This window comes from Carassius auratus, chromosome 37 (assembly GCF_003368295.1).
Source record: "Carassius auratus strain Wakin chromosome 37, ASM336829v1, whole genome shotgun sequence".
NCBI classification, from domain to species: Eukaryota; Metazoa; Chordata; class Actinopteri; order Cypriniformes; family Cyprinidae; genus Carassius; species Carassius auratus.
The window spans coordinates 4,863,942-5,152,299 of NC_039279.1; the positions used below are offsets into that span (position 1 = coordinate 4,863,942).

The 288,358-nt window shown below is 37.2% G+C and overlaps 9 protein-coding genes, 1 long non-coding RNA gene and 3 pseudogenes across 15 annotated transcripts in view; 6 read left to right on the top strand and 7 right to left on the bottom strand.

Annotated features, from left to right (window-relative positions):
- LOC113055942 (E3 ubiquitin-protein ligase TRIM8-like) overlaps window positions 1-1,687 on the top strand; it is a 9,987-nt gene extending 8,300 nt beyond the window's left edge. Inside the window, exon 6 of the mRNA XM_026222335.1 lies at window positions 1-1,687. This exon is cut by the window's left edge and continues 370 nt beyond it. Within this exon, the coding sequence (XP_026078120.1) occupies window positions 1-274 (274 nt within the window). The 3' untranslated portion in view covers window positions 275-1,687.
- A 5,988-nt stretch (window positions 1,688-7,675) lies between these two features.
- LOC113055943 (uncharacterized) lies at window positions 7,676-12,611 on the top strand. The gene is made up of 4 exons (XR_003277622.1): window positions 7,676-7,731; window positions 8,650-8,807; window positions 8,981-9,047; window positions 12,118-12,611. It is a non-coding gene; the product is annotated as an uncharacterized LOC113055943 (long non-coding RNA).
- Window positions 12,612-18,633: 6,022 nt separating this feature from the next.
- Window positions 18,634-21,135, bottom strand: LOC113055944 (ADP-ribosylation factor-like protein 3). Its single transcript, XM_026222336.1, has 6 exons — window positions 21,044-21,135; window positions 20,480-20,623; window positions 19,946-20,062; window positions 19,814-19,864; window positions 19,543-19,728; window positions 18,634-19,472 (listed from the first exon to the last, which is right to left on the bottom strand). The coding sequence occupies exons 1-6, from the start codon at window positions 21,044-21,046 to the stop codon at window positions 19,425-19,427; spliced, it is 549 nt and encodes a 182-aa protein (XP_026078121.1). The 5' UTR covers window positions 21,047-21,135; the 3' UTR covers window positions 18,634-19,424.
- A 1,589-nt stretch (window positions 21,136-22,724) lies between these two features.
- On the top strand, window positions 22,725-28,548 carry LOC113055945 (sideroflexin-2-like; annotated as a pseudogene).
- Window positions 28,549-30,544: 1,996 nt separating this feature from the next.
- Window positions 30,545-48,466, bottom strand: LOC113055949 (metalloproteinase inhibitor 2-like). Its single transcript, XM_026222344.1, has 5 exons — window positions 48,044-48,466; window positions 34,684-34,784; window positions 34,477-34,588; window positions 33,452-33,576; window positions 30,545-32,862 (listed from the first exon to the last, which is right to left on the bottom strand). The coding sequence occupies exons 1-5, from the start codon at window positions 48,168-48,170 to the stop codon at window positions 32,665-32,667; spliced, it is 663 nt and encodes a 220-aa protein (XP_026078129.1). The 5' UTR covers window positions 48,171-48,466; the 3' UTR covers window positions 30,545-32,664.
- A 2,354-nt stretch (window positions 48,467-50,820) lies between these two features.
- LOC113055947 (cytohesin-1-like) lies at window positions 50,821-107,645 on the top strand. Of its 5 annotated transcripts, XM_026222339.1 has the most exons (14): window positions 63,344-63,562; window positions 63,646-63,782; window positions 92,388-92,470; window positions 96,387-96,451; window positions 97,609-97,675; window positions 98,074-98,192; window positions 99,220-99,300; window positions 101,401-101,513; window positions 102,224-102,372; window positions 102,748-102,860; window positions 104,895-104,973; window positions 105,089-105,160; window positions 105,986-106,140; window positions 106,857-107,645. In XM_026222339.1, the coding sequence occupies exons 2-14, from the start codon at window positions 63,704-63,706 to the stop codon at window positions 106,933-106,935; spliced, it is 1,254 nt and encodes a 417-aa protein (XP_026078124.1). In that variant the 5' UTR covers window positions 63,344-63,562; window positions 63,646-63,703; the 3' UTR covers window positions 106,936-107,645. The 5 variants fall into 5 exon arrangements, with proteins under 5 accessions (XP_026078127.1, XP_026078125.1, XP_026078124.1 ...); XM_026222342.1 differs by lacking the exons at window positions 63,344-63,562; window positions 63,646-63,782 and adding an exon at window positions 50,821-50,948; XM_026222340.1 differs by having other exon boundaries at window positions 63,343-63,782; window positions 102,748-102,859; window positions 104,897-104,973.
- Window positions 107,646-108,420: 775 nt separating this feature from the next.
- Window positions 108,421-127,007, bottom strand: LOC113055946 (CDP-diacylglycerol--glycerol-3-phosphate 3-phosphatidyltransferase, mitochondrial-like). Of its 2 annotated transcripts, none has more exons than XM_026222337.1 (11): window positions 126,854-127,007; window positions 124,592-124,793; window positions 123,874-123,951; window positions 123,247-123,343; window positions 120,906-121,095; window positions 120,470-120,648; window positions 117,223-117,638; window positions 115,584-115,659; window positions 112,696-112,844; window positions 112,168-112,332; window positions 108,421-109,236 (listed from the first exon to the last, which is right to left on the bottom strand). In XM_026222337.1, exons 1-10 carry the CDS (start codon window positions 126,967-126,969, stop codon window positions 112,213-112,215), a joined length of 1,623 nt encoding a protein of 540 aa, XP_026078122.1. In that variant the 5' UTR covers window positions 126,970-127,007; the 3' UTR covers window positions 108,421-109,236; window positions 112,168-112,212. The 2 variants fall into 2 exon arrangements, with proteins under 2 accessions (XP_026078122.1, XP_026078123.1); XM_026222338.1 differs by lacking the exon at window positions 108,421-109,236 and adding an exon at window positions 109,244-111,144.
- A 1,483-nt stretch (window positions 127,008-128,490) lies between these two features.
- On the top strand, window positions 128,491-132,246 carry LOC113055950 (suppressor of cytokine signaling 3-like). The gene is made up of 2 exons (XM_026222345.1): window positions 128,491-128,696; window positions 130,128-132,246. The coding sequence occupies exon 2, from the start codon at window positions 130,302-130,304 to the stop codon at window positions 130,959-130,961; it is 660 nt and encodes a 219-aa protein (XP_026078130.1). The 5' UTR covers window positions 128,491-128,696; window positions 130,128-130,301; the 3' UTR covers window positions 130,962-132,246.
- A 31,762-nt stretch (window positions 132,247-164,008) lies between these two features.
- LOC113055951 (probable low-specificity L-threonine aldolase 2) lies at window positions 164,009-171,715 on the top strand. The gene is made up of 7 exons (XM_026222346.1): window positions 164,009-164,376; window positions 164,834-164,917; window positions 165,208-165,296; window positions 166,040-166,225; window positions 166,553-166,690; window positions 169,308-169,500; window positions 170,585-171,715. The coding sequence occupies exons 1-7, from the start codon at window positions 164,130-164,132 to the stop codon at window positions 170,890-170,892; spliced, it is 1,245 nt and encodes a 414-aa protein (XP_026078131.1). The 5' UTR covers window positions 164,009-164,129; the 3' UTR covers window positions 170,893-171,715.
- Window positions 171,716-175,457: 3,742 nt separating this feature from the next.
- On the bottom strand, window positions 175,458-183,030 carry LOC113055952 (transmembrane protein 235-like; annotated as a pseudogene).
- A 238-nt stretch (window positions 183,031-183,268) lies between these two features.
- LOC113055953 (baculoviral IAP repeat-containing protein 5.2-like) lies at window positions 183,269-186,358 on the bottom strand. The gene is made up of 4 exons (XM_026222347.1): window positions 186,139-186,358; window positions 185,946-186,055; window positions 185,650-185,767; window positions 183,269-183,673 (listed from the first exon to the last, which is right to left on the bottom strand). The coding sequence occupies exons 1-4, from the start codon at window positions 186,244-186,246 to the stop codon at window positions 183,581-183,583; spliced, it is 429 nt and encodes a 142-aa protein (XP_026078132.1). The 5' UTR covers window positions 186,247-186,358; the 3' UTR covers window positions 183,269-183,580.
- Window positions 186,359-187,249: 891 nt separating this feature from the next.
- On the bottom strand, window positions 187,250-196,857 carry LOC113055954 (fascin-2-like). The gene is made up of 5 exons (XM_026222348.1): window positions 195,159-196,857; window positions 189,141-189,297; window positions 188,801-188,922; window positions 188,521-188,688; window positions 187,250-188,126 (listed from the first exon to the last, which is right to left on the bottom strand). Exons 1-5 carry the CDS (start codon window positions 195,976-195,978, stop codon window positions 187,921-187,923), a joined length of 1,473 nt encoding a protein of 490 aa, XP_026078133.1. The 5' UTR covers window positions 195,979-196,857; the 3' UTR covers window positions 187,250-187,920.
- A 40,973-nt stretch (window positions 196,858-237,830) lies between these two features.
- Window positions 237,831-288,358, bottom strand: part of LOC113056478 (BAH and coiled-coil domain-containing protein 1-like) — a 64,697-nt pseudogene continuing 14,169 nt past the window's right edge.

The window sequence follows — 288,358 nt, forward strand, 5'->3', positions numbered from 1 at the left end:
CTTGATGTGCACAGTCGATAACTGTTACTGCTCAGGGGTGCCCTCTGTGTCCAATCACCGCGGACATCCTCCTTACCCTCGCTCCAGCTCCTTCCCCTGGCCAGTAAGCTCGCAGGAATACTCCCATGCCCCCCTGCCCTCGGCCCCGGCCATGTCCCAGTCTCTCCAGAGCCTGTCCATGCGTGACTGGATTGATGCCTCTCAGTCACACAGGCACGCTGACTTCTACAGCCTCTACGGTCAGTCTTCCACCAAGCATTACGTCACCAGTTAACCCCTGCTCCAGTGACTGCTGCCAGTCACCAAATGGGACATCTTTTTCTGCTGAGAGAAGTCTTAAAGAGATGCATGTGGGGCATTTTTGTATGCAGACCTTATCAATCATTTAGAATTAACATGGATGAACTGCTGAAGTCCGAGAGCAGTGAAAAAGAAAGTTAATATCACAAAGTCAAGCATAGCTTTGCACATTATTTAGGCACTAATGGTGTTGTGATTATGTACCATGAACTCAAGTCGCTCTTCTTAAAATAACACCCAATGTTTGCAAGAGATGCAGAGATGATGGAGGATGCTGTCTTTTGTCGAATCGTCAATAATGTTGCACTTTCTTTGTAAGATCCAAATTTTCGCAATTAGCGTTGACTCGTCAGGGGATGGAAAGTCAACAATAAAACCATTAAGTCAGCTCTTAATGAAACTTAAGGCAATTTACTCTTGAGAGAATTGTAGCCCACACAGTTTTATTAACTTCACATGGTTGTCATTTTTTTTAGAACACCCATGTGCAAAAACTCTGTATAGTTTCCCAACCTTCCATATTTTAGCTTTCATTTTGTTTAAGTGTGGCCTTTTTATTCATCACAAATAGCACAAGCACATGTTTAATTTGAACCATTCTTAAATGTTTTTTAACCAACCCGGAAACTGGAACAGCACAACATTGTCATCGCCGCCATTGTTCACTTGACCTTCCCTACTGAATGAAGCTTTTTTTTTAATGGAAATGCCCTTCACTTTGGTTCACAGTCCTCTCCTTAAGCTTCCAAAGTAACTGAGAACGCGCCTCCACCCACAACCTTCAATCTGGTCCCCATCCAGACGGCGCTGTGTCTCTCTCACGCCCTTCAAAGCCACAGAAACGCTCCCCTTTACATCCTGTATGTTAAACGCAGGATACATTGGTTTTGCATTCTTTCGTTTACCCGTGGCCTCTCATTATATCTGACTCAACAGTGGCTTTAGCGCAAACGTGTCAGCCGAAAACGAAAAGGCCTGTGTTCAGAGGGGTCATGGTGCACTTGATGCCTCTGCATTTACTGTCAATGCTGTAATTGTTCTTCCTTGTGTTTGATGCCATTTCCGGCTCCAAGCAACGGAGCCTCTGGCTTCCTGTTTGTTACTGAGTGCATGTGGAAAAGAGTTTATGAGCACTTGTAAAAAAAAAATATATAACTGTTAGCAGTTATAAAATGACTTTTGAAACAGGGAATTAAGTTTTTTTCTTTCTTTTTTTTTGATCTACTTAAGAGAAACATTGACCAAATGAACGTTTCAAAACTAACTGAATACTTGGGATAAAATGGAGGGATTTTCTGTTGTAAATATTTTGTGAAATGAAAAAGAAAGACTTGTAATTTGGAAAGATCCTTGTTGAAATAAATGCTAATTTCAAGCTTAAAAAGTTCTTTTTCCACCGTTTCATTGTTTTTGTGCTGTATAATGAATCTTAACCATAAGTTCTTCATGTGTGTGCTTGTTGCAGATTAAAAATAGACTGTATTGCTAACATTACTATGGTAACACTTACAGTTAACACTTAATTTATGTGTAAAACACATTATTAATGCTTCCAGGCTAGACCAGGCTTAAGAAATTCTGTTAACATGTAAATGAATTTGAAAAAAGGTGCTCTATTTTCACTTTTAAAATTTCAGAAAGACTGTGAAGCCATTTTCAATGCACAAAGGTTTTGTTGGAAAAGATCAAGGTGGTTAAATCTAAAACCCATTAAACAAAATGAAAGCGAAAACACGCAAATGAGTCAAAGTCAAAATGCCCTTTGCCTCAGTTTATTAATTTCCAGACAAAAATTTGCCTCAGTTTATTGATTTCTAGACAAAAAATGTAGGTCATCAGTGGTTAGATTTTCATTTTCATCTCTAAACTGACAGCGACCCATTCACTTTTGATGTGACTAACACACCAGAACTACAGCACTTCTAGAAAAGCCATTTTAAATGTATTTTTTCTCCTTTTAAAGTTTCTGCTAAATGTGAGGTTATATGCAAATAAGGATTCACTAGCTTTAGCATAATGTAGACACAGCCACCTGTCAGTGCGTATACAGTTGCATGTGAAAAATTGGAGACAAATAGTGGGTGTGATCTGCATGTGCTGACATTTGCTGTTTCTGCTAAGCCAGTGGAAATAATTAATGTATATGCAACTGACAAAAATGAAAGCCTGTTCAGTTTGTTTTCTGTGTGTGTGTTTATGTGAAGAGAACCAAAGATTTATTAACAATCTTTATGACTAAATCCGAGTGATCTGAATTGGATGCCTCCCTCTCACATGTGGCTACATGTGGAGCAAGGTGCTGTATGTGTGTGTGCGTGCGTATCTGCAAGAATGAGTCTTCGGTGATGTTTGTATAACCTGAGAGTGAGCAGGGTTTCGTCCCCCACCCCTCCTTCGGGTTTTCTTTCTTGAAAGGATGTCAGATGCCTGACTCTTAAATAGCAGCTCAGCATTTTTAGTGCATCACATGGCAAACAGAAAAGAAAGACTGAGATATTTGTAGATCGGAGCACAGAATAGACAGACAAAAAGGAATAAGAAAACATCTGGCTTCTCTGAAGGCTGCACAATTTATCAGTGCACTGCACAAAAAACGCTTCTGTACGGCCAGTTTCCCCATCGGAAAAGACTGTATATGACTGTTTGCTAGTAAGTGCTACTGCTAGCAAAGAGCACAGCCGTCACACTAATACAGTACTTCTGAATATGATGCAAGGTGAAATAAAGGTCAATGCTTGAGTGTTAATAGGAGCATATGAATTGTATGTGTCATGACATTTGATTAGTTTAGGGAAGTAACTGGCAAAAAGTATAGAACCATTATTCTAACTTTACTACCTACATTTTTTACTAGCATGACAGTAGTACAGCCATTTTCAAAATATTAATACTTTTTTTTTTCTTTTAAAGTGTTTGCAAACCAAATGTTATCACATAAAATATTATATATTTTGAATGCATTATTAGTTTTGTGCATAACAATGTGATTAATCGCAGACAATAATATAATTAATCATGATTTAAAAGTCATATTGGCGGCACTGAACATAAACAATGCCACTGAACCAAACCGAACTTGTGGATGGACCTGGCGAAAAAACGTAGTTCACTATGTTGGGATAAGAAATCCCAATGTAGCGAACCAGCAAAAAGACCAGCATAAACCAGCAAAGGACCATCATAAATCAGCAAAGGATCAACATAAACCAGCAAAAGGACCAGTATAAACCAGCATAAACCAGCAAAAGGACCAGCATAAACCAGCAAAAGGACCAGCATAAACCAGCAAAAGGACCAGCATAAACCAGCAAAAGGACCAGCATAAACCAGCAAAGGACTAGCATAAACCAGCAAAGGACTAGCATAAACCAGCAAAAGGACTAGCATAAACCAGCAAAAGGACCAGCATAAACCAGCAAATGACCATCATAAACCAACAAAGGACCAGCATAAACCAACAAAGGATCAACATAAACCATCAAAAGGACCAGCATAAACCAGCAAAAAGACCAGCATAAACCAGCAAAAGGACTAGCATAAACCAGCAAAAGGACCAGCATAAACCAGCAAATGACCATCATAAACCAACAAAGGACCAGCATAAACCAACAAAGGATCAACATAAACCATCAAAAGGACCAGCATAAACCAGCAAAAAGACCAGCATAAACCAGCAAAAGGACCAGCATAAACCAGCAAAAGACCAGCATAAACCAGCAAAAGGACCAGCATAAACCAGCAAAGGACCATCATAAACCAGCAAAGGACCAGCATAAACCAGCAAAGGTCCAGCTTAAACCAGCAAAGGACCAGCTCAAACCAGCAAAGGACCAGCTCAAACCAGCATCCCCGCGTCAAAACATACTGTACCTAACCAGCATATGATGTTTTTTTCAACAGGTCAATCGGCAACAAAAGAGCCAACTCCTATGGATCTTTACCACCTAACTTACTAAGTCCTTCTCTGATTTAGCAGCTTACACGTTTTCCCCCCCATGGTTTAGACATCATAAATTAGCAGAACAATGTTTTCAGTAGTACATTAGCCTGTAATCCATGCTGTTTTTTACATCCGAGTATCTCCTATATGGCTGCACATCCGGGTAACTGACCAGAACGCATACTAAGCACTCTTGATACTCCTACTATACTTTTACATAGCAGAAAACTATGTAAGTAGGCTGTGGTTCGAATTTCAGCAAATAACAAGTTTGACATTAGAAAAAGTTGGTTTTATGATTTGTGACCATTTAAAAGACATTAATTGCTATATTTATATAGTCAAGATGACATTCATCATAAAGCAGTGTTGCTGTTTATTATAATAATATTGCATTAAATGGCTTATGGTTAGCTTCTTTTCCTTAGTAGCTTAGCTTGTAGTAGCTAACTCGGTAGCTTCAGACGATACATTTACAAACACCGCTTTTTTTGTTGTCAATGTGACTGAAAGTGTCTTTCAGTTAAAAGCTCTTGTGTAGTTATCATTCTTGGTGTGAACAGGCCCTAAGTACATACTAAAGTACATACTTTACACCAAGAACGATAACATTAATTACAGTAGTTCCCACAAATGTTCAAGTTCTTTAAAATAGTTTTTACTGTACATTAGCAAAAAAACAAACAAACAAACAAAAAAACCCTTCTGAAAGTGATTCCTACAATATTGTTCCTCTGTTTCGTTATCATCATAACTGTGGTCTGGACTTCCCTAGTTGAATGATTATTAAAGTGTATGTTTTAGTTATCGTTAGGGCTAGAACGATAATCATAATGATAATTATTCATCATCTGCTGCTTTGAATGCTCAAACTTTTTAAAGTCAGGTGGATTCTGATTGGATCTCAACGTTTTTATGTTTCTTCAGCTGAAAAAAAAAATAATTCTGAAAGTAATTCCAACAATATGGTTTCTTTATATCATGTCAGTATCGCTAAGCTGTGGGATGGACTTCACATAGAAATAAGATGATTATTAAAACTTCATAATTATCGTCAACCTTTCAGTGTTTGCAGCAGTGATCTATCATAGGCTACAGCTTTTTTTTTCCTCTGGGTGTGGCACTCTGAAATATCTCACAAACAGTTTTAATGCCACTAGCGACTGCCTTATGTTCTTTTGGTGTGAGTTCTTCTCATATGGTTTTATATTCAGTAGCTGCTTTTGAGGATTAATGTAATCAGAACTTCTATTAGAAGGTCTCGGAGGAAAATTGTTGTCTATTATTTGATGGAAAAATTTGCTCTTAGGCAATGATACTCTCTTTTCTCTCTAAACCGGTTTTCACGGTCCAAAATACCTCGGCTGTCCACTGCCACTGTGATTTGTGTGTGAATGAGAGTGTGTGAGTGTGTGTGTTGGCTCTCAGTGTTATTGTGAGCTCCCTTAGCTGTGCTTATGAGAAAGAAACAATCCGTAGTGAAACTATTTTACAGGAGGAAACTTTGCCCACAAAGCCCAGAATATCTTTGTGCACTGGGCTATTTTAACTGTCTTGAAATGCAGGCACAGGTTATAATCCTAAAAGTCCAGCTGAGCTCGGGTTAACATGTGGACCCTGGCCTCCAGCGTGTGCCTTTTTTTTTGCTGATGCCTGCCTCAAGACAGTCTTCTTCATCGTATGCCCTTTTTCAGCCCTCAACTGCGCTGAAGGAAGGAGTGTGTGTCATATCTTGTTGAAATGCCTTTGGTCATATTTCAGAGGAATCTGTCTCTGCTGGCACCATGAAATTATTCGCCTAGCCCCTGCGGTGAGTTGCTTTCAGTGTGTGTGTGTGTGTGTGTGTATGTGTGCAAGGGCATTAGTGAAAAAGATTTTTATGACCTCAGGGCGTTACTTCATATGAATGAATCTATGTTGATGTCAGTGAGGCAATTTATATCTCCAGCAAAAAAAAAAAAAAAAGAAACTAGTTAGAGGCCGGCTGCTTCCTTCTGAACGATCAAAGTTGTCATGCCACCACGTCTGTCGTCTGCACACTTATGCCGAGAATGTGTTGTTTGAGTCTGGAAGAATGACGGGGGAGTGGGTCGTCATGACGGGAGAGGCTGAGAAAGCCACTCTGATGTCTCACGGACGTGACAGCGGATCTGATGAAAGTGAGTTTGCCAGATGTCTTAACTGACGATTTGCTAGCTCCAGGACAGATGTCTAAGCCATTGAAGCTAATGATTTAAGACTTGATTTAATAGAAGTGGTAATGACATTAATCAAAGAGATGCTTTTGGTTTGGCAGAAATGTGCAGTGATGATACTGCAAAGTTAAAAGACTGAACATTTCTGTAAGGAGAGGGCCACCAGCTGCAAGGAATGGAAGATGCATCTTAATGCAGCTTTTTGATCTTTTTTTTTTTTTTTTTTTACACAGAATTCAGAAGCCATTGTATTTCCATAATGTATTATTTCGTATTTCTGCATGAAATTATATTAAAATATAACATACATATATATATATATATATATATATATATATATATATATATATATATGTGTGTGTGTGTGTGTGTGTGTGTGTGTGTGTGTTAAAAAGTGATAAATATATTATGGAGACAAAAAAATTTAATATTTATTTCTGAAATTTATTATATAATGCAATTGTACTAAATGTAGTGTTATTTCAGTATTTTATTTTCGTTTTTCAGTTTTATTTTAGTTTTATGTGCTTTTGTCATTTCAATTTAGCTTTAATATATTTTAGTTTTAGTAATTTTAGTACTTTAACTTTTTATTTTATTTCATTTAGTTGCCAAGGCACATATGAAATTTTGTACTTTTAAGATTTAAGGTTCAAGATTAAGTTTGCCATTTTATTTTAATCCAGCTTTACTTTATTTATTTTTTTTATATTTTCTTTTAATATACTTTTTGTTAATAAAAACACTGACCAAAATTAAATGGTTAAATATTTACTCTTCATGATGTTATTTTTTTTACAGCCTATGCAAATTAGGTTTTTATTACTGTTAAAAATAGTGCTGTTATTGGACAATTAATCTCTTGATATCTGACCAGAAGCAAAAATAAATAGTTGTGTTACTCAATTTGATGAATGTGGAATAACAACATGCTTCATAAATTAAGTGCACACAATTATTATAATTTTTTTTTTGTGTGTGTGCCTATATAATGGTGGTACTACAATAGACTATTGAACAGTCTATGCAGCATTACGTCAAACAACACTCAAAAAAATGATTTTTGCTCTTTGTTCAATTTAATTAATTAACATGAGCACATACAACATAACTCTTTGTAAAAATGGTGTCAACTTAATTATATTTAACAGAAACAATGTAATTTTCAAAAAATTAGGTTTACAACATTTTTTTTAATTGAGTCAACAAGAATATTTTTTGTTCGTCTTAACCGGATGCACGTCATCAACGGAAACTGATGCAGATGGATTGCTCAGCAGCGAACATGTGAGTTGGGTAAGTGGCCTTTTTTTCTTATCTATCACCGTCCATCTAATTTTATTTAATTAACAAACTAATAAACATATGCTTTCTTAATATCTTGTTGCATACCAGAAAGTTATTTTTTATAAGCACTGTATGAAAATAGCTCTTAAGTGTGTCGTTTGTAGCTGATGTTAGGTTTCTGGATTCAGCACGTGGTGCAGACTTTCTTTTTTCCCTAAAAGTATCAAATAACGTTAAAATGAAGAATCGCGGAACAAGAGAGAACAGAAAACCCTTCAGTACCATGAATTAATGTATAAAACCAGGGCCATAAGACACGCCCGATTAATTAGAAATTGCCAAATTGTCCCCTAGGATTTCAAATTCTTACTCTGCATTCAGCTGTTGTTAGGGTGACAAAGTTACAAATGTATATTTTAGGTCTTCCTCATCTATATTTAATTTATTGCTTGTCATTGTTAAAACGATTGAGATGCCAATCAAAGCGCACAGCAGCCAATCGAAGGCTTTAGATTAGTCACGCTTGTTAAGTTCACGTGCTCGTGACTGAATTCACCGCGTTCACGGAGTCTCTCGTCTTAAACAACAAATAGTGTTTTAGCGACGTAAGTATTACATTTCGCTGCTTCAGTAATTGTAAGTGGAGTTTTTGCATTTCTTCTGCTAGCTAGATTATGGTCATGGACCGACATTATGTCTGTGTAGTCAGCTAATAACGTTTTGTTTCCCCAAGCGCTTGTATGTGTAAGTTAATGTTATTCTGTTACTTGCGATTAATATATCAAGAGGAATAATCGAAAATGATTTCTGTCATAAGTTGTCACTCTGACCCTGTACTAAATATTTTGTTTTCTTTGTAGCATTTTAACCTTTTTTGTCTTTGCTGAATTGCCCATAAAAAAAGACCTCTGTAACTTATGTCTTCAGATAAATGATGAATTTCATCGGATCACAACCCTTCCTTTACACTCCAAAATTCATGTCCAAACTGGATCTGTTCTCTGATGATCTGCTAAAAGTGTTTACCAAAAAAGGGTGGAGTGTTTAGAAAAAAGATTCAAGATGTGATGCTGCCAATGTCTCAGGTAGTATTTTTATTTTTTTTCAGTTTTTTTATAAATTGCTTTTTAATACAAGCTATTGATATAGTGCTCTGTAATGCATAATGGCTCAGAGATGTGTATTGGAGGGTGTCATGTATGAATATCAGAAACTTGAAAAAATGTTTTGTGTGTTTTCTTATAATGCCACCATGGAGACCAAGCAAGAGTGCATTCTCAAGGGGCTATGCATCTACCTGAATGAAGATGAATATGGAGTATTTGGTGAGTTCTTTTTCATTACAAACAGTTATCACAAGTAATAACAAACTTGACCTTGCAAAAGACGTGACATGTTTTTCAATTCAAAAGCAGAGACACTTTCTTATATATATATAGTCAATTCAATTCACCTTTATTTATATAGCACTTTACACAATACACATTGTCAAAGCAGCATAATTAAACAGGAAAATAGTTTGTCGGTAATGCAAGAGGACAATAACAAACAGACAGTTTTTGTTTTGTTTTTTAAGAAAAAGTCAGTTCATTGATTATTCAGTGATGTCATCATCCAGTTCAACTCTCTTCCAATAGTGTCTTTGCAATCAGTCAAGCATCCCCATTCGCCAAAGGTGGCAGTGGCAAGGAACCAAAACTTAAAGGGATGGTTCACTTTCAAATTAAATTTTGGTATGTTTTAGCTTACCTCAAGGACTTCCAAGATGTAGGTGTCTTTGTTTCCGCAGTATTTCCAATTTTGATATTTTTAGGTCAAACTGTTCTTGTCTGTGACTAATATAATGGAGGTCTATGGTCACCACCTCAAAGAGCATGCACAGAGAAGTCCAAATTAAACAATTCCCCACCGTAAGTACACATTGATGACCGAAGACACGAAACGAGCGGTTTGTGTAAGAAAACAAACAGTATTTATATCGTTTTTACCTTCTGTACACAACCACGTCCAACTGATGTGAGGGCGCGAGTAGGCTACTTCCTGTTGTGTGACGTGTGCGCGATCTGGCTTAGTCTGCGCAAGCGCGGAAAGCACACTCATTGTTTACACTTACTGTCTATGGTTTACACAGAGATTTCTGAAGTGTTACCTTACACTGTGAAGATTTAAACATATTTATACGTACAGGAAATTGCAATGGAAGATGATTTCAATACATCAACAGACAACGTTGAATTTGTCACAGCCATATTTGAACCAGAATACACAGATGAAGTACTCAGGAGCGATCATGGAAGCATCCGCTACGGCAGCACGTCTTCAAGACTCAGAGATATATTAAAAATTGGTGGTGTTTTAGTAGCAAGTGTTGTGAGATGCCGACAGAAGTGCTGAGCATATGTTGTCACGAATGGAACAACTACAAGACGACGAGGACATTGACTGTATCGCATCACACACCTGCCTGATTGAAGATCCTGAGTTTTCTCCACTGTTGAGACCCAGCATTTTGCACATTGTGTTTAGTTTGCCACGTATAAACTGGAGGCGACGTCCAATGCCAGAGGGACCAAATGGCACACTGTCAATAGAGTGAGTAATGTGTTGTTTATTATAATTGTAATGATTATAGGGTGCGTTATAAACAAATTAATAATTACAGTTACTGCATTATATTTCAGACAATGCAGATTGGTGGTGTATTGTGTGGTAAACAGTAAACAATGAGTGATGTACACGCACGAGAGATCGCTTCCGGCGCTTTCCGCGCTTGCGCAGACTAAGCCAGAGCGCGTGCACTCAGATCAGTTGGATGTGGTTGTGTACAGGAGATAAAACCAAAATAAACAGTTCATTTTCTTACACAAACCGTTTGTTTTGTGTCTTCGGTCATCAATGTGTACTTACGGTGGGGAATTGTTTAATTTGGACTTCTCTGTGCATGCTCTTTGAGGTGGTGACCATAGACCTCCATTATATTAGTCACAGAAAAGAACAGTTTGACCTAAAAATATAAAAATGTAAACTACTACGGAAACAAAAACACCTACATCTTGGATGCCCTTGAGGTAAGCTAAAACATACCTAAATTTAATTTGAAAGTGAACTATCCCTTTAATTAGTGACAGAAATGGAAAATAAACTTTGGGAGTAACTTTACTTGATCTGGGTGCCAGTTCTCCTCTGGCCTGATGAAAACAGCAGTTTAATTCCAGGCTTCACGGGGAAGTCGTGGCCTAATGATTAGAGAGTCGTACTTGCAATCTAAGCATTGTGAGTTCGAGTCTCGGGCCGGACGGAATTGTGGGTGGGGGTAGTGCATGTACAGTTCTCTCTCCACCTTCAATACCACGACTTAGGTGCCCTTGAGCAAGGCTCTGAACCCCCAACTGCTCCCCGGGCGCCGCAGCATAAATGATGCCCACTGCTCCGGGTGTGTGCTCACAGTGTGTGTGTGTGTTCACTGCTGTCTGTGTTCACCTTGGATGGGTTAAAAGCAGAGCACGAATTCTGAGTATACTTGGCCGTATGTCACGTCACACAAAAAAAATATATATATGCATATATATATATATATATATATATATATATATATATATATATATATATATATATGTGTGTGTGTGTACTCTTGTACTCAGTATCAACCGTTTTCAGAGAATGAGGGAGGGGTGTGCTGTCAGCAGTTGTTTTAATTGTGCCCAGTTTTGGTTAAAGATAAGTAATATTGATTTGAAATAAGTAACGGTAGCATTTTATAATATTGGTCCATTAGTTAACTGCATTAGTTAACATGATCTAAACAAGAACAATCCTTCTACAGCATTTATGAATCTTAGTTGATGTTAATTTCAACATTTACTAATGCATTATTCAAATCAAAAGTTGTGCTTGTTAACATTAGTTAATGCACTGTGAATTAGCATGAACTAACAATGAATAACTGTATTTTCATTAAGATTAACAAAGATGAATACATACAGTAATGTATTGTTCATTGTTTGTTCATGTTACTTAATGAATTAACTAACATTAACTAATGGACATCATTCTAAAGTGTTACCGAAGTATCAATGGCTCTTGAGAATATCTGGTATTTTATAAATGTAATTTGTTAATGTCATCTAAATTAATTAAAAATTTCGAACAGTCACTGAGTGATAGTTAGAGATTTTAAGGAAGCATAGTTATTCATTGTTGTGATATTGACAAAGGCACTGTATTATTTTCCATTATAAAGTGGAACACAGTCTGCCAAAGGTGTTGAGTTGGGTTGTGATCTGGTGACCGAACGCCATAGCATTGTTTTAAGATGACTCGTGGCTGTTTGAATGTGCTGTGGAAGTGGAGTTGTTCACTAAAATAAAAATAACTGTTTTTTTTTTTTTTTCAAAGGATGATGACCCTGCAAGAACCGAAGCGGACATAAAGAAGACCTTTTAGGGATTCTGTGATGTAAAGCATGAATTTGCTGATGCAACAGAAGACCCCGAAGATATCTGCATTGTGCTGGAAGATGTGGAGGTGCTTTCTGGTTTAGGTAATGTAGTATTGGCTACAGCCATGCTACTTGGACTAATATACTCTTTAAATCTTACTCATCCACAGGAGATCCATTACACTTTTAAGGTGCTCCAAAAAATGATTCTCGAGCTGAACTTGTGTAAATTGTCTGCCAAAGCACAGGCGCAGAAAACAAAACTCTTCACTTAGGTGTGCTGTGTTTGAGGATCCCTTTGTGAATGCTGTGTTTTATTTCCTTGTATGCTCATGTGATTTTGTTGTATCTGAATTTTTGAACGATGAGCAGAGGTGATTATGTCTCTCAATCACATTTAATATCATGTTTAAGAAAACAAAATAAAATAACATTTTGTTATATTCTTATATGCTCATGTTTTATTTGCATTGTCATTTTTTAACTTAATGAGCATGTTTAATTGCCATATTTGCAGTTTTAAGCAAGAAGACTCTCAAGGTTAAATGTGCTCATGTTTTAAATACAGATTTTTACTAAATGGATTGACTTAACATATTGACTTTCTTCACAGTAGACTATAGGTATACAGTAAAAAGGTTTTAATGTAATAGAACACAATTATTTCACTTTCATTTGGAAGTAACTGTAGAGTCAAGTTAGATAAGTGTAATGATTTAAATTGTTTCTAGTATGCAGTACAAAAATGTTTGTAGTTGACATTGCATTGTTAGATATAGTAGACATGACCAAATTGAATGTAGTTAACATGGCATTATTTTATATAGTAGGCATGACAAAATTCAGAGTAGTTAACCTGACACAACTTTCTCTATTAGGCATGGCTAAACTTTATCTTGTAGAATGGACCAATTTTCTTCTTGTTGTCTTGACTAAAATAATTTAAGTTTACACAACAAGATTACAACAAATCATTTCAAACTAATTCGATATTGTTTGGAAAATGTAATTAAATTTCGTGGAAAAGTTTACTCAAATTTTTTTAAGTTCATTCAACAACTTTTTTTTTTGAGTGAAGTGTGGGCTCAAAGGAGGACCACAGGGCTGAAGGCCACGTTTCGGACAGGGCCAAGGAAAGTAATTTCTAAGGTGGAGCAGATTATTACATTTTTATGAAAGATTCTGAAAATAACATTCACTGATGAATCATGCAAAGTAAGACAAAGAATGTGTATTAAGAAATTCAAATTGAGTAAATTCTGATTTCACATTGACTCCTGATTAATACCAGCTTTTTAAAGCTTTAGTTCAAAATAGGAGAATGCCAGTTGTTTTTGCCTAATTTTACTTTTGAGACGAAGGGATTTTGAAATGCTCAGCCTGTTTTTAATACTTAATAGATCTCTGCTCTCTGTCTGTGCCCCTGGCTAGATTTATGTCATGGCTACTGCTTAAGGGGGCTGTTTCAATTTGACTGTTGTTTGATGTAAATGAACAGGGATTAGTTATTTCTAGCACAGGAAGGGGTTATGCTATTTTACAGATTTCCAAAGAGATTAGACATTATTATAAATCGTTTTTTGGCCTATTAGTGACTGTATTGCATTTTTTCCATATTATTTCTCACTTATATCATGGAAACTGGCATGGAAATTCTGTGAGTGAGCTCCATTAATATCACACCTGTGTGCCAGCACTGTTTTATCTGTTTTCTCCTGTATTTCTGTCTGCCGAAAGAATGAGCAGCAGGATGGCGGTGATGAGCTCCACTCCCCTGTGTGTGTCAGTGGAGATGCTGGGAACCCTGTGACCCAGATCATCCCTCCACACAGGCCCACTGTAATTTAACACCAGCCCCATCTCCCCCCTCCTCTCCTCTGCCAACCCTCACTGGGCCCAGTGATCTGACACAGACACCTGTGTGTCTCTCCTGGCGTTGCTTTTATTTCTTTCTCTCTCCCGCCTCCCCCCGCATCTCTTTAATCATTCCTCTCCCTCTGTTTGACAGCCTCAGTGATGCTAACATGGGTGTACTAGCCAGAAAACTAAAAGAAAGAAAAGGTGCTCAAACACAAGTTGAAGACACATGGTCTTTATAATCAATACTTAGGAAACCTGTAACACATATGGAAGGCAAAAGTATTGGCATTGTGTGTGAGAATGAGCTTTATCATGGTGTGGGGGAGTGGACATTCCCTGCAAGCTCTTTTGGCATGATTTGTTTGCTGCAGCTCTTTGGTTGGTGGAATTTTCTGAACAGCATCATGGGTAATGTAGTTTTCCACCACAAATGTATCTGTTAAACATTATTATTTAAAATAATGTATCATTTCAAATAACAGAAGGCAGAAGCATCTTTTATTGCCAATAAAATAAAGAAATTTTGAAAAATTCTGAAACCTGACTGTTGAACTATGGAAATAAAGCCGAGGACAAATAGAATATAGTTGTTGGTAGCCACTGACTTCCATAGTATGGAATAAAAAAAAATATTAGAAGTCAATGGTTACCAGCAACTGTTTGGTTACCAACGTTCTTCAAAATATCTTCTTTTGTGTTAAATAGAAGAATGAAATGTGGGTCCGTAACTGATTTATAAGTTTATTTTTATTTTTTGGAATGAACTACCCCTTTAAGTCAAAAACAGTTCAACTTTTCAAAGCACATCTTCAGACTTCTGCATTCCGTCCCCTTCAACTGCATCTAGCTTTTTTACTTTTTGAATGCTAGAACGCTGTCTGTGTGAACGGCTGCTAAGGCCTCAGGGTGGTTCTATTCATGCAGCAGCTGCAAAACAGCTGCCTGTTTCCCATCAAAATGCACAGTAAAAAAAAAAGGAACAAGAAATTTACTGTGCAAACTCCTCCCCCTCAAACCACATGCTTATGTATGGTAGCACACAGGAGCTATCGACCCTCTTAGACCGCACATCCAGAACAGCGTGCAGACTTACAGAACATTCCATGTGTTTCCAGAATGATAACGCTGTCATTAGGTGCACATCTGAATCTGCCGAGATGATCCCGATGATCTCCGATACCGTGGCGCCTGTGGAAAAGCTTGACTGCTCGGTGCAGGAAGAAGAGATCTGAGTGGGTGTTGGGCCTTTTGTGTCGGGCTGAGGTGCATAATTATGTCTCCTTCACTGCACCCCTCTGACAGCCAGTATTTTAATGGCACTCAGTAACAGAGGTGCTATACTGCCTGAACTGACGATTAAACCGCTGTGAGTGTTTGAGTCTGTGAGTGTGCTGATAAGGCCACACAACAAATCTCTGTCCACATATCCACACATATATATATATATATATATATATATATATATATATATATATATATATATATATATATATATATATATATATATATATATATATATATATATATATATAATATACTGAAATGTATGATAATTTTATACATTTAGGGGTGTTCAAATATACAGGCAATCTGTTTTTGAAACTACAAAGGAATAAATCCAAGGCTTTCACTGACAAGATAATATCTTACTGAGTGTGTTAAAATCCAGCATGGTCATAACAGAAATAAATGAAGCCCAATGAGAAGACTATATCCCATCAAGGAGATAAAAATCAATGTTGCCCTTTAATTTGTGCAACTTTATAGGCGCAATCAGGCCCCTCTGAGTTGCTATGGTTATGTAGACTGCAGGATGTTTTTGCAAGAAAGCTGGTCTGAGCCTCTTGACCTTAGATAAGATGTGATCGACCACTAATCAAACCCTGGACTATTGCATTTCCATCATAGGAGCACATGCAGAGGAGCACCAACTAATTAACTAATGTGGCCTCTTGTGGTTTAAGTCATGGAAAATATCAAGGTTAGTCTGTCATTTTAGCAAAATGAGTGATCAGGACGTACAATGCACATTTTTCAATCTTTATTTTGTGATAATGAATAATGGTAATAAATTATCCCAATCATAATGAGCTTTATTGCCAGGTATGTTCACACATGCGAGGAATTTGTTTTCGTGACAGATGGCTACAATAAATAAAATTAAATAAAATTAAACCCATACACTGTTGCTGAACAGTTTGATATAATCAAGATTTTTTTATGTTTTTGAAAAAAGTTTGAAAGTGAAAAGACATTTGATGAAAAATAGAAATAAAAACAGTAATATTGTGAAATATCAATGATATTAAACAATATCTAGGAGGACCCACTGATTAACCTTTATTTAATTTTTTTATAAATTCTTTAGGACCACTAGGCATATTATTGAAATTCTAAAGCTAGACAAACCTATTCATTTAAAAATACTGTTAGAATTAAAACGAAAGAACATTACATAAAGAAAATGTTTTAATAAAACTAAAATAAAAAAATTATACAATTAAAAAAATATAAATTTAAATAAATATTTTTTGAGTGAATTTATTGCATGATTTGTACATAGAAAATAGTCCCATCTTAAGATGGCAAGAGTGCATTCCATTGGAATTTGAATTATTTCTGAAAATAAGCTCTTTGATTCTTACGTTTTCAACTACATATTGAAGCCTAAATACAATCGGCAGAAGTAAAAAGCTACACGTGGTCGCATGACTTCAAGTCACCATCATCATGCCTCTGACTCTTTTAGTACTTATTTAAACATTTTCACTAAAATAGTTTGCCAGAGTAGAGTGCGATGAGGCTGTGAAAGTGAACTTGTTTTTCAGAACAAGTGAAAGCTATTTAAAAAAATCACAAGGTAACTTGTTTCCAGGTTATAGCTTACAAAAAAAAAATAATAAATAAATAAAAAAACATCCCTGCAGCACTCTATATGGTATGAGGTGCCAATAAGATTACAGTTACATATAATAACTCCGATATAAAAAAGCGGTTAACTCTAACTACCACAACTATTCTAAAACTAGAAGCCTAGGCCTCTCACTTCAATAAGCAGAATTCAGAAAGGTACTGTCTTTCTACTCTGGCTTGTCTAAGGGCCAGATGGAAGGAAAAGCCTGTGGACAAGAATGCTGGATGAGGGCTGGGTCCTTCACACTAGGATGCAGAAGGAGGTATAGAGGCCTGTCTAATTGCCTATTTCAAAGAGCTGGCTGGCGGAGGATTTATTCAGGCTTAATAGAGCCTGCCCGTTTCACTGAGGGTGCACATGTCAGCTTGCGAATGTCACTCAAAGATGCTGAGAGCAGGAACCGGAGGGAGAGGTTGGGTGTGTTCTCATTCAAGCTCTCGGGCTGTTAGCTATTCAGCTAGCATGGTCGCCACTCACCGATCTTACTGGAGAAATACGTTCAGAATTGAGCAAAGGAGAGGGGGTGCTGGAACAAATGTTTCTGCTTGTCATTGGCTGCTTTTTACACAAACAGACAAAATGAGATCCTTCTTTTTAAGAGACGGAGCCTGTTTTGCTCATTAAAGATCAAACGCACTCAGGCCAACTCATTTTGATTTAATTAACTGGAATCGATTTAATTAAGATTAAGGCTTACATTTGGGCCATTAAAAATGTAAATGCAAAAGAAAATCTACTGACTGGGCAGCTCTGTAATCATGGTTTGTTCAAAGTTTTTTTTGTGTCTGTGGCAGCAAACACAATTACCATCACACTGAATAACAAGAAAAATAAAGTGTAGCATACATGTTATATTGGCTGTTTATTAGTACTTATAAAGCACATATTAATGCTTTATTCTTCATGATCATATTCTAGATCTCTACCTAAACTTAACAACTACCTTTTTAAATATGAATAAGTAGCTAATTAGCTAATAAACCTATAGTTATTAGTGAATATGTGTTAGTGTTAGTCAATATTTTTTATAGCCAATTTTTTAGTTATATTGTGAAATATTATTATAATTAAAAATAACTGGCTCTATTTCAATATATTTCACAGCAATTTATTACTCTGAATTTTTAGAAGGCATTACTCCAGTCTTCAGTGTCACATGATTTTTCAGAAATAATTCTAATATGCTGAAATGGAGCTCAAAAACATTTCTTATTATTATGAAAAAAATGAATTATATATTTTTTAATTAAATATTTTGCAACATTATGTCTTTACTGTCAATCTTTAACACATCCTTGAATAAACATATTGATTTTATACACACACACACACACACACACCCTCAAAGAGCAGTGAAACAATAGAAAATCAGGAACTAGCAAACAAATGATTAAACATGGTCAATAGTGCCACCTATATAACACTTATGAATTATCAATTATTATTAAATTTGTCTTTAACTGTTAATATAATAACATACAAAATATACCATGCACTTTCAGAATGGCACTGGACAATAAGCCAGATCATGCTGCTGTCAACACTATATGTTGTGAGAGTGTATGTCCAAATGATATCATTTGGTATAAACATTGGCACAATGACCCCGTTTCAAATCAACCAAAGAAAATTAATAAAACAGAAACATAAATGTATGATAACTTACTCTAAAATAATTCTCAGCCAATAAAACATCACATCTTTTCAGTATTTTACTCCGTTTACTTCAGTCATTTCACACACATCACAACACTCAGAGACGCTACAGAAATAATCTTGATGTGATGACGACAGACATCCTCTTGTACCATTACAGCTGTACAGGCCACTTACATTATAAAGCTCTAAGAAATTCTTAAATGCTGGATTTGTAAAATTTGACAAATATATGCAGAAAATAATTTGATATGTGGAACATTATTTACATTCAATTTATGGTCCCCTTTTCTTTTGTATATATTGATGTTTTTTGTATGTTGCATTTGGGTACCGCAATTCTCCTCTCTGTTACTCTTAGGAACAATTACAAAAATATGACCTTAGATAGAGTAACAAGAGTTATTTCAGTGAACAATGCCAGTTTGGAAGGACAACAGTTGAAATGAATGATGAAGGCTGTCACTCTTTAAATGTCTCAGTAACAAAATCCTCTAAATAGCTATAACATTCAATATAAAAACACAAGTCATTCATCTCAAGAAATCTAAGCAGAATTAAGTTTTGAAATGTACTAAAGAAAACAAATCAAAAGTGAAATCAGATGGATGTACATTCTTCATTTCCAGTTTAAAAGACTAGTGAAAGGATACTGTTAATTTCAACTCATTGTATGGATGCAGGACAAAGTAAGTCCAAACAGAGAGGCAAAAAAGTAAATTTAAATAGTTTTGAAAGGATGCCTTCATTTCCTATACCTACTGACAGTTTTTTTTTTTCAAAGTTATGGTTGTATTCCCTCCTGCGTGAAAGCCAGGGTAGGAGAAAACAGCTCTATTTCCTCTTAGCGTTCACACTCTTGCAGACCCAGTTCATGCCATCCTGAAACAACATTGGAGTCAGTCCAAATACTGTAGTTTGTGACTAACAACAAAATGTAATCCAAACCAACCTGGACTCCTTCTCCTGTGAGGGCAGAACAGGACTGGATTTGCCACACTCGGTCTCTGATAGTGTGCAAATTCAAACCCTCGGCTATCTCGGACGCGGGGGCTGCCGTGAGCAGGTCCTGCTTATTAGCAAACACCAGGACCGGGACCCCGCTGAGCTTTTCTTCATCAAGCAACTCAGCCAGCTCCTGCATGCAGATCAATACACTTAATTAAACACTGAAAGCAGAAATGGCTTTGAATGGCGAAGAAATAACAGTCACAAAGCATCACCTGTCCCGTTTCCTCAAATCTTTTGCGGTCTGCACTATCAATAACGTAAATCTGAAATCAAAAGGAGTGTCTAATTAACAGCGTGTTTGGAATCAATTGTGGGATGACTTTTAATCGGACAAATGATCTCACCAGTACATCTGTGTTCTCAAAGTAGTTCCTCCAGTAGGGCCTGATCTTTCGCTGACCACCGATATCCCACACATTTAATTTGAATCCTTGTGATTGGACGCTCTTGATATTGAAACCCTACAGATAAGGAAACAAAAAAAAAAAACAGTTGATTCAGTAAATGCATGTGGCATTAACTCTGATTGGCTTAATGCAACCATATGGTGGCCTTTTTTTTCACACATGCCCTGGCCAAGACTTCTAAATTGCCTAAAAAATCTGGGTTTGTTTTCTTATTTACATGCTCTCTACAGTCCTCATATATTATATATGCACTCATTGTTTTGACTGTTCTCTGTACATCCCACCTTCTCCCAAGCCACGATTGGTCGATTATGTACAATGCCTGCATACTATTGGTCAAACTACTTTTCAACCATTATATTCAGCAGGTATGAAAATAACAGTTTAAAGTCATTACCTGAACATTTATGACATTTCAGAAAATACTAACCAGGACATTTTCGGGAATAGAGAGCAATTATTGTCACCCACCTGTGTTGGAGTAATATGGGTGATGTCTTCAGACGCCAGCTGTTTCAGTAAGGTGGTCTTGCCTCCGTTGTCCAACCCCAGAAGCAATATCCGCACCTCCTGATCGGGGGTACTTTTAAGTTTCCGTAAAATTGATAACAAACCCTAAAAAATAAAGTAAAAAGCGCAGATTATACAATGTTCTGAGTTTATGCAATGCACGCAGCATGACGTCATACGCACGAGCACACGCAAACATGTTTCAAGACGAGCAACGAATGCTCAAAGAATATGTAATTAAAGAAAATAAACCTTGACATTATTTCCCCCTGAAATACGCATAAAAGAGACTTTAAATGCAGTACATAAGCGATTCTCGATAAGTCGTGACACCTGAACAGTCCTGCGAGCTAATCTCATCCACGACCGAGAACCGCTGCTCATCTTTAATACCGCTTGATTAAAACAAATCCACAATTCTCCAAAGGCTAACATGGTATGTGACAGGGATGAAAATGTTCTCACCAGTCTCAAACAAACACGTCTACAGGGAAGAATATGTTTATTGTAAGCGCTTTAACTCACCATCTTGTGATTCTGCCTCCCTGAGACGCCGCTGAGGGTTACTAGGGAGTGACGTAGTACACAAAAATACGTGCATTCTAAGAAGGGTTAAAAGCGACGTAGTACACGAAAAACATTTAGCTCTGCTAACCAATTTAAACTAACGATTACAGGAGTTATACTAACCATGTCGATTTCAGTCATGTATTTAAGCTGTTGAGGTTATCAAATCCAAAGCAGATGGTATGTACACAGAGATCAAATAACATGATGATATAAGAGAATCAGTGTAATAATAAATAAAGTTTCATATAATTACAATAAATTCCATTATACATATTCCGTAATATAAAATATATTGTGTAATGTATATACAAAATGACTTCAGTAAAAGTATCAGAACGAATTGGTTGAACAACTTTTTATTAGTAAAACAATAAAACATATGTAACAAATACTTGAACGATTCGTTTACGAATCATACTGAATCGATCCGAGCGTTTCTCGAGTAAACAACACTGAACTCGAAACTCACTGACTGAATAACGCCAAAAGAGTATGCTGTTGTATTTGATGCCATACCTCAACAAGTTACATTTTGTAAGAGTTTGTGGAAGTGATTATTCTTCTGAGGCAATATTTGTTAAAGGCAGCATGTTTATAGGAGATATTGATATTTTAAAACATAGGTGTACAAATAAACATATTAGGAATATGATAACTGGTGGAACAGCTACTCATAAAAGCTTGATGTGGACCAATATATTTAGGAATATAAACTGGAAAAAAGCTTGGTGTATTTGTGAAGCATACTGTTTAAATAATAAAGTAAAAGAGGTTACATTTAAAAGTGTGTTAGAGAGGTTTAAGTTAGAGATTGATTATTCATGTGATTTTTGATCAATGGAAAAATAATCTATTGTCCATCTGTTTTGTAATTGTATACAAACAAAAAAAATGTGGGTGGATATGGAAAATTTCATTAAAAAGAAAACAAATGTTATATTTAAATTAAATTTTTATATATGTATGTATTATTCCAAAGAAAATAATAATAATAATTTTAATTTTATTGTACAACTGTTTATTATTTTGGGAAATTTTCATATACACAAGAAGAAATGGTCAGGATCCAAGCCAAATTTTATTCTGTTTTTTAGGAGACAAAAGACTACTGCACCAGTTTGGAGAACATTGTAAATAAAAAAAGCAAGGAATACTTGTCATATTTGTAAAGAATATTTTGTTTTTTGATGACTCAATAAATGGTTTGTACACTCTGGCATGTTTTTTTTCTGTGCATTAATATGTACATTTCTGTTTATTATTGTATATTTCTGGTTTCTGGTTAATAAAAAAAAGGAAAAAAAAATAATTAATAAAAAGAAAAGAAACTCACTGACTGAAACGAGAATCGTCCCTTTCTGACAACATTTGGAGTGAATCGATTCTGAACTGGTTCTGAATGCTTTGTGTTTTTATGTGTTGAATCGGCTGTAATAAACTGAACTGGGACTTGTCAACTGTTGAAAATGCTTTATTGGAAACGTTTTACAACATGTAATTTCATGACGCACAATAATAGCTGAATTAGTTATTTTCGAATCGTCTCTTTGAAGTGTTCGAAGGAACCGATTCGCGGAAGTGATTCTGATGTCCAATCAGAGTGTAGGCAGGGGGAGGGAGATTCTTCTCTTCAGGGATTGGAAGGTAGAATGCCACGTGCTCGTCTACTGTTGCAAGCCCACATCATCAGTGTTTAACCCTCTTCATTGGGTTTTACTACTACTGCAACGCCAAGAGATAAAAACAAGAGTGTCACGTCCCTTTATACAGGTATTTTCAAGCGGCACTTCTGATATTTGTGGGGGTCTTTTCTGATCTGTTTTGACAGCGCATATCCGGGTGCTTGTGTGCACTAGTGTACATGAATCGATTCTAGCTGCTGGACAACTTCTGATACAGTCTGCTTTCTAAATTAGCTAACGTTACTACTTTGCATACTTCTAATGCAATTGTAATGCAGGGCTGGTTTTATGAAAATCCTTGCTTATTGTTTGAGAATTATTGATGTTTTAAAAGCGAACGCATACTTTGTATGTCTAACGTAAGGTCTCTTTCCCTAAACTTCTTGGCTGGTGACATACTAACCTATCTGTTATAGTTAACTGTACATAGTTCTATTATTTTGGTGATATTTTATTTTCATTATAGCATATAGTTTACACATTTTCTTTTAAACTACCAGTAAATCAAGTTAAACCGGTAAGGAAACAAATTAACAGAATGAAAATGATCTTTACAAGTTTAGACCCATTGAAAGTCATTCACTGTGTGCTTGTTTTGTGTTTTGCCCTAATTTTGTGTACTTACAGTATGCATTCAACTCACTGCAGTAAATAATAACATTACTGATATTTATAGTATCCTGTACATTTTCGTAAAAGCCATATTGTTTGAGAGAAATTAGGCTACTTGTTAAGGATTAGTGAAGGTTGGAAGACTGAACTAAACTGGTTATAATTGATTAAATTCCTCACTTTCACTAGTCAAGATTATTGGCAGAGACAATTAATAAAACTTTGTTATTGGTCAAGGCCCTGGTCTGTTTTTTCCTGATAGCCATAATTCTGTTTGCATAGCTTGCCTCACTGTAAGAGCCTTGGTTTTGAATTTCTTATCATAGCATTTGGAGATACGCTGCTTTGTTAGATGAGAAACCAGTTTGTAATAAAATAGTACAACTCAAAGAAGAGAGTAAATGAGTTCACATTTGAGTTTAAGCCCCTACTGGACTGACATCTGAAATGTCACATTTGTTTTGTCCTGTGGATCTTAGATTATCTGTGGACTGGAACTGGAAACCATCAATGTATTGAATATTGTTTTTTTTTTACCCAGGCTCTTCGGAAGCAGAGAGTGAAGCATGGAATCTCTGAAGGGCTTTGATATCGACGTCCCACGCTGGGATCAATCCACGTTCATGGGCCGTCTCAAACACTTTTTCAACATCACTGACTGCCGCACTGTTCTGCTGCCTGACTCCAGACTAGATGAAGCCAAAGCTTTAGTGGAGAGCTGCAGGTGAATATATTTATTGATTTGATGAGTAGATCTCTCTTTTTTCTTCCTGTGTCTTACATTATTTTGCTTCCTCTCTCCTCTAGAGCTGGCTCTGTTCCTCCTGGCACAACAGTGGAGCAGCTACACTATGCCAAGAAGCTGTATGACTCAGCATTTCATCCTGACACAGGTGACAGGATGAATCTGATTGGGAGAATGTCATTTCAGGTGCCTGGGGGTATGGCCATCACAGGGTTCATGCTTCAGTTTTACAGGTCACATTTTATTTGGTTATTTATTGCACAATACATCTTATTTATAACAATATGTACTATATATTTTAACAACCAACCAATTATTTTGTATTGCTGTGTAGGACGGTTCCTGCTGTAGTGTTCTGGCAGTGGGTTAACCAGTCTTTCAACGCTCTAGTCAACTACACCAATCGCAATGCTGCCTCCCCCATCACACCAAAGTAAGTTCCTATGACTCGTTTCTTTCTTTGAACTTTACTCAGTTGCAAGAAATGGTAGGTTTGTAGCATGTATGTACCTCTTAAAATGTGACCGCCCCGTGATACCTAGTGATTTATTAACAGATGTCTGGGAAGGAGCTTCAAATAACAGATAAGCTTCAGTTCCAGATATGTTTTTTTTGTTGTTGTTGTGTTGTGTGTGACTTCTTTGCTCAGGCAGATTGGAGTAGCTTATGTGACAGCAACAAGCACAGCACTGGCCACTGCGGTTGGGCTGAACCTCTACACAAAGGTATTACTCAGCCTCATATAAATAATAATAAGGCAATACTCTATTCCTACAGACAGGATATGTGATATGTAGTGGATTAGTTCACTCAAATCCTTGAATCATTTTGCTTGACAATCCTCTTAAGGCTGCAGTTCTCTCGGTTCATTGTGCATCTTTTTCTTCCACACTTTTTCCTTCCACTCAACTTTCTGTTAACATGCTTGGATACAGCACTCTGTGTTTAGCCAGCTTCTTTGGCAATGAATGTTTGTGGCTTACCCTCCTTGTGAAGTGTGTCAATGATTGTCTTCTGGACAACTGTCAGATCAGCAGTCTTCCCCATGATTGTGTAGCCTATTGAACCAAGCTGAGAGACCATTTTGAAGGCTCAGGAAACATTTGCAGGTGTTTTGAGTTGATTAGCTGATTGCCATGTCACCATATTCTTCTTTGTTGATATTGAATTGGTGGGATTTTGCTAAATGTGAGCCAAAATCATCACAATTAAAAGAACAGAATACTTAAACTAATTCAGTCTGTGTGCACTAAATTAATTTAATACATGAGTTTCACATTTTGAGTTGAATTACTGAAATAAATGAACTTTTCCACAACATTCTAATTTATTGAGATGTACCCGTTTAATTTATACAGTAGATTTGTATGAAAGAATTAAAGTTCAAATAATTAAAGCTTTCCTTCCTTTGTTCAGTTTGACAGGTGTATCTGCAGAGGTTATACATTATCCATGTCTTTTAAGCATCTTTAACTGTTATCTCCTCAGAAAGCTCCTCCACTGGTGGCACGCTGGGTGCCGTTCGCTGCTGTGGCCGCGGCTAACTGCGTCAATATTCCAATGATGAGACAACAGTGAGACTTCTTATGTTTCCTACCATCTTTTATTTTTTGGTGGGTCTTACTCATCAGGTTCACATATTTACATATTAATACATACAAGTTTATTGTTTCCTGTTCAGGGAGATTTTGAACGGCATTGCTGTGACAGATGAAGATGGAAATACACTGGGCCTCTCAAGGGTGAGGGACATTTATTGGTTGTTTTAGGTTGAAATAACCTCACCTGATGAAACTAGTTACAGTTCTGCTCTGAGGTTTACATGGCGTAATGTGTATTCGTTTTAGAAAATAATATTGTAAAACATTTTATTCTTTATTTAGTAGGCCTACTGCCCTAAAGAAACTGTTTGTATTCCACAAGACAAATTAATAACATAAATTACACAAAAATGCCTGTTAAATTTTTTTTACATCACGTCCTTGTGTATCTTATAAGATATCTATTATTGTTATATCAATTTATTATGATTTGCAATCCTTACATACTGGAGTATGTAAATTTATGAGCCGAAACATCAGTTTAAATAGATCTGAATGTGTTTAATGCTGACAATAATCCGTTTCATGATACACTACAAGCATTTCTTTGTTTTTAATTGACTGAATAAATAGTGTATTCTGTCTGCGTTTTTCATAGAAAGCCGCTGTCAAGGGCATCACACAGGTGGTCATCTCTCGAGTTACCATGGCAGCGCCAGGCATGAGTAAGTGCAAAGAGTTTGGCCGGTGTTATCAGATCTCGGTGCTAAAATAAAGCAGCCCTCATCTCACCCATCAGTCAGTGTTGAATCCTGAGCCACTTTCTTTGTTCTCTCCAGTCATTCTCCCCATTATAATGCAGAGGCTGGAAAATACAGATTCATGCAGGTGAGCCTCATATTGTTTTGTATCCAAGGAGCACGCAATGGAACGGAGAAGCGATAAAATAGCTAGTTTATGATCTGCAGGTGCTTCTGTTATAAATTCACTCTCTCACAGACCTCAAAACCGTCGTTCTCATATAACAGTCAGTTATCATCAATGCATACAGGTTTCAAATGGTTTTAACACTCTTTGAATGATCATAAACTAATGGTTTAATGCATAATGTAGCATAATAATGTTTTCAATCGCAATTATTATAAGTCTTACATAGATAATCTTATTTTTTATTGTTGATTATATTATATTGGGATTCCTGGGTCTGTGAAGTCTGTAAACCCTTTGCTGAACAGGTATGAATTTATATAAAACATATTTGCATTTGTTCGTTCCTGTGGCAGAAAATCACATTTCTTCATGGGCCACTGCAAGTCATGATGGTTGGCGTATTGTAAGTGATAACATTTGTTTTTATGAAAATAGCAACAATTGATATGCTAAATGTATGAGATCTTGTTTCAGTAGATGAAATGACAACATGCCTTTCTCTTTTTCACAGTCTGATCTTCATGGTGCCCGCAGCGTGTTCACTGTTTCCTCAGAGCTGGTAAAGTTTGCATATACTGTACATGACATAATTTCTTTTTTTTATGTAAGGGATAGTATCTCTTCAAAGGAATCATTCCCTCCAAAAAATTCTTTATAAAAAAATTAAAATGTACTCGTTCTCAGAATATTCAAGATGTAGCTGAGTTAGTTTCTTCATTGAAATTTAGCATTACATCACTTGCTTACCAATGCAGTCCAAAAAGCTGATAAAACACCACAATAATCCACTCCAGTTCATCAATTAGTTTCTTGTGAAATAAAAAGCTGCATGTTTGTGAAAACAAATACATAAAAAACATATGTTTTTGATTCCGAAATGTCACTTCACAAGACATTAATTGATGGACTAAAGTCTGTTGTGGATTATTGTGATGTTTTATCAGCTTTTCGAACTCTGTCTGGCGGCACCCATTCACTGTACGTAGAGGATCCATTGGTGAAGAAGTGATAACATGCTAAATCAGTTTCATTATGACTTTAAGCTTATACACATAACTTTTTGCAGTTGCTTCACCCATTATCTCTCTCTAAAATCCTTTATTCAGATGTGTTCAAGATAACTGCGGTCTCTGAACTGTACCAGACTAATCAATCATTTGCACTTTGATTTGCAGTTCTATGGCTGTATCCAAGCTGGAACCTGAGCTCAGGGAGTCAATCATTTCTCAGTACGGGGGCCGTGTCAGTTACGTGTACTTCAACAAGGGTCTGTGAGTGCTGGCCAATCACAGACTGGATGCACGCGTCATCGGCCAATTAGAAACTCTTTTTCACTCTTAAAAGAAACTTTTTTGATTAAAGGGTTTGTTTCATATCCTAGAAAGAAGGTTTTTATGCACTAAAGCATAATTGATGTATAGTTTTTTTTACAATTTGGCCCTGACTGCTGCAAAGAATCAGTTTGATTTGTGAATCAAAATTTATAGACATTGGATAAACCTGATCCAGTTGCCCTGTCATTCGATCCTGTTGTATATGCTCTACCCTGAATAATCGAGAACAGATTGAAAAGACTAAAAAGTGTTTCCCTCTGATGCCATACACCATCATTTACCACATACATCTCTCAGGAACAGTTTATTTTAAAGGTTTAATGCTTTAGTAGCCTCTAAAGCAATCAGTGAAATAATTTTATCAGGTTTTCCTTAAACTGTCAGACGTTCAGGAATATACAGTCAGATCTTGTTTATGTTTGAAATACCAGTTACAAGCATAAAGTGGGGGAAAGTACAGTCTATTAAACATCATTTTGAAAGAGTATTTCATGGTTAAAGTGTGTCTTAAATTGAAAACAAAAAACAAACCTGCCCTCATTGTGAACTGTCAGAGCTATGTACTTCTTTTCATCATTATGAGATGATGAAATAAACAGAGAGCTGCCGAAATAAACCCCTGGTCTGTGATAACTCATGAGAGTTGAACCACAGTTGGAGCTTGTGTTTATTTTTGTACAACTGTGCGCTCAATATTCATTCCTGCCACTCGGGGGCAGTATCAGATCATTATAGTTTTGTGAAGGTAAATATGCACCACTTCTGTTAAATAGTCACACTGATGGGCTAAAATATACTATAAAGCCACCAAAAGACGCCCCCCCCCCACATACACACACACACACACACACACAAACATACATACTGTATATTCATATACAGTGGGTACGGAAAGTATTCAGACCTCCTTGAATTTTTCACTCTGTTATATTGCAGCCATTTGCTTAAATCATTTATGTACATTTTTTTCCTCATTAATGTACACACAACACCCAATATTCACAGAAAACCACAGATTTGTTGACATTTTTGCACATTTATTAAAATAGAAAACTGACATATCACATGGTCATAAGTATTCAGACCCTTTGCTGTGACACTCGTATATTTAACTCAGGTGCTGTCCATTTCTTCTCATCATCCTTGAGATGGTTCTACACCTTCATTTGAGTCCAGCTGTGTTTGATTATACTGACTGGACTTGATTAGGAAAGCCACACACCTGTCTATGTAAGACCTTACAGCTCACAGTGCATGTCAGAGCAGATGAGAATCTTGAGGTCAAAGGAACTGCCTGAAGAGCGCAGAGACAGAATTGTGGCAAGACACAGATCTGGCCAAGGTTACATAAAAATTCTGATGCACTTAAGGTTCCTAAGAGCACAGTGGCTTCCATAATTTAATGGAAGATGTTTGGGACGACCATAACCTAAACTGAGCTATTGGGGGAGAAGAGCCTTGGTGAGAGAGGTAAAGAAGAACCCAAAGATCACTGTGGCTGAGCTCCAGAGATGCAGTCGGGAGGAAGGAGAAAGTTGTAGAAAAGTCAACCATCACTGCAGCCCTCCACCAGTTGGGGCTTTATGGCAGAGTGGCCAGACAGAAGCCTCTCCTCAGTGCAAGACACATGAAAGCCCTTATGGAGTTTGCTAAAAAACACTTGAAGCATTCTCGGGTCTGATGAGACCAAGATAGAACTTTTTGGCCTTAATTCTAAGGGGTATGTGTTGAGAAAACCAGACACTGCTCATCACCTGTCCAATACAGTCCCAACAGTGAAGCATGGTGGTGGCAGTGGGGGTGTTTTTCAACTGCAAGGACAGGATGACTGATTGCAATTGAGGGAAAGATGAACGAGGCCAAGTACAGCGACATCCTGGATGAAAACCTTCTCCAGAGTGCTCAGCACCTCAGACTGGGCTGAAGATTCACCTTCCAACAAGACAATGACCCAAAGCACACAGCTAAAATAACGAAGGAGTGGCTTCACAACAACTGTGACTGTTCGTGAATGGCCCAGCCAGAGTCCTGACTTAAACCCAATTGAGCATCTCTGGGGAGACCTTAAATATTTACCTTCCAACCTGACAGAACTGGAGAGGATCTGCAAGGAGGAATGGCAGAGGATCCCCAAATCCAGGTGTGAAGAACTTGTTGCTTCCTTCCCAAAAAGACTCATGGCTGCATTCGATCAAAAGGGTGCTTCTACTAAATACTGAGCAAGGGGTCTGAACACTTAGGACCATGTGATATTTCAGTTTTTATTTTTTAATGTGTCAACAATTTGGTGTTTGCCTGTCAATATGGGGTGTTGTGTGTACATTAATGAGGGGAAAAAAATTACTTAAATGATTTTAGCAAATGGCTGCAATATAAAAGAGTGAAAAATTTAAGGGGGTCTGAATACTTTTCGTACCCTGTGTGTGTGTGTGTGCGCGTGCGTGCATGCATGCATGCTGAAATATACTATAATATATGAATTAGATTTAATTCAGTTTAATTGTGTGTGTGTGTGTGTGTATATAATATGAATATGCATAATATTTTTATATTACAGGAATATAAAAAATATATTTTCATAGATTTAAATAAATCATAAAGGGACAAGCTGATGTAGTTTAATGTTTTATTTGGTAATACTGTATATTTATCGGTCAAGTGAACGTCCACATGGGAATTACACAAAGCATCAAAGACATGCATAGTCTGCTTCTTCTACCACAACTTTATCATGTGGTTCAGACACTAGGTCTCACATTCCTGCTCTTTTCAGCAAATCATAAAAGAGAAAGACAAAGACTGGTAAAAAATAATACAATGATCATATAAATCAAAGGTAATAACTCATTTTGAAAAAAGTAGAAACGTGGAAACAAAATCATTTAACTTACGCCATTAAAATTCATTTATTCATACAAAGCAGTTTAAGTAGTTATAGGTCGTTGCATATTAAACATTAAACTTGTAGATTCATATAGACTATTCATAAGAGATCTAGCTCGTTTATGACAATGCTTCTGATATGAAGAAAGAAGTGAGAATACTGAAACAAAAATCTTAATTTAAATCACACTTAAAAAAAAAAAAAGCTTCGTACATGCTGGAACACTGATAGCCAAAATAGAAAGGCATGAATTGAACAATTACCCATAAGAATGCTCCCTTTGTCAATACAAATGATCTCGGTGCAGATTTTGTACAACAATTATGATGCATTATATTTTCCAAATCGATCAAAACTTTTGTTGCTTTCGTCAGTTCAACAGTGGTCTGTCTTCCTCTCTCTCAATCACTCTTACCACATCGGACCACATGGTTCACCCTAACGAAGCGCCTAGCAACTAGTAATTTAACGCCTCACCCTCAGTCAATCACGTGACTTGGCAACGCCCAATCAGGGGACAGTTGCAACAACCCAACTCTGTGCCTTCCTCTCAAGCTGCCAATAAACTCCTGAGTTTATTGACATCTCAGGAGGAAGGAACCTCTCTCTTTGTTTCCTCTTTCTCAGTGCATGCTATAGGCCTGTGTCTTTGCATGCCAATCCAATCAGCCTTGTTTTACTCTCTCAAAACAAAGGGTCTTCCCATTACCATGGCAACTAAAGTCTTACATACCTCATCGTGTACATAATCTAATAAGAACATTACAGAAGATAAAACGGCTCACTAGGACCTTAGATAACTGATGCTGTAAATTTTAAAGATTAAGCGTTTGCAAATCAACAACAAAAGCACTAAAAATGAGAATTACAAATCAGAGGAGAGAGTCCTCTTGGTTTTATCTTTAAAAAGTGCAAATAGTATCAACACTGAACTATTAACGGAGGAATAGATGCATAAATTGGACTCATTGTGGGCATTTGAGACAAGATTCAGAAAGGTAAACAGACATTTTGACAAAACTAATTAGTGATGTTTGATGCATAAATGTGCATGAACCGAATTAGAGAGGAATTTATTATATATTGCTAACTTATTGTGAACTCAACTGTCTTTCAGGATAATAGATGTTTACATTGTTATTCCTGTATATGCCATGAAGCAATGATGAAAAACAGTGGAAGTTAAATGAATAACAGCTTCATATAAAACGGTTCAACATTCTGAAATTTGGTCAGCAGCACAATTTTCTGTCACAAATTCATGTCTAGCGACATTGACTTTGGTCTTTAATTTTATTTTTCTTTTTTCCCAAACCCCAGCTGTCTTAAGTTCTTTCCAGGTCCCTGCACATCTTTGAACTATCTGGGAAGTCCTGCCTCACCATTTATCTAAACGGACCAATTGGCACAGCTTTGGGAAATTACTCTACCTTCAAAAGTAATACTTTCACTACCACCCCGTGTGGGTTTGGACCAGAATACCAGAAACTGAAAATGCGAAATGAGCAGAGAGACTGCATTATTAGGAGATTGCAGAGATCATTCAGTCTTTTATGCAGAGAGAAATCTAAGCGCTGTTTAGGGGGACAGAAAGTGCTCTCGTTTTAAAGATTGTCCCTCACATGATGAGGAGTGTTTTCTGGGTGCCAGCCTTAGGTGGGGTTGTTACTTTTGCTCCATTCTGTCTCATGTTGCGATATCTAATGAAGACTGTACAATAATCTAGCCTTAAGGCATTTCAATTTCAATTTAGTAGAGTTTTGTCTTTATGTCGATATTAAATTACACCTTATCTATGATATTTGGAAGAATCTCAGATTGGGTGAAGTGGAGAGGGAGAGAGAAACTTTAAGGGTCTTCCACATCCAGAAACTCTTTCTTGGGTGGCGCGACTCCACGGTACCAGGCGCAGGAGCCGTCTCCTCTCTTGATGCAGGCATAGTGGTCGGACTGGCGCCCATGAATTATCTTCTCCGTCACCCAATCTGTCCACAGACACTCTGCTTGGGTGCTTATCTCGCATGGGAAGGTTGCACAGCGTGTGATCTGAGTGCAGCAAAACAATCTTTGTAAACAGGATGTGATACTTAAACCAGTATTATTTTAAACAACAATGCTAAAATTAAACTACATTTTATTATTAAATATTAGCTAGGTACAGTAGGTGCCTACTGACTCAACTTCAGATTCCACCCTAAAGTCTCTATAAGTGTGTTTTGGAATATTTCTGCTCTGTTTTACACTATTTTGTAATATAACTAGTGCAAGTATTGAGTACCCAAATGATGTAGTTCTTCAAATGAAAAAAAAACAAAGATATATAACACACTTTATACACTATATGAACAGTTTGAGGGTTATAGGCCTAATATAAGGATGGAAGGATGGATAGACAGATAGACAAATGGAGGGATTGAAAGAAAGACATAATTACAAAGGTGCATGGATGGATAAATGATGGATGCATAATAGAAAATAGACAGATAATTACTCAGAATCAGATTGATGAATAGACTGATTCATGGATAAATGCATGGAAAGAAGAAAAGAAAGAATTCTGAATTGTACACTACCCTTGTTGACAGTATGTTCCACAGTAATGATTATTATGTGTCCACAGGAGAAATAAACTCACCTTGCAGTCACACCCCATCTCATAGCGCTGAATGAGGCTCTTCTTCTGGGTGGCACTCATGGATTCCCAGGGCATGATGAGATCACACAGAGTCACGTGCATTTTGCCGTTGGCCTCCGCCTTGCCTGGAAACACAATGTGCAGACAAAACAATCTGAACCATCTGCAAACATCTGATAGTCACGGACACAACGAGGCCCAACAGACAAAATAACAGCACGAGAACACCATAACAAGTCACCACGTTTATAAACCGAACCCTTCTGTTAGTCATCTACTGTTCAGTATCAAAGTACAGATTTGAAAAACACTATGTGCAAAAGCTTGTGAACCCTTCTGGTGGAGAATAGGAGTAGCTAACCACAATTTGGGACTTCACAAAAATCGAGGGAACACACAAATACGATGACGTAAACAACCTCAAGATGGTTTCTATTTTTGCTCAAAACGAAGGTTTCTGAAGGTCTGCTCTGGTTACAGTCTGAAACCTGGGTAGTTTCTACTCCGTGTGGAGAAGGGAATGTGTGCCTTGAAAACACAACCTCAGCAGTTACTCCGCACTACAGGATCAGCTCTCTCATTATTTTACCTCCCCTCCTCCTCTAAAACTTCGGCTTTAAAGGCAATTGCTACCCTCCACAGACCTCTGCCTTGTCAACTCTGTAATTTGGGCTCTGCTGGAATGGTCTGAGATGGGGAAACCAGAAGTTGTCTGTGTTCATCTTTTGACGTTCTTTTATATTCTGTGTTTTTTCCCTTTAGAGTTGCCTGCTCAGCAAGTTCATTAGAGAGAAGAGAAGTGTATTGAAACCCAGCTGTAAATTCAGCACATTGTACATCAATAAGGCACGGTTTGTAAACTTCTGTCCTGTCTTAAAACAGATTGCCTCGAGTGAAGCATAAGCTAACTGGCAAGTGCATTGCTGTGAAGGCAATAACCAATAACATTGTGTGGTTAGACTGTACATTTATTTGACCAAAAACAACAGCTGCAGAGAAATGAGTTTTTTATTTTTATTTTTTACCTGAGATGAGGTACTCCTTCTTGCCGTTAGTTTCCAAATTCGTCACCCCGCACACTGCAGATGAGGGCGCGGTGAAGATCACGTCGATGTGGCGATCCGGGCCTTTGAACATCTGAGAGAGGAAAACAAAATCTCTTGCTTTATTCAATGAAAGACATTTTCATTGCAGGTTAGATCTGAATAACAGCCGTCATCGTCATCCCTCACCTTGATCTGCTTAATCTCATATTGGATCCGCTTGATGGGGTTCCCATAAATATCATTCCCAGAATCCACTTCTTTTTTTCCAACCACTTTGGCCCTGATTACTGCAGCGAAAAGAATAATGAAAATGTTAATTTCATGAACTAAATGCAAAAGAAAAAAAGTTTACTCACAGTTTTGATAAAATATTTTTTGTATGCTTTTCCGGGGCTTTAGTAAAATTACATCTAAAACTATTTGTATTTCATCTACTATTATGGTAAAAATATGATTGAGAATTGACTTAAATCAAATAAACTAATAAGAAAAGCTAAGAAACCTTTGTGAGATGTAAATAAAGTTTCATGGTGCCTTCATTTAAAAAAATATATACTTAAGATATACTTATAAGATTAAATATACTTAATTATCTATTTATAAAATTTCATCTTAACACATTTTTAAGACCATCCAGATAAGATTTTTGTGAATGTGTGGTTTCAGTTAATTACTACTAAAATTTACATTTTTATTTTATTTTTTACAATTTTATTTTTAAAGACGTTGATATATCATGATAAAAAAAAAGAAAGAAAAAAATTTATATATATATATATATATAGTTGCATACACAAGGTTAGTGAATGAGACCCAATAATTTGTTATTGTGAAATCCATTAAATGTGCAAACCAGAAGTTTACCAGAGACATTATATGTGGAGGGAACTTGCTTAAACTTGTATAAAAGGAGCTGAACTTCCAAGATGGCCGCTGAGTTGACTGACTTGCCTTCTTGGGACTATAAAGTTTAATTTCTATTTGTGCAGCATTGCTGAAATGAAGCAGGGGATTTCCAATTCCCAGCAAACCTTGCACAAGACTGAATGGGGTGAGTACATGTTGTATTTAAGTGTTATTTGAATTGTTTTCAACAAGATGAGAAATAGGAAGTTTTATTGTTAACTTGGAATAGAGAAATGTTTCTATTATGTTGGTGTTTTGAGTTACCATTGTGGTGAGCTTGAGCTTAGGTTGGTAAAAAACTGCATTTATCATGCCAACATGCACTGTTCTTAGCTATACTTTAACTGTAAAAGATTCAGTTGGGTTAATTTGACGCATGTCATTTTATTGTTTTACTCGATTCAGTTATTTTATCATTTATTATCAGTGCAGTTTCAGTTCACAGTTTAATTCAATGTCAAGAAAACCAATATCCAAAGTTTTAAAACCACTGTCAACAACTAAATTAAGTTCAGCCAAAGAGTCTTTTTTTTAATGTGTGGAATATTCTCCATGTTTTTCCACCACTACTTGGACTCAGTAAAATATACAAGCTACAGCACAAGGGCTGTAGAGATTCTGTCACGTCATCAAAAAAAAGATGAAAAGGCACATGACTCTTGTGCTGTACTTTTCTCCATGCCACCTCTCATCTGAGGCCTTGTCTAAACACCAGCGAGAGGTCTCTCTTATTTAAAGAGAGTCATGCTCCCAAAACCAAATCCTATTTCCTGCAAGTTGAGCGTTTGAAGCTGTCCAGCATTTCTTTAACTCGATTTGTCAGGTCAGCCAACATGAGGCAGAGACGCCTCTTCTTGAGAAGCTGACACATGACATCCTTGCGCTGACTCATTCATTCTCTTGCCTTTTATACTCACCCTTATTATCCTAAATCATTATTAAATGGCTGTTATTGTTTTTTTTTTTTCACTTAAGTACTGCACGTAAACTTAGAATGGAACTTAAGGGGATGAAAAGAAGCATTTCTATCATTCAAAGAAACCGTTTAACCTCCACAACCCTTAACTTCAGCCGTGTCATCCTCATACCGCAGCTTTACTTTAACAGAAGTGTAAACAGCTGGAAACCTTCTAATATAAAATGTGTAGCACATTTATACAAACTCTGCTGCTTAAACCACAACTCTGCTGCTTGTTCCACAAAAGGTCATACAGGTTTGAAACAATGTGAATGTAAGTTAATGACAGAATTTCATTTTTGAATGAAACTATTCCTAGTCCTGAAAGACAAATGTAGAAGTGTACTATGTATGCATTCTATGAAATCAACTGCCATTATTGCAAAATCACTGACAGAGAGATTTGGTCATTCTGAAGTGGTGTATTTTGCAAAAATGACCAGATAAATATTCATTTTCCGACTTATTATATGGTTGCTTAATAAACAAGTAAACAAATGGACATGAAATATTGATATTAATAGTAAAAATTAGTATATTAGTATAATAAAATGCTCACATGGTGGGACAATGATCATTTTTACAGTTTATACAAACATATTTCACTGCAGAATGTTTTGACCAATCAGAATCAAATATTTCAAGAGTAACATAAACAGACATTATAGAACATTCTGTATAAACATTTAGATGCTTTCTAGTTGTCAAATGTTAGTGCAAATCATTGTATATTCATAAGTGTTGTGATGATATTCATAATTACCATATGTGTTTTACAGGACGTTGATCTTAATTCTATTAAATCAGTCCATATATGAATCACACTTCACTGTGCTGTGAAATGAAGTACTGCTTATGAGCTATCGCTATAAAATGGTGCATTGTTTACATGTTGGTCTTGTCTACATTTGCCTAGTAAACCAATGATGAAACAATTACAGGGTAATGTTGTCCTCAAAGCTAAACTTGTCTCCGTAAATGGGTGGATCGTGTCATTGCTTGGCAAACTGTTTTCTAAGTTGTCCAGATATATACTGCAAGTCACACTTTTTGAAACATATTTACCCAAAAATAACCACGTCCTTCCCATGCCCACAGTGTACATAGCCATTTGGTCACCTAAAATGAGGATCAGTGACAATATGCATCATTTATACGTGTTGGCAGTGCCTCTGGCAAGAACAAGAAAGGGGAACAGATATTTTAAGTTTCGGGGGTATGTCATGGGAATACCCAAAAGTGAAGCCACTCCACAGCACCAATAACAAAGTTTTGCTGCCCTTTATTTCAGCATTGTCTACTGCGGTTGGTTTGTACAGTATAGAAAAAATAAGTGACCCAGTGCAGTTCCAAACTCATGTGTTTTGTAATGTAATCTATATTTTCTTTTGTTCCCAGCTTTCATTTTTTCATTTAATCTTTTTGAAGATTTATGCATTTAAAAAAAATTCTAATTTCTATAAAACTGAATGAAATAATATTTAATTGGTGTACGTTACCATTCAAAAGTTTGGGGTCAGTAAGATTTTTTTTTTTTTTTTTTTTAATAGTATGGATGCATTAAATTGATCAAAAGAAACAGTAAAGACATAATAATAATTCATAATAATGAGAAATGTTTCTTGAGCAGCAAATCAGCATATTGGAATGATTTCGGTTTTAAATTCTGAATAAATATGAACTTTAAAATTTAAATACATTTGAGTATATAAACTACATAATGATAAAAAAAAATCAGCATTAAAAAAAAAAAAACACTACTGCAACTACATTCACTTTGGCATAAACTCAACACATTTTATACTTATCAGTGTAAAGCATATTTAAATAAATCCAATTTTAAATATTTTATATAAATATGCATTTTTGCACAGAAATGTTTTTGCGTGATTTCAGGATTGTGATTGAATGTATGGCCCATCAGCAACAAGATACTGTAACAAGTAAACATTTTCTTCACCCTTTTAACAGATAATGCCTTTTTCTGTATAAAACATGACATTCCTACTCCTGATCAGTGATTGGAAATACACCCAAAGAGAGCTTATGAGTCTGAAAGCTGTCCCGTCGACTAAACCCAGAAACAAAAATAGCTCTAAAAAAAAGGAGAAGATGATTACTGTGCAGTTTCATGTTAATCAACTGCAGATGAAAATGAATCAAGACAACTTCATCAGCAGCAGCTGACTTGTAAATCCAGCTTACAATTACAGCTGCTGTAAGTTATGGCCTATACACACCTCTTCTGTTTGAGTCAGAAAAACATACTCCGAAAACTGACATGAGGTCAGTCGGAAGAGTCTGAAACATTAAGATATTAGCCGGAGTGCTCCTTTCATAAACAGGCAGTCTTTCTGTAGCGTTGATATGCTTTGCCAGCTGTTTGGATCGGCTGTGTATTTTGTCAGGACAGCTTGTTTTAATTCGGGGAATGCTCAGGAACATTTCTGCAAAACTACTTAAGCAAACGCTGCAATGTAATGGAGATAAAAATGAAGTTTATGAGACAAACTAGATTTTTACAAATTGAATTAGACTCGCTACTTAAACTCTCAGGGCTACTTGAGGTTAAAGGGATAGTTCACGCAAAATTCCTTCATTTCCACATGTCATTACAAAACTTTATCTTTATTTCTTTTCGTGTTCCACGAAAGGAAACATTTTAAAGGATGTTACCACTGCTGTCTTTCATACAGTGAAAGTGGATGGGGACCAGAAATATTGCTTGACCACAAGTGGTCACCATTTATTTTAATTGTATAGGACAGAGCAGCTCGGAAATACAGCGATGTTCTTTTGTGCTCCAAGGACAATCAAATGTGTTTCAAAAGCCATGAGGGTGAGTAAATGATGACAGAACTATTCCTTCAAACGTGAAAATGAAAAATAGTTGAATGATATCACAGGAGAGTCAGAGATAGACATGGAAAAACCAAGTGCGATGGTTGCAGTTTTTGAGGCCCTTGCTCACCATGGAAAATGTAGGTTGCAGGGACATAAAATAACTAGAAAATGGAAAACACACACACACACTCAAACACACTCAGCCATTATTATACACCCATGGGTTCAATTTATGGGCTGGAAAAGACGCAAATATGAAGGCTTCATTGCTCTTAAAGTTAACGATAGCCCCCCTCTTCCTCCAGTCTAAGCTGCATGCTTTTCTGTGTATGTCAAGCCTTTCCTGGTCCTGAACTATAGGGCACGATAACACTGTGCCAGAACTAAAGATCAATATAGTCTTATTCTAAAACCAGTTTATCGGGGTTCCAGTGTTAAAGTAGGTCAAGCTACAACACAAGCTGTTTTGCACCTAAAATTCCCGACTCTAGGCTAAAAACGTTTTGAGGGCAAGGACGCCAAGCTTCTCCTGGTGAAGTAATCAAACAATTCTCAAAAGAGCATCCCGCAGTGAGGAGCAGTAGCTACTGCCTGACTCTACAGATGTCACTCATTAGTATGAGAGAGCATTCTGTTACCAACATCATGCAGCTTCTGAGTACAACCCAGGGATGTGGCTAATTCAGAAAGACGGATGACCCATAGAAAGTCTTAAGTTTTAGCTTAGATCGGATGGTACATTTTTCACTATACTGGCTGTTTAAGTGTCACATGTGCAAGAGTCATGGTCAAGAACCCATCAAGGGGAAATTCTGTCATTAGTTATTTAAAACTGTATGACTGTATGAATAAATAGTCAAGTTTGGAATAGCATTCAGTATACATTTATTAAATGCAATTTGACTCCACATTTCTAAAACAACAAATCATTATTTGGCTAACGCTAAATAACTCCCAACCATTTTTAACAGACAGTGACATTGAACGGTAAGCACCAGCACACAAAATTTGATCAACTAAAAATAGAAGGAAGCTTTTTCTGTGTGGGATCCTGATAGTTTTATGGTCACAGTATTAATCAAAAGTTTATTCTATTTTCTTTGAGATTTAATAATTAAAGCATCAGAGGGGTTATTATATCTCACAGTTCTGCAGTTCAAATGGATTGATGTTCTGCACGGTCTGTCTTCAGCTTCATTCCCAATGCTTCATTTTTCCTGCCTGACCCACATTCTTGTTGCCCGATAATCATGCATATCCCACAATGCCTGCTCCCTCCACAGATGACTTACACACTCTCTAACATATACACATATCATAATCAAATGTCATAGTTTCCATGAAAATATACCCACCACATATACTTGCCACATCCTGAGTTTCCGTATGCCTGCACAGCTTTTAGCAATCATGACCAGCACAGAGCCCAGGCAGACCACTGCACCAAAAGTCCCCGAACTCCTCTTCCACTCCTACCTTCACAGACAGCACTCACTGACTTCACTGAGGGCCACCACAACCCAAATTTATTCCACCTCATAGGTATCAAATACAAAAAAAAACTCCCATTCTTTTTCTCAGATTAACTGCCTTTAAAAAATATTATATAAATGTTCCAGGAACTCTGAGGTTTGAAGCAACAACATATGCTTCTCTAGAAGATTTTGGCTTTTTAATTGCATAAAAAAAAAATATATATATATATATATATATATATATATATATATATATATATATTAAATTCTACTGATAAAAATCATGAAAAGAATTCTACCAATCAGCGTTTTTGTAAACAGAATTATTCTGTTATTCTACTTCTTTTAAAATCAATGACTATAAATTAATGGGTTTATATTATACCGTACTTTCTGATTACTTTATTCTCAGTGTTTGGTAATGTTTCACAGCGCAGATAATGGGACGAGTGTACATTGTAGTAGTTTAACACATGACCAATGTTTTTGTTTGATATTTACAAGACTTCCATGTTCCGTTTCATAGTGTAAAGATAAAAAAAAGATGCACAAAAGACAGAATTTGCTGGATTTATGCACATCATTGTCAATGCTTGTACAAGAAAGTCTGTGCAGATGTTCGAAGACTCTGAGGTTTACCAAAATGGAAAAGGTCAGAGCTGGACAACTGAGAGTTGGATGCTGCCCACTGCTTTGAGCCTGGGTATATAAACAGTCAGAGCGGACACAGCAGGATGTGGAGAAAGACTGGTTTGAGTGAGGTTTGCTGACTGCATTTAAATGCCATTCATTTCCCAGTATTTATCGAAACACAATGTGGGGAAAGATTTCACATTTGGATGTTTTTTTTATTTCCTGTAAGGTGGAGAACCAACAAATTGCCTGACATGCAGCTTCCAAAAGACACATCCTCGCGACAATCTGACATACACTGTGGCATGCTGTGTGTGGCCCAAAAGATGAGGTTCTGGTGAACAAACATCATTGAAAATGAATCATGTGACGCATCAGGTGATTGCAATAAACATATCATGCCTGTGGGAGGTTGAAGATTTCCTGGACTTGCATATTTATGCATTTTTAGAAACTTTCCAGCTAACAATATGTTCTTGGTAAATACTTTTCTCCTTCTTTATGACCAAGAGAATTTAAGTGCTTGGCTTTGACCTGCAAACAAGGCTCAAATGCAGTTTCACCTTCAGTAGACTAAAAAAAACAAAGCAGTGTGAGTTCTTTGCTGGTGTTTTCTGCTACTGTCTGAGGCTATTAAATGTGGCAATGGGCTCTGTCATATGTCACTGAGCCAGCGAAGATGACCGATTCCAGACTAGATCTTTATTCTGTGAAACAGGTAGAGCTGATTGGTTTGGTTTGACATCAAAGCAGCAATGTTCCACTTATGAGCGAGGTATGTTTGAATTGAATAACCAAAATAACCTTGCTCTCGAGGCTCATCACTGAATCAGGTCAAAGCAACGAGTGGTACACTGGAAATAATGTTTGGAATTTTTACATGAAAAATGCCAACTCGTAAACAAAGTTTCTTTAGCATCTATGGTTCCACCTTTAACATCCATGAGAACTTTCCATTGCACAAGAGGTTCTTTATTGTGGAAAAAAGGTTCTTTAGAATATTAAAATTTTCTTTACACTAAGGGGCTTTTATATGGCTATTTTAACCCTTAAATGCATAGATCGGGTATTTAGCGAACGGGACATCATTCACTACCCTCCTTCTCCTTAATTTTTTATATTCATACATCAACTTTCTTAGTATTCCCTCAAGATATTAATTATAAACAATGTAACAATATTTTTTTTAAAGAATGTCTGTTTTCTGTTGAATTTTTTGTAAAAAGTATACAGGGTCGCTAGTGACCCGAGGTATGCAATAGTGTAGCCTAAGTTTATTTTTCCTGCGCAACAATAATGAAATATCTGATGACTCAATGAATGCAATTCACCTTTATTTCTCAACGTGGCACTGCTTGAAAGGCAATGATGCCGTTTTTCCTAATAATTTACCAGTAGCCCCTCACTTTAGAACACAAGATCCAGGGGGCGTGGTTGGATCCACATACAGGGTGTGGAGATTGGTAGGTTTAGAGGTGGAGATGGGTGGGTTTAGGAATCAGGGGGTGGAGACGGGTAGGTTTAGGTATAATATATCATATTCGTCATCTCAACAATATGACAATATGTCATATTATGACATAGTCATATTGTTGAGATGAGGAATATGAGACAGATGCTGAATATACGGGGAAGTGCGCTCTGACGATGACAATCAGGGACATTGTTGGTAAAATTATCTGCTCAAATTGAACCATTCTAAGCTTCAAAATCACATGTGCTTTATTTTATTCTTTTGTAATTGTTATTAAAATATAATTTAGAGAAATTTCTGCCATTGCAGCAGTTAAGAGATTCATCAGCGTTGGATATATAGGTTGCCAAAGACCCGGATATGTAATAGTAATGACTGGCGAAACATCCATGCATTTAAGTTTGGAATAGTTTTCTGTTAAAACAAACAAAAAAAGTTAATTAAAGTTGCCACATGCAGTGAAAAATTAGATTTTTTAAATATTACATTACATGATTTGAATTAATTTTTTACTGTAAACTATGGTTTACGGAAGTATGAATTACATTTTTACACTATAAGTTTATATCACATTTAGTTTATTTGTTTACAGTAAATTTCCTGAATAAAAATGTTTTTTTTTAATTTAAGTAATAAAACCTACTGTGAAAAACTGCCCCCGTGTTACATCAGATTATTATTTTTAAACAGTTTTGTTTCTTGCTTTTTTCAGTTAAGTATTTTAGGGTGTTTTATGTTACTATTTATGTTATTTAATTAATGTTACACCAATAAAACCACCCACTAGAGGTATAACTCACTAAAAGTGTGTGGGAAATAATTGGTTGGACAGCTGGTTGTTTAGGCTGTCTGTACAGCATAGTTGATCGGTATGGCTAGACACAGCACACTTCTGCAGTCTGTCTGCTCCTTTACATTATGGTTCCCTTGTTACTCTACATGAATGACCAGCATTGTTTTCATGCCTCCTAGTACAGCAGTCTCTGGTCCTGCTACAAGGCTTCTGGGTACACTAAACCTTTTCAAAGGGCTCCCTTGGAGAAATGTTTGTACGTTTGGCATCTTCCACTGGTAATTTCTTTTTTTTTTATACAATTTATAACTTCCTCAACCTCCACCAAAGAGATCCTCACCACTTCTGTATTCAGGAATGTTCAGCACCACACCCGGCCTGCTCTCTGACCCTTGTGACCCTTACAGTCTATTTACTTGCCTCATGACACCGAGCTTGTCAGTTTGCCAAAAGGGATCAGGCTACGATTTCAGCTCATGGCATTTGGCTTAGTAAATATTTTGAGCAGATGACCAGCATAATTGGGCCTTTATAGTTGGGCAGTTTCTACAGTATAAACAACCCTGGCTGCACCAAGGAAAACAAGGCAGTTACAATCCTCAAGGTAATCCTTTAGAGTCAACATGAATTATAACTCATTTTGTTTGTATGATTTGACACATTTCCATGCAAAACACCACGATTGTGCCCTCGTAAAACCACTTCTTCCCAGCCCCTCCAGAGGTCTGTGCATGCCACTGAAACAAAAGATACACTATCTCTGTACCATAATGGCTTTTTAGCTAATACTGGAGATTTTTTTTATATCGGTATACTCTATTTTTACATTCAGATTACCTTAGCTGGCATTTAAGGCTCACTTAAAGTCTCAGAATGATGACTGATTTTTCATACTGTACGTTATAATGTTGTGATTTCTATACGCACTTGTAGTATTTAAAAGTTTTAGTTTTAGTGTTTTTTTTTTATTTATTTAAACAAAATAATTTTTGTTAGCTGTTTATTTCATATGTATGTATATTTCAGTTTTTCTTTTTTAATAAATCTGCAAAAAATGTCAACAATTCTATGTTTTTCTGTCAATATGGGGTGCTGTGTGTACATAAATGAGGAAAAAATTTTACTTAAATGATTTTGGCTTTGGCAAATGGCTGCAATTATGTATTTAAGAGTGAAAAATTTAAGTGGGTCTGAATACTTTCCGTACCCACTGTATATTTTCAATATTGATGCATCCCTAATATTTAGTGTAGGACGAGACTTGATTTAATCCATAAGTAATAGATTGAAGATTATGGAGTTTAAGTTTTTTTAATTACATGCACATTACAAGACTTGTAATTATAATTACATTACAAGTGAATCATTCACAATAAGATCAGGGACATGCATTAAGAAATTAAATAGGGTCAACTTAGGTTTCATGTTGACTTCTCTGAGTTTTATAGAAGCTGGTTTTCACCACAGAAGAATAATTTAAAAAAGATAATTGTGACTTTTCATCTCAGAATTCGAAGATTTAAACTTGGAATTGCGAGCTACATAGAGAAATATACTTTATTTCTTTATTAAACTTTTTTTCCCCTCACAACTGCAATTTATATCTACAAATTAAGACTTATTTTCTCAGAATTGTGAGATATAAACTCTCAATTAGGAGATATAGTCCAGTTCTGAGGAAAAAAGTCGGTTATGTAAAGTCAGAATTTAGAAGTTTATTTTTCAGAATTGCAGTGTTTATATCTCAGTTCTCACTTTATAACTCGCAGTTGAGTTTATATCACGCAATTTTGAGAAAAAAATTCTGAATTACGATATGTAACTTCACAAGAATTGTGAGACAAAAAGTCACAATTACAATTTTTATTATTTATTCAGTGGCGGAAAACAAATTTCCATGCAGTTTCCATTGGCTGGTTAATTTTTTTTTTTTTGATTCGATTCATTCCTACTAATTTTTTATCAATATACACTCCCAGCTGTCCTCTTATTGTCAGATGAATAAATTATTTTTTTTTCAGTGGTTTTGCAGACAAACAAACATTCTGAGCTTTGAAATGCATTATGAACAACAGACTCTAAAAGTTCAAAGAGAGAAAAATCTAGTGGCATTCCTCATGTTACAGTTTTCAGTCTTGAGACAGTCCTGTCACTGTTCAGACTCTGTAAAAGCATGTTGTGCTCGACTCAGTAACAGTGAACTGCGAGGTAAATAATGGGGCTGTGTCATTCCCACAGGGAACAGAAGACTGGATCCTCATGACTAAGGTTTTTATATATGACACGTAAACCTTATTAATGCCAAGCACAGATTCAAAAGGAATACTTGCAAATACCCTAACAGACCGCAAAGGGCAAATGACTGCATTTTGGTTTGGTCACTTTATGAAATACGAGCACTAAATTAATTTCCGGCTAACAGCTTGTTCATTTCCACTGCAAGACAGGAAAGACGCAAACCTCTCGCAACAACCACTAAAGCTAACTTTTCACAAAAAGGTGGAAAAAACCTTCTCTCTTCATCCAAGAAGTCTGGTTCAAAGCCAGAGTGCTGAGGCAAGGGTGGGTGGTGCAGCCAAAGAGTGAGCTTTTCTCACTGTTTGAAGAATGCCATGCATATTTCTGAAAGGCCCTTGACTTTCATTGCTTTTTCCTCTCTGGCACATCCAGAGCTGTCGGCCAGATGTCGGATGCTCTCTGATGGTTTCTGCAAGAGCTGCGGGGTTCTAATGAAACTCTAAGCCCTCTAAAACACTTTAGGAGACTGCTGGCCTGTGTGTATTTGTCTTATCTTATATTAGCAGCTCAAGACAGGGCTTGGGTTCTGTTTCAGCGGTTGGCGCACCTAGCTAATCATGTCTGAATGGCGCTTGAATTAAGCATGAACTAGGAGGGAAAGCCCCAGTGGGATGCAAAACATTCTTGCTAATTTTTATGCTTCAGCTCTCTCCATCTGAGAGAAATATGAAATAGAGACCAGTTGCACAAGAAATGTAGGCCTTAGTTAGTAGTCAATAAAATATTTATTTAACAATTTTGTAAAGGAAATAAACACACATATATATATATGTTTGTGTGTGTGAACATTCTTTTTCTGACACATGGATTTGTTCTGGCATTGGCAGATCAGGTAGAAATCTGAAATACTGCAGGTCAGTAGAAAAAAAAAACTTACTGTTGAGCCCTTCTAGTCACACTATATTGTGCTGTAGAAGAGCGCAGATGATTTGGAGGCTTGCAGCTAGACAGTGAATCAGTGTGAATCTACAGGCCAATAAGAATGGTGTGAATGTATCATCATCCTGTTTGGGTTTCAGTCTTTTACCAGCAGACAAGATTGCCACATCCATATTTGTTTGGCATCTCACCATGATTTTCCCATGCAACAGGCAATTTGCTTTCAACAAATGATACTAAGCCAAAATAATGCAGTCTCATTTTGGATTGTACATCCTTAATGTACTGTTTTGGTTCTGTGTTTTCAGGCCAGTTAAAAGCTTTTGGTGAAAAGCAGATATAAATAGTTGTTTCTGACGAATGAAATAGAGAAGCCAGATATAAATAGAGATTAACAGACCTCAAAACGTCATTCAGCTCGAGCAACAGGACGTGTGTGCCAAAGATAACAGACCAACAGACAGAACGCTTTATCTGCTGTTATCCACACTGGGCACTAAAACAATAGCACAGATGCATACGTAGAAAAAACGCTAGCAAGATGAACAACACATTCAAGTACAACCCATAAAAGGGTACTAAAAGTTTTCAATTTTCACAACCCAAAACCTCACAGATCTGGATTGGAAAACAAGGTCTAGATGTCACTGAATGTGCATGGACTGATTCAGTGTGGTTCAGTTACTCGGACAGACAGCATAAATGTATTTACACTAGAATTACAGTTGCGGAATGTTACGGCATTATGATATTTTGAATAATATAAAGATCTGAATAAATTAATTACAAAAAAATAATAAATGATAACACAATATAATAATAATAATTGTAAAATAATAATTATTATTATTCGAAATAAATATTTAATACAATTCTAAATCTTCTAATTTTAAGGCTGATGCTGCATTTCATTTACAAGTAAAGCGGCTTTAGAGCAGCCTCTGATCCAGAGATGGGTCAGAGTTGGTATGTTTTAGTACTGCTTTTATGTGGCTTTTTTTTTATCCACCTCAAACCCAATGTTTGTGATGCTTCATTTCATCTACAAAGCAGCATCAGAGCAGCCTTGAACTTTGTTGTTGTCATGACAGAGGATATTTGTGTAGTTTTAGGTTTTTCTGATAAAAATTACTTAACATTTGTGCGGCTTTAAACAATATACGTAAAGCCTTTGTGCTATAAAAAAGGCACATTAACCCTATTGATGATGCATTTGCAAGAAACTCGCTATAGTAACAATTTTGCATTGTGGCGTAGCATGGTTGAGATTGTTGACACGCACTCACCAGCATCAGCATTGCAGAACGCCTGTTGAGGATGGACGGGGGAACAACTGCACGCTTCTGCGATCTCTCCCACCCGAAACAGTACCAGCACCACAAGTGTGCCAATACAGCTCCTGACACTCTTCATTGCTTCACTTTAATATCTGACAGCAGAATTAGAGGGAGGTAGACGATCTTCTGCGATGTCAATAATGATCCAGTTCCTCACCCAGCCGAAAAGTACAATGTCCACCGCCTTTCGAGATGCCACGCGCTGAGTATTAGTGTGACTACTGCTGTTAAATTCCTCGGAGACGAACGGGCTTGTTGGAAATAAAGGAAGTGCACTGCTGCTCTATTTTAATGGTCTTTCCAGGCTTCCTTCTTTTCCACTGCCTTCTATGGGTGTGTTCTCATGGAGAGACCAGGTTCATGCCTTAATAGCTGCTCGTGGACTCCTCCCTTTAAACCAGATTCAACCAGAGGTGGGCGCTTCATGAAGATCTTCAAAAGATTTCTTTCAGTTTTGTAAAAATATGCACATTCAAGTATTAAATAAAATCTATCCTAAATATTTTTATGGCATAAAATAAGCTGCTTTTCATTTTTTTTTTTACATGCTGTACGTGCTTGTGTTTATGCACCGCATTATTATGCTAGACTGACATCACAGTAACCCAAACATTAAATGAATAACTTTTTAGGACTTTTTCAAGTCTTCTAAAGCCACGTGATAGTCGTGTGTAAGAAAGAAACTCCTGAACAGTCTTTGTTCTCTAACAATCTTGACATATGCCCTCGATCTCCATGAGAAGTAGCTTTACATTGACGAATAGCGTTAAAGCCATTTTAATGAATCGTTGATTCGGTTCACAAAACTTGATACAAAAATGATTCATTCACGAATCAGACTAATCCCTGCAGTCTATTTCTCGCGCAGAGCTGTTGTAAGAATTCAGTAGACTTGGAATATTGAGCCAGATGGGCCACATTTATGGTGATGTTACATTTTATGATGAAATGATGGTCTACAGTAGTGCTACTCCCAGTCTGTCAGTATAACAGAACATACTATATAAAGTAGAATAAAAGTTCCTTTTTCTAGTGATGTTTAATTCACTCTTTTTTTACCCTTATTGAACCATAATCCCACAATTTAAAAAACTTACATTTCCTTATCATATTAATACTCAAAAGTCCACCAGTTACGCTGAATCGGGAACTTTAGCTGCTATCACATCGATAAGGAATTTGCTCTTGTAGTCATAAACCTACTGAAGTCTCTTTATTGTTTCTCTTCCCACTCAGAACAGCAGTAAAATGATCTTTTTGCTCCTGCGTCTGCCATGAGGCTGTGTCTGCAGCTGGCACATTCTCATTGTTTCCACACTGACTGGAGGGAAAAGGCAAAAATCCACAATGTGCTGCTCTGAGAGAGAATGCAGTTAAATAAATAAATTAATGCAATGGTTGGAAAATCTCATGGCAAGTTTGTTGGCAATGACTCCATTATTATGGTGAAATCTTGAAGTCTTGTTTTATCTTTTTTACATAAATCATCAACATCAGGCCTGACACTAGTCAACTCTGATGTACTGACAGCACAGTTTGGTATCGATGGTGTGCCTTTGTGAAGGAGAGAAACTTTGTGACTTGGTCTGCTTTTGCATGTTTGACGGTGTGCGGCACAGACAAAAGCAATTTAGTGTCTGTGGTAATACTTAACCAGGAAACTATGTAAAAAATGTGTATGTGGTGCCCAGAAAGGGTGTTTTTGTGATTTTTTTTTTTCCCCTTAAAAAATATTCAAAGGTAGAGCTATACAATGCAACCAACGTTCTTGTAATAGCCAATTAACCGTGGCAACAGTGAACTAATCTGCAAATCTATATGGAATATTTGCATAATGATTTATAGTTCACAGCCTGGCTTTTCCCATCATAGAGCTGCATTTTTCCAACAGAGGTTTTCCTTTAGGAACGTTATTATTGTCTGGGTTTGTGTGTTTGCATAGTTTGGAATAACAATTACTGCTGCTGTCAATCATTCAACAATTCCCAGAGAGTGAGGATGCAGACACACAGAATGAGAATGAAAGCAGAAGAGCAGAACATTTGTTCACTTATAACATATGCCCACTGTTTAATTTATATTAAGACTCAATCCTGTATGTAGATGTAGCATCCACAATATTTAATGGGCAACAGGTAAATACCATTCATCTAGAAAGTACAATTATATTCTTAAAATAATCCGCAGGAAAATGAGATTTTAAAACTACAGGGACACTTCACGTTTGTAAATGACAGCAAAAAAAACTTACTGTATTTATGGTTTCTGGTGGGTGACAACAGCATTTTTAGCAATTTCATGCTTTTCAAATACATGGATTGATTTTATTTATTTATTTATTATTATTATAGTGAAATTGCATTGAAGACTTTCATTTTATACATTTTAAAGTCCTATTTTCAATCTCTCAAGAGGTTGGGGAGACTCCTGGTGGACATAATTAAACATGGCGGAAAAAATAAATATATATATACAATGTTACTACCAACGGTAAGATTTGATAGATAATGGCACTAATATTAGTTACACAGACATTTGCTCTATCATAACGCTAAAGAGACTGACTGTGTCTAAACCCTATAGTGAGATTTCATTATTCGCTCATGGTGGCCAGAAATGCTGAATATGTAGGCGACTAATAGGTTTACAGACGGGCTTATGTACTGTACAGTTCACTGTGAGTGGAACAGCTGTAACCTGGGAGAGAGAGAGAGAGAGAGAGAGAGAGAGAGAGAGAGAGAAAGAGAGAGAGAGAGAGAGAGAGAGAGAGAGAGAGAGAGATGTTGAGTTTGTATAGTGGAGGCAGGCTAGAGCTGTGTGAAACACCGTGGCAGTATGGAGGCAGAAGATTATGGTAAGTTTTATGTCATTACAATTTCTCATAACGCTTTCAGAAATGTCAAAATACATTGTGCCGAGAAGCTTCATAGAAATATAGCGTTATTTTAGTCTAAATGAGGTCAAACGGACAGCTCCATATTGAATAATAATGCAAACACTTGCATGATGGCAGTGTCATATTAAAACCCAATGTTTACCTTGGTTTGTCAGTAGGACAACAACATTAACAAGTTGTTGCTGACTCAATCATTTGGCTAAAGTTAAGATTTGCCTATATGTTTTAAAAGAGTCATATTTAGTATTGGACATCATAAATAAACAGTGTTTTTAATTTTGTTATATAAGGACACCCAAAGTATATCTAATTTACTTACATGCTGTGTTTTTATATCAAACAGATTTGATTTTATATAGTTTTGAGGTGTTTAATGCACCTTAGGAAAGTTTTAAACACAAAATCCTTCAATATTTGACTTTATTTCTATGTGTTCCACACTGTGACATTTTTGTTTTGCCTCTTTCATTGCTTTTTTTTTTTTTTGAATGTCAGAGTAGCAGAAATGATGTTACAGGATATCCTGGGTGAAAACAACAGACACACCACAGCTTGCGGAGAGTGGTTGTCTGTTTTTATACAACAGTGAAACATAAACTGGGTAAAGTGACACCTGTTTAAGAGCAGTGAATATCTAAGCTCTAGAAGTTCATGCCAAACAGATTCCCTATAGTTTAAACTCTCGTTGTAAAGACAATTAATTTATTTCATGAGCAACAGGAACTTATTGCACCACACCCACCTAAAATTTACACTTTTACAGTTGTACTTAGTGTCATTTAGATAACTACTTGAGTCATATTAGAAATGGCTATTCATTAGACCGTTGGTCTGCTAGTCACAACTATGATGAGCTTGTGTTTTGTTGCACCTCTTTTTGGTTAGAGTGTGTTTTGTGGTCTTGATGGTGGTCGTTAGATGAGTGTCACTCAAATTTCACTTTTCAATTCAGTCAGAGAGTCGATATAACAGACAGGCTGATCAGCTCAGAATCAGTTACTCTGCTTTCTAGATATTTGGCATTAACACAATATACACATTCAACATGATCTTGCCCGTGGTGCCCTGTCTTGTGTTTGGTCTTTTGTGTTACTTCCTGTATAGAGTGTAATTTGTAGCCAACTTGTAGTCCTATTGTTTCATTGGTTGTCTTGATTTCCCAGGTGTGTCTTGTTACCTTGTTATCCTGTTTGCTCTCTGTGTATAAATAGCCCAGTGTTTCAGTTAAGCCAGGTATACACTGTGCGATTTTCATCCAATTTTTAGCTGAATTCTGACTTGTGCGATATTTTTTTGGGGTCAGGTGATTTTCAGCATTGTCGTGCAGTGTACAAGGTGGACGAACAGAAGACCACAGCTGGACCCTGGCACAGTTTATTGAACTTGTCCTGCAATTTTGTGAATTCCCCTTTACAGTAGGGGAGGATGAGAGAGACACTACCCCTAAACCAATGCTCTGAAGCCCTTCTGTCCCAGTAGTAATCCCCATGTCTAAAGCACTTCCTATATGGGGGATGGCTTTATGATGTGTTTGGGCTGCACACACTACCAAAACTTCAGAGCTAGCTGCAGAACCTCCAAAGGCAGCGGAGACTACACTCCTCTGGCTACACCTCGTCTCTTCATTACTCTGGCTCTGTTGGACTCCTCACTCCCCTCAGCTCCACCATGGCCCTCCAGATCCTCAGTGTCGCCTTGGCTTTACAGCTCTCTGGCCTGAGCTGGTGCGGTCGCACTGGGTCTAGCACTTTAGGGGGCCCATGTGGACGGAGTTAGACTCAGTTAGTCTGTCAGATGTTGAATGTCTGTGACGGTTGCTCCCTGTCCTTCTCAGAGTTCCTTGTTTTGCCAATGTTGGATTACTTGTTGGTTCCTGAATTATTGAACTCCTGCACGTAGATGTTCACCTCTGTATGCCTCATCTCAACAAAGTTGCACAAGTTTGCGGCATCAGTGCGAGTAAATGAAACCAATTTCACTCTTGGGTGAACTATCCCTTTAAGATGAGAAACCCCGACCAACTTGGATGCAAAATATAACACCTCGAGAATGCGGAACACTAGTGGCTTCAGAAAATAGTAGAACCAGGGACGAACACAAACATTTTGTGGCGCAAAAGGGCACTTCTCATTTTATTTATTTTTTTCTGAACAAATGTTAAATATATTAGGGGTGTGATCTTGACAAGAATATATCTCAATTTTATGGGGTCTTATCAATAACGATAATTAGAAAATATTTAGCTGGGTGTGTTATTGTGCTGGTATCTTAAGGACTACTGTGGACCGCTGCCTGAATTGTTTTTTGATATTCTGCATAGTCTGTGTGGTGGTCAGTTCACAGCAGTGATAGAAATGAATCTTTTCCAATAAGTTTAAATTGATTTTTACCTTTTTTATTGCCATTTGTATCTTTAATCCGTAATCTTCTAATTGTGTGCATGTTTTAATTCAAATTCTTAAATCAGTCAATTAGAAGAATAAATCATTTGGGCTGTTACCAAGCAAATTAAATCCGTATTGACAAATTTATCAATGCAATGCAGAGAAAACAAAGAAGCTAAATAATAAGGGGCATTTAGATGTATTTATTATAAAAAAACTAACTTTAAAAAAAAAATCCCCCCAAGAATAAAGTGCGCTTTCTCTTGAGGAGGAAAAGGACAGGTTCTCAAGCCCCCTGTGATGTCTATGTGTGCACGTGCCTTAGCAGAACAAACAGTGAACAAACTATTCTACAACCTTGGAACAATAAAAACAAAGCCATGACAACCCCTTGACCTTTAGAAATGACCTTAAAATTTTTAGCTTTTTTTGTAAAAGCTTGTTTTGAAACTCAACCTCTGTTGATCTTTCCAACTGTATTTTTCTTCCCTTTCTATTGCTGTCTTTAGTTCAAAAATCTTGATATTTTATTACTAACATGATTGAATAATATTGATATTTTTAAATGAAAAGTTGAGTCTGAAGTCTGATTCAGACTGACTACATGTTGATGGATCCTATTCCTAATGTCATAGGTGTAGATTTTCTCATGCACAGATTCATAGCAGAAGACTTTTCAGTTGTGTCTCAGTGTTGCTCAGTTAGCTTTATGTCTCCCTGCCAGTTATGAAACACCAAATGCAAGGTCAGCTTCTAAACTGATCATTTTAACCAGGCCTGTGTATGTGGACAGGTATGTGGGACTGGGATATGTATCTCATTACAACGGTTACAGCTGCAGACGTGGCAAAGTGTCACATCCAGGAAAGAGCAAAGCAGCTGCACAGGAAACCTCTGAGTCTGTCCTCAGCTTACCTCTTTCAGCTGTCACTCAATGATGATAACTCCACCCAGGCTGTCTGTTACTCCAGTTAGATATAGCGAGAGTTTGAATGGAGGTTTGTTTTTAGATGGACTCTCCCTGCCAAACTTTCTGCTGTCTATGCATTTTGGGGTTTACTTGAGAACTGCAAATCAAGACTGTTTACAGAAATGACTGCACATATTAAAATCCATTTTTAACTTAATCTTAAGTTATAACTTCTAGTGTCCTATTTTCCTGACTGCCACTTGAGTAGGCTTTTATTAACAAACAGATTCACTTTAAATTTGTTCCCTACTTCGACATCCATATCAGTACAATTATGTTTAATATTTATCATTTAAGAGAGAGAGAGAGAGAGAGAGAGAAGAGGGGAAAAAAACGACTAATGTAGTACATTTTTCTTAATGCAGATGTAGTGATGCCTAAGTTGATAAGTTTGGCGTCACAAATTGTGCACTAACAAAAAATGGCCAATAGATGGCATCTATTTCCACAAAATAATCAAAATAATCACAAAATTCGAGCATGTCATAAGATGACATAACCCTGTGGTCACCTCTCAAGTTCTGTCAGCTTGGATGGGGCTGGTCCACTCAAGGACATTCACAAAGTTATCTATAAGCCAATCTTGCTGTGTGTTTAGGGTCATTGTCCTGTAGGAAGGACAATGACTCTATATTTTGCTGTGCTGAGCTTTCCTTCTACTCTGACGAGTCCCTCAGTCCCTGCTGCTGAAAAACAGTCCCTCAGCATGATGCTGCGACCAGCACACTTTATCGATGGTGATGGTGCTCTGCAGGTGATGAGCAGTGCCTGGTTTCCTTCAGACATGATGCTTGAAATTGCAGTTCATCAGACCAGAGAATATTGTTTCTCGCAATCTGAGAGTTCTTTAGGTGCTTTGTTTGAAATTCCAGTTGTGTTTTTATGTGTCTTCACTGAGGAGAGAATTGAGTTTGGCCACACCACCATAAAGCCCAGATCGGTAAAGTGTTGCAGTGATGTCCGTCCTTCTGTAGGTTTCTCCTATCTCTACATATGATCATAGAGCTCAACTATAATGACCATTAGCTTCTTGGTCACCAGTCATACAAAGGCCATTCTCCGTCGATTGCTCAGTTTGGCCAGGAGGCCAGCTCTAGAAAGAGTCCTGGTGTTTCCAAACCATTATGGATAATAGAGGCTATGCTTCTGTGAACCTTCAATGCAGCAGAATTGCTTCTGTATAATTCTGTATAAAGTTCAATATCTTTCGAACACATTGGTGGATTGAGGTATTTACACACTCTCAGGAAAACAAAAAGGTACACAGCTGTCACAGGAGAGTTATCTTAACGTACAAAAGAAAAACGGTATATCTTAAGCTAAAAGGAACATCTTTATTTATTTACCTCTAAATGGTACATGTTAGTACCTTAAATGTACATATTAGTATTTTACTCAAAAAATACTTTTTAGAACCTAAAGTGTAAGTTTTGAAAGGCTACCACCCCAGTCACAGTTTTGTTTTGAGTTTTGAGTGTGAATGTTAGGATTAAAAGAGAGTTACATAGAAATCCAGTAGGATGTAGTGCTTACGTATATGCTCTGAATTTATTCCTGGTTGGCATAGTGACCACTGATGTGTGCTTTTACGTCCTTAGGACCCCTCATACTCAAGTGTTAACAGCGCTCGGAGCTCTCAGCTCTCTTAGAGAGACCGAGGCTGCAGTAGCTTGAGTTTATACGTAGGCTGTTCATTGAGTATCATCTAGTATTCTACCCATTCAACTACATTCCTTGGCTGCTGGTTCACCCACCTCCCTTTGAGACTGAATCTCAATCGTCGCCAAAACAAGGTCCATAAAACCTCATGGTTTTTGTTTCAATTTAATAGAAAATCTGCATGCTTTTTGAGGAATTTTTATTTTACACTATACTGTAGGTTGTATTCTCTGTCTTTCATTTTTTTGCAGAGAGAATAGATGAGGGATAAACAGATGTTCAATGAAGCTGCATGTGTCCTTAGATGACATGCTTAACTAGCATTGAAATGGGTAGTTTGCCAAAAATTCTGTCATCATACACCCACCTTCATTTTGTTTCAAAACTTTTGACTTTTTTCATCTGCGAAAATAAAAGGTTATTTTGAAAAGTGCATCAGTGATTTCTTTGAAATTATTTCTTGATTTCTCTGATGCTCTCCGAAGCTGCATATATTTGATCAGAAATACACCAAAACCACATGATCCTTCAGAAATCATTCTAATATGCTGATTTGCTGCTCAAGAAACATTTATTTTTATTGTCAATGTTAAAAAACAGTTGTGCTGCTTAATACTGTGATACTGTCACATTCAGTAAATTTAACGAGGCCTTACCGAATAAAAGTATTATTTTTTTTCCAAAAAATAAAAAAATATTGACCCCAAACTTTTGAACAGCAGTGTATTTTGATAGAATGTTTGGAATATGGAAGAAGGACTGTCTAAATAACAATCAGCCCATGGGACATAAAGTGCCCCTAGCTGAAGAAACACCTACAGTATTTGTAGAGCAATAGTTTTACTGCAGTGTGTTTGTTCATCTGTAATATACTGCTGATTTCCCCTTCCAAAGTCTCTCTAGCACTCGCTCATTAATCTTAAGCTCCAGAGAAGAATCTTCCAAAGACTGATCTGTTTTAATATCAACTGAGATCAACGGCGGTCTCCCTGCACGGGACGACTGGGACTCCAAGATACGAGTGTTAGGTCAGCAGCAACCAACAGCCATGATCACATCCCCATTTGTCCTATTTTTTAAATGGGTTAGAAACAATCTGCCATGATGAACTACTGGAATAGTCCATCCCTTATAGATAACAAACTTAAATTAACTATTATTCACAAGATTTTAATATTGTTGCTTATATTGTAACCCTCCTTTCTGAAGGTTATGCTTTCATAATTGAGTATATCAAGTATAGATTTCTCCTTTGTCTAAACATTTAAAGGAGTTTGGTTCATCCATAAATAAAGATTCTGTCATCATTTATTCACCTTAACGTCATTTCAACCCTGAAAAACTTTCTTTCTTATACAGAAGATATTTAGAGGAATTATAAATAATGTACTGATCCTTTTATAAAGCAGTTATAATAAATGGAGAATGGAAAACAGAATCAAAAACTGAATCACCAAGATGTCAAGATCCAAGATTTAACTGAATCAAAAGAAAAAGCTTGCGGTTTTCATACAGATTTGGAACAATATGAGGGAGAGTAAAAGTTACAGATTATTTATTTATTTATTTGAGAAATGCTCCTTTAAGAGTCAAGAGGTTGTCTGTGTGTGTGTGTGTGTGTGTGTGTGTGTGTGTGTGTGCTTGTTTATTTTATGAGCTGGTTCATCCTTGTAGGGAAAACAAACCCACAGATATCATAGATGTTAAATGAAAGCTTCTACTGCCAGCATATGATGCTTGTTGGCTTGGAAATGGCCTTTCATTACTGCTGAATAGCTCTTCTACACTTCCCTTGAACCATATTTTTATTGTCTGTACTTTCATTGTATTGTTTTACCTGATAAATATTGTCAGAAATTTCACCTGAACAAACAGAAACGTCTATAATACAGCGATACTCAAAGTCTGGCTCATCACAACAGTCTGGATTCATAGGACAATTTATTCGTGTTTCCATTTTTGCACTTCAAGTGAGCCCCACACAAGAAAACAGATAGCCAGCTCTTATAATGAACAAATCTGTCTAAACTGCAAGGCAGCGTGTCCATTATAATGCAGTGTAGACAGCCTTGCTGATCATAATTGTCTTGTTTTGTTGCTTTTGTTTGGCCAGGGTAGATGGGGTGTGAAATTTTGTATTTAAAGGGGGGGTGAAATGCTATTTCATGCATACTGAGTTTTTTACACTGTTAAAGAGTTGGATTCCCATGCTAAACATAGACAAAGTTTTCAAAAACTTTTTTTTACTTTTTTGTACGTTTGAAGGAGTATTTCTGTTCCAAAAATACTCTTCCGGTTTGTCACAAGTTTCGGAAAGTTTTTTTCGAGTATGGCTCTGTGTGACGTTAGATGGAGCGGAATTTCCTTATATGGGTCCTAGTAGGGGTGTGCCGGTTTCAGAATTGGTGATGACGGTTATGACGTGAGTCAAATGTGACGGTTCATAACATAACCGTTGGGGGGGGGGGGGGGGGGGGGGGGTTGGGTGTGTTGGGGGCGGATAGCGTGTTTCATTTGTTTCATATTGTCTCGCCACCATGCTAGTGGATCTGCCGTAGAGTCAATTGGTTGATCTTGGAGATAGCGGGTTAACTCCGTTTCAGCGCGCGCTCTGATCGGTAAAGGGGTGGAGATTTCAGACCTCCGTTTATTAAGGAGATCTGTCACAAAACTCATCATCCACGCCAAAGTTTTTTGAGCAAATTTCAAAGCCGCACCCGCCCGCCATCCGCTGATTGTTTTGCGGTCTATGCTTTGCTGATGCGAGCCGCAAAAAAAAAAAAAAAGCCATTGTCTGTTCTAGAAAGGATGCAGCAAAGATATTTAATGCTAGAGTATGAGGCATAGGCCTACGCTGAGTTTCATTTACAATGAGATGCGCTCTAGTTCACAGTGCAAGTGAACGCGGCGCGCTGGTGCTTCCATGTCACGGTTATCATTGTCTGCTATATTTGCATTTTATTTATTAAAATACATGCAGTTGGTTGATGAAACATCTATTAAAATTAAGATAAAATTTGTTCAAAACGAAATTCGTTTTTAAGAAAGGTTTTCTACAAAGCAAAATTTAATGAAGTGGTAAATATCATGTCTGACGATTTACAAAACTTCATTAAGTGGTAAAAACCATGTCTCCCGATATATTGCGCATCTGATGATCCTATCTAAAAAATGAAAATAATTTTTGATAAAAAATGTTTGTAAAAAATATTTTAGTGACACGGTTTTGGCGGTTATAAAGTTCTAATGACGGTGTTCAACTATAACCGCCGGTCTCATGGTTATATACTAACCGTCACACCCCTAGGTCCTAGGGCACTTCTGCTGGAAGAGCGCGCGCTCCCGTATAGCAGAGCACTGAGAGCACAACAGACGTTCACTGATCAGAGCGAGAGACCAAATTGTCACAAAAGAAGTGTGTTTTTGGTTGCCAGGGCAAGACAACCCTGCACAGATTACCAAAAGAGAAACAGCATTAAGGGACCAGTGGATGAAGTTTATTTTTACAGAGCATCAACGGCGTTGTGCAAGTGTTTTTGTTTGTTCCCCTGCATTTCGAAGATGCTTGTTTTACAAACAAGGCCCAGTTTGACAACGGATTTGCGTATCGTTTATTTCTTAAGGATGATGCAATCCCAATGAAAAAGGGTCACGATCGTGTGTTGGAACCGCAGGCGGTGAGTAAAACTGCTTCAAATATCTCTGCCTCCTTGTTAGTGCGTCCCCTCCCATGACGGAGACCCGGGTTCGAGCCCCGCTCGGAGCGAGTCGTTGCTGCTGCTGCTCTCGTTCAGTTTCAGCCTCGGGATCTGATTCTGGATCATAAATATACGCTGAATCTGACTGTAAGCCATGGTTTGTTTTGGATGTTTTTTTCCTCACGGTAATGTCACAGCTTCCAAACGCTCTCAACGCAAAAGCCTACTGGCGCTCGTGATTCTTTAGCTCCGCCCACACGTCACGCCTCCAGCCGGTCGTGTTTTTCCGGGAAAAAATGGTACAGACTATCTTTCTCTTATGAATATAATAAAACTAAAGACTTTTTGGAGTTATGAAGGATGCAGTACTACTCTATAGGTACTCAAGATTAACAGGATATTGAGTGAAAACGAGCATTTCACCCCCCCCCCTTTAAAGGATGTCACAAAATGTTTTTGCAATTCAATATCTATCTATCTATCTATCCATCCCTGTATCTATATCTATCCATCCATCCATCCATACCTATATCTATATCTATCCATCCATCCATCCCTATATCTATATCTATCCATCCATCTCTCCATCTCTATATCTATCCATCTATCCATCCATCCATCATCCATCCATCCATCTCTATATCTCTATATCTATCCATCCATCTATATATCTCTATATCTATCCATCCATCCATCCATCTCTATATCTATATATCTATCCATCCATCCATCAATCTCTATATCTATATATCTATCCATCCATCCATCGATCCATCTCTATATCTCTATATCTATCCATCCATCCATCAATCTCTATATCTATATATCTATCCATCCATCCATCGATCCATCTCTATATCTCTATATCTATCCATCCATCCATCAATCTCTATATCTATATATCTATCCATCCATCCATCCATCCATCAATCTCTATATCTATATCTAATTCATCCATCCAAAAAACAACATTTAAATATTTGAGCCTTTCTGTGATTTCTTTAGCAGAAACTCTTTTTCTATTGTACTTTTGTCATGATTTATCCTCATCTTGTACATCTGTAGTTTCAGTTAATTAACAGAACAACTGGACGTATTTGGGGCAAATATGCCAAAAAAGTGTTAGTTTAAAAATGATGAAGCAGAAGAATTATTGGAATAAATCTATGATGGGAATCCCAAGCTTCTGACCATTATGGTTCAGAATCCAGTACTGTTTGCAGTTCTGTGCGTCTTTGAAACAGAGGAGTCGACTCTGCTGACACTGGGCAGGCATATATTGGGCCTCTACTTCTTCAGCTGTGCAGAAACATAGAATTTGTGGCAAAGTCGTGAGTCTGCACCTACCTCCTGCTTTTTTTGAGAGTATCTTGATTGATTTTGACTTTGTGTGTAATATTTATGTTGGTATGCTCCATAAACGCAGGGTCTACAGTCATATGTCTTGTTAAAGGGTTCTGGCACAGGAATGCCACCATGGCACTCAACTCACCATGGAAGAACTGTGTTTTTAAAAGTCCTGCTGACTAACCTTTCACATACAACTCGCAGGTCATTTTCCTTTGTTCTTTATTTCTCTTAGCTGCAGGGTGCCCTCCCAGTGTCAAGTGTACATTTAAAAAAGACTGAAAAGAAAGAAAGGAAAAGTCTTTTAATAGTCCTGAGTCACTGCAAAAACACAAGACTATGAACATGAATGTTTGTTGGTGAGCTTGTGGTAATAAAATGATCCAGATATGCTCAGCTATGCCAAATTAATAGCAAGGATGCATTCAATTAATCAGAAATTTTGTTTATTTGAAAATTATAATTATAAATATTTTTTAAATCAGCTTTGGCATGGAATAAATTAATAAATATTTAGTATAATAAAGATAAACAGTTTCAGGTTTATGAATGATCTTGTGATTATAAACCCAGGCTGTTCTATAGGGACTGTCTCTGTAATATGTGTTCTACAGTATGAATTACTGTGAATAATAGCTTTAGCTAAATGTCAAATTAATCATTTAAATTTGGCATCTATATTCTAAGCCTTATACAAGTTTTTGATCACGCTTGGTGGAAGGTGTTAGGAAGAGCCAAACCACAAGTAGACAGCTGAGATCTGATTTAGTAAAACTCACTCAAGGACATTTTATCTGACACCTTCAGAAACACATCTCAAGCGGAGAAACAGATCAGAAAAATGTAAAACCAGTGTAACTAAAATTCTAATTAAATGTAGGTAATTGATTATTTTATATTGTGGATAGGAAAAATCTTTTAAATATCATAGGAATAGAGTGATAAATACATGGGTGGAATTGAAGGAGAGGAAGGATCAGGAGCAGGAGCAGGATCTTCCAAATGTCTCCCCTTTGAGACCACACTTTGGGGATGTTCCCAGATGTTTGAATGGCTACAAAACATTGTCAAATCCTATGGTTTTAAACATTTGCTTTGAAGAGAAAAAGGTTGTCGCATGTAAGCAGAATAGTTTACCTAAAAAGAAGATTCTGTCATTATTTTGTGTTCCACAGAACAGAATAGAAAACAACTGTATAGAATCTTTCATTTTTGGGTGAACTGTCCCTTTAGATTAGTAAATAACTACAAGATCCTAGGTTGTAAATGACTTGCAACATGCATACAATCAGGCTAGTTTCTATTCTTTGAAAACATGTCTTTTTTTGACAAGCTGAGATTGTTATTTGAGAGTAGTGTTCTGTTCCTGTTTCATGACACATGATCAGCAACAAGTCAGCTATATCAGCGATCTTATGATTTAATAGAATTGCAAAAAAAGGGTTTCTTTTAAGTCATACATGTTTTTTTTTAGAAACGTCACAAATGCAACTACATTTTTGTCTAGCTTGCAAAGTTCAGCATGAATATTTACAACATTTATGTATAGAATATATACATTTTCAAGCTGAAAATTAGAGTTTTATGAAGTAGTGATTTCGTTTCATTCATACTGTATATTCATTCAAATAAGATGTAATCATGAACACTCTTAAAAATCATGGTTCCAAAAGGGAATTTTCCATAGATTAACCATTTTTTTGAGACCACACATCTTTTGAAGTTCCATAGATGTTCATGGAACCATCATTTCCAATTAAGAACCTTTATTTTTGAGAATGAGAGTTCACCCTTAACCCCGTCCCTCTCACTGGGGCGTTAGCAGATTGTAAAGCATACAAATAGATTAGACACCAATTCGCCAGAACATTTTTGCAAGTTGCCGCGATCTTGTATTGCTATTTTCATCATGAAAGACATTTCTTGTCATATAAGAACATGCAATTACCATAGAAACAACCGCACAACATAAAACACTGATTTAAAATGCAAAATGCATTGATGCAAAAGCACTAGTCTTGGAGCATGTGGGTTTCAGAGGGTCTCAACCTAACACAATGCCTTTATAGATGGGGTGGGTGGGGGTGGGTGATCTTGTGATTCTCCATGAGTAAACATATACTGTACATGACCTTTAAACCACACATGGCTCAGATGCCCGAGATGGTTGAGCTCTGACTAAACTGCCCTTGTGGGAGTGAGTGGGGAGGTGTTCTGGGAGGTGTTGATGAGCTTCTGCTTATGTCTTTGTAAATCATTCAGCTATTTCAGCACCACAGCAGAGACTTTCCAATAGAAATCAGTGTCACAGACACAGAAAGCCCTGGATGGTAAAGTGGCGGTGAGTACGAAGAGAGAGAGAGGGAGGAGAGACAATACAAGGAGAGAGTCAGTGAGTGAGATTGCGAGACCAGCGCACAGTAGGGTGCAGAGCAGCGTTGTGGATCTGAGCTGCCATCAGAGGTCTTTGCTTTGGAATCTGTCGGACAGCAAAAGTGATGATAAAGACAAGTGGTACATAAGTATCAACATTTCTACAAGTTCTGCATTCATACAAAAGGGGAAGTAGCTTGTGTTTTCTCTCTCATCGCTCACAGGGACTTTCTTCTCGCAATTGCACTTTCATATTCAAAGTGCAACAGAGACTACTGAGCTATGGGGACGGTGAGCGAACTCTGTGCCTCAAGCTTCCAGGCGTTCTTGTGTCCCACAGTTTGTCCGGCTCCTCCAGCAGGTGGGTCTCATTATGTGTGTGTGCTTGGGAATTACATTCACAGTGAAAAAAAAATGGTGTAGGATTTCCTTTGAAACTATTTTCATTCCGAAATACAGAAATTCTGAAATTTCATTTTCATGTCTAGTTCAAGTTCCCAGCAAGTAATGCATTGAATGAAATATTGAAGCATTGATTGAAATTGTATTTACTTGTAAAAGATACTCCAATAATCTTCACTTTATTTTCAACTTCACAAAGTATGTGAAGTTGAACTTCACACATTTTTACAGTCTAATCGGGACTTGTTCAAACTATTTAAAGGAGTCGTGAAATACAGTTTCAGATCTTTATATTATGATTCTGCTGGGTAGCTTATAAAGTGTTTCTTCACACAAAAAATGTAAATTACCTTTTAAATTATTTTCTGGCATGCCTCCAAGGACAAACCTGGCACTACCAATAGATTTCAAAGCGCTATATTTAATAAAACAAGCAACACGTTGAGCAAAATTAACCAAACATTCCAAAATAAACTTCCAATAATTTGATCTTTTGGATGAGCATGCAGTTTTTAGATGTGCCGTTTGTCTACACCCTCGGACGGAACAACTCCTGACAGTCTTGACATTCCCTCACAGCAGTATCACTCTTGTGATCGAACGACAGACATTGTGAAGAGCACGCCTCATTGATTTACAGTACATATGCATGCTAAAAATGTGTTGAGGAAATCATAAAAATTCATATTTTAAACTGGGCTTTGAGGTCTGAAACTTGCGGTTTGTTTTGTGTAAAGGACATTTTGATTTCCATTTTCACGACCCCTTAAGTGATGCACCCATAATGCTGGAACCATTTGAGATCTGAGAAAAAAAAACATTTGCAGCTGCAAATTATATCAATCCAGTATTGTTGCCGTGGTGATAAACCGTGTCCCTGGATCATGGAAGTGTTGGATGAGAAACGGAGCTGGCGTCATGGGCATGCAATGTGAGACAAATCATTTGTTTTGTTGATGGAAAGTTGCTGGGCTGTTAGAGTGTTTTTGATATAATTACTGTTGCAGCACTAATAATAGTGTCATATTATAATGATCGTGAGACTTGAAATGTCCACCTGTTGCCAAGTGACCTTCAGTCATGTCCTCTTTATATAACTTGTATATCTATAGTAATATAATCAAGTTTCACTGTGGATTTCGCCTGCACTGTTCTTTATGTACTTAGTCCTGCATACGGTTGTTTATTTGTTTGTTTTAGCATTCTCGGCGGGTTAATGCGTGTTTGTTGTTCATCAGTGCAATTTGTATGAATTAAGTGTTAGAGCTGCTAAGACAATCATTATAGGTGAGGATGTAGAGGAGAAACTGAGAGAGACAGATAAAGAGGTGGGACTGAGGAAGATCCTATTCTGGGTTGATTTTTGACATCATAAAAAGAAAGAAATCAGTTAAAGGTTTAGATCTGTGGTTTTTATGTTGGATGTATTTTCTCAGTTTTCTTCATACCATCTGTCAAAATTCAGTGACAAAATCCCCCAATGGTCCCCAAAGGATGCAAATGTGAAAACACAAAAAGCCTATTCAGATAAACTTAATGCTTGCTGTTTCATTGCTCAAGATGCTTGATTGAGTTCTGACTTGTGTTTCCTGTATCAGCTTTGTTTCAGATGTTTCTCCTACAATGGATGGCATGTTTATTACATTATATAATGTTGTCTGCCGCTTTAAATACTTATGCTCTTTAAAATCAGGTGGTTTCTGTTTGGCTCAATGTATTTATCATGCATCAGCTGGAAAAAATAAATAAATCTGAAAATGATTCCAACAATATCATCCCTCTGTGTCAATATAGTTAGTTGAACTTCTTTAGTTAAAATACTTCTGTAGTTAAAGTACTTCTCTATTCTCACAGAATTATATTTATAGTTACCACTGATATGAACGGTCCTTAATAATTTATATAGCGGTAAAATAAATTCTAGGCATAGTATAGCACAGATTGTTTGGAATTTTTTGAGCCATTTGGAAAGTTCTGAGAAATGTTCATATTGAAAATGATCACATTCTTGTTTAAATTGAGAAATTTAAGGAAGTGTGTAGGGAGTGTAGTGCATGCATGATTTTTGAAGGGGCATCCTTGTCATGGGACACAGCAACCACAAAACCACTGTATAACTGATATAGGCTTATGTTTTATTTATTTATTATTTTATTAAAAACATTTCCATGTGATGCATTTGTTGCATCCAGTGGGGACATAATTACTGATTATGATGACTTATACAGTTTTTTTTTTTTTACTTGTTGCGTTATGTATCACGCTGCATAACATAGAACCATGTCTGGAGAAACGCCAAACAACAAGCGCTACACTACACTGCTCAAAACTTGTGTTTGTGGGGGCATGTTAGAACGTGCCATTATAGGGGGGCTTGGTTGGCTCTTTTATAACTTTTGTAAAGAATATTACTTTGGATTTGAGGCTTTAGTTTTCGCAACTTTACAGATTTTCGTTATGCACCAAGAGCTTGTAACACGAGAAAGGAGAAATTGAAATCGCATCATATGACCCCTTTAAGTACCAGAGATGGGTGTCATGCCATAAAATATTTTACTACGACTGACATTGTATTTAATGTGAATATAATAACAGAGTATTTATAGTTACTAATTATTTCATTTTACACTTTAATTTTACAGAAAGCAAAGAACATTTACATTATGAAGTAACATTTTCATTCAGTATAGCCAGAGTTCAGGCACTCTCAAAAAGTCCCATTATAATCACTGAAGCTGTTTACACTGTTAAATGAATATCTTACTTACATTCATACGCACATCTGCACTTTGTTGTTTCTGATGAGAGAATTTGCCAGCAATCAGCGAGCAAGTGAACAAAACACCACGTTTTATTTGAACATCTCTGATTGGCCGCTGCATTCATAAGCTCAGCAGAATCGTGTGTGATTGGCTATAATGCAGCGCTGTACAAACGCATCTGTCTCTGGCTCAGCGCTAGCCAGGGAACGCAGATTTGAATTTAGCAGCTGATGCTGTGCCGCATTGAACAATCTAATCACACCGGTGTGGCTGTATCAAATATAAAAATATTAATCCGTTTTGTTTTTTTTTTTTGTCTATTGGAAGCTGCATGCGGGCATGACGCCTCTGGTGAGAATGTTTAGAAAAAATCTGAGAAGCAGGACACTTTAGCAAAAATCTCAATTTTCTCTCCAATTGATTTCATTGCAGTACTTGTGCAAGTAAGTAGCAGCAGGTGTCTTTTAGTGGGCCGATGAATCATTCACTCAACCAAATAATTCAAAAAACGCTTATTCATTCAGAAACAAAATATTGTTACTTTGTGTTATTCAGATACATTGGTTGTTTTTTGCTCTAAGCTGTTTTTGTCAATATTGTGCATGACAATATTGAGCCTAAAATGTCAATTACTTGATGCTAACTTATAACTGACATAACTTATATATTGCAATTTGAACTCTAAAAAAATAACTGAAGCTATTTGCTTGTTTCTTTGTTATACATTTGAAAGAATGCTTTTGATTCTTGATTCACAAGAGTTACAGTGAGAATCTTTCTTATAGAAACCGGGTCTTTTTCTTTGTAAATAATATATTCATTTTAGCAAATCTTTTGTCATGAATTGAAAACAAAAACAAAAAAATTGATGGGAAATTCAATGCATCCTTTTGTATGCTCTTTCATTTCTCCAAAGTTTGGCAAACTACAGTGTTTTTCAATCCAGTGAAAAGGGAAGTCATTTACTTTTTGTATATTAAGAGCTGTTCCTGTAATGACTCTTGAGAATCAAAAAGACAAATTTGGGACCCTCTCTGTGAAATCCATGCTAAAGTCTAATTATGAGATAACAAGCATCACAATTTAATTTCAACTGTTAATTTCACTATGGTCTTGCTCAGTCAGTAATAAAGAGATCAGTGTTACATTTTTAGCTGGGTTTTGACAGACAGCATCACTGTTCAGCACTGATTCTGTCACATTCAGTTCAATTTGATGTTATTTGTATGGCCCTTTCAGAATTCATAATAAACATTGTTTCAAATCAGCTTTACAAAAAGTATATGTTTTCAATGATACAATCTATTTACTGTACACATGACATTAGTATACAACTATAAGATCATAAAGGTTATTAGGTGGCTATTTAGTGTCATGGTTTCACTTTTATACGCATTTCACTCTTGGCTGATAATTATCTTAATAAATAGCTTTACATATGAAAAGTATGACTATTGTGTTTTATCATTAATCATAAAAAAAACATTATAAAATAACATTATAAGAAGCATGCAAAGAGGAGAGGCCTATTATTATGTACCCAAAGCTTTTAGATGCTGGTGTGAGAATCTATCGGTGTGTATTAAAAGCCTTAAGGGAGTGTCACTTTAACTTAAAGGTCATTCCAAGTCAGAAAGAAAGATGGTAAGAAGGCATTATGAGAAGAAATCGGTCAGGAAGTGTGAATGTGAGAATGGATAGGGATATTGTGAACTACTGTTCAGTAAGGAGGAAGTCGATTTTGTACAAGAGAGTGTAATGAGAGTTACACACACACACACACACACACACACACTGTGATTCATATGTCACGGGCAGCTCACATTTCAAATTCTAATCATGATGAGTCAGTAAGTTAATCACCCTTTCTCTGGATGAGTAGTGTTATGATCACCTCCAAATTTATGTGTGGCTATAATGAGGAACTTAAAGTGGTTTACAGATTTGTGTGTATTTATGTATGTATGTTTGTGCTGTACAACAATGCGTGACATCAAGCTTGTGTAAAATCAATCCTATATTGCTGTGTCAATATTGGATCAATAATTACACTTGGGTGAATAATCCTAAACATAGCTTACTTACAGTTATCACTGCATGTTAAGCTGATATAGTAGAAAGTGTTTTAACCACAAAAATGAAACACTTCACCTTTAGCTTAAACACAGAATCAGAATGAGCCTCACAACAAGCCACTACACTTGAACCAAACTTGACCTGCTAGTTTTGCCTAATGCATCCTATTCATGCACATTTGTTTTTTACACAAACGCACACACACACACACACACACACACAAACACACACACAGCACATAGTTGTTTTAATTATTATTTGATCTTAAGTTTAAAAAAAAGAAATTTCATTCATTTTAGCTGCCACTGATAATCGACAACTGGATAAATTGGCTCTCGTCAAGAAGAATGGTCATGGAAAAACCTTTTCATTATTTGACTAAAATTGTGTGACTAACACACAGAAAAAAGGTATGAAATGACCCCTTGAAGTAACCTATGAGGCACATATCTGTAAGAGAGTCCTAGAAAGTTGGAATGAGAATATGTATGCTTGAGAACAATGGGGAAAAAGAGTGAAAGTGATTATAGTGTAAAGGGGTCATGAAGAGGAAATGAGTGTGTGTGTGGAAAAGAGGTGTGAAGTGACTCAATTTTGAATTGTGAGCCCATATTATCATGCTGGAAGCAAGTCAGTGCTGCCCACTCATGGATCTCCCATGATGCCAGTGTGGTGGCCCACCAGTTCTTCTGAGGGAGTCACCGTCTGTGATGATAAACAGTGAAGGACAAAACAAATCTTATTTACATCTCTCTTTCTAGCTCTTTTACAAAACCTAATGAGCTGCTTACTGCCTACACAAGCAGCTGATTTCTGACAGCAGAATGGAATTGGACTCAAGTGATTCTCAACACTTTTCAGGAATTCATGCAAAAGCCAGTATATATCTGTAGCTCTTACGTGATTCAACTCAGTGATTGATTTTTAAATATAGCCGTCATGTCAGGAATAGCATAATTGTATTCATCTGAAAGAAGAAAATCATGTACACCTATGGCTTGAGGGTGAGTAAATTATGGGGTAATTTTCATTTTTTTGGTGAACTATCCCTTTAGGTTTTGTGTTGAGATTAAAAAAAGTAGGCATTTTGGAACAGAGCTTCCATCTATAAAACCTTAAATTCATTTTCTTAGTCCTCCAGAGTTTCTTATTGAACTCTGCCTTTCCAAATGACCAGCCACAAAATCTATCTGGACTCTCTCCTTTATTGCATCTGCTTGACAAGTTCATATTTAACTACTGTCCTTAAAATCTGTCCCTCATTCTCAAACCTTATCATCTCTGATCTCCATCCGGGATGACCAGTGGAGAGTATAAACCTACACACGGCAATTTCATCTAATATTAATAATTTCCTCCTCTCTCAGTATTAAAGGAGTGTTTCAACTAAAAATTAAAACGTGTCATTATTCACTCAATGTCATGTCATTTCAAACCCTTTTGTCTTTCAGTAAGCTATACATTATAGCGTTCTGTGAGGTACAGACCAAAATTTAATTTATTTAATAATCTTTATTAATACTTTAATAATCATCTTCCACTTCTACAAATCATTTTTTCGGAGCCAATTCTTTTATTAAAATATAACGTTTTTTTAATATTTAAAGGGGTCATGAAATGAGAAACCAAATTTGCCTTGATCTTTTGGAATATAAGAGGTCTTTGTACCATTAAAACGTCCTGCAAGTTTCATAGCTTAAGACGTCCTCCCCATTATAAACGAGCCATTTATTTAATCAAGCTCTAAATACAGCTCGTTCTGGATCCATGGTAAGAAGTGACGTCACGGTGCGAAGTGACGTTCCAACCATTTGCATATGACCGCCTCCAGCACCAGACAACTACGCTCATTTCGGATCGTTGTCGAGCCGCGCGCCTCACAAGTGTTCAGTCGACGGACAGCGAGTGGGTCTGTGTACAGGAAAATTACAATGCCATGCAGATGTGCTGTTCCTGGCTGTGGACAAACAACATCTTTGAATACGCTGCCGAAAGATCCTGACGTCAGGGAAAATGTAGAATTGTCATTTAAGGGTATTAACAAATATTACTTTTAATCACTGGCTAATATAAACACATATGTATAAGAGAATCTTGAAAATATGTCGCCTTTCTAGTAGGATTAAAAATGTTGCCTCATCAATGCTGCATCTTCAAATATGGCCTGTGCATGCATTTTTGTCCTTGGTACACCCCATCATTTCATTGAAATTAGGTAAATAATGTTAAACTGTTAGCATATTAAGCTATAGAATAATTATGCAACAATAATCCGTTTTCAAGTGTCTCGGGTTACAATTTTTTTATTGATTCAAAATAGTTTCACTTTCCATGTGGACACGGGCTGATCCAGTGTTCGTTGTTGTGGTGATGGTTCATTTTCCTCTGATTCCTCATCTGATTCCGGCTCAAACATATAAGGTTTTATCATCGCAAGAGCCATCGCTTCGAATGCATCACCCGCTACTAAACAGTTACGCTCAATCCGCAAATGTTCTGTCAAATGTCGTTAGCCAATCATAACAGTGGGCGTTAACACTGAACTCTTAAAGGGGAAACAACCCAAAACAGACTGTTTGAATCAAAGGATGAGAAACAGGGTGGGAAAATGTCATAATTCACTACATTTTAAAAGTTTTTTTTTTTTTTTACTATAGTAATACTATAATTGCACCTTGGGGACCATAATAATAAAATAAAAAAAACCCATGTCATGACCCCTTTAATATCAAATATTAATATTAATATTTAATATGTGGTGCCATCCCAAAGAAGTTCAAAATCACTCTCAAAGACCTTTTCCTGGACTGTGCCCAGCTGGTGGAATGACCTCCCAATCTCAATTTGAGATTTTACTCATTTTCAAGAAACATCTAAAGACTCATCTTTTTCGACAGCGCTTTAGTACTAGCACTTTTCTTTCTTTTTTTTTGTCTTTCATAATTTTTATTATTATTATTTTTTAACCTGGCTATGCGTTCTTTACTAGAGTAACTGAGACTTGTCATGGCACTTGTATACTGTTTTTGTTCTCTCGTTGATCTGATGTTCTACCCTTGCTAAGCCATAGGATCATGGTGCATTTGAAACATGTGGACTAGTTGGGTTTGGGAGCTGCAGCTGCCAAAGCAGTGAGTAATGACATCATAAACACAGAAGCAGCCTCTGGGCTTTCTGCTACTGTCTGACGCTTTGCTCTCTGTGCTCTAGACATGGACTTTATTGGAGCAGGCAATCAGCATCCCAAGCACTGCCGTGACTAGCACTACGGCATGTTTGAAATAAGGAAAAAACCTTCTCTCTCTATCTTGTGTAGACTAGCTACACCTTTCCAAAAAACTATTCAGAATAGCTGCTTTATTAGATGTGGGAGATGTTTTAAACATCACCCTGTGGCGGATATATTGCTATCAGACTCCCCGGGAAGATCAGGTGGATTTATTGGTATAGTATCACAAGTGCTGAAACTTCTTTAATCAAAATTCAGTTCTTTAAAGATGTGCATCGGGTTAATGTTCATTTAACCTGCCTGCTTCTGTTGGTCCCTGTGTGTGCATCTGGTATGTCACTGTCATTATAAAATGTTTAAAAGACTTTTGTGGCTTTACTCTTGATTTTACTCCGGTTTAAAAACCCAAGGTCAGCTACATTTATTATTATGTTCACTCCTTTCATAAACCGTGTCCATGGAAATAGTTTTGTGCTCTGAATTGTTCACCATGACATGGAGAGCATTAGCATAATTCAGTTGTCTTTGAGAGGGCTATTTCACCATTTTTTTTATTTAATCGTGCAGCTGCTGTGTGTGCTCTGACAGAACAGCCCACCAGGCCCTTGTGATGCAAATGTGTGCACTGACCTCAGTCATCACTGGACACCACACATACAGACAGCTTAGATGCTGCCGATGATTAAGTTGGTTCTCAGTGGCTTATGTCGCAGAATGATGGTGTTCAGTGGGTTAACAGTGAGAGATTTGATGTTCCCATCTTCTATATGCTCCATGTGGTGACGGCTGAAGAGCTTATAAAGTTAGCAATAAGCTTTACATTCAGATATAAATCCAAATGAATGGACCCATAAATGTCGACTTGGTCAATTCATCTACAAGTATCTGCCAAGTTGAGAACTGCGTCCACATTGCCAAATTATAGATGTTAGTTCCCACTTGTGTTTGATCTTAAATGTACTGACAGATAACCAGGATTACAGAAGACCTGCAAATATTAGACAATTTTGATGTCCAGGGATGCGTTTCAAGCAACGTCAGCTAACTTCGGTCGTTAGTTTCATTGGACTCTTAGTAACAATGGAACTTGCGACCATAGTTGCTTTTGGGAAACGCACCCCAAAAATCATGGGAATTATTAAAATCTTAAAACTTCATGGCAAAAGTAATGGAAATTTCTGCAGTGAATATAGATTTATATATAGTTATGCTTTATGTGAGTTTAATCTCTATAACTTTTTTGTTAAAAATCATTGCCCAATACTCATAAAGTATAGAAATAGAAAAGTTATAGAAATGCTTCAGTCAAAAGGTGTGGGAAATGTGGATGATGCACACTTTCTGAATTACAAATATTTGTGATATGGAATTGTGAATTGTTGAATTTTTCAAATATTTTTGGAATTGTATTATTTCCAAATCTTATATATTTAATGTACCATTCATTTTAGCCACACAGTCATACATAAGACAGTTTAAGTGGATGGATGAATGGATTTAATTACGTCTCATTTGCTAACATTGTATTATTTCATATACTGTAGATCTGTAGTAAATCATCCATCAGCCACTCTTCTCTAAATAAATGCATTGCTGGCACCCATTAAAAAAATCCATTATATACAATCATTATATACAGAGATAAGGATAATGTCTTTCTTCTTAAATGCCACATATGATCTTTTTTGCTGCAGTTTATCATCATCTTTGCCTTGCCCTCTACTGCACCACCTCACCTGTTCTCTCTTTCTGACAGCTTTGGAACAGGTGTTCATTGGTAATTAGTGTCTTTGCATAGCACAGTGTGTTCTGGGAAATACAAGTGAGAGGAGGAACAAGAGAATCAGAGAGACATGCAGAGAAAGAGAGAGTGAGTGGTGAGATGGTATGATAACTGTTTATTTTGGTCTGTCTCCACCTGGTCTTGAAATGCCTTGAACTCTAACCACTTGGCGACAACACTGCTAATTCATTCTTAAAATATATACCAATCCATGCAGCCCTGTAATCTATTCTTGATGATGGTTAGTTAGGCACAGAAATGTTTCAAAACTTGAAAAAATGACGTACTCTTATACATCAAGTTTTACATCACAATTCAGAAGAAAAGATCAGTAGCCATTTCTGTTTAATTGAGACTTTTAACCATTATAACCATACAGATATTACCAATAAATTTCAAATGTAATTTAAAATAGACTGTTTTACTCATTTTTTTGTGTAGAATATGTATTATTATGCTTATTAAATTAACACACCATTAGCTTAGCAATATGCTTATACCAAACTTTCTTGAAATTGCTTTGTGTGAATTGAATCCACTACTATATCATTCACACAGATTCTCTTTCTTAATCATTGTCGGTGTGTAGGCACACAGAGGTTTATGAATATGTCATAACCCCTACACACTGGATGGGCTGACCTTTTTTCTACAACCACAGCCTTTAGCAGCACTTCTTGTGTACTGTCACCTGCAGTGAAGTCTAGATCAGATTTTCTGAGTATGTTATCTTGATGCTTTGAGCTGCAGCTATGTGAACTGACCTCAAAAGTGTTGAATGCTGTGCAGCTTTGATAAGATACTCTGATGGCTGTCTCATTTGGCATTTAAATACAGACTTTAAAAGATAAAAGCTTAAGTTGTTTGCTAGACCCTGGTGCTTAGTTATTTAAAGGCATTAGTCTAAAAAAGGACCCATCTTAATGGATGCTGCATCGTTACTCATGTTAAAAAGAAATGTCTAGCAAATAAGTTTTAAAATTGTTATACATGTGTGTTCTTTATGCACACACACACATACACACACACACACACACAAACATGCATGTGTATGCATATGCATATGTATATGTATTACAAAAACTCCAAACTTTTGCCAATAAAAATAGTTTTGAATGAATCCAGAACCATTGCTCATCTCAGAGCAACAAATAGCAGTGTCATTTGATCCTGAAAAGATCAGTGTTTAGAAATTAATTGGTTATGTGAATGATTCAGTGATCATATCACTCATAAAGCCAAGTTCCCTTGTTTTGTTCCTGAATGAATCATCAATGAATCGCTTCAATGAGGGGTTCATTGACTCAATGACTAAAGGCAGTCATTTGTCGCCACCTACTGGTGAAACTTTATAACCAGCAGAAAACATCGCTAAAAAATCCATTATTAATAAACAGACAGTTAGGTTCATATTTATAATGATTTTCATTGTGTTTTCAGTTCACCTGTGACCTAGTTTTACTTTAATTCAGTCTTTAACGAATTATCTCATCGGTTCCTTTTGTTTGCTCCCCTACAAAATCATTTATGTTATGTTGACTTTTGTGAATTTCAGCATTGGTTTTCCTTATTAAACGACTTTTTCTTTTATATGCATCGCAACGTCTCCTTCACTCCACCAACTGTAACACGGACTGACTTCTCTGGACTATGATTATTATAAATGGAACTTATTTGGGCAATAAGGCTAGAAAATATGAACACAGAAACTAGGAGAGTAGTTTCATGTCATATCTTTTACAGTCACGATAAGGGGTTTTGTCTTTGTTCTCTCTGGACTACATTTCCCATAAACCCCTGTCTAGGACCTCCCTATTGCAACACACCTGTTTCCTATCAGGGACACTATAAGGGTTACACACACACACACATGTATGAACCTACCAACGTTGCTGATTACTTTTCTGATTATTGTTTAGCCTGTATCCTGTACCTTGTCTCTGTGTTGCATTGCCTTGCCTTTTTGTTTTTTGACCTTGGACTGTTTATCAGGATTAATCTTTTGTCTCGCCCTGGATTGTACCTGTTTGCTGTTGTTTGACCTTGCCCCTTTCGACCGCTCTCTTGTTAAATAAAAGAAGCATTTGGATCCTCAACTCTGTAGTTATACCTCCCACGTTACAATTACCATATGTTTTTTCTAATTACTAGAAAAATGTGTTAAATTATGTATAACTGTGGTTTACGAATCAAAGGCTATTCTTGACAATATTGTTTCAGTCATGCTTTGTTTGATAATATTAGCCTATTCTATTTCAGTTTTGCAGAAAATTTTCAAACGTGTATATGTATGTAAGTTATGGGACTATAGAGTTAGCCAGGGTGATTTTAGTGTTAAGGTTTTAAGGTGGAAATTATATTTAAATTTATTCAAACTGTCTCACTAAGGATTGTGATTAAGTCTCACATCTGCTTTGAATATACAGAATAAACAGAAGGCTCTGTGTGCTAGAACTGGCTTCTGCTGCACACACACACACACACACACACACACACACACACAATCAGAATACAGAATCAGCATAGTGAATCGGAGAAGTCTTTTCTGTATTTTAGCTGTGTCTTCTGGGTAAAGCAGTAAAGGCATCAAGTAAAAGCACTGCATCTCCCCGAGGAGTCTCATTTCATTTCTCTCGTCTGGTTTCCTGCTTAGAAGATGTGTTTGCTGCAGTTTCAGAGAAGGGGTTCTACATCAGAGTTCAGATAACACATGCTTTCTCCTCAAAGGCAACATTTATTTTGCTCATGTATACAGATCAAATAACAAACACATTTAACTTTATATATGCATCAATACGCCTAAATTTTTCATCTTTTCAGTGCTCCTCTTGTACTGAACTCTCCCATTTCTCTTACGAGTCGTCTCTGTAGTCATTTTTGCAATCATTTACTTAACACCTGAATTTTAAAAGCTTAGGTTTTCTTGATAATACTTTCTCCTATCCCACAATGCAGAAATACCTTTGAAGAAGCCTTGATTTCCCCAAAAACCATGCACACTGTGTCAATCAAAACATTCCAAACCAGGCCACATAACAGCACCGACTCAACCAATGGTGTGAATTTGAGGCGGGGCTAGTTTGATTAACCAATGGCAGACAGGGAAAGAACTGTTTTAGAAAACTTGTTTTATTGTTGGCTGATTTACATGTAAAATGTATAAAATAATTAAACAAATAAATGAAAAAGGAAAAATATAAAATGTATAGTTTATGAATGCTTTTACTTTTTAATTAAAATAGGGTCACTGTTTAATCATTTGTATTTGTATAAATAATATGAAATTGTTATATTGTTTGTTATTTATAACAAATTGTTAGATTATGTATACAAACGGATACCTGAAAAACATCCATATAAATTTAAAAGTGTGAGAAGTGTAAGAAGAAACATGTTTTCATGCATTTTACCCATCTCCTCTTCTGCAGTGACTTTCAGTGGCAGCCATGTGCCACTTCTGTGAAGCATGAAGGACGAGAGACATGATGTAACAGAATATTACAGATAATATGTACTGAATTTGCTGTAAATGTGAGGCCTTTGAAAAATTACATAGCACAAGCACTAATATTACCTCAGGGTCAGTTAATATGTTATTCTTGTTTGGTAGTGTTTTCTTGCCCTGTTTTTCCTGCGCATATACAGAGAGGGAGGGGAGAACATTACCATTTCTATTCTGGATTAGGTTGTGAATGAACAGCTCCCCCTTTCTCTTTTCCTATTTTCTCTCTCTTATTCTTTTCTACGAAAATAGCTTTAATGAAAGATAATGGAGCCTTAATATAGAATATTTTCAAAGCCATTAGGCTTTATAAAAATCCTTGATTCAATAATATGTTCATTATTTTCCATATATATATATATATATATATATATATATATATATATATATATATATATATATATATATATATATATATATATATATATATCAGTGGTTAAATTGTGGTCAACATCTTCAAGCTTTATATACAGCCATACCGCTCTTTGGGTTAAGAGGCTGATTAAATATTTGCAAAAAAAACAAAAATAATAATAATAATAATAATAATAATAAAAAATAAATAAATAAAATGCAGCGCCGTCTGGTGGAATGAATATGCTATTACTTGATTTATTGCGTATTATATTGTATAAATGTTGACAAAGTTAAATAATTAAGGCTACATGATGTATTAAATTAAAATATACAATTAAATGTCTTTTCTTTAGCCAATTTGAAATTCATTGTTCAGTAAATACAAAAACATGCTCTTGCTCAGCTAATACATTTGGGGCAGCTAATTTTTTTATTTATTTTTTCAATACATTATAACATTTTCATTTACAGATAGATAAGACAATGTGGATTCTGCAATCTTTGCAGAAGAAAACATCTTGCAATGCAGAGATAAAATGTGCTTTATTGATGCACATGGACAATAGTGACAGTCAACAAACACAATGCAGTGAAAAGATGACTAACTAACAACAATGAAAACAACAACAAAAGCATAAAGTCAACAAACAGGAAGCCAATATGACAATAAACACATAAGTTATTCATGCGGCACTGTATGCTGGGAGCTTACAAAACCTTAACAAATCAGAAAAAAATGGTTCGTTGTGAAACTGTTCAGACAGATCTTTTGAGCTCGGTTGGACAGAATTTTAGGCGAATATTTTCTCTAGATTTAAAATCCTATTTGTGACCTTGCATGGTAGATAATATGTAATAATTTTGTCTTTTACAGCACTGTTTAAGGTATTTCGACATCTTGCATCTTGTATCATCCTGAGAAGCACAATCATTAATTTTTTTTTTTTCTATTTGGGTTTGCCTTTCTCTGAGGTCAAAGAGAGATGGACGCTTGTGCCCAATGATCATGTGACTCCTGTGACCGTGTGTGTGTGTGGCACACTGCATGTGTGTCTGTTGTATCAGCACAAAAGGAGAAGAGGACGTGATTTGTTTTCGACATCTTCCTCTCACAATGTCTCCAGAAGTGCATATGACAGCACAGGAATCACTGCAGGGAAACTTTCCAAGACACTTTATTTCTTTACAAAGGTAGATGAGAGGATGCTAAGGGCTAGATCTTGTGAAGCTGTTAGTGCTAGACTACATTGCTGGCAATGAAAAGAAAGACCAAACCTTGATTCCACCACTTTGTTTGACTTCTATTCAATATGTTTGTGGGTATTGTGCTTCTATTGTAATATGTGTGTGTGTGTGTGTTTGTGTGAACATGATCATGGTATTGTTATGAATCTACTCACACATATCTAAATTATTTTGCATAGAATTAGAAACTTACTAATCACTCATTGCCATGACAACTTATAGTTAACAAGAAGTATCCAAATTTTTACTTTGATGTATTTCTGTTGGTCACTTATTGTCTCAAATTAGTTCCCCATTTGTTCTTAATGGGTCAGTAAATATCCAAACAAAGAGCTTGTTCATGTAGTGCTTGGTCAGCCTATATTGAGGATAATCAGCCATTGGTCACAGTTAAGATGTGACCAATATTCTCCCGGGGGCAAGAAGAGACAACAAGCCTCTGTGTATAAGAGAAGCTTGAACATCCTTTGAACATCTTAACGCTCTGAAAGTGTGCTTTGTTTGTTTGCAAAGCTGTATATGCAACTTTTAATAGAGCTCCATAAACGTACAATCACTTTTTTAGTTTTCACGCAGTTTGCATTGATTAAAAGTTGGGAATTGTACGTTTGTTTAGATTTTTGTTTTTGAAAGACATCTCTTTTGCTAAGGCTGCATTTATTTGATTAAAATTCAGTCAGAACAGTCATCTTGTGAAATATTATTACACTTTTAAACAATTGCTTTCTGTTGTGATATGTTTTAATGTGTAATTTATTCCTGTGATGGCAAATATAAATATTCAGCATTATTACTTCATTCTTCAGACTCACATGATCCTTCAGAAATCATTCTAATATGCTGATTTGGTGTTCAAGAAACTTATTACTGTGCAAGTAACTAAGAAGTTCAAAACAGGATTTCCCTAAAATATATTTTTTTGTAACTGTAAAAAATCTTAACTGTCAATTTTGATCAATTTAATGTGTCCTTGCTAGATTTGAATTGACAATTTCACTAGTTGGTTGTTAAAAACACACATTTAGTACAAAGCTGAAACCAAGCAATAAAGTAATACCATTATGAATGTTTTGCTATATATAGAATAGGGAAGTGTTTTACTGTTACTTAGAAAGGACAGATTTACGGGGTTTTGTGCAGTTATTTTTTCCAATGCATAAAATTTTCCTCCCACAATTGTCAGGACAGCCTGCCACTCTGAATGAACTGCTCTCAGAACGGTCAGAAAAGCCACATGTGTGGGTTGTTATATTGACACTACCATACTCCCTAAAAGTTCAGACTCCTATAATTTTCTAAGCATCTTTTTTAAAAAGCTTTGCATGATATGTTTAGATGTGTTTTAAGTGTATTTAAGTGTGTGTGTGTCTTTCTCTCTGAGTGTGTGTGTGTGTGTGTGTGTGTGTCTGCAAGCACACTAAGAAAAAAAAAAAAAAACTAAAATTAAAGCTTGGCGCTGATTGGTTGTCCCTCATCGCCAAGACACGCCCTTCTGCGGAGCATGAGGGTTTCAGGCAGTGACATCCGGTCTCTGGTGTTACTGCGAATACTTTCAAACACTCTTTTCATCTTAAGTTTTTTTTAGACTTGGTTTTCGGGACAGATCAAAACTGTGAGTTAGCAGGTTAAAGCGTGAGCTTTGTTAAACCGCCAGAAGGTGATTGCTCCGAGCCACAAGTGCAGCTCACTGAGATCATGGTGCTGAAATCTGAGGATGGAATCGGTGAGTGGATCTCTCAAGTTTTCATTTTTGCTGTGGTCAGGTTTCAATATTATTGTTGTGACATGTTTTTTGTCTCCTGTCTGGTTTTGTTATATGTTTATGGAAACATGGTCTATCGATAATCAACAGGTCCATTCTTTCTGAAGGGAAATGTATAACGATGTTTGTGAATGAATCACTTGTTCGAATCAGATCTTATTGGTGAATCGATTCTGGTTGTTGAATCGAATCAAGACCAATCTGGTGTGAGTTTCCCAAAAGCAACTATAGTATGATCACAGGTTCACGAATCTAACCGAATGGGTGCGATTGTTTTTCGAGTCGACATCTCACTGACTCGTATAACTGAGATGTATATGGACCCTGTTCGATTCGTGACCGAGAACCGATGCTTGAACTGATAGTGAGAGAGAAATTGACTCGTTTGGTTATTTTATTGCAAGCATAAATATCTTACAAATAGAAAGTTATAGAAAAGTGGTTTTGTTTTAACTTAAAATAATTACTGAATCTGTTTATGAAACGCTCTTTGAAATTAATGTTTGAAAGAATTGATTGAAGGTCACACTACAACGATTCAACAAAACTATTCACTGCAACACACAATGTAATGTGATGCAAGCTTAATCTATAAAAAAACGAACATTTCTAAAGTTATTTCACAATAAAGAGCATGGCAAAACAATCCAACAAAAGTCGATCTGCACTCTAACATGATTGACCCAGCAGATGGAGTCACTCTCACTTTACCTATTGATATCAGTGAGTTCATTTACATTAAACTCAATACATAATTTATCATGTAGTGAAGGAGTGATGACTAACAGGTTCAATTAAGGCACAAAATAATATCTATCTATCTATCTATCTATCTATCTATCTATCTATCTATCTATCTATCTATCTATCTATCTGTCTGTCTAAGCCTATCAAATGTTTTTAGGCTATGGAAGCTGTTACCATGTGCTTATGAGTGAGTTGGAATCATTTTTTAGGCTCCATGAGGGGTTTAGGATGACACTCTAAAATTGCTCAAAATGTTTAAGAGAATGATGCAATCAACAAATGTGTTGCATAGTTTGGTTTCAGAAAGAAAAAAAAGAATAATAAAGTAGATTTGATTTTTAATGCTTGAAGGAAAAGTATTGTTATTACTATTTGCTTCTCTCCCTTCAGACGCGAGTTGTTCATGTGCTGACACAGAGTCCCTCAGTCTCATATGAGAGTAACAGGATGTTCTGTTCTGAAATAGCACAGCACTACTGTCAGACCTGATAAACCGGCCAGAGATAAATGAAAAATGCCCTGATATGGTTCCCCCAAATTAAAGACCGTTTGTTAAAGAACGTTTATTGTCCACTTTAGCATTTTGAAAATACATTTATATATTTTTCATTCATTTTCAACCATATTTCTGGATAAGACGGGAATTAAAAAAAGACTTAATTTAAGCTGCAGTGAAGGCAACAATTTTCCACATGGCCTTATTTGTATCTAGTTGAATAGATCTCAAGATAATTGAATAAATTAAATGATTTAGTAGGAAAAAATTTTCAATTTATAATTTTGGATTTGTCCTACCAGTGTTTCTTGTTCTTCTGGAAATGTTAAAGAACATTTTCGAGCAACTTGAATTAATGTGGAATTAGGCTTTTAAAAGATCCATCACAAAAAGTAGTTGAGTGACGTGTTTAATTTGACCTGAACTCCCTTCATTGTGACCGTATTGACATTGGGAAGTGGGTGGCTGAGACCAATCCTCTTTCCATCCGTACCCTCCTTACCCTGGATATCCAGGTCAGCGATGGCTTTACTTGGTGCAACCCCAAATCAAGTCCTCTAGATTAAGTAGGGCCTGTCTCCATGGTCAGTCTCCTTTGGGAGCGGCTTTTCCATTTCTCACTGCAAACCATGTCCTTAGAGGTTTCTGCTGTGTGATTGAGTTATATTTTTATTGTGTGGTGCAAGAAATTCTGACTGAATTCAGGTCACGTCAAGATCAGATTTTTTATTCTGGTCGGGGAACCAAAGCTGGTCTTGCTGAGTTCTTTGAAAACGTGTTGCTGACGGTAGAAAACAGGCCAAACAGGACAGTGATTGTGCTCTGTTTGCATTTATATCATGAGCCACAACTTTGTAGGGAAAACTGGACACAATAAGATAGAAACCACAACATGCTTGAGTGCAAACACATCCATGGGGGAGAGGCATGTTTGCTCTCTGGCTCTTTTATTGTGGATGGAAACAGAATGAGACAAAAGCAGAGCAGAACAATGCAGTCGTGTACACAATCATCTTTTCTGTTCCTTTCTGTCTCTTTTGGTGTGTGAATGTGTACATATATCCCAGGGAACACATGATAGGAGAAAATTGTTAGCCTGTCATTGTAAGTCGCTTTGGATAAAAGCGTCTGCTAAATGCATAAATGTAATTAAATTTTTAATTTAAATTTAATATATACAAGATTTCTTAATTTTTTATTTAAAACAGTGTTGTTTTGTCCGTAGTCTCTTTCTGTAGTTTCTGTTGTGTTTCTGTACTGTAGCTTTGTCAAAAAATAATGTACCTGTTCTAACAAATAATAGATTTAGGATTTTTTTTTAACATTTTGATTGAATATTGATCATAATTGATCATAAATTGTATTTATACACATCTTTATTAAACTAGCCATCGACCATCCTGATTTGCTTTCTAAATATATGAACAGTTTTAGCCATTGAATATCTCTCATTTTAACAAATATGTAAAAATGCTATATATTATTTTATATGTGCTGTATACATTTTTAGATTTTTTTTTTTTTACCTCATTCTGCTTGGATCAGTAAGATTTTTTTGTAATGTTTTTAAAAGAACTATCTAATGCTTACCAAGGCTGCATTTTTTTTTCTCAAAAACGCAGTAAAACAGTAATATTGTAACACAATTTTTGCAGTTTAAAATAACTTTTGTATTTTAATATATTTTAAAATGTAATTAATTCCTGTGAAAGCTGACTTTTTAGAAGCCATTGCAATATCACATGATCTTATAGAAATCATTGTTGCTCGCTGCTAAAGAGGTAATGCTAAAAAACAGTTGTGCTGCTTAATATTAAAAAAAAGTTTATGTATTGAAAAATTGTGTAACACAAATAAGTTGAAATTGTGATCAATTAAATGTAAAAACACTAAAGTAACACTCTAAATGTCTTTACAGTCACTTTTGTCTTTTGATCAATATAAGGCACCCATGCTGAATAAAAGTGTTTATTTCTTTAAAAAAAAATCCTTCCTTAACCCAAAATTTTAAATATTAGTTGTAATAACACGGGGGCAAAATTCTGTACAGCCACAGAGTGGAGCTCTTGAGTGTGCTGAAATGAGTGTGTGTGCTGGGGGAGGAGACAAGAGGAGCAGGTTACAGAGAGTGATAAAGAGAAAGAACATGAGGAGGAGAGGAGGGGGTCATTTTAGACACAGCAGAGTTTGTGCCGAGAGCAGAGCAGTTGAGATCTCAAACTGGCTGCTTCATTTTCCTGTAGCATCACTTCCACTCACACTTTGAATGCTGAAGATCACTGGAAGATCTTGAGAGTTATGATTCTACTGGTTTTTCAGGGCGACAACAACGCATAAACGTGCATTTATTAATCTAAATGGATTAAATAAGGAACTGGGAAGATTGAAATGTGAAGCCTTAGAACTGTCATTCAGGATTACAGGATTATTTCACACAGGTATATTGACTTTTTTTTTTTGCTTTTATAGTAATTTGCATTCATTTATAATTTGACTTATCAAGGTAGCAGTGCATGTGCCACATCTTATAAAGCAAATGCACAAACTCATTGCCAGTTTCTGTTGCAGGCCTGTGGATGGCCTGCTACATAGTTGAATAGTCATCGTAGAATGAGAGTCAGTAGAAACTCGTGGCAGCCACAGGACTTGTAGCCTGTTTAGATGGAGGCTTTGTATGAGCTTCTGGGATGAGTTGATTACGCTGTTATTCTGATCTGTGGCTTGTGTTCTTCAGCTGCCTTTTTTATCAGTGTGTTTGCAGAGACAATGCTTAGAAGGAGCAAGTAGTGGGTGTTCTTGTATCAACTGACGTTTGAACCAAGATACTTGATGATAGTTGCAGTTTTGTGGTGTAGGCTAGTATACAATGTAAGTATACATTGACATTCCATGACCATTATTGAGAAACCCGCGAGGCATAACAAAAATACAACTCCGATCACAGGGTCCTCCATCCTCCTGTTGTTAACATTGTTGAACGGTTTGCACAAATTACACCGCTGTCGACCGGCTTACGTCATGTCCTAGTACACACTGTTGGTGCGAACGCAACTCTTTAAATGGTACCGGGAAATAGTTCGCACAAAATCGCCCCAGTACTTTAGTACTGTACATTTAGTTCTGGAACTAAATCGGTGTGAAAGGCCCTAGTAAAATTGGCAGTTTTGTTCACATGTCTGGAGCTGCTGAAGTTACAGTAAAACACGACTTGGTGGTACTCAAGCACAAAACGGTCTTGCTGTGCACATTTGATAACTAACGACGAAGAGGAAGTAAGTTGACCAAGAAGATGCGTTGAGGCAAGATGAGTGTAGAGCTGTTGGTCTCATTGGTGTTTGAACACAAAGGGCTTCATAACAAATCCGACAGCGACTACAAAAATCTCGATAAGAAGGAATTTTTATGGAGAGGAATTGCAGATCAAATAGGATTCGATGTGTACTGCGTTTTTCTGTTTTTCATTAAGCAGCATCTAATGTCAGGGAGTGAATTTGCACATTCACTCGGCTCATCGCCAGTGGAAATTGATTGGGTATGAACACAAAAGATGCGCCATAATATGTTGGTGATAAGCATGAGCGATAATCGTCCTAGTGTGTATGAGTCTTTACTTTGTAAATACAAAAAAAAAAACAAATGTGATGTTTGGCTAGTGTATATTAAACGTCATCCCACTGGCGGTAACAAATCTCCATACTCAAGGGGGCGATAGAGTTGACATCAAAAGTCACATTAAAACGATTGTTCTGTTAGATAGCTTGTTGTAAAAACATTGACAGAATCACTCGTTAGTACATTCAAAAATTAAAATTCTTTCATAATCCGCTCCAAATGAAGATATTTGTAATGAAACCTGAGATTTAATTTAGGATATTTTTCACATATGTCAATTAAAGTACTTTGCTAACAAGATCTTTAGCTGGTGCTGTGCAATGACATTAGATGACCTGAAAGAAAAGACTGTTTGTGCTAATACTCTCTATAGCGCCCATACTGCACTGCAGACAATGTAGTGTGTGCATAAATTGTTATGGGATACATTTCGGTGTGTACATACTTGAGTATGTTTTGGGTTTAGAAATGTGGTATCATATTATGTTAGCATGTTGCTAGCAATTAACATAATAGTCAATTAGATTGAACTACTTTGAGATGTTTCTAGTCAGCGTTTTTCTCACTTCATCTGCCGTCTTGAATTAATTTTCTTTCACTTGTTGCAGTGGATTATGGGATTGCCTTTTCCATGAAGGGTACATGTAATGTTACTTTATTTGGCCCAAATAAGGTATTTTGGAAAGGAAGCCAAAGCTTGCCTTGCTTAGCTACCTCTACTTTGAAGTGTAATTTCTGGTTGTGCTTTCTGCAGTTTTCTGTAGACTGCTCACTAGGTTTGAAACTAAAACTGGGGCTCTACTGGGATAAATGGTCCCGTTCAGTTTGCTTCTTGATTGACATTTTGTTCTCTTCACCTTTGATTGATCATTTGGAGCAGATATGGCTCATAAGAGATGTTTGGCTAGTGTTTTCCCTGGAAAACAACCTCTGTGTTCCACGGTTTTTTTGTTGTTGTCCTTAACAATGTCCAAATGACAGCACATAACCAGTGTCTTGATTTAATGATGGCACATTCCTTTATCCCTGTAGGGTGTTTGCGGGACAACGGTCTGGTATTTAGTGAGTGTGTTGAATTGACCTGGTCAGCAGAGACGGTATGTTAGGCATGGTGTCCTGGCTCACACTGTGGTTCAGTGTGGCAGAGTTCTTAAAATATTTAAAATCTGTTAGAAAACGTTCTCTTTCCCTTTTGCACCGCAGGAACCTTTTCATAGTACCAGAACTGTGGATCTACCCACTTTTGGGGCATTTTCGCACCGCAGGAACTGGGTGCGATTTAAGTATAGGACTGTCTTTTTCGAAAATCAAATTAGCCGGAGCAGGGTCTAACCAGCATAACTGGTACTAACCGAAATGTAAGAACACATTGGCCAGACCCGTTTGAAAACGCCCTCATCCCGCCATGATTTAAAATGGCGTGTAACATACTGGAAACATTGTGTCAACTTATCATGCTATGATGAACAGCGTAAATAAATAAATATACAAAAATATACAAACTAAACTGGTGCAAAAGGCCCTAATGTCAGCATAACGATAAAATGGGCAAATTATGTTAAAGTATTCACGGTGATACCAGCGCACCGCAGGTAAAATTGAGCTAGAGCTGGATCACATTACCCAGGAGTGCTCGCCTTAGTTTGATATCTCGTTTTAGAAATCTATCTGGCTGCGATGACAGTAAGAATCCATTTTTTAACACTATAATTACTTTGACTTGACTTCTATTAAATGTTGATTCATGCACCTTTTAATATGAGAAGGAAAGTTACAATAACTTTATGTAATAATACTAAACAATTATTATTATTATTATTGATGTTATTTGTTATTATAGTATTATTTAATGTTTGTATTTTTAGTTGATTCTGAATTTAAAAGAATATATTATTTTGCAATGTGCTTTTGTCATTTTGTCTTTTTTACATTTCTGTATAGCTTTAATTGTTTTTTAAAGACATTTTTTATCAGTTTTAATAATTGTAGTGCTTCAACTTACTAACATATTTATACAAAAAAAGATAATTATATAATTTTTCATTTTTAAAAAAAAAATTCCATATAATGTCTATTTTTCAAAAAATTGCTCAACTAATGTTAATCAAGGGGTTTTGATAAAAACTTTTCTCTTACAGAAGTCGTTGCTATACACAATTTGTGTACTACACAAATGCCATAAATGGAGAAGAAAGCATTTCATCATAGTACCCTTCTATTAAACAGTAATGCTATAAAGAGGTCTGTGGCCACACACAAAATAAAAACCCACAAGAGACACCCCACCTCTCATAAAACGACTCTTTGACATCGATTTAGAACAGCTTCTCCCTGAAGATTTATATGCTCATATCAATGTCAAAGGCAGACATGTGTCTCTGTGGTAGTAGCACCTGCCTGCGAGTTTGGACCAACATTTGACTTGGAAATTAATGGTATCTTTCACGTGGTTGAGGGTGCATTCCAGCTTGGATAAAAACCGTGTTGCCATGGCCGAACATGGTCCCAGTGACATCCAGCTTCAGCTTATGAATTTGGATAACTCAAGCCAGGCTAGAAGCTGCAGTATTGAGTTCATGAATAAACGTGTTTCTATCAAACCAGCTACTGGCAACTGGTGTGATGTCTGACAGTCTAAAGCCTGCTTTTATTCTTGCTTTATTTACATTCATGAAATAATTTTGCTCTTTGACAGTGTGTTATTCATTTGGAGATCTAGATTGAAGACCTGATAAAATCCAAATGGGTTGTAGTTTGTCTGTTAGCCATTTATGCTTTTGCTCCTAAAATGTAACATATAAATTTGATGTCTTTTTGTTCGGGTAAGTGGGCAACAAAACCTTTGAAGATGACTTCTGCACTATGAATTTTAGTACAATCTGATACTCCCTAGCAAGAGACCCCAACAGCAACTAACTAGTAGCAAATCATAGTCATGGCCGTAACTGTATCTAAAGCCTGTTGGTTATTTAAAAAAATGAATGTGGTCTAGCCCTATGATATTTGCTTTTCAAGGTTTTTTAAAAAGATTGTTCACCCAAAAATTTTAATTCTGTATTCGTTTAGTCACTATTAATTTTTCAAACCAGTATGATTTTCTTTCTTCTAACACAAAAGATGACAGTTGACGGTAGACGTTGACTTTTATATTACGAAAAAAATGCTATGGAAGTCAGTGGCTACTGTCAACTGTTTGGTTACCAATGTTCTTCAAAACTTCGTCTTTTGTTTTTAACAGAAGTAAGAAATAGGGCTGTTACTTTTTATTCGATATTTGAATATGCATTCGAACATGACGTGAAATATCCGTAATCGAACTAGTTTTTAAATAGTTTTTAAAATACCATGTGTAGCGCATTTTTTACAGTCTATGATTACACAGTTGTTTTTTTTTTTTTTTAATTCTTTGCCATCTTATCCAGTAGAGGGCGCTCTAGACGTATTGTAGCCCATGACCAAATCAAGCGAATATTAGCTAGTAGCTACCCTGTTTTGAAAATGGAAGACAACAAACAGAACGGCCAGACAATTACAACCCCAACACATCTTAAAAGTAGTGTCTGGAAACATTTTGGGTTCTTCACTGATAAAATACGGTAAAATAACCATAAAAGATAAAGTAGTTTGCTGAATTGGCAAAAAATGGTTTACTTTACACATCATCCACATCCAATCTTCGCGCTCAACTGTCGAGTAACCATCCAAACAATATTAAGGCTATATGCCTTAAAAGGCCTTACTCCTGCTGCTGTTAAAGTTGTCACGTTATTCTTTGTGCCTGTTCTGAATCTTTTTTTTTTTTTCATGTAGCCTAATGTTGTGGGCTATGCATAGTGGCACTTCATATAAGTTGATATTCATACAAGTTGATAACCTGCTGTTTCAAACATTAAGTTAAAAATATGGGCACGTAGATATTCAAATATATTTGAATACATTGCATGATATTCGATATCCATTCGAATGAGATTTTTCTCAAAAGTGACAGCCCTAGTAAGAAATCAATACAGGTTAGGAGCCACTTGAGGTTGAGTAAATGATGAGAGAATTTAATTTTTTGGTGAACTATCCCTTTAAGTCTGTCAATTTTGCTAAAAATTTAATGTTTTTTGTTTTTCAAAAGTATTTCCCTGAATCTTTAAATGGCTCTTAGCTTGTTCTCTCAGCTCATGTGAATGTTAAACCAGGACTTTGGCTTCTAATGATTCATTAGGAATGTGCTAATGAAATGCTAATGCAGCTTTAGCATGAATGCTTTGTGTTTTCAATGGCAAGCACATAAGGAAGCATTCGGCTAATAACTGCCTGAATGTGTGAAGATGCATAACGGGCCTCACAGTGGGTACAATTTATATTGTCTTGTGTATGTATGAAGATAATGAAACTTTGACCGACTGTTTCTCAGTGTTCAGTGTAGCCAGAAAGCTTGTGTAAATAAAGATGTCTATGCTGCAAGCAACTGTGTCGGATTTGTTTTATAATAATGTTTTTATTATAATGTTTTATTATAACATTCCAGTTTTGTCACACAGCATGCCACATTGCAGATAGGCCAAATATAATCTGGAATCTATATAATAGGCTATATACATAACACATACCAATTTAAATGTATGTGTCAGTATTTTTATACTCAGTATTTTACACCCCATTGTTATTGTATGTCTTTCAACAGAATATTTTTGAGTGAGCTGTCTCTTTAAGACTTCAAGAAGTCCTCAAGTTGATCTCTGACCTGCTTTTTCCATAGATGTAAATCCATATCCAAACAAGTGATGCCTGTATATTTGGGGAAAATATGCTTGTAATGCAAATTTAGCTTATAGTGGAGTTGGCTCTGTGTTGAAACTCCACAATGTGTGTTCATATAAAGTCTTATCTCAGTTCCTCTGAAATGATCCTCTGTGATGGATGTCTACTAATGCAGCCGCCTGAACTCCCTTATACATGAGTGACCTTTTCCTCCTATTTGATATCGACTCCAGGAACATGTGTACTACTTCTAAACTCCAGCCTCAGCTCAGGCGAGACTAGTGGATTTCCGCAGGAGGCTGCAATACCAAGTTATGCAAAATGAGGAAGCATGGTCTGCTTTTTGGATGGGATTTCTGCTCACAGACCGCTTGTCAAACATCCCAGCTGGAGTTCAGCAGGGAAACGCATGCAGTGCGTTGCCACAGTGACAAGATGCCGCTCAGAAAAATGGTTGGCAGGCTGTAGGTTTGGACGAAGACGTGTCTTTATCATGATGGTGATGTTCTCATCAGCTAATGTCAGATCCTGATAGTTTGTTATCTGTTTGCCATGCTTGCAGTATGAGATAACCATGGCTACCTTACTTTTTTGTGATGGTGTAAATGGAACAAGGAATCAATTAGTCCATGGGCTGAAGTAGGGTCTCTTTAGGGTCAGACTGCCATACGGGCCACCAGGAAGGGATTTAATGGGGTCACATGAAAGGTGAGGGCCATCATATCATATGACTGAGTGTCTTTGTTTTGTTTTATTGGGAGGTCAGCTGATCACATGGCTTGGTAAGGTCAGGGTTGAGTTTAAATGCCTTAATCTTTACATACTTTTTACGAGTTTTTCAGTACCAAAGGAATCTGCCCTTTTTTGTTTTTAAAGGTCTGATGTCCTCAGATGCCCTGTGTTGTTTTTAGATCCCAAATCCATTAAAGAGATGCCTGGATCAAGACAAATTACCTTTGTCTCCAGATGACATGAAGCCATTAATGTCCACTGCCAATCATGTTTTAAACATAAATGATAACAGAAATGTCACATAAAGGTAATAGTGATTTTACATGATCTTCTGTTAAAATAATATTTAAATGATTAAAAATGCTTTCTACAACAAAATTAATAACTATGTAAAAAAAATGTAATCTAATTTAATACTACTTCATTTCTAGTTAAATTTTTCATCATATATTTTATGATAGATTATGGTAGACATATTTTTACTGTAGTATTTTACATCCCTTTTTCCCAGTAAAATTACTTTCTTTTCTTTTTTTTCTTTTCTTTTTTTTATACAGAATTTTCTTCAGTGGTTTTTCCAAGTATCAAGACTTTGCTTTTGAAAATAATCCATTTAAGCACCCTTAGTTCATACATGCTGTATTAATATCTTAATGTAATTCACTAAGATTGAAAAGTGAAGATTATTTCTCTGACTGGCAACAGACAAACCAAGCAGAATCGGGAGGAACCGTATTGAACTGACTTTAGTGCTCTTGAACAAAGCATCTTAACTGAATTGCTTCAGAGAAATCTTTGGGTTTATGGATGCAAGGTTCATATAATTTATTTGTGTTTTGCAAATTCTATCATCGGAGCTCTACAGAGCACATCAGAACTGCTTTTATGATAGTATTGCATTTTTAAAAATGTTTAGTGTTTATTTATTGAAAACTAGTATATTGTTTCTTGTACTGACGTGTCTGTTCATTAGATTTTGTTTTTAACAGAAGTCTCTTATCGCTTGTTGTGAGAATATTTTCAGATAACGGTTTTGTTTTTCTCCTAACCCATTTGGGAAATATCAGTGATCTTGTCCTGACTGGGGATTACAAATTCTTCGAAATAGCTTTTAGCTTAAAGGAAAAGCATTTAATTAAATGTACAACTTTCTGCTTTGCTCTGAGAACTAACTGATGTTCTTGATCAGAGGCCCATGTAAACAACACTGCTTTGTTTTTCAAGCTATTGATTGCTGAGTTGGTCTGGGTCTCAGAGGCAGTGCTTTGCCTCAGGCACTTTCCCCTCCTCAAACAATCTCCTTTGTTCAACCTTCGTTCTGTTGCACATCACTTCGTGTTAAATTAGTTCAGTTTCCTCCGAAAATATTTTGATGGCCGTGTAAGCTCTTAGAAATGTGCAGAAATGTTTGGGTCAAGAGACCGCAGCGTGACCATTTGCATATTTGTCTTTGTTCGCGTTTGGACATCTGAACCCTCATTGTTTGCTTTTGTTTGTTTCCAAACATAGTACCGGATGACCTGACGCCAGAGGAGAAGCAGGAACTGGAGAATATTAGGAGACGAAAACAGGAGCTGCTAGAGGACATACAGGTAATATCATCGCATCAATTCTCCGAAATTACAACTTATTAAATAATGTGAATCATCAGCTAGTGTTGCTAGTTTTGCTAGTTTTGAGTGTTTTTGCTCTTTGAACTGATGGATGTTTTATAATACTAATTAAATTCACCAAATCAACCTTATGCCCTTCTATCCCCCCTCTTTTTTTCCCTGGGTAAGGCAGCTAGAGTGAGATAGACCTGTAGAGAACAGAAATTGGATCATGGGAGGGGTTTTCATGACCCTGTCTGTACAGTTTTAGTGTACAGGATTGATGGGATGTCCCACCCAGGTGTGTAGACTGTAACAACTGGCTTGTGAGGGGGTAGGGGTGTATGCTTTGGAGCAGATGGTGCAAGCCAAGTCCAACTAATTCAATTATGCTGATTCTATTACGCAACTGGAAATGTCAACCAATAATGCCCCTCCTGCCAACCACTGTCCCTTGCGTCTCTTAAATGACTTAATCAATCATGTAAACCTCCAAATAAATTTTGGTGGCATATCTTTGGCATTCCTCTTTGCCACTAACTGCCAGTTCCATTCTAGTCTCCTGCTATTTCCCAGTTGCCATAAGCAGAGGAATCCCTCTCTATTAGATCAGTCATCTTTACTCTTATTAAATTAGACATTTATTTATTTATTGCTTTTTGATGTTTATTTCATTTCATTAGATATTGAAATGTGTTATACAAGAGCAGATAATCTTGATACTGACGTCTTAATTTTTGCTCAGTCCAGATCTCATAATAACCAAGCCTGCATTTATTTGATCAAAAATAAATGCATTACAATTATTACAATTCTAAATACCTGTTTTATATTGCAATATATTTCGTGATTTATTTGAACTTTTATTAAATGTAATTTATTCCAGAATTTTGAGCAGATTTTTCACCAGATCCTCAGGTCATTCTAAAAAGCTGATTTGGAAACATTTCTTCTTATTATCAGTGTTGAAAACCGTTGTGCTGCTTAATATTTTAAAATTAAAATTTGTTTTCTGATTCTTTGATAATTAAAAATTTCAAAATAGTGGCATTTAGTTGGAGTAGAAACATTTTGTAACATTGTTACGGTCATTTATGTCACTTATGATCAGTTTAAAGGGTTAGTTCACCCAAAAATGGAGGGACTGAGAGCTCTCGGACTAAATCTAAAATATCTAAAACTGTGTTCCAAAAATAAAAGAAGGTCTTACATGTTTGGAACAGCATAAGGGTGAGTTATTAATGACATAATTTTCATTTTGGGGTGAACTGACCCTTTAATGCATCCTTGCTAAATAAAAATATTAATTTCTTTCAAAAACAAAACATACAATCTTTCCAATGTTTTCGTAGTGTATGTCAAAAGTAGTTCAATATGTTTTATTTTTTTATTATTACACTTTAAAGCTTTACATGTTTAACATGTACTAACTGTGCAAAGCATTTGAGGTGCAATAAGAGTCAGTAAAAGCTCAGATTTATGATTTTTTTTATTTTGTTCTTAAAAAATGTCTGTGTCTGGCTGAGTAATATTCCTGGGATGAGCCTGTAGAAGAGGATTTCTTTTTGCCTTACTCTCTATAAATGTTGAGATAAAGCCAGACAGACATTAGAAGAATTTGTCTCGCCGACAAACAGTATGAGATGAGTTAACTGGAGCGTTATAACACCCCAGTCTCTCCTTCACATGAGTGGAGGTTATGATGGGTCATGATCAGAGAAAACTGATCCAGTCAGCTCAATATAGCAGACCACCTTCTCTCTAGACCCTCTTACACTCTTCCTGAGGAGTCGTGTGATGCTGCCTTCCAACAGACCTCTGACCTGAAGACACAAGACTGCCTTTGGGCAGTGGAGCGGTACAGCATTCATGATGGGTAACCATACCAAGATTTCAGTGGTGAATACCAGTGAAATGTTAGTTTTGATTCCAAGACAAACACCAAAATGCTGTTGAACACAATCCTTTGAGTGTTTCTCCAGATGTCCTTGCTTTTTTGATCAGAATACTTTCTCTCACACGCAGTCATGGTCTGATCTAAATCAGGTCAGCTATATTATTAGACCTCTCAAGTGAAAGAGACTAGACAGAACTTTAGCCCTCATGTTTAAGTAAACATCTGTCATTTCCCAGAGTGCTTCTGATTTTCACCACAATAACCAGTGAGTTTGAAAATGGATGCTTGGCTGTCTGGACTAAATGGTTTTTGTTTGCGCTCACTGAACCGGCAGTGTTCAGACATTTGACGGAGCCAATCTGGCTCTGTCTTTTGTGTCCGGTGCTATGTGATGCAGGCCCTAAAGGCCCTGCGTGGTTATCGATGATACCGTCGCCTCTGTCAGTCCAATTAGGGTTAGCCGAAGCGGATCAATGCTGTGTGTGTGATAGCACATCTCTGGATTTATAGGTGGTCTGATATTTGAAGTTTAAAGAAATATAGATAGTCGAGGAATAAGGGTACAAGTTATGGTTAGGAATATTTTGTGCTTTTATGACAATTGCATTTACTTGATTTTATTTATGTATTATTTTTCCTAATAGAGTGTGGTTCCATTAAAGCCAAAGTGTACTGTATGATGAAAACAGACCCTTCTCAGCCTTTGCAGCAATGGACGTAACCAGGGAAACTATCAGCCGCTCCAGTAAAGGATGAAAAGCGAAAAACTATAGGCATGGATTTTTGCCAATAACCGATTGTTCCAGCAATGAACTATCGTGCCGATTAATCGGCAAAACCGATAAATCAGTCGACCTCTATTTAACACATTACTTCATAGAGCACCAAAAGCGCTTTTCTGGGTCAGGCATTTCTGGCTGCACTGTCATGAGGTTTCGGGGTCATTCACACACTTTCAAAATGTATAGCGGAGAAAGGTCAAAAGGGCATATGTGTGTGTGTGTGTCTGCATTTGTGTGTATGTGAGTGCGTATCCTTGGTGGATTGATAAAATGAGTCTTATTGATCTGTGTCTTGGCTGCTTCAGGAAGATGGATTGCTGAGAGTGTTATTATACACGCATACAGTACAAAGTCTCGCATCGGGATCATACAGTATAATTCACTTTATATAGACCAAATGAAAGTGCATTTACAATAATACACCAGCAACATACATCTGCTCACCCACATTCAAAAGACTGCTGCTGTAAGTCACATATATTTAATGTTGGATTTATGTTACTTATACACACTTTTTGTAGCAAGATACCAAAATGCTTTTAATTGATGCCAGCAAAATATCACAATTCTCAAAACAGATTTTAATACCAAAGCAAAAACAAACATTCAATTGAACATGCCATTTTAAGTAGATATATATTAATTTAAATGTTAACACTAACGCTAACAGGTTTCCATATATTTATAAATGTAACAATTCTTTGACAGTTTTATTGTCAGTTTTATTATTTTATAAGGTTAATAAAGTAAAGAATTAAAGAACAAACAAGCAAATATTTATTATAGTATCTTAATTTTAATATATATATATAGAGAGAGAGAGAGAGAGAGCGAGAGAGAGAAATCATTGTGAATTAATTTTTTCATACACATACACACACACACACACACACACACTCACATACACACTTATCACCAAGCTCTTGCTCATCTACCTTCTTGTTCACTTTCTTACTTCTCCATTTTTCACCTCTGTCCTCCCTTTCTATTCTCTCTTACTTCTACGTCATCTGGATATCTAATGCAGGTGCCACACTGTGCCATGATTGAATGTTTCATATGCTTGATAATCATATTAGATATTTATGATCCTCTGTGTTCATCTTATTATATTCACTGCTCTCCATCTTTTCCTGTGGAAGACTGACTTTGAAAGGGACGTCAGAGGGCAGCTCCACCTTCAGTTCTCCTTTCAATTAACTTAGCCATGGTTTTCTTTTCTCTCTTTTTTTTATAGCGGCTGAAGGATGAGATAGCAAAGGTGACAAATGAGATCGAAAGTCTTGGCTCCACTCAAGAAAGGTAAGATGAGTGATTTAATTTTTCATTCTTTAGTGCAGTCCAATCCAGTTTGTCCACCTTCAGCTGGTGTCTGCTGTCTGATTCTGCCGTATTCACACTCAAATGCACATTCTCCATTTACTCTTAAGCAACCATGGAGAAATGACACAAACATCCTCAGTCTTTCCCATCCCCTGTTTCAATATTTAATGACAGTGCCCCCTGCGGGAGTGGAGGCTTGTGAATTATGTACAGCTGTTTTGGTAAGAGAGGATGTAATTTGTGTAAATTGACCATTGAGATGATGTGTTCGGGACTTTGCAAGAATGTGTATTGATGTAATGCCATATGTTTCTATTTACATTTACATTTTATAAAGGAGAAGGATTTAAAAAAGGATGTATCCTAATGTTGAATTTGAACACTTTGATTTATTGCAGTCTGAGGGAATGTTCACACAGAACACATTTTCGTATTACAAGGCGCTGCTTTTTTCCCCATAGTTTTTCTTGTAAACATGCACTAGACAGATGTGTTTGACATTGCGCTCACATCTCTAGACTTTTTATGAAAAAATTAAAAGAGGTGCAACTTTAAAAAAGACATTGCTTATTTCTCCATGCCACTGCACGTCTTGTTTTTCAATGCAAAAAAACCTTCTGTGTGAATGGCCCCGATGCTGCCTGACTTCAGTGACCCATATTCCCAGACCAAAAAGAATCGCATCAAAGAATATACATCAAACTGAATCAGGCCCATTCATTATACATGATGCATGATCCCACTGGGGCCATGAACACTTAACAGGAACGCCCACTGCGATTCACATGAGGGCCATTTGGATGGAAGAAACCCATTTTCAGAAAGTGTTCCATGTCGTTAACCTTGCTTTTATGAAATTCTTTTGTCGTTCTTTGTTCCTCCTCCACCTCGAGTGGTGCCATGTGGCCACACTGGAAAGTACAGTAGTGTGCGGATCTTTACAGGCTGTGGCTTTCAACATTATGTGTCACACCCCCATCCATGAGTGCATTTTGCTGTATGGTTATTAATGATGTCATTATGAGGCCCTGACAGGCGTGGGTGTTGTACAACTCCATTCCCTGAGTTTTATCTTTAGATTGCAGCTGTCTTACCTACCCAGCATTAATAACGCATTCATCTTTCTGTGTTTACAGAATAAACATGCAGCGGAGTAAACAGATCGCTATAGGCCGCAAGAAATTTAACATGGATCCCAAAAAGGTAAACAAGCGTTGTGGTGTAATACAAGAAGCATCTGTTTTTTTGGATTTGAAGTTTTCTCCATCACAGACATTCTCTGATATGCTTTGGTAAAGGAAATGATCCCTCATTACATAAAATGCATTGACATTTTGCATATTTAAACCTTTGATCTCGTGTGGGTGCACATTTTATCATAAGCACACGCTGAGCATCACGCAGCAGCACAATTTTCAGTTCATTTCCGTAGATTTACTAAAATCCAGTCTCGTAGGTTAAAGTTCAAAGAGCAGGATGAGAGCAGAGGATAGAGACTGATGTTTTTAATGTACTTTGCTAACACAATTATGTGAAACTATAATGTATAGGACTGCTTTGGAAGATCTTTATGCTGAATGATGTGTTTTTTTTTTCTCCAGGGTATTCAGTTCCTCATAGAGAATGAATTGTTGAAGAACACTTGTGAACATATTGCTCAATTCCTCTACAAGGGTGAGGGCCTCAACAAGACTGCCATCGGAGATTATCTGGGTGAAAGGTAAGAACGAGTCCTTCTCGCTGATAGTTGAGAAAAACAGAGCTCCTGAAGTCTTAATAAATGCATTCAAAACGTGGAAGAAATATTTTTAGACTAAAATTTTAAATGGCACTGCTTTTAGCATTGATAATACAAAATGTTTCTTTAGCACCAAATCAGCATATCAGAATAATTTCTGAAGGATCATGTGACACTGAAGACATCACAGGATTAGATAACAACATTTAAAAAGGTTTTTTTAAATTGTAGTAATATTTCACATCATATTATATTGCTTTTTTTTACTGTATTTATTATCAAATAAATGCAGCTTTGGTAAGCCCAAGAGACTCATTTCAAAAACTAAATTAATGGAAGTTGAACAGATTTAGGCTTTTTTTAAAAGATCTGAAATATCTAGAATCAGAGCTGTAATCTGTTTAGCTCTCATTCCAAAATACAAATCATTAAATAATTTATTTTTATGTACACCAGCATAAATGCAAACACATTGATTTCTGTGTCACCTGAGGAAAATCAGTAGTGAATCCCCGGATCATTGTTGAAGTGAGGTTATGGCAATGCTGAGTTGGTAGAAGTAGAGCTTAATGGACGGACCCCCAAAGTGGGTTAATGCATTAATGCATATTATCGACATGCCCCATTTCCTTACTGAAGAAGGGGCTACAGTAGTTACACACGGACAGTAATCCCAGACGAAATCCCCTCTTTGAGATTTAATGGCCATTGGACACGTCTGAGAGGAGGATCACAGCCGTAACAGTTTTTTAACAGTAGAGAAGGTTTTTAGTGGCATATGTTTTGATTGAAATTCATCTAATTTTTGTTTTTATTAAAAATTTACATTTCTGTAATTAATTTAGTTCAAAATTATCTAACAGTATTATTTTGCTGCTTTGCAAGCACTGGTATTTTCTGAAGGAAATACAAATCTAGTTGCTCCATCTTTTTTTATCAGATGTCACTTTAACATCATTGCTGTTGATCGAAGACTGAATCTCCTGTCAATTTTCTTTCTCATTTCCAGGGATGAGTTCAATATTCAGGTTCTTCATGCCTTTGTGGAGCTTCATGAATTTACAGACCTCAACCTAGTTCAGGCACTCAGGTGAAAAAATACAGATGCTTAGATGTTGTTCTCCTTTGAGAAATGCAGCAAATATTAGCAAATGTATTTGATAATCTGGTAAATTGATTATTATTAATTAATGATTAGATCTGGTAAGTTCCAAAGAAAATTTAAATGGCAAAAGTAATTCCATTATATAAAACTGGGGATAAACATAATTTCACAAATTATAGACCTGTTTCTATACTCCCCCAGTTCTCCAAAATCCTTGAAAAACGTTTTACGGAAAGACTTAATAATTTCATTTAAACACACCATCTTCTAGTTGACAGTCAATATGGTTTTCGGACAAATGGATCAAAATTTTTGGCACTAATGGAACTTACTGAAATTAAATAATTGTATAGATCAGAAACAAGTAGTGGGAATTTTCACAGACTTAAAGAAAGCATTTTACACTATAAATCATGACCTTCTATTCAATAAACCGGAGAAGTATGGTATTAGAGGGGATGGAATAGACTGGGTGAGCAGTTATTTAAGAAATAGGCAACAGTCTGTAGAAATTGGTGAACATAAATGTATATATATGAGCATAACATGTGGTGTTCCGCAGGGATCAGTCTTAGGTCCAGAATTGTTTATAATTTATATGAATGACGTGCAGAGTATCAGATATACTAAAATTTTTAATTTTCTGATGACACAAATATTTTTTTTGTTCTGGGGACAATTTACAGCAGCTTTTGGGCTGATTACAACAGAAATGAATAAATTAAAACAGTGGTTTGATGTAAACAGATTGCAATTGAATATAAGCAAAACAAAGATTGTTATTTGGAAAACAAACACTAAAGTAGAATTGAAAATTGACAACATAAGTATAGAAAGAGTACATTAAAATACATTTCTTTAGTGTGATTTTTAGACCACAAAATCTGCATTTAAAACTGCTAATGAAACGCGGCAAAGCAGAATTTGCCATAGCAATACTGAATAAATCAAGACAAATTTTGGATAATAAATCAATGCAAAACATGCATTGAATACACTTATATTACCAGTTACTTTGTGGAAATTTCAGAAACTCCTACTACTAATAATGTACAGTCAGTAAGCAGATTACAAAGGAGAGCAATTAGAATCATCAATAATTCTTTATTTTTAAAGTCACATATATTTTGAAGTTCATTGCTTTGGTTAAATTTAAGACTGCACAAGACACATGTTTAGTGCAAAGTTAATGTACTTTTTGGATATTTGAAAAAAAAAATGTACGGAAAGGCAGGGTGGGTGTAATTTTAGAGAAGAATTTAACTTTTTAAAAAGAACTTTACAACTTTTAAAAGATTTGTGGGGTGAGGTTGTGGAATGGTTTGGAGCAGGTGTTAAAACATTGTACAAATAATAAACAGTTAAAAAAGTTCCCTATTAAAAGTATATGTGGATTATATGTGGGCTTATTAGGGCAGCACAATCAATAGAATACAATTTTCGATTACAATTATGGATGCCACAATTACATAATCATTCAGAGTGTCTATTAATCGTTTTAGGTCCACTTAAGTTTAGGTCCACTCTAGTGCTTAAGATGTTTTTTCTTTCTTTCTACCAGTTATCTTAAAGGGTTTTCTGTTGTTTTAATTTTAGTTTTAGTATAACATTATAATACCATGCATATTTTTAAAGAAGAAAGCAATCCAATGTATTGTTGACATTTGAGGCTTAATACTATAGAAAAGCAAAAAAGATGTTGTTAGTGTTTTCAGCTTGTTTATTTTCACATAAAAATGCAGTTGCTTTAAACAATGGTGGAAATATAATTAAATGTAAATTGTGATAATCATAATTATTAATCGCAAATACAATTTAAATGTTGTCATAATTGTGCAGCCTTAATGGTGATTGCATTGGGATGTGTGATTACAGGGAGATGGGTTGTTTGAGGTCAAATGTAGATATTTGGTTGGTGTTTAAATTACTGTTATTTTATAAGGAATATATTATATATAATGATCCAGATGTAAAAGATTTACTGGAACTATTTTTTTTTCAAAATAAAATAAATGGAATGCAATAGTCTCATTATGTCATTATGATCTCATTAATACAGTTAATTTCTCCCCGTGCTCCATGCAGACAGTTTTTATGGAGTTTCCGGTTACCAGGTGAAGCTCAGAAGATCGATCGAATGATGGAGGCTTTTGCCCAGCGTTACTGTCAATGCAATCCCGGTGTCTTTCAGTCCACAGGTGTGTATGTGTGTGTGTTTATAATAATCTTGCTCTGTAGTAGGTTGTAACAATATCAAATTGTATAAATAGAATTTTTATTAAACTATCAAATTACAATATCGACCTGTACCTTTCATGTTTTTCTTAATAAATAAGTATTGGTTTTAAAATCGCAAATTATTTGCAAAGTCTTCACCGCATGATTTTTTTTTTTTTACCAATGTGCAGAAAATGACATTGGCTATCTCAATCCAAAACTGCTGTTTACCGCTGAGACCCAGTCTTTCTGCAGTTTCCTTACACCCACATCCACTCATACATGTTCTGGGCTGTCTTCATGAATTTCCCATGCTCTTGGCCTTGCTAATATGCTAGTAAAGAGTGCCTCTGATGTAGAGCACTTCCATGCTGCCCACATGTTGCTCTGCAAAGTGGCTACACGTGGCCTGCCATGAGCACTTTGCTGCATTTTATCACAAGAAAATTCTAAATTGGACGTAAACATTCTCCTTGACTGCTAATAAGTTCCTAGCAACAATAGTTTCTTCAATCATTTCATGTAATGATTTGTGGCCTGCGAGAGGATTAGTAATGAAATGAATGGCTTAAGCACTATTTGGCCTCAAAATTAGTGTTTAAACTCATGCTTCTGTTCATAAATGAATCCAGTGTATTTGGGCAAAGTCCTACACACAAACTCTTGTAAATGCTAAAATGTCTTTTTGCAGATACATGTTATGTGCTTTCATTTGCAATCATCATGTTGAACACAAGTTTGCACAACCCTAATGTGAAGGACAAGCCATCTGCGGAGCGCTTCATAGGCATGAACAGAGGCATCAATGATGGAGGAGATCTGCCAGAAGACCTGCTCAGGGTCAGTGGCCCACACAGTCTTTTAGTTTTGTAATTTGTAATAATTTATTCAGTTTATACATTGTTATTATTATATATACATTTTATGTTTTTTTTTACCCTCTCTTTTAGGTTTATTTTTATTATTTACTTATTTTTAGCTAAAGTGGTTTGATAATATATGTATGTGCTCCTTATTAATATACATTTTTATTTTTATTATTTCTATTAAAAAAATATTTGTATTCTTTTGTTTTATTTTCTGTTGGCTGATTATTGACAAATTTAAGGCATTTATTTTCACAATTTATTTTATTGCTTTTTATAAAGTTATGCTAGTAGCATTGAAGTTTTTCATACAATTTTGAAGTACAACTCAATTTAAACACTCCTGCAGAACCTTTACGAGAGCATTAAGAATGAGCCCTTCAAGATACCTGAAGACGACGGCAATGACCTCACGCACACCTTCTTTAACCCTGACCGCGAGGGCTGGCTGCTCAAACTGGGTGAGTGAGAGGTTTTCTCTGTTCGGAAGATAAAGGACTGGGACTGGATGCACATTTAACCAGCCCGAAATATAAATATTGTAAGTAGATCTGTGAATTGAAGGTCTTTCAGTGTGTAATGTAATAGCCAAGAAGCATGAGGCCAAAGGCTTTATAGTCCAAAGTTAATATAAAATATTTATTTATCAGCATGCTTCTCATATTTCAGCTCAGCCTGGATTTTACACCAGGCGGACACACACAATTGTTTTATTGCAGCCTTTTGTTACAGTATTTGTTCAGATTTTCATAGTTAATTTCATTGTTTTCTTTCTTCCACCATTTTTGTTTTGTTTTTTGATGTCTTTCTTCAGGAGGTATGTAAGTTACACTGGTTTCCTTTAGCTAGCCCATTAAGCTATGCTTCCAGGTGCTTTGCGTTTTCATTTACTCCATTTGTCTTTTTGTTTTCAGTATAATTTGACAGACATTTCATTGAATCAGAATGAAAGTGTCCGAGTCTGTTTGCCTTTTAACTGGTGTGTTTTGCTGCGCTGTTGTGCCGTGCTCATGATGGGCTTGTGATTTTTGCTAAACTCTCGGCCTGCTTTCTTCGTCTTTGAGATCAACCTGTCTGTTAAACATTACTGTCTGTTGGTCTCTACTGCCCTCATGTGGTCAGTTTAAGCACTGCCTACTACACAGCCTTTATATGCAGTTGTGTGAATGCTACATGCCGCGTACACACAAGAAATAGACGTGTGACTGCACATTTGTGTGTAAAAATGTTTAGATATGACAGGGATAGCACAGGAATTATAGGAGAGCACAGCTGATTTATTAGTACAATATTCATGCAGTTTGTAATGAGATGCAAGTAATATTTATTCAAAAAATTTGTTCTGGCCTCATTTCTATATATATATATAACAATGATTAATATGAAATAAAATAAGTGTGTGTGTGTGTATATATATATATATATATATATATATATATATATTTATTTATTTATTTATATTTATTTTATTAATTTTTTTAGCATGCTGTGCTTTAGCTGCTAGTATTATTATTATTATTATTATTGTTATATTTTAGCAATAGTGGCTAAACATTCTGTAATTTACATTTTTTATTTATTTGATCCTCACAAAACGGTTGTTGTTGTTATTATCATTATTTATAACAGTTATATATGAATATATATATATATATCTGTGCTTTTTATTTATAAACAGAAGTAAAAAAAAATACACTTAAAATCACTTAATTTATAATCCATATTAATTTAATAACACCACAACAGAGTGCTGACCAGTTTTAGAAAGCAAACCATTCTAAAGAAAAACTATTTAAATAAAAATATTATTATGTACAGTTATTTACAGCATCATTCGTTAATTGAGATAATGGACTGACCGTGGAAGAGGAGAGAGAGCATTGCTTTCATTCCTGCATTCTGACACACATTCTTTATGTCAGGCTCATTTCATAACACATTCTCTTACTAATTTGGTGACCAACACCTAGGGGTGCTCCGAACACGATCGGCCGATCGTTATGCACATCTCGTCAGTAAAGCCGGTTCTCTGATCAGGTGAGTGATTTAACATAGAGCAGCTGTTAACTGAGAAGATGCGCAAATCCACTTCATTTTCAGCATTTATTGGCGCATCTTCTCAGTTAACAACGGCTCTGTGTAGTAACAGCTGCTCTATGTGAAATCACGCACCTGATGGAATTAACTGCTGATAAGAGAACCGGCTTTACTGACGAGATGCGCATTAACGATCGGCCGATCGTGATCGGAGCACCCCTACCAACACCTTAAACTTGTGCCTGGCTCAATGCCTGGTTCAGTGGGTTTGGGCTAACTGTGTTTTGTTTATGAAGCTTTGAGCTGTCCATCTGCTAAAGTGAGTCCAATACATGTGTCTGTCTGTTTGTCTGCTGCTTTGCCTCATGTCCCTGCTGCACACCACTATTATTCTCAACCAAATACTCATACAGACCTGGACGAGTGTATCCGTATTATACTCACATCTGTCTGATCCACAGGTGGACGGGTGAAGACGTGGAAGAGGAGATGGTTCATATTGACGGACAACTGTCTGTATTATTTTGAATACACCACTGTACGTGAATCTGCTTTACTGAAGTTAAATGATTGAATGATCCATAACTGAACATAACTGATCCATTGTGTTTTACTGCGGTCACATGTGTTTCCTCTTCTGCATCTGTTTCCAGGATAAAGAGCCGAGAGGGATCATTCCTCTGGAAAATCTCAGTATTAGGGAAGTGGATGACTCCAAGAAGCCAGTAAGCGTTCTCTCACTTTTCCATCTTTTTGCCGTCACATTTGATTTACTTTATGGTAAATGAATCATTATGGTCGAGTATTTGATTATATATTTAGTTACTTGGTAGCTTTCATCCTAACTTTTATTATTTTATTGTTTTTTTTTATTCATGTTAATGTTTTAATATTTCTTTTAGCAGCAGTGGTTTGGTTAGCATTCTGTTTATATATATATATATATATTTATATATATATATATTTATTCATTTTTATATTCTATATAATTTTAAATAATTAAACTGTATTTATTAAATATGTAAAAGATTTTTAGCAACAGTGGTTTGAATAGCGTGCCCGTGCATTTTTTTCTATATTATATTTTATTACATATATAGTTTTGTTTTATCTTTGTAGTTCAGTTTCAAGTTTTATTATTATTAAATGTATTCATTTTTTTATATATATATTTTGCTACTGCAGTTTGATTTAGTCATAGATTAGCATGTTGTGCTTTTATTATTTTTCATTTTATTAATGTTTAATATATTTTTAATTATTTAATGTTTAAATTATTTAATGTTTTAAATATTTTATATGTATTATATTTTTTATCCTTACCTTTAGGTTTTTATTAATTAATAGTTAATATTATAAAAGTACATAATTTTATTATTATGTTATAACATCATAATTAGATATTTTCATAATATGGGTTGCTAAAATCTCTCTCATACACTGCCCTCATTGTTCTCGTAACCTCAGTTTGATCCAGTAAAATATCCTTGTGATTAATGTACTAAAAGTTCAAGATCAAATCCTCTTCTAAAGTAGCTCTCTTTGCACAGAACTGCTTTGAACTCTTCATCCCAGACAACAAGGATCAGGTCATCAAAGCGTGTAAGACTGAAGCAGATGGACGGGTTGTGGAAGGAAACCACACGTTCTACCGCATCTCAGCACCAACAACAGAGGAGAAGGAGGAGTGGATCCAAAGCATCAAGTAAGCCTTCCTCTCATTTTGCCCTGACAGAATGTTTAATATGCACGAGGTTGCATTTTGACACAGAATGGACTTAAGCCCAGAGTGGCAGCTAAAATTCATAGGGCCTGGAATTTTGTTCGGATCTTTAGAGGCATGTTTTTAACTTAAATGAGTATATATATGTATTGAATTTAGAGAGAATTTTAATATTCTTAATTTATGTTTTACATTTTGTTGTATCTTCAGGATTAGCATTTAATGTTTGATATAAAGATATTATATTTATATAGAGTTCAGATGCAAAAGCCTCTTAAGTGCCATCTGAAATGTTCTTCTCAGGCTCTCATGTGTTGGTTCAGTAATTTCACTGCAATGGCGATGCATAGGTTATTTTCTTTGCCATTATAGTGAAATAACTGAACATAAATATGGAAAAGGGATAACATTTCAGATGGCACAGCATCTGAACTCTTCATAAATAGATAGATGCACTGCTGAATTTTCATCCTAGCAACCTTTTCAATTTTATAATATAATAAACACTTAAAATGACTTATAGGTTTAAATTTTTTAATTTCGCATCAGTATAATATGATGTTTATAAGATAAGTAATAAGAAAGCTGTAAATGGTGGAACTCTTCTGGGTAGCTCGATATTGAGCAGGCTAGATATGAGTCTATTATTGAAGTAAGATAAAAAAAAAAGTATTTTCTCTCTCTGTCATTGTCTCCAGGGCTGCCATAAGCAGAGACCCTTTCTATGAGATGCTTGGGGCCAGGAAGAAGAAAGCCTCCTCTCTGAAGAGACAGTAGGGCTGCTGAAAGGATGCTTGGACCTGGACAAGGGGCGAATGATAAACGGAAACCATAATGCTGGACTAGAGCGAATTTTATCTCAGGAATGACCTGAAGTTTTAAAGGTTTTCATGCAGCTGACTGTCTGAGAAGTTGTCTGACATTTCTGTTTGTTTCATTCTCATGAATGAACATTGAGTTCATCTCAAATCAGCAGGTCTGACTGAATGTGGATCTCATTGAGCTTCTGTAAGCTTGCTGCAGACTTGACCGTTCCTCTCTGTGCTTCGAGAAGTAGAAAATGCTAATTGTGCACCTATTTTTTACACTGCTATTAACTGGAAGTATCCGGGAGAGTTTTGGCCTTGTTTTGTTTGAGACTATCTAGCTTTGTTTTTCTATTTGTTTCTGATCTGCTGTCATATTTATGTGTTTTGTTGTTGTTGGCTTGACATTTTTCCCATTTTGCCAAAGTTTGTCTTTCAGTCGCACTCCAGATACTGTCCTAAAAACTGAAGTTAAGTGATTGTCTGATTCTTGAAATGAATTCTAGGTTTTATTTTGATACTGTTTATTTAGCTTAAACAGTGTTTTATCTAAAATATCAGGACATTATTCACTGATCTCAGAGGTGACCTTGAAAGACTGTGAAATCCAAAAAACATTTCAGTACGTTTGGTTCACATTTATTGAACTATATCAAAAATTAAACTACCAACTGGAGAGTTTATTTTTGTTATGTTTTTATTCTACCAACCAACTTCACCATTTCACCATTCCCATGTCATCTAGTTTAAAATGAAACCGAACTTATTGCGCTTTTACAAATTGGGGGGGAAAAAATTATGTAAAGGAGGGTACCCCCTTTTCCAATACCTTTTAAATAATGCTTCTTAATGAACTTGGAAAGAGTGTATCAGAATTTACTGAAAACAACCAAAAAAAAAGAAAAAGTTTTACAGTGGATGTGACCAAATTTTTTGTAACAATTTGTTGACACTTTTTTTTAAAAACACTAATAAAATATTTAACGTTATATAATAAAAAAAAAAGAAATAAAATACTGCAGCAACAACAGTTTAAATTTTTTTAGACCTGCTCAGATTTTGTTATAGCGTTGGCCCGATCAGAATTAAGAGCAAAGGTCTGTTTAAATGCCGACGGCAGCTGCGTTTGAATTACAATCGTTTTTTTCCATTTGTAGTGATGTTTACACTCGCGTGATGCCTTTTGAAAACTTTAGAGTCAGCTTCAGGCATAGCCAGTAAAAGAAAGACTTCAGGGCGCGATTTGCGCTGAACGCGGAGACTTCCGCCACTTTATATTTTCGTGTGGAAACACGAAAATCTACCTGTGTTCCGCACACAAAATATTGCATTCGGTCATTCGTTGCCATTGCACACGTGCACCGTACCGAAACAGTCCGGTACGAATTCGTATTTGGACCGTTACACACCTAAAAGTCACACATCTGTATTTCACATCAAATAACTCAATCAACTATGATTGTTAAAGCTGTCTTTTTATTTTTAAAAGTCACTGACACTTTTTTGGCAATTTTGTAAGTTCTTGTGCGTTAAATGACATGGCTTTAAGGCCTAGTCTGATTAAGATCTCTGTCTGAAAGAGTTGGAAACGGGACGATTTAAGTCTCTTCTCGTCCAAACACTGTAGTTCATGACATTTAAATCCAATTAAATACAAATCAAGAGAAAAAAAAAAAATCTGGTCTCAATATATTAATGAACTTTATAAATAAACAAACACTCTTGCTCCATGCACACTGGCACCAAAATCAAAACATTCTTAGGAAAAGAGTAGTACTGCGGTTTTTCTTACAAAACCAACAGTTTGCAAAGCTGAAATTGATGTTCAACTAATACTGCATTACTCATGCACACTCAAATACAGCGGTGCTCGAATCCATCCCAGCTGTACTGTGTAAAGAAAGGTTTGCATCAGGATTTGAACAAGTATAAATGGAAAGGGTTTTTGTTGAACAGCATCTTATTAAAGAGACAAAACACAATAGAAATGTTAACAAAAAAAAGTTAAATTAACTAAAATATATACATATAAATGCACTGCATATCAAACTGATGGCCAAACCTTCCTATCTGCCAAAGATCTTACAAATACATGTCTATCACACTGGCAGCAAATCCTGTATACTGGTTTCAGGTGTATTCTCTCCTAGCGGTGAGGTTGTAAGCAGCAGAATGAAATGTTATTGAATATAACAGCAGAGAGTGGTTTCTAACATCGTCACTGGAGCTCGCTGGGACTGTCATCTTTATCATCACACGCAGAGTCCCACATCTGCAGGGAAAACACAGGCAATCTTAATGTGATCTGGTTTTAATCTTATACTATGTATTATTATTTTTTATAAACGACACAGAACTCATTGAGCAAAATACACTACTGGTCAACAGTTTAGGTCGTAAGATTGTTTAAAAAGTTTTTGAAAGTCACTTATGGTCCATTTATATGACAGAAAATACAGTAATAACCGTAACATTGCATCTTTTTTTTTCCAACCATTATATGTTTCAATTTATTCCTCTGATAGCAATTCAGACATTATTCTAGTCTTAAGTGTTTTTCTTCAGAAGTCATTCAAATAAACAGATTTATAGGCTTCTAATTATTATTATTATTAGCGTTGAAAGCAGTTGTGCTGCTTAATATTTATGGAAACCATGAAATTGTTTTTTGAAGAACAGAAATTTCAAAAGAACAAAAATTATCTGAAATATAAAACTTTAGTAACATTATAAATGCCTTGACTGTCACTTCTGACCAAATGAATGTGCCTTTGCTGAATAAAAGTATTTATATTTAAAAAAAGGACATCGCAAAAATGTATAATGTAGAAAATTTTCATAAGTTACTCAGTTTAAGATATCATTCATGCCAGTAGCACAGGTACAATGCAAGTTACTCAGCGAAGTTTTAATACACCTTGAAAAACAGCACTATTAAAAAAAAAAAAAAAAATGTATAATAAAAAAATCTGGTTTTATCGTAATGCATTTTAAAAATCACTAGAGGGCAGAGTAAGCACTAAGTAAAGGAAATTATTGTCAACAAACTTTCCTTGACTACAGACAACCCTGCTCGTAGCACTACAAGCAATAATTCGCTATTTTATGGCATTATTACATGAAGTCCTTAATATTTTGATAAATTGACAAATACAATACACTCTTTTAAGTATAGATACCTCCACTGTTCTGCACTGCTTTTGAGATAATATCCCCAGAATTCTGTAGAATGGATTTTAACATGACCAGGAATACTACAGTGGTCCCTCTAGTCACACTTTAATGTGTCTACACCGATGGACAATAAAGTTTTGTCGCCTGCTGCATTAAATGCTCAAGCAAAATCAGATTCTGATTGGCGGTCAAAAAATAAAAAGTTCTGAAAGTAATTCAAAACTACTTTTTCCCCATTATCATTATAGTTGTGGTGTGGACATCCCTATTCTCATATAAATATAAACACTTTACAGCCATCATTACAGTTACTGTCTTTGTTTTAACGGTCTTAAGACCAGTCAGATATAAGTCACTTAAAAAATGGCTGAGAAAAGCAAGCTAGTCCTGAGAAAAACTCTAACACTGTTTTTAAACAAGCCACTTGGGTTTGATATTTTGTTGTCTAATTGAACAACGCTTTAAAAAAAAAAACATTTTCAAGTGTCTTGGCATCCACTGTACTTTATATATGAATTGCTGAAATCATCAAAATACTTTGTGAATGGCAGCTACTTCAACTCCACTACACTTTCGGCTGATTTTGTGTTAGGAAAAGAGGCAGAGATCATTCAGCTTAGTTCGATTTTTTTATATTTACGTACAAACCACTTCATTTTGTTAATTCCAATAGCTTAAACGAAAACCGAAATCCTGACATTTAGCAAGTGAGATGTTAGTAATCAGAAGGAGGCAAGAGAGGAATGGTCCAGCTGACAGAAAGAGCAGCTGTAACAGACTCGTGGAGGTCACTGCCACTGCAGCTGAAGTCTGCCGAGCAGTCTGTGTCTGACAACACTGGAACGGTCAGATTCATGCTGTGGTCTGACCATGCCAGCTCTAGCTGGGCTGTGTGACGGGGATTTGGGTTGAAGGAACCACTGGAGTGACACTGTGAATTCTTCAGAACCCACTGTCTGGCAAGCTGGGGTTTGGTACATCCATCTTCAGGGAAAGTCTGACTTTACTGAGGGCAAGAGAGCCAAGTCATTCGATTGGAAGTGGAAGAAAATGCTGAACGCTGTTTTTGTTTGCTTTAGGCTAGGAGCCTCAGAGCATTTAATGCCAATGGCTCATTTATGCTTCAACATAATAAAATGCACAGAATACCCGATGCAACCGAACCATCCCTGCTGGAAAATCCAGTTTAAGATTGCAGCGTGCAACTAGTTACAGGAGGTTAAAGTCAACATGGATTGCCATTTGTAACCCATTTCATATCAGTTATATAACAAAATTGACAATATGATTATATGATTTTATCCACTGAGAAGTGATGGGATTAAAAGGCTTTATTTGTTAACTTAACTACATAAACACTGTCATCAATCATTAGTTAACATGAGCTAACAATGAACAATACTTCGTGTTAACTTAATCTTCTGTCATTTTCACCCATAGGTCCATTTATATTTTGAAGAAATGTTACAGGAGGAAATGTTTTTTTTTAACATGTGCACGGACAACTTGTTCAAAATAAGATCTATGAAATGCATTTAGGAGATAAAGAAGTTAAAATGTTCATTTCATGTCAACTTTAACAAATGCGTCTATTGTAAGAGTTACCACTAAAACAGCCCTCTCAGCCCAAGTGACGTCCCTGGAAAAGGAAGAGGAAGTGCAAGTCATAACACTTGATGAAAGATTAGGATGAAAATGTTTTCTTTGGAATAGGAGCCCACAATGAATCATTCTCAATAAGACTAGGAACAAGTATTACGACTGTAAATAAGGTTCATGTTGACTTTTAGGTGGTCAAGATGGTTTTGGAACAAGTTCGCTGATCGACCAGCTAATAACCAGCCCTGGTTCGGATAATAACCAGCTTTGCCCGGCTAATAACTGGCTCCTAGATTCCAAAACGCTGCTAGGATCTTAAGATGGATTTTCCAGGAGGAATTGCTCATGTCTGAAACTACCACGAACACTGTAATGTGCCTGATCTTCTGTACTCCTGACAAGTGCTTCAAAAGGTACGTCAGCAACCAACCTGTCATAGACGGTGAGATATGCGTCACCTCAGGCCTGTTGAACTTTAGAAGAAGTTCTTGATGAGTGGAGTAACCAGTTGCACCCACAGCTTTACGTGGCGGTCTGGCTGATTAAACGTGGAGTCTGACACCTGTGTGGAGCTCTGGTACAACATCTCCTGCTCCTGGACAAGACAGAAAACAAGATTTCACTTCAAATCTCGCCATCTCAACTGTTACGCTCTTCTCATAACGATTACTAAAGAACTGATTTTAACTGATCTTTTATTACCCGATAATAAGTGAAGATTATGGATAATCTTATATTTCACAGAATAGAAAAACTGATGACACTCGAAATTAATTAATTTGGCTTTAATCACTTGTTACAATGTGTTGAGAGTAGCTCTGTTTCCTGAACAAGCCCTTACAACATGACCAGCCATTAATATCATAGTTCTAACAGCTATTAAAACACAAAACAACTCAAGATTTCTGGGTTACATGATGAGCTGCTTTAGGAAGCATTTGTGAAGAGGAAGTCCAACCTGTTGCAGTTGCATCTGGAGTTCCTCGTTCTCTGTTACTATAGCAATCTGAGCCTCCAGATCTCTGTGCACGGAGCGATAGCCGAAATTTGGGGAGCCAATGAGAGTGAGGCAGGGGAGGTCTCTTCCTTCCACATAGTACCACAGGCCTGTGAAAAAGTGGAAAAAAATGACCTGAAATCTCATTCTTCAGACCAGGAACGATGACAAGTGCTCTATACAATGCTTCACATTACTGGAAAGTTGTTTACTTTGACTCTAAAAATAATCTGGAAGGCTTCACATTCACAAATACGCAGATGCCTCAAAGCGGCTGATAGTGCCATTATCTGTTTCCTGGTCACACGACTTTAGAAGATGTGGAGTCTTTACAACAGAAAACATATTTCCTTTTCACAATCAACAATGCACGACTACACACTAGAGGAAGAAAATAAAAACAAAGTGTCAATCAAATTATGTACACAAACCAAACATATGTTCTATTAATAGGTAGCAGGAATTACTTGTCACTTCAAAACCTTGCCAGACATAAGCACCCTGACCTGAGGTATTCTTCTTGACGAAAGCTGAATATCAGGTAAGACAACTGCCAGGAATACCCTCAAAATTAATCCCAAGCACTTCCTTATGCACACAAATCTAGCAATTAGCCCTTATACACTATTATAAATGCCTTTATGCTTAATTAGATTCAACTTAATTCTATTTCAAAAGAACACAAGCAAACAATTAAATAAACAGTTTTTTCATTGTCACATTGTGACATTGGGCAATTCTATTATAAACCACTTTGTTAATCATACATTAGCATTCAATGGTTTAGGGTGAATATGTTTTTTAATACTTTAATCAGGGCTAGATGACAAGGCAAAAAAAAAACTAATACAAATCACCTCAGTATATTTATTTATTGGTTTAATTGCGATATACGGTATCTCAGTATTTTCTAGACTTTATATTTGGATTTAATAATTATTATTTTAAAGTAGAAGTTAAGTTGTCTAAAAATGAAAAATAAAAATACATTTTAAAATTCTACATATGGGACATTTATTGTCCGCCCACAAAATGTATTTTTTTTGAAGAATTATTAAAAAAATACAAAATAGGTCAAATTTTTATTTTCAATAGTACTATTTAATAATATATAATTATTATAAAATAGAATATTTAATATATAATTATAAAATAAGATATTTAATAAAATGACAGTTTTTAATTCAAATTAAATGCAGCCTTGGTGAGCAGCCAGTAAAAGACTTTTTAAAATAATTATTTTGAAAGGGAGTGCAATCGGTCCGATCTAGTTGTTTTGCAAAAATGTACTTGGAATGGACATTCTTCAGCCTCCTGACCTTTGACATTTGTGGAAGCATTGTTTTTTTCATCAATATTATCTGTTAGCATTTCCATTGCTCTTTCACTTTAAGGATGCTAAAATGGATTTTTACTTAAGCAATAGCATCAAGCATAATTTTTACTCTAGCAATAGCAAGCTAGCTTTGAAAGCATACGATCCCACCCTCCCTGCAAATCACTCTCCAAAGTCATGTCTCCTCCAAATTACTTAAACATGCGCACAGGCAGACCAGAGGCTAACCAGCAACACGACGAGAGTCGGCATTGGTGGAGGGTCGACTGCAACACTGTCAGATTACCTCATGTCTCAATCGACATTGAGAAAACATTACAGTACAAAGCACATAATATTACAATAATAACACCTTCCATTCTCGCTCGGTCTGTAGTGGCATAATGGAATGCACTGATGATGCATTATGTTGGAGCAAAAAGTGGCATTGGGGTTACATACATACGTTGCCAGAGAGGTATGATAGCCCTTGAACCAACGCATATGACTAGATAAAAATTTTATGCTCCTACACTTTTAGAAATACATATAAAAACAGTTAGACCACTTGACTTAGTGATAGCCATCGGGATACAAAGAGATTTTCAAACAGCATAACATATACATACATATATATATACATATATATATATATATATATATATATATATAAAAACACACACACACACACACAGTACATACTGTATACATATGAAGTTGAGACATTTGGACATTCAGCTCAACGGACTCCACTGGAAGTAAACAACCTACTTGCTGCCAATTTTGAATGGCTGCCAATGGAAAAAACACACTTTCTGTTGAGAGAAAGTTATAGTTACAGCATGACACTTAGTGAAAAAGGCTTAATCGAGTCCACCTCACTGTCTCTTTCCTAAGGTGGTGCGTGGACCTTGTGTAGGTTGAAGGCCAGCATCAGAACGGCAGCTAATGTTCATTGATTCTCGTTCTAGCTCAGCTGCGGGGACCTCTGCACCCTGTCTGTTCCCACATCAGCTCCACTGTTTACAAGAAATGACGGCATGACAAGGCTTTATCTAATAAGCCAGACTTCTCAACAGGAGCCTGAAATTGAATTCCACTGACGAGGCTTAGGTTTGTCAAGCTTCTATTTTTCTCCAGACGTCACTATTTTATTCTGTCCCTTCAGGTCGGGGGCTTTTAAAGTGTATGGGGATACTCAGTTAATGCCATGTGGACAACCAAATCAAATTTATTATGAATTCATGCATTTTTAAACCAAACTAAACATTCAACAACAGCCAGAAAAAAGTGGCCAAAGCATACCCCTGGTTTACAGAGAAAACATCATATGTGTCTGGCAGCCTCTGTGTCCTGAAGCGGTCCAGGAAGAGCTCTGAGGATATTCAATCAGAGGTGCTGGGAAACCTGCTCCACGCATTAAATTATGAGCTTTCCTGTTACACCCAATTTTTGGGAACTGGGCTGATCCACTTCAGGGCTTAAAAAAAAAACAACAACAACAACAACAACAGTGCAGATGAAAAACACTTACCTTTAGCATGAAATGTCCAGTTGGGGCGATGGTATTCATGCAAGTGGACACGACTCTGCTGACCCAGCTGATACACCTGAAACGGACAGGATGATGAGCGTTTAAGAAAAACTAACAATAGAACGATGAACATTTAAAAAACCATTAAGGTTAAAAGACAGCACAAAAGCAACACTCCAACCCATTGCATATGTAGATGCAGCACCATCTGCAGAACAAGCAACAAAAAGACAAGACTAAAATATAGTTTTAAGTAAAATTTCTCTATAGATTCTTCAACAACAAAAAAGGAGAATAAATATGGCCCTCCAAAAGTTTTCAGACTTGGGGATTGAGATGTCAAGTGTTAAAATCCTCCTCTCAGAGCTTTTCTCTTAAAAGGACATTTTCTTCCATGTTTTTTACTTTAATTTCACAACATGGCAACCATTCACACACGCTTTCTCTTAAATTATGGAAAAGTTCTGATGAGCTGGAAACATCAACAAACATGTAAGTTGGAGTTTAGCCATCTCCAATGAGATGTTCTGCTCAAATGAAAGAGTAACACAGCCAATCTGTTTTTCTTTAGATGCTCATTTGCGCACTTTACTGCGACTGAATTTTTCATCAAACCTTGACAAACTCTATTAAATCCAAACATGGATTGTTTTTTTTGTGATTGAGGATGTTGAATAAATGCACTTGGACAACCTCTGTGCCACATTACAAAGTATTTTTGTTGTTGCTGTTTTAATAAGTCGCACTAGACTATAAATCACATTTATTTAGAACCAAGAGAAAACATTACCGTTTACAGCCAAGAGAGGGCGCTCTATGCTGCTCAGTGTAGACTACAGGAGCACTGAGTATCATAGAGCGCCCTCTTGTGGCTGTAGACGGTAATGTTTTCTTTTCGTTCATGTCAAAATAATTTTGATAAGACGCACCTGACTATAAGTCGCAGGACCAGCCAAACTATGAAAAAAAGTGTGACTTATAGTCCGGAAAATACGGTAATATAATTTGCAGTTAATATTGAGAATGGCACCATTTTCTTTTACATTACGCGGCATGACTAAATGTGACAAAAAAAGTTTAACTAAATCTAGACTAAGACTTCAAGTCAAACAAACCTTCACTAAACTAAACACAGGGCAGACTATTTCACTATACTATTGTTTAACTGTATTTTTGATCAAATAAATGCAGCTTTCAAAAACATTATAAACTTTTAAAGTCTACTGTATGTCACAATAAATGCACTTGTCTGAATTTAATAATACAGAATTAAATACTTTTTTGGACGCAAATTAATGAGAAATTTGGCATGGGTACAAAAACAACATAATAAAAACAAAATATGTAAAACGGTAATACATAAATATTTTTGGAAGCCAATATACTATATGCAACAGTAAGTTCACAAATCAGAGGAATTATAGGCTAATGCACCAAATTGTAATGGTGCCTGGCAACCGTAAAAAAAAAACCTAGTTACATCTTGTCCACACTAGATGTGGGCGGCATGACTTGACAAAACTAAATAGCTCCTTTTATAAATAACAAAGCTATACACTGAAGTGTTCGTCTGTCAGTACAGGTATTTTACACATCATGCTGCCCAGCCCTGTGCAAAACTGAAAAAAACAATGCACACCTTATTGTAAAACTGTCGGGCGAGGTGAACGTAGGCCTCAGGAATTGCTCCTGCTACACCTTTGGCTCCAAAAAAGCCATTAACCTCTGGGGAAGCCATGAGGATACGGTAGTCTGCTGCTGCACCCAGCACCAGCTGCATGTAGGTGCGTGTCAGGTTGAAGTAACCCGATGTCAGGTAGACGACTGAGTCTCCACCTGCCTCTATGAGCAGTCGTTGGGTTACTTGTTCATCCAGGTGAATGCCTAGAGGCTTCATTTGGACGAGTGGAAAGATCCAAGTGTCATTTGGCTCCGTTCTGTCCGAGTCTAGGACGTCCGAGCATTCTGCCTCCTGCATGCTCTGCTGGACACGGGCCGTGTTCACCACCTCCATGATCCGGCTCTGTGCCGATGCAGAAAACTCTGCTCTGCTACCTGTTAGAACACAAGACAGACCACATCTGATAACATCAACTCTGTTGAAACATTTTGGATACATCTGGGCTGTGTTCCAATTAACCTAGTCAGCTGCAAACATAGGCAGCATTTAAAAAAAAAAAAATTCTAAAATAAAAACTACGTTTTGCCACATGACTTGTGTCTTTTATAGAGAAGATAATCCCATTAGTGGTGAGAAAAAAAAAAGCAAAACGTACAAAATGTTAAATGATGATTATAACCATATTTCCTTTACTGCTGAGAAATATTGATAAATAAATTGATAAAGTTAAATTTTACTATTTTATCTGACATTTGTGTGTATTACAGTATATTTTTGCTAGTTAAAAGGTTTGGGTAGATTTTAATGTATTTGGAAAAAAGTCTCCAATGTTCACCAAGACTGAATTTATTTGATCCAAAATTCAGTTAAAACAGTAATAGTGTGAAACAGTACTATGATTAAAAAATATATATAGATTTCAATATATATTTAAAAAATGTAGTTCATCCCTGTGGTGGCAGAGCTGAATGTTCAGCATCATCACTCCAGTCCTCAGTATAACTTTTTATCATTATCATTAACAATTATCAATGATAACTGTGAGACATTTTTTCAGGATTTTTTGATTTGATGAGCAAAATGTTCAAAAGTACAGCCTTTATTTGAAATGTACATTTTTGTGACTACAAATGTTTTTTACTGTCACTTCTAACTTAATGCGTATTCATTTTTTCCTAAAAAAACAAAAACAAAAACTGACCCCAAAACTTTTGAACTGTGTAAATACTACTGTATTAGCTTATACATTTTTTTTTAAATAAGTAACTTAAGAAGTTCTAGTTCAGTTAGCATAGCAGCATAACTCGTTAGGTTTTGAAAAGGTGCTTTGAAACGTGTCAGTCAAGTTGAAATACCTGAGAGTAATGATAAACAGAATGATTCTAAGAAACTGATCTTAACAGGGTGCTTACGTTCACACTTATTTGAACGGGTATGCAAGCAAAACGACCATTCCGTTCTATCAATCCATTCTATCAGGTATTTGCTCATGTGAGATCCTGCAAATGCATGATCAAAACCTCAGAGACACGGGTCAATAACTGCTGACCGTCTGGAAAGGCGCTCTGTCAAACCCTGGCGCCTCTGCTAGACATAATGTGCCACGGTGAGTCATAGCAAGAGAGATAATCTGTAAATAATGAATTAGCTTCAGGGCAGAACACTGCATGTTGGTAATGTATGGCAGAAGCCTGCTGCTCCATGGTGTCTGTGCTTATTTGGTTAAGACAGAAAATGTGCAGCAAGGCCGCACAGAATATTCTGTTTGTTAAATGCAGAGAGCAAGAAAAAAGTGAAAGCCTCCCCAAATATGTGTGGCCGGCGGAGAACAAATATACGGCACTTTGAAGCAGGATAGGGGCTTTCCCCACAGACGCAAAGCCAGCCACCCCAAGCCTCAGAGGTCCAAACACATCCAGTTAACAGGGCCACGAAGTTCACTGGCTCTTACCGACAGACAGTGGGATTCAATTACTGGAGATACAGGGGCAGGTCCGAACTGCCGACTCAGCGGATAAAGCTGCTCAATGGACCAGCGCTCTAGTAACTCTTACTGGAAGGTGATGCTTTTGCTTTGCACATATACTGTCGCTGATGAGTTGCATAAAGAAATCTCACCCTGATTCAAATGCATGTGCTTTTCATTCTGATATTTTCCTCCTTTTACCGTCATGCATCACTATTCTCGCTGTTGGCTATCAGTCCATCATTTCCCGTTGACCTCATTGTCTTGACGGAATGTATAGAGGTCCAAATAGCTCCTTCCCGAACCCATCATCCTCCTGCATCTCTCCTTTCCTACCCTCCCAGCACAGATCACTTACCACCAGCAAGGTGACATCATTGCACTATTTCTGGGATCTGTGACAAACTGTGGCCCCGCTCCACCACCACGATTATGTCATTGAACGATGCTGGGTTATGGATATGGACCAAAGATGAATGAGCATCATCACTCATTCACTCGTTTCGTGTTCATCGCTGAGCCTGGGGAACGTAAGACACACCGACTTACGGCTGAAGCTCAGCCTCACAGAGACCTGAGGCTAGCGAGCAGGCTCAGAGCTTCCTGTTACTCAATCTGTTATCACGATGCTGGTATTACAAGGAAATGAGTGACTTACCATCATTACCTCGGATTCATGTATGTCAGAGTGGGCGGAAACCACAAGTGTCACTCGTTTCTCTTATCGGGACTACTTTCGTTGCAAAAAAAAAGCTGAAGTTGTTTGATCACTTGCACTTAGACCGTTTAGCTGCACCTAAACAAGGATGCTCTTAATAAATAATAGATATTCAATCCATCCAAATCCAGTCAGCAAGGCCACAACCTTTTGTTGTTGTTGTTGTAATACGTACATACAGAATAATCATAGTGACAAGATGACTAAAAATGTATATCTTCAATACATTTTAGTTTCCTGTTTGTCTATATATATATAAAAATACATAAAATATATATAACAAAAATATATAAAAAATATAATATAATATATATTATATTATATATATATATATATATATAATCTCAAGTTATGGTAGCTTTCTTAGATTATGGTAGTTAGCTGCATCCTCTGCAGTTTTGTGAATGTGTTTGGGCATTTACCTTACATAATAATTTTTTTTTAGATGTTGAATTAATGTAGCCAGCATTTAAAAAAATGGAACGTTATGAGGAAATCCCCCCTCATTGTCTTATCTGACATTATAGATTTAAGGAAGTAGCTTCTGTTTAAACAGGCCCCTCTCTTGTAAAACCACTTGCCTTTGTAGGGATGCACCTTTCCCTCCTTCATATTCACACTGTCGTCAGGTTGGAGCTGCAGTGACACGTCGCCCACGGCCCCCACGAGTTCAGCAAAGAAATCAGCCACTTCCTCGCAGTCCTCAAGAAGTACATAACGATCCTGACGATTGGTGAAGTAGGAGTCGCTCAGATTGGCCCTGTGTGAGATGAGATCATATCACAGTCGAGTGGGCGAACAAATATTCACCTCCTCCGCTGATCAGAGGCTGCTTGCATGAGCTCCATATGCTCTAAAAACAAACCTAGAACCATGAAAAGCAATAGCTATGGGAATATTTGGTCTGATAGAAATGTTGGTATTCACATCGAAAGCATATTTTAGTTACCCAGCCATAACATATGTGTATGAACATGTCATATCCAATTTTGCTGTGACATATGCAGTTGTACACACCCACTAATAATGAGACTGTTGTCGAAAAGGTATGCCTTGATGTGCTGCACTCCGATGGTTTCATTGAAGCGTTCGGGAACCAGAAGACGCAGCAGTCCTCGCAGGTCAGGTGTGTGGTACAGGGACACTCTCATTTGCTCAGGAAAACGCTGGAGCAGCGGCAGTAACATTGTGCGCGAATTGTGCTTACCTTCAAATGAAAAATAACAGACGAGGAAATGAGAAGCATGCAATGAATCAGTGCATACATTGAAGTAAGCGTTAGATACACCAATTGGACATTCACACCAAGTTATTATGTAGTATAAAGTCTCTTTAGTTTTGCGTTTTCCGTATTGAAGGAAAGCTGTAAAACAACTGTAAAACAAATTAAATTTATAGCCAGTTCCAAGTCCTTCTCTTGTAAATAACCCGTTCTGTCATGAAACCCTAGATGGCACATGTTTATGGGTCGTTTACACAAACTGATGACATTCACAGCATTAAATTACTTGGCACACGCTGATTCGTTCATCTTCCGAGAGTTGTCATGATAAAACAATAGCAAGATATAGCTTTGATACCAAAGTAAACAGACATAAAAAATACTCTTCACCTTTTTAATATATATATATATATATATATATATATATATATATATATATATATATATATATATATATATATATATATATATATATATATATATATATATATATATATATATGTGTGTGTGTCTGTGTGTGTGTGTGTGTGTTAATACATTTATTCAGAAAGGGTGCATGAAAATGATGAAAAAAGATGGAAAAGATATTATAAATATTTCAAATGATTATCAAAAGAATCCTCAAAATAAACACCGAATCCTAAAACAATCATGGATTCCTCAATAATATTAAGCAGCACAACTGTTTTTAACATTGATGGTAATAATAAGAAATGCTTCATGAGCAGCAAATAGACATATCAGGATGATTTCTGAAGGATCACGTGATACTGAAGAGTAAGCTGTTGAACATTTAGCTTTGCCGTCACAAGAATAAAAATAAAAATGTAAAATTATAATAAAAATATATATTTTTAAATGATAATAGTATTTTACAAATATTATTTTTTCCATTGCATTTTTACAGCATAAAAGGCTAAAAAATATAATAATTATAAAAATAATAATAAAAACATACTGACCTCAAATAGGTGTTTATGTTATGACCATTTTTTTTTAAAAGAATATACAGCTATTGTAATGGATGTCAATGGAGAAAGATGCTTTGAGAATGGGACACTGCTAACTAAACAAACCTTGACCCCTCGGTGCACTCATACCGTAGGCATCACATCACGTCACTGCTCATTTGCATAGAAAACGATATTGTATGGATTGCCAACAGTTGTTCACACTAGAAATTGCCAACACATTTAAAAAAAAAAAAAAAAAAAAAAAAAAAAAACTCTCTCTTTGTGAACACCCTCTCATAATCCTCTCACAATGAGAGTCGTATTCAGAAGATCAAACAGAATCTGAACCACTAAAATTAAGCTCTATGCTGCAATATGATGCCTCAGTTACCATGAAATATTAGATTATGAATTCTTACGACATCATTTTGTGAGTTGTACAGCATATTAAAAGCAGTCAATCGAATGACTAACAGTTCCTGTAAAGTAGTTTGCAAGATATAAGATAAGGGGGGGGCGGATGGTTCGAGGAGTTCTGAACTCAAGCCTACAATTACGAAAACTGGATATCATCCAAAATTACACCCAGGCAGTTATATCAGAATAGACATGGCGTACGCCATGAAACTACGTTAGTCAGTGTTGACAAAGGGAAATGATCACTGGCAGGGGCTTTCCTGTAGGCATTATTTCCTTCTGATGGTTTCTCAGAAAAGTGATCGATCAGATCAGAATGCGCAGAATGTATTTCATAAAGACACAGAAGAACAATACAGAGGGAGGTTAATGAATAAGTTAGAATGCAAGGCTTTGTTCACACAGTACAAAATCTGATCTGGTTTTGAAATCTGATCTTTGGGACTGATTTCAATTCATGAAATCAGATCCACATGTTTGGTGTAGTCAATATCTGATACATATAGTAACGACTTTATAACTCATGGGATGCATCACTATTTCACACAATCATGCATACGGTTTGCCTGTTTCCCTTTCCCCATTCATTCACTTGTGACCATAAATGAGTGATTGAGTGAAAACCACTAAACGATGCGATAATGATTATATTATTATATGATTATGATAATTGGATCACAATCCTATGTTTTCCCATTCAGACTACAACAGCTCTAAGGATTTGGGTTGGATACGTTTGAAATGAGTAAAAGACAGAGAAACAGACCTCTTGAGCCTCTGGTATAATCCAGCAAAACAGACACTTTGAGATCAGGTACATGATCTTCCTGTGAGCGTTCTAACGCCTCTTCCATGCAATCAACCTTCAGAAGAAATCAGAAAGTCACTGAAAGCAGCTTCTTATTATCCACATTAGACTGACAAGTTTTCATCCTTAAACTAGGGTTAACATGGGTTCGTACTATTTTTAATTTTTTTTCTACTTCTGCTACAAGAACCTTATGGCTTGTCTGGCTGGTTTTGCATGTGAACAAGGAAATGCAGTTTAGTGCACACGGAGATGGTGATTACATTCAACTTTTAGATTGAGATTTAGCAAAAACCACCAGATCAAATTCTGTTGATAAAATGTAATTCTGCTGAGGTCATTTTTCAGAATAGGTTTGTGGATTTGACTTCGGTTGTGACATGATCTACTGTTTATTCCTGATAGTATTAATCTTACAGCAATAAAAATAGAAAATGACCTATGCTAAACTTCCCTGAGCAACTTCCTCTTATGTAAAATTCTTAATCAGGCCACAGTTAACTGCACAAAAACAGCCTTTTCCTTCTTAGGATAAGATTTATTTACTGGTCAGTGACCGGAAATGTGTGCAGAAAGGTTACATACGAGGTCTTGCTCTAGTGGTCCTGTGCCCAAATACAGCGAGGCCATTACCACACGACTCTTGGCTGTCTTGATACGAGCCTGGGCAAACAGAAAGAACAACAAACTGAATGAGAAACAATGAGTAAAGCTTTTTTAACAAGATATATTATGGCAGAACAAAGTGATAATAAGAGATTTAAGACCAAAAAAAAAAATAATCTTTACATAAACAACTAGACAAGTCTTCTGAAATTGTTTTTTTTTAATCCTACACTTTATTAATTTTTTGAGTCATATCTAAATTCAAAGCTATTTTCAAAGCTAATTTATAAAAAATACATATAAAAATATTATTATTTTTACAATATTACAAATTAAACCTATTAAGTATCTACTTGGATAAAAAATAAAAAATAAAAAAACTCATAAAAATAATACCATAAATTATGATGTTTATAATAGTAGTTTGGTTTTATTCAATAAAACATCACCTTCTCGGAAATATCACCCAGCATAATATATTTTACAATGACATGATATAAATTTGACTATAAATAGAAAGGTACTAAATGGAGTGAGATAATATCTGTTTGTAATAAGATTTCAGAGATTTCATTTTTACAACCTTATAGTCATATTTACTGGCAATACAGCTCTCTGAAGTTGCAATTACTTGGCTTACACCCAGTAAATACACACAAGCGCGCACACACACACACACACACACACTCAAGCATACCTTCATAGTCTGATAAAACTCATCAGGTGAGTGGAGGATGCGTATGCGGCCCCCAGGGACCCTGAAAGCAGGTACATAATTAGCAATCCACTGGAACCGAGAATGGAGGCCCTCGGCACCAGTGAAGCCTGGAGGTCTGGAGGAGGCCAGGGGGGCTGAGTCCGCCTCTGCCAGGAGAGGGGCCAAGAGCAGCACAGTGGACCTGCAGGATGACAGGAAGTAAGAGAGAAGTGAGGGGCGGAGAAAACCTTTAATCAGAATCCGAGCCTGGCAAACCCCTTCCACTGCACACGTTTACAGTATTAGTAAATACTGTCAATTCTGGTGGCTGAACAGATACTGAACTGATGCTTGGTTTTTATTTCCTGTTGGCTTTCAAACAATATAATACACAGTGTACACTATTGTGTATTGTTGTCATTTAGATTTTTAATATCTCTGAAAGAAGACTCTAGTGCTCACGGAAGCTGCATTTATTTGATCAAAAATACTGTAAAATCAGTAATATTGTGAAATAGTTACAATTTAAAATGACTGTCATATTTGAATACATTTCAAAAAGTAATTTATTCAACATGTATTCATTTATATTTTCAGTTTATTGAAAAGGACAGTTTATCATGTTCTGAATGTACTACTTTGTTTAAAAAAACTTTTCAGCTATATTTACTGATTAAAAACTAAATACTTAATTTTTTGTACTTTTTGCTTTGTTCTTTGGAAAATCATCAACACAATCATTTTTACATCTTGGTTTGTCGCCTCTTTCAGAACAGCGCATGAAACTGTAATAATAACTCAAAGTAATACTATTCAACTTTTTAATAGCACAAAAAATTATTCCTAAAACAAATGCTGGAGAGATGATTGACTGTGCAACACAGACCTGAAGATTTGATAGTTGTTTTGATTCAGAAAAACTAAAATTTAACCAACAACTTCTCAAAATGTAATTCCCAACTACTCAGAACAGGGTCCTAAGTCCAGCTCCAAATGCAACAAGGTTCAGAAGACAAAGGCAGTAATATGGTCTGCATGACACAGCATGAAGTCTCAAACTTCAGCCCTTCACTCAGATCGACTGCCAAACACCAAGGTCACACCGAGTTCTCTACAACCCAGACGGTGCTTTTCCTCACAGAACCCGGAGTCTCACCGCACACTCCAGCAGATCTCACATAACTCCTGAGAAAACAAAATGAAAAGAGGCGCCTCAGACAGCGCCATGACCTTGCGGAGACCGAGCTTAAAACAATCTGAAGGTCAATCAGGGGTGAGTTTACGAATCTATACAAGTTAGCTATCTGCGTCTCTCTGATGCATCAACTCTGCCTTAAAAAACTAGATCCACATTTCAAAGCCTATTACAGATGTCGCATCTGCCTAAACAAGTGAAGAAAATTTAGGAGCAGGCCTTTACTTATATCCCACTGAAAACTGATTTGATTAAAGCCACTTTTTCAGAAGAATGCAAGCAGTGAATGTCTGCTTTGTAAACCAGTGCTTTTAAGTCTTCTTGAATTAACCTTATTCATTGCAATGCACATCTGATAACAGCAGTTTCACAAGAATATACTAAAAGGCCAACTTGGGCTTCATTTTCCATATACCGGTAAATAAATAAATAAAAGCAGCATCTGCTGGTTAACATGAACAAATGTCCATAAATTTGGTGTACTACAGCTGAGCTATCAGATCAGACATGCCTGGATCAGATAACATCGTTTTAATAAAAGCAAGTGAGTCTGATGACAGACCATATCTGATCTTCTGCCTGCACTCTCGCTTATTTAGCTGAAGTTATTAAGTTGATTTATTATCCCAATAACCATTTTAGCAGCTCATTAAAGCGTTAGATAACTCAAAACAAAGGTTATGCCTTCAACATTATTATCATTTAATCATTCTCATCCTGTTCCAAAACATGTATTACGTAAATTGTGTATGTTGACCACAAACGAATATGTCAATGAGTCACCTTTCGTAGCATTTTAGAGTGAAATTTATATTTAAGAAAGAGGACATAATGTTTACATAATGTAATTAAGCTCACGAACATTAGTAGAGAAAAAACAGCAGCCATCTTAGTGGTCTAATGTTTACGGCTCATATTCTCAAGCTCACTTCAACAACTGTAACTTCACACATGAATCTATGAACTCTCCTTTACACAACCACAAGCTAACATTAGCCAAACACGCTTGACTTTAATATTATTATATCGACTGTCATTATGTAATGCAAACGTCTAGTATCATTTACCCTCTCCTCCGCTCATGTGTCCTGAAAAAGCGATCTGTCACCCTCGTAAAAACCCAAGAGAAAGCAGGAGTATACGCAGAGAACACAATTCTTTTCCAAGTCATGGGCGCCGCCATGTTTTCACTGCACTTTGAGTGTGAAAGCTTTATTTAAACACACACGCTGCTGTCGGCGCGTGACGCTTGCAATGGCGTAAACATCTCTACTGAGAGAGGGCCTGCATTATGGGATTCTAATCCCATACTGCAGCACTGACCAGGCATTATTGTGCCTTTGCTGGTTTCTCATCTTTCTATACGTTTTTATCGATGCTTAACAATGCCATAAATTATTTATCGTGCACTGCACCTTCCCTATTTACATTTGAACTGACCTCTCCAATTTGAAGATATTTATAAAAGCCTTACACAAGATATCATAACACAATACAATTTCTGCTAGAGTACATACATGAATGCCCCCCCCCCGCACACACACATTCAGTGTTTCCTAAAATTTGCATTGAAACATTCTTTTTTTAATTTATTAAATTATCTGTATATTGTCTTATTTCAACAGTGTATGCGGTTATAATGTGGAACTAAATGCATAAGAGGAGAGAAAATATAATTAAATATATCACATGTGAGTAATTTTAGCATACATTTGAAGCTATTTCTTTTCAAACCTCCAGTTAAAATTCTGATCTGCATCCTTATTTGAATCATAATAAATTAAACTATTAAATCATATTTCAATAAATTATAAGCATTTATGGTTAGATGCTATAGCTATAGATTCATTTAGATTAGATTAGATTAGATTAGATTAGATTAGATTAGATTAGATTAGAAATGGCTCTCTACTTGTACTCTGCACAGTGACTGTGTGATTTTAATCATTATACGACATATACAATAAATTATGGATTCACGTGCTCCATAAATATTCAAAGGCTCTGATCAGTGAATCTATTATTGCAAGAATATCCCCGATGTTTTATTGGGGTCTTTTGGAAGGTGGTCTACTGCTGTCATCCTATAGATGGCGTATGAAACAAACACAGCACAGTGTGTTTGAGTCGAGTCAGCCTTGTGCATACTGCTATACTATGCTATACTATACTATACTATACTGATCTTTACTATACTATACTATACTGATCTTTACTATACTATACTATACTATACTATACTACTACATAGAAAAATGTATACTTAACTTTATAGTATAGACTTGCATTCTATTTCGAATAACCTTATGTAACATAAGTCCCAGTTTTTCGTGAAATCATATTTTCGTGATTTTTTTTTTTTTTTTTGTAAAACGTTCAATTATGCATCTGGCCGTAAACGACGTTATAATACGGGACTCTGCAAACGCAATAAATGAATAAGTAAAATACAACAATAAAACATAATAATATGCAACATGTGTGTGGTCAGATATCATCAGTCATAACACACCGACCGCTTTTATATCCGCAAGGGCAATGCAACGTTTCACCTTGTGTGAACAGGGAAGGGAGGGGGGAGACATCCCGTAAAAAAGGGTCACGCTGATTATTTATTGGCAATCCGCCACGTGCGTGTGTATGAGTGTGTGGTTGCTTTACTGGAACACAAGGGGTGGAGCTTTTTAGAAATATCAGTCAGTACTTCAGCTCGATGGCACGAACCTCCACTACCTCTAATAGACTTTCACACAGCTGATCTCTGATCAACTGTTAACAAAACTGACATGAAACTGATCTTCATCCTTTTAAAAGAAGAAGGTCTATTTTGCATAAGCTCTTATATGGGAGTCACAAAAGGAGCTATGTTTTAAGAAAACTCCCAAGATTGAGTCGGATAACGATTTGAAGGTAAAACGACGCTTTGCGCTTTGTTCTAATGCAATGGAGTTATTAAGAATCTATTTTAAATGCATGCATATATTATTATATCGGACTGTTATGCATGCCTCGGTATGTGCTGTTCTACATGGTATCCATATTTTAATAAACTATGTCGTTGAGCTTTGTAACTCGAGCTAACACATAGCTTAAATAAGTCTGCTTTAGTGATGTATGTGACTAAACGACCTCAGTGTAACCCGAATAACTTGAATTTCTATTCCAGTTAGGATAAGAGACTGAAGGGGCATTTACAGAGTAATACGAGACAGAGACCGTGTGTCATGAATGAGAAATTAGGTTATTCACAACGAACCGGAGGACCTCATTCATAACCTGTTTTCTAATAGCCCGAAAGAGCGATCGAAGTCAATATCGGGTTTACATGGTCGAGCATTTCCTAAAAATAAAGCTTCGATTAGCAACTAGTTAATTTATCCACTGCACGCCGTTTTAACGCTTCTGGCATCTTTCTCTATTGCTCATCTAATAGTGACTTGTAAAACTAATATTTATTGGATTACTTGCTTAACTAGTACCACTAGTCTAGTAGAAGCAGAATATGGAACAGTAACAAAGAGTAAGATACATACTAGTGGGAAGTTATGAAATTAAGATATTTAAACCACAGATCCCTTTAGAATTCACTTACTTGTAGTATTGTCATAATGTCTAGTTACAATAGTATTAGTAAAACTGGAACAGTTCCAGCAGCGATGCCATACACACTAGTGAATGGCAAGTAGTTTATCAAAACTACAGATTCCCATGTAAATCATTAACAAAAATAGTAACTTGTTATCAGGAGTATTGGGAGGTTGACTAGCAGCAAAAGTATCAGTAAAACTGGAAAAGGTGCCTTCAACATTGGTGTTAATACTAGTCAAATATGAATAGCTGATTTAAAACACAGATGCATTATTCAGTAACAAAAAAATATCAATTTGTTACCAGATTGGGATTGGTATTGGGATAGTGACTAGTAGAAAAGTAGGACGTAATGATTGAATATATATTAGTCGCTATTGGAATAAGTACTAGCATCTAATGGTTAAGTTTATACATAAGGTTCATAAAGCACAACGACGAGATAAATCACTACTACTGAATTACTTAAAAAAATAAGTACTAGTTAAAAAACAAGACACTAATTAAAGAAGTTAAAACATCCATAGTTTATCTCCAAATGGGACGATTACATCACTGAAATGCATACATGTGAGCGGGAGGGTTGGGCTTTAATGCTGAGAAACACCTGTGAGAAACAACCAATCGAGTTATTAGAACTATGAATGGCCCTTATAAAAGTGATGTCATAGCAGATGTAAGTCTGCTGGCACTGGCTTCTGTTGTTCTCACTGTTTGATTGATGCTGACATTTTCCATTTGGTTTTCCTTCAGCTGCCTTCTATACCCACCGAGGCGTCATTTCATCTGGATGTGGAAGAGGTGCCAGAGCTCGGGACGTTGTGTTGGTGCTCTCCAGTGCATCAGCACCCTGGCTGGGACGGCCCTTCGGCCCTGGACCCCCAGCACCAGTGGTTGCCGGGTGGTACAGGGGGTGGGCAGAGCGCCATGGTAACACACAGTAGGTTTGACAGCGCGATGAGCAGTAGCCCCTTTGAAGGCGGCGCGCGCCTGCCCCCCCACCGGTACAAGACCTTCAGTTCTCGGGCGCAGTATCAGATGGTGATTGCAGCTGTGCGCAAACTTCAAGAAAGCGGCTTCTACTGGAACACCGTGGGCGGGAAAGAGGCCAGCGCACTGCTGAGCACCGAACCCCCAGGCACCTTCTTGGTGCGTGACAGCTCGGACCACCACCACTTCTTCACACTCAGCGTGAAAACGACCACGGGCACCAAAAACCTGCGCATCCAATGTGACTCCGTCTCCTTCTTCCTGCAGACCGACCCTCAGAGCGAGCAGGCGGTGCCGCGCTTCGATTGCGTCCTCAAACTCATTCATCATTACATGCCATCCTCTGGGACGGGGACCTCTTCAAAAGCCCGAGAGGATGGAGAAAGTGGAAGGAGCACAGACGGAAGTGCTTACTACATCTTCTCTGGTGGCGAGAAGATCCCTTTGGAGCTACTGCGTCCGCTGGCCTCTAGCATGTCCAGTCTGCAGCACCTATGTCGAAAGACTTTAAACGGTCATATAGATGTGTCCACCAAACGGGACCAACTGCCTCATACACTCCAAGAGTTCCTCCAGGAGTATGACGCTCCTATCTAGCTATTCTTGAGGGGTTTCAGATGAGAAGAGCCACATGGGTAGAAGAATAAGGCGCTTGACTGGAGTTTATCGCTCCTCACGTTGGCATCCGTCTGTATTGCAGGCCAGCCGTGCCTTCGACTTCTGGATTGTTGACTTTTGAAGGACAGCACGAGATACGTACTCCAACTCAAGTGCATCTGACATCTCAGCAGCTGTTGACACGAATGGACTTCCGCGTTCCAGCGGCCAGTCGGACTGCTGAAGATAAACACAAGAGATAGTTGATCAGTACAGGAGTTAAGTGTGCTGCTGTGGCTACGGTCCAGCCATTCTTCATTGATCGGGAGACACTCTCTCAAGTCTGTTTTCTCCAGCTCAACATTTTTTGACTTTCTCTTGGAAGGAAGGAGCGAGAGCTGGGTGTTTGCAATGACATACACATTTCCACTGCTTCTTGCCAAGTGTAATTGCCTCATAAGTGGGCGTGGGGGCGCAAACGGGGTGGCTACTTACCGTTCACGACCAACACTGTCTGCTATGGTGACTGTGTGTGGGGTCAAGAAAAAGGACTAGAGTGAACGTATTGATCAGACGAGAGGCCTGTTACTTCAGGCCTTTGACCTCCCTTAGCCCTCTCTGGAGAAGACGGCCCCTTAGTGGACTGTTGTTACTTTGTTCATGACAGGAGCCAAAGCAAACAGTGGTTTCATTTGTGCTAGGAAAAGGCAGGTTGAACATTGTTGACGATATGAGTGTATATATATGAATTGTGATTCATATACTGTGAAGCAAGTACAAGCACAGTATGAAAAATCTTTAGTAACTGATTTACTGTGGTCTTAGACATGAAGGACCATGCTTCTCTGATCACACGGAGAAGCATTTGTACTTTGTGTGCTTCAAAATTCTCATTCAATAACAACGACACACAGTGTTTGTTTCACTAGCAGGACTTGACGTCTGCTGTTCACTGAATGTATTATGAGTCTATGGAAGGGCTTGTGGTTCCACTTGTAGATTGTTTCTCTCTCTCGCTCTCTCTCTCTCTCATTTTTTTTGTATTCATATTTTGTAAAATCAAGGTGTTTACATGTGTGGCCACCAACAGGACAGCATGTTTTTTTACTCTGTCTTTTATAAAGATGTCTCATCTTAAGGTCTGGTCTGATGACCGCAGTGCAAGCTTGAAGATCAGAAAACTAAGGCATTAACATAGAAAATGCAGCAAGAATCTTTGCACATATTTATATTTATAAGATATTTCCATAATTTATATTAAAGAGCACTATTTTTACAAAATGGACCCAGTTATGTGCCTCGCATTTTTCTGTGTATAAAACAATGGTTATTCTGGCTGGCCTCGGGGTGCATGTAATTTCAATATGCATGATTTTTAATGTGGCGTTTGCTGCAGAAAATATTTTCCTCCAGTCATGCACACACACACACACACACACACACACACAAATATACCACAACTGCTCTTGTTTTCAGAAAAACAGGTCTGAGGCTTACCTTGAGGTGTGTGTACAGGATGTCACTCAGTGCTTTCTCTTTTGTTCAAAGTTAAAACATCTGCCTCTCTCTTTTTCTCCGGAGTGTTTTTAATGGTCTCTATGGATTAATCCTGGTCACTCTTCATTCCTCATAGAAAAAAATAAGGGCGTAAAATGGACACAGCACAGCTTTTCATCACTCATATTTACATTTTTTTATCTCTTCTAGTACCAGTCATTTGAATTAATATTGCAACTCTATTTAAAGTTACAATACAATACAATATATATATATATATATATATATATATATATATATATATATATATATATATATATATATATATATATATATATATATATATATATATATATATATATATATATATATATATATACAATTATTATTATTATTTTTTACAGATTGAGCATTGCTTGTACGCATCCAGTTATTTAAATGATTAACCGCTCTCTTAATTAATTTTCTCTCCATTTAACTAAGGGCTTTTATCAGATCTTCGTCCTCATATTAGAGGGTAATTAACACATAGTAAAAGTTGTAACTCACAAACCATTAAATGCCAAAGTAAAAAAAAAAAAATCAATAGGCCTTGATAAACTTCCTGAGAAAAGCCAATAGAGCTTGACACGATAAGATTTCTGACTTACAGTGCAGACTTTTAATCATAGAAGTAGGAAAGTGCATGTGCAATTGAGAGATAACCTAATTTTTATTACATAATCAAAGTCTTTTTTAAATCAGTAATGCTTATATGAAACGTTGTGGTTATATCACTGAATTTCTAATATTTTGATGAGCTATTAAAATAAAAGCTAATTCAAGTAATTGCATCCAGACTACATAAACTGGTATTAAAGCAGATCCTGGTAAGTTTTCACTGATCAGTATCTTCAGCTTCCTTAATTTTTGATTTGCATAGTTACACATGAAAATTCAAATAACATGAGTTCCTATAGCAGAACGGAAAATAAAGGCATATTTATAAGCATCCTCAGATGACTTATCAAAAAAGAAATATTTACATCACCATCAAGTCATTCCAAAACCTGTGACTTTCTTCTGCAAAAGACAAAACAACATTGGACCCCATTGAATTTAATTGTAGGCTATGGGCACGAAGAACACTGAAGCATTTTTCACAATGAAATATGTGCACATTTATCTTCACCAGTTCTTGCTTCAGCATTATGGGTAAATTCCATTCACATTCATACCAGACAGCCAAGCATAAGCAATGAGGTGTGTGTGTTTTCCCAAAAGGGCCAGAGTAAGGTAATACCCACGACTCGAGATTTACTCTTGTTTAGATTCTGAGAAATATGTTAATATTTATATACATGCATGGGGAACCACTGAACAGTCTCTTCTCACAACTCCAAGTGGTATCTCCCGCTCTGTTCTTTTTACGGTATTTGGGAAGTCTCCGCCTCTTCTTTACACTCTTTTGGGCCTATCTTCTTCTTTTCATCCCTCTCTTGTGTTTTCAAAACAAAGCAGCAGTCATTGAGTCCATGCCCCATTTGGTCAAGGCCCACGCCCGTCAAAAACACAAAGCCCTCGGTTTCAGAAAGTTCCTGACCACCCTCTTCCCAAAACAACCGTTTTGAAATGTTTTACACATAATTCACACTGAGCATTACGCATGCCCTCTCCACAGCATTTCTGAATATACATGGACGTGTCTGCACATAAGACACAGTTGCAGCATGTCTCTACAGGATGTTTATGTTTTACTGCTGTCAGTATCGCCTCCATTTGAGGCATTACAGTAAATCTGCTCACTTCTGATTCGGTTACTGTAAACCTGGGGAAGCAATACTCTGTTGAGCCGCCTGCCGATTGTCTAGATATGCTTATGTTTTTGCCCTGAATTTTGCAAATTTTAGGATAAGCCTGGCCATGTTGATACTCAGATAATCAGATAAGTTATGAACCGCATGGTAGACCGGGCATCATGGACATAATATGTGTATGTTTGTGTTTGCATCTGACTAAATGACTGAAAGTAATGGGACTCCAGAGGGGTTGTGCATGCTGGGAAACAGTCCAGTCCTCTCCTGTGTCAGTCCTATATTGTGGTTGACTCAACAGGAAAGGAATGCGAGGCCGATTTTTTATACATCCTGACCCGCTGCAGGAGTCTAGGGAAGACTCTGCAAATGTGTGCGTGAGTTCGTATAGGCCTTTGTGTGTGTGAGCATAGATCCACTCCTTTTTGTGAAACTCACAACATCTTTGTAAAGTCTGTAATCAAGTCTGCCTATAATCATACAGAATGAAAACATTATGTTAAAAGGTTACTCCACCCCAAAATAAAATTTTTGTCATTTATCACTTACCCCCATGTCGTTCCAAATCTGTAAAATCTTTGTTCGTCTTCGGAACATAATTTGGATGATTTTGTATTAAAACTGAGAGGATTGTGACTGTCCCATTGAATGCCAAATAAATAACAATGTCAAGGTCCAGAAAGTTAGAATAGTCCATCTGCAATCAGTGGTACAACCGTAATGTTATGAAGCGACCAGATATTTTTGTATGCAAAGAACTTTATTCAACAATTTGTCTCTGCTGAATGCAAACTGCATACACCCTTCCGGTCAGCTGCGACGCAAGGATATGTTTTCTATGTGTATTTTCGCTTTAATTTGAACGAAAACAGCGCAACCGTGCTGCACGAGTGACACAGAAGAGCGTATGCTTTTTTTGATGCAAAAACTTTGCAACTTTATAATCTAACCTTGAGAAACTATGAGTGCATTTCATTACCATCATGACTGTGATCGGTGCACTATTAAGGGCTTATGACATGTACAGATGTTCTTTGTCGCAAAGAGGTTTACTGCCGTTGAATCAAGCCAGTGACTAATCGATTAACTTCACACTGGTCCTGTTAGTAGTTGTGAAAACCACCTGTTCTCTATATTGTGATTATATCATATAAAACAAGTGATCAAGAATGTTCTCTTTCTAATCGCTGGAGAAGTCAATTCAAGATCAGTGCTGGTCTATCGGTGATATGATTTATGCATTTTCCTAACTATTGTTAGGTAGACCAGATTTTCCAGACATGTCCTGCCTGGGATTTCTAAATAGCTTAAAATGTCTGGATTTTATCTTTTTTTTTTCATATTATATATGCGTTTATATTGCTTTGGCTGCTCTCTGTAGATTCCACCTTCTTGCACACTGTTGGACAAACTACTTTTCAGTCATTGGCTACCTTCAGCAAGAAAAAACAAAAAGACAACTGAATGTTACATAATAGTCAATTTTCATTCCAGTTATAATATTCTATTTTAATATGCAATGGATTATCATTCTTATTATTAACATTTTGAATGAAAAGAAATAAAGAGATATTGTTTTTCTTGTTTTTGACTCATGACATTTTGTAATTTAATAATAATAATAATAATAATAATAATAATAAAGTTACATAAAGATCAAAAGCCTGGATCTGGCATGCATTTTCTGCAGATTTTCTCCCAACAGTTTATATTATTGTTATAAAAATTATATTTTTTCTCAGTGAAGTCTTTGCTTATGAGGATACTACCCAAAATGCTCTTTTGAGGTAATTTTGTTTGTCCGTTCAAGCGCTCAAGTGACTCTTTATGTGTATGAAAACAGTGCTGCAAATTTAGTCCTCTTTCACGACTTCTTGTGTTTGGTTTAAAATCTTTTGAATACCAAAATAGGAAAGATTTAAAAACATATATATATATATATATATATATTGTATGGGATTTCTCAATTTATGTTGGATGGTCTGAATAGACCAGAAAAAAAAAAAATTATATATATATATATATATATATATATATATATATATATATATATATATATAAAACGAATATTAAAACCAATCCTCACCTTGTCTGACATCATGCTCACTGTTTAGGGGTCCAAGCACTCTATCATATCCCAAAAGCACACAATATATGGTGCTAATATACAATACTGTAATATTACCAAAAAATGATGATCATAATCTCCATATCGAAATCCCAGTTGGCCAGAGAGTGTTTCATCTTTTATGAATCATTAAAACAATGTCCAGGGATGCCGTGAGCCTAGAGACTTTAGTGTACACAGTGACTTTTTAAAAGCTTACAGCTTAAAGGTGAGCTATAAAAGAATAGTGCTCATAAACAGCTGCTGAGATTCTTCACTTGAAAGGGAGTTGGCGGCCTAGATCTGGAAATTGTATTCATATCAAGCTGATAATATCAATTCAAGATGGGATTGCCTATTTGTTATTTTACAGTAACATATGTATTATGTTTTATAATTTTTTTTTACCAGCCTTAAAATTATTTTTTGTTATTAAAAATGTGTTTTATATATCTAAATAATCATATATATATATATATATATATATATATATATATATATATATATATATATATATATATATTTCTTTGCCCCCCCCCCCCCATAATTCTTATATTAACTTTTGGAAGCAGATCTTTTATATATATATATATATATATATATATATTTTTTTTTTACTTTTTATTTTTTTTTATATTATTATATTTTTTTTTTTTTTGCAGTGTGATGCCATTCGCTAGAAAAAGAAGTTGAAAGAAAAACAATAATGTGTCTAGTGCAAACATGCAGTATATTAAAGACACACTGATTTCCTAAACCCGCCTGAGAGAAGACACTGAACCTGATTAGGTGTCTTTCACGTGGACAGTCTGCTTTGTGCAAGGACTGCTGGTTGGACCGGTGTCCCCTGTGGGACAGGGGTCACAGAATGCAAGCTGGGATGAAAAGAGGCCTCGTGGGACAGATTTACAACAGGGACTCTGTGGTCAAACAGCTAATGGTTTGAGGGATTACTTGAGTAAGTCTGAAAGAAAGAGAGAGAGGAAGAGGAGGGGCCGCTGTGCAGGGAGCAAGAGAAAGGGCAGAGATTCCCTCTGTCCTGATTTCAAACTGACAGTAGGGCTGTAATGTCGGGATTTCATTTTGTCATTCTAGCTCCTTCCCTGTCCTCATTTCCATCTGTTCTTCTCTTGCTCTTCATGCCGCCTTCAGCTTCCCGTGTATGCACACATGCACACACACTTGCAAAGAAATAAAGTCCAACTATCCCCCTCCCCATCTAACACACATGGCTCCCATTCCCTTCATACCTCCCTGTGCCATCAGAGCCCAGTTTCCAGGAAAGAGGCTCTTTAATTGAGTTGACTCTTTACTGCTCTTGCAGTGTGTGTGTGTGAGAGAGGACACATTTAGACAGGAAGGGGAGGTGCAGAGCGGGAGCTCATGCACAAACTCACACGTTCCTTTACTGTAAGAACTCATTTCCCCCTCCTAGCTACTTGCTTTTTTCTGCACCCTCTCCTTCTCCATCCCTTCAATTTTCGCTTTGTTTGGGTCAGTGTCTGCACAGTTTTGGTTGTTGAACTCTACACTTACACATGAAACATGCACATTTAAAATGCACTAACATAATTATCTATTTTTGTGCAATATTAGTGCATTTTTGATTGACCATATAGTGTAGTTTATAAAGACACACAAGACGACAAAATCTGTAACAACATGCACATTCTTCTGGAATCATGCTGTGTGTGGATTTTTAAATAAAACACACAATATTTTTTTCAAGGCGAGCTTTATATACATATATATGCTATAAAATTTTTAAATAAGAATGATGTAAAAATAGAAATGATAAAAGTAATACTATAAAAAAATAATTTTCAAGTGTCATAAAATATATATAATATATATATATATATATATATATATATATATATATATATATATATATATATATGTGTATATATATATATATATATATATATATATATATATATATATATATATATATATATATATATATAAGGAATATATAATGAATGCATTTTTAGGAAACAATACTAAATACATTTTGCAAGGCTAGTAAGAAATGTTTATGGCTACTTTTATATAGACAAATTTTGTAAAATTTAACTAATTTATGAATTTCTATATTTTATGAGATTTACAAAATACGTAAGGCCAGCTTTAAATAAATAATGTATAAATACAAATAAAGAATTTTTTATAATTTATAATTTTATACATTTTAAATTTAAAACAAATAATAGAAAATGCATTCTTAAAACTCTGAAAAATAAAATGTATGGCTGGATTTATATAAATATATATTTTTAGAAAAATTGAGATAACATTTATATACAAGTATCATAACAATTTTATAAATAAAAACAATAAAATAATTGATAGGCAATGTACGAAGTATGTATAGTCAGCTTTAAATCAATCAGTCAATCAATCAATCAATCAATAATGTAAAATACTATTTCAAAGCAGGTGTGAAGCATTTATGGTTGGCTAAGCTTCAGCTTTAAACTTAATCTTTAAAAATTATGTTTAGTTGGCAAATTCCCAATAATGAACTACAGTACAAAGAATCCGAAATATTTCTACTTCAGCTTAAATTATGATTATTTCTCTGTCTCTCTTTTTAAGCTGCTTACTTAAAAAAAATGTTTTAGTTGTGTTGTGAATCACAAATTTTTAAAGTGGCTTCTAACATTCGGCCATTGTATACTGTAACTTTAGAAGACTGTTGGCAAGGGAGCGTAAACCTGAAACCTGCGCTACCTGGAACAGTGAGTTCTCCTTTCATAGATTTCAAAAGTTTGAGATTTTATGTCAGAAATAAGAGCTGAATAAGTCACTGAATTTATGTTTGACCCTGTCTGAAGGTTTGAGAAAGATACAATGACTTTGTGCCAGCTGATCTCAAGACAGGAAGCACATATCGCCCCCTAAACAATAGAACAGACAACTTTCTCACGTTCAACATCTCTTGATCAGACATCCCTAAATTCCACACCGTACTCAGATTACAGCTGACTGTTATAGAGCACAAAAGTGATCGGGAAGGATCTCTCCTATTTCCCTCCACTGACGCATTTGATTTGAAATGTCTATCTTAAGTGGACAACAGAGCTGAAAGGATGTGATGATATAAAAAAAAAATGAATTCTGTGTTGACAAGGTGAACAGCTAACCTGTGTTACTGACAACGTGAGTTTTGAATTGTAAACATGAACAATAAAAAAGGTCCAGCCATGAAGTTCAAACAAAGCCAAGCAACCAAAATGATACAGACAATGTAAAAAACAGAGAGAGAGAGAGTCTGCAGAGCTTTTGTAAGATCTAAGCACAGGAAACCAGAGAGATGAGAGAGGTTTCCTGTCTGCTGTGTTGGACAGAGAGAAGGTAACACCTGAAGGTTTGCTACACATTCCTCCAACTTAAATAAACTGCTGCGCAGACCCACACGCAACTGCCTGAAGTGTTTTTTCGCACAGAGAACAGGTTACATGTAGGCGTATTTTGACTGGAAGAAATCTCACCCGTGCGTTGAAAATCGCTGAGAGGACTATTAACGCTCATTCGAGTGGGGAGAGAAATGTAAGAAAGAAAAGTATGAGAAATAAAGCTTTTCAGAGCCAGTCAGATCACTTGGCTGTTTGCCCTGCAGTGTTTTCACTTCCGTCTCACCTTCTGACCTGCGGTGATGGACTGTCAGCTTACTGGAACACACGCAGCGCCTTTCCAAGGGCGGCGCAGCTCTTTTCGATTTGAACTGATATCTGATATGGTGTTTCTCTTCTCTCTTTACCAAAGACATTCCTATAACAGTGACCACAGCCCACATTTAGAGTTTTAAAGAAAAACTTGGTTTCAACCTCTGTTCGAAATCCTCACATTTCCTGAAAATGAGATCACAATGTGTCCGTGAGCTCCATTTGCTGATAGTGTAATTTCAGCTTATTTATCGTTCAAAAATAACTCCCTCTCAAGGTAATAAAACATTTAGCCTAAAAGTTCTACATGCGCACATTTTCTTATAAACCGTGATTAATAAGAATCACTAAATTTCAGAATATATGTGTAATACTTATACCCTAATCCTACAGGTGAGTAGTTAAGTCCATTTATCAACATAGGCTAATACACAAACAATTATGTGTGTTTATGAAAGCTGCACTGGTTCCTGACGAACCTGTTCTTCATATATTGTCATTGTTCATTCATTTATTGTCATTATTTACTTATTCTCACGTCCTTCCGAACCCATACAATGTTTATTTCTGTGTAAACACAAAATAACAAATTGACCATTGGCTGTCAGATCACACAACATAGTATTAAACGTAGCATTTCTTATGATTCATGCACTATTTAATGCACTATTAGTGTTTGAAGTCATCTGAATGCTTTACAGTCACATGGACTATTGTTATGTAGCTTTGACATGAACGGTTAAAATCATTCCACAAATAGTTTACTTATGTTTCAAAAGGGAAAAAATAAAAATCACATGACTGGATAGACATGAATTCCTTTAAGCAGAATTGGAATAAGGGATCGCACTATGTTTGGGCCATTTCAGCAAGTCATTAATCTACCATCAACTTCATAAAGCATAGTAGACAACTGAAGTGAACTGTTTAATTGTGTCTCCAATTTTCAGCCTTGATGTCAAGGGTGTTTCAAAAGATTGACTCATTATTTGTGTTAATATGACTAAGCACCTGTTAATTTCAATTATTGTTGAGTAGGGCTCATCTGTCATCTTGTATCCAGTGTGAACAAACAATTCATTCTTCAATGGCATGTATAATAAAATAATAATAAAAATCCACACGCATTTGTGCTCAAATTTTCACACACATTTTGTCATGTTAAATAAGGTGGGGAAAATATAAAATATCATTCAATTTGATTCAATTTAATTCACAGTCTGAATAATTATAGCTCGAACTTACAAAATAAATTAAATAATGTTAGTATTATTTTATTACTGAGGCAATTTTAAATAATTATAACATGCAACACATTTAATAACAATCGTATCTGCGAAAGCAAACACAGAAAGCGTCAGGTTTCTTCAGCTTTTGCAGATGTGTGGGACACTAAAGGTAAGTAACTTAAATGAGAACAAAAATGGACATGTTGGTATTTTAGAATAATATAACTAATCTGTTTCAGTCATCATACACAACTGATTCACTGACCCATTAATGGATTGAGTCAAATCATTACATGTATTTGTTCTGTCAGATGTCTAATGGTGAAAACATAAAGCCGACCTCTCACCTACATGTGCAAGCAATTCCATACATACAACTCTTAACAATGAAAATTAAATACTGTTCAGAATGAATTAACCTTTATGGTACTGGAAACATTTTAAATTTGTTTACAGTGTAAAACACTGTAAAAATGTGTTAACAGTAAGTGGTTAACAGTAAGTTTCCTCACTAGATCTAACCTCAACAATTGTAACATGTCATTTTACAGTAAAATGCTGTTAAAGTTTGTAAAAGAAACTCCATGAACTTACATTCCCAGAATTACCCATGTGGCAACTCACATTTAATGGTACTAATTGTGCATAATTGTGTTTTTTATTACTTTGCTGGTTTTTAATACTTTTTATGGTTTTATGCTACAACTAATGTTGTTAAATTCATGTTTATTACATTATTTTAGTGTCATGTGTGTTACCATGATGGTGTTTTTGTATTTGTGTGTATGACACAGTGTACCTTTTATATTATTTGGACAGTTCTTTTTTTTTTTTTTTTCATTTTAAAAAATTCATTTTCTTTTACAGAATTATTCTGGCACCCCCACTCCCACCTTTTTCACACAATCGAAGATAAATTCACCATTGTTATGTTGGTTCATAAAAGCCTATTAAAGCAAAAGATAGTGATACATTGGTTTACTGGCAATTTCTACAGTACTTTCTGCAAAATTCTTTGCACTGTGCAAATAGGCTGAAACTTTACTGTACTTTAGCAAGCAGTATAAAACCGACCTAAAGCCTCAATGAACTACTTGCACACAGTCTGACCTTTCAAAGATGCATTAGACATTAGTAGTCTTCTGAAATGCATTAATGAGCAGTCACGGCATGTTTCTGATGCATCCGTCTAATTATAGGGTATGCAAGCATGTTATTTCCCTCAAACATGAATGTCTTACTTACCAGAAACTAACCTGGGTGTGACAGATTCTTTGAGCACCTTTGAATTGTGACTATATTTAAATAATACATTAGTGAAAGACATGCCAGAGAGAAACCACTTCTGTTGAAACTTTTCATGAAATCAACATCACTGTAAATGGATCAAGGAAGTGTGCATCCTCTCCGCAGTTTCCCAATTTCTGTTCCTCTTGTGTGCCACCCCTGGAAAAGAGATTGCTAGTGCGCTGTCTGCAACACTGACGCAAACGGAACAGCCATTATACAATATTTCTTCCTTCCTGAAAATATTCTGAAAATACCACAGCCACAAAAAATAGAAAGCCTCCAAGAACGCATTTTTGTCAGCGTACTCTAAAGATGCAGAAAACACCAAACTTAACAAAAAAAAAGGCAGTATCATACAAAAATCACAGGATATAGAAAGATGGAGTTGTCATTGTCTGGCAAAGAAAGAGTGTCTAAGATATTTTTGCAATTTTTATTTCAGCTTTAAAGCTGCAGTATGGTAACTCTTGTAAAAATATATTTTTTACATATTTGTTAAACCTGTCATTATGTCCTGACAGTAGAATATGAGACAGATAATCTGTGAAAAAATCAAGCTCCTCTGGCTCCTCCCAGTGGTCCTATTGCCATTTGCAGAAATTAATCCGCTCCCGGTAAGAAATCAACCAATCAGAGGTGCGGTCCGTAACTTTGTTTGTGTTCAAAATGTAGAAAAATTTATATAATAAGTGAGTACACCATGCATCCATTTTCCAAACCGTGTTTTTAGCTTGTCCTGAATCACTAGGGTGCACCTGTAATAAGTGTTTATATTCAGGCTATTTTAGATTGCTTCGGGGGGTACCACGGCGGAGTAACCCAGTACCTTTGTGATTCTTCATAGACATAAACAGAGAGAAGTAGTTCCGGCTACAATGTTGTTCCACAAGCAGTTCTGTTTATTAACCGCTAGAGCGTCAAAAGTTACCTACCGCAGCTTTAAGATTAAGAAACTTCTTATCACCCTCAGTTTTCCACATAAAGTCAGACAATAATAACATTTAGAATATATATAAATAATAAAAAATCATGAAATAAGTTGAACACTTCTTTTATATTATTAACTCTCTCTCTCTTATTTTAAATGTTTACCATCATTATCGTCTTCCCCACTTGGCTGTCATCTCATTTTGCTTCACATCCTTCCCCTCCTTTTACTCTACTCAATCACAATAAGACCAACATAAAACTCTTGCCATGTGTTCTTGGAAACACTGATCTCTAACTTTACCTGGTATTCTGCATCTGGTCATTTTCCCCAGGGATTTCAGAACTGATTTGACGGGGTAACAACTGTTTTTGATCTTTCCCTGTGGGGTGGGAGGTCAGGATGAGATCATCTGGGATTTGACTTATCATGAATGACTCGATCTTGTAAACTGCTCCAATTTTCCAAAGCATGAAAAGCACTGTGTGAACCTCATGCTGATGTGTCACATTAGGACAAACAGTATCCCGCAAATCCTGCAATTGTCTGTGTACTTTTGGGAGCGTGTATGCATTGGCAACGAGAAACATCGGACTGGTCTGAATTACCAGAAATATGGTGAAATCCGGGCCCCAAGGAGACCCATGGCACACTTACACAAACACTCCATTTTCTTCTGTAGTGACAACAGACGGTCAGCTGGTTAAACAGTTATGTTGCACAATCAAAAGTAACTGCCCTGTGGTGTGCTTTCTCCAATATATTCTCCACTACTTAATAAATGTAATAAATAAATAAAAAAGATTATTATTATTCTAAATAAAATTATAGCTAGATGTTTAACAGAACTGATACAGTCAATTAAATTTATTAATACATCATAAAAATATGATAAATCACTTCAGTCGTTAAAAGAATCATCATCGATAATAATAATAATTATAATACAATAATTGAAAAATCTATTTATTGCACATTATTTATTAAAATATATAAAATAAAATTATATTTTGTTTATTTTAGCAATGATAATAACAAAAACATTGTTTGTCTTATTGCTGTCTTGATGTTTAATAATACTGACAGTCAATTAAAATGTATTTTAATACTTAAATTATTAATATTATTATCATTGTCAAAAATAAATACATCACCAAATAATAATAATAATAAAAAAACTATTAAAAGTTATAAACCATATAATAATAATAATAAATTTCCAATAAAAAAAAAAATGTACTGGAGAAAAGGCTCAACAGGGCAGTCACTTTGGCTTGCCAATGTAAGCCAGTCAAGTTATTCCATACCCCACTCAGTAAACATTTCTTTATAGACCTTTATGTCATACTGGAACAAAAAGCGCCCCATTCTACTGCAAATGTTTGTCTAAGGAGACTGCATGGCTGCATTCTTGATTTTATGCACCTGTTAGTAAAGGGTGTAGCTGCAATAGTCAAAAATAGTCACTAACACAACACCACAATCACACCATTTTAATGAGACTTTGTAGGTCAAACATCTCGGCACCATCACAGAAAGCCAGCATTCTCTACAGTTTCCACACATATAAGTTCAGAGTGACTAAACTCTGCAAAATAAGCATAATGCTGTCCGCGTAAAAATATAGGCCAAATTCCACAAGGAGCAGTGATGACTGTAACAGGACAGTAGGTCGGACGAGCTGCATTTTCTCTGTGACGCCAAAACGAGGGCAGCCAATAACAGCTGCTCCACTCTTTTAAAAACATTGATCTTACAGCACTGAGTCCACTCATCCGGGAACATACGCAAACGCTCCAAAACAACACAGCTGTTTCCATGGCAACGGCAGGGCTGGGGCCACACGGACAAACGAGTTCTATTTCATGTAGGCTGAGATTTCTTAACACACAGTAAAATATGAGCAAGCAAATCGCTTTGTTTGCTTAACATTTTCTTTCAGAAGCACACGTGGCACAACTTTTCCCCGAAAAACGAATTGCTGATACATAGCTTGGTTGCAGCATGTTAGGATGTACTGTAAGTTGCAATATTTATGAGCTCTAAGCAGCGCATATCAGATTTTTTGAGAGCAAAACTCTAAATTCCTCTTTAGGTTGTTAGAATTAATAGAGATGATGTCACAAAAACACACACAAATGGCTGTATAAATAATGCATTTGATCAAAATGCTTGGCAAAAGTTTATTTCAATCATATCTAGCGGTGATAAAGCACATATTATAATCAAAAGGTTTTTTTTTTTTTTTTTTTGCAATAAAGCTAATGCAGTAATTTCCATTATAATGGAAAGTTATAAAATATGTACAAAGTGAACAGGGTCACTGTCAAATTTGTAATGGCCTTAAAAAAAAGTAGTTTTCCAGTAATTTATGTTGAGATACAATGGCTGCATGGTCACATTAAGAAAGAATATAGATTATTATAGACAGTTTAAGTAAAAAATACACTCTTCAATCCTCCAGGGCTTTTTTAGAGTTAGCAGTAGTAAGTCAGGAGAAAATATGGTATGTCATTTATTTGATGATTGGTTTCAAGGGTTTTTTTTTTTTTGACTCACAACAAGGTCAGAAAAGGAGAGATGTTGAATAATTACCTGAAAAAAAAAGAGAAAATGGGGAGCAGGAGGGGCTCAATGATGTTAACAATGGGCAAACGTTGAGGTTTTCTATGACTCATTCTCACACATGTGGCCCAGAAGTCCCAGACAGAGTTTTGGACTGCACTGAAGTTTCATTGAGAGACACTGGTTTGTGGAAGATAATATCTAAACCACCAGAAAGAAAGAAACCACAGAAACTTACTGTAAATGTGGGCAATTGTAGTAGACCACCCACTGAGACTGAAAGAACGAATGATAAACCTTTGACAGTTGGAGTCTTACAGTAAGTATAAAAACACACACACAGGCGAACAAAAGACAGAAAGGAACACAAAATGGACGGAATCTGCTGTGGACACCGTCTTCCTTTAGTTCTCATGGATTAAAGGAGCTTTTGATTTCCAGGACAGCTCACACAGGCCATGAAACAGACGAGAGAGAGATGTGAGTCACTCTAGGAACAGATGTGCCCTCTCACGCCACCCGTTTCCTTCATCAGCGCTCATCCAGAGGTTTCTGTCGCAGAAAAACAAAAAATGAAAAAATTCCGGCTTTTCTTGCAATTGTGAGGCTTATACTCAGAATACAAAGGAAAAAAAAAAATTTGCAAGATGTAAACACAATCAAGTTTATTAGATATAAACACAACTGCAAGAAAAAAAGTCAGAACTGTGAGATAAAAACTCACCATTAGCCTTTTTTACCAGCCCCACTTTGACTTTTGATTTGTGAAATGCACACAGACATGTTTGTTTGTATGCATACATGTGTAAAATTGTCTAAACAAGTACATTCTCATCTTCATGCTATTTAAATCTGCAGCGGTAAACAGGAAGACTAATTATATTTCATTTGTACTATACAGGAAGCATTTTCAAAAAGATAAAGCAAGTTCAAATGCAATCCGGCTATGGGACAAAGGTCTGTAAACAGCTCACAAACCAGTAAAGTTAAAGAGACACTGCTATTGTGCATAAAACTTAATGCCTAACCGCAGTGCACAAGTCAGCAAATCAGAGACCATAATAATAATAAAGTTTATTTTTATTTAAATCTGGATTTAAAGATTTAAAACCCTTTGGAAAAGTATTTACCATGCATATTCGCTTACTTTTATCAGCATGTTCTCTAAATAATTACTCAATATCCTAAACACAAATTTTTAATTTCTATCTTATTAATTCAATCAGATTGTGTTTGTCTACAAGTGTGAATAGAACAGGCCACATTTTAGGAGTATTGCTATTAATTCCATAGGGTTTACAAACTTTTTCTTGCAACTGTAAAAATGTGATCATGTGAACTTTGTACAAATGCTCTGACGTAACTGACATTAACATTCTCAAGTGATGTTAAAGAAAAAGTTGGACAAACCAAATAAAAAAAGACGGATTCTGAATTAGTCCTTTCTGGACTGTTCTTTCACACATTCTCCAGTGCAGTGACCTACACATGATAACTCCTGCATTGTCCCTGTGGTCATTTGTATTACTGGCCATCAGTCATGTGTGGTGATTGCTTCATCTGTAATCTGTTGAAATGGAGTCTGGGGTCAAGGCTGCCCGCAGGATTGGCTCACTGCTCTCCGGAATGAGACTCCATGTTTACTCAAGGGGTGAAGGGTTGGTTCAGCTGGTAAAATATGCTTTGTTTTTTAATCACACAGCAGTTATATCCAGGAAAGCATTTGAAAAAAAAAAAAAAAACACACACACACCCTATTTTCCATCAATGTGCCTCAAAAGCAGATAACAGCAACTGAATCTCACACTGACTGATATTGACTAATAAAATTTGTTGCAAACTTCAGTGACTCAGCTATATGCATTTCCTGTGGAATGTTGAAATTTTGGAAATCAATTACTCAGTGTTTTTTTAAAGGCAATTCATTCTTTGAAAATGTTACATTTCTCATGATGAAAGCTTTGTGTCAATATTATAGACCAAATCGTATATAGAATAGTTCCCTGCACTTTCAAAATAAACTTTCCTCAGTGGTTTAGGTTTGGCAAATAACCTTAAAAAATGAAAATTAAAATGATTAAAAATGTTAATTAATGAAGAAGTAAATAAAAGACAATACTAAATGCAAATACAATGCAACTAACCACAAACACAGTCAGGACAGCAAATATTTCGTTTTTGATGTCGTCCAAAAAGACTCGACAATAGTTTTTTTTTCTGATAGACAGTTAGCTGAATTAGAGAAATGTCAACACAGACAGGTGACCCTCATCTTGAAAAACCATAAACATTCTAAACAACAATATGGAAAATATGACGCTGACTCAAATAAATATGTATTCACTTTCTGTGAGGATCAACATGGTTTGTGTCAACTACAATGTGTTTTATACTGTGTATTATTTGCTGCAAAGAGCATAAAACCATTGAAATTCAAGAGACCATTTACTATTCAGCTCATGCCTTATTAATATTTTTAAATACTGCTGAGCCTATGCAATTACTGGTCATTTGAATACATTTACAGCAGAAACCATTTTTCAAAACCACTGCTTTAAATGACTATTACATAAATGGTTTCCCAAAATACTAGAGAATTAAAGGTTTTTATAGGACTTCAAAAGGTTGTCCATAAAGGCATAAGTCTGCAAAACCCTTTTTGGTTTCAGATTGGAAACTTTATTTCTTAAGAATGCACAAAATAGTATTCCCTTGATTATGAAGACCTAATTTCTCCACTTACAGGCCGTAAATTGAACCAGACCAAAAATATACCAAGTCAGTCTCCAAACGTTCTGTTCTTTAGTCTAAACACAAGGCTTTAACGTTGTGAGATTGACGAATTGTTTATCTGTGGTATTTTGTGGCTGTCCTCAACCATCAGTCTTCGTTTGATGGTTGGCGTTCTCTGGGTGTGAGTTTTCTCAATGTACGTGGTTATATCAAGTATCAAGTCGTGTGTGCGTGAGTGGAAGTTACCACACAGGGGTGATGCTGGGAGATGTCCAAACAAGTTTAGCTCATTGAAGAAATGACTTTCCATCAGTGAGAGAAATGACGCATACACCCCATTAGTAAGATCTCCTTCCTCCAACCACAAAATGTGCCTGAAACAAGACATGTTCTGATACAAATCAACAATTCGTCATCGCAAAGAGGAACCTTCAAGACCTCTCTTAGTCCTTCACATATCTTCCATATCTCTCATAATTCATGTTAATGGAAGCATGACTAAGAATGCTTTTTATAATATTTCCCCATTTTTGGTTTCAGATAGTCTAAGAACAGTTACACTAACCACTGAGCTGATAAACACAAGCTGAACACAGTGGAACAAAAATCTGAAGAGGAAATCAAAGATGTTGCCATTTTAACAATATTTGACTTGTTGAGTGGGTGAATTATGCCTGCTTTCATGAAACAGTAGACAGACTCAGTGTTGAATTAATATAATTAATACTGGTTCCAATCAAAGAGGACATGGTGACTTATTGGTAAATAAAATGTTCAGCATGTTGCACTGTGAGCAGCACCAGAAGTGCTTAAGTCTATGAAAGAGACTTTTTTATTGTCTGGTGACTAACAGTGGAATCTGGGCTTGAGCTCTAGTGTGAGCAATGGCAATATTTCCCACTTCCCTCTGCGTTTACTATGACGCATTCTTGATAGTCAGTGTTTATTCGGGCATTTTTTAGAATTAAACAAAGATGTTCATAGTTTGAAATAAGAGGCAATCAATATAAATAAAATCCCGGTTGCTCTCACATTGACTGAGGTGTGTGAAGATCTTTTCGGGATGAGAGATGTTCGAGGGAAAGCCTCCATTCTGGATCCTGCCAAACAACTGACCAATAACCATGACTCATGACTTCCCTGCACTGCAAACTCTTTCCTCATTACAGATACCTCAGGGGATAACGGTGCTTTAGAGCACATCTTTCTTTACTGTGTTTTAGAAAAGCCCAATTTTTTACGTTCCCTGAAAGCATAGTGTAAATTCAGAAAAAATATATTGCAGTTAATTGCTTAAAAAACAAAAAACAAAAAGTGAAATATCCCATTTTAAAGTGTTTGTGACAACCTAGACTGAAGAAGTTAAGTTCCTGTAGTTCAAACAGTACAGAACTGCACTACTGATACTAAAGTTCATGGGTTTGACTCATAGTCACTGAATGAAAATGTGTATCTTGTGTATAATTCAGTGCAAGTTATTTCTGCCAAAAGAATACATATACAAATATTCTATATAAAAATGTACTAAAATAAAATTTATATAATTAAATTGAATAATTAATATGAAAATCAATAATGCAAAAGTGTATTATTTCTACAACAACATACAGGTACATACTACAAATGCAAAAATAATTGTTTTCAAACAAGTTTCCCAAAAACTTTCCATGTCTGTCATTGGTCAAAAACCAAATAGCCCATCCAGTGTATGAATTATGCATGGCAACTCTTTTAAAGAAATGTTGGCATTTTAAAAGAATTATAAATATCTAATAAATAAACTAATGTAGATGCAAAGGTAATATTCAGAAAAAAGTTATTCAGTTTTTAACTTCTGTCGAGGTTTGTCAAATTGCTGTTTGCCACTAAAGCTAGCTAATCATTTTTTTTTTTTTTGTAAAACCAATAAACTAAAGATTTTGTGTCTATATTAATCTGAATCTATATTAATCTGATTCATAATGACAGTTCAACTGCATAAACCAGACTGCAATAGAATGCATGTGAACAACATATTTTCATTATGGTTACATAGAACTAGATCCTCCCAACCTTTTGTTTTAACTTTCTTGGGGGGTGAAGATCTGACCCCCCTTCCGTCCCGAACTCACGCTATGGGTTGAGCTGATGTTGCTGTGTGGGGCCGCTCAAACAAACAGAGCAATGTTTTAATAGCACCACAGAGCCACAGTGTTTACACTTTTCAGGGAAATCAGCCTACAAATGGCTTATTTATAGTTGTCTCTGCATATTCAACTGGGATAGGAGAGAAAAAGTATTTTACGCTGACAAAAATGTAATGACACTCATTACCTTTAACTGGGTCAACTGTGACATTTCCAGTAAGTGAGCTTTCGCACACAAATGACAGTTCCACCTTGTCGCTCTTCACATTCCTTCACTAATGATGATTCCTAGGCCGCACGCATTGTTGTTGCAAATAGTTTTGGCATTAACAGATGTGAATATCAAATTAGAAATTTGCTTCTGTTTTGTGTCCTCCCTCAACCTTTTTAACCAATAAATTATAAATCTCATTTTGAAGGAAAAAAAAAATATGCAAATGGCTCATTTAGACACATTCCATTGTTCCATCAAATTCACAAATAACAACAGATGCTCACAGCAAAGAAATGTGCTATTGACATGCAAAATATGTGTAAACAATGTCGAACCACCACGGGCATGAATATCATAATCGTGTGAGTGCTGTCAAAACAAAGGGCCCTTGGCAGTTCCAGTAACCCCTCTTTGTGGGCCCAATCTGAGGTAATTCCATTATGGCCTGATAAAGCCAGGGGCATTCCAGGAACCAGAGGCTTTTCAGCCACATTCCTCCTCTGAGCATCTGCGTCTGACTGACTGCCTCTCCTCTGCAACACACTTCAAATGAGAAGAACTGGAATCCTCCAAAACAACAAGTCCTTTCAGATATCCTGCGATTCTCGTAAAAGAGCATCAGATATTGTATGGCGTTTTGAATGTTGCCTCTTGTCGCGACATGAAGGATGGGTTATCTGACTGGCTTGTGCAACTATGAGCGGAAAATGAAGTGTTCAAAGGAATCTTGGGTGATGGGTGAAATGGCATAATAAAGTGCCACCATACAGCTCCACATGTTGTTTTCTTCAGAATTCAATTACCTTTCTACTATGCAGGACTCTTAAAAGAAGCACAATGTCTGCCAGTTCAAGCATTTTCTCTGACCTACATCTTTAAGGCATACATGGCCTTCATATTAGCAAATTCTTGAAGGTTCATATTTAAAGAATAACCCAGCCACAAAATGCAGTTCTGTTGTCATTTACTCACCCTCATGTCATTGCAAACATGACTTGCATTCTGCTCAACTCAAAAGAGGTTGTTATGAAGAATGTTTATGCTGCTTTTTTGCACACAATGAAAGCTAATATGATAGTGACCAAACACTGTCAGTCTCAAAAAGAGTATTATAGATACACTGTATTTGTTTAGAATTCTAAGTATTTTTAAAATAGTGCAAGGAACAGACTGGTATTTAGGGTTAGGTTTAAAACCTTGCATTGGAAATATTGTTTTACTGTCATGGCCACCATTTACTTACTGTTACATTTACCTACTGTGCCATGAAGAGAACAACTTGAACATTCTGATTTATATAACTCCTTCAGTGAAGCAATATACAATTCAAATGTAGTATCAAGGAATTTTCTCTTTCATTTGCCTAAAATGCCCAGGTTTTGGCTGTTTTTCTATTGACAGTCCCATATGGTTCTCATATATTATATGTATTTGCACTGCTTTGACTGCTCTCTGTAGATCCCACCTTCTCGCATGCCATGATTGGTCAATTACGTACAACGCCCGCACGCCATTGGTCAAACTAGTTCTTATATCTTGGGAATTGAAATACAAAGGCAACTGAAATGGCTATTCTGCTTGAATGCTTTGAATTGCGATTTTTTATCTAAACTGATCCAATTTTAACACGACAGAACTATATATTTATATGAACACTCAGTCTAATGCTGGGCTGGACTATACTTTTACAACATTCATCACCATTAAAGATCATGGCTTTAGAAGCAGTAAAACCTGTTAGTGAATCATTTAACTTGAACTGGTTATCTGAAAGTTGTCACTCACACAGACATTCACAGTAAAGTAACCATTGAAAGTAAACCAGTTAAAATGTGACCTGCAGCAATCAACTTCCCAGCAGCAGCTGCCTCATTTGATTCTGAATTTGATTGTTTTTAACATTTGTTTTGAACAAATATTCTTCTTGGTCCATAACCTATTAGACACAGTTTGGATTTTACCAACATTTTATTTCTGTCTTTACAGGAATCCCTAGGCCTATCGCCTTGAATCCCTAAGGAGAATAACAATTCACTACACAGGAATTTAAAAGCTTGAAGGATTTAGCTGTACTTGTACACATGCCAGACGATCACCTGTGACTTATCATAATATCTGTCTACACAGCTTCAGGGTCTGTATTATATAATGTTTAATATATCTGGTATTTTCCAAATGATGTGATAAAGCCAATAGTGCACACAGAAGTAAAGATGGAATAACAACATTACCCAACACCGAATATTTAAGGATTCCTGGAAGAAAATCAGAATACCACTCACTGACCATGACAGATTGAGAAGAAGGGAGGAATAAAAATATGAGTAAGTGTTGGGAAAAGAAATCCACTCAAGCAATTTGGTTTTGCTGGTTGCAATGCAGTTCCATCTGAGGAGCGTATGGCCGGAAGGTTCGTAAACGCTGAGCCAAAACCAGACTTCCATGTTTGTAAAATGATACCTCATCACAAAACCACAGCCTATGGCCTGTCAATACTTATCAGCAGGATATACTGAGGGCACACAGAAACCTGCCTTTGTAACTCTCCCTTCATAAGATTTTTTTCCCAGTTCATTTACACTCCCTTTGTATTAAGTTTCTTAGGTTTCCAGTGTTCAAAGAAAAGATAATTATTTTAACGGCATGATTCCTTTGATTTCATAATAGCATGAGAAACTAGAACTATTTTTCTGAGAAGCAATAAGCAGGGGTGAGTCAAGCAACAATCAGTGGCACAAAGAGCATAATGACAGTCTTTACAGGCTGAACAGACAAACTGGTTTTTATCTCTACTCTATGGCAGGATTGTTGCAGATGCCTGGAACGTCCCATTTTTATTTGCATTTGTGATGTATATTTTGATTCCTAGAATACAGGCTACTTGCTGTTATAGACAACAAAACTGCATGCTATTTGAATACTAACACCCCTACATAACTTTCTCTTCCTCATCAGCAACCATATCACTAACAGTTCTGCAGATGCCCGAGTTACCTGCCACACACATCTCGGTGAACTTGCAGTACCCTCCATTTAATGCCAAATAATCTGCATTGTGATACAGATGCACCTGGTAATTTTACCTCAGGCAGGCACAAAATGTCACATGACATTGTCTCAACCAATGAGGGGACTGCTCATGCAGAGCATGAAAATAAATGAGGGCAGTGAGCCCCCTGCGCTCCACGCTTTATGGTGCTCCACTTCAGGGAAACCATGTGACTTTCCAGAGAGGGGGAGAGAGAAAAGGGGGGAGGGAGAAGGAGAAAGACAGTGGGGAGGGTCAAGAGGAATAGGGTCAGAAAGGAATATCTGAAGATGGATTTCTTGGCAAAGAACACATGAGCGGAAAAAGGTAAGAATAAAAGAGAGTACACATAAAAGTCTGAGTAAAACAGGGTAGAGAACCTCTAAATGAGAATGTAAGAGATATATGTATGATATATATATATATATATATATATATATATATATATATATATATATATTAAACTTGATCCAGAAATCCCAAACTCACTAAGCATAGCCATACAAGCTAGAATAACACATCTTGCACATTATAAAGACCCATTAAGGTATCATTTGCGATTTACGTGGTGCCTCCTATACCAAATGACCCAACCATCTAGTTTGCATGTTTGTACTCACCTGTTTTTCATTTCATTTGTTTGGATTTTGCAAGTTTGAGGTTTCGTAGAGTGGAATGCATTGAGAAACGAATTTGGACAGGCAGAAACATGGATTCAGAGAAGTGTGCTTTATCCCCTTCCCAATTCATAAGAAAGAATCTGATTATAGTGTTCCTGTAGCTCAATTGGTAGAGCATTGCGTTACCAAGTGCAAGGTTGGGGGTTCAATTCCCCGGGAACACATGACAGGTAAAAATTTATAGCATGAATGCACTGTAAGTCGCTTTGGATAAAAGCGTCTGCTAAATGCATGCATTTCTTATAAAATGGGAAGAACCAAAAAAAAAAAAAAAAAGAGGATGTATAAGAGGGTGTTTATTCACTTTCTATGGAAGCTATTTTGCAGAAAAAACAAGAACATATATGAATTGCACAATCTATGTGGCTCACTTAGCAAATTGCAGTCTGCAAACTTTATAAGGTAATAAATATTCTGCTGTATCAGAGTAACTTTTGCCATTTTTACTGGATTGTCAATGTTTATGTAATCCATACATAAAGCCAGTTTTAGCAGTGCTTTTCAGACTCTAGAGCGTTTCAAAGGCGAAAAGCATTGTATTGCCGGCCTAGTTTCAGACCAGCTCTGAGGAAGTAAAATGAACTTTGTGGCATGGCCTTGAGAAAACATGTTTACGAAAACTAAGGAAATAGCACAATCCCAATCACATTGTCCCTTTAGGTTGGAATTATTCAGCAAACTTGGTGAAATTTGGCACATACTACAAATCTGTTTTGACAGTTATCAAAACGCCAAGTCAGCCTCATAGATTATTTGCGAGCAGTTTCGTTCGAACCTCAAAATATTAGTCACTATAGGGAATATATGAAGGAGCTTTACATCACAGTCTCTGGTCTGTTGCAAAAATACTGTACTCATGCGCAACAAACATTCATTAGCCAAGAAGTCACATGACTGTAGGCGGGCCATAATCGTAGTTTCTCGACAGAATGTCCTAACCGTAAAAGAGTGAGCAAAACAATAGCATTTTCGAAACCTTACCGAAATCCTTGAGATCTGACTTCCTCTGTGGAACTGAAAACAAAGATACCACAAGCTTCAGGATGTGCGTCTGTGATGGACGTGAGGTCACAAAGTTGATCCTGGGTAGACTGAATTGTTTCTAGACTAACGTAGGTGGTTCGTTTTTATAAATGCAAACACAGTGGAGTCTTTCAATACTTAAAACTACCCAAACAGCAATTAGATTTAGGATTTTATTTGGATTCAGAATGGGATTTTGAAAAGCATGATATATTAAAAGACTTCCCACATAATAATTCCCATAAACACCTACACTTATGAGGACACTGAAACAAAAATGGTCATATTTCTGATGAAAATAACTTTTTTAAAGTTAATATTAACGGTTTCCTATTAATACATTTTTTTTTAGGTTAACCTCTTGTTTGTTCATTGGTTGCATTAGTGCAACAGAAAATACACACTTAAGCTTTAATATGAAAAACACTGAATAATGTGATAGATTAATATAATAAAAAGGTCATTTTTTTAGAGATGTCTCTTATGCTCACAATGGTTGCATATATTTAATAAAAAAGTAGTATTGTGAAATATTATAAATAACTATTTTCTATAATATATACAGTACAGACCAAAAGTTTGGACGCACCTTCTCATTCAAAGACTTTTCTTTATTTTCATGACTATGGAAATTGTAGATTCACACTGAAGGCATCAACACTATGAATTAACACATGTGGAATTATATATGGAATTATATACATAACAAAAAAGTGTGAAACAACTGAAAATATGTCATATTCTAGGGTCTTCAAAGTAGCCACCTTTTGCTTTGATTACTGCTTTGCACACTCTTGGCATTCTCTTGATGAGCTTCAAGAGGTAGTCACCTGAAATAGTCTTCCAACAGTCTTGAAGAAGTTCCCCGAGAGATGTTTAGCACTTGTTGGCCCTTTTGCCTTCTGTCTGCGGTCCAGCTCACCCCTAAACCATCTCGATTGGGTTCAGGTCCGGTGACTGTGGAGGCCAGGTCATCTGGCGCAGCACTCCATCACTCTCCTTCTTGGTCAAATAGCCCTTAAATGCCTTCAGTGTGAATTTACAATTTTCATAGTCATGAAAATAAAGAAAACTCTTTAAATGAGAAGGTGTGTCCAAACTTTTGGTCTATGTTGTATATATTATATAAAATAGTTATTTATAATATTTCACAATATTACTTTTTTTTATATTACTACAAAACTACTGAACTCAAACTTTTGAGTAATAGTGTATATTTATTATTTAATTGTGCTTCTGCTTGTATATGGTGGAGTTTAACAAGAAAGCCTGACCTCTGACCACATGCATCATGCATCTTCTGACTAATTAGGAAATCCACAAGGCCTTCCACAGATCATAACAGATATCAGGCCACATGGCAATTCCAAAGATAAGAGTGGACTTTATTGTAGGTGCATGTTGCAAACATTGTTCTGGTGCCAAGACATGAGAGTAACACCTCATTTACCGCATTCTCTTTTGATGGAGGTCATTACTAAGAGTGTGTTGACTTAAGAGAGACTGATTGCACCCTTGTAAGAGAAAGTGGAAGAACACCACCCACCGTCTGCAAACAACAGAAGCTCATTTGTGATATACACATTTGTATGGTCTATTTTCAGCCCCAGGGTTTATGGTTATTGGAAAGGCGTTGCCCTCTCTCTCCTTTCCGAGAAGGAGTCAATATTTCTCTGTCTCTCCCTCCATTCACAGCTAATCCAATTTAATGTCAGAAAAAACGGTCCAGCTGAGAGTGGAATGGCATATTTCTAAGACACATAAGGCAGTGCATATATACACATGTGCGCGCGTGCACACACACTCACAGCAGCTGTGCCTCCTCAGCTGAGAGCAAATGCAGGTTGACAGGCAATTCTTTTTAATTGTTGCTTCTATTGTCTGTCGCTGCAGTTTTGTTTTCCTGAGTTCCTGCACTCAGAAGCAGGATGCAGCAGCTGCATGAGCATTTGTGACGGTCGCATCACATCCCTGTATCGGTATTATGCAGATGAGACCAAAGGATCTGGGAGGGAATGGAAAAATCATGTCCCATGTCCTTATCACGTATGGTACCACACCAGATCAAATGACATGCTCGCTTTCATCTCTCTCGCAGCCTGTACAAACAAACACACCTCCACACCTCACACACACACACACACACACAAATCACAATTCCAGTAAAATTACAGAGAACAGCATTTCCCTTCTGATTGTTCTGGCAATAAAAACCAGATTAACAATAATGGATTACAGGGTGACTCTGAATTACAGTCACCTGTACTCGTGAGACATTCAATGCAGTTTCAACAAAACAGCCTGTGACATGTGATCCGTTCAGCTTTTACTGGAATACCTGCTCTAGGATTCCACACTCTTCAAGGAAGGAAGCGATGGTATTTAAACACACACACACACACATAAATGCGTAAACGATAAAACAACAGTTTGAAGAAACAGAAGTGGTGAAAGTTATAAAATCAGTATGTGGGTGCATTGCTTTTACTGGTAGTGACATGATATAGGGTGAATATGAGTACAACTGGTAAAGTGGGAAGCTTAAGTATAATCATCTATCATTATGTACTTTATAAAGTCTTACATGAATAGTTAATCCTAAACTAGTATGGGATAACATTCGTTAAATCATTTGAAGTATATATTAAATACATTTTAGTGTTCTATTTTACATTATCACTCGTGGGAAGTAAAAAATAAAAAAAGATAAATACATAAACTGTAAAAAAAAAAATTATAATAATTTTAGCAGGGTTCAACACAAAAGACTAAAGACTAAAATTGCTGCTTAAAAACCTGTTCATTGGTTTCCTATACATGGTGGAAATTTGTGGTAGACATTTTGGGACATTTTAAAATTGTTTTACAGTAAAATACTGTTAAATGTACAGTTTTTAAAAAGTGGACTTTTTAAAATGAAAAAAACTTTAATAGACATTATTTGACATTCACAGAAATCTGTGACCGATCACATTATATGATTTTCCATTTAAAAAACTATGTTTCTTCTAAGATTTTTTTTTTTATCAGTTATGTATATTAAGCTTTTATGTTAAATCATATGTTGTAAAATAAATGGTGATTACATTATTTCGGTGTCGTCTGATAACATGGTAATTTTTTGTATTTGCATGACACTGGACACTTTCTATATATTAATATTCATTATTCAATATTCATTAATATCCCACTATCTTGTGGAATAGGACGTAATTGTGATGAACTCTGAGTCAACACTTGGCTTTTACTTTACCACCACGGTTTTCAGTATATCATAACGGTAAAAAATCGGTCACATTTTTGTTTGTTTTTTACCATATTCTGGCAATTTCTTGCAAACATGGCAGCAGACTTTTGGAAAAAATTTCACAGATTTTTAAAAATAAATAAATAAATAAATAAATATAGGAATTATTTATTTTACAGTCCTTCATATTAGAAAAAAAAAAAACATTATAGTTTGGCTTTTTATTCCAGGACAGGTACTTCTACAGAGCAACCAAAATATCCCATAACATAAGGTCATAAAAATATATTTTTAATAAATAAATAAATTATGCAAAATAGAGTTTCATGGTCAGTGCGAAATATTTGTAACTTGACAAAGCACTTTAGGACATAATAACTCCAAACAGAAGAGGAGGGACAATGGTTTTGAATCCAAGGGGAATCTGAATCAGGTCTTCTGGTTTTGGTGTTCCACTTGACCAGCATGTACAGCTTGTGTTTTGTCTGTCTGTACTGTTGCTGTAAACACCACCAAAATAGAGCCACAGATCCCAGGGTCTGTGATGTCCCAGTACTGTGAGGATTGTGCTAAATCCTGGCTCTGTTTAGCTAGTGCCTTCATTTAAGGCTCAAACCGGGAAATGAAGAGCCCTAGGCAGTGTCTGGCTTTGTCCTTTTTAGGTTTAGTGATGGATCTGATGACAGATACATGTCAAGCTGTCAAAGCTGTATGGTCAAACACTATTACAAACTATCCAAAATTGGCTGCATTTAAAAACTAAACGGTGTACTTTATTATTATTGTAAACTAAAAAAGAAGTTGAAAACTACTGACAGAAAAACAGAACATACAGAAAAACCTAGCAATATTTTAAAATATTATTTACTGGTACATTACATTTCCATTTAGTCATCCAAAGCGACTTACAAATGAGGACAATGGAAGCAATCAAAATCAACCAAAGAGCAAATTTTAATTGTATTAAAATTACAATTTATTTGAAAAACAACTACAACAACAGCAACAACATTCTCCTGACAGACCTTGTTATGAAAGATCCAGAAAAGCTGGCATCTACTCCAAAAAGGAAACCATTTCAATATTTACACAAAGCTAATGCCAGCATGCACAGAGCTTATCAGCACTGAACTGATAATGGCCACGAAAACCCCAGAACATGTACTGTAAATGAAAATGATTAAATACACAAATTGCTGTTCGGAACACTTGCATGAGTTTTCCTGAGAGAACGTTTTCCCAGCCCACTCCACTAGAGTAATTATGCAGCGTTTACAATAACATACAGTCTTTGCGTGCATAGTTCTGGTCGGGGAAATATGCAATGAAATCAGCAGGAGAATCTTAGCATGGTAAGAAAAAAAGAAAAAAACTGAAGAATGAAGGGAACTCTTTCAAACTGACTTCCAGTAAACCCTCCTCTTACTGCAACAGTTTCTCTCACAACAGGGAGCTGTTTCTTCGGACACACCAGGAAAAAAAAAATCATATGCAGCTCATTTACGGGCACTTATCCAGCAGCTGCAGTAAAAGTCAAATATATAGACACACGCTGATACATTAAGGTAGAACGTGCTGTGCCTAAAAACTAAATCTAACTTTGCATGTTTACTTAGCACTCTTAAATGGACACTCTGTAATATATGACATCAATTTTTACCGCCATCAAACAACAATACATCAGCCCATGGACCACAACAGGGTTGGAACTCTCCAAACAATCTCCTCATATGTCAAGAATCCCTTTTCTAACCTCAACGGTTATGTGAACTCAAACTGAGAAGTAATTGAAACATACAGAATGCACATGACGGGAGTTTTCTCGCCACACACAGATCTCTCTGCTGCACACCAAGTCATGCCCTACAGCCAGAGACGTCTGGCACGGGATGGATGACAAATGCACTCATTTGAATACAATGTAAGAATCGGGTGCCATCTGGCACACCCCAGCCCTCACCTGCCCCCACCCTCCTGCCTCTTACTGGAAACCCTGACAGCTGCTCGACTCACTTTCACAACCTCTCCTGACACCTCCCGCAGGGTTTTATTAGAGCCGGCCTGGCAGAGCTCAGCTGCTGGAAACACAGCCAGTGAAGGCCAGGAAACCTCCGCTGCTGACCGTATGACATCACTGCAGCGGGGTGGACGGGCCTTTCAGGTCTGAGTGCAGCGAGTGTAAATATGATCGTGTTACTCACGGCACTGAGCATGCGAGCTTGACGCTCAAGTATCAAGCGGAATGAGGAGCCATGCTGACATACCAGTTGTGATGTTATTTTTTGATTTGCAATTATCAGTCAAACTGTTTCTAGTTACACATGAGTTAGAAGCATGATACACCATCAAGGCGTCTAAGATCTGTCCCTGTCTTGTGTGTATTAATTGTATTATGTTCAAATATGTTATGGATTATGTTCAAATTATATTCTAATGTTAAACAATAAACTTTTTTTAAACTAAAATTTTTATTATTTTAAACAGTAAATTGTTTAAACAGTATTATACAGTAAACTTGTTGAAAACATTATATTATATCTATATATGAAAATGGTTGCAATCACAGGAATGAATTACATTTTAAAATGTAATAATATTTCATAGTATTACTGTTTTCACTGTAAAATGCAACCTTGGTGAGCATAAAAAAAATAAATAAATAAATAAATAAATATATATATATATATATATATATATATATATATATATATATATATATTAGTGCTGTCAATCGATTAAAAAAAATTAACTAATTAATCGCACAATTTTTTAAAATTAATCGCGATTAATCGCAATTAAAAGACTGAAACTTTTTGGATATGTAAATGTAAAATGTAAATAATTAATGTAAACTCAAGACAAAGAAACTATTTAAATTCAAAATATGATTGTTTATTGGAATTTTTGTTTAACTTGTAACACAGATTTTCTCATGTAAACAACATACCTGCAATAAACCATCAATATCCTCCAAATTAACTGTTGGCTTGAAAGCCATATTTATTACAGAAATAAAAACACAGGCATGTAAGTATCATTTGAATTTCAAAACAATCAATGCCAATAAAAAACAAAAATGATTTCCATGTTGAATTCTAAGTGGACTGCAAAAAAATTCCAAAGTATAGTCATTGCCAGTGCTTTAAGTGGGCCGGTACGCACCGGTACCGCCACTTCCAAATATAGCTCTTGAGCGTACCGCCACCTCTCCGTGCGCCCAGAACGTGCTTGTAGCGTACCGGTACGCTCATTTGGACATCTGTTTTAATAGAGGTTTTAATCTTTTACCTGCACTGCCGATTTTCAGAGCGCCCTTCACAATGCAAGCTTCCTAATTCATCCCACCCAGAGCAGAAACTACATTACCCATTCACCCTTAAGTTATACAAGTGGATAGCGCATGTGTCGCTTTTCCCACTGTTAAGTGTCAACAACTCAACGTGGCCGGAGAAGGTGTGTGAAACTCGTTGTGAGTTATACTAAAGCAAAATCTTGAGTATTTATTGTCTGATAAACATTACAAACTGTCTGCGGAGGTTGAGTCGTCCTGCAGCCCCCGCTGGCTGCTCATTGGCTGCAGCATCTTTTTTCTAAGTTCTAAAAAAATACCGTAGACGGAAAGGCACAAATTTAGATATTCATTTATCTAATTAATCTATAGCCTATGCACAAAGACAATATGATCTTTTTGTCCCCTTTTTGTTTTAAAGCTTGATGAAGAGAGAGAGCGCAAGTTGCTGCAGCTGCGAGGAGGACAGTGATGCACGCGTACAGGAGTGATTGACAGTTCGCGGCACTGTGTACAAAAAATACTCCGCTACACAATTATTTCGTTATTTTCGCTTAAGCTTATTAACGTTAGCGTTACAGAAAGGTCTGATTCACGCACTGTTACAGTGATTGTTTTTTTTGTTTTTTTTAAAGAATGATATTTGAGTTCATGATTTTAATGTTGCTGTTTCTTGTGGCAGACTAAATGAAGAGTAATGTTTCTTGTGGCAGACTGAAGAGTAATCCGGCAGAGTTTTATACTGAAACTTTCCGTCTAAAAGTCCTTCCTTGGTCTTATCCATATTTCTTTGCACGTTGAACACACATAGGCCACAACTGGAAATAAAAAAACTGCAACCGCGTTAATTGCGTTATTTTTTTTTAACGCGTTAAATATTTCAAATTAATCGAATGCGTTAACGCGCTAATTTTGACAGCACTAATATATATATATATATATATATATATATATATATATTTCAAAAGTCACATTTAAACGTCATTAGGTACAAAATATCACAATATGGCATCTGCAAACAAATGAAGCAAGAGCTTTTCTCAGAACTATGTTAGTTTCCTCATGGTCCTCACGATTACACAGAGGTGTAAAAAAAACATAGGTGTAGTTCATCACAATAATCTTAAATCTGTTCCACACAATTTGCTGACTAAAAGATGTGCTGGTGCTAATAAATGCCACTTTACATTTAATGCAGTGCTATTTTAAGTGTGGATTATGTGGCCAAACACTTTGAGGTAACTGTATGATAAGTATAATATGATGAGCAAAGAAAATATAATATATTACTACAAAACGCAGTTCAGATACGTTCAAAATCACAAAACTAAAGTTTAGTCCTCAATAACTGCTGATAGGGCTAACCCTCCACATATATTATATGTGAGCGCCCACAAGTGGACAAAGTTAATACTTCAGTCAACGTATTAAATAAAGGCATAATTGTGTTTTTTCTTTTTCTTTTTGGCCATCATTCAGTATTGGCCAGGCTACAGCACCTGGATCAATATTACATCTCATACTGAACCATGGAAATGGTTGCCTTCTGTAGGTTTGAAAACCTCGAAAGGTTTTGTACTTTTGAGAGGATTGCTGTGAACTGATCGATGTCTAAGTGTTCCATTATTCATGTCTGTAAGTTTAAGACAGGCCGCTTAATCAATGATTATCGAATACAGTAAACCAAAGTTCAGTACAGTCCTGTGAATTGATGCACTGTTACCGTTATATTACCGTGCAAAAGAGAAGACATGAGCTCCAGAACACTAACGACTCCAGCTCGTTTACTCCGTTATTGCTTCCACAAACCTCGTCGTGTTTTTTACGTGGATCCGGTGCGACTGTACTATGGGTCGCCGCAGGTGGTCACGGGATCAGCCGTTCGCACCGTGGACCTCCGCAGCGATACCGTCACCAAACCCGGAGCGGCCATGCGCCGAGCCATGTCCGAGGCAGAGGTCGGAGACGATGTGTTCGGAGAAGACCCTACGGTTAATGGTTAGATGTTGAAACACAGTCGGTTGCGTGCTTCTGTAACGTCAGACTCTTATTCTGAAAAATGTAAAGGTTTCAGTGGTGTTCAATTATGATTCCATCTGTTAAAACCATAAAAAATATGCAAGTGTGTGTGTGTCTGGATGGGTGGGCCAAAGGTTTCCAATAAAATGTGTCCTAAAGGATAATGTTTAAACTTGGACGAATGAGACTGAAAGCAGCTCACCTCATGATATCCAAATAAATATTTTATTCTGCTTTGAATACAATAAAATATAAGATAATTTGCTTTATTTATTTATTTTGACAATAAATAATTTCCCATACATAATTTGTTTTGATTCATAGTTCTGCTCACTGTACTATTAAATATATTTTAAAAAGTGGGTTTGCATGTTCAGAATTTTTATGATCAAATATGCAATAGTTTAAATATGTTCTCCCCCAATTCTTTCTATAGAACTACAGAAAATAGCTGCTGATATGTTTGGCATGGAAGCGGCTTTGTATGTCCCCACTGGAACCATGAGTAACCTGATTGCAGGTGAGATTGCAGAATGGTGCCCAGGGCTATTAATAAAACTGGTTCACAGTTGTCACTTTGAGGTAAATTGGACACATATAATGCTGTTTTCCAGTGTTTCAGCCTGAGAGCTGCTTCTGGCTATTAAAATCTGATATTTCAAAACTGATATTGATTTGCGCTTTAGCTCACAGAAATAGCTCACTATTCTTGGAATTTTGTTCTTGTTAGGGACCAGATGCAGTAACATGGAGCTGTTATTCCTAACACATATTTTGCCCTCATGTTTCTTTTCTCTTTCTGTGTCTCAGTTATGGTGCACTGCAGAGAGAGGGGGGATGAGATGATAGTAGGGGATCTCTCTCATATGTATGTTTACGAACAGGGAGGAAGTGCACAGGTATGAACAAATGAGGGATGTACAGTATGTGTCTCTGGCATTGGCTTAATTTGTTCTTTGTCTCTGGTTTTATGAAATTTATTATCAAATTATTTTTTAAGGAAATAATGCATGACAACTACATGATTTATGTAGCACATAAAGGAGTCTGCCAATTTATTCCAAAATCTTAAAATGCCATTTCCACCACAGAATGCTATTAAACACAATGATAATGTGAAGATTTTGAAATTATCAGGATGTTTTAGAAAAAATCATTTGTTTTGAGATGCATGTGAATTTCCATTCCAAAGGTTAGGGTCAGTTAGATTTTTTTCAAGTAAGATTTTTATTTTGTTTTTGAGTTACCAAGGCAGGCTTCATTTGAAAAAAAAAAAAAAAAAAAAAAAAAGAGTAATATTAGAAATATTACAATCATTTAAAATAACGGTTGTCTTTGTTAGTATATTTTAAAATTTCATTTATTCCTGTGATGGTAAAGCTGAATTTGGATTTGGTGTTCAAGAAACAAATTGAAACAGAAATATTTAAATATATTTTCCTGTCATTTTAAATCTTAGAAATCTTCATTTCTTACTGTACCAACAACTGTAAATATACACTACTGCTCAAAAGTTTGTGGTCAGTAAGAGATTATATAAATAAGGGGTTAAGTGAGTTTCTTAAACATATAAATTCCAGATGTGCCCATAATTGAAGAAACAACAATATACAACATTAAATGTGCTTCTGTTTGTTCATAGCTTGCAGGCGTCCATTCTGCAGCAGTCACTACCCTCAGCGATGGCACCTTTGACCTAGACCAGCTGATCTCCAAGATCCGTCACGGTTACCCTGACCCACACTACCCACGCTCCCGCCTGGTTTGTGTGGAAAACACACACAATATTCAGGGAGGCCGCGTCCTCCCACTCTCTTTCCTGCAAGAGGTTAGATATTGGTTATACATTTGTTCATTAAACGTGTGTATGTGAGAGAATGAGAATATGTTAAGGCAGCCAGACACCTTGTGATAAACTTTGAACAATGGGACACAATCCCTTCATTTACACTCCCTAGTGATGTTCATCTTGTAAATGAGTGATCTATCAAAGACGGATTTACTCAGCACTCCGACACGAATATGTTTCATGCATTGCCTCAGATTTGACAAATGAAGCACATACACATGTTACACTTTTATGTTTAAAGTTACAAAAAATGTAGAAGCCTTAAACATGCATAACTGTGAGTTTTATGTGTTTTTCGCCCCAAAGCTTCGCTCTGTGGCTGATAATTTTGGTTTGACTGTGCATATGGATGGAGCGAGGGTGATGAATGCAGCTGTGGCCCTGGGTGTCCAACCTTCTGCTATAATACAGCACTGCCATTCTGTCAGTGTGTGTCTGTCCAAGGTAAGCACTCACTTTCTCTTAGAGTCCACTTATAATACAGTGCTATAATACCATTTCTGTTATTTTTTTATAACTATTTTATATTTAAATTAAATTAAATTAAATTTATGCATTTAGCAGACACTTTTATCCAAAGCGTCAAAAACATGTGTTCACCAGGAATCGAACCCCCAGCCTTGCGCTTGATAGTGCAGTGCTCTACCAACTGAGCTACAGGAACACATATTTGAAGCTCATATAGCTACATATTACATTCAGAACAATTATGTTTGATATGAATTTAAATAAAATATTTATAGGACAGATGTTATTTAAACATGTTCAATTTAGTACAGATAAGTATTTAAACATAGATTAATTTAAATAATAAAAGTTTTCAAAGGTTTGGGGTCAGTGTTTTTTTAAAGACATGTATTCAGCACGCAGGCATTAAACTGACAGTAAAGTTACAAAACTTTTATATAGTTATAAAAGCTGTTCTTCTGAACTTTCTACTTAAGAATCCTGAAAAAATTATTAAGCACAAAATCAGCATGTTAGAATGATTTCTGAAAGATCATGTAACACTGAAGACTGCAAAAAATTCAGCTTAGCCATCACAGGAATAAATTACATTTATTAGAATAGAAAACAGTTAAATTAAGTATTACTACCCTTTGAGTCTTCTTTCAAAAAGAAGCCCGACTCCAAAATTCTTATGAAAAATGTGTGTGTGTGTATTTATTTTGATACAATTTTTGTGAATAGATAGTCTTTATTTTGGCAAAATGTAGGTTGTTTTAATGTAGCTGCCAGCGGGCAAATACAATCTTTATGTGAGAGAAAGGAAAACATAATTTGAAAATTGAAACTGTATAGTAAATGCAGCAACCCCTAACCATGAACACAGTAGTGAGATTTTCATAATATGAAAAATGTACTTATTATAAGCTAGCAGTAGTTTTCATGCTCTAGAAAGTCATTTTCCAGGAAAGTTATTTCAGTCATTTTTAACTAAACAACCCCAGGCAGTGAGAAACAGAATCTGTAGTCTTCCACCAAAAAGCAGGAGAAATCAGTTTAAGTGAGAGGCATTGAAAATGACCTTGTAAAGTCAGTGCTCGTATGCTTTATAACCTGAAGGTGTCTCACACATCCAGATGATCAAGTCTTATTTTAGTCGCATCATCAAAGATTGATGGTACTTTCCTCTGATAACACCCCTCTAATCAGATTGTATCGTCTAGGATTTGAAAATATCCTCCTCATTACTTCCCACAGAATGAACTCAGCATCACAGCTCAGATCATCACATACACACAAAGTCGATTGAAGAGACCCTGAAGTAAAACCTAATGATTCTCCACTCTCAGAAAAATCCTTGGAGTAGATGTCAAGAAACGTATTTGCATTTTAATTACAGAACTAGTTTGCATCTAGCTGGAAGACGGCTACTCTCTGTCACTGATTTTCCTCTTTTCTCGCTGAAAGACATTAAATGTAATTTAGGCTTATAGATAAAGACCACTGTTATGAATATCAAATGACTTCTGCCTGTCCTGACTACAGACGTTCAAGGAAAAAGCAACCATCTAAATTCCAGGTGTCCTTTATAAACGTTGCTCATATGCTCATATACTAAAGCAGCTGTTTGATTATACTTGATGCATTAGTACTTCAGTGAATATAGTTGAATGATTTGTAGGTTGTCATTAATGCTGTGTAGTATACATCATACTTTATTCATAAATGCAAATATGACGAAGATATTTTAGGGGTGTTCATATCCCTTGGGAAAGGAAAATATATTTACCAATAGATTTCTTAAAATATATTGTGATATATTGTAATATATTATTTTCCCTTTTTATTTTCTAATATTTTATATATTTGAATACATTTAATAATATATTGATGATATATATATTATATAATATATTGCAAAATATACAAATGATTGCCACTTTCAATATAAATATAAATAAATATATTCCTAATATATTACATTATATTTTCCAATATACTGCAATATATTTTTGTTTCATAAGGGATGGGACAGGTTTTATTTAACATGGAGTAGGTTGCCTTATAGGCGCTAAGATGTTAAGGTCACATGACCAACCCAATGTTACTTATTTGAAAAAGTGCCAGTTTAAGTTTAAAGTTCATACAGAGGGTGGAAAATGATCATGAAAAACTAAATGGACTGTTTTTGTCACGAAACCAACTTAATAAAATATTACAATAAATAAACTTTAAAAAGCAGCCTTATCAGCTAACTGAAATATTAAAACTGAATTAAATGAAATAGAATTATAAAAAAAAAACTAAAGAGAGACAAAAGCACATAAAACAATTACAAAAACTTTAAGACAAATTAAATCAATTTAAAATATACTAATAAATATTGTAATAGTATATAAAATATACTAAAATAACACTGGTTCAGGGAAGAAAATAACATTTTAACACTGTCATGATCCTTTAAGGTGAATTTAACAGAAAAAGATTCTATACAATAGTTCTATACAATAATCATATCTGAACTGTGCTTTACTAAATGTTTTCTTTTATAGATACTATTTTGTTTTGTCTAAGTGAAGAGCTGTAAAATCTGATCTGATTTGCTCTTTGGCAGGGACTCGGGGCACCTGTGGGCACCATGTTAGGTGGGTCAAAAGATTTCATACAGAGAGCCGTTCGTGCCCGCAAGGCACTTGGTGGCGGAATGCGCCAGTCGGGTGTCTTGGCAGCAGCTGGTAAGATTGCCCTGTCAGACATGATTGGCAGACTGGAGGAGGACCACAGGAATGCCAAAAGCTTTGCCCAAGGTGATAGAACCCTATAGATTTCCTTCAACCCTCCGCACAATGCTGCAAGCACTGTAGGCTTATTGCATTAGTTAGCCTGTGCTTGACTAAGACCTTTTCTTAGACCATTATGATTATAAAAGAATTAAAGGAATTATTAAGCTTGTAAAATACTCTTATATGCAGTAGATGAAATTAGATAGCCCCTTCGTTAGAGCGTTACCACCACTGCTTTTTGTTAATCATCTACAGTAGTTATGGTCATTAATAAACCTGTATGACTGAATGTAGACCCCACGCAGTCACTGTATTCATCCCTTAAAACTCATCTTTGTTAAAGAAAATTAGGTATTATTTAATGTAGCTCTACATCCTATACATGCACCATTAATAATTAAAGGGCTATTTTAGTTTAGGACTAGGCTTAATCTCTGTCTGGGAAACCGCCCATAAGTGTATTCGAAGCTGTATAAAAACCTGATTTTTTACCACAGTGTTCTTTAAGAAATCAGAAACTAAAAGCATAACAAAAGAAAGCACAAGTCTGTAAGAAATCAATCGGTTTAAATAAATACATCCAATGGAACAGTTCACTCAAAAATAAAGGTCATTATTTTAGTCACCCTCGTGTTCTTAGAAACCAATTTAAAATTCTTCCTTCTAGGGTAGACAAAGGGTGATTATTATTATTTTTATTTTTTTTTGCACTTTTCAATTTCATACAGAGACTTTAAAGCTCCAAAGGGCCAAAAACAAAAACAAAAAAAAAACATTGTTTTAATGATTCTGTTGACAAATTCAGTCCTCGAGTTCAATTCACTGACTCAAAAAAATGCAGCAGTTATCTGTCCACTGGACTGAAATTATTTCTTTCACACAAGCAATTTTATGACTCCAGAAGACTGGGAATATATAGTCTTATGGACTACAGTTATGATACTTTTATAGTGCTGTTGAAGCTTGGAAGTTTCAGTCCCTGTTCAGTGTATTGAAAGTAGCTATTTAAAAGATGTAAAAAAAAATGTGAATATTTAAAATTAAATTTAAATATCAAAAGTTATATTTCAAGAGTTTGATGTAATGTCTTTCTTCTTTTCTCTCGTAGCGTTGTTACAGTGTGACCCTCCTATGTACCAGGTGGATCTGACCACTGTGCAAAGCAACATTTTGAGGTTCCGTCTGCGGGACGCTCACATGAGCCCGGCCGAGTTCTGCGAGCGGATGGCAGGTGTAGATGAAGAAGAGGTGAAGGCTCTGGGCCAGGGGGTCCAGGTTCTGATGTTCCCCCATGTCGGGGGAACAGTCAGGGCTGTGTGGCATCTGGGCATCAGCGAGGAAGACACTCAGCTGGCTATACAGAAGGCTCATTTTGTGGCCCATCAGCACAAGCTCAAGTCTACCAGGGCAGCATGAGAAGAGCCCTTGACCAATCAGAGATGTCTTTACACCAGTCTTTCGGTCTCAGGGACCATTTAAAAGCTGTAAAACTGTACAATGAAGCATAATTATATTAACTAATTTGCACTCCAGTTGGACAGCCAAGACTTACCCACTTAAGAGGTATAGTACGCCTTCTTGGTGTGTGTATATACTACACACACACTTAATGGTTACTCACAATAAACTATTGTCTCTGACATTTGAATCTTGTTTAAATGCATACTTTAAGCAGCAGAAGCGGTTTAAACTATTAAAAAGACACATTATGGCTAGTTTTTATTGTTTTATAATTGAGTGTTATATAAGAGTTCCCCATAAGGAAAAGACATAGTCGTGTAGAGACAGATCGTCATGACAACTAAGCAGAGATTTACTGCAGTGGATATCAGAAGGGGCTCAGGACCACGGTCTAGTTTTGGTTGATAACACCGATAACTTTATTGCTATAGCATGCAGGAGAAACGAATTGACTGAATTTACAGTATTTTTTAATTACATATCCTTAAACTGGTTTTAGGCATATCATTTATTCTGTTGATTATTTTCTGTCTTTAAAGTCCAATTAACAGCCCTTGAAATGTACAGGTAAGACAAGGTAGACAGTGTCATGGCTGACAAGCCAAGAGCTTGTTTTGCCTTCCAAAAAAAATAAAAAGTACATAATTTACAGAATCTTTTACACAGCGTCAATATGAGTGTGGGTGATTCTTACAAAACCTGCTTTTCATATTCTCACTGTAATGCAAAACAGATTCTCATTCTTAATTCTCACATTAAAATGGTATTTTATACATCATGGATGTAGTTGTACTGCCTTGAATTGATGCAAATTGAAATTTATTTGAAAGTGTCATTTTGAAAAATAAAAAGTAAACAATTACTGTGCAGTAAGAGATTTGTCAATAATGGAAATAGTGATATTGATATTGGCCTGTTTGCATTAATCTGTACCTATACCACTAACAAAGCGATTTTAGGATTTTTGGAGCGTGAAGTCCTTAATCGTGCACATGAAATCAAACTATAGTATGAAAAAATTTAGAAATATTTAAAACTTACATAGTACCTCATTGGAATTAATTAATAGTTTTAATGGTTTCTTTAATAAAAAAAAATGTGTGCTGCGTGTGGTTGTACGAATACCCCTATTCAAATCATGTCCTGGAGGGCTAAACTAAGAGTTCAGCTCCAACCCTGATCAAACTCACCTACCTGTGATTTTCTAATAATCCTGAAGACACTGATTAGCATGCTCAGGTGTGTTTGATTAGGGTTGGAGCTAAACTCTAAACCCTGCCCTAGAATCAATAGGCACACAGACAGATGCATACACTCACCTAAAGGATTATTAGGAACACCACACTAATACTGTGTCTGACCCCCTTTTGCCTTCAGAACTGCCTTAATGCTACGTGGCATTGATTCAACAAGGTGCTGAAAGCATTCTTTAGAGATGTTGGCCCATATTGATAGGATAGCATCTTGATGGAAATTTGTGGGATGCGCATCCAGGGCACGAAGCTCCCGTTCCACCACATCCCAAAAATGCTCTATTGGGTTGAGATCTGGTGACTGTAGGGTTATTTTAGTACAGTGAACTCATTGTCATGTTCAAGAAACCAATTTGAAATGATTTGAGCTGTGTGACATGGTGTATTATCCTGCTGGAAGTAGCCATCAGAGGATGGGTACATGGTGGTCATAAAGGGATGTACATGGTCAGAAACAATGCTCAGGTAGACCGTGGCATTTAAACGATGCCCAATTGGCACCACTAAGGGGCCTAAAGTGTGCCAATAAAACATCCTCCACACCATTACACCACCACCACCAGCCTGCACAGTGGTACCAAGGCATGATGGATCCATGTTCTCATTCTGTTTACGCCAAATTCTGACAAAAAAAAATAAATAGGGATGGCAACAAAGCACAATTTATAGTTTGTGATTAATTCAACAACAACAAGAAAAAAAAAACATTTTCATTTGGGATGCAGCATTTGGAATTTTTTCAGTTTTTAGACCAGCCTTGTGTTTAAATGAAATGGCTGCAATTTACAGAAATAATAAGGCAAATGAAAAATAATCAATTTCATTTTGGAAAGAAGCATCAAGACCAATATTTTGCTTGAATCAAAACAAGGCTATCTCATTCAGCTTTCCTTCCACACCTGAAAATGAAGTGGAACGATTCTGATTTCTTGCCTCCACCAGAGCTTTGTCACCCTCTGAAAGTGTTAAAGCAGACCCCTTACATTTATGGCTACTGTAAGCCTGAAAAAATTAAACCCACCAGAGCACTCATTTAAGACAATACATTCTTTATGATTCATAAACTCGGCTAAGTGTGCCAAAAGCACCTTGAGTCACTACAGTGAGTCACATTTCTTCTTCTGTTGTTGATTTGTTAAAGCTGTGTCCTAAAGTAAAAAAAAAAATAATAATAAAAATAAATAATTTACATACAGGCAATTCAGTTAAGCTTTAATCTTGATGAATATCTAAAGGCATAATGTTCCTCACTGTTGCCGTAAACCAAAATCAGATTGATATAAAAATGTAAATAAAGTTTAAAAAAATTTTTTTTAAACAACTAGAGTAAATTCAATCCCTGAAAGCAGTAACAACATGACATCAACTACGAATCATGTTAAAGCATTCAAACATACATTTAAATGGGAAGATTTTATTAAAAGCAAAACATTGTTTACGAGAACAGTATTTTAAGAACAACAGCATTCAAAAACATTCAGCTTCTCAGGGATTGTGAGATGTCTCTATATTGGTATTCCAAATAAAATTAGCTTGTACAGGTAAAATGGATAGAAATGTGACGACAAATAACTATCATTTGATATGATCCATCTTAGCACATATTTTCTAAATGGAAAACCTGACTTATCTGCTGATCAAAGTAAAAAAAAAAAAAAAAATTCACAGCACACAAATGAAAAGTGAAGTTTCTGAAGCTTGAGTATAAAACATCAAATATACAGTGGTATCAAATATACAGTGGTTATACGTAGAAAAGTATCATCCCCCTTTAAAATAAACACAGTTTGTTGCTTTGCAGGCCGAAATAAAGATGTTTTATCCAGCTGTATTTACTCAACTTATAACATCCAAGTGAAAGACATAACACCAACATGGAAAAATCTGGAAACAACAAAAAAGTCACTGAGTTGGAAAAAGGATCACCCTCCTCCCGAAAATTACTTGTAAGCTCAATCAGGTGTAGCTAAACACTTTCTCAATGGCACACAAAAGGTGTTTCTCAATGTCAAGGAAGGATCCTCGGAAGCCAGTATTTCGAGGATGCTACGTCATCGACATCCGTCGAAGGACTGTTCCAATGTCGAGGATCCTCGGAATTTCAACCAAGTTGACTGAGGCTGAGTCCTTCATTCGAAGAATATGCCATACACAGGAAAGGATGCATATGTGTATCCTTCGCGCTCTCAAATCACCCACAATCCTATGCCTAATCCAATCCTAATCCTTTGCTATCTAACGTAAATTAAAATATTAAAAAAATGTTGAACATTAACCTAGTCGGAGCGTTAACGGTTTTTATTTACGTTACCAAACATTTGTTATAACTGTAGTAAATATAAGTAAAGTTTGACGTTTAAATGCCAGTACAAATTACTACCGTATTGATATAGTAAATTATACAAATACAAATGGTTAACTGAACCGGACCTGTCATTTAACAATTGGTTGCGTCAACGGCATTTATTTTATAAATAACTAGTTAAGTTGTCCAAAGTAATTTAATGATACCATTCACAGCGTTATTCAGACGGACCATTTCACTGACGTAATGACGCAATTATGTGCACTTGCTAGCTTGTTCCATTTACGTGTTCTCCGTATGCTAAAGAGGACTCTCACCTAGCCTCTGAAGGAAGTGACTTGGAAGGATCAGTCCTACCAAGGAAGTATCCTTGACATTGAGAAACGCCTAAAGCCTTTGACTTTCAACTGTGATCAGCGGTGGTCATTTTGATTAGCTTAGCATGAAAAGAGCTTTCCTGGAGCATTTCAGTCCTTGGTAGTGCAAATGAAGCAAACAATCAACTATGGGTAGTAGGACACTGTCAAAAGATCTCCGGGTTAAAGTTGTGGACAGGCATATTTCAATTTTTTTCAAAGGCTTTATCAATTCCTAGAAGTACAGTCAAGTCTATTAAGAAGTGGAAGGTATTTGGTACAACATAGACCCTCCCTGGATCAGGACGTCACTCCAAACTGAATGAAAGAGCTCGGAGGAAACTGGTTAGAGAGTTGCAGGAATTTATGACAAAGAGTGGACATTGTGTGCATGTGACAACAACATCACAAATTCTCCACAAATGTGGCATTATGGGAGGGTTGTAAGAAAAAAGCCACTCCTCAAGTCAGGCCACATGCAGTCACGACTGAGCTTTGCCAAAATGCAACTTGAAGATTCTGAGGCAGATGACACAAACATTTTTTTATTTGGCCTCAACACCAAACAATATATCTGGCAGAAATCCAATACAGCTCATCTTCGAAATAACAGCATTCCTACAGTAAAGCATGGAGGTGGTAATGTCCTGTTATGGGGTGTTTCTCTGCAGCAGGGACTGGAGGACTGGAGCAGGATAGAAGGGAAAATGTATGGGGAAAAATACAGTCAAATTCTTGAGGAAAATCTGCTGTCCTCTGCCAGAAAAAGGTTTACCTTCCAACATGACAATGACCCAAAGCACACAGCAAACCTGAGCACACACAGTGGTTGAAGGAGAAAAAGGTGAATGTCCTTACATGGCCCAGTCAGAGCCCAGACTTAAACTCCACTGAAAAACTGTAGTCCACTAACGTTCACCATCAAATTTAACTGAACTTGAGCCATTCTTCAAAGAAAAGTGGGCAAATATGCTGTGGTTCAAAAAAGGCTGACACAAGGGGATGATCCTTTTTACAAATCAGTCATCTTTTTTTTTCGGGGGGGTTTTCTGACATGTTGGTGTTATATCTGTCCCGTGGTTGTTAAAAATAGCACTGAGTAAATACAGTTGGATAAAACAAAACTGTGTCCGTCTTCATTTCAGGCTACAAGGCAACAAAATATGATTATTTTAAAGGGGGATTTATTTTAAAGGATTCTTTTCCACACCCACTGTAAAGCAAATCAAATTGCAGAATTTAAAATAATTTCTTTCAGAAATATCCTTTATTTCTTTTTCATAAACTACACATATTTAATGACAATAGATGGCTGAAAAAATAGGATACTGGCAAGCAGGAGCCCAGCATAAAAGAAAATAACATTACAGAAACACTAACAAATGAAACTCACTAGCAATTACAGTAGCTATTTTCAACAAAAGAAGAGCAAAACAGTTGGCCTTTTTTTTTTCTACATATTTTACATAACAGAGTTATAGTATATTGCAAAGTGCAATTTGGTTGTCCAGCTCTGCACTACTCATCAAGTAATGTTTCTCGTGATCTTAAGCGTGTAAAATTATTTTTGAATACAAAACATGCTTTTGTATGAATATCTTTACAAAAAAAAATTTTCATTTCAATTTACTTCCATTTGTGTTATTTTATGGTTTTGATGATTTTGCTATTATTCTAAAATGTGGAAAACAATCATAATGGAAATGAATAGATGTGTCAAAACTTTGGACCAATAATGTTAATCTGCATTTTTGCTAACAATGTAAGCAAAGAGGAGACCTTACCTTTACAAATACTGACTAGCTTGCCTGAAATGGAAATGTATGGTTCAAGCAGGTGGCGAGTCTCTATATGGGAGCAACAGACTCTTCATACTGGGTTAAGGGCACCAGCCTGACAGCCAGCAGTAGGAGAAGACCAGTGATCACCTCCAGAATAAAGGAGATCCAGGCCATGCCCATAGACCAGCCGAATGACGTGTGCACTTGAGCCATTTGCTCATGGCCCATCCGCCTTTCAGTTTCTTCCAGAGCCTTCTGAGAGTACCTGATGTACAGACTCACCCCAGAGAGAGTGAGAAGACCTGAGAAAACACATGCACAAGCACACATGAATGCACACAGACAAATAAAACCAATTAAGCATCCTTTATCTTTACACCTTGTTGTTCTCACTCTGTGGTGTACAGTAGAAAAAAAAATAGTTACATATTTAGATGTGGGCTAAAAATTGCAATTAGTCTTAAATCAGCAGATCTTAAAATGTAGTCGCTTTATTATGTTTATCAATTTCTTTTAATCAATGGCAAGTACTAGATTGCAAGTACTAGATAGGTTTTAATGTCTTCAATGCCACAATCATATCAATAACACTTAACAATAAGGGTGCATATATAATCATGTACAAATGCCTAAATTAATACTTAATTCATCATATACTAATGGTGTTAACTAATCACAAACTAGTGAAGAGCTATCCTTAACTATAACTGCAGTCATATGGATTCAGACATGAATACTGACAGCCTTAACTAAATGTAAGTACATGCTTGATAGTTAATGCATTAATTAACATTTACTTCTAAAATATGAGTCCTCATTCCACAATATTGCTTTTTCCAGTGAAAAAGTATAATCTCGGCTGAATCAGGTGAGAAATATACACAGATCAAGCCCTGTGTACAAGTGATAAGACAATTCTAAACAAATAAGAAGTTAGATTTTGATGTGAGAGGTCAACAGGGGATGGACGTTTTCACTGTAGAAAGTGTAATTACAGATTATGGTACTTTGGCCAGCAGTGATGGTTTAATGTAAAAATTCCTTGATCCATTTGTTCATTACGAACAGGCAGTTTTTCGCTTTACAAAACACTAATTCATTAATTCACTGCACAGGATCCATTGGTGAGCAATATGTAATGCTAAATTTCTCCAAATCTGTTCTGATGAAGCAATAAACTCGTTTACATCTTGGATTGCTTGACGGTGACTTCAGGTCTTAAACAGTAAGCTTTTGCTTCAGTTGTAAACGCCTGTAACATTTTTTGCAACTGTTCAAAATTGCCTGCATCCAGTGATCTTATTCCAATTTTTTTAATCTCATATTTTACTGCTAAACCTCCTAACTTGATGTTTGCATTATCTAAGGGATTTATTTTAATAAGCCCATATTTTAAGATGCCAGAAATGATTTGACTTTTTCAGTAATCACCTGAACCAGAACTGAATACAAAAACATTCTCCTTCCAGACGCACAGAGCTTGTCTCCCTAAACACTGCTCAGCGCAGAGAGCCATTAACACACAAGACTATAGCATCCGCTCTCAGAATTAAGAGAAGCATTAGCATCAGCGATTTAAACAGGAAGGAAGTTAAACTACAGGGTAGTAGTTTGTAGCTTCCTGTGGCCCCCTGGTGCGTCTGATGATTTCAAGACGTGAGACATTATTACCAAATCTTCATTAAAACAGAATGAGCTGATGTGGATAAACAGCAGCAGTTTAAAACACTGACAAAATGAGAATGGATTTCCACATCAGCCATAATATGCACATAAAATTAAGAGCCAATAAACAGAGAGTGTAACACAGTTTTTAATTAGTATGGTTGAGAATCTAGACAGGAACAAACTGACTTGTTTCTGATCTTACATTTGCCGGTTCATTTAAAACAAACAGTCTGTACAATCCAGGAACTACGGATTATTTTTATACAGCACTGTGTGTATGTATAACAAATCACAGCCTGATTTTCTTAAAGGAACAGTTCACCCAAAAATGAACATTTGCTGAAAATGTACTTCATTGAAACAGATTTGGAGGATTTTAGCATGACATCACTTACTCAGTGGATCCTCTGCAATGAATGGTACAGCATCAAGATGGCAGTTCAAACATTTAACAATCATCATCCTCTGAAGTGAAACACTGCATGTTTCTTATAAATATATCTTAAAGGGGGGGTAAAATGCTATTTCATGCATACTGAGTTTCTTACACTGTTAAAGAGTTGGATTCCCATGCTAAACATGGACAAAGTTTCAAAAATTAAGTTTTACGTTTGAAGGCGTATTTTTGTTCCAAAAATACTCCTTCCGGTTTGTCACAAGTTTCGGAAAGTTTTTTTTCGAGTATGGGTCTGTGTGACGTTAGATGGAGCGGAATTTCCTTATATAGGTCCTAAGGGCACGTCTGCCGGAAGAGCGCGCTCCCGTATAGCAGAGCACTGAGAGCACAACAGACGTTCACTGATCAGAGCGAGAGACCGAATTGTCACAAATGAAGTGTGTTTTTGGTTGCGAGGGCAAGACAACCCTGCACAGATTACCAAAAAAAAAAAAAACATTAAGGGACCAGTGGACGAAGTTTATTTTTACAGAGCATCAACGGAGTTGTGCAAGTGTTTTTGTTTGTTCCCTGCATTTCGAAGATGCTTGTTTTACAAACAAGGCCCAGTTTGACGCCGGATTTGCATATCGTTTATTTCTTAACGATAATGCAGTCCCAACGAAAAAGGGTCACGATCGTGTGTTGGAACCGCAGGCGGTGAGTAAAACTGCTTCAAATATCTCTGTGTTGTTAACTTAGCTATCGGCGAGTAAGCACATCAAGTAAACCTCTTGTACACCTTTAAGGAAAAAAAAAAGACGACATAAAGTGGCACTTAGTCATTTTCCAAAACCGCTAAGTATAACGGAGGCCAGCGAGTAGTGCTGTGCAGGTAAACCTCCCCGATCTCAAGAGACGCACTAGCAACAGACGCTAGTGGCTGTAGCCATTTAGCCTCCTTGTTAGAGGAGACCCAGGTTCGAGCCCCGCTCGGAGCGTCAGAAAGGACCCGGGAAAGAGGGGTTACATAAGCAAATATATACAGTTTCAATACATACCACATAGAGACGCTGTTGTAGTCGTTGCTGCTGCTGCTCTCGTTCAGTTTCAGCCTCGGGATCTGATTCTGGATCATAAATAAACGGCTGAATCTGGCTGTTAGCCATGGTTTGTTTTGGATGATGTTTTTTTTCCCTCACGGTAATGTCACAACTTCCAAACGCTCTCAAAGCAAAAGCCTACTCGCGCTCGTGATTCTTTAGCTCCGCCCACACGTCACGCCTCCAGCGGCTCGTGTTTTTCCGAAAAAAATCGGCACAGACTATTTTTCTCTTATAATAAACTAAAGACTTTTTGGAGATATGAAGGATGCAGTACTACTCTATAGGTACTCAAGATTATCAGGAGATTGAGTGAAAATGAGCATTTCACCCCCCCTTTAAATGATGACTTCATTACAAACAAACAGCTTTTCACTTCACCAGACGATAATTGTTGAAATGAAGTCATGTTGAAGTTTGTGGATTATTGTGACGTTTAAATCAGCTGTTTGGACTCTCTTTGACAACACCCATTCACTGCAGAAGATCCACTGGTAAAGTGATTAAGCAAGAGCTAAATTTCCCAATATCTGTCTTATGAAGAAACCAACTCATCTACATCTTGGATGGCCTGCATGTAAGTTAATTTTGAGCAGATTTTCATTTTTCGATGAACTGTTACTTTAAAAGCATCATCGTATGAGAGGAAGCAGTCCATGTGGAATTCTCTTATGTCAAAATATTCCTTCAAAATTGCATGTTTGTTATTTTGCTATACATTCTTGTAAACAATCCAACAAATAAAGACAATGTAAGTAACAAGACTGATGCCAAAATATTCCAAGCTTCACTGTGTTAAACACTTGACATGCGGTCCTTATTTCCACGGTGATAAATGATTCAGTTCAAACATTTAACAATCAACATCCTCTGAAGTGCTGGGGTTCATTGGCTGGCTCTTTTAAAGAAACCTTTATTCAAGTCATATGTCTTCAGGCTACATAGTGAGTTGACACTCTCAAGATACAGGCTTTGAAATGCTGTTTGGTGTCAGGCTAAAGCCAGCAATGTCTCAACAATGAGTGTATCACCAAAAGCAAAATTGCCTGTGATACTTAAGTTGCTTTGGGATTTCTTACAGGGGTCTCATGAAATGAGCTCTGGTTGTATTCAGCATGGATTATTAGTTTATTTTATTTTACTTTGCTCATGCATGCATTCAATGAAGAACAAAAGCAATAATATTTGAATGAGAGACTGATGCATGATCAGAGTTACTGTGGGCTCTATCATTCCTTACATAAATCTACCCAGATATTATTCTTTCTCTTTCACCTTAAGATTGCCCATTTCAATCATAGAAATATCTGGGGGAATGTTCTCTATTATCCTATCAATTTCATGAGAGGAAAACGATAAACTGCAATAACTTCAGTCCCATAAGACTCTGACATTACAATAATTCTAGGTGAGTAATGCCTTCAGCCTTCCGGTTTCTGAATGACATTCAAAGAACTGCAGAGCCAACTGTATGAACTTGAACTTTGTGTATCTATGTTGTACCCCATGAGTCTGCAGACACAAGTTTATTTTGCATGAGATTGTTTTTGCAAGCAGTATACAAACGGAGTACCTTTAATTTTACAAAAGTAGAGGCTTTCAGAGTTCAATAGGTAAGACTTACTGCACAGGAGGAAATATGAAGCGGATCCGATCAGGAGTGTCCGGCTTCTTGCTAGGGAACTGACGAGGCCACAGATACCTCCAAACACCAGCATCACCAGACTCAAGGGCAGTAAGATGGCCATCACGCTATGCATGACTGAATGAGGTAAATTAGATCTGTTAAGCCACTCAGAAATGATATTAAATGACACAGCACTGCAGTACAATAAGCAGTTTTTAGAGGGAGTTAAAGTTATTGTGTTTATGAAAAGGTTTTACAAGCTTACTTTCCATCTGCCTTTCTGATTCTGAATATCCAGTGTCCTCCGTATGACTTTGGACATCTACAGTCACAAAAACACAAAGCAAATCAACAGGGTGCAAAATATGGCTGCCCTTGTAAGACTCGAATTAATACAGACTGTTTAACAGCGTTTTCAAACGTTTCAGTGCCCACAACAGTAAAACCAAAAAAGAAAAAAAAAAGAAAATTCTACATAACGCTACATTTCTGCGTAGAATTAACAGAATTTGATTTTACTTTAGGAGGTAACCATAGCAACAGCTGCTCTATCGCTGACTATAACATCTTATATAGACAAAAATTACACATTACAACATAACTGATTAGCTAGCGTTTGGTTGCTGAAACTGCAAAAGAAAGAAGAAAAAAGTGTTTCAGAGAGTTGAGAAGACGCTAAAAGACATTTTGAAGACGATTCTTCAATGCGCCAAGAAAGTTACAGAAATTAAGACATGGACACTAATTATTATTATTTTTTTTAATGCTCAGTTTTAAACTAATTATTGGGCTAGATGTTGTATGGTGGGTGCAGTCTCTATTAAATTATTTATTTTTATACAACTATTCAAGGTAAAGTCCTGGAAATCCATTGGTCAAATGAACTGCACCACAAGTTAAAGCCCAAGATATTACAAAACGAACCAATTCAAAATAATAACAATCTGACTATGATCAAAGGCAACAGCTCCACACGGTGAAGACATGAGAATGAAAATGAAGGTCGACATACCATCTGTCACTCCCCAAAGTCCAGAGTTGATGCGCGCGGGGTCAGTGTAGTTCGCGCGCTTGTCCTCGATGATGTACCAGTATTCCGTTCCAATGGCGAGCGCTAAAGAGCTGAAACTGAGAACACCCGTTAACCCCCGCCGACGACCACGAAACCGTATGTCATTTTCATGTCGGTGAGAATATATGCGATTCCGATTCAGGACAAGTCAAAAACTACGCTGAAAACCATACCATTTGTCTATGAGACGCGATCAGATTCCTAACTTGTGTTCCAGGAGCTCATGGAATAAATCTCACGCGCTGCCCAACAGCTGCAATAAGTGATGTTGATTGTCCATGCAAGATGCCAAACAAAATAAGATGACATGCAAGGTATTATTACTAGAAAAGTTGTGTGGTGTTAAAAGGCAAGGTTGGGTTGCCTGGACATTTATTCCTCACCGGTGTGTGCAGTCCGTGTCCAACTAACACGGAGAGCAAGATTACGCGTGATTGGCACAGAGGTAACATGACGTACAGTTCATAACCAACACCATTCATGACATTATCCAACCGACCACCCATCCATCCTTTTCATAATCATAAAACAAAAATACCTATGAAGTATACAACAAACACATGCAAGAATGTACGTATTTATTCACAAGTCTCTCCACACCGAATTCCTAAGATTTTTTTTTTCAAGAAATAAGTCTCACTATGAGCAATTTAGACTAATATTTTAGAGCTGAGCTGCCATTATCTAATTTCTTTATTCTCAAATCTTCTGACTCCATTCTGACCTGAATATTTCCGGATATTTCCAGGATTTCCCATTCCCAAGAGAGACAACTCGTTACAGATAAAAGTTTTTTTTATTTAAGTTTTTATACTGAACAGACAAACAAACAAAAAGACTACAAGAACAAGAAATAAGGCTGAAAAATCTCCCTATAACATTTTACAGAAGCCATGGTAGAGTCTTTTTATTAAGCTCATTTTAAAATAAATACTATAGAAGAAAGAAGTAGGTATATAAATTTTAACAGGTGGCGTGACATACACATTTCATCACAGGTAACATTTTAAAAAGAACATACATAGTTCCATGACATACAAAGGAAAGAAAAGAAGAACACTAAGAATCAGACCAAAATCAGACCATAGCAAAATGAAACTCTTTACTCCTCCCCCATCGCAGTTTGGATGATCTGGGCTCTCTTGATCTTCACCGCCTCTTCAAATTTATCAATCGCCTGGTTACACCTTTTTTTCTGAAAGATTTCAAAAAACATTACTTCATTCTTACTCTTAACATGGACTAAATCAAGATCATATACTAATGTTCAGGTATGGAAACTTGGAAGATGCAGTTCTGTTGTAAAAACATTCCAAATAAGATGAAGTTTGTCACAAAGAAAACATAAATCAAATACAACTATCTAGATTACTCATTCGTCAACTATTAGGGAAATTTAAAAGAAATGTGGAGAGGCATTTAAAACAACATGTCTAAAAGTTGTTTACATAAGGTTCAAGGAAATCCCTAGAAATATATTTTTTAAGTATAAGTTAAATATCCAATAAGAGGGGTAAGTTTATAAAACTAAAGCACAGAGTATACAAAATGCTAACAAAAGTTTTTACACTATATTTAGTATTCATGCTGTACAATTAATTGAAATACAGTTTCGATTTAGCCTCCAACGATTATAAAAATACAGTAAATGAGATAAAACTATTATTGTGCCCTGTTCCGCCCTCTTTCCAGCGGTGTGCTTTCATTCCTCCATAAAATCCCAATTTTTATGTGCAGATCAGTAAAATAATGTAAAGTGACTTTCTCAAAATGCTTGATTTATTTAAGTTTATTAGATTTATTTGTGTTTTTAAAAGCGAGAAAGAAAATACAGACATGTAAAGTCACCTTATAACTGACCGTGCATGCCTAAACTGTCAAATACATGCAAAAATGTGTCTAAATGCAGTGCCTGGTGATTATTCACAGAAACCCTCATTAGTTATGTCTTAAGTGAATGCAAACAGTTGAAAATGCAGCTCTTAAAGCGACAACAGGCTGAAAGTCCCGCTGCCGAGCCGACAGCAAAAGACAAAGAGAAAATCACTCCCTGCTTTTGTATGTATGTATGTATGTATATATATATATATATATATATATATATATATATATATATATACACACATTATACACACACACATATATATATATATATAAATAAATAATGGATGTATGTGTGTGTATATATTATATATATATATATATATATATATATATATATATATATATATATATATATATATATATATATATATATATATATATATATATAACACGTTTAGGCCTGCCTGATTATGGCATAAGTCATAATCACGATTATTTTGGTTAATATTGTAAATAAATAAATATAAATATATATATATATATATATATATATATTTATATTTATATTTATTTATTTACAATATTAACCAAAATAATCGTGATTATGACTTATGCCATAATCAGGCAGGCCTAAACGTGTGTTATATATATATATATATATATATATATATATATATATATATATATATATATATATATATATATTATATTTATTATACACACACATTTAAAATCTCGTCCAATACTGTCTCCTGATGAACTTTTGAATCCTTAGTCAATTTTGGCTAGCTGAGTTGGGAGTTTAAGACAATTAATATTCAGTAATATTATTGATTTAACTGCATTGATACTACCAGATGAGAACAAAATGTGAAGTGAATTAGGCTGAATAAATACACGTTGCAACACATTGAACTTTGAGCTGAATAAATGACACTATTGTCTCCTGCAGAGGTGCTTATAGTTTAATTTAACTTGTTTGATGAATTTTGCTAAATTGACACAGGCTATATTAGTATCATTGAGATACTATTATATGAATTTTATGATTATGTCAAGTAACAAAAATAACTTAATGGTTTTAGTTTTCTATAAAACTCTTCATTGAAACATATTCACCTGGAGTGAAACAACAAATTAATCTGAGCTGAACAATGACACAATTATCTTCCGAGGACCTGCTTTACAGCTGAAATATTATTTGTTTTAGAAAAAATTTTATTCTACAAGACAAACTTTTATTTTCCTGTTTATGAATGAGAAGCTGCACTGAAACAGTTTGTATTGTATAAAGTTCTATATAAATAAATGTGGCTTGACATTTTGTGTCAGCAAGCTCATACTTACAATGATAAACTTCTGTCTCTCTTTCTGAAGTTTCAGAAACTCCTCCACAGTCAGACTGTCCACGGTCTTCTTCAGCGAGATAAAATCACAGGTAGGAGAATGTGTTTTATGCTCTTTCCTGATAATACAAGAACACCAAAGCACATCAGAACAAAATGCTAAATAACCAGAGGAATAATGACATTGAATAAATCAAATAACCCTGACTTGAAATCCGCGTCTTATTGCATTACAGACACAAAGCCTCTCTCAGCTCTATAACGCATCAGCGGAAAGTTGAACAGACATGGACTCACTCAGGGTCATCCTCAGGTTCCCATCCCTCCAGCTCTTTCAAACAGAAGAAACATTGCGCTATATCTGGACTATTGTCCGACGGGGTGTGAATAAATCCTGCTTTGGCCATCTACAGAACCAAAAAAAATGCATTTCAGGACATACAGAACAATTTTTCTGTGTTGACGGATCGAAGGGGTTAACGTTACTCACGTTTTCTGGAGTGCAGATGCAGCCTTCTTCAAACGGCCAACCAACGAACGTTTGAAGTCTGTTCTCATAAAAGTACATTTTAGTCTGGTCGTCACTACTAAGATCCATTTTCTTGAATACGGAGAGGTAATATTAAAATAATAAGAGAGAAGACCGAGATACTCGAGTGTCTTGCTTGCTAGTTGTTGTCTTTTCTTCCGGTTAAAGTTTAAAATTTAGAGCGCGAGTTATGATTGGCTGAAGGATGTAACTACCACGCATGCGCATACAGTGAGCCTATCATACGTAACTGTACGTATATACATTAGCATTATTATATGTAACTTTATAAATGTATTAATACTACAATAAGATTATTAATAAATTAACTTTAATTTTATGAAACACGTAATTTTCTCTCTCTCTATTTTCTGCACAGAGAGCGACTGTGGTGTATCGGAGCTCTTTGGTGAATTTGCCAATATGTTTTTGTGTCTAGCTTATAATATTTACAAGTTTTTAAGGCAGATGAGACATTTTAATTGGTTTTAACTGTTCACAATACTGATTTTTTTCTTTTTTTTTTTTTTGTAGGATTAAGTTGAATCTTCACCAAAACGTTTTTATTCGTTGTAAATAGACACATGATAGTGCACTGTTGCTAACTTTGTAAGTGGGAATCCTATGTCAGTTACAGTATTTCATTGGAAACTGGTTACCATAGACAATTTCACTGTAAGGTTTTTGTTTTGAAACTAGTTAACAATAGCGTAATAGCGTAAAGTAATTATTATTTATTTTCATTTTTTTTTCTTTTTGCCTGCAGCTACCAGTAGTTTATTTTTGAAGCAAGACATGCAAGTCTTCACAAACAATTCTGGGTCATCGTGGTAATGCGAACGGTGTAAAAAACACAGGAACAGCAAATAGCTGCATAGGATTCAATTCTGATTCCTCGGCAGCCAATTAAATTCAGAGCAGAACAACCCATTTGTTTTATCTAAACCCAGGTTACAGTAAATGAGCTTAATTTCTCCAGAATTAAGAGAAAGAATTTTATTGTAATAATTCTAAAACCTTTCCAGATGGTCTTAAGAAAGAGAAAGTAAATAAATCACAGTATGGAGTAAAATAAATTGAATCCTAGTACCTTTCATTTCGGCGAGACAGAGTAATTGCCTTTTCTATTCTTGGTTGCTTGGCTTCTCTGTCAGTTGCTAGTAAACTTAAAGAAACAACAAGGAGAGTTCATTTGACAGACCTAAATATATTTAAATACCATGTATTTCCATGTATTACAAACACAGCAGTTTGTAACCCCAGAGAATAAAACAAGCTTTACTGGAACTGACAAACATTGGCATGATAATAAATAATAGCAGGACAATAATGGGTCATTAAAGTAAAAAAGAAAAAAGAAAAGAAAAACAGCTGTAATGAATTGTAATGTGTCAATTTGAAGTTGAACAGAGATGTTAGAAGTGATTTGCCACAGTAATAGCATACTTAGCAAATTCATAACCTCAAACATTTTTCCTAACAGTGTGACAAAGTGAGCTGATATAATAAATTATTCTCATGTCTGATTTCTTTTTACACATGCTCAGTCATTTTGTATAGGACTATAAACCAGAAATGGTAAATAATACATACGTAATGCTGAATACTGACTCTACATCAAATGCTGACTGATGGGGAAACAGATGTGGAATTATTAAACCTTAATCAATTAATTTTTCTCATATATGTAAATCCAAGAGTTTAACACAGGTGAGTGACAGTTCCTTAAATGTCCAGATGGTGTCAGTATTCCCAGAGGGAAGAGCTGTCTGCATTCTCTCCATCTCCTTTCAGATTGCCTCCTTGGTCTCCACGCAGATATTTGCTGTTTTTGCCCCTTATGGCTATCCGTCCATGCTCTAAGAACTCAAAGCAGAAATCTTCAGGTGTGTCTCCATCAGTGCACACCAAGCCACTGGTGGAAACATACCAAAATTTTCCACCAGCACCTAGGAAAACAATGCTGGTCAGCTTCTTAACATAAACGACTTGAGTCCTGGTTAATATCTGTTCATTAACACAAGACAAAACTGCCAAAGTGTATGCCAAAATTACATAAAGAAAAATGTGATTCACTTTAAATACAAGCTCACAGTCATTGTATAACTGTAACTAAATACAATACCTAAAAAAGCCCTCTTTTTTATCATCTGTCATTTGGTATGTATAATAATGTTGTAAAATATGTAAGACCAGTACATTTTTTTTAAATATGCCAGAAGCTATTTTTTACCTTAAATACATTTCCAGGAATTAAAAGCTGTTAATTGCTTTCCAGTTTCTATTTAGGAGTTACTACATACAGATTAAAATAATAGACAATGTGGCTGGATTATAACTCACCTTTAATGTGGTATGCACCATCGTTGAACTGCAGTGCAAATATATCATAGACTGAACGATTGGCGTCCAGTGTATTAGAGTTCTTATGGTGGCAAACATATCCATTCTCTCCCCTCAGGATCAGAATGGGCCTATTGATCAGCTTCAGAATCAGCCGCTCATCCTCACCTGGAGGAAAAACCAGGGTGACATATTGTCTTATTATACATTTTTCAAATAAAATTTGATTTGATTTAGGTGTTTTGATTTGGTTTGTGGGTAGTATCACGAATGAACTCACCCACAGAGTCACTGACTGCAGCAAGCTGGCCATTTTTCTTAGTGCATACATATTTTCCATTGCTGGCTCGCAGTGCCACCCGTCGACCGAGCCACACTATGTCAAACATGGTGTTGGCACCGCTGCACGCAGTGGAAGATTGTACGTATAAGTGAAAAACATAAAACATATACAACCACTGAGAAGAGAAGTAAATGAAATGGATTTACAGTCTGTTATTTTGTTATGGTTGCATTTACTGATTGTTACAGAACAGGGCTGTTGCTTGCCCTCATGTCACATTTCATTTAAGTGGAAAATAAAGATTTTTCATAACAGAAAGTTTTAAGTTAAATCTTACACTTCTGTGGCTGTTGACTGGATGCCTCCATGAGCGACAAGCGTCCAGTAATTCCCTTCGTTAGTTCTGAATTTGCACTTTCTTGTGTCTTTATCAATTTCCATTTGAAAAGTCTCCATGTCTGTCTCATCGTCCTGATTGGCTGAGACACTCACTCCTGTTGAAACACACAGAGAAACAAAAAGGACATACTGTAAGGCAGTAAGCCCTTTAACTTAAAAGTAATTTGTATTAAATTTTTTCTAATGAATTTGAAAGAAGTCTCTTATGCTCACTGATGCTACTTTTGTGATCGAAAAAGGCAGTGATATTATGAAATGTCATTTTAGTTTAAAATAAATTAAAAATATACTTTATTGCTGTGATGACAGTGCTGAATTCAGCAGCCATTACTCCAGTCTTCAGTGTCACACGATCCTTCAGAAATCATTCCAATATGCTAAAAAAGAGGACTCTTTGATAAATATACAGTTCAATACAACAGCAAAGCCTTGTCTGTTGTATCTGCTAAACAATCCGCTAAAATGTATCCGCTTAAACAAGATAGCGTCTGTTTGTCCTGATCTTTCCCCTAGTTTGGAATCCTGAAGGCAGATTAACTTCCCTGCCACGCACGACAGGCATCAACCTGACTCTGAGCCCTATTTTGGTGCAACGTCTACAGCCGACCATGTTTATTTAAGACTAATGGAGCCCAAACATGTCGCTCTGCTGTCTATAAGCATCCTTTATTTCAATGCAAGATCACTGATGTTTTGAAATGAGTAGGTTTACTCATTCAGTAACGATTAAAGAAACATTCCAAATCACTGTATTATTTGTAACATTTTTTTTAAGCAATTGATCTTGAATAAGCTATTGGGTAGGGACTTTGTCATGGCATTTATTAGTCCAGAATTTAAAGCATAGCTGTGTTCAAGAAACATCTTTAAAATGGCACAGAAGGACCAAGTTATACATGAGAATGCTTGTTTATTTGTAAGTGGCAAAAGTCTAGTCAGTCAATTAAAATGTTGTTTATTCTAAGAAACTACGAGACTGTAGTGAGTTTTAAATGTTATTTGCTATTTATTAAAATTATTATTTAAAATTTGACATACATGTAAGCACATTACTGTTCAAATGTTTGGAATGATTTAGATTTTATAATGTTTTTGAAAAAAGTCTCTTATGACCACTAAAAAGATAAATAAAGTAAAAACATTATAATTCGAATTAAAAGTAACTGTTTTAATTTGACTGTACTTCAAAATGTAATTTATTCCTGTGATGGCAATGCTGATTTTATAGCATCATTACTCCATGATCCTTCAGAAATCATTTAAACATGCTGATTTGGTGCTCAAGAAACATCTTATACTTAATATTAATGTTAAAACAACTTTTGCTTAATAATTTGGTGGAAACTGTGATGCACTACCATTCAAAAAGCTAAGTAAGATTAAAAAAAAAAAAAAAAAAAAAAAGAAGAAGAAGAAATTAATACTTTTGTCCATCAAGGACGAATTAAATTGATCAAAAACATTAATAATGTTATAAAAGATTTCTATTTTAAATAAATGCTGTTTTATATTGAACTTTGTATAATAGCAGTATAATATATATTGGATTAAGGTGGTACAATTTAATTATCTGATTTAATTTAAAAAAATAACTTAAATGTATTTTTTACTAAATAAATGCAGTATTGGTGATCATAAGAGACTTCTTGCATAATTATGTTAAAAATGTTGCTAGTGTGAGTAATTAAAAATTATAAAACAATTTTAAAAATTAAGTATCGTAAATACTGATAAATAAATTATTGCATTGAGCTTCTTTAAAGATGGTAACCAATTTTATGAGGTCTTCAAATGCATTTGAAAAATAAGAAAAAAAAAAGTGTGTCCAAACTTATTTAGGGCAAATAAATGTTTATTTAAATAAATGTTAAACTTTATGATCAAACAAAACCGACAGCATCGTTCAAGATGCATCAAATCAGATTGTCGTGGCTAAGGCTCAAAGTGGATGTATCCGAAAATATCCCTTGTTCATTTTCTTAAGGCTTTAACAGGCCAGATCCTGCACCTTACCCACTTCTCCCTCCACACTGTCATCCTTCCTGCCCCTCCCCTTCTAATTCTGTAACCTTTCCTAATTCTCAGCATGCAAAGAGACACAAAGCTGCACTGTAGGGCCCACTAAGCAGCTTTTGGGAGTAGCGTATGTGCAATCCTCCACCTCCGAGGAAAACCAGTCGGGAGGCTGAAGTAATACTATTGTTTCGACGGGACTCTGCAGGGTGCCTGAGACATGCTGGGAAAGAAACCAGACCTATCAGCAGAATATGCCGCTATCGATCACTCCACCGTGGAATGCTTTTTTTGCTATGATTTAGGCTATGTGCTCGTGTTTCTCTCTACTCCAGTCATTTTCTTTCATACTGCATGCACTATTTTTACAAATCATCTTGGCCTATCAATAGACATTACCAGCTCTTACTTTTAAATTGAGTTCTATAATCAGTTTAATGACTTTAAGTGATGGAAATATGTGGTATGCAGGATTAAGACAACACAGTGTTAGTGCATTGTTTTTGTTGGAACCAAAGTACAACTACCAGCCAAAGCCACCAAAAACAAAGTGGTTTTCATTTCTGCGGCCCGTTACACTTTATTTTCCAATTTCACGTCTGACTCTGCTTTAGTTTAGTTTAGTAGCACCAAAGATAGAAAAAGAGAGGCCAGCTGGGGCAGGACACTCTATCTCCTTTGTTGATCATTCCTCATCCACGGCATTGTGATTACTGAGCTCAATCCTGGACTCCTGCGAATGACCTCACTCCCATCACAAAATGCTCCCTCTCAATTTACCAACCCATTTCTGTGAAATGGTAACAGTACCCAGAGACAGAGACAGTGAGAGGGCCTTCTCTAAACTGGGGCAAGTTGATTGCTGCATGCGTACCAGGTCAAATACCAATTGGAGAACACAAAAAAATATACAGGTATGGGAGAACACTGCAGAATGCATAGGTTTTGGTTTAACATGCATGTATACAGTGGGGCTCAAAAGTCTGGGGCTACATTGAAAATAAAATAAAATAAAACAAAAAAAATATCTGGTATGCATGCAGCTCAAGTGCTGGTGTCACAAAAGCAGAAACGTATAAATAAAAAACTAAAGAGATTTTGAAACAAATTAAAGTTTTTCAACTTTCACTCTTGTTGATAGAAGTATATAGTTGATTTTATTCAACTATAAAAATGTGAAATACAAGCATTTCCACTAGTAGTCCCAGACAGTTGGATCCCATTCTGTGTGAAAATGTCTACTTAGAAATATTTGGCCCAAAATTAAAGCTGTGATCTCCAAATGTATTAAGACAGTCACTCTGAGATAAATTTTTAATGGGAAAGTGATGCCACAATCTACTGTCTCTCATTTTCTTTCTTTCTTGCTTGCATTCTCAATATCTCTTCCTTTGTGCTCATCTTCTTTTCACCTTCCGGGCCGGATTAGAATGCTCCAGGGAACACTGTGGAGGTGATGAAGAACATGGTAACAGATCCACCAGTCTGAATGGATGCCATCTTTCCGACTCAAGTTTGTGTGCCACACAACATGCTCCATAGAAATCCTGCTGCAGAAAACGTACACCACGAAAAAGCAAACTAATAAGCCTCAGCCAATAATAGCAATATTTTTGAAATACTACTATGCAATGTCACTACTCATTATTGATTTAAAGATCATCTGTGAGTTTGTGTTGCATCTCAGGGCAAGAGGCCTGGGGCTTAATGAACGTCAGACCTGCAGAGCTGATTGGCAGTTCTGTCTGAAGTCATCTCTGGTTCCCTTCATCATGTAGAGACTCTCTAAAAGAAATGAACTGCTTCATCCATTAGCAAAATTACTTTACCTAATTGCTTTTTGCACAGAATGAATTTGCAATAGATGGGGAGTGATGCTTCTCGGTCATTAAGAACAAATGTTCCATCTGGCCTGTGTCAATTTCCATGTCTTTTTTTTCACCCATAATGAATTTTGTTTTTTGGTAATATGTTGATTCTTGATGTTTCAAAATGTTGAATCGACACTACCATTTGAAGGAAGAGACACCATGCAGAACTCAATAAGAGTCATAATGTGTGTCTCAAACATCTAACCTCTTAATTTTGATAACGATCAAACCAGAGTGTTTGACTATGGCTTCGGCTGCTTACATTTAAGACCTCAACATTTATTGGAGGATTTGTATAATAGCTGCCTTGCAACCTATTTAACTGGTAAAATTCAATTATATTTGTTGTGCTCTCAATTGGTTCCTGGTGCACATGCTTTTCTACCTCAAACAAACTTTTCAACTGGTGTTAAATGACTGGTAAACTAAACGGACAATACAACATCATGTCCTCTTTAGGCAACTGCAGCTAAAATCTTTGATTTATGATCTTTTAACAGTGACAATGAGAAAAAAGCCATACCATTCACCTGTCCACACCCATAATGCATTATGTCTCTATTCATTGTGATTTTGTGCCTGATCTTTCTTCCTCCTGCCTGTCTTGTTCCCTTTTCTGCTGTATACTTTCACACTTTCCATTGCCTCTTTCCCCCCATTGGGTTTTTTGCCGGTCGGGCCAAAACCTGCTCCCAGAGGACTCTCTGATTTGCGTCCCCATTGTAGCCCAGTGCATTGCATGGTCCCCAGATAAAGAAATGTGGTGGAAGTCTTGTGTTTCTGAAAGCAGACTCCACCATCATTGAAATGCCCCATCCACTCAATTATTTATCACACCTTGCCACTAGTGTGTGCATGCATGTGGACATGTGCACGTGAGTATATCAGAGCATAGTTTTATCTTTTATATAAGAATACTGACTAAAAGTGTATCACTTTTTAAAAAATTATGCACAAATATTTGTACATCTGTGAGAATGAGCGTAAGTCTAAGAGAGAGAGAGAGATGGATGAGTGTACCGGAGAGGACAGGATCTGTTAGTGACCCGGCTTCCAATGGTGAATATTCAAAGCCATTCAGTTTCTCCAGTAATTTATCTATTGCAGGTGGCTCAAAATGCTTACCAAGAGCTCTGTGCTGGAGATAATGGATAATGTTCTAACATGCAAGATTTACATTATAGAACTTAGTTGCTCAGTCAAGACAGGAAACTAGAATTATGCAGCGTGTTTGTTAGCAGAGCACATGGCCAGCAAATAAAATTTGGCCATGTCTGGCAGATTCATATTGGCCTACTCAGCTTAAAAGACAGCTGGCGTATATTATTTCTGTGAGGTCACGCTCATGGGCGTGTTCACCTGCTCTCTAGACTAGTTTCCATAGATTTGACTATGTGTGCATAGTTTGCAATGCAAAACTCATTCTCTGGTCTGCTTGCATAACACTAATGTTGACCGAAACTGATAGCACAACAATGTAACTCATGCTTAGACTACTATAATCATATTGTTTAGCATATTATGTAGTCTGAAAATTTCACTTAACACTGAATCTTTCCATTACAATTGACATTTACATGCTTGATACTCTAGATTTCTATATCTGGTTATCCAACAGGTATTAGAGGTAGCTTACTTAATAGATGTAATGAGGTCTCACATCTGTTACAGAAGACATCACAGGAGTGCTTAGGGAATGGGACAAACCTTATTTTGAGAGTTCCCTTGAATCATTTTTGAAGGGATAGTTGATCTAAAAACAATCTAAATTCTGCCATCGTTTATACTCCCATGTCATTCCAAACCTGTATGCCTTCTTGTGGAATGTAAAAGACGATATTTTGAAGAACGTTACAACTGTTTTGTCCATACAACAAAACTCAATATTGTCCAAAACAACATTAGACCCTACTGAAAATCATTGTACAGAAAAAACACAAAGACTTAGCCATACAGATTTGGAAACAACAGTAAATAAAGACCCAATTCTACAGCAAAAATGAGGCTAGTCACTGAAGCATGTGGTTCTCCTGTAGGGGAAAGGTCAAAAGAAATTAAACTAGCACACTTACCTTGTCTGATAGAAACAAATCTGTTGTTGGAGGCCTGAAACACCACTTGTGGATGGCTTTCCTCAAGATCAAATAGCTCATCTTTGCCAGGTTTGGAGCAGCGTCCAGAGCGCAGCGTTCCAGTGGGCCCCATGGGGGTCAAGTATTTCCCCTCACAGTCCTTGAAGGCCAACTTGCCTGATTTCAGTTCCAAAGTGTAGCCTGTCCCACGACCATTTTCAGAGGACAATTTCCCATCATTGCTCAGAAAGCGGCTGTCACTGGTCTTAAGACAATATTTGCCATCCATGTACACAAGAGTTAGAAGAGCATCCACACCCCAGGGGATGTTGCCGTTCACAGCAATCTCTCCCTCTGGAGATGCTAGGTGGGCGTAGCGTTTGCGGGCCACACTAAGCAGATTTGCCTGTGGGTGCAGAGCCAGGTGCATGGCCCATAGTTCTGCCTCACCAATGGTCTGAGCAAAGCAGGATAAGTAGTCCTCTGAACCTCCGAAGAATCGCAGATATGGCTCGGACTGCAGGGCCCAGCGCCCGTCCGACTGTGCTACAATCAGAAAGCGGCAGTCATTCTCTTTGGCTTCAGCTTCACAGCTTACCTTGCCATCTTTGTCGGAAGCCAGGTAGCGGCCCAGGTGACTGCGCAGGTAAACCACCTGACCGTCCTGCTCATCCTGCTCCAGAGTCCAGATCTGCTTCTTCTTTAGACTTGGAGCTGAAGCGTTCACCTTGAAGCCAAACGTCTCTGCTGTTAGATAGCGATTCTCATAATTAATAAGTCCGAATTGTAGCTTGAGGGCTTTACTGCCATTGGAGGGCATCCTGGCTTACAACCCAGATGGATGCCAGAGAGTGTTGAAAGTCCAGAGAAGAAGCTGAACAGCAATGTTGGCTCCACTTCTTGTTCTGATTAAGATACAGGCCTTAACTTTCTTTAGTAGGATGCTCCAAAGTTCCTCTTTTGGATTTGTTCTTGGTCCTTGGCCTCTCGGCTTGGTAAAAACGGCGTCTTGCTCCCCGGGGAGCTTGCAGAGGCTCTGGAGCTATTTCCCCCTGTGTTTCTTAATCAGATCAGATTATAATCAGGAGGACTCAGCACTTCAATCCTGAGAGCCCCTGACGTCACCTTGATCCCAATGGTTCCTTTTCCTCTGTGCCTCTTTCACTTGCTTCCTCTGTCTCATTCCCTTTCCTTCTCAATTTACCTGTGATTTTCTGTCCTCTCCAGTGGCTGCCTTTGGGATTGTGGGGCTACTGATCTCTCAAAGAGATGCTCAAGACCGAGTCACACTCTTTTACTTCTTCTCGATGCTTTACTTGTCTCAGTCCTTCAGATTGACATCTGATTTGTCTCCTCCTTGTCCTAAAAAAGTAATTTCACTTGAGTCACATCCTTAGAATTTGTATGTCCCTTAAATAGAATTTTTTTTCTTTTCCGAGACCTCGAAAAATAGCAGCATGTCTGTGTGCAAGGTGCCCACTAAGATGCCAGGCCAGCTTGTGCCATGTCAACAAACGCCACCTGAAGTACAGCTTTTCAGGTTGACTTCAACAGCTTTTCTACCTCCCTTTCACCTGTTGTCCTTTCCGCCTATCTTTTTCTACGTCCTTTCTCCTGTCTCACTATATTAGATGTATTCTTACACTAGAGACCCTTTATAGAGGCTCAGTAATCCACCCGTTCTATATTGCTTCTGCTTTTGTCCTCCTCCTCAGTCTCTAACTCTTTGCTGATGGCGTTTTGACACAAAGCTGGGTAACCAGAGCCCTCCCCCAGCACCAGTGGTAGTGGCTTTAGAGGGGGATCGGCTTTCTAGTGTACACTCAAGATACAGTTACATGACTTCTCTGATTCCGAGTTTGGTGGTTCATCTTTATTACGGCAATGTGTGCATGGGTACTTGGAGGTAATGAACAGATGCTTATTCAAAGATGCCTGACATGTAGCCACTGAAGACCAATTTACTGTGACTGAACACATCTCTATAGCTCATTTCCAGTTGTTTGTTTCTTATTTCACTAGTCGTGTTGCCTCATGTTTGCGTAATGCTACACATATTGTCAATCCATTTCGAATCCAAAGCATGTTTGTTCCAAAAACAGCCTCCTCCACAGGCCTCTAATCTGCTTCTCAATGATTCAACTCCTTTATTAGTCCAATCTAATCCACAGCAGCCCCAAACCCCTCCTCCTCTCCTTTGACGTGTCTGGGACACAGAACCTTCCATCTGTCAGGGACTGACCACGTGTGGGATGGGTAAGCCTGAACCACACACACACACACACACACACACGCACGCACGCACGCACGCACACACACACACACACACACACACACACACACACACACACACACGCGCGCACACACACACACACATATTCTTCTAAGCACAGGAACAATAAGACAAATATATCCTTTGTTTACATTTTTTAAAGAACCTCTAAGCAGAGATGTTAACCTTATACATGCATTATGACACTTACATTTGTATTTACACTTTTATGTTGTTGCCAAATGCTTTGATATAATAAAACAAAGTAAAAAAAAAATGCATTCATTATATTACAGTGAGCAGCTAAGGATTTAACTGCAAAATCCAGTCAAGCATAACACTAATGTGCTGTCAGTGGAGTACTTGTAAATCACTGTATGATGCCTTTGAGAGTCAAAAATAATATCCCATTAGGTACTGAGTAAAAGCCGAATGGTGGGAATCTTCTTTAACCTTGTTGCCATAATCAAATCTCTCTTCACTTAGGCTTTCTTCAGTGGGCTGAGAGCTTGTCAATAGCAAGCAATCCCCTTAACAGCCTAACTGACAGTTTGGAGCTTTGCACTTTCAAAGAGGCAAACTATCACGACCTGTGAGCCAGTTTAATTCTCCTGCCTACAAATAAAGTGATGCTGAAGTTTACATCACTGACCGTATCTTTTTCCACATGTCTGAATGAAAGCACGAATGAAGGCTGAAGGATTAGGAGGTCTCCAGGCATATGAACATGTAATGATGACAATATGCCTAATATGGTGGACAATATTGCTAATTTTGTTAAGCACAAGTTTCACAAAACCTACCTACCGAAACTATCTGAATGAAAAGAATTTACTAGAGTGTGCCACCAGAGGGAAGCGGAGTAGCAGAAATTTACCAGAGACATTAGGAAAGTTTAACATTATACGGTTTTCTACAGTAATCAGATTTTTTTTTCTTTCTCTCACACAGTTCAACCCAGAAATGTCTGGTTACTAATACCCTGAAAACAATGTTTGGGCCCTTTAGTGTAATTTTTTGCATTTAATTACTACAAGATTTGTCGGCCCCCTTCATCATTCACCTACCATAACCACAACAACACTACCACCTCTTTTATTTCTGTTGGTATTCAGCTCACAAATGTATTCCCGTGGTGAATTACCTAAGTCAGGCATGACTCTATGCAACACAGTATTGTGCGTTCACGCATGAGTGTGTACATGAGTGTGCTTACGTGTGTGTAGTGTGTTTGGTGCGGTTCTACCTCTTGATAAGCAAGCAGATGTTTTTGGGAGGCCAGCGTTGCCAGGTTGAGTCTGAAATGGTTCTTTAGAGACCATTAACCAGCTCCTCTGATGGCAGTCAAATAGCTATCATTACTACGCAGCCTGGGGAGGGAGCACGATTGTCAGGGAGAGAGAGAGAGAGAGAAAAGAGGGGAGGGGGTGGAAGGAGAAAAAAGCTAGAGTAAAAAAATGAACATTTCAGAGTTAACAGCCCCCCAGCTTTTTTTTTCTACCCTATTAACTGCAATGTTGCTATTCCCCTGCTCTGTCGGGAGCAAACCTGTCATCCCCAATAACACCAATATACATAACACCCTTCTTTCTTGCTCTCCTCCTTCTTCTGTCTCTCACTCTCCCCGGCCTCTTCATCAACCCTTTCATTTTTATCCTTTACTCCTCTCAACATGTGATCTTCTCTTTACCTTCGTCTCTCCCTTTCCACACCCCATGCTCAAATTTTCCCACCCTCATCTGCTCAACTCTGAATTCTGTGTCTTTTGGTTCTGTAACCTTATTTTATCCTATCAGAACAGCAATTCTATGTTTCAGTAAAATTGTGGCTGAGGTAGGTTGTGTTAAAAAATAAATACAAATGATCTACACTAGTAGAATACTTAACTGAAATTAGGTATTTTAGAATTACTTGTATTACCTCCATTGAATTAACTGCCTCTGCTTGTATTATTGTTTTTTTATGTTTTGATAAAAAAAAAACTTCTCTGAAATGAATACATTTTAAATGTAATTTCTCTTTATTTTTTTTTATTTTCACTCACGCGGAGTCATTTCTATTTTTATTGTATCTGCTTGTAATTGCTTTCTCCCTTCTTCTTTATTATTCACTTTTATAATTCACTTTGGATAAAATGTATGCTAAATGAAAAATGTAAATTTAATGTATTCTATTTCTTCTTTTAGCATAAGTCATCTGAACAAAGATGGAGATATCCAGACCAGATCAGCACAGGGTTGGTGGCTAAAGATGCCACCAGAGCTTTAGCTTACAGCTGTGGTAGCCATGGGGCTGTGTGTGACCTCCTCATCCACCACAGGAGCAGCTAAATTGTATGTCTGTCTTCTGCATTATTCATAAAGGATAAACGGGAAAGAGCACCTTAGCAAACGCAGTCCTCGAACTGACCTCTAGGTGTCAATATTGCTTTACACGTTGACTTATAAGGCTCTCCAGAGTCCCTTAAGAAAATAAGAGATTAATTGTCGGTTTGTCAGACGTGGTGCCTCTGTGACTGAGCATGATAGGATTATACTCACTTGACTATTTTTAATCTTTGTTTTATAGCCCCCCTCTGCAAACGGGACCTTCCAGTCAAAAAAAAAAAAAAAAAAAAAAAAAAAGGTATGAAAGAGGAGTCGAGCGGTTTATACATCTTAACAGCTATTAAAGATGCACTAAGATGTACATATAAAGAAATACAATTAAAATAATTTACACCCACACGAGAAGACTTCAGTCATGTCAGTCATCTAGAAAAAAAAATTGCACAGAGTGGGTTACTTACCAACAAATTGTGTCATGCAACTTGAATAGATTACTCCTCCTACTACTACAACTAATAATATTGTGTTGACTTTATATAGAGAATTAGTCTAGTGCTTAAGAAACAAATAAAAATAAAACTTCCAACAGATAAAATTAAACAACACAGCATGAAGTGGTCACATTTAATAAGCAAACATCAGGCATCCAGGCCAATAGGTGTCAGTATATATAAAGTTAAATGTTTAATTTTGGTTGTGACGCTAAAAATAATTGTGAATGTGAATTTCCTGGATGCACCTTTAAAAGATATCAGTGTAGGCTATTACATGTCGCTTCGGACGATTTTGTATTCAGTGGTCATTTTCCCATGACTCTGTTGAATTTATAGTCAAAACGCTAGGGAGGCTTGGCGCTAAATATTGCCCTCAACAATTTGGTCTGTTGCCTTATTATTACAACCGAGAATAGACCTATGCTTCCCCCTCAGTAGTGAGGTATTTTTAGATTTCACATCCGTCTATTCAATCAGGCAGTTTATTTAAGAACATTTCGTTTTGTGTGTGGGCTAATTGACACATCCCTATCAACAGGACCCATGTAAATTTCATCCTAATGTAATCAAGCTAATGGTTTATGGCCTAATGGATGCAGATTATAAAAAGAAGATGGATGTTTTATATACAATTTGCACCTAAACTTCGGGCAATTTATTTTGCTGACAAGAAAATGCTTCCCAAAAAGGGACTTGGATGAGAAATGCTTCATGAGGCGGTCACACACACACACACACACACACACACACACACACACACACACACACACACACAAACCTTGTGGCAGGAATGAGTTAACAACGGAGATGAATAAAGAGCTGTATGAAACTGCCAGCCAATCCGTATTGAGATTAACACTTCGGACCCAGATGATTGGCTAAAGCGGATTCAATGCATGTTCGTTGATAAGTACAAGGTTCCTGGCCCACGTGGGTCGCGTTACCCTTGCGGAGCCACGTGATTGGCTTCACACTTCTCTCCCTCTCTTGTGTCTGCGGAAATACCCCTGCACGAGTTGGGAGTCAGCGCGAGCGCCTTCGGCTCGTCGCTTCGCGTCTATCAGAGAGCGCGTGAAACCAACACTGTTCTGACATTTGGTGCCGCACCTCTTGACAACCTTAATATGATTTCCTCTAAAAACATGATTATTAGATATGATATTTAACTCTATATTTTCCGCCTTTGCCTGTCTGGAAAACCTTACGTGAAGCCCGGGGTGCTTTATTTCATGAGGAATTACTGAATTCAGATTCTCTCTCTCAGTGTTAATCTCATGAATCCTGTCATTGTCGGCCAATTATAGGATATATTTTATTGGCAACATAACAAATTCGATTGGACATTATGGAATGCATCAAACAGACGTGCGACTGCAATTACACGTTGGCCATATAAAGTAGTTTGATCAGATAAGAAGCGGAAAAGTGCCTTTTAGGGGGTATTTACACATGGTTACTTAATGCATATTTTTCCCTGTCTTGACAACCAGTGTAAATACCCAATGCATTTGCATTTGAGCCTGATAGCAGTCTGACCACTGATCAGTCTGAGACACAAATCAGAAAAGTGTAAATGTATCTAGGGCCATATGCATTGACACTATGTATGCATTTCTGATGATAAAAATTGACAGTTTTTTTTTCTTTTTCTTTACACAAATCAACTGAACTTGCCATGTAACAAATATAGAGCAAAAAATAAAAATAAAAAAATTAATGGCACTGTCCTAAAGCAACATACAAGAAAAATTTAATTTCACACATAAAAAAATAAAATATCTGCTAATCATGTAAAATGAAAAACAAACATATATACAATACTGGAACAAACATAATTTTTAAATGGTATTTCACTAATGCACAGTAAAAAATACAAAATTGTCACATGCATTTTCATGGGGTTAAAGTAAATGGCCAAAAGTTTTTTTTTTTTTTTTTTAGTAGTTAAATAGTGAAAACACCTTTGTTTACTATTGTTCTATTTCTACAGGGCCTTATAGTTTTCCCTTATACTCCTGTCCATTATAGTGTCCACTCCAGCTTCCAAAAATGAGAAAATTACACTTGCACTACTGGTGGGATGCATTGTACTAAGGTCCACAGTGCATGACAATGTTTCCTGTGATGGTTGCCGTGGTGATCATGTTCTTTTCTTACAAGTAACCACTGGGTACCAGGCTTTACATCACGTCTACCCAGTGAAAATGGACCTTGCTGCAGATGCAGCACATTTGATTATTTCTCTGTCACATTCAAATGCATTCATTTGAATCTACACCCCCTCTCTTTTTCAGTTTACCTGACTTTCCTAAACAAGTATGTATGCAATAAGAATTGATTCTACAATTCATCATAGTCAAATGTCCTGAATTGTATTCTTTTTCACTCACATGCACGATCCTGTGACTTGCACACCGTAACACTAATGAGAATGTATGCATACTGGTGTAATTTACATTTAAACACATCCATTAAGAGATACACATGACTTAAGATGCTTGGTCTGTCTCATTCCGACTCAGACTAGTGCACACACACATAAACACATACACAGCCTTTGCCCATGCATTATCCATATCCTGGCTCAGACACTCTCATCACACACACACTCGCACACACACACACACTCCCAGATGCTGCCCTGCTGTGATGCCTGAAGCTAAGCAAGCCAGCAAGATTAATAACGACCCCTGCCTCCCGAAAGGCAGGGCAAAAAATACACTGTTTGCAGAGGGTCGAGAAAGGAAAAGGAGAGAGAATGAGAGAGAGAAACACTTTTTGTTGGCAGGTTAGTGCCATTCACTACCTCTAACACTCACAGACCCTCCTCCTGGGGCCACCGACATGGATTAATGTGTTTAGTACAATTATTTCATTTATTACTGTCTGGGGCTTTTTTCAGATAAGAACATTTTTCAGGTTGCTAACCATTATTACCTCTAGGACTTGCCAAGCGTGGGGGCTCGCGGTCAGAAGCTCCGCTCTTTTGTTAAAGCTTCTGCTAGCATCTGTTTCACAGCTTCGCTATGAGATTGAGAGGAAGAGAGCACCATCTTTCTCCTCTCGTACATTTTTTCCTCTTGAATTTATGTTACACCAGATTGGCACAATTTTGGTGTTTGTTCAATGTAGTCCCTAATTCTTAGGATGTTCCATTTTGTCTGACAAACTCTTTCTTCTGTTCTCAATGTATTCTGTTCTTTTCTTTGCCTGTTTTAGTGCTGTTGTGTAGATTATGATTATGTGGAGCAGCTGTATTACTGCAGGATCCTCAGCAGGTAGTCCTATAGCGCTCACAGAATGGCTGCCTTTCTGAATGATGATACCTGCTTCAGAGGGCGGCACAGTGCTTAATCTATCACCATATCTAGTCTGCGCTAGCCCACAAATGTTCTCCTCCTCCCATGCCTGTTTGTGTGTGTTTTCCGCCTTAAACCATTTCCACTATTTGGGCCTTGCTCCACGTAGTGTGCATTGCTAATGTAAGCTCTTTTAATATTAATTTATATTTAGCCAAGCAAAAAGTTCACCACAAAAATCTGACTGTGAAATCAACCGTCCTATCAGCTTCAGTGTGCCCAACTGAGGCTGGTGATAATGACATCCGAGGCCCTCCTACCCTTCCCCCCTTATCAGTTTTTTTTCTTCATCACTTGTTCCGGTTTATTAAAACAGTAATTTTCAAACTTTTTGGTACCAGGGCCTGGATATATATTTTTTCTGAAATCTGAAGTTGTTCTGAGAAGAACTGTGGCACATAATTGATAAATAAAATCTATTTATGAAATTATTTTTGCTAGCAACATCACACACACACACACACTCACACACTCGTTTTAACACACACCTATTTATATCGTCTCTGAGATAAATGTTTAGCATAATATAAGGATATTTATTAAATAGTTGGCTTTTATGTTGACACTGTTCTGAAGCCAAAGTAAATATTGTATTCATATTAACATTATCTGGAACATATTTTTCTTGTATTAGGCTGATAGTATAATTTCTCTACCCACTATAAGAGTAATGTATTGAACTTAAAAATATATATTTTGGAGGAGGCTTCTGTTAAAAACTAGGGCTGTCAGCTATATAAAATAATTATGATGATATTAATAATAATTTTTCGAAAGCGGAGTCTACAGAAAACAGAACGTAATACAAAAATGCACTTATTATTGCTATTATTATATATTTTTTCTCTTAAATATAACCCATCTTGCAGACTTTAAAACTAGATAAAGCAAAATTTAACTAGATTTTTTTTAAGTCAGTTTAATGTAATTTAATATGATAAATTTCAAATAATATGTACAGCCAATCTGATTACACTTAAAAATGTAAGCCAAAGTAAAAGTAAAGTAAAGCTCAGTACAGTGAAATATTGTTACAGAAACACCATAAGGGACTTGATAAGGTTTCACTATTATAGTAGACCAGAGAATGAAAGTGAAATGAAAAATGGAAAAAAAAAAGAAAAACATTGTAATTACGGTAGGAATTAAACCAATAAAAATTATGTTGAATGCAGATAAAAACAGGCAGCTGGTGATTATGGGAAAACTGATGGGATGCTCCTCTTACAGGGGTTGATGACATCACCAACACCATCGTTCATGAGACTCGACCTGCCATGACGGTGTTACCATGGCACCTGCATGGATGGTGCACTTTCTTTGGGTCCTGAGGAGGAAGAGGGCATATCCAGTCTGGGGTCAGAACCCTTACATCTCATCATGTGTGTGGGGTCGTTTGAGGGGTAGAGGCGAGTGTTTGTGAAAATATGTGTGTGTGTGTGTGTGTTAAGAGAGGGGGACTTGAGTGATAATGAGATGATACTTTGTCCTGTAGCCCTGTTCTCTGGACTGAGGGCGTCTTTCTCTGGCATTGATTGAACAGGGGGTCACTAATAATGAAAGACAAACACTGCTGCCATCTATCTCCCAGTGTTGTTTTGGAGAACCCCAAACGATTTGTCACGATCACCCTTCCCCCATTCCCTCTCTTTCTATCTCCCCATCTCTTGTCCTCCCCATCCTTTTCATTAATCACCCTGAAAAAGCCCCATCATACAACATTAGCCACTAAAGAGTCATTCTGCACCCATAGAAACAGCTCCATTCCTGTGCCAGGGGTATCATGGTCATTGGCATACTTTAGCACAATCCCAGTGCTATAATTAGAGTTCTTGTTTTCATGCTCAAACAATTAAAACTGCTTACCCAGATGGCAGGAAGTCATGGCTTTTGCTCTGAATGAGGAAAACGGATCGCAGAACACAGAAAACAGGTATTTCCCAACAATGGAAACAATGACATGACACCATTTCACAATCCTCTTTTCATGATTAATATTCTTTTGCAACACACATTGCAAGAGCTGACATGCTCAGAATGTAGAAGGACTTCCAATGCTGTCCTGTTGACAAAGCATCAGAATTCAAGAAATATTCTAGGGACGTTGATTACCATGAAAATCAATGTAACACGTAAATACATAATTTTACAATATTTGCTCATTCAAAAGTATATCCTCAAGATATAAACAATATGCACAGTAACAATATTTTAGTATGGAAACTTGCTCACTAACCTTTTCTTTGTTATAGAAGTTATATGCAATCATAGTTGAAACTTTTTTGCCATGACCAAGGTGATGCTAAAAACTATAATCTAAATAGTTCTGCAGCTCAAATAAAACTCAAGTTTTTACAGAAAAATTGATGAAAGGGCTTTTATAAAATTACAATACATTCACACTCATGACTTTAAATCCTCTCATTTTCTGACGGCAATTAATTATATTATATTTTTTTATTTCTATATATATAGTATATATTATTATTATTATTCAAAAATTATGTACAAGTCAAAAAAATTTTTTTTTTCAACTTAACTTGTATTAAACCTGGAATCTTCCCTTAAGCATGTGTGTTCCAAAATCCCATCTGTGCTCCTTTTTATTATTTGGGAAATTTTTAGTGTTCACTAATCCATATAACAGGATTTTAAATCCAATTGGTACAGCTCAAGTGCAGTTTCAGAACAAGGAAAAAGGCTAAGATTACATGGCAATGCACAAAAGCACATCCCTATTGTCACTAGCCTGTTTGCGTACTCCCACATGTACATCTGGTTCACTGTGCAAGAGCAGCTTAAGATAATGACAAAAAACAAGCATGCCTTCAGCAGGACAACACATTTGCCTGGATTTACTAGGGTTTTTCTGCTTTCCCCCTCCTACATTTTCATCCTTTCCAACTTGCTTCCTTTTCTCTTTTCCTCTCTCTCCAGTCCCAACGTTTGTCACTGTGAGGTAGATAGACTGCACTCGTATCTTCATAGGGGTCTAAATGCCACCTGGCATCATCCATGGATGGGCCAATCTATTCTCATTTTCCCGGCATATGCAGGGGGGCAGGTGGGTACAGCAGGAGGGACGCTGCCTAAGAATCCAGCAGATAATTATGAGGAAAAAGGGTGATAAAAGACGAAATAATGCACAGAAATTAACCAGCTTTTTTTTTCTTTTCTTTTTTTTTTCTTCATTTTTTTCACATTATTGAAAATATTTTATTTGGTTAAAGAAGGTTTTAATTATATCAGAAAAAGATAATTGTAGCTCTATTTCTTGTAATTGAGACTTTATATCTCTAATTTGTAATTTTATTTTTTAATTTTGAACTCACAATTAGCTCATTTTCTTTATACTCGGAGACCTCTTCCATAGTGTAAATGATGTACATGTGTCTGTGTGTGGGTGTGTGTGTGTGTGTGTGTGTGTTTTTTGGTTAAAGGTTTTATTTGTATCATGGATCTATAAAATGATAAATAAAAAGGAAAATAAAAAGCAAATTTATTTCTCACATTTGAGATTTTCTTAAGTAATAATGACTTATTTTTCACAACTTTATGTTTTACAAGAACATCTGCTCATTTAATAATGCATCTCAGGTGCTCTGCATGGAAATCAGGCATACAATATTTCATATATATATAAAACAAAAAGATTTTAGATCTTCCATTTAACAAAATAAAAGCAATGAGAGAAAATTGCGTGCATTTAATTATCGTATACTTTTTCCATCTGTCGTCCTGAGCAAGATACACAAATGCGGAGGAGCTTGAATGATTTCCAGCACTTGCCACAGCTGACATGCTTGTGTCATTCAAGACCACAAGCATATGGGTGATGATAGCCTATGAACACGCTTCAAATGTTCTCCATGCTCCACTTCCATTGAGAACTACAATGGTGAAAAGAAGCATCTACAGAAAGTCTGCTGACAGCGAATGGCTGCTAGCTGCAGTCCCTCAATAGGCAACACCACCATGCAAAAACAAATGCTCTTACACACACTCAGCATTCATGCACCTTTCAAGAGGCTCCCTGCTCCTTGCCCAAATATTTGTCTTTCTTTCTTTCTATACATGTATTTATTTTGCTGATCAATGCCTATATACATTCATCAGTGTATAACACCACCCGACCCAACACACACATACACTTCCAGCTATATAAGATTTATCACATGGTGTAATGGGGTACCTGGCGAATAGCGTGAGCTGGTAATTAACTACAGGTCTGTAAATGTCACCGTTTGTAATACCATGGCAGCAGTGACACTATTTTTATTTTTGTTTGGTCTTAATTGTCACCCCCGGTCTGCCAGTTACAACTGTCCCTGCATTACACCGCCTTGTCCTCACTGACTTTGTATGACGGAGTGTTTCACATTTAAGAACCTCGTTCAAAGGCCTTTGTCACTCCGACGCACGAGAGGGTGGGGAAGTGAGAAGAAAAAGAGCAGAAATCAGAAGACTGATTGAATTTAGAGTGTTGGATGGCAATTAAAAGCAGGAAGTTTTGACAGGGCTGGAGCACACTAGACTTCATGGTGGTGAAGGCGAACAGGTTCTGGTCGCGGCTGCTTGTAGCTGTGTATGGCACACTGAGGTTTGTTTGTTTTTAGCTGTGGACCTAGGAGAGAGCTGGCCATGTGCCCGGGATCAAACAGCGATGGAAACCTGCAGCATGTGCTGTGTGCTTGAGGGTCAGATAGTGTAAAACACACACACACACACACACACACACACACACACACACACACACACACACACACACACACACACAGATTAAATAAATAATGAACCATTCTGAACATAAACTTCCAGGAACACAAGAATTTCCATCTCCATGCATTCAATTAAAGTAAATTTTTAGTCAAATATACAAGCATAACAGTTTATTTTGAAAGTTCTATGAAGACTTTTTACATTTTGCCCGTTTCTTATAGTCATGAATATACAGTCAGTTTTTAAAAGTATTTCATTTCTAAGTGCCTTTCACAAATGTGAGAGCTATGCACAAGAACTAGTGAACAACTTTGAAGACTATTTAAAATGAGATAGATTAGATAATATAATACATTTTTAAAACCAGAATAGTATTTCTCTGGCTCAAAAGAAATGGCTTTTATATTAATGATTTACAATCTTAATTAAAGCTGCAAAGTAATATTTTAGAAGCACAATTATAATGTTTACTAATATGAATAATAAAAACTGAAATATAGAAAATTATATAAATAATTAAAATAAAACCTAATATATAAATAACTAGCCTACATTTATCATTGTAAAAATGCAGCGCTTCACAGAGACTGGAATTATTCAATCAAGTATATTTGAACTATTGCTGTAGAACAGAAACAGTGTAATGAAAGGTTCAAACATATTTCTGTCTAACATCATCCCACCAGCTGTTTATATTATTGTCCTGTGTGTCTTTGTCTATTGTCCAATGACAATACGAAGCACTGCAAGAGCATTGGTGTTCCGCCATCTCAAATCAGCGAAAAGACAAGATTGCTTTTGTCCGCTGCAACGCTTCCCCCGTGACTCAAGCCTGAGCCCCCACCCTCTGCCAATTAACTGTGTGACCATAATGGATGTTGTTTGGCATGTTTTGCTGTGGGCAGATTGAATTAGCAGCCGGGTGGGGTTCGACTCTGAGCGATTTGAATGATTATCTTAACGTCTCTTACAGCGGTAATGAAACACAGTTATACGTTCCCTCAGTTCTGTTAAGAAAAACACACACACATACCTGTGAGCCAATTTTTGACAAACCAGGCCTACATGGTACAAATGGGAGGTGAGGGAGGAAAAGAGAAGGAGGAGGTTGATAGGAGGGGGAATCAGACGAAACACTGAACAGATGGATGCGTTCAAGTACTTGAGTTCCTGATGAAGTGATTCTATTATGAGTCCCCCCCAACCCCTGCCAATTTCTTCAAGCTTTTTGAAATCTTAAATTGAATAAATGTGTCATTTGGGGTGGATTTACCTCTCTCTCTTTTTGCATCCATTCAGCCTTTCCCCGTTCCTCCATCTCCTCTGTCCCTCATCCAGAACCTTCAATGGAAAAGTGAGAATTGAAGGCTCAGAGCTGAGGGTAACAGAGCACCAGACATAGCCCAACAGCTTTTAACTTAATTCTGTTTGCATATGAGATCAATTAGCTTTTCAACAGAGTTGTTTCACTGATTATTCACCCCTGTTTTCAATTTACGTTACGCTGCCGTGGGATTTGTGGAAAACGGGACAAATCCGTCCATGCTAAGTATGACTTTTCCTCTCGCTTTGATTGGAGGCGGTGTCAGGGTTTCTTTGCATTGACAAGTGTCTGCTCCTGATACTACTTCATTCTGTCATCTACGGTGCTGCTGAAGGAGAATAGCTGCCTTGAGCAAGAGCCCAGCATTGTGCACTATTTTCAATTCACTTTACCCAGAATAGTATGCAGTTGTCCTGCGGGACAACCTTGGCACTTCTTATTTGATTCCATCAGGTTGCCAATATTAAATAATCATTATTTGTTGTTGTTTTACTACTTTGAATATCACTTTCAGTTGTCCATGGCAATAAAAAATAAAAAAATAATTTGTGGGATCTTCCTAGATGCACATAAATCATCACCTCTAATGGATCTATAAAGAAATCAATCAGCCAAGTTGGCACATTTCCATATGAAATTCGGAGTTTCATGCATTTTACGTAATACAGTAAGTGCCTCGGTTCAGAGTAGTCTCACAGCTCATTCCCTGGGTTATAAACCACACCATGTTGCAGATTTAGAAACCCCAAAGATACTGCAAATCAATGGTTAAGAGCACAGCACGCCCCACATAAACGGAGCACAGAGACCTTTCATAGCCTCCTGAGCATATTATCTCGCATAATACGCTGCAGGAAATAACGGCATTGTGAAGGAATCCACGTAGCCATTTGCAGTAATCATTTTCTTCTGATATCTAACTCGCACATAGATCACCTAAGTTAGCGCTTTTTACATGCCTATTTGCATAGGTTCAGGGTTCAGGCTGCTTATTTTATGAAAACGTATGACTTCCATTGGAAATTTGTGTGAGGTGGGTGTATACATATTCAACAAACCATGGCAAAAGTCAATAACTGAAAGTTTTGATTCTCGCCAGCATGGTTTTGGCTGAAACTCAAGAGGAGGTGTGTATGTTGGGGCGTGGGGGGGTGCTGGGTTGGCTGTCGTATGAGTTTTTGAATGCGCAAGACGGCTGCTCGGGGCTTTGCTGCCAGCCTCCTTCAGCATGCCCGCTGTTCCTGACTGATTGTCGGATGGGGGGCAGCGCTAGGTCAGCATTTCTTCAGAAACTCAGAACTGTTTAGTACCTCTGGCTCCAGTGTCATCAGACATTTTTTCAAAAACAGCTGTAAATCAAAGCAGTGTTTACTCAAGAATCCAGGTCATCAATTAAAAGACCCAAAATTAAGTAGATTGTGTCTTTCCTAAGGTATCTTGCTATGTCCTTCGAAAGGCCACAGACATTTCCAATGGAGCTTCACACCAAACCCTTCTGTGTGTGTGTGTGTGTGTGATGTCACGGCATGTGTGTGCAAACCTGTTGATGTCTACTACTACCACAAAAAATAACCACCTAGGGGGGAATATCAAGATGTAATTCTCCACTGAAGTCACCTGCCCAATGCTGGATATTTGTGTAATGCGAAGAAAAAAGAAAAGAAAATACCCACCATCCCTCATTGCGAAAACGTCACTTTTGAATGAAAGACCTGGAGAAATAGACAGGTCCCCCAGCCCACATCGCAAGTTTGTTCTAAAGAGGTGTAATGATCCAGTACTTTCCACACGGTCGGTGAGCAGAACAGGATTAGAAAAGCTCAATACAGAGTGGGAATGAACAGACCAAGCGGTAACCAGCAGGGACACGGAGGCTCACAATGACAGTAATAAGTGGTGGTGTGGACAGTTGGTGTTATAATTACATCAAGAACGTGTCGTTAGTGGAAGGTCAGAACATTCTGACACCACACCTGGTGATGGACCCATCGAAAATGGCTCGGGATGATTAGCGCATGCTGAACACACCTTGTTCAAATCCATCATGACTCTCGCCATGCTAAAGTTGGTAAAGGGGTTCTAGAGAATCATTAAGAGCAAAAATTAAAATAGTGAAGAAAATAATGGATCAGCCAATATAAAGAAGGCTTCTAAATGTGCGCTTATTATGGGCCAAAGCAACTCACACGGTCCCCTCCGTCTTTTTTCTAAATTAACAGATGCCCATTTTAGAGGATGCCACATGCCATTAAAACCATTGCAGTCCTGACTGAACTCATAAAGGTTTATTGCCACCAGTAAATGAAGAAATAGAGGCAAAGCTCAACATGCAAAGAGGTCCACCAGGGAGCCCACATCTGGATCTTAAATTGTTACTCATTTGAATTGAATTTGCCATTGCCAAAAGATAACTGTCATCGATTTAGACTTACAGTGTAACAGGGTTTTCACTCTGACTTGGCTTGGAGCAAACAGAACCGATACTGACAGCCTGAAACGAGGAAAAGCAAGAAAGCTGGTTAACTAGTTTATATTCCTAATTTACTTGTGTGCAAGAAAGAAATAAAATCACAGAAAAAAAAATGTGTATAAAAGACATAAGATGTCTGCATAGCCATGGAAAACAAATCATACAGAAAAATCACAAAAAACTAAATATAATTAATCAATATCTTCTAAACTGTGAAGAGCAAGTTCATAAATCTGGATTCTGAAACACTGAAAATATCAAATGGTTCAATCTTTCACATATGGGTGGGTTTGTCCTCTTTTTTTATGGAAAATTGGGGTTCAAATGTATTGACATCAACAAAGTCCTTTAACCTGAACAGTCTCTTCAGCTTTTGAGGGAAGCGTTTCCATGGAGACACAGTGAAGCCACGGGAGATTCCTCAATTGTGATAGTGCTATTAAAACAGTAACATTCCCAAATTGTTATATTTCCATTTCACAAAGGTTATGATTGTTTAATTTGTTTAATAGACCACAGTTTGATTTGCTATATTCTGTCTTCCAGAAAGTGTTATGATCACTCACTGAACCTTATGTTATGTGTGATAACATTTAGTGGAAATATATACAGTACTAGTTGTCTGAGTGATCATACTTAGAATTTTTGACTGGTGGATAATAAAATAAATGGAATAAAATCCCATAAATGTACATTTAGGAAATGTAGGTTCTTTTGACATGGGCATTAGCATGCACTACGTACAATTAATATATATAAAAAACCTGAAAAAAAATCGAATTTTCTTTATACTAGCAGCACATACAGCAATTAACACATAAGCTATATCTGCTCATTTAAAACAGGACACTCCTTCTGTGCATTTTTGCCACTGATCTCCTGAAGCAGACATGCTTAAAGGGTTAGTTCGCCCAAAAGTGAAAATTATGTCATTAATAACTCACCCTTATGCTGTTCCAAACATGTAAGGCCTCCTTTTATCTTCGGAACACAGTTTAAGATATTTTAGATTTAGTCCGAGAGCTCTCAGTCCCTCCATTGAAGCTGTGTGTACGGTATACTGTCTATGTCTAGAAAGGTAAGAAAAACATCATCAAAGTAGTCCATGTGACATCAGAGGGTCCGTTGGAATTTTTTGAAGCATCGAAAATACATTTTGGTCCAAAAATAGCAAAAACGACGACTTTATTCAGCATTGTCTTTTCTTCCGTGTCTGTGTGAGAGAGAGTTCAAATCAAAGCAGTCTAGATATCCGGTTCGCGAACGAATCATTCAGTTCACCATATCGAACTGAATCGTTTTAAACGATTCGCATCTCTAATACGCATTAATCCACAAATGACTTAAGCTGTTAACTTTTTTAATGTGGCTGACACTCCCTCTGAGTTCAAACAAACCAATATCCCGGAGTAATTCATGTACTCAAACAGTACACTGACTGAACTGCTGTGAAGATGAACACCGAGCGGAGCCAGATAACGAACAATCGACTGACTCGTTCACAAGTCAAGAACTGGTTGCATCGGTTTTCGGATCACCAGTAGTTCTTTCGGACAGTTCGATTCAATAAACCGGTTGAAGAAAACGGTTCACCAGTTCTTTTGCGCTCGACGTAATGGCGTCATTTGCGATGATTGCCCTTGATTCAAGCCTTCGGTTTACCCGCACCCATAACACTAGCACAGAATCAGTTCAGAATCAATCACCAAAAGAATCAGTTCAGTTCAGACGCTCTGTGTGTCGGTCTGCTTCACGCTGAATCACACATGCGCAGTATCATCAGCTCCTCGGTTCACGAATCGGACGCGTCTGACAGAAACGGTTCTTGACTCGTGAACGAGTCAATGTTTTGTTCGTTATCTGGCTCGGCTCGGTGTTCATCTTCACTTCTCTCTTCACAGCAGTTCAGTCATTGTACTGTTTGAGAAAATTAATTATTCCGGGATATTGGTTTGTTTGAACTCAGAGGGAGTGTCAGCCACATTAAAAAAGTTAACAGCTTAAGTCATTTGTGGATTAATGCGTATTAGAGATCTGAACTGTTTAAAACGATTCAGTTCGATTTGGTGAACTGAATGATTCGTTCGCGAACCGGATATCTAGACTGCTTTGATTTGAACTCTCTCTCACACAGACACGGAAGAGAAGACAATGCTGAATAAAGTCGTCGTTTTTGCTATTTTTGGACCAAAATGTATTTTCGATGCTTCAAAAAATTCCAACAGACCCTCTGATGTCACATGGACTACTTTGATGATGTTTTTCTTACCTTTCTAGACATAGACAGTATACCGTACACACAGCTTCAATGGAGGGACTGAGAGCTCTCGGACTAAATCTAAAATATCTTAAACTGTGTTCCGAAGATAAAAGGAGGTCTTACATGTTTGGAACAGCATAAGGGTGAGTTATTAATGACATAATTTTCATTTTTGGGCGAACTAACCCTTTAAGGCCTCTGTAAATTCAAAGTCAGACAGTGGGCTGTACTGTGCTGGTCATACAGGGGATAATGACAGCACAGCGGCAAACTGGTTTAGTGTGTCTGTCAGTCAGATAGTGCTGCCTCAGGCCCCCTGACACACCTGTGTTATGGTTAAACATAAAGCCTGTTTTCACAGTGTGTGTGTGTGTGTGTGTGTGTGTGTGCAGATTTGCTTAAGGGGGTTGGTGGGTCGCTTGAGCGGAAACTGCTGAAATGGCAGGTGGAAGCTTTCAGTGACAGTCAACATTTCTCTTCTCAGTCCTCTCAGTCCTTTTGCACTCTTTCTCCACCTTTCTGTCTTTATTTCTTTAAGCCCACACTCCTTTATTTACTTTTATTTATCTTTGTCTAAGTGAGTAAACAGCCAAAAGCAACATTACCAACTTCTCTGGGTGTTTCTTCTACTTTGGCCACTTTTATATCCCAGAAGTTGATTTCAACTTTTTTTCAGTTTGTTATGTGAAGGTGCTATAAATGAATGACATTTCTTGTTATTATAATGGATTATTTTCAAGCTTTAATTTTGGTGAAGTATGCAAAAAACTGTTTTGAACATTGATAATAATAAGAAAAATTTCTTAAGCAGCAAATCAGTATATTAGAATGATTTCTGAAGGATCATCCCAGTTTTTATGCCACATTTTGTATGTTCCTGAAACTTCTGCATAATATATATATATATATATATATATATATATATATATATATATATATATATATATATATATATATATACACTTTTTTTTTGGAATTGTCTGTAAATAATATACTTTAAATATAAGACTGGTGATCCTAAATTGATATAGTTTTGGGCCAGACAAATAATGTTCTATAAAACGTCATAGAATTTGAAAGCTACATTATTTAAAAGATAATGGCAAGTTTTAATGAAGATAGCTAACAATAAAAAATAGCAATGTATATACTTTCTCTAAAGGATAGCTTGACAATAATGTCTTTAAAATCTGAGTATCCTTTCAAACTAGACTTTTAAAGTAGCTTCCTCAAGATCGTTTCTGTCTTTGACTCGCTGCAGTCTCGGTCTTCTCCCCAATGACTGTCAGTATCTTTCGCCCTTCTACGTTTCGTCACTTAATCTTTGGCTCCATCAGTTTTAACTGTTTTGTCTCCATTTATCTCTCCCTCTCCCTCTTTATCTCTTTCATTTCATCCTTTCTCTCTCCCTCCCTCTCTCTGAGAGTGCTTATTGTAGTGCCTGAGGAGGACATATAGACAAAGAGCGTTTACGCTTCCCCACAACCTCCTCTCTGTCTGTGCTCCCCTGAGGCGGTCTCCTCCACTGCCCCCCCCCACACACACACACACAACCACCACCACTTTTCTCTCCATTTTAGACAACTCCCCCTGCTACTCTCACTAGGGTCCTGTCTCGCTCCTTCCCCTTTTTCTCTCATTCGTCGAACTCCGCTCTCTCCATGCGCCCCCTCTCTCCCGCAGGTCTGTTGTTCTCACCATCTCGCTCCCTCCATATCTATCGTCTCTCTCTCTGTTCCTCTCCCTGTGTCACCAACACCTCTGCTCCCACAAACACAACACACTGTAGGGAGGGTGAAACACTAAAGCAAATTTGTGACTAATACTTTAATAAATGATCTTATTGTGCAAAATTCATCAGTTCATATTAAAGGATAAACCTTTGTCTTCATGATACACTATCATAAATCAGGTTATGGGTTGCAAATAAGCCGATAATTAATTTCATCTTATGTCTGATAAATGATAAAAAGCCCATATTAAAATTAAATAACATGACGCATTTAAAGTAAATGTAAAATAAAATATGAAACATTTTGATCAATCACTTTAAATGCTACGTTATAATGTCGATATTAGTATCAAAACATTAATTTTGAGATTTTTTAAAGATTCTACTACTTCTACATTGCACTTTGTTAAATTATTAGTAAATATAATCATGTAATGCACCTCTAAGTGACGTAAAGACAATTTCACTAAACATCATTCACTACTCAATGTGTCACACTGATACTTCTCAATGTGTCATATCACACCAGGTGTGTCTTAAGCATATTGCACTGATTTACAGATCATTGAGAAGAGTGGCATATACTGCACGTGATGTTATGCATCAGTCTTATGGCCCTGTATCTGTCATATTTTAAAATCTGCCATATAAAGTTTCATTTAGACATGTCTCAGGCAGAGGGCTGAGCTGAGATGGATTACACTAGGCCTGGACAGCACCGGCGGGACGGGAGATCAGCAGTTGGTGAGGGGGATCTTGGTTACACCCCCTTGGGAGCGAGTGACTGACAGCTTAACGTACTCCCATTAAAAAAGCTGTATGACATGTTCCACATGCTTGCTGTGGAGGGGATGGGGGCCTGTGTTTGTGCTGCTGTTGTGTTCAGAAATAAAAATAAAAAAACACAGAAAAAAATGACAGTTTTACAACTCTCTAGACAGAAATGCTAATCTTTTTAACTTCAGTAATTTCCAGTGCTCCCTGTTTTGGTATTTTATATTTGTCTCTTAGTTGTGCAAATTTAATTTAATTTAACTACTCTTTTTATAAAGTTAAAAAATGATTTTATGATTGGAAATCGTGCTCTTTGAGCACCATGAAATATGAATTAAAAAATGTAATTTTGTATTAAAACATGGCTTTATCATTCATTAAAACTGATACTGAACACACTAATTACATCATTACCAGAACATCTATTACCTGTTCACATTAAAACTTACTGTGATTGAGTTTAAGTTATACTTAAGGTTTAGTAGTGATACATAGTAGTGGTACTTTATAAGGATACAAGCATAAATGTATAAGTTTTAGGCTATAGCTACATATTTGATGATAATAGATTAAATATAAGCCATTTAAAACTATATCGTTTGGCCACTAATCTGAATACTGATGGGAAATATTCCCCTCAATGAGCTGGTTACAAACATGGTATTTTGGGCCTGAGGTAAGAAAAAAATAAAAAAACACAAAATGTTAGTATTTTTTTCCTGAAGCTTTTACACAGTTTTCTAAGAATGGGCTGGGAACATGATCAGACTGTTTAATAAAAAGCCACTTTTCATAATCTGAGATGTAGAGTTTTAAAACACTATTACATTGGCTCTTCTTGATTTTTGGCTAATGTAGGTCTGAAATCCATGGCCCGGCAAACTGCAAGCTTCAAGTTTACCCTTTGATATCTCTGGAATCCACCAACTGAGCCCAATCTGCAAAAAGGAAATGACTCATGAGTTCATGGTAAACTATTTGCGTGAGAGATATGACACTCCAGCCTTCCATCAAAAACAGCCTCACACTTTCATCATGAAAGAACAAGCCGTGATATATGAGAAGGTTAAACAGAATACGAAGATGAAAGATATTTTGTTTGTTTAAAGGGCGACAACGGCTCAAATCAACCTGAAGAGTCAAGCTCTTACTGCAGTCTAACTGTGGATGCTTGGAACGCAAGCTTAGTGGAACAGATGTCGTCGAAGTGTACTCTCAACTCTAAAGCACTTGTGCAGATAGTATGTCATTAGTCTCACTTGCTCCTTGTGAGTCAATTAACAGATTCCTTATAATATAAATCAATCAGATTTACTAATATAAAACTAAACTTGAAGTAACTGCACAATAAAAGAAAACAGCCTCAGAAAGTACCTGGACACATAAAGGGATTGTTCACCCAAAAATGAAAATTATGTCATCATTTACTCACCCATTACAAATTTCTTTATATTATTATACTCTTCTTTAAAACAAAAAAGCAGATAATTTTTTTTTTTTTTTTTTGGTCCTCAAGAAACACTTCTTATTTCTTATTATTTCTTATTTCTAAAAAAAATTCTCTGATGAATAGAAGTAGAAAATGACAGCAATTATTAGAAATGGAAATCTTTTGAAACAATGTAAAACTCTTTTGATAAATTGAATGAATCCCTGCTGAATAAAAGTAATTTTATAAAACATATATTAAATAAGAAAACAAACAAATATATTGTTCCACATAACCACAAATAGGGTTTAGACACTTTCTGGTTGTCGAAATATTACAGGTGTAAGAACTGACAAACAGAAAAAAAAAAAAAAAATCTGTAGCAGGTCAACGTCATTTATTTGTAGATGACACTTCCTAATGCAGTGACATTCAGTTTAAGTGAGGCTTAAGCATCCTAATACTCTTTGGGGCCACTGTATAATATTCATATTTAATATCACATTGATTTTATTTGGCCTAAAAAAGGAATGGTTGCAAAACTATGTTGGATAATTCTAAGGGGAGGTTAAAATATTTAGATGCCAGTTCTGATCACACCTCCATTACTGTATAAAGAGAAAGTCTTCCTCTGTTCCCCTTAAATGGCCAACGAGGGATCTTTTTTTTTTTTTTTTTTGTCTTCCATCAGTGTTTGCTGGAATGTTGCTATGGAAACTGCTCATGGTGATGGCCACTGCTGAGTGGGAGTTTAATGAAGGGGGGTGGGGGTTTCTCCCATACATTACAATGCAGGCATCATAACAACTGCAGAACAGAGTCTCACACCACCAAGAGCTCGTAGGTGATGTGTGTGTGTCCGTGCATGTATATTTGTGTTTGTTCTTTCTGTGTGTCATGTGATAGAGGCTTGTGTGTGTGTGTGTGTGTGTGTGTGTGTGTGTGTGTGTGTGTGTGTTTGTGTGTGTGTGGACAGATCTTATCATTCAAAGCTGGACCCTTTGTTGATGAGAAGACGTCAGAGGGAGTGATTGATGGAGCTGTGAGTGATTCAGTGAGATGAAAGGATGGAGAGTCCTAGCTCACCACACACACACACACACACACACACACACAGACACACATACACACACACACGCACACACACGTTATGACTGATACTTTCAAATCTGTGACTCTCTACATCTCATAGTGAGGCAAACTGAATGCAATACATGAAACATCAAAAGTTTGAAATAATCAAGATTTAGAAGTTATGCTCTACAAGGCTGTATTTATTTGATCACAATACAATAATAACAGTACTACTTTAAAATATTATTAAAAATTTAAAAGAAAAGCTTTTTTTCAGCAGGAATTTTCACAAGATCCTTTAGAAATTACTTTAATATGCTGATTTGCTGCTCAATTATTATTGGTACTCAATTATTATTAATTCTTTTTCTGCTTAATATTTTTGTGGAAATCATTATTTTTTTAGGATTATCTGATGCATAGAAAGTTCAAAAGAACAACAATTATTTTAATAGAAATCTTTGGTAACATTATGAATGTCTTTACTGTTGCTTTTAATCGTTTTAATGCATCAAAGCTGAAGAAAAGTGTTTATTTATTTACTTAGTTATTTAGATCTTACTTACCTCAAACTTTTAAAAGGCAGTGTAATAAGGTGTCCACAAAAATATTAACCAGCAAAAACTGCTTTCAACACTGAAAATAGGAAATGTTCCTTATGACCAAATCAGTACATTATAATTTCTGAAGAATCATGTGACTCTGAAAACTGTAACTCTGACTAATAGGTGCTGAAAATTCAATCCATTTCCATCAGAGAAATAAATTACATTTTAAAATATACTAATAATTATAATGTCACAATCTTACAGATGTTACTGTATTTTTAATAAAATAAACCCAGTCTTGGTTTACAAAAGAGACTTCTTTTAACAACATTAAAAGACTCTAAAACATTCACTTTCATTTTATGACAAAAAAATTGTCTAAAAATGTTATCATGCTAAATGCCTATGACAATGGAGTGAACAAATGATGACAGAATTGATATTTTTGGGCAAACTATCCCTTTAATGGTCAATTATCATGTCACAGTGCACAAACACACATTTATGCACATCACGTGACAACCATGCACACACACTCATACACACTTGTCATACTCATCTTGATTGATTGTATGGCCTGAGAGTGAGTCTGCCAGCACCGTGGAATGAAAATGGAGTAATATGGCTGAGGGCTTTATGCCCTCTGTACTGACTCAGCATACAGACAGAGTCACACACACATACACGGCCAGCCCCCCATCAGCTGAGAGCACAGCAGACCGCCGATGGCTGATGGCTTTCTAGCCACGCTGATGCTGCTGACACTCTCTTCATTGGCTCAATTTCAGCTCTGAACAAGCATACATACACACACAATGCAGACAATGCACTGTCTTTCTCTCTATACTCTCTCTCTTTGTGTCATTGTCACACTTGCATGGACTGTATATTTGTGTGTGCCTGTGAAAGCATGTGCTATATAAATTATATTCTGTGTGTGTGTGTGTGTGTGTGTGTGTGTCCAGAAGGACTGTAGTGGAGAGCTATCCGTTAGCATTCACATTCTTCTTAACGGGACTAGCTCCACTGGCACATGCAGCCACCAAAGTATGTGACCTTGATGCTGCTTTCTGTCACTCAATTATGATTTTTTTCATAAAAAGGAAAGGAAGAGCATGCTTCCTTTCCTTTTCGAGCTACATTTTTAAAAGAAGCAAATGCGATCCAGAACACATTTCTTCCCAAATGTCCAATACTGCCATGTTTTCACATTGATCCTGGGCACACCCCTTCTGAATAATGACTTCTGAGACAAGACTACTGATGCACCAAACAGTCGCCTGGAAAATGCTGGTATTCTCAATTATATTTAAAACATCAGTGTTGTTTAAGAAAAAAAAAAAAAACAGAAAAGGAGATCTGCACGTCACTGTTGAATTTCTTTGAAGAGATGCCTATTACTTTCAATCAATACTATCTTAACAACTACTCATTAGTCCAGTCCAGATGTAAGACATATTTGTTTTCTGCTTGCATACATTTCTCTCTCTGTCTTTTCTACACGTGCTTCACCATCAGCCATCTTTCTCTCATAATGGGGTTTCCAGGTCCATCTACTCTCCATCACACACACAACACACGTCACACACCCCGTCCAGAAGAATGCAGTGAGTGGAACGGGATAGCAACAGCTGGATACACAGGAGAGAGACAGTGAGACAGATAAACATGTGCAACAGTTAACAGAATCTACAAATTCTTTTATGGCTTACAAACACAGAGACAGTAAACAAAGCCGAAATGACTGTGGTTTATTAGCCTCAGCTGCAATATGGAAATCTTTATTACAAACAGACTCTGATCATCTCTACAATTATTTACTAAGAAACTGATTGCTTTGGTCTGTTGTTGTGATAAGTGCATGTGAAAAAAAAGTGGTCTGTCCACTCTATTTTCTTGTTACTTTCTACGTAACTTCATTACATAGGCTTGACAGAGCCAGTCTATCTAGACAAAATTTCTGACGTTATGCAGCCTTGAGATTTTAAGCTACATCCACCAAACTCAGCACAGTCCTGTAGCCAGTTCGCTGCAACATTCAAAATAAATTTTTATTCATCATTTCAGTTTGCATTTCATTATCCTTTTACAAAAGGCTTTACAAATATATAGATATATTTGCTAATAGATTGGAAAACAAATATTGCTCAAGCAAATAGACTAAGCAAGGCAATTGCCAGTTGTTTTAAATGCAATTTAAATGTCTAAATCTAAAACAAATTTAGAGCTTTAAATAATTCTTAGTCAATTTTAAAAGTGATATATAGGCCTATATATGTCACTCTTTTATCTGTCTTAAAAATTTAACTGATAATTGGTTCCTTCAATTTCTTTTTAAGTGGCAGTCCTAGTCGTCCATAATCACAGTCCAACAATTTCAATAAATAAAATGTAAATAAAAAATATTTTTTACAATATTATCACAGACAGAGAAAATGATAATTTTTTAACAATAGCTTAAGTCACATCAGACCGACTGACAAACTTGACTGCAAAGTTGAGTACTGTGGACTATATTGTTCAGTATGTTCATTGATTAAAAAAAATAAAGCAACAATATTCACTTTCAAAGCCCCTGTTTTTAATGTCTATTCAATGTTTCACTCATCTGCCATTTTAAATGTAACTTTCTTCAATTGGGGGCTCAGTCATTATTGATGTATGCAATTAATTATAATTAATTAGATTAATTAACTGCCATGACATGTTTCTAATTTAATTAAAATTGTAATAGTTTAGCCTTAGTTTTTTTTTTTTTTACTTTCAAACAAGGTTTTATCAAGCCAACATCAACGTTTGTCTTGATGAACTTTCCTTTTCTAGATTGATTTCGAAGCTCTCCTCTGATGTGAAGCGGGGTATCGGCAGCAGTGCGCGGAAGGCAGAAGAGGCCTTGCTTACTTTGGAGAGGCACATGTTTGGGAAAGGTTATCTCGGCCAGTTTGTGAAATACTGCTGTTGCAAGATGCTGCTTCCCCCATGGAGCATCAGCATGGCACTGCAGGGGGAGCATCAAGTGTGTTCAGCTAGACTGTACCACATGTACCAACATGTGTAAGTGGTTACAAAGATCAGCTACCACCAGATGAGCTTAGCATGGGCAATATCGATGCCAGAGGTGAAAGCTTATGTACACACAAATAGAGATCCTAGTCACAAGTGCTAACAGATTTTTTTTCCAACCCTCAAACAAACAAATTCACTTTCACTTGTCTGAGAAAGCAATATTTTGTGCACGTGAATATTTATGTATCAACTAAGACAAGAAACTGCTACATATGAAACACATTTAAAACGAACAATAGCAAATATACTAAAATACAGCTTAGTACTTTACATTATTGCGGGAAGTTGTTTTTCGTAGTACCTAAAAATTAAAGGATAGGATCAACAAAACATATCTTTTATCATTTACTTACTCTAATGTCATTCCAAATTAATTTGACCTTTATCCCTCCATGGAAAGTAAACCGAGAAGAACATGATTCTCTATCAGTGCTTTTAAAAGTATGAAACTGACTTGTTTTATGTTTCCAGTGTGGATATTCTCTCCTTTTGTGCTCCACAGAGCATATTTATATGGGTATGCTACGAAATGAGGGTGATTAAATAATGGCAGATTTAAAATTTTTGGATGAACTATCCCTTTGCAATCATAAAAATAAGCAGCTATATATATATATATATATATATATATATACATATATATATATATATGATACCTTCCATGATGTCGTATGCATTGTTTGTGGCTTCCTGTAAGGAGTGGATTTCCAGTCTAAGTTTACGATAAATGTATTTTTAGTTTTGCAGATCAGGGAAGAGGGCAAGGAAAGGGGCACAGAGCCAGGCTGTGTTGATGGAGCTGCAATCCTGACCATCCCCTGGGCAGCGAGCGGAGTTACAGTTACATGGACGAGGAGTGTGTGCGAGATCAAATATTCACTTGTGAAAAGTCTGCAGAGGCTTCAGCCTTCTCCCATTAATATCAGCTTCCGTCTGGATTTTGTCAGCCAAACCAAGTGGGAGGAAATCATCTGTCATCAGAAGCCTACATGTGTGCACTCACATATACAATCACATACATACTGTTGCAGTGAAATTCAAGTCATGTAGCGCACAATGTCGATTTTAGAATTTGGTGCTGCTGGAATTTTATTTCGTTCAACCAACAAGTGTAGGAGACCGTGAGAAAATTCTGAGTGGTGTGAGAATGAAGCCTGGCCTCCCCCTCCTGTCCCTAAATCAGTGGATTAAGATTTGCCTGTTTGGCCTTAAGTCGCCAATTAATCAATATGTACAATTCTTCTTTTTTTATGGAAATTTGCAGTGTTTATTATAAATTCAGACCTTCATTGTGACATTAAATCCTGCTCAGCTACTTCAGGATGGAGAGGTGAGAGAGCACAAAAAGAAAAAAAAATAGAAACTAGAAAACTAGTAACCATGTGACAGCTTTGTTGTGTTTTGAATTCCTCTCTTATGCATCCTTTCTTGCTTTCATCCACAACTCCCTTGGTTTTACCAGCACAGTCCAATATACAGGCAAACAAACACACACATTTGCAGGTACAAGTATTCAATATTCAGCCTAGGGCAGGCAAAGGGGTGTATTGGGTTTCGCCTGTCTGAAAAATAGCCTGTTTACTTATAGAATACTTCAGACATCCGACAAAAACTGTGATGGATGAGAAAGACAGTAGCCTTGCCTAACACATACAGCAGTCTCTCAGACACATACCTTCCAGACACACAGAACACACACATTATTTCACAGCGCTTACTCACTCCATTCTCCAGACCTTTGAATAAAATGGGTTTCTGATCCACACTGCAGCTTATACAGGGCAAGAATTGCCCACTTAGACAGGATGAGACTGTCTGACCAAAATGTAAAGCGACCAACCACAGTTCAATTTTTACATATATGACCCTGAACCACAAAACCAGTCATAAGGGTACATTTTTATCATCTGAAAGCTGAATAAATAAGTGTTCCATTGATGTATGGTTTGCTAGGATACCACAATATTTGATAGAGACACAACTATTTGAAAATCTGTAATCTGAGTGTGCAAAAAGCACCTTTAAGTTGTCCAAATTAGCAATGCACATGCACATAATATCAATACATTAATTAATAATTAATCTTACATGCTATTGTTATTAGCTTATGGATTTAACTGAATTAGATAATATAACAATAATTCACAGACACAGAATGTAAAAAAAAAAAATCCATACATATATATATATATTCTTATTTAAATTCTTCTTCTTCTTTTTCTTAACATTTATTCTTCTTAATTAATACTGTCCAAAAGCAACACTAGTATATAAAGTTTAAGCAGTCAGGACCAAAAGAAAATAAAATAAATTAAATGAATAAACACAAATCATCTCTGAATGAAATAAAACAATCGGATTTTGAGAGTAGCTTAAATGCTGTCTTTGACGGGAAAACTGTGTGAACAACATCAAATGAAAACTGAATATTCAGAAGTCCACCGCACGCCACTGTGGCGGATCACATTATCCACTGCTCACATGCACGAATCCACACCTGCACAGGAAATCCCCCTGCCAAGTAGGAAACTCAGACTTCTCCTTTCCCCACTCTGTCCCTCTCACATTCAACCACAATCTGAGAACACACACATAGACAAAAGAGAAATGGAGAGAGATTTATTACTTTGTTTGTGCATCTCACCCCAGTGGAGGATTTTAAAATGCAGAGCGGTAAGTAAGCAGAGTGAGGTTTCATGGTCACACTCATATTATCACAGAGACAAAATACAGGCAGTGCATGCTGATGCCCCTAGTTACTCCTTGAGCGAGTAAATGGGGGCGAACAGTATCTACCCAAAAAGGAACCATTTCATCAAAGTTGTCTATATGACTCATGCACTATATTTCATGTCTTCTGGAGCTATAATTTGGCTATATGTGACGAACAGAGCAAACGTACATTCTGAATGTCCAATGAAAAATTCTGAAAACTCTTTCTACATTATTCTTGCAAAACGGTTTGTAAATGAATGATACCAAATGTCATTAGTATTTGCTGGTTCTTCAAATCTATCATATGGCTTCAGAAAACTTAAATAGTACTAGTATATAGTATTACTTATTTATTTTATCATTTATTTATTTTTCCACTTTTGGAGCTTGAAATTGTTTGACCCACACACACACAAACAAAACAATATACATATATATATATATTGTTTAATATGTAATAAATAATTAAAACAGTGCAGCATCTTTTACCCTTTCATTACCTTCTTTCTTTTGCGGAACACAAAATAAGATGTCTCAATAAATTTCTCAAATGAATTTTTTTGTCAAACGTCAAACTATCTTCTATTGTGTTTCATTAGAAGATAGCTCTGCCAGATCTTCCCTTCCTGCGTGACGTCCACCTGATTTACAACACCCTGCAAGGGTCCCCAGCTGCTTGACTCCCACCCTGACACCAACACGCCTGCCCGGGGTCCATATGGAGGAGCAATGCAGCTGCTTACATTAGGTCAATGTAAGGATGAAGTAGGCATGATGTTTACAGCAGGTGGATGAATTATATTTATATATGCTTTTTATTATCAGAGTTGTTGGCAGCAGTAGGAGATATGATGGAATCTGGAGTTATGGGGCATTTAGAGGGGAATAGTCTCAGGTTCCTGATGGATTCTGTGCAGGTGAAAAACCAGTGTGGTTCGAGCACAAGCATTCGCACACATACTGATAAATTAGAGTTTGTGGGGGGTTACAGAAGTGGTCTTGTCAAGAGTCTTACTCTGCCTTGGAGACAGCAGGTGAATTTATATTTATAAACACAGATCGCAAAAACTGTCTGCCTCACACTGACACATTCACCAGCTACATCTTAAATAAGATTTACAGGGTGTGGATTCAAATACACCCCCATAAAATGTCCAAAGTAAAACTGGTTCACCTGGAGTCAGGCGGCATTGAACCGTCTATCAGATCATTTTAGTGAGCTGGACACGGGAGTCCTGTTACTGTGTTTTAAATGACACCCTTCTCTTTATATTTCAGCTTTACATAAAGAAAAAATATCTACCCCGGTGGTTTTCAACTGGTAGTTCAGACAGAGCAAAAAACTAAGTGAAATGCAATTAATAAGATAAAAATTAATTGTGACTTGTGGAAGGATATAAATATATACTATCGTACATAAAATTGAAATACAGTTAAAAGTAATACAATTTTCTGATGTTTTTGAAAGAAGTCTCTTCATGGCTCATGATGGCTGCATTTAATTTACTGAAAATACATCAGATTTAATGTTGTGAAATAATAATATGTGATGGCAAATCTGTTAATATCTCATGATGCTGCTTTGCTGCTCAAGAAACATTTCTTATAATTAAATGTAAAAAATATTTTTTAGTTATCACTTTCATTTTAGTTTAAACTTGTTTTGTTATGTGCTTTTTTGTAATAAAAAAAAATCAAATATTAGTTTTATATTATATTTAAGTTTTAGCAGCTTCAACTTTATTTGACATTTCTAACTTTTAAATGTAAAAAATAAAGCCTTAACAAGAAGAATACGACAACTGTAGCCAAATTCCTTGACACATCTGTGTGGTGGCATGCCTTGACCCCAGCCTCGGTCCATTTCTTGTGAAGTTCACTCAAATTCTTGAATTGATTTTGCTTGACAATCCTCATAAGGCTGTGGTTCTCTCAGTTGGTTGTGCATCTTTTTCTTCGACACTTTTTCCTTCTACTCAACTTTCTGTTAACATGCTTGGATACAGCACTCTGTGTATAGCCAGCTTCTTTGACAACGAATGTTTGTGGCTTACCCTCCTTATGAAGGGTGTCAATGATTGTCTTCTGGACAACTGTCAGATCAGCAGTCTTCCCCATGATTGTGTAGCCCAGTGAACCAAACTGAGATAACATTTTAAAGGCTCAGGAAACCTTTGCAGGTGCTTTCAGTTGATTAGCTGATTGGCATATTACCATTTTCTAATTTGTTGAGATCGTGAATTGGTGGGTTTTTGTTAAATGTGAGCCAAAATCATTACAATTAAAAGAACCAAAGACTTAAACTACTTCAGTCTGTGGGCATTGAATTAAATACACGAGTTTCACAATTTGAGTTGAATTACTGAAATAAATGAACTTATCCATGACATTCTAATTTACTGAGATGCACCTGTATATTTTAACTGAGCTTTTTTGTATATAATTTTCAATTGTTTTATTTAACAATAACAATACTAGTTATCACTCCAATTTAAATGTCTGTCCTAATCAAAACCTGCTGAGAACCACCGCTGTATCCCTACTTCCAAGCATATCCCATGTGAATAGTTGAGAAGGTCTCACAATGGCATAGCATTATCCAAAGGGGAAAAGATAGAGACGAAAAAAAACACAAAACAACAAATGCAGTGTTGTGCAAGGGCAGAGTGCAATATAATCGCTGGCACGTTGTTCCGCGCATTGACCTGAAAGCTCCCATTGAATGTGCTGTGGATGGATATGTTGTGTGCACAGGGGCCCCGGCTGTAAGAGGGATAGATGGGGTGAGTTGGACGGGTTCCATGCCCTTAATCCCCCTCCTCAACCTCCGCGGCATTGGTCTGGATCACCATATCCAGCACTTTCATGCAGCTGACAGCCATTCATTTACACACGTGGCTCATAGAGCGATGCATTGAATTTAGAATGGAAGAGGGTTTATAAAAAGAGATGCAGTGTTAGGAAATGTTACTTTCAATATACTCCAATTACATTTCCTGTAGAAAACAAACAACTAAAGCCTAAAACACATCCTCCAGCTGGTCTTCCAGTCTGCTCAGACATTTTAGAGAAATTTTTGTGTACTATTGCATCTGGGACACATCTTTCTTATGTCCAGGCACTGGGACCATCTTAAACCAATTAAAGGGTTACTCCACCCCCAAATTTTTTTTAGTCAGTAATCAATTACCCCCATGTCGTTCCAAACCTGTAAAAGCTTCGTCCTTCTTCAAAACACAATTTAAGATATTTTGGATGAAAATATCTTAATTTAGCTATCTAACATATGTTCATGTTTTTCTGCCTGTGCAATTGCTATGTTCGATTCTTAAATCCCTGAATATTCTGGATGCTCTGATTACAGGAGCCTAATGGCGTAGTCTATACATACATCTAATTTACTGTCTCAGTCTGCTTTTGTTGTGTTCATCCACAGGCTTTGCAGCTAAAACACAACAGTCCTTGATTTCCATTAATAAGGACAATTTTTCATTCTTCGACCCTCTTTTTGTTTTTCTGTACTTCAATATGCTTTACTGGTATGGCAAATGATGGTGTATTTGTACAGCTGAAGCAGTATCAGGTTAGACCGTCTCTCTCACACACATCTCCATGTATGTGTCTGCTTTCTGCTCGGGCCTTTCACACACTGACAGGTTTGGGACCCTAGAGCAGCATGAGATTGCATGATGGATGAGCTCTCGGACCTTCAAGCCAACCCCACCAAAGGAGGGGTCTGTGTGCGCTCTCCATCTCCCTACCAGCACCTCATTCAGAATGCCAAACCCTCACTCCACCCCACCCCGCTCCACACACTCTCCTCTCATCCTCCTGAGAGCCACCCAGCAGGTGGGCCAGAAGAGGTCATGCTGAGGGCAGGACATTTATGAGGTGTAGATATTTGCCTTTTCTCACAAAAACAGACTGTGGCATTGACATGTTCTGGCTTCTGCTCTTTCAGGTTTTCAAGTTTCAGGTTCAGCAAGTTGCTGGAATAGGTGTCCGTGTTTGATACAGCTATCAAAAACAGAATATTTGTTTATTTGTGTCAATGAGCAAAACATGATCAAATCCTGTAGTGTTGCCCAAAAAATACAGTAACACCTCCCACAGTGTTCACATGCGTCTGATGCATGAACGGGCCTCCGGCTCCAGTTTTGACTGATGTGCACTCATTAAATCTGGTTCTTCGGGTCAGCCTCTCCCTCCAGTACTAAAGTAGTCACAAGCATTCAAAACATTCCTCTCTCACCGAGGTGACATGGCAGACATGGAAACCTTGCCTGAAAATAAAGGTTAAGAGACAGTAACTTAAAAAAATATACATCAATATACATACATCGATATTAATATACATTCATTTACATCAACTACTAATGTATTCAATTACATGTTGAAAACTGCTGTTTTTGCTGCTTAAATATGTTTGTGGAAATCATGATACATTTTTTTTCCAGGATTCTTTGATGAACAGAAAGGTCTGAAGAACTAATTTTAAAATGATAATAACAAATGTTTATTAAGCACCTAATCAGTATAATATAATGATTTCTGAAGGTTCGTGTGACTTTGCAGACTGGAGTAACGGCTGCTGAAAATTCAACTTTGCCAGGAATAAATACTGTTTTAAAATATGTTACAATATTTCACAATATGACTATTTTTACTGTATTTTTTAACCAAATAAATGAAGGCTTGGTGAGTATAAGAGAATTAAAAAAAGAATGATTTATTCAAAACTTTTAACAGGTAGTGTATATAAAATGTTGGTAACACTTTAGCATAAGGTTCCATTAGTTAATGTTAGTTAACTACTTTCGTTAACATGAACTAAGCAAGAACAATCCTTCTACAGCATTTATACGTCTTAGTTCATGTTAATTTTAACATTTACTAATGCATTATTTAAATCAAAAGTTGTGCTTGTTAACATTAGTTAATGCACTGTGAATTACCATGAACTAACAATGAATAACTGTATATTCATTAACTAACATTAACGAAGATTAATAAATACAGTAATAAATGTATTATTCATTGTTTGTTCATGTTAATTAATACATTAACTAACATTAACTAATGGAACCTTATTCTAAAGTGTTACCAAAATGTTATAATTAAGATTAAGAAATATGTAGATCAACCTTCTATTGATTGCACTTTTAGCTTTGTGCACAAACCATCTTCTTGCTAAATTGTGAAGGTGTGAATAATACAATAACATTACAATTACATCACACACACACACGCAGACACACGCAGACACACACACGTTTGTTTTTGTGAAAAGTGGGGACATCCCATAGGCGTAATTTTTTTTATAATATAGAAACTGTATATTCTATCGCCCTTCACCAGAGGTGTCAAGTAACGAAGTACAAATACTTCGTTACTGTACTTAAGTAGAAATTTGGGGTATCTATACTTTACTTGATTAATTATTTTTCAGCCGACTTTTTACTTCTACTCCTTACATTTTCACGCAAGTATCTGTACTTTCTACTCCTTACATTTAAAAAAATAGCTTCGTTACTGCTATTTCATTCCGGATTGTTATCGTTCAGAGAGAGAGAAAGAAAAAAACCCTATCCAGATAAATCGCGCGATCAGGATGGAGTGAATTTGATTGTGGTTGGATGAGATACACATATACCATTCCGACACCCTATTGGTCCATACGGGATCCATCACACCTGCACATGACACAAGTCACATCACACTGCATAGACAGTTTTGGGTTCGTTTATCAAAAAATATATTTCTTAAAAGTAGGTTGGAACCAGTAGTATCAGATCGCCTCAGAGTCAGCCCGGTTAAATTTCAAATGAAACCGCCGTCAGACCGGTCTCCTCCCGTCTTTCAGCGCGCTCTTCAATCCGCCGACCACGGTGGAGCAGCGCGAGCTCAAACAGAGACAGAGGACACAAGGTGTGTGTTTACCGATAGATTGTTAGAATATCTGTATCTGTGAAGTTCTTTGTCATAAATACAGTTTACAAAAGGTCACGATCAGTCGGTTTCTCATCTAGTGTAAAGTTTTCGCTTGTCACCGCTAATCACGAAACAGCTGTTTCATTACACTTATTTAAATATACTTCATTTAATCATACGTACATAAACTACTGTGCAAAAGTCTTAGGCAGTATTTTCACTTAAAAGAATGGTGTTCGGCCAGTATATATTTTGCTGTAGAGTGTCACTGTCAGTATAAAATATCAGTTTACAATTCCAAACATTCATTTTGCCATCGTCAAACTGCTTGTGCATTCAAAATCGCACTAGATTATTATTAAAATTAATGGCAAACTACTGTCCTACTGACACATTGCAGCAAAAGATATAAATAACTGGCTTAAAACACTTTTTTTAATGGTGAAAACACTATTCTTTCTTTTCCATAAGACTTTTGCACAGTACTGTATTTTAAAAACGAGATTGTTGCTACTTCATAAAGAATGAGCATACAGTCATTCACAGAACTGATTTAAGACAGTGACAGACAGCACTCATCTTAACTAAATATCAGAGTGAGTGACAGAGATACAGTAGATACATTATGTGTACTTTTGTATTAAATAATGACCCAGATTGTGAAATACATTTATTAGCCTTAGATTAAGGGAAGCACAACTTGGGAAATGAGAGCATCCAAGGTGAAAGCTATGGATTTATTTTAAATATTTGTAATGTTCTTTAATGTTATCCATTGTTTTTTTTGTAGTTCTTTTTTTTTTTTTTAAGTATCGGCATGCATGTTGAGGCGCCAGTACATTTTAAAAGTATCGAAAAGGCACTGGACCCTACTTAAAAGTTATTATTTATTTCTCACTACTGGCTCATTTGCCAAATGGGTGCTTTCTCTCCGTCCTCCACAAATTAAGCTACTGTAGGTAGTTGGGTAGTGAGACGTTTTAATAAATTATCGTTTGCGATTAATGACGCAAATGACAATGTTGTGATATCTAGGCTATAGAGCATCACAGTCCCACCCACAGCTGGTGCCGGAACTAAAAATTCAATGCAATTTCTGCATTGACATTTGGGGTATAAGCCATTAAAACGTAACCATAAATGGTAGATTTAAACCAGCAACGGCTGTACTAAGCAACAGTATATGCTCATATAAACGTAAAAAGATCATGGGGGCACTAACCTTGTTTTGATCTAAATGCCTTTTATTCGCTATGTCTTGGCTAAGTACTTCATTACCCACAATCCTGAACAATCCCACAATCCCACAGTGATGCATCTGATTGGTGGAGCTCGTATAACCGTCTGGTTAAACCCCTCGAAGGTCCGTGAAGACTGAAGATCATTAATAAAAAATAAAATAAAATAAAAACCTGTATTGCGTTTTTGCACGGTAGAGATATCAGTGCAATCATGATCTCCTTGGCTGCCATTGAGAGTTTTGCAGGGAGGTTGGTAACTTTAGTTAGCATTATCGTCCACTTTAGCTAGGCTACTGTAGCCTCCATATGAAATGAGTCATATCAAGCATTTTATAATGCCACTGTCAAAACAATATTTAGCCTAGACATACCTTTTTGTGCATTTACTGAACATTTGTGTAATGGCAAAGACGTGTTGACGACTGAGCGGTGATTGCAGTCAGATACAAAGCATTGCACCATTGCTGACGTTATCGTTAACCACTTTCACACACGCACGCAATATAAAATACACGATGATAAAATAAAATCAATACACAATACATATATAAAACACTATTTATTTACACGATTAATACTGAAAGAACTGCTATTACAGCACATTCACTATATAAAATAAAATTCACTGGAGGAAAAAGTTCGCGCGAGCGGCCGTCATCAGATTTGGATGTCGCTCAAAAGGCTCGTTGCCTCGTTCGCAGTTGTGGCTTCAGTCGAATTCAATGGGGCGCGGTGGTTTATGGGATGAGTAGTTCCTGCGCTCGAAATGAAAATATGTACACATTCTTGTACCTTTGAATTTTTTGGATTTTGTCTTAATTTTTTCACTTGAAATGATATGTTATATGCTTATGAGTTCAGCCGTAGCTGGTTATCCTCACACATGCTCTAAAACTCTTTAGATACGGATTTTTCCGAAAGTGAATGGGAGAAATGAATGGGAAATTTACTTCCGGCACCAGAGCTCTCTCGGGCTGTGGGTGGGACTGTGAAGCGCTATATCAACTTTGTAACTGGTTACCCCCCGAACACTGGACATAGCAGACGTATGTACCGAATACAAGAAGCTATCAATCAAGAAGGTATCAGGATTATGAGAAATTTTTCATTTTTAGTTTTTGAATAATCACTTAGATTAATCATTCATTTTGACAGCACTATAATGTTTATTGTAAATAGTCAACCACACAAGAGTAATTGTTTCTTAGCCTGCACCAATGTTCTTGTCCATTGCCCTCACAGAGTCCTGCAGCTAAGCTTGGATGTACATTTACATTCCATTCAAGGTTATTGATGACATGCCTCTGAAGTTTGACTTTTTGCACCATAACAATACTTATTGGCAACTAGTCATCATATCTCTAGCTCTTTAATGTATTTGCATTGTACTAAAATGAGTTCATTTTCAATGGGCATATATGTGGCTGAAACGGGTAGCCTAGTGCCTCCCAAATTTTTCAACATGAACATTTTAATATAACATTATAGTCATTATGGCCTTTAGAAAAATTTGTTTTTGAGGAGGTGGGGTAGTGCACAATAGGCCCTTGTGGCACGGCCCAAGCTTTTGTTCTTAATGGCATTTTTTTTCCTTACATTACTTTTACTTTTATACTTCAAGTAGTTTTTTAAACCAGTACTTTTACACTTTTACTTGAGTAAAAAGCTTGAGTTGATACTTCAACTTCTACAAAAGTCTTTTTAAACCCTAGTATCTATACTTCTACTTGAGTAATGAATGCCAATACTTTTGACACCACTGCCCTTCACCAACCCTATCCCTAACCCTAACCCTCACAGGAAACTTTGTGCACTTTTACTTTCTCAAAAAAAAAAAACAAACAAAAAAAACTTATTCTGTATGATTTATAAGCGTTTTGAAAAATGGGGACATGGTTTATGTCCTCATAAGTCACCCTCTCCTTGTTATACCTGTGTCATACCCATGTCATTATACAGAGTTGTGTCCTGATATGTCACAAAAACATGCCCACACACTACACGCACACACACACACACACACGGGGGAAGTCGTGGGCTAATGTTTAGGGAATCGGACTTGTAACTAAAAGGGGTTGTGGGTTTGAGTCTTGTACAGGCATGGATTGTAGGTGGGGTGAGTGATTGTACAGCGCTCTCACCCTCCTTCGTTACCACGCCTGAGGTGCCCTTGATCAAGGCACGGAACCCCTAACTGCTCCCTGGGCGACTTCAGCAAAAATGGCTGCTCACTGCTCTGGGTGTGTTCACTGCTGCGTGTGTGCACTTTGGATGGGATAAATGCAGAGCACTAATTCCGAGTATGGTTCACCATACTTGGCCACATGTCACGTCACTTTCATACACACGAAAGCTTTCAAAATTGTTTTACTGCCTGATGCATATGAAAACATTTTAAATTGTTATTTTGAAAGCCTTCTGTGGTGCTTCGAAGAAATCAAAAAGGTTTAATTTTTCCGGAACCAATACACTAAAGAACCTATAGCCTAATGCAACATCAAGAACTTTCTCTAATCTCCAGAAAACCATAAAGCCAAGTCATAAATTATTTTGTTGTACTTAAGGTACTGCAAAGATGCTTTATTTTAGTGTAGGTGAGTGAATCCAAACAAATACTCTGTCCAGGTCATTTTTCCCAACAAAATCAAAACAGAATAAATAAAATTTTGCATAAAGCCTGTTTTATTTTTATTTATTTTTTAAATATGAGTAATTATTATGACTAATGTTTAATTTACATGAATATATGAACATATAACATATTCAACATTGTCTAATCTTTTTTACTGTTCAAGCTATTTTTAATTTTATTACATTTAATAGCCTGTAAAATGTGTAGTTTACCATTGTTTTGCAGACTTCATATATCTATTTTCCATGTCCTTTGTTTCTCCTTTCTACATCTCTCTCTATCTATCTCTCCATTCTCAAAGGGGTATTGGAGGAAAATGACCTGCATGTGTTCATGACCTTAGTTAGCCAGCTGTCCGCTCTTGCTGCAAAAATGCTGAGCTCAAACCGAACAACAATAGATCAGTCAATACCCTGGATGCCTTTTCAAAACATTACTTTTTAACATTATTTGGTGTTTGCAGACAGTTCATCAGGTTGAAAGGTAAACAAGTAAATAGTTCAATATAATATACATATACATTCAAGTAAATCAATGGTTTAAAGAGCCAGTAAGATGAAAATTCTAAGCTTCCTATCACTGTTTATAAGTCCTTTACATTAGGTTTAAATCCATCCAAGGTTAAAAAACATTGTCATTTTGTCAAAATATCAGTTTAAAATCACCTCAATTCTCGGAGATCCCCAAACGGTTCGCGCGAAACTGTTCAAAAGATTCAGTTTCCTTAAACCCCACCTTTCGGTAGTATACTGTGTTCTGATTGGTCAACTAACATAGTCAGTTTTGATTGGTTGTTCCACACACACCTCCACGGTAAACTATGCGTTAGCATCTGTTTGGGGTGAATTATGTCTTATTCCTCTCATCGCGAAGCAAACAGTAAAATAAAAAACTTGAACAGTCTCGCTGCTTTTTCTTCTGTGTGGGTGTATTTAAGCCACACGCTTCAGTTTGAATCTGAATAGCGCGTTCAGCGTGGGGGTGTGGTCACATTAGATAAGGAAGGGAGACATGAAAAACAGACATCGCGTTGTTTTCATATGGATTACTTTATCACAGAATATCTGTTTTCGGCAGCACTTGTTTAGTTTTAAAGTAGACATGTCAAGCTTTCTATAAATATCTCGTTGAGTATTCACGGAGTTACACTTCATTTTAATGACGTGTTTGTACATGACGATCAGCACAAACAAAGGCTGCATACAGCACACATACTGATAAGACGCTCGGGAGAAAACAGACACATAACTTCATAATCATACTTGCTCGCTGTTCTAAATAAAGTTGGTAATGAACCATCTTTTATGGCCAAACGCTTTGAAAATCCCGCTGTACTCACTGAGATTAGAAAAGCAGTCATCCGTGAAATGTTGTGAACACAACAAAAGGGATTTGTTGAACTGCTCTGGTATTGTGGTGAAAATGAATTTTAGCCATTGGTTCTTCTTATCTTCATTCTTTGGGAGTGAAAATAAAACAAACGGTCTCCTCGACATGATGCTCTCACACCAAACAGAGCGTCTGTGTGTGGGGGTGGGGCAGGTCATAGTTCCGTTTCTCCCAACATGGTAGGCGGAGATTATTATGCAAAGTGCTCCTAGTGACGTACATAGAGATGGGCAAACGACTCGTTTCAGCGATTCAGAGTCGACTCCTTACTTTAGAAGCCAATGACTTTATAAATCGTGTACTTTTTGGTTTAATTATTTGCACATTGTTTACACTGATGGACAGCTACATCATACACTGTAATACTGGTAATTTGTGATTTCCCATCTGTGTGGCTCTTTAAATATACACATTTATCAAACGAGCTTGAATAAAATACACTGAGGCATGGTAATTTAGATTTTTTTTAATTTATTATTATTAAATGCAACACGAATGCAATAAAATTAAGATAAATAACAAATTTTAACAGTGGAAATATCTTAGAGTTATATTCCCCAGAAGGTCAAAAAGAACATCCAACGTAAAAATCAGTTCCAAGTGGGTCTCAAATTCAGGTTGCACAATGATTCTACTTCCTTTGAGGCTTGGCCACTTCCTGGCACGCTAGTGGCGCCAGTGCTACCATATCAAGCGTTGAATCCAGTGTTTGTTTAAAAAAATAATTTTTCTTTTTCTTTTTTTATAGACCCAGAAAGTGACATTACATTTATTTTCACATCAGATTTCTTAAAGCTTTAGCTTCTGCAGTGTAACAGCAACAATGTCATTAAAAAAGTAAGTCATCCTTTAGGATTGAAAGGCATATCTGTCCTTTTTCACAATTCCAACACGGAACAATCTGTACAGGCTTGCATATTGAACAAATATGAGTACAACATTGATAATGGAGGAGAAAACAAAAACACACAAAAAAAAACTATTTTTGCCAAAGCAGGAAGAAAAAGTGACAAGAGGCAATATTTTAGATTAGATCTGCATTACACTGCCATCACTTACAGGTTTTGATTGTCCTTCATGATCATGTGACACAGGACAGCAGGAGGCTTCAAGTGCTGCAAGTGTCTTTTCACTCTTTGCATTTCCATACCCACTCCTTGCAGACATAAAATCCTTGGCCGACTCTTCGCTACAACATTGCTGAAATGTTTTTGAGAACGTTCCAGCTTTTTTCAAACACAAAAGAATTTATTTAATCTAAAGTACATCAGGCAAAAACATTGCAAGTGCCCCTTGTTTATGATTCAGTCTACATATTTATTGCAGCTGGAAGTATAGTAATTCCAAGGACATACTTTGGTTTGAAATTTTGGAGGCCAGATTCCTTTAGACAGTATTTAAAAAGAATTTCCGGACGGTAAAATCACCTCCACATGTGCTATACAGACCTGGGACTTTTAACGACAGAGTGTTAGCTTTTTACACAAATTGTTACCAATTAGATCACACAAAGATGATGAAATGCAATAGAAACAAACCATTCTTTCAAAGCCAAAATCTAACTCCAAAAGAAAGATGAAAGAGCGTACGCAGACAGCCTCTGACTGGACTGCATTGTGTCGGCTCTACTGTTTGCTTCATGAGCAGAAAATCTCCCAACCCTCCCTTCTCTACTATACAACAGTGAAGAGGGTACATTTACATTTATGCATTTAGCAGACGCTTTTATCCAAAGCGACTTACAGTGCATTCAGGCTATACATTTTTTACAATATGTTACTATACATTTTGTTTTTTCCCCAAAACAAAACTCCCAATCACAACTAATTCATTATATTAAAAAAATAACACAATAAAGAGGAATAGAGCTCTCTCTTAATTTATATTATATTTACAGTTTGTAGTTTTTAATATATATTTATATATTTACATATATTAAATAAATCAATTGTACAACTATGCACCTGAATGAGAAGATAAGCAAGAGGTACAGAAGTGTATGGCTTGCCTGGAAAATCATTCCTTTTGTTTTTGTCTGCTCATAAACCAACTTACTAATATACTGACGTAATCATTAGCGCCAAAATAAAAATAAAATAAAAAATTCCCTGGTATTGTCAAAAAAGGTCATTGACTGTACTCGTGTGGAAGCATCATTCAATTTAAAACACCTGTTACACCTCTAATCTCCAGGTTAACGCCCATTCCTGTTTGTTTTGTTTGTCTTTTTTGTGGCTGATCTCTACATACAAGCATGGTTGGTCACATATTTGCATACAGCAAAAAATTACACTCTCATTCACATCTCCTCTCACGCAAAGAAATGAAAAAATTAACAAACAGATCATACCACACCACAAAGTAACAGTGTATTTGGTCCTGCTGGGATATCAAAACGTCCTGGGGACATCAGTTTGATGTGTTTAACCAGTGAGATCTTTCTAAAAGAACTTTCCACTTATCCAAATACACAGTCAGTGTTTTTCAGCTCTGATTCATGTTTTTCAGTCTATATAGCCTACTCTGAACAAGTCCAGTGCCTTTTTCACTAAAAGTTTTTAAAATATCATTCCATGTGTGTGGAACCTTCATAGAGTGATCACCACGAGTTTTCCTCCCCAAAGTCCATTTAATAATCTACTGTTTCTCCAAGAGTAGAGATGAAAGTGGCTGCAGAAACTCATGGCTGTGGGTTAAATTCATAATGTTAGTTTTGTAAGAGGGGCCTGATTCTCAGCCATTTCTTTTATCTCACAATTTCAGTAGTGCATTCAGCCATTCTTTTTTTACGTTAACAGATGATTGACTCTCCCTCGGCCGTCACCAGCTGACCGCTGGTGGGGTCGTAGGTTCCTGCCAGGTAGTAAAGATTTTGACTGTTGCTGTTGGATTTCCTGATACGACTCAGGCGCTCATATTCAGCTCGGCTTACCACCTGGCACTTATGAGAGATGGTCTGGACGTCATTTTCATCCTGATGGGAACTTTGGTACAGGGCATGCTATGAAGAGAGAAGAAAAGTAGGTTTAGTTGTGCAATATCTACCTAAAGTCAATCAAAATAAAAAAAAAGACTTCTGGTGACTTCTGTACCTTCCCATCCCGCTGCCTTTTTCCAAGTTTAGTCTCTTCAGGGTGGTAAAACCACTTTACTTTGACTACCATGTTGCTGGACCAGGATTCCCAAAGACTCTCAATGCGACCAATGAAGGGGAGATGGGGTCGACCAGCTGAGAGGAAAACTGCACAGTCACCAACTCGGACGGTGTCTTTCCCCCTAACAATGGCCTTGTAGAAGAGCTTCCGGGCTTTTCCTTTCAAACCCCGTCTCTGACGACAGAAAAAGTAAAGTTTAAGGGACTCTTTCGGAAACAACAACCATTTTGGTCAAACAAGAAAAACTGGGACAAGAAATAACCTGTGTGGGGTTCCCAGACCACCTCCACAGCTGCCTTCCTGGCATGAATGAGGACGAGTTGGGTGGACCCTCTGAAGATGGTATCTTCTGTTTTTTAGGGAAATCTTTGGAAGATTTGGACTGCACAATAGAGGAAGAGTTGTTGGCAATCCCCTTTCTCTTCTGAGGTTTTCCTGTAGCACTGCTGACTGCAGTCTTTGAATTAGAGATAGTCAAAGTTTTGGCTCCGAAAGTGTGCAGTGGTGGGGCGGTCGGAGGTTCAGGATGCTGCTGTTGTTGTTGAAGCAATGCGTGATGAGAAGAAAGGCAACCCTGAAGCAAAAGCCGTGATGCCTCCTCTTCATCCGAACTGTAGGATGAGTCATTATCAGATGAACATAAGCTAGAGCTAGACAATGAGCCTGAACTAGATGCGCTGGAGGACCCTGAGGATGATGATGAAATAGAAAGACGGGACAGAAAACGTCCCGATGTGTGCATTGCCGCCCTTCTGGCATCTTCATCTTCATCCATATCTGAATAGGAGCTTAGGCAGTCGCTGTGGCAGTTTGGCCCATAATCTGCATATTCACTAAGCCTGAGACCCTGAGGGTGTTTACGCATGCCTGAGGAACTTTTGCGAAGATGGCAACTGTTCCTTTTGGCATCTTTGACTAGAAGAACAGACTGGGAGTAGCCCATCGTTGAGGTCAGTTCCCCTATTCCTTTGGCTCCAAAGCCCTTTTCCATTCTTCCACCTCTTTGTACCTCTGAGTTTCCAAGAAGCAACAATGCTTTTCCGTTCTTAGTCTTGGGGGACGTTACCCCTTCATGGTCCAGTTTGACCAGAAATTCCTTCCTGTCTCCCGATTTTCTACAACGTAATCCAGGGACGCCCTTGTGTCCAAGAGGCAGACCTGTTGCCAACTGCTGGTTTCCGAAGGAAGTACACCCATTTGCAATGCTTCTGAAGGAGTCCACCTCAAAGGAAGTGCTGAATATGCCTTTGGCCGGAGTGGTCATGGTGGAGCTAAGTAAGGGGAACATGTCTGACTCCTTTCCCCTCAGAGCTTTCTTTGCTAACTCATTAAACTGGAACAAATCCATGGAGGGTTTCCTCCTGGACATTGCAGCAACCGGCCAGCCAAGGAGAGGGGAAGCAGTTCCAGTCACATTCTCAGATGCACAGGTCTTTGATGGTGCATTGACGGATTTGGGCCTTCCTGTTGAGGGAGACAAACAAAGGTATTGCTATGGGGATGCAGGAAAAACCACCCTTCATTCAATGATAACTTATTTGCATTTTCCAAGCTCCACTTCCTACGATACTACCTTTAGCCCTTTAGAGAAAACAGATATAAACAGATATGCCTGTCAGTGGAACATCTGATGACTCAATGTTTTTGTGTTATTGCAGATAACATCTGATGAGTTAGAGCTGCTGGACTGGTAGTTCAGGGCTTTAAGTAGGACGCCAGTTTTTCTCATCCATTTGTTCATTCAAATACATCTCATTCTATTAATCAACCAAGCACTGGTCTAATCAATGGAGATGTGTTAATTACACAAGGTCATTAAAAAAAAAAAATCCTTTTTACAACCTTAAATCTGATAACACTTTTATGGCTCTTGACAAACATTAATTAAATAAGTATTTTAGAGCGTCAGTTCCAGGAACAAGAACCAGGAAAATTAATGAAGCATGTCCTTAGGGACAAAGAGGTTGAGAAACCCAGCAAGATTCTTTGACAGTCCCTCTGATTACTTTGTAAAACAATAAATCACAAAAACCTGTTGTGGAAACTTGTTGGATAGATATTTCTTAACATTCCTTTTGAAACAACATTTTTATTTCTTTCAATGCAGGTCAAACATCACACCTTAGGAAGTAGTTTTGTCAAAAGACCCGGTACTTCGGTAACAAGTCTGCACTAAAAAAATTTAAATGTGACGGAACCAGGTTTCTTTAAGTACCGGTAGTACCGAGGTCCCGTTCAAACTCGGTTCTTGACGCACCTGTCTTCTACAGCGCTATGATTTCTATGAAGCAGAAACGAGGACGGAATCTCAAAATCCAGTCATAAAAATGAAACTATGAAAATATGGACAGTCACGGAATTTGTCATAAGTTAGAATAATTTAATCAAATCATATCTCCATATGGACCAATATTTGTAAATGTTAAGCCGCAAAAGTTGTTTGAAATATGAATCCTGCATGTTCTGTGCGCCTCTGTGTGAATGATCGAATGGCAGGGACGTGCGGGTTTGTTTACTACATAGACTGAAGCGCGTGACGCTTGCATTAATTTCAGCATCTGAGCTTCAGAGTTCTCTCTCCATTAAGCGATCTGTACTTTTCAATTCATGTTAATGTACGCACAGCGACCTGTATTTGATGGTCTGTAAACTCTGTGTAGAGCGCACGACTCACCGTCGCTTTCTCACACTTGTGCTACTAAATATTACTATTATTTAGCAAAATGTATGTGATACTGCTACTACTGTTGAAAAAATAAAACATTATTTTTTAAAGAAATAAATAAAAAAATATTTCTTCCATGTTTTAATTTTAATAGCAAATCCCCTTTATTTACCAAAAATAAAAAGTGTTTAAATTTCATAAATTAAAAGACACATTAAATTTGGGTGAAACTTGTCTACTGTTTTTCATAATTATATAACTTGTAGAAAAACTTTAAACACAATTTTAAATAAGTATGAACAATGGCATTGGTTTTATTTTTAGTGATAAAAAGTTTTTAATTTTAATAAAAAAAACGTAATTAGCATATTTTTGTGTTTTGCTTTGGTACCGAAATTGGTACCGAGAACCGTGGATTTTCACTGGTATCGGTACCGAATACTGAAATTTTGGTACCGTGACAACACTATTAGGATGTATGTGAATTATGAGAGATTTTAATCTTACCATGCAAAAAGCATCAGTTTAAAACATGTAACCCAAATTAGCTTTAATCCAATCAATGTTGAATGTGGGAAACTAAGAATGTGGATGATGCAGCTGTCAACTCGCACCTGACTTGGCTTTCATAACAATCTTCCTGGGTTCTGTGTTCGTGGAACACTCTGAGGACACATCAGTCTGTTGAGTCATCTTCTCTAGAGTGGAGGTCTTTCTCCTGCGGCAGCTAGGTGAGAGCATGTGGACTGGTGATGGCTCTGCACCTGCAGTATAACAACAATGCAACAGGCTTAATGACAAGCATGGAAACTTGGCACAATGTTTAGCATTACTAAACACTAGACTCTTCGTTTATATTGGAGATCAAATGTGTTTATCTGCAGAAACGTACAGTGGATTTGGTAGCCTGGTGGAAGCAGGCGAATATTCGAAAGAGAAATCCATCCCCGGTCTCCATCATCAAACTCTACCATGATGTTGCCCTGCTTCTGTTCCTCACCTGGACCACCTGTGCAAAAAAATGTACAGCTCTAAACCACATACATAAGAAACAGTAATGTAAAGTATCTACAGTAGGTTTCTTTTAAGCATTGATGGAGACTTGTTTCATGTGTGTTTGCGTGTGAGAATGATCTCACCTTTGCGGACATATCCAGGATACAGACAGCGGGAGCGTTCACTCCAGTAAGCACACACTCTTGTTCCAGCCGTCAGAATTTCCACCGTATCTGGCTGTACATCTAAAACCTGAAACACATGGATGACTTTAAAAATTAACCTAAATATCTAGCAGAGAGGCAGCTTATCGAGCATAACACGTTTATTTAGCTAAAAGACACATGTGCAGAACATGAGACGTCCACTTTGCAAAAGCATAGATATCTTTGAGGCCCACCCCTTAAGGCAATTATAACCATGGGTATATCTTTCTCAAGAGACTGTGGTGTTTGATTTTGTTCCCATAGTCAGTTTCTCATACTGAACCAAAATAAAAAGAGAAGAAATCAGCATCACTGAATGGGGCGTCTGCTTTGAAATAATGGAATAAAAGAGCAGAAAGGTGAAAAATGCCTAAATCTATGACTTTATTGTGAGGTTGCCAGCTCCCCTCTCACAATATAGAGTGGACTATCCCTTCAATGTCAACCACACCAATTTTTTTTTTTTTTAACAGATTGGACTGTGAAAAGTGGGATTTATACACCAAAATTGAGCCAGACAGAATGACTTTGAATTAAATAAATAAATACGGAGAATTTTGGTTTCATGTTGACTTTAAATTTATGTAAACCTGAATTGTGCTTACTTCGTAACTCCACACTAGTTCCAGTAATGCTGATACACAAACATACACATAGGAACAATGCTGAAGGCTTATGGGTGAGTCTAATTTGTTGTGTCGTGACATACAGCCAAGTATGGTTTGGAGTAGAGTGTAGCGTTCAATGTCAAAGCTTTTCCTGTGCTGGCCTTCAATGTGAATATAACATTAGCCCTCTTGTTTTTTCTGTTCTCCCAGCTTTATCTTTCCCACAACTATGCACAAATAACTTCCAACACTGACACGAATGACAACCTCCTCTCTTTGTTTTGCATTTTGCGAACAATCAAGAGCTTTTTGTGTTGCAGCTTGTGGATTGTATCAAGAAGAGATATCTTCTGATGTTTTGTGCACTGTACTGAATTTAAGAGTTGCACAGAGCAGGCACATTAATACATCTTTGAGGGAAACTGTGGATGGGTGGGGAGAGCTTGCGATAGGCGGTCCCTAGGCAGGGAGAAATTTTTTTTCAGCCTATGATTCTGAGAGAGATGAATGAGAGAAGTAACGCATGTAATGTATTCAAATGAATGCATGCTGACAAAGAGCTGTTGGTTTACGGTGTGTAATCAACTCCTTTTTCCCCGTCGGCTTAGATAAATAATGCGTGTAAGTATAACCCGCAGTTCAGCCCTAAAGATGTTCCTAAATAAGAAGATAAATAAATATAAAAATCGGATAAAATAAGCTCTTCTGTATGTCCTTCTGGGGAGCCACGCAGAACTAATTAGGAACAGCTATATACAGTCACAACGTAAAACTGTATATGCAGGAGTCGAATGGACTGCTGGACAGCATTAGGAGCAGCTAATAAAGGGTGCTGCCTAAAAAAAATGCAGTATTAGCAAGTTCCTTGGGTTGTCTATTTCTCTCTATCACAACCAGATGCTGAAATGTTCTCCTACAGATGAATTTGATGCTCAATGAGAAAAAAAAAGCAATAAAAGACAAATGTGAAAGAGTTACTAAAGTAAAACTATAGTGCCACACACCCATCATAGCAGTTTACATGCTTCATGGCTAAGTAACTGCCTATCGGAGGACAACCAACTCACACACACTCACACAAGCCCAGATGCTATGTTCTTAACTGCGTTAGCAGAAAGTTACAGAGATGGGCTGGATCCAGCCTTGAGCTGATTGTGCTCTGGGGGAGAGCAAGGGGTCTGTGAGAGCCTGTGAGAGTGGCCTGAGGAACTGGTTTACCCAAGGCTTGTATGGGAAGATGGAGGAGGTCTTCAGGGGCAAAAAGCCCCTGAAGAAGCTTTTTAAAGGGTCTCACCGCTTCCTGAAGAAGTTGCTCCAGAGAGTAGATCCTCTGTTTGTTTCTGCGCTCTCCTTCAACAACAACACTATATCTGAAGAGACAGAAATAAAGAAAGATTTTTTAATTATGTTAAATTCTGAATGTAATCAATCATCCAACCATCCATCCCTTCAAAATCCATCATTTCATCCAATGCCCTATCCATTCATTCATCCATCCATCCAAGTTTTATTGAAAATACAGGGTTGTTGCCTTACATATCAGGTGGGTCCAGTGTATGTACATAGGCAGCATACAGTAACTCGTCCTCTTTTGATATTAACACTTTCAGCCCATCCCTCAGGATTTCTTTGGTGAGAATGCAGTTGGGCAGGGCTAGTTGCGACAAAGACAGATTAAAGTAAGAGGGCATCCAATTTTTAGCACGTCTTGACATGCATCCAGTTGCATGTAAATGTAACAGCATTATGCATGTCTATTTGTAAATATCTTACTCAGTATTGCACTGCCAATTGGCTCTGGTTCCTCCTCCTCCTCTTCTTCTTCATCTCCCTCTGAAAAGCTGCTGTTGTCATCTATCCGGAATCCCTCATCGGCAGCAAAGCTCTCCAGCAAACGACTGACTGCACGCCCCTTAGCCTGCTAACAGTTATGATATGGCATGTGAGTGTCTTTCTCTCTCTCTCTCTCTCTCTCTCTCTCTCTCTCTCTCTCTCTCACACACACACCCGTAATGGGCCCGGAGAGAGTGATTCAGGGCTCCAACATTCATTCAAACTCCCGTCCAAATATATCATAACCTCTCGCACCTTAACAGGTCCATTCTTGTGCACAGCCCTTGGTACTTATATACTGTCATATATTAATGTGATGGAGGTTTCGTCACTTGGGGTGATGCTGTTCGGTTTGCATTTTACAAGTGTGTCTAGGGTTAGGCCCAGGTGAAGAATGATGCGTGTCTTTGTTCTCTATCATGGTCTTTGAGCGGAGCGTCAATTTTCCTCACCTGCTGATTAGGCAGGCAAAGTCCCCTCACATGCCTTGCTGATGACCTCACAAAGGGTCGACGGTGACAGCCTTGATGCCTATGGTGTAAATCCTTTCAAATCTCTTGACTGATTTATTTAAACAATGCATGATTCAGCCTGTGTATTAGCAGGCGGATCCCGTCTTATCTTTATCTTGAGCAGATTTACGAGAGCCCCTGACAGGTCAAACCACGCGAGATTGCATAATCCTTCTCTGAGGGATGACTTTTTATGGGTGCCAAGGGGGCAAGGCAGACAGATCTAGGCCTCTAGGGGGGTAAATCGCTATATGGTGCTGCAGCCTCGCTACATCACACTAACTTTCAGTAAAACTCTAATAAATGAGCTCAGAAGTATCTTGCATTGCCGTTCACCAGTAAATATTGTATTTGGGCTGCATACTAGATGTTTTAACTAGCTTATCCTAACCAGCAGGACTTTTAACTAAAGGACCATGCTGGTAATCCAGTTTTGTGATGCCCGTGATGTCATTTTGTCACCGATGGAGTTTCGGTTCCTTGCTGCTGTCGCCTCTGGCTTGCTTAGTTGGGGACATATCATCTACAGCGATATCGTTGACTTGATTGCAAATAAATGCACAGACACTATTTAAACTGAACAGAGATGACATAAATGAATTCCATGATGAACTGCCTTTAACTGTCATTTTGCATATTGACACACTGTTTTCCCAATGAATGTTGTTCAGTTGCTTTGACGCAATGTATTTTGTTTAAAGCGCTACATAAATAAAGGTGACTTGACTTTTCATGGAAAGTGAGCACATTCCATACCTGCTTGTTTCTGATTCGTCTGCTCCATGTGATGTTATCATACTGAGACGACAGCGCTTCTAACCAACAGCTTTTCCTCTGAAACAACCGTATGGAACATTTTAGCACAGTAAGACCTCCACAAGGCCTTGTTTGAAGCTTCCCCTATTTCCAAAGTACTGCAAGAAAACGGATATACCTTTCCAAGAAGCACAGCACTCTTCCTGGTGGTCTTTTCTCGTGAAGTAGGTGAGGTCTTGAGGACCCTAATATGATCAAAGGTGTTCTCCCTTGACCCCTCTCTGCACTTGGGGCCAGTCAATCTCCTCTCCACCTCCTGTTCTGAGTGATAATGGTCAGCACTGACCAGGGCCGGCCTACAGGGGGCCTTCCTTCTCTTTACCTCTTCTTTATTGATAGACACATTCATAGACACTAGAGGGAACACAAAAGCATTAATTGTGACAGTGAAAAATGAGTGTTTGTGAACTAAGGTGATATCTGTCAATCCCTGATGTCTCATTAAATAAAGATTTAACATTTACCAAATCCTTGTCTTTCCATTTTGTTCTTGGCTTTGTGATTGGCCTCAAGCTTCATGATGGAGCACTGTGAAGGACAGCCGACTCCAGACAGTTGCTCTTTAGATGATGGATTCTTGATGCCCTCTGCCCCTTCCTCGCTGACATAGATGCCGTCATCTTCCTCCTCTGTGAAAATGATAGATCGATTGAATGCATTGACATCTTGACTGGACTACAGTTCACAGCGGGCATCTGAATCAGTCTGATGAGTTCTCTCACTGAAAGTTCAAATGGGTGCCAAATGTGGCTGTGATTGTCAATGTTCACAGGAACTGTGGTGGTCAGAGAAGTCTTGTCACTAAAAGGTTTGACCTCCAGACCTCTGCTTCCCACAAGTGTCTGATTCCTGTTTACAGCCACACATTACAGGACGATTCACAGGTTTGGAATCACTACATAACTATTTTTTTTAAAGAAACTGATACATAAAGTCAGGAAAGATGTATTCAGTTGATCAAAAATGCAAACTGATTACATGTATTTCTATTTCAAATAAATTCTAATGAATTTTGGGATAATACACACAAATTGCTAAATGGAAACATTTTCAGAAACTTACACGCTGTCTTGAGATGGATAGATTTTTATTTTAACTGATTTATATATATATATAAAAATGTATTATAAATACTAGATGAAAACCTTAAAGTTATAAAATTGAAATGTAAACTTGCCAACTACCTGAAATAAAGTGTAAGCAGAAGTGAAAAAGCTAAAATGACTAAATTACTAAACCTACAATTAATCTGAAATCTGAAAATATGAAAATTAAATAGCCTAATTCAAAATATGAATAAATACTATGATTGTATATGAATAATATTTAAAATAACACTGTTTCCCGAATGCCTAAAAATTATATTTCAATTTTGTACCAGTTTCCCCGGAAGTGATTATTTTGCCCTCTTGATATAAGTTTGTAACATGAACAAAACCTTATAACTTGTAGCTGTCAGTTAATTGAGATATTCAGATAATGTTATATCTCATGCTTTCTGCGGTACTGTTTTTGTATCATATTGTAATTTGTACTGTATTTTTGATCACATAAATTTTAATTTCTTTCAAAAAAAATACCTTTGTGATTCCACATTTTTGGACTTGCAATGTATGCCCACAAATTCTTCCTAGCATGCTTCGGTGTCACAGATATGTATTGGCAGATGCCGTCTGTGGGCTATGAGTCTTGCATTGAGCGGAGATGGCACGGTGGCAGCAGTGTCGGGTGTCAACACAGTGCTGACACACTTGTCACTTACAAGGCGCTCATCAACACTCTTGCAAGCTCGTGAAATGTGAAAAGGATAACTTTCAGGGCAATTAACAGAGCGGCGTCAACACCGCCTAGCTCGACCGCAGGCGTAGCTCACATTAGCGTTCATTACCACCATTATTTCATCTCCATTTTGTTCACTTACAGAAGTGTGTTTTCAGGGAATGTGAACTAAAACATGTAGCGGGACTGGGGCAGTGGAGGGAGGGTATCTCTTTTTTCCCTGTAGGTGTGGCATTCTTGAACACAGCATGACGCAGGCTAGCATTACAGATTGGGATTTGCCCAATGCATGCCTGAAGAGGAGTCATTAATTTTTTTAATGCCATGACAGTTGAGCAGGGAAATTAGAGGATCCACTGATCATTATGGTGGGACGCATCTCTCTCAGCCCATAACTCACCTGTGTCGCTGTCGGAGGGAGAGATGCCCTTCTCTGTAGCTTCTAGTTTGCTATCTGTGACTGCTGTATTGCATAGCAGCTGCTGAGATCGCGTTGGCAGGAGTGAGGAGCTTAGGATGGCCTTTGACCTTGCACCTCTTCTCATCATAGTCCCCTTCCCATCTGATTCCTGGTGGGCTGCTGCCCCACTGCCTGCTGGGACAGAAAAAAATTGTTCAACAAAGCCTTGGTACAGCAAAAATGCCAAAATAATCTAAAGTCATCTACATATTAAAGCAATTAAAATACCTTTGTCACATACATCTGGCATATATTATTGTTTACCTGTGTCACTGTGCTCTCCAGTTTTACTATTATGTGTGTGTTCTTCTTTTCCACTGTGCTCTCGGGACAGATGTTCTGTAATTGCGCTTGGTGTATTGGTTTCTCTGTGACACAACAAGTTCATCAGTCTGGATCCACGATTGGCTTTGGCTTTCTGCTTCAGCTGTGAGCAAGCTTTCTGTTTAAACTTTGTGCTCAGCAGTCTTGGCCTGCCTCTTGGTCTACAGTGAGGCTTCATCTGAAACAAAGATAGGAAGAGAATTAAACCACATGCAAAATTTGAGTTGCAATATTACAATGCTTGCAAGGCAGCACAGTATCGATGTTCCTCGACCAATCCTTTTCTAAATATTTTAAATGTGTCATAACCGCATACTTGTCTCTTTCACCAAAATTAAATTCCAATTCTGGAGTTCCAGTTTAAGAATATTTACTATTTCCAATCTAACTGACAAGCAAGGCTTAAGTTGGCATTTCAAAAAACATCAAGAAATCACGTTACTATTTAAAGAAATTTTAAATTCAAGATTGAAAGACATTTAGAATATCTGACATTCAAAATTTGACAGTAACAAAATCTGACAAAATTACATAATTGTGATATTTGCACACGATAACAGCATATTTAAAATTAAGTTTCCAAAAACATAGCACATTGTTTTCAGCATTTTAGAAGTGATTAGCAACAAACCTGTGCGCTACTGAGATGGTGGTAAGGGCTACTGGTCATCCTCCTCTGCTTGTCTCCGCCTCCAGTCAAGTCCTCTGCTGTAAGCAGGCCTGGCCCCGCCCCCGCTCCAGCCGACCTGTCCATCACAACAGAGAGGTATTCATGAGGGAAGAGAAGAACGAAGGATGAAAAGGAGAGATCAGAGGCGAGCGAAGGGCTTGCCTTCCCTCTCTGTGGCTCTCTAATAACCTTCTTTTCAGGCTTTGATGAATGGAGAGGCAGGGGCCTGGTTCCCTGCTGCACGCTTGAAAAATTGGGGTCTGATGCCAAACCGAGAAATATCTGAGAGAAGTGCTGGTAAAGCAACCTCCCACTCATAATTTTGTTTGTTCTTTTTTTGCTCTCTTTTGTCTCAGTGTCTTCGTCTCTGCTTACTCCTTTTCCAATCTGTGCCAATGGTTTCGGGGCTGTGAATTCCAGCATTACATTAATAAAAAAAAGACAAATTCTGTGTCTTATTACCATATCAATGCATCTGTTCATGCACAAAGCAGCACAATGCACAGGCCTTCAGGAGGGCAACAAGAGTGTGTGTAGCCAACCATATAGCAGACCTATTACACTGAAATAAGGCTCATACACTCGCTCTGTGGCAATCGGCCTCTCATTTTACAGTGTGTAAGCATCAGTGTTTTTACTCTGGAGAAGCAGACAACTACTTCAAACCCCGCTACAGGCTGCCTTAGTCAGTGCTCGGGGCGAGCGGTGGCAGTGTAGACATCAGCTGGCCCATCAGTCGCCGGGATGATTGACAGGTGAGTGTCGGAAGCAGTGTCGACATGTGGTTGGTGAATTCCAGCCTCCCTTCTGTGTCCTAGCGACAGCTATAGTCAGTCACACGTGACAGTCACTCGTCGTAACTCCCGAATCAAGTCATGAAGACATTTTTTTATTTTTCTTGCTAATCAAGGTGCCACATCACCAATTTGACCCCATGATTTCTGCAGTGTTGGAATGCTGGAGTGTTTCCCAGCATGCACGACAGTATGCATAAATCAATTACTGCCTCATTGTACAGTTCATTGTAATTGTACATGATGTTTACAGCATTTTGCACAACTACATTGAGTTAAAATGTCTTTTTTACCTTGATGTGTATGATGTCAAGGGCTATAAGGTTGAAAACTTCCATTTTTCAACATACACTTTTTTACAAGGTGTCATGTTCCTTTTCTGCAGAAATTCTCCTTTTAAGAAATTGCTCATGGCAACATCTCTTTATTTCTATATCATATAATTCTGCACTATAGAATTTGCAAGGCATGTCCCAATTGGGCAGATTGTTTACTTGCGTGACCCACTAATAGTGCAGCACTGGCCAAATTGATCCACGCAGAACCGATCTGCGCAGCCCACTGGGTCACACATGGATAATAATTTATACAAAAATAATTATTTAATGAACAATGAAATATTAAATTATTTGCTCAGCTGAATAGCACAGTCTTGTCCCACTTTTGGAGCATTTGGCTTTCCATACACCTTGCAGCTAAATAAAAAGGCTGCTGAAGAACAAGAAGAAGAATAGTTTGGCATGCATTCGCGAAGGATAAATACATCAAAACAAACTCAATGCATATGATATTTCAGGATTACTCATCCAATTAGAAGAAGACCTGGCAGAAATGCATGATTCATATAAAAATGCATGAAGACATTTGCTTAACATAGACAAACATTCATATACACATTCACTGCACAGGCCCAGAACTGCCTGTGTTGTGTTCCACTCTTCCTTTCAGCTGTCTGAACACTGGCTGTCTGCCCTTTACTCTGGCTGGTGCTGTCAGAAAGAATCAGTATCCCCACCACATAGACTCCATCCCTCCTCCTCAATACAAAGAGCTCCTGCTTTATCTGGAGATGGAGGGAGGATCCCGCAGAGACTGAGAGGCACAGAGACATGACCAGGACAGATGGGTGGAAAAACATAGACCATGGTCCAAAAACCTTAGCAGAAAAGTTCTAGTCTACAAACATGTTTTTGTGTAAAATATCATTCAAATCTGTAGACTGCAACTTTCTTAGAATGCATTACAAATTCAGATATAGAAATGGGATTTTCAGACCTAATATAACATAGTTCATAATGCTCAGCAAAATTGGCCAAATACAGATCTGCTAATTTGGATATTTAACAAATACAATTCTTTAGAATAAATAAATTTATTTTATGATCACCAATAAAGATATTTAATAAATACACTTCTTTGAATAAATAAATTTCTTTTATAATCACCAATAAAAACATTTATGAAAATTAATATTACTATAAACAAATGTAACTTTGTAAGCTTAAGCAAAACTACACAAGCAAGAAGCCCACACCCAAACGATACTAAAGAGAGAGAGAAATGACTCAAGATCAAAGTGGACACAAATGAGAACAACTGAAGTGAAAGAAAGAAGAGAAAGAGAGAGCGTGCTTCCTGAGGGAGTCACTCTACTGACCAGAGCCGGATCAATGGACACTAACCTCTATCGACCAACCATCACATGCAACATGAACATGCCCGTCTACACCCCATTCTCCACATCAGCATCTGATAAACTCATCCAAAAACATCAAATTACCATATTAACCACAATCTCTATTCCAAACCCCCTTTAGAAGACACCTGGAAATTAATTATGTTTTTTTGGGGGGGAGACAATGCACTGAGCACAACAAAGCTGAGGGGAACTGTAGAAAATATCTTGAAGAACAAAAGCATCACCAAGAGTAAACTGTTCAGCTCTGAAGGGAGTAAAGAGAGTGTTGAGTGCACTTCCCTTTCTCCTCCTTTTCCTCAACTACAGCTTTATGAAGCTGTTAAGTGCCTTAATTAAGGCCCTGTTTTGTCAGAACAGAGAATAAACCTTTGGTCTGTAGCAGAGACGTATTTTTCTCCCAGACCGTGTGCATCTCAGATTCTCTTCTACTGAATTTAAATGCCACAGAGTCTCAAAAACAACCAAGGCTCGGGAAACCAGGTAACCGTGGAAACCTGATTAGTAACCTGACACCAGGTCCGAGGCAGGGTTTGGTGTGCGGTTGCTTCAGCTTGATGAGGACTGTGGCTTAGGCGTCTATTAAAGAGCAGAGCTCTATGCTCTGCTTGTCGTCACCCAAAGGTGACCTCCTGACCCCGAAAGGCCCATCTAGTCCTTATGTCAACTCCATGTCACATTCCTGCTGTTGAGACAGAGAGAGAGAGAGAGAGAGAGAGAGAGAGAGAGTGTGTGTGTGTGTGTGTGTGTGTACTTGAGTGAGTATGCTGGTAGGAGAATTCACAGTCCTCTAATCACAAACACCTTCCTCTCAGAGAGTTCAGGATTACATGCTAGTTATGCTATTCAGAGAGGGGCATTGATTAGCAAGACACAATCATCAAGAAGATGGAGGAAAAGAAAGAGGGAGACAGCAAAAGAAAACGGTTATGTGTGTGTGCATGTCTCCTTCACAGCCAAATAATCAAATTCTAGCATTCTTTCACTGGAAAGATGCTGAATGTTGCTACCATCGAAACCTTCAATAATTCTTGTAAATGAATATATGTCAGCAAAAATCCCAGCATATAAACACTGCTGTGTTTTCATATGCAAGAAACCATTTGACAACCATAAAGTGACCAAATATGATTTGTTTTCATTTTGTGATTCATTTGATTTAAAAAAAATACAGTGAAAATGGCAATTTTGTGAAATATTATTGCAACCTAAAATAATTGTTTCAAATAAATATATACATGATTTAAAATAAACAAATACAAATCTTTGAACACGATTAACATTACCTGAGAAGCAATACTACATAAGACATGTGACTTATTTTCAGGGAATGTACTTTTAATACAAATGCATTTTCTCTGCACAAACACTATAAACAATTCAAAATGTGCAACAATCTAAAAGTGCAGCCAGACAAAGCACATTTACATTCAAGATATAATCTATGAAAAAAAGTCTTAATTTCTTCACCAGGGTTGCATATTTGTTTTTGCATTTTTCATTTGTTGGTTTTAATGATTTTTTTTTTTTTTTATTATAAGAAAGGTGGTCGAACAAGCCTACTCCCATGGCCTCTTGGGACAGTAAAGTGTCTATCAAAGGAAACCAACGATATTCGGACACAGTACATGAAGGTCTCCAACTCATGCTCCCATGATGCACTAGTGCAAGATGCCCAGCATGCTCCCAAACACATCACTTAACAAGTCATCTCCTCACACTCAGATGGGATTTAAACCTCTTAGCAATGCCACAACGACCCATCAACACCCTTAACCTTGTCTAATGACCTTTGATCTCAAACAGATTTGGAAAGTGAGAGACTGAAAAAAACCACATACCAACACATAACCTAAAAATCCAATAATGCTGACAAACACAGCAAAAGTTATCTTTCAATTGCTTGACAATTCATGTTGTCTCCCATCAAACTGACGTAAACCATGATGAGAAAGTCAAACCTCGGCTTCTCTCCGCCATTCCCTAAAGGGACTCTAAATATGACTTTTTATGATTCGGATAAATTTTAGTGGCAGGAAGTTGTCATTTGTTTTATTTGGCAGGGGAGCTTTATTAACGACAGGGATAAATGTGCGCTGGGTATAGAATGTGTAATTAAGCTCTGGCTCTTGCTTTTCATTAGCACGCTGCTAATCAACCAGGCTAGTAATAAAACTGGAGTTTTGTTAATCAGGTAGGGTAAACTTGATTTGACGGAGTTTATCAAAATGTCTGGCGTAAACAGAAGTGTATCTCACGGGAAAATGCTCATCCATCAGAGTGATAACTTAAAGCCCTGACTTGGTGCAGAAATATTGGTCTCTGCGCTTTATCAAATTAATATCGCAGACGCGTCATGGGTTAGAAGGGAGTCGCAACACTTGTAGATAATCAATGGAAGTTGTAAATATGATTAATGACAGCTCTTCGTACTGATTAAGTACTTAGTCTGCCTTGTATGAACTGAGCCTTTTAGACTTATTTACATACACATAATACATGGTAAAGTCAGACTGCGCATACACGTACAAAATGAGTTTACAAACACAATCTTTCAAAACATCTCCTATCTAGACTGTTATTACAGGGCGAGCATGATTTCACCGAGTACAACATGATCAAGATTCCAATCAACCAATCAGAATTGAAATATTTATAAACTTTTTAGGAAATATCTGTTTTTGGCTTAAAATCAGGGTTAGGTGCTTCTACACCCTTGTTATTCAGCTATAATTTCCCACTGACTTTAGGAATAAATTATGGGTAGGGTTAGGTTTAGGGGTAGGTATGGGGTAGGCATTATTATAAATTCTATATTTTTTTATAATAATGATGATCCAGGATCAACAAAAGATGTTGATCCAGTAAAATGTACTTGGCAAAATCACGGTGACCGTTATTACAGGTAAGGAATTGTTTTCCTCAGCTAAGCTTATTACCGGTTGCAGTAAAACTGTAATTTAATCCCAGCTCTCTTGCTCTAAAAACTGTGGAACTGTTTTCATTATTACTGTAAAAGAGCAATAGAACAATAACACTTTATTTACTGCTATGCAGGATTTTATGATTCTAAATGTAAACAGTTCTCATAAAACATATACATCTATACTTGTGAGACTTACATTGCAATCACATAAAGCTAATTATAACTAGATTCTTAACGAATGCTAAAGTATTCGCTAAGCCATTTCTTAAAGTCTCAATAAAAAGCAGTGGCACATTTGTGATGAATGTAACGGTTATCAAAAAATAAATTAAATAATAATAATAAATTAAAAACATGATTACATTGACACAGCTTCTAAAGTGTATACATCATGTTCTCATCTCTTGATATTGTGCACTGTCATTTTATTTCTAAGTTCTTTTTCATCATTTGCCAGGGTAAAATCTCAAGTTTGACTTCTAAGAAGCCTAGATTGAGGTATCAAGACATTAAAACAAAATCTGACCAATTCATGAACCTGTTTTCTATCAAGGAAGGTTTCTTGTACTGCATTGGTACTGCACTTCAGGATTTTGGCCCTCACAAATGTAGAGACTGTAAGAACAGTGAAACAAGCGAAAAAAAAACACTCACTTGACTTTTTTAGGGGCATCAGTGGGGATAAGGGGTGCCAACATGGATTTGTGCTTCCGTGGCCTTCCGGGGCCTCGACGAGCTGGACTGCGTGAGGTCTCTTCTTTCCTGTAAACACACAAACACACACACACACACACAGCCTGTCAATCACTCTAATTCACATTAATGATGTTGAATGGAACGAAACACTAAGCCATCCTAATTGTGAGAGTGGACTAGAGGAAAGACTTAAGCACAGCTCAGGCTTATGAAAAAGGGCTCGGTACATACTGGGTGGTCTCAGCAGAGTGTTGCGAGGGGACAGAGAAAGACCTAGAGAGACTGTGAGAGTGAGTGTCCTGAAGGATCGAAGAAAGTTCGATCTCTCCGTCCATGTGTGTAAATGGGTTTTGAATGGTGCTTGGAGTGCTTTTATATGTGGAGGCTGTGTATTTGTGAAAGTGGTCTGTGGTTTGCTCACTGGTGGTCATGTTTTCTCTGTAGCTTGGCCAGCTCCCTCTGTTTTTCCTTGTAACGCCGCTGCAATTCTGCCAGCCGTACACGCATCGCTAGCTCCTCCCGGTCCAGCGTTTCCATGGTACCTTTAACAGGACACACCTACACATGGAACGAATAATCTCCAGTGAGTTTAGAGCATCTAAATTACAGCCAACACTGTGCCAGTTCGTAGGATTGTGTTTCTTCAACGAAACACAAACGGAGATATTTTGAATGTTCACATTGCTCTTTTCCATACGGTGAAAGCATACAGTGACCTTTAAAAAGGCCTAAAACACATCATAAAAATATAAAATTGGTCCACATGACTAATGCTTTATATTTCAAGTCTTTTGAAACCAATACAATTTATGTGTGAGGAACAAACTGAATTTAAATCTTTTCGCATATTCGTAGTTCTTAAATTATATTTGCGATGCAAGCAGGGCTGAACAATTTGAAGAAATAATCCAATTATGGAAATGTTAATAAACGAAATGGAGTTGCGTGTACCGGTTCGGGACGTGGCGTCCACTTGCACTTCCTGCGCAGATTGAGGATTCTGCGAATGGGTGGAGTTGAGTCTGTTGGTATGGGTGGGGCAAGTTCTAATGCCCGGGCAGCAGCTAGGGTCGCCAAACTTTGGAGGTCAAAGGTCAACATGTCTTCTGCACAGGATTATAAGAAATAAAAGAAATCAAGGAGAAATCACATCATCTGATCTTACAATAACAGAGAAGAAGAATAGATATCTATCTAGAATGGGAAGTCCGGGCCTGTTCCTAGAAGGCCAACTTCCTGCTAAGCCAAGCTCCAACCTGGAAGCGTCTAATAATGCTGAAAACCTTGATTAACTGATTGAGATGCATTTAATGATATTTGGAGCAAATTTGAAGTTCATTTGAAGCCAAAGTTCAAAACCCAAAGCGCAATTATTCAAGGGATATTTCACCCAAAATTTCAAAAATTCAGTCATCACTTACTCACCATCATGTCGTTTCAAACCTGTATCAGTTACTTTCTTCTGTGGAACACAGCAAATTTTTCCAAATACTTTGTGTGTGTGTGTGTGTTCCACAGAAGAAATCACGTCATGCAGGTGAGTAAATGATGACAGAATGTTATTTTTGGGTGAACTATCCTTATGGCGTCACATATTTTTTGACCCTAAAATGTGGTTTTAGTGATGGAACCTGTTTACACATGTACATGGGAATCACTTGAGACAGATGTTAACATCAGATGTTAATATCAGGTGTAAACAGCAGCCTAAATCTCCCCATGTACTGTATATTAAAAAGGGACCTAGCAAAACAGACATCCAGCAAGTTCCCAGACGATGGAAGCAGAAAAACCTGTAAAGGAGCAAAAATAAAAAGAGAGTGGAAGAGAGAGAGAAAGAGAGAGAGAGAGAGAGAGAGAAAGAGGAAAGCCTCAAACTGTACAAAGCCGCCTCTAAGCACGCCGATGTTTCCTGACAGCACTTTGTGCTTTCAGAGGCTGAATGAGCAATGATGATAGCTATTAACCAGAGAGCTTATCTCTGTACATGAAGCTTAGATGCCAGGAGCCATGTTACAGAGAAAGAGAGAGAGATGAAGAAGGGCGAATTCTCAACATTTATCACTGTCATTAGGGCAGGCCACATGCTCAGTCTCCACTCAGCCAATGAGGCTCGAATATTCATGACAGCCAAAGCTGGCCTGGGGATACTGAGAAGACTCTGTGTGTGTATGTGTGAGTGGCTGTGTCTGGGCATCCGCGGCTTGCTATTTTGTTGCGTCATGGCGAGGCAGGGACACAGTATGGGATCGGCGAGGAGAGAGACTGATTAAAGGGAGAAAGAGGGAGGGAGGGGAGACAGGCAATAAGAAGTAAAGTGTTTATTGAGCTATCTATTTATTCGCAAACATCCCCTCATTACTAACATGGAAAGAATCCAATCTTCTCCTCCGAGGGGAAATGCACGGTGCACGAGGAGACCTGAGCACATAGGGCAGAGAGCAGAGAGCAGGAGGAGATCAAACCAAATGAGAGGACAGGAGAAGTGAGGGGAGAAAACGGTAAATCTCACAAAAACCATCAGATCACATTTCAACACAAAATGACAAGAAAAAAAGCTTTCTGTAAAAATTAAGCCAGTTTTTAGAATCATTATATCAGGTGTCTTGAGATATTTTATAAAAGTTGAACAAGATATGACAAAGAGATCAGTCTAGCACATTTACAAAGAAAGATGTGTGTGAACAGCCACTGAAGATTTTTTTTTTATGACAATTAAGCAAATTTTCCCCATTAATTCTCAGTATCACAATGTTTCACACTTTATATTTTTCCCCATTATTCTTAATGGTGATTCTATTTATAAACAGTGATATATGAAATCATTAGGTTAGAATTCCTTTCATTTACACTGATTTAATACGTACTGAATATATATATATATATATATATATATTTTTTTTTTTTTTTTTCATGGCAATTAAACACTTTTTCACACAAATTTCACATTATAACTGATATATTTATATATTTATCTAAATAAATAAACACTTTAAAGGCAACATTTTTTACACTTTTATCTTCCTTTAATGAACGCTGATTTAACACGTTACATACTGAATCATTTACAGCTTATAATATTAATACATTTTAGCATTACAGTAATAAGAACTGAAGGAAAATATTCTTAATTGTCATGAAAATAATGTAAAATGTTGATGTAACAAATGTTTAAAAATGGTAAAATAGGCTTAATTTTAAAATGTTATACTAGATTTTTATATATAAATTTATATACATATATAAAAAAAAAAAAAAAAAATATATATATATATATATATATATATATATATATATATATATATATATATATATATATATATATATATATATATAAAATAAATAAAACAATTGAAAAAAATATATATTTTTGCGTTTGGTCTCTAATGTGACCCAGAAAAGTTCTTGACAAATTCTGTGAGATTCACTTAAAGGAAGAAAGACAAGTTGTACAGACTTTAAAAGAATTATAGCTGCATGAAGGAAATCTCTCAGCTGAAACGGAAAGTGAGAGAGACAAGTGAACAGAAAGAAAAAAAGAAAGAAAGACAAGATGAGGAAGACTGGATTATAGTGGCCTGGGAAGGTCTTCAGTTTCCCACCTGGCTGAAATCATCGTGACACTTTTAGTCCTGTGGTGGTCTTTTTGTAATCGATGCCCATCGGCCTGCCGTAACGAGGCCAGTGGGGACCGAAGCCATGGAACGCCACATGGATAGAGTGATAGCATGAAAGCAAGATGGAATGGAAAAGCTGAGGCCCGAAAATGAATTGAAAATGAGAGATGGAAGGAGAGAAGACAGATAACGCTCTCTGAGAGCATTTAGCCTAGAGATCTGTGGGAAAAAAATAGCAGGAACGCTGTGGTATCACTGACCAATCAATAACAACTACCAACAATACTTCAAAGAACCTCTCAAAATCTATATAATTTCATCACACGATATTTGTCCGTACTTCACTATGCCCAAATCACCACAAGGAATGTTAGCAGAACGCTTGAGACGTTTGCCACAGATAACGATGCTTGAAATCAAATCTGTGAATCACTGAAGAGTAAACCCAATCGCATATGAAATCTTAAGCCGGCTAGAGACCCTATCCTGACAGCCTGCATGGCCACCTCACCTTCAGTTCTTTAATAATTCAGCGGCGGGCATGTTTATTGATGACTTCTTCCCTGCTGCAAAGAGCTTCATCATATTCTCTTATTAGTCCCTTAAGTGCAGCTTGCTTAGACAAGAATTACACAGCAGATAGCATACCTATTTTAACATGGGTGGAAAACACACACACTAACAACTAAAATGATGCACGCTGCCAAATGCGGTTAGATTTGTTTTTCCCCGTGTGGTGTGAGCGTTGGGGATTTCTCAGCTGCTAGAGGATGCCTGCGTAAATAAAAACATCCTTTGGTACGGAGAACCTAAACGGTCCCTGGAAAAGCAACAAGCCTTTAAAACAGCGCTCACAACAATAGGGCCTAATTAGCCGACAAAACCGCTATCGTTCTGAGGAAAAAGATCCGCTGTTTTTACTTTCATCAACTTCGCACTGAGGGACTCTGAAGCTGTGGGAAAGCGCCGGGGCTTTTTTCCATCTAAAATGAGGCATATAAAAGTGATCAAACAGGTTTGAGGAGCTGGGGCAGGGGAGCCGTCCCTCAGGATGAGTGAGTGGACACAGTCCAATCCGGCAGACCCGGGGGGAACTAGCTATCATTAGAGCTGCCTTTTAAGACAGGCTAAAGCCTTTTAAAAACATGGCCCCCTCCTCACCGCTCCATCTTAGTCTCTCCCACAGGAAGTGCTGAGCCCCAAAAGAATGGGAAGCATTTGATCTGTAGGCAGGAAAAGAAGGCAAGAGTGTAAGCTTGTGCACAATTGAGTGTGTGTGTGTGTGTGTTTGTTCCTATGAGAGTGGAAAGCTGGACAGTCAGCTGAGGTTTAGCTTTTGTGTGTATTTCGGTTTGTCTTTGCACGTCTTGTCGGGATGGTGGTATGGGGGGGGGGGGGGGGTTGGGGTTGTTATCTTTCCTTCACACAAAGCCTGGAGATCTTGCTGGGCTGAAAACCCTATTTTTTGCACCTCTTTTTGTGAGGAGAGAGAGAAAAAAAAGGCTATCGTGGTCTTCCCCTGCCGCCAGTATCACAGTGCTACAAGACCGCTCATGCAGATCACTGATGAGGAATTAAATCATGTGTGTGATTGGGTGTGCTTTCTATTGTGATAAGAAAGAATAGACTTTCTTTTTAACTACCTTTTCTAAACCTGTTGGTGCTGGAAATGTTACAGGATAGACGGTCTTCTTTTTCAACACATTTCAATAACCACATAATTCTACTATCTTAACAGCATAACATTAATTGGTTAAAGCTGCATGAAATTAAAAATCGACTTTCTAAATGCTTGTTAGTGTTCTTATGGTGAACGATTCATCCATTCCTCTGTTTCATTTTTTTTTTGCATACATGTAATTTTTAATCAAAATTTCATAACTCGATCTTTCAGGGGAAACAGCAAACTTCTCTCTGGAGATGTATGCTTGACTTTTCCTATCAATTAATCTGCCTAAACTCCCTTTCTTAAAATCCACAGCAAACTTACATTCAGATCTGAATCCATCCCATCAACAACCAATGGATATAATCAAGTCCCAGTCCTAATTTTTTTTTTTTATTTGTTTAAGATGTTTGTAATAGCTTAAATAAAGCATACGATTGCAATATTATGTTCTAGCTTATGGAACGGAAGTAGCAATTATATGGCTATATTATTTTCTTCCATATTGTTGCGTACATCCAAGTGAAACAAGTTTTAAGAACTCAAACTGTCTTTTGGCACCTCAAGCACTTGTGGTCTTTTCAGATTAATATTGGATGAAAAACATTCAAATGCATAATCACTGACATCACTTTGTAAATGATTTTCATAAAACTGCAGTTTAAAAGTATTTTATTTAAATATTTGGCTAACTGTGTTGGGACAACACAAGTAATTTTGCCAAGATTAACCTTAGTATTGCCAACCAAATATATACCAACCTTTACAAAACCAGACATCCCCTGAAAGTCACTGAAACTTTGCACAGAGAATGAAAACATTGCAAGAATTTATGAATTTCCCATTGAAAACCTTGATCAACTGGTATACTGAATACTGGGGGGCTAATGCATGTTCAGCCTTACCTCTGTCCTCTTCTCTGTTGTTCCTCTGCAGTTGGCATCGCTCCAGCTCTGCCAGTTCACTCAGTAACTCTATACCATAATTTGGGGCAACTGCGTTCCTAGACATAGGCACAGGGACCACCATACAGGCATCTCGAGTAGCACACAGTGCTGCTGCGATGAGCAGCTCCAGGCTCCAAATGCAGCTCCCAGGGTACTGACTGCCCAGCGCAGAGGGCACGGCGCAGGGGGAGAAAGGCGGTGAGGATGAGTCAGTGGGTGATGTGCACTCATCCTCAGCAGTCCTCTCTGGATCCTGCTTAGTAGGTTCCACAAAATGATAATCCTGGGTGGTGATCATAGCGGAGTCTTGTAGCTCCTCAACCTTCTCCTTGTTGTCTTCAGCTGTTGCCGGACTCTCGATTCCACTCGCCTGTCTGTTGGGGATCATAATCGCTCCTTCTGGAAGGGGGTCCACTACGGTAAAGTCAGTGATGGGGCAAAAGGAAGTTTGTGAGAGAGTGGCATCCACCTGTCCGTCTGCTTCTATTACTCCTCCCTCATCCTCTACATCATCTACTTCCTGTGACGTTCTAGAGGGAGAACCCACTCCAGTATGGCACTCAGGCTCCTCCCCTTTGGGGGAAAGGAGGTGGGGCTGGGGCGCAGGTTCAGCAGGTTCTGCTTGCTCCGCCTCCAAGTCTACATGCTCAGCCAATTGGACTTCTTGAGGGGAGGGGCCACCTTTGTAACCCATGGCGATGGCGGGGTAAGTGTAGCCAGGAGGGAGATCTATAGGAAAAAATGGGAATAAAACTGATTGAGTGTTTCCATAAACATTGATGTTGGTTTGGGCTCCTCAACCTTGCTTGAAGTCACTCTATTACAAGCATAAAGATTTAACTGCTCCTGAAACACACTTCAGCGCACAGTGAACCAGCACTCCATTAGCATTCTTTTGTAATACACATCGCAATATGACCTTGTCAGTTAAGGGGCATGGCCCCCTGCTGCTGAAGTGCAGAGAAGGGTGATATATATGCTGTATACAGAAGCATTAGTGACAGTGTGTACCATTCGCTACGTTTATCTAGTATAACTCACACACATAATGGAACCGGCGCCATAAAGGCTATGGTGCAGGCATGAGCAAATTTTCCATGAATATTGAATTATGTTCAAATGGTTATGGATGCAGTGTGTGCAAGAGAGGGAAGGAGTGCATGGAGGAATGTTTTTGTATAAACTAGTCTTTAAGTGAGAGTGTGTATTCATCTCGTCAGCTGCGCAATTGAAATCGATTGCACAGGACACGTTGTTTGCATGAAAGGGCGAAAGTGTGTGTGTGTGTGTGTCTATATGAGGTCTGTAGCATTGCCGCGTATATTGATTACAGCATGGTGTCCGGGTGTGATTGCACAGCCAGCCCTGTCACCTCAGTGCTGTATTATTGATGGTATTCATCCGCCAGATGAATGCATATCCCTCCGCCAGCCAGCATTCAGGGACCTCTGTAGGATAAGAGAGGCCCTGTCTGCTGTCTCACTGACCTCCCTACTGTTTTCTGTCAGTCTCTCTCTCACACACACTGTACAGCAAGCCATTCCCTACAGTGTCTATGCTTTCTTGCACATACAAATGTGTCACAAATGGATACAATGGTGCAAAGACTCAAACCCAATGTGAAACGTCAGTGCTTACTCTTCCATTTACATTAACAGGTTGATTGTCTTGATTGTAATCAAAGGGCAACAAGTCCTTCAAAGGCCCTGTGCATCTTATCTGCAGAAAAATCTCTCTCTCTTCTGTTCACTGTCCCTGTGGTCAGGGTTTTTTTTCTATTCGACCATCTCTTCTCTCCTTTTTACTTCTCTCTTCCACTTCACTCCCTCTCCCCTATGGGTTTGTGGAGCCAGACGTGATGGCAAGATCCTAACCTCGAGAATGAAATGAAATGTTCCAGTCTCTTTCCTCTGTCACTGTTTTTTTTAGACTCAAATTCGAGGGCACTGGGATGGGAAGCGTGTTAGAGAAAAGCACTATTCTGTCTTTTATTATTTGCTTTATTCTTTTCACCCCTTTTTTCAGACTGGATTATTAGTCCAAATAAACCAATCAACTTCCTTTTTATCATTGGACTCATTTTAGAATATGTTCTGATTCAAATACTAAGCCCATGTAGGGACATAGCAAACATTATTTTAGCCATTTCAAAGTATGTTCTCCCTCTTTTTGGGAAATAAGCAGGGCTGCATCAATATGGAAATTTTGTCAGAAACTACTGCCAATAATTATTATTTATATGTCAATAACTGATTGTCAATTGGCTGATATTAGATATAAATCTGATTTCTATTATTTTTACTTTATAAAAGCCACAAATAATAATTATATTTTTTGTTATAGTTTACATTTTTTATTCTTTTTTATGTTATATTTATGCTATGATATGTTATGGCTAACGCTAACTTACTAGCATTAGCCTTTAAGTAAATAAGTTGTGCCAACATAACAAAACCTAATTAATATTAATGAGTCCAGCTTATAGGGCTTATATAATGAGTCTTCCTTACACTTAATATTTATAAATAAATTTACTATTCGTTCTACTGAAATAAAAGACATGAATGCTGCCATTTTCCCACTCACCAGGCTCCAGTGACTGAGGGTAGTCCTGTGGTGGCTGGCCCTCACTCCTCTTGTCCTGGGACTCTACAGGTTTTGGCAGGTGGCGGGGGGTGGCATGAGGGGGGCTGAGTGCTGGGGAGTGAGGGGCAGCAACGGCCGGGCTGGGCTCAGGGCAGGGTGTGCAGGGTGTACTCTTGAGGTGGGACCGTGGGGCGGGCGAGCGACAGCATGGCGAAAGGCGAGAAGTGCAGCCCCCTGGGGACGAGGAGGAGGGGGGCAGTTTAGTGGAGGGGCCAACGGAGAAAGGCTTAGTGTGCTTGGACCTGCGGAGCTCAAACGATTCCTCAACCAGATCGATGGGGGGATCCTCAGGTTTCCTCTGCAAAAACACCAGAAATTCAAACAAGGTTCAGAGACTGTATAACACAGAGTCCTACACCAGCACTGGAAAGTCAAACATTATGCATATCAATATTATTCCCAGTTTCACAACTGAAATGCATGTATAGTGGAAAAAGGATGCTAACATGGAGCTAATTATGATTCAGTCATAGCAGGTTTCTTGCATTAAGACATGCACCAGGGAAGCAGTACAATGATCCATCGCACACTAGCATTCTGCTCTGCTTCTTTGTACAGAAGCACTCAGATAAAAGCCGGAATCCTGCCCCATTCCTGAGAAGAGTCCCACTCTTTCAAATCTTCCAACAATAAAATGCTCTTTGAAAATGAAAGCCGTCCATTCTTTGGCCATAACTGCTATGAATTTCTGAGAGAAGGAATAACAAGCCTTTCACAACCTCAGGCGCCCAGGGTAGGTCTGCTGAAAGACGCCGGGCTTCTGTAGAGAAATAGCTGTTGGGAAATCACCTTGAGGGGTTTGAGGAAACATTGCTAACCAGATGTACGTTCACTTTTTCCTTCATGTGTTACCTGCGAGTGACTGTGTCTGTGCACTAGCTCCATTGCCTGTGCTGCGCGGTGCTGCTGGTGCTGATGTTGCTGCAGCGCATAGAGTTCCTGTTGCCGTAGAAACTGGGAGCGGGAATAGACAGCAGGATGCTGCATGTGTGAGGCAGGCCCTCCAGCTCCGTAAACAGGGGGCCACAGTCCCTGCTGCTCCATTACATCTACAGAGAGCAAGAGAAAGGAATGAGAAAAGAATGAACAAAGGTTTTTCTTTTGCCTCAAGGCAAGTCTCACTTATCACTCTGAAGGCTTATTGATTTACGGCTAAAAGATTCCACTCCTTTTCTGTCACTCTATTCATCTGCTCTCTTTTTTCTTTCCAAAAGTCATCCTCCGTCCCCAGGGCAAAAAAAGCCTCACATTTCCACAACCCTTTCCTCATCATGTAACGCACTCAACCCGTGGGCAGAGAGAGAATGCAAACTGCCTCCTTTTTACATTGTCTGTCCCTTGCACTCACCGTTAGCCTGGTCATACCTCAGCGGATTAACGCAAAATGATGGTCACCAGTGAGCTCACCAGCCACACTTGCCTGATCTCTGGCTTGTGCACGCCGCAATGCCAGTCAAGACGATTCAGCTCTGCTGACTCAAACTGTCACATGAATGTGGCTCCTCTGACAAGACCTTCCTGACAGCCTGCTGAGAGCGGGCAAAGAAGGGTCTACTCCCAAATGGCTCGCTCATTCACAAGAGCTGAGGCGGAGTTATTATGCCTGTAATAAGGGTTAGGTGATAGTGTCGGCCTTAAAAAGGAGCAAAAATGTTATACCCAGAGATTAACTTTTGAGTAGGGGAGATAGACACGGTCATCTGTTGTTTCGGCCTCACAAGGCAGTGCCCACTGGCCGCATGATGCATATTGCATGCATGCTTTAACTTCAAATAGCCAGTTCCAATTTAAATGAGTAATGCAAAATAACTTAACTGGAAACAAAGTTGTCTACAAGGAGCATTTTTGTTTTGAGGATGAAATAAATCAATGGATTTGAAAAAATTTGTCATGTTAGTTACATCAAATATTTAACAAAATGTACAAATCTGCCATCATTTACTCACCCTCATGTTGTTCCAAACTAGTATGACTTTCTTTTGTGGTACACAAAGGAAGTTATTTTGAAGAAATACAATGAAAACCCCTTTACTATATGAATAAACACAGTTCTTCAAAATGCCATCTGTTTTTTGGAATGACGTGATTGTGAGCAAATCATTCCAGAACTTTCACTTTTATGTGAACTATCCCTTTAATGAAATAAGCTGGAAGGTGGAACAGACTTTCAAAGCCTGACTATATGTGACTAGGCATATCACAGATGCACTTTTGTGCCATTTAATCACTAAGCAAGCAGGATATTTGAGAGGAGTCTGCCATTTCTGAAACGACTTGATCAGATAGGAAGGATGGAGGAAAAGGGAGAGAGAGGGAGAGAGTGTAGAGGGATGAAGCACAGCTGTGCAAAGCACTTAGTCTCAGCCTTGAGCCTCAGCCCACAGAAATTTCAACACAATATGTTTTTCTTTCAGCCATTTGGTTTTGCATGCTGCATATTTTCCTCCCCTCCTTCTCTGATGTATGGCAAGGACCTTTGTTTGGGAAAGATTACTGGGACAGGGTTATGTTTCCCTAGGGAGGGATCCAATGGATGCACTTCCCTTCTTTGTTGTGGAAAGGGGAGTGTGACGCTAAGGAGCAGAGAGCTAATTAAATTTCACAGCCAGTGTGGGAAGGAGAAATGCCGAACAGAGGCACACAGCACAGCACAGGACAGCAGAGCACAGCACAGCACAGCACAATACTGCTAAAAGCCATGTGATGATGTACCGCACAGCAAGGCACAATATAATAGGGCGGAAAGACATTCAGAGATGCACAACAAATCAAAGCACAATGCCAGAACTGTGAAAACATGATAGCACAACTGAGCACAGCATGGCATGACAAGGCACAGCGCAGTATAGTTTAAAACCATTAAAGAGATTCTAAGAATACCACATCCAAACTTTGCTCAGATGGCATTGTGCATCACAACCTGCTGGCACGAGCTAATCCTAAATATTCCTTTGGTTGTAAAGTGCACAATAACATATTGTTAAATAAAATACCTTTGCCTGCGTAACTAATAAAATGATTTTCCTTTTCTGTTGACATCATCTAGGCCACTCGACTATTAAACAATGTTAACCAACAGGCAAATCCAAAATCTGAGAAAAATAAAAAATACAAATCTGGCTCTATTTGAGCATGTAAGGCATTAGGCATTTAAGCAATATTGTATACAAGATGGCATCAAGATTACAGATAACATTTAAGATTACATTGAACAGTGTTATTCAATTATTTGTGCTATCAAAAAATTTACTTAGTGAGCTTTTGATGACTGCAAAATGAAATAAATAAATAAATAAAAGAAGAAGAAATGAGCATGCACTATTAAACATGATGGCCCAGTACAAGAAAATCCATAATGTCGGCCAATGACGAAGATATTGTGGCAATATATTGTGTCCTTACCATAGAGCAATTGAAAAGTATGAAAAATGCTGTGCCTCTGTGCAAAATGAACAAAAGAAAACAAAACCGTTTGATCCCTAAATTGTTATTTTTTAGTGTGCTCCTTACCTCCTCAGGTTCCACACATTGACACAAAATAGACAAACTCCTAAAAACCCACCTGGGCCAATTCTGTTCCTGTGCGAGCACTAACGTATTCATACAAATTTAATCTAAACCAACAGTCCCTGAAACGAACACCCACACAACGACTTTAGATCTCCATTTCTCTCACTTGCACACACTTATCTATGCATTCGTCACCCTCCTCCCCACAAACTCAAAGTCAAATACGCAAGCTATCTACTTGAAATGATAATTTGTTTAAACAGTTCAAATAATTCCACTTTGTGCATTCAAAGTGTGCATTGGGGCTGCTTGTGAAACTATTCCCATTAAGTCCATACTACAATGGGCTGTAAATGCCTGCTTGGCTTAGTGAAGCATTCCACAATAATGATTACAGAATGATACAGGGGCAAAAGGGGATGAGATGGAACTGTACAGAGGGGGAAGGCACATTAGACCAAAGGGGAAGGGAATTCAGAATCGAATTACGGAACAGGTAAAAAAAAGTGGACAGAATGACTATGGATTAAATTGCTGTAATTGTCTGGCTGTAAAAGTGAAAGTCCACTTTAACTTGTACAGCCAGATTGGGGGGGGGGGGGGTGAAGATTTTTTGAAAATCATCTTTTGTGTCCCATTGGAAAAGCACCAAACACCGACTGCACCAAATAATAAAAAAATATTTCAGAGTGAAAAAAAAAATATGCTTTATGATTGCGCTCAAATGAATGTTCACAATACACATAAAATGGAAAAAATAATCATATGTGGAGCTGAATACCCACCAAACTCCTCCATAATCTGACCTATTAATATTGTTTCTACAACAGCCAAATATAATTCTAGTAATTTTGGGCAATGTACCAAGGTGATGGGTGGCAGGGTGGGCTGCTGGCTCGGTAGGCAATACCACCAGGGCAGCAGAGGGGTCCTGAGGCAGGGGCAAAACTGGTTGCAAGGAGCTGGGCATAGTTGCAGAGAAACCAGGGGTCAAGTTCTGGTGCAATGCTGCATGACTGAGACCTAAACAGGGACATGGAAAGCTGCTTAATGATGAAAGATTTAAGCTTATGTTTCAATACTAATGGGCAATCCATTGATTATTTAGTAGGGTAAAACTAATTAACCAACACATGCAGAAATTCAACAAGACTGTGAAATATATTGAAATCTAATATCATCAAAAGAGCAAAAACAGATTTGATTACCATAAGAGTGCCCCATCCAGAGGGAGGGACTTCCTGTCCGAGGCATCCAGTGATGATGGCAGGATGGGCGTGAGCAGATGGATCACTGCCTAATTGGCTACCGCCTGGCACAATAAGGTGTGAGGTCAAATCTCCATGGCAACTACTGGAGGGGTGGATCCTGGCAAAGTCAACTCTGTCTTTGTTTTCCCTGAGGGGAAGCCATCAAAGTTACTCTCTATGGCATTACAACTACAGGGCAGCATGCTAACTTTTCAGGTTGGTCTTTGTTTATATTCAACTAATTGTGGTAAATTCAGAAATTCTACTGCAAAGATCAATTTGACTAACAGCCATACCTGAGGAGGAGTTCTCGCTCTCTGTCGTATGGAGGCAGTCCAAGCTGTTCCTCACAGACTCTTTTCGTGTCTTCATCCACCTCCCGCTCCAGCGGGTACACTGGACGTCCAACACCTAACACAGAATAGTTCAGTAACACAATCTAGAAACCCGCCAATGAATAAACTCATTTATTTGCAAATTTTACTGGTGCACACAACATTTATATTTTATATTTTCAATAAATTGCTAAATCACACATATAGGATAGCGGGATATCAAAGGTACAGAAAGATACACTTATTAGTTTCAGATTTATGCCTTGTTGTCATTCTATCTCTATGTTTACTGCCTGTAAAAGCAGCATTTTCAGATATCAGATACAGATTAGGTGTTGCAACTGAGCAATAGATACTCAGTGTTGTAAACAGGTGGCTGTAAGATTATAAGAGAAATTTGGCAGTCATGGTAACACCTTAAATACCCAATCTGGTAAGGTTATACCTTCAAATCATTAATAATTTAATAATTTGAATTAAACAACCAAAAATATCTTGATTTTGAACATTCTCTTAATCACAAGCTTGTTTTTCTATGAAGTTTCCAAAAGTTCATCAAGTATATCCAGTAAACTGAGAATGTATATATAGCTTGTTAGAACACACTCTTGTACACACACACACACACAAACACCAGACCTCCCATTGAGAAACGCTTACCCTTCATGCTGGGCAACACTCTACTATGGTGTCTGTGGGTGGGATGCCCGTCTGGCAGGCGGCACGGGGGCTCTCTCTGCCTGGCAACGGCCACTGCTATCCCTACAGGGGGCTGTCGCACCTCTCCCTCCCCCTGAACTTCCCCTGAGTCCTTGCCTGCCCGCTCCGAGCGCTCATTTTCCCCAGATGACGAGGCTCTCCTGGGGGGCAGGGTCTGCTTCGCCTCCTGTAGATTACAGTTCAAACCACTTCCATTTTTGTAATTTCTCTCATTCCTTTCACTCTTCTCTCCAGTAACTGCCCTCTGCTTGAGGCAGCCTAGGCCACCAAACGGGCTCTTCTGAGAGAACAGCAGTGGTTGCTGGCTGCTATATTTTATCAGACTTCTCATGGCATTGGTTTCAGGTCCCTGGGGGCCCAGTGTGGCCTCCTGTGGGGCAGTTAGAGGAGGAAGAGGCCCTCGGTCCCCATGTGATGTCTGGGAAGCAGCCCCCAGAGAGTGGTAAGCCTTGTGCAGTTCTTCCTCCAGTCGAGCCGGGTGTCCTCGCACCTCCGAGGAGGAATGAGTGCCGGTTTGATGCCCGCTGTATCCCTGTGATGTTGACTCCATGCCCATCTTCCTCTTGTCTTGTGTGCTGTTGCCATGCTCCAACTCTGGACCCTGTCCACCAGTGCTAACCCTGTTACTGTGTTGCTGATGACGTATCCGTGCAACTCTCTGACTGTTCCTTTGAAGAGTACATTCAACATCTGTGGCACCTTTACCTTCGGATGAAGCCCTGTTTGACTGACTTAAGTGCGAACAGTCCCGGAAAGGTGGAGTACTTGCATAAATGCTACTCTTAGCTTGGTGGCCACCCTTTGTCCCTGTGGCAGAGAGGGATGGAAGGTATCAGATTCCTCACTGCTGTCCAAGCTACATGAACGAGCCATGTGGGGATGCTGATTCTGACTGTGTTGAACCTCGTTTGTGCGTGAATGGGGGCCTGGGGGCCAGTCTGGGCCCTTGTCTGCTTTGCCATATGCATGTTGCTGCTGGGAAGATTTTCTTTGGCAGGTACTCGGAGGAGGCAGTAGGGTAGCTACTTGACTTCCACTGCTACTCCTCTCAGGAGTTTTCGTTTCTTTCCCCACACCGCCCCCAACCGGAACCATCCCACCTCCCACACCTCGACAGTGAGGGTTCCCCAGCTGGAAAGGTCCACTGGTTTTGTCTCCCTGTGGCCCCACAGAGGGCACAAAGGTAGGCCCTGTCACCTCAGAGTCCCTGCCAAGACTCTTTTCCTGAGCAGTGGGCATGGTTAGTGGAGGGCAGAAAAGATCAGGGTGGGGATGATGAGGATGGTGATGGTGTGGATGGCTTGGGTGCAGCCAGGATCCTCCCATGGCAGATCCTAGGCCCAGAGGAGGGGGCATGGAATAGGGCACAGGGTGGACATGTCCCAGCATGGCACTGTGGCGAAGACAGTCTGAGGGTGGTTCACTAATTCGCATCTCTCCACCTACCCCCTCCTTGCAACAGTGACCCTCTCCGCTTTTCTGCCTGCCAGTCCCCAGAACAGAGGCCCCTGGCCCCACACAACTGGGCAGGGAGCCCCTGGTGGTGGCCCCTGGATCAGAGCCATTATGGGTGTTGGTGCTAAGCAGGCAGGAACTAAGGTGCTTGGGGTCATCTTTGTGCCGGAAGTCCTCTTCTAGGCCTTGAGGGTTGTGATGAGGATGGTGCTGGTGCTGGTGGTGAAGGGTGGGAGGACCATGATGATGCCTATTCTGCTGGGACTCTTGTTTACTTTTTTCTTTTTCTTTTCCTCCAGGTGCTACTCTTCGCTCTGCTACACCCATCTCTTTGGAGCTCTTTTGGGAAGCTGTGCTCCCAGGCTCCCTGTCACGATTGCAGGAGTCCAGCATGTGGGCAGGGGCAGTCCTAGATAGTGGTGGGAGGCTGTGATTTGTGGAGAGAAGGTGGGGCTGCGACGGGAGGCTTCGTAGATAGAAATCTTAGAAAAGAAATAAATTTACACAAATACTTTTGCAAAGTCTGTTTATTTTTGCTTGACAGAAGAAATGGAATCTTACTCACCTTTCTGAGAATCATAGAAACAGTGCTGTCCATAGAGTACACTGCTGTTGCCATGGTGATCCAGGGGGCTCATGGGCAGGAAGGTGGGGGGTAGACTCCCTGAAAAGCGGGGATACCCTGGGGCTGAGAGAGAGAAAGGAAAGAGGGGAGAGAATATTGTCAGGATAAACAAAATGTAACAAAAGAGAGTGACAGTTTTGGCCTTTTGCTGTGGCTGGATGCAGGTTCATGAAGCCCTACAGCACGTTACAACCTTTCCCAGAAACCCCTGCACAAACAAGTTTAGTTCTTTACTCGACAATTATAAGTATTTCAACTAAACAAGAGCTTTTAGAACTTCCATTTTACAATTATTTAATATTACAGCACACTGCTTCAGATAGAGCTAAATGGCAACTCAGTTTGACTCTGCATCTTCAAGGACACTGAACTGTGTCCAGCGATAGTGAATGCTACAGGGGGATGTATTTATGTGTAAACTGAGCACAAGACTAAAACCTAACCACAGAGCAGCAGAGGTCAATGGCCAGGCACGCAAGGGTCATACGCTTAAGCAGCCCTCAACACAGAGCTATTATAGCCATCTGGTGGGGGTGGGGGTGGGGGGGCTTCTGTCTGTCAGTAAAATGGTAGTCCAAGTAAGGGTAGAGTATCCCGTTGTCTTTTTTAGTGTGTGTTCCTGTGTTTGTGCATGTATTTGTTTGAGATGCTGTCCTTGTACACAGTATAATTGGATGCAGTTAAAAGTTTAACAGGCTGGGGCCAAAGTAAACAGCAGTCCATAATGCTCATCCTCAGCATTCCACAGAGTTGTCCCTTTGTCCCATAGCCTACAATACACACTACACTGTCATGACCCTATCTGTCCTGTCACAAGAGAGAACTTTAGAAGACAAATGAACAAATGAATGCACAATAAATCTTTAGCCAATATTAGAGAATCTTTTTTTTCTTTTTTTTTTTACTGTCAATATTGGATAGTTAATTGTGCATGTTCTTTTATCTTTAGTATTAACCAGCATGAACCAGTCTAGGCTGACAGTTTTGTGGTTGGTGATACTGTTGAATGCACACATTCTGAACCTTTATTTAGAATTTAATTACAGTAACAGACATTTGGCTCATGAATTAAACCTTTGTGTAACACATATATCAATAAGCAAGAGGGAAAAAGTGAGAAGGAGAGATGTGAACAAGGGAGTGTGAGTGTGATAGAGAAGGAGCATATAATTTCGAGAGGCAGATTATGAGACAGACAGACCGTAAGTGTCTGTAGGTACATGTGTGAGTGTGTCTGAAAGAGAGAGAGAGAGAGAGATTGAGAGACAAAGGAGGAGGGAAGGAGACCCCCCCCCCTCTCCTGCCTCTCTTACTAATTGACACCAGTGGAGCATCCTGCTGACAGTGACATCACAGGGGAGTCCAGATGTGTAATATCATGCCTTCTGGCTGCACCTGTTTCCTACAGCCACAGAATTTCAATTTTATTCAACACACACATACTTGGTGCGCACACACATACAAGCTCCTGCAGCATGTACAGATACAGAGAGACACACACATTAAACGTGAACATGCAAGATGAGGGATGGTTAGCACAGTCAGTAGAAAATGTGAGTTTTTTGTTTTGTTTTTGTTTTTATATATGTATTGCAAAGTCTTTAATGTTATTTAATGCATCATTGCCGAATAAAATTATACATTTCTATCAAAAGAATCTTACTGACCCCAAACTTTTGAATGGTATGTGCAGTCTTAAAAAGGAGACAGAAAGAATAAGAGAACTGAACAGACCAGACAAGACTAAACCACCACAGTTGAGGTCAAACCAGAGGAGTGAAAAGAAGAGGAGGCAACAATCAGCACAATCCCTCGCTTCCACTATTAATTTAATGGTAACAATTAGAGCAGAGCGGCATGCTCTGAAAGCAATCACACTCTAATGATGAGCAATAAACGCAGTCCAGTACAGACCATTAAAGGCTAGAGAGACGAGACACACACACACACACACACATAACTAATCAAACACACTTATTGTAAACTACATCTCCCAGTCTGAATGAAAACTGTATTCATCTAAATGAAGAATGATGGAGCCACAGGAGCTCAGTGTGCCAGATTAAACTGAGATTCGGCTCAGAAGCCAAGACACTGTTTTTGTTCTGTAAGTTGAGAAGCAGTGAAAAGTACAGGTGGGGAGTGTTGGACAGTATCCCAAACAAAGTCAAAGAAGATCAATAGTTGTGTTTGTGTGTGTGTGTGTGTGTGTGAGAGAGAGAGAGAGAGAGAGAGAGAGAGAGAAAGCAGAAATGGAGCCACACAGAACAACCCATTCAATCATATACCTACAGACATTAACAGTGGTGAGCTGAGCAACAATGTTTATTCTAGGGAGGTCATTTTCTTTTTAATCTATGAGAAATTGTTAATAAAATATGTGCTGCCACTCCATACCTCACCTACAGTACCTCCCCTTGCGCTCTTAAATATTTCAAAGTTCTCATTTTAATTTCAAAATATTGTATTGCCGTGACTGTTTAATATAAATAACTAAATCAATGAAAGAAAAAAAGTATCACTAATAAATATAATAAAAAAAATATAATAATAAAAAATTAGTCAATCTGTTCCAATCATTAAGAATCACTTTGTGTAACAAAATACTAGCTCTACTGGCACCCATGACACAGTTTTACAACTTTACATTTAAGGCACAATAAAATGCATCAGATTACAGCCTGTCAAGAGCATGACAAATTCACCATCCATGTACAGTACAAACCCCACTGCATGTCGTGCGACCCTACTGGAAGAGGATAATAGAGACACACACACACCCTCACTAATCATATATGTGAACAAAGATTTCTGGCAAAGAAAAGGGAGTGAGAGAGTTCAGTTTCTCTGTTACAGTTCATTATTACCACAAAATTTTCTATTTAATATTTGTTGTCTTGATAATCTATTTCTTGCTGATTATTAATTTATTTTATTTTACTTAATAGATAATAGTTAAATAAAAATCATTTTTAAAAGGTATTTACTTTTATTTGTTACAACACAAATATAGTAATTGCCATTTTAATTTTTGCATTACGTAATTTGTCATGCAAATAAAAGTTTGTCATTGAAACTGATATCAAGAGAAAAAAGGAGTACATATAAAAAGAAACAGGACTGACTCTAACATGCCCATCTAACTCTCTAATTGAAGCGAAGCAGCCAAACGAAGCAGGCAGATGGAGGGAGGAGAGAGCAAAACAGAGAGACCAAGAGGAGGGGATCTTGTCAGCTCCGTTAATTGTGAGATGTGCTGAATCATCGAATCAATTTTTCAGTAGACATGAACACTAACTGATTTGCTGCTTAAGAAGAATTTATTATTAATAATGTATGAAAACAGCTGTGTTTCTTAATATTTTGATGGAAGCTGTGATACGTTATTTTTTTCAGGAGTGCATTTTAAAACTGCTCAAACAACCTACATTTTGAGTCAGAAAGGTTATATATATATAAATGAATATGAGAAATGGTTATCTGTAATAAATAGTAAGAGAAGGTGTTACAACCTCAAAGCAACAAATGTTGAAAAAAAGTTTTAAAAGAGAAGAAAAATAGAAGGGGCAAACAAAAGCAGTAATGTAAAGGAAGAGTGGTTCAGTAAATTAACGAGAAGAACTCAGGTATTGAATGAGTGAGAGATAAAAGAAAGATGGACAATGAGATGGAGGGAAAGAGAGTATGCGTATGAAAAAGAGAGAGAGAGAGTCTCGGGTGGCAGATCTGTGTTTTGGCTGAGTGCCCTACACTGGAGTTTGGCCAGCTGGCAGCATGCCGATTGGGGCTTCCTGGATTCAGTCCTTAAAAACAATCATTTGGACAGTGTTTGTGTGTGAGTGTGTGTGGGGGGAGAACATATATTTGAGCAGGTTTACATGAGCTACTGTAACCAATTATTTTCCTCGTATACTCTCATTTATAATGAAATATACAAACTGTCTCCATGTCCTTTCCCAGGTTAAAGACACACACACACACACACACACACACATTCACAGTCACTGCATCCAGCATGTCAAGCCTGGCTTCCTCCACCAGCTGGGACTTTAAAGGTGATCCCCTCTCTGTTGCTTTGAGCCAGTTCCCTTCTCTCTCACACAAATGTAGTGCACAGACCTACCTGACATCCTCACACACACTCATAGTATAAAATCTTAGAGCTTTTGCTGTTCCGACTTCACTTCTACTGCTCCAGGCATTTTACATTAACATCCAACGAAGCACTCAGCTGTGTGGTTAATGCCTCTCACAACACTTGTTTAGAGGATTTAGAGGGCACAATTGTGTGTAAGCATGTGCGCGAAATAAAAAAGGGATAGAATAAACACAAGCATCCTTTGGTCAGGCACACAATCACAACCTGATGTTTCTCAGAGGGTTCACAGATGGGAAAGCAGGTGTCCAGGGTGATAGTACTGTGTGTAGCCTTTTACAGGAAAACATTTATGGAAAAGGTTACAAATATTTAAAATCTTCATAAACTAAATTCACTCACAAGCATGCATGCTTAGTGTACTCATCCTCATGTCATCCTAAACCTGTATGATTCTCTTTCTTTTGTGGAACCTAAAAGAAGAATGTTTTAACAATATCCTGGCCACTATTTTAGTATAATGAATTTAAACGGGGCTGTCAAGTTCCAAAATCACAAAAAGGAGCATGAAAGTATCATACTCGTGGTGATTCATATAATTTATGAGCAGTATTCTATATCTTTTAAAGTCATACGGCAGCCTAAAACAAAAACAAAAAAAAAAAATATATTTTTGAAATTATTCAATAAAAAAGATACAACTCTAAAACCATTATTTAGGAAACTGGATTCGGTTCTTGAATTGAACTCCCTAATTCAACACAAAGTCACAGCACTGCCATGAAATTAAAATATTATTTTTTTTTTTTTACCTCAAAAGTTTTAACTAAAATATCTTAACCATCATCCAACCGATAGACAGAAGCTCCCACTCTACATTTCTTTCTTTTTTTTTCCGTTCACTCGGATGAACGTCAAAACATGGAATAAAAGACTTGTCACTACTTCCATAACACTGCAACTTTAACTGCTCACCTAAGGGGACTATTATCAGTGGTAATGACTAAAATGTCAGTCTCTTTGCCACAAGCTATTATATTGTATTGCACAGCTGTCAAGTGAACCACTTTATTTTGTTTTTATGTCCTTTCTGGAGTTTGAGAGTTATTATATTTACTTTGCATAGAAAAGTGCATTGTAAATGCCGCTAATTGTGCTCCAGTGTTTTGAATATTCTGAGTATAACGGTAAAGAGTCCACTCATCCATATCTTGTGTTTTCTGTTTGGAAAACACACACCTTTGACTGATCTGTCTGCCATGAGGCAGTTGGACGTTTAGTTATCTGGTTATCAGTTAGGTTGAGCCAGCATGTCTCATCGTTGGCTCATTTCTATGATATGACTACAAACACAAATTTTCTCAGATACACATTTACACACACATGCACACACACACCTGACCGGGGGAGATAAAGGAGGCTTGAAAAGCGGTGCCTGACCACAAACTGTTCATAGCCAAAAGAGGAGCCGTGGGGCCAAAAGGCAGAGAAGACACACACACACACACACACGTTTAACAGAGTCCGGAAGCCAGTACCTCCCTGTGGTGATGCTTCTAACCCTCAGCATCTCTCAGTTAAAACCGCATTCACGTACCCACACAGACGCACACCCCATGTGTGACTATGGGTTGTATGGGCAGGAAGTAGACCGTTGCTGCTGGGTTTAACCATAAGGGTCACAAGACCCCTAGGTCTGGCTGAGGAAACCCCACATTGGCCCCCCAAAATAATGAGCCTTTAATGCAAATTGCAACATCTCTTTGCAGTCAGGTGGCCACACGACTGTAGCAACTAGCCCAAATTCCCCATAAAATCCTATCACAATGATGCTCTAAATGCATTTCCTCACTTTTCCTTTCATTTCTTTTTTTCTTTTTGCTTTTAAGGTAATTTACTAAACTGCCGACAGATATTACAGCACCATGCTCATAAAGTTAATGAATATTAATTAACAATTTCCAGGACCACAGAGGGGATCCCGCTACATCCAATCAACTAACACTTTTCTCTCCTGTTCTCCCCCATCACCCCCCTGGCCTAATGGGTCAGGTGGGGCATCCCATCACCGATAGCTGGACCGTCTCCAGGGGAACGAGGCAGGGGTAATTGCATGACTCGTTTTGATGACATGCTTTTTATGCAAATGAAGGAGGGAGTGCAGGGACATAGCTGTGGGGGATGGAACAGAGCCATCCAATCGGCCGCTTCGAGGGGCTAAACACAATTAAAGACTGATTCACATAATGAGCTCTTATCATCATAATGGGGCTGTTTGCATCATTATAGACACATTCTGTTATTAATATTATTGTTATTAGTTTTATTATTATTATTTTTATGGTGGTAATCAGAAGCATCATCATTATAGTTATGATTATTGTTTTGATGGTTTATATAAAGCTCCGTGTGCAGCAGAATATGCACTAGATCAGCTGCGCTGCTGTATTTTTTACCCTCTCCCTCTAACTCTCTCATTCCGTCTCACACGCGCAGATTTGTTCAGTCATTCAGTTACAGTAGTGCTGGGTGCCAGCAGTAACACCACTGTGTTCACTGCCAACCACAATTACTGTTCCATTCTGCCAGCTGCCAAGAGCTCCGCAGATACAGAGCAGTTAACCCACACCGAGACACACACACACACACTTGTACGCGGTCTTACATGGATCTGTGAAAATACCAATAGCGAGTGCTCAGCTGTGCATACTATTTAAAAAGAACAGCCATGTGCGCATTTTAACACAAATACACGCTGTGCTCACACATACACTTAAGGCATAAACATTTATATAAAGAAATACATACATTAGGACAATCTAAATTAAAATTAAAAGCAGACTGAGTGCTTGTAAGTGGAAAAACACATTCAAGATCATATAAGAAATAGAACTGAAGAAAGCAGTGCACTAATACAGCGTAGCACACTGACTCACTCTCAAACATACTCTAAATTGTGCTTTTGTCCATGTAAGGTTATGTCCGCTATAAAGTGTTTTTAGTTTCTACAGTGCTAGAATAGCAGAACAGCAGAGTGCAGACTGAAAGAAAGATATGATGGATGGTACTACAGATACTGCATATAGAATTATAGATAGAAAAGGAATGATAAAAGAACGATGAACAGAAAGACAGATTAAAAAGATGGATGAAAGAACAATAGATACTGCAGAAATTGTGATGAATGAATTGATGGAAATTTAGATAGATAGATAGATAGATAGATAGATAGATAGATAGATAGATAGATAGATAGATAGATAGATAGATAGATAGATAGATAGATAGATAGATAGATAGATAGATAGATAGATAGATAGATAGATAGATAGATAGATCACCTTCGTGTGAGTGTGTGAACCAGATCTGTGACGGGGCTGTGGAGTGAGATCCAGAGCGATAGGGCGGAGAAGAGGGGGATGATGGGTGTCCGCTGGAGTGGGAGGGGGGAGATCCCAGACTGCTGGCCAGAAACGTTCCCATGAATGAGGCAGAGGAGTTCCCTATCAGTCCACTGCCTGCAGGACAAAATTAAAAAATGGTTAAAAATCAGACCAATCTTCAAAATGACAGTATTATTTAATTGAATTATTAAAAATTCTAATGTGGACCTTCACAATTACAGTGCAGCCATTATAAAGAGACAATACATGAAGATTTGATAAATGTACCGAATTCTAACATTCAGCCTAAAAAAAATTTTCTAATTTAATTAGACAAATGTGGGGAAAGACTAAATGAATTAACATGAATAAAAGAATAAAAAGAGAGAGAGAGAGAGTTTTGGAACATAAGCACGCAGTCTTTTCTAAGTCCCTGTGATCTCTCTGCTGTAACCCCTCTCGCTCTCTCTCTTTCTCTCTCTCTCTCTCACTCTCTAAGACACACACACACACATACACAATTTGCAACAAGACCTACAAAGGAGATTAAAAAACAGGTCGTAATATACTCTCATCCAAATAATGATTACCACATGATATCCAAAGGTCTATCTGTCTGACAAGCCAGCAGGGAGAAAATAATGCTAAATGCTAATAACAAACTGCAACAAACCACAAGTTAGCACAGAAAAAACGACTCTTAAAATGGACTTTGAGTCCTGCAAGCAAAACCATGTTGAGAACCACTGACCTACATCACCCAAAACACAGATGCAAACAAAAAAGAAAGCAAAAAAGAGGGTGATGGAATGATAATGAAGAAACCCTGGATCGAAGAGCATCAAAAAGATACAACTTTATTCATCCCTGAAGGAAAATGTGCAAGACTTTATACATTCGAGCCAACAAGGGTTAAATCAAATACATTTAACCCTTGCACAATACATGCATGCACAATACATACAAACCAAACAGATGGTCATTAGATTTCCACACACATCTTTTGTTTTTCTCAACATGGAAAGAAACAAAGCGAATTTGCAATGCTCCAATAAGCTTGATTAACCTATATGCTACAGAGGCATGGCTTTAGTAAAGTTTAAACATAATCTAATTTAAAGTTAAGGCAGTTACTAGAGATGATTCGCTCGTGGTCCGATACAACATAAAATCATCAAATCAGCCTATTAATAAACACAGAGCTTAATAGAATGAGTTGCTCTTAAAACTATGTCTGCACAACATTTAAAAGATTAACAACATTGAATTCTGAGCAGATGAAAAAAACACCACACGTGATGTTAGTTTCGGTTCATACCGCTGTGGTTTCCTGTGTGTCTCCCCTGACAAAGACCCTGCCCTTGTGTCCTCTAAAACACCACCAATTAAACAGCGAGGTGAAGGCAAGTGCGGTTTAATTTCCTAAACTGATAAAAGTTAATTAACGTGGGTGAGAGGGATGAGGTTAAGGAAGACGTTTATGGGTGTGAAATTACTAAATGACTGCTCTCACAAGATAAACAGAGGGCCAGGCCACAGCTCAAGCCCCAGGCAGAAACAACAGCAAGCAGAGGGGAAAAAGTCAAGAAAGCAGGAAAAGACCAGTGGAATTACAGGTCTGGAAAGACATTAGACCGCTGGTGCCAGGGTGGATGCTGGGATCGCAGCCGTCAAGACACTTTGTCTCTTCTCACCCACTCACTTGCCTCAGGGTTAAAGCTGGCTTTTTGCACTGGTCTAGGAACAGTTTTCCGGCTACATGAAACGGTTTAATCGAAGCTACAGAATTCCCAGCACATTACAGTCATCTCCTCCTCCCAAATGTCCCTACTATACCATCCCACAGGCTTTACTAACGAAATGAAAGGCCTGTGTTTTCCAAGAGAGCTCCAGTCATTATTCACCAATGCCTTAAGGGTGTGGTCTCCTCAATTCTGGCAAAATCCACCACAAGGTCTTTTCCAGTCGACAGCGAAAATATAAGACTGTGTTCATTTTTTCTATATGTGTTTTTGTTCCAGTCGTAGTCTTTAATGTAGAAATATCATATTTCTAAATATCTAAATTAAAAAAATTATAATAATAATAATAATAATATAAAACTAGAATGAGAACAATATATTTTAATTAAAATCTACATTTTTCATCTCAACAAACAAACATTTCCTAAACTAACATTTGACTAAGTTTGTTGGCAAGATTAACCCTGCATTCTATAAACACAAAAATAAATACATTGACAAGTAAATTAAACTAAATATTAAAAATGTTACAATAAACTGGACTTTGCCCAATAAAATATTGTGCTTTTCTTCTAATATTTAACTGCATATTTGAATTAAAATTTTTATAAATGTATATAAATCTTGATAATAAATTCTTAGTAAATTGGTCAAGATTTACACTGCATTTTATGGAAAGCATTGAAAAACCACAGCAGTCGCTCATTCTGCCCTCCTACAGACTTGGAAAAACTAAATATTAGATCTATGATTAATTAAATGAAAATGAATGAAAGCAGAAAAAAATGGGAAGCCTGATCCACCCTGGCCTGGTTTAAAGACCATGTGTGAACCCGCATGATTCAACTCTGCCGGCATGGATAGCCCGGCAGTCTCTGCCTCAGACAGCACACCCACAGATTTCCGACACTGACCGTCTGATGGATACTGAACACAAAACTAGAAAGCACTCATGAGACTCACAGCAACACAAGGTCTGTGCACAGAGGTTCATCCAGGAGGGAAACAAAAACATGTTTTCAAGGCACCAGGTTAATATTATGAGCTTGAGAGGATGAACTAATCACTGGATTCTCATCTAAATGGCACAGACAACTGTATGCAGACTTGACCAGACTTTACACCATAAGACAAAAGTCTGGTTTGCACTACCCCCAATGTACTGAACAGCATTTGAAGCCCTCACTCCTCCTCTCCTCTCCTCCGCCAGCTTCCCTTTAATAAAACGTTTCCTCTTGTTTGCTTTGCTTTATTGACTTTTTTCTCTCTTTTTTCTGTCTCGAGCATGCCGTGGGCCGAGCGTCAGCTGCAAAGGCTGAAATTATTGCCTGCGCCCATCCTACTAACTTCCCCCCTCCTTCCACCATCTCTAATAAACCAAACTGCAGAAATGAAATGCTGTTGATACATGAACAGAGGGAATGGAGGGAAGGAGAGGATGGCAGGAGGTCTGAAAAGAAACATAGTTGCAAAAACGGCATGTGTGGGGTGGCTCGCTGATCCTGGGGAACCCCATTCGCTGTGAAAAAACAGCGGCAGAGTCATTGCGGCGGGAATACAGCGAGCTATAAAGGATGATGCTGTCTTGTCAGGCGGATCCCCAATGGGAATGTGTGTTTATTTACGTCCGTGGTGTGAAACACGGCTGAACGAGAGAGAGTGACTCTTGTGTAAGCGCTTAAGGAAATCAGGTCATGTGCATACTAATCGTCTGATTCCAGGCTCAGAGCGACATTAATCCAATTAAGGAATTAAAAGGAAAAATCCTGAAGAGTGGGAGTCCCGAGTGTGTCTGCAACACACAAACACACACTCACGTAACCGCCAATTGCACAAGTGCATGTTCAGCCTTGTCATCAAATGAGAGTCACCCAGCGCTGCCCTTCAGTGGAACAAGACTTGTGTGAGAGACCAACACAGAGAGAGAGGCAGAGAGCATGATGGGGAAAAAAAGTCAAGTCAGAGGTTTGGATTATGTGTTACTTGTTTAAATCGGAGATCCAAATGAAGTGCGATCCATCAGCAGACACAATAGCTCGAGGTTCTAATGGCTCTGTGTGTATACATTACAGCAGCTGTCACTCCCTCCCTCTCTCTCTCTCTCTCTCTCTGTGAATCTCACTCTCTTCACAGGAGGATGTTTACGTCTACTGGTGATGAGTACTCAGTTGAACATAACACAAGTGCTGCTCCAACTACAGTGGAGAAAATAACAGAAACCATCCTAAACTAGGCTATGCAGATTTCCCTAATATTATATTGTTAAATTAAAACAATAAACAAGCACACACAAATTTAAATTAAACAGTTTATGTAAAATAAAAAAATATATAAATATTAAATAAAATTTAAAGCATATATATTACAAATTTATAATTAATATTTTTTTATTTATTTAGTAATATATTTCTGCATACATACATATTTGAAATAAATGTTTTTCCCCCCGTAATAAATACATTTATAATAAAAACAAATAAATAAATACATTTATAATGTATACCAAGTAAAAATAAAGAAAAGACAAAAAAAAAAGAAAATATAAAGTGAACTACATATTTTGGATTTAATTATATATAATGTATTTTTGTAATATATTCATACACACATAACAATATCAAATATAACAGTTTTAGATAGTTGAGGCAATATAAGTAGCTATACATTCATTTTAATGTCAATAGATTTGAAAATATCACTGGCTATAATAAGCGGAATGAAAAAAAAAAAGTGAAATACCTCATTTTGATTGGTCAGTCTGCTGTCAATTATTTTCTATAAAGACGGCTAAACTACATCATTTACAGCACTCAATTTTCAATGTAGCTGTGACAGTTTCATGTGTCTTGTATGACTCCGTATCCTCCTTCTCACATTATAAAACAGTTTAAATAATCCTCATCAATATTGTACTGCCTTTTTTTTTCTCAGTAAGTAGCTGTGCAATAAACGGGATGATACACGGTCAGCCAGTCAATATTGCAAAATAATCTCTGATAGGATCAACAGGATCCCAGCACATATGGTATATAAATCCTGTACTTAATTTAAGAACAACGGCTATCTCTGCAGGGATAACTAGGTAGGCATGCAAATGTGAGTGACCAAGCAAGCAATAGACAACCTCCACAAAATCACAAATAGAAAAGTCCAACTGTAAATATCTTACACACTGTAGCTACATCAGTGTGAGAGCTGGAATATGTCATAGATGGCAATGCTAGTGGAGGATGGGCATGAGAGACTTCATATTAAAGGTTTTGTCAGGGGAGTGGTTACCGCATATATGTGTGTGAAATGGGGGAGTGTGAGACTGTTTACACAGCTGGGTTCCACGCTCTCACACAACCCCACATCTCGCTATCCCCCAAAACATGTGCCACTCCAGAAAACCCCAATATTTTCTCTCTTCACAGTCATAATAAATCGCCTTTGGGAGGGAGGAAGGGCAGGGCCTGCAGAAACAGCACACTTCTCTCACTGCCTGTTTGTTTTGTGTCTCTATGCCGTGACTCAGTCAGTTTGGGATCATGCCGTACGAGAGGATATTTTTGAAGTCGTTTGGTTTTGGCCCGATCGCTTGTGAGAATGAGTCTAAACTGACAAGGGAGTATTTAGAGTAATCCACATGTAAAAGTAGCATTAGTCATTAATCATTTCTGTTCCTAAACACTAAAATGTCAGAGACAGGAAGGATTTAAATGAACATGACACTGAATATATAACCCTGCTCTCACTGGAGGCCTATTCCCAGGTTGCGCTCTAAAATTACACTCGTAAGGATGTTGCTGGAAGAAATATAATATTTTAATAGTTTCGCATTATGAACAGACTGAAATTTAAGTTACTGGTAATCTTCTCCTCCAGTAAGCTGGTAACTGCTGCAACCAGATCACTAAGTAAGTTGAACTCAAGAATCAGATCAGGTTAATTGAGTCAATTGGAACAAATGATTCATTCGGATCATCTGTTCTCTCATGAATTTGCCAAGGAAAGCTAGGGCAGATGTCAAGGTTTCAGTGATTAACAAGTCTGTTTCTCACACCTGATTTTTGTGATTTCAGTAAAATTAATGTATTTTGTGTTTAATAAAATAAAATAAAAAAGGACACGATTAAGATCATACAACAATATCTGTGGAGCAGAACCCTCAGGGATAACTAGTTTCATCCGAGCAGGGCTTTAGAAAAATCCACTTAATCACATCACAACTGCACATCGTACTTTACGACAGGAAGCAAGAATCAGGGTCAACTTACACCTACAATCTGCTGCACATGTCTGCTTTTGGAGTGAACACCAAAACAGGCAGGAAATAAAAAGCGAACCGATTAACAACTACAGCTCACACTGCGAAGAACACGCTCCATTTTTCCAAGAACCACTAGAGATGGGCTGCTGTTTTGGAATTTCCTCCCTGATGATGTCATTTGTGAATATTGTGCCAAAAAGGCAGATCTGCTATTTTTCTGCATTTAAATTTTAATTCAATTTGTCATTGGTTTGTGCTTTTTTTTTTTTACTTTCTACTTTCTCTGTTGTGTTAGTGGATATGCCATCCATGGTATTCACTGGTCGGGAATTAGAGGAAGCGTCTTCTCCTGGGAATGAGTGGGTGTGTGATCTTGTATGTGTGTGAGTGTGCATCTCTGGAAGTGAGTTAATTCCCAGAGGATAGGGACACACCACACCCCAGAACCGCCACAAACTTTTTGCAGCAAGCAGTCGCAGTATCTCAGTGGTGTGTGTGTCTGTGTGTCACACGTGGGTCGTCCTATGGCTGGACTATTAAACATAGCTGTGCAGCTTCTCAGGATGAGGTATGTCAAACCACACTAAGTAACTCACACAGAGTGCATAAAATATGTTGCAGATGAGGAAAGGCGATTTGAGAAAAAGACAAATAGGAGAAGGGGGAATTTTAAACTAGCAACAATGAAAGAAAGGAGCAGACAGAAAGCATATAACAGACAGTAGAAAACCAAAGGCCTAAAGATCTATAGCTGAAGTCCGACAGCCAGGTCTGTGTTTGTGTAGGCACAGACAGCACAGCTGGCGGGAACGACGGAGCATCGTTTGCTGGACAGTAAAAGTGCATCGTGCATGTAATGAAACAGAACTGCAAACCACCCAAAGAGAAAAAGAAAACAATGACGGATAGTCTAGAAGCTACACCATGAAGTGAATGAGTAATGCAAATGTAAAAAATAAAAATAAAATAAACAACATTTGTTTTCTGGTAAGATAAATGCTTAGCCCTGTTACACACTCTATGCAAGTATGTGAAAACACTCCTAGCTATGCAAGGTCTGTTTC

Bases quoted from the DNA above. Each gene is read 5' to 3' on its own strand.
- LOC113055951 (XM_026222346.1), top strand. From the start codon at position 164,130: ATGAGCTCCAGAACACTAACGACTCCAGCTCGTTTACTCCGTTATTGC. The intron at 165,297-166,039 runs GTATGAACAAAT...GTTTGTTCATAG, and splicing joins AACAGGGAGGAAGTGCACAG to CTTGCAGGCGTCCATTCTGC. The intron at 166,226-166,552 runs GTTAGATATTGG...TTCGCCCCAAAG, and splicing joins CACTCTCTTTCCTGCAAGAG to CTTCGCTCTGTGGCTGATAA.
- LOC113055953 (XM_026222347.1), bottom strand. From the start codon at position 186,246: ATGGATCTTAGTAGTGACGACCAGACTAAAATGTACTTTTATGAGAAC. The intron at 185,768-185,945 runs GTGAGTCCATGT...TTGTATTATCAG, and splicing joins GAACCTGAGGATGACCCTGA to GAAAGAGCATAAAACACATT. The intron at 183,674-185,649 runs GTAAGTATGAGC...GAAATCTTTCAG, and splicing joins AGAGACAGAAGTTTATCATT to AAAAAAAGGTGTAACCAGGC.
- LOC113055946 (XM_026222337.1), bottom strand. From the start codon at position 126,969: ATGGCGGCGCCCATGACTTGGAAAAGAATTGTGTTCTCTGCGTATACT. The intron at 123,952-124,591 runs GTATGCTTGAGT...CTGTTTGCCCAG, and splicing joins AGTTTTATCAGACTATGAAG to GCTCGTATCAAGACAGCCAA. The intron at 120,649-120,905 runs GTGTGTACAACT...CATCTCACACAG, and splicing joins AACAGTCTCATTATTAGTGG to GGCCAATCTGAGCGACTCCT.
- LOC113055950 (XM_026222345.1), top strand. From the start codon at position 130,302: ATGGTAACACACAGTAGGTTTGACAGCGCGATGAGCAGTAGCCCCTTT.
- LOC113055949 (XM_026222344.1), bottom strand. From the start codon at position 48,170: ATGAAGAGTGTCAGGAGCTGTATTGGCACACTTGTGGTGCTGGTACTG. The intron at 34,785-48,043 runs GTGAGTGCGTGT...TTTTCGCTGCAG, and splicing joins GTTCTGCAATGCTGATGCTG to TAATCAGGGCCAAAGTGGTT. The intron at 34,589-34,683 runs GTGAGGGATGAC...TTCCTCTCTCAG, and splicing joins ATGAGATTAAGCAGATCAAG to ATGTTCAAAGGCCCGGATCG.
- LOC113055947 (XM_026222339.1), top strand. From the start codon at position 63,704: ATGGGGACGGTGAGCGAACTCTGTGCCTCAAGCTTCCAGGCGTTCTTG. The intron at 92,471-96,386 runs GTAATATCATCG...TTTTTTTTATAG, and splicing joins AGCTGCTAGAGGACATACAG to CGGCTGAAGGATGAGATAGC. The intron at 101,514-102,223 runs GTGTGTATGTGT...GTCTTTTTGCAG, and splicing joins CGGTGTCTTTCAGTCCACAG to ATACATGTTATGTGCTTTCA.
- LOC113055954 (XM_026222348.1), bottom strand. From the start codon at position 195,978: ATGCCCTCCAATGGCAGTAAAGCCCTCAAGCTACAATTCGGACTTATT. The intron at 189,298-195,158 runs GTAAGTGTGCTA...GTGTTTCAACAG, and splicing joins ATTTGTTTCTATCAGACAAG to GAGTGAGTGTCTCAGCCAAT. The intron at 188,127-188,520 runs GTGAGTTATAAT...TTGTTTTCCTAG, and splicing joins TGGTGCATACCACATTAAAG to GTGCTGGTGGAAAATTTTGG.
- LOC113055944 (XM_026222336.1), bottom strand. The intron at 19,865-19,945 runs GTGAGATCATTT...TTTTGATTTCAG, and splicing joins TTGAGAACACAGATGTACTG to ATTTACGTTATTGATAGTGC. The intron at 19,473-19,542 runs GTTGGTTTGGAT...ATGTTGTTTCAG, and splicing joins TCACAGGAGAAGGAGTCCAG to GATGGCATGAACTGGGTCTG.